We start from the raw sequence: 288,358 nt of genomic DNA on the forward strand, positions 1-288,358 counted from the left end.
CTAAAATGGGCTCTTTAAACAAATCTAATACAGAACATCCCAAATGTATGCACTTCATTTCTGCAGAGAGCTGTTTTACTAGTTAATAAAACTTTTTTTTTTCAGAATAGCAGATGTTCATCATAGAGTAGCTTATAAAGTGGGAAGCAATAACGAAAATATATACATCTTGTAATAAAAGAAAGTGTGAATTTGTTTTAACTATTCAGAAAAATTGAAAAATAACTACACATTTTAAAACTGTGAATCAATCGATAACAGGCACATGTTGTGTTGAAATGAAATGGTTTCCTTAAAAAGTAACAGCTGCAAATTCCAAATTAATCCCTTTTCACTTGTGCCTGTTACTGGTTAATTAAAGTGTAGGTGTAAAGTAATTGATAAATCTTATCTAGTTCTGCTTCTGAAGAGGCCTCTCAAGTATTCTTTTAACAATATAGCAATGACATACATCACTATTTCCCCTCCACTCAAATAGTTATTGCTTGTGAAAGGTGCCAGGTTGAAAACCAGGGGGACCAAACACGACAAGTACAGGGCAGACGGAGGGACCATATCTAGGGGTAAAAAAAAATTAATCAGTCTTTGTGCTTAATAGTTGGGATGGCTGCTGAGACTAATTAGGGCAAATTGTGATGGTGATTTCCTGTGAGAGAGACCCCTGTGCACTAGAAACTGGACTGCATCCACAAACTCATTCTATCAAGGCCATTGAACAGCCATGAGGCACAAACAGAATTTTCTAAGAAGGGGGCCCAGGCTACCTGCCAAGAAGCAGAGCTCACTTTACAGGCACTAGGTTCCCAATTTCTTCATCACTTTATGCATACATTGCATTCTGAGAGGCAGGGCTAAATTAACCATCACTGGCCCTAGGCAAACACACACTTCTGGGTCCCTACCTTCTAATGTGAATTACAAACAGCTGATAAATGGAGAGAAGGGGAAAAAATACACTTCTGTGCTGCTTTCTCCCATAGATATTACTGTAATAAGTTCCTATCCCAGCCTGTTCACTTACTGCTGTTTAAGAAGGAAGTGGTTTCTTTACCCAGTGCCTTCCTCTGCCATTCCCAACAGAGCCAAGGAGAAAGTGAATCTCAACTGTGTGCAAGGCCTGTCTCTGCCCACACCTCCACTGGTGCAGATTTGCGTCTAAACTGAAAGAATTTCACTCACTTGAGTGGTGCCATGGCCTGGCACATGGGGTCGTAACCGCACTGAAATGTAGCCTGGCCAGCCCTCATTATGACAGAGGGGCAGTTGAGTCAAATTTGAGTGACATTGTGAAGGTGACTGTGTGTGCCAGGGTGCATGACCACTTACTCAAGTGAGTGAAGTTCCTTCAGTTTGCATGCAAATCTGTGTGGTTAAACAAAACACAAAACCAAAACATTTTGGGACACACACTCCCCTCCAATAAATCTGGAGTGTGCCTGGTTTGCCAATGTGTTCATCCAGCCCTGTGTGCATGGGAATGCATGAAGTTCCCCGTCACACTGTTGTGCACGCCCTCACTGAGCAGCCATCTCTCCTTCTGAAGTGAGCCTGGAAGCAACAGTGGAGGAGGAGGAAGCATGAAGAGATTGTGGCCTGGGGTTCTGGGAAGCAGGGAGCCAAGTCCAGGAAACCCCCATCCTGGACAGACCAGGATCTTTCCCTTCCCACACAAAGAGACCAGGATTGGCTTGGACCTCGCCCCACCCTCCCACCAGAGAAACTGGGACTGTGAATTTGTAGTAGCATTGATCTGTGGCTGGGGGCGGGGTAGGGCAGCTGGACCAGGACACCTGAACACCCCTCCCACCTTTGTTGCACCCATGGAACAGCCCTCATATCAGAAAGGCTACCAATCAGGTCTAACTGGTGACTTAGAATAGAAAAGCTCCCATTAACAAGTCATCTGAACCAACCAATCCCTGTTCATCTACTAAGGCCAGGTCTCCACTACAGATTTATATTGGTATAAGTACGTTGCTCAGGGGTGTGAAAAATTCCAAATCCCTGAGTGACGTAGTTATACCAACCCTGAAGGCTACGCTGATGGGAGAAGCTCTCCTGTCGGCATCGGGGCACATTCATTGGTGCAGCTGTGCCCGTGTAGCACTCGCTGTATGTGAAGACAAGCCCTAAGTAAGGGTACCAAAAGAAATAAGTTTCAAATGTTTGCAGACTTAACAGACTACAGAGTTGGTCACATTTCAACGTCGAAAGCTAGCCCAGAAACCATCACCTGAAGCAGCACCTTTAATAAAGCAATGAGGATCGCAGACATCACTGAAAGAAGGAATAAATGGACTTGATTGATATACTGTTTCGCTTAGTTTATGTACACTCTGAACAGCTAGAATCACGGTCTAGTCCAGAATCATAATTCACATAACATCGAAATTCGTTGGCTAAGTTTCGTGTATGCTTTGGAGTAAAATTGCACATCTTCACACCAAGATGCTTCGCTGCCTGCTCCTCCATGACTGCACCTGAAGCAGAAAAAAATTTGGATTTGTTGACAAAGAAAGGTAACACTGCATTCTATGCTTTTTTCTTTAAATTGTTCCTCCGGCATCCCCCTATTTTTACTTCCCTTCCACAATCCTCTCTAAAGCTCTGTGGCATCAAGCAGTCTTGGGCCACAGAGAGGGTTGGAGCCCCACGGGAGGGAGAAGGAAGGAGAGAAAGGAGGGAAAACGTCTGAGAATGGTCTTAGGTGCTTTCTCCACTATCCCCTTTGCCTGGTGCTGACTGTTCTCCCTTGAACATGCTCGACTCTAGATCAAGAGCCAAATGAGACACAGATTCGAATTCCACACACTGCTGCCATTTGATGAGTGAGTACACTCCAGAGTGTCATATTTAAAGCTACCCAGTTCAAAACCAGAGATGCTCTAGGGAAGTAACACAGCTGGTGCACTAGAGCAGAGGCTCCCAAACTTTACTGATTCAAGTACCAACTTCTTAAAAAAAAAACGGTGAAATGAATGGATTGAACATCAAGCTCACACACGACACACGTACCACGGTTTGGGAACCTCTGCATTAGAGCATTATTGCAGCATGAGCAAAGCAAGCCTTAACAGCATTTGAAACACGGGGCTCCACAGCGAGAAGAGGCCTTAACAGGTACCATTACTATGCTGTAGGTTCTTTAACTGTTCACATATGTCCTCTAACATTTTAACTGTCCCATGCACTTTCACTGCCCAAAGGCTGAAGTTTTTAACAGTGGCAGAATCCTTAGATGTGACCTTTAACAATAAACGTGTCTATCGATACATTTGTGTTCAAAGCGAAACTCTAAAGCTTTCATTCCTTTAGAATGCTAAAAACTTCCCTTTTCCCTGATCAGATCTCGAGGCCATTACAATCTAGTCACCGCTCACTCTGTCATTTTAGCTTAGCTTGGGCTCCACGCGGAAGAGCTATGTGGCAACTTAAACCTCGGCCAGCAGCTGCAGAATTTAAGAACTTGCAAATTCCTAAAGGCAGCAGCATTTTTCATTTATTTTCAGTGAGTTCAGATAAATTTAAAACTATTTGTTTAAAAAAAAATCACCTTTGTAAGTGGCATTCATGTTACTGTAACTAAATTTAAACAATCCCCTTAATTACAGAGTGTGTTCCGGTCAGAGAATTCCTATTTGATTGGAAAAACACTATTCTTCTCTTAGATGATCTCAAAGAACTTTACAAACAAATAAGCTCATAATACCCCTGTGAAGAAGGTATTCTTTTTTAACAGTTAGCTAACCTGAGGCACACAGGTCAAGTGTGTGCTCAACTTCACACAGCAAGTCAGTGGCACAAGTGGGAAGAAAACTCAAGAGTCCCGAGTTTCAGTTTCTTGCTCTGAGCCAGGGGTTCTAAAACTTCATTGCACTGTGACCCTCTTCTGATAACAAAAATTATTAAATGACCCTATGAGGTGAGACCAAAGCCTGAGCCTGCCGTCCTGGGTGAAGGGGCCAAAGTCAAAGCCCAAGCCCCACTGCCCTGGGTGGGTGGGGGTGGGGGAACGGCAAAGCCAAAGCCTAAGGGCTTCAGCCCCACGCAGGGGGCCTGTAACCTGAGCCCCACCACCCAGGGCTGAAGTCCTCAGGCTTCGTCCCCGAGCAGCGGGGCTCAGGCTTCGTCCCCAGACAGCGGGGCTCAGGCTTCGTCCCCAGACAGCAACAAGTCTAAGCCGCTCTGGCGACCCCATTAAAATGGGGTCCTGACCCACAGTTTGAGAACTGCTGCTCTAAGCACTAGACAAATCGCTCTCTATAAACAGAACAGACTCTCAGTGGTGTTCAGCTCCAGAAATATATAGGGATTCCCAGGCATTGAATACATATTCCCCATGTGTATTAGGGGCATTAGGCATACACAGGCTATAAGACTGTACAGCTCAGTGGTCAGGATTTCCTAAAAAACAACACATTTTGTCTTAATTAGGATACAACTAGAACTGTACTAAAAAAGGTAATTCTGTTTCATGGAGGAGCACAAGTGTATCGGTAGACCCATTTATTGCTAAAGGTAATTAGAAGGATTCTGCCACTGTTAAAAATCTCAGTCCTTGGGGCAGTTAAAATGTTAGGGAACATACGTGAACAGTTAAAGAACCGACCGCATAGTAACAATACCTGTTAGTTCTGAATCAGAACTAAACCCAGAATTTTTGAAGTTCTCCATGAAAGGGAATGGAGCCCTGCTCCAGGCCAGTCTGCCTGGTGGGCTGCCCCAGGGCCATGGACCCTGAAGGCTCTGGAGTCCCTGACTCCAGGACAATCTGGCGAGCAGGAGCTGGGCAGTCAAGCTGGAAGAAAACTTGCCTGGCAAATAGGGTTCTGTTGGACCCCGGCTGGACCTGATGATCACTTTAGATAAGCTATTACCAGCTGGACAATGGGGTGGGAGGAGGTATTTTTTCATATTCTCTGTGTATATATAAAGTCTGCTGCAGTTTCCACGGCATACATCTGATGAAGTGAGCTGTAGCTCACGAAAGCTCATGCTCAAATAAATTGGTTAGTCTCTAAGGTGCCACAAGTACTCCTTTTCTTTTTTTAAAAATATTTAGAGTAAACACATTCAGTATATTTTCTCCTCTCTCAAAAGACACAGATGCTATACCTGTACAGAGCAGAATCTTTCCTTTTGTTAAGTATTTGACTGTCTCTGCTGTTTTTCTGAGACACTCCTCAGACAGATAGGGTGGATCCGCTAATACTATGTCAAAACTGTGTGGTATGAGATTTCCAGGTAAATTCAATGGATTGTTGTAATCATAGAAGATAAATTCCTCTCCATATACAGAAAATCTTTTGTCATATTCCAGTATACACACGGAAAAATCTTTGCCATCCTGTTCTTTCAGTTTCTGGTAAACACTTGGAGCACTAACACACGCTATCCTGAAAAGAGAAAGAAGTAATTCAGAACATTCTTTTTAAAGGGTAACAGACAAAGATATTAGAATTGGGCTCAGACCACAAGATTTAGATTTTTAACACCCGAAAGTCAGGTCTTTTTGCAAAATTAGATCTGGATTTTGACCTCTTTTCCAAGCCCCAAAAGTTCTGGGGTACTTGGATCCCAGGTTTTGATTTGGACCTCACTTTTAAGTTATAACCTTTCTGCTTTTACTTGGATTTCTGCTTTTAATACATTCACTATAATTTCACATTGAACAAACCAAGCCTCAGTATAAAAGCCATAATGTTCCATTAATTTGAGCAGGGATCAAGGCCTGACTCTTTATATTACAAATGACAGGATTTACATGCAGACAGTTATGAAGGTTAATAATGAACTACATCATGCTAATGATAATAGAGTACTATCAGCAGAGATAATCAACAGTATGGCTGCTTGTAGCACCAAGCTGACCAACCTCAGAAAAGTCTATTAAACTATGTGGATTTCACCATGGTTGTGTTTAAAATCCCCAAGGACAAATAAAATGCTACAGCTCTTTTGACATAGTCAACAAGATGAAACATCAGGAATAAGTTAAAAACACTGGTCATGAATGGCATCAATTCTGATGTTTATCTCTGTTATCTGAAATAAATATTAGAGAGACTATGTCATGGTTAAATAACCAAAAAATGAAAACACCTAAGATTTAACATTCTATTTTCCTCCCAATCTGTTTTCATAGAAAGAACCTTCTAAAATTAAATCTAGATTGCATTATAGATTTATGCCCAGTTTCTCATCTGAGTGATCCTCCTACACAGAGTGCCAACTTCATTACATGCAATCCAAATATAAGAATGTATGTTGCCTCATCCCTCTGCTTTGTTTATTCCCTTTGCTCTTTTGAGCAAACAGGGTATTGTAATTAACAAGGCTCCTGAGATTGAAAAATTCCAGACCAGCTCTAATTGCAATGAAATTTTTTGGGGGTCAGAAAATGGTGATTCAGCAAGCTAACTCCACTCTAGAACAGTGTGGTAGTTAGAGCACTCACCTGAGATGTGGGAGACCCAGCTCAAGTCCCTGGTCTGAATCAGGCTAAACAGGGACTTGAACCAGGATCTCTCACATCCCAGGTGAGTGCCCTGACCACCAGGCTATTCCAGGGGGGAAGGGAGTGGGGAGTGTCTGTATGTTTTTGTCAAAAGAATTTGAAAGGTCTTGGTTTCATCTTGATACAGAATGAGAAAAAATTTAAAATCTCAAAAATTTTCATAGGACGGGAAAACCATTTCCCGCCTAGCTCTAACTGCAATACTCTGCCAACACAAAAGAACAAAGAAAGGCAGAGAAATATGCATGTGTATATCCGTGAACAAAACAAACCTGATAGTTCTGGTTTCTTCAAGGTCTACCTCCCTTGACATGTCCTTTAAAATGACAGTAGAACCTCGATTTTATAAAGACCAATCTTACGTGCAACAAACCATATTTCCCGACTGAGGCGGGGTGGGGTATATGTGTGTGTGGGGGAAATCATATAATGAAAATTATGTTTATGAAGAACAAGTTAACATCCCTTCATACTCCAATGCCTTCAGTGCACTAGAAATCATTTTGCAGTGGTTTGAAGAACAAGAAGAATGTGATGCAGTGCACCATACTGCACCCTATCGACCATATCTACTGTAATTTTGAAATGTTCAATGTTATGAAATTTTTGATTTAATGAACACTTAAATCCCTAATTAGTTCATAAAATACAGGTGCTAGTGTAATTACAGCCCTTTGGTTGAATTTGTTTACAACAGAACATTAACTGGTAGCAGCAACAAAGCAGATAATCTGTAAGAATAATATATTTAACTGTGACTATAAAAAATACACTTGCCATAATTTTTGGTTTTGAAATACCCAACCCAATCAATCAAGATACTGGATAATCAGTTACAGTGAAAAGAACATTGTATGGGATACTGTCTTCATACTACCTGTATTCGGTTTTGTATACCAAGTATTCTAATGAGTAGAACAATGGAATAAATAGTTCTGATACTCAAATAGTGGGAACTTCAGGTTTAGACTGCATAGTCTGGCAAAGGCAGTTCTAAAAATAACTTTTCTGTGTTTCTTTCTGAATCAGATTGCCAAGTTAATCAGCAAAGCTATCTTAAAACCAAAGGAATTGCAATGATAATTAAATGGAATTGGAAAGAAAAAATAAGTCATAAGATCTGTGTTCAGTTCACAAGAAACCATCATTAGGAACACACAAAGTCAGCACGAACATCTTACAGCTAGTTACCAATGTTTAACAATTTTTAAAAATTTAGGATTTAGAAGCAGATTTGTAACAACAAAGCTCAGAACTAGTATTTAGCTTAGTTTAAAAAAAAAAAAAGAGCTCTCAGCACCAGACAGCTAGCAAGCACATACACAGTCTCAAAACAAATTAATTGCAATAATTAATAGAGGTTTAATATATTATAAATATAGTAGGTATTTAGGCCCTGATTCAGCAATATGCTTAAATGTATGCTTTAGTACCTTGCTGCACTGGGGACTTAAGCTCTACCTATAGAGCAAAGCTTGTTTTATAGCAATATACAAACAGAATTGAAAATTTAATAATAAAGTTTAAAATAATTTTTTTCAAAGAAGAATTTTTGTGAAAAAACAAGATTTCCTGTTATTTTATTTTTCCAGAATGGATAGAGGGGGACAAGAAAAGGGGAAACTAAGTCACAATTTAAAAAAATAAAAACAAACAGAACCCCAAAACAAAACATAAAAAAGGACTCTAGTTGGTGGTTTTTATTGTGTGAAGAAAGGAATCCAGAGTGAATCTTCCAGTCCCTCTCCCTAAAAACATGCCCAAAGGTAGGTTTACACTAGGAGTGCTACATCAGTGCAGCTGCACCTCTGTAGCACGTCTGGTGAAGACGTTCTATGCTGAGGAGAGAGACCTCTCCTGTTGGCATAATTACTTCACCTCCGCGAGATGTGGAAGCTATATAGGCAGGAGAGCATCTTCTGCTGACATAGTGCCGGTGTGGACAGTGCCTAGGTTGCTGTAACTTGCGTTGTTCATGGAGGTATCTTTTTCACACCCCTACCCGACGCAAGTTAGATCGACTCAAGTGGTAGTGTAGACCTGTCTTAAGATCAGAAGTTTAAAATAATGGACATGCTGACTGGTGTGATGTTGTTAGTTATTAATAAAATGAAAGATAAGTATTTGTATAGCACCTCCACTCACGGACCACAAAGCACTTCACAAATATTAAGCTGCAAAACACTTCATGAGGTAGATATGGTAAGTGTGATCAACTAGGCTGGTTAATGAGTTGCTCAGTGTCACATAGAGAAACAGTCATAGCCAGGATTAAAATCCAGGCCTCCCAACTCCCAGTCCTGTGCTCTACCCACTAACTGACTGCTAATCATAGAACTGGAAGGGACCTCGAGAGGTCATCTAGTCCAGTCCCCTGCACTCATGGCAGGACTACATATTATCTAGACCATCCCCGACAGGTGTCTCTCTAAACTGGATTGCTATTTCTTACTTCCAAAATTCTCATTTTTCTGTACTGCCTAGAGAAACAAGATGATTTAAAGTAAACTACCTAGAACATTTTAAATAAGAAGCAGCTCAAAATGTTTAATTTATAAAATAATTAATAAAACCTACCTGCCACCTCTTCCAGCTGCCAGAACAGCTTCATTAGCCAGGCATAATGCAGTTTCATCATCATACCAAAACTGGCTCAATTGCTGGGGAAAATCATGCACAAACAATTACTGACAGCATCGGTCCTTCTGACTGTGCAGTGTATGACACTTTTTGTTAACCAATATCAGCCCCATTCTAGGAAAACCAAAATCCACAACTTTTTTGTATCATAAATTGCAATCGTGCACATCTGAACAAACTCTTACTAACTGAGCTGGAAAAGGGATTTCTCTATTGACAGTTTTATTTCCTCTATAAACTAGTATTTCAAGCCGATAAATAGTGCTACTTCACACTTATATGTTGCCAGAGTTTTATAAAAATCTATTACTATTTCAACAAAACCAAGCTATACCAGACTATTTAGATCATTCCTTTATTTAGTACCTTTGCCCTGTTACCAATGGTGAATTCAAATCCAAAGATATTGTTTACCTGCAGTGTGCAGATATTTTAACTCCCAGTCTTTAAGTAGTTTAAAATTGTGTTATTAAGAAGTCATTGATTTATTTTGAGGTTGGGAACAGTTTATACCTGCTCAGGATTGTGAGGGGCAAGAAGACAGCCAGCTTGGAGAGATGGGAAAAGTCAAGGAAGCGGAAGCAGTGAAGAAAAGGAAAGATGAGATAGCAGAGGGTAGGAAGGAGAAAGTCTGAGATGATAGCAATCAGAAAAAGAAAAAAAAAGGTGTGCGGGGGGAGAACAGGAAAATGAGAGCCAGAAAACCTCATGGCCAGAATCAGTCAGTCACAGGTCAGAAGGGACAAGTCACCTGTCCAAATAAGGTAGGTAAAAAACAGAGAGGCATGATGGGAGAAGAGAGGGAAGAGTGTGCTATTTCCACATTATTACAATGTCTCGATTGCATCTCTTTCACACACACACCAAAGGAAAAATCTATACCTCCTCCACCCTCCCAGTCTGGAACTAAAATTTCCAGAGAGGGCAGCTACTTGTCTTGGCATCTTTTCTCCCTTCCTCCCATGTTAATTTCAATTAGTGCCAGATAGAACAAAACAAACAAAAACACCACATCCAGCTTCAATAACAAGTCAAGGAGACTTTGACTTTTATAGTGTGGAAGCAGTACCATTAGATTCCCCCACTCTTGAAAATGCCCTCTTTCATTCCCCCTTCCTCTTCACTTCCCAAAAGAAGCCTTACATTTCTGCTCCTCTTAACTGGGCACTACAAGTAATCGAATTGCAGTCTCTGAAGTTTAGTTTCTTACCCAGTCCTCTTCTATTGAGCCAAAGGAATACTGTTTAAATCCTTGTGAGATCTTTATGCCCTCTCTCTGTCGCTGATCTATATAGAACTCCTGCAAGGCAGCCAGTGTATGGGATGAAAGCTGAGGGATGTCGTCGTCATCATCATCACCCATTATCTAGATGTGAAGAAGAAGAAGTGTTTAAACTCAGCTTTTCTCAATGATAATAGCATTTAATAAAGACCAGCTCATTTGAGATAAAACACCAAACAGTGACACACTTACTAACCAGAAAACTAAACGTCCTGAAGCCAAGAGCCAACAAAATAAAGCACATTCGCTCTTGCAGTGTAAGATGGAGGTTGGATTGAGTGGGTAATATTAAAATGTATCAAACACCTACCAGCCAGAGGCAGATATGAAATAGTCTGTCTCCAAGCAGAGTCCAGAGAGGAGTCCCAGAACCATTCCCTTGCTATGCAGCGGAGGGCTGACTGATTTTACTGGTGTGTTACTCTTCCAGGACCACTCACCGTTTTTTTCCTATCAGCCTCTAACTAATTAGGCCTTTTGTGTACTTTTCAAGTCCTGTAGAACTCTGCTCCTCCCTTTCCACCTAAAAAATGTGATGCAATTAGTGCTAAATAATTAGCAAAAACTAGAACATATTTCATATGGTCAGCTCACCAATATAAAAGTATGTTCTCCTTGTTGGAACGGGTTCGTGGTTATTAATCAGGAGGAAAATGATCAGTTGTCTACAGGAATAATAACTGACATGAAAGATCTGTATTACCAGGAGTGAAAGGGGGCGGAGAAAGCAGACTCCCATCTGTGTTTATCATTTTCATAATGAAAAATTCAGTCACTTAACATCCCCATTACATGGGATTTTTTTCAGTGTTAACATGCTAACGACAGAAAGCAGCCACCCCGTACAGAGATAACACTCATAACACTTACATGCTTCCTTTGGACAAAATGCAGCAAACTCGGTACCTTGATGGAGATGCTGAGAGTAATGATGTGAGAAAGCAAGAGATCCTGCTGTGTGCTGCAGAACCTGTCTTTCTCTTTTTAATATTGGGAAGCATAACTGACCAAGTTGTAGTTATGTGTATTCAAACATTATACACATGTTGCTTACAGAGCACCAAAGTACAGCAATATGTTTCTCTCAGGTTGTTTTGGTTTGATAGACGTTAGTTAAGCATATTGATGCTTAATGCTTAATTAACCTGTGCCCCAGATAACTACACTTGACAGCCCTACAAAATATATAATTGCTTTATGATAATTAGCCATAAATATAGATGTTCTTAAACATAAAGACCTGCCCTTTTCTTTTCCCATCCTTAATTTTCAATATCCTAGTTACAACTCTATGTTCACCTCCCATAATTCTTTGCCCAGGCTTCTCTCTCTTTGCAACACTCTGATCAAAACATGCATTCTAAACTTGATTTGCTAAAATTACGCATGCCATCTGACCACTTGCTAAGAGGAGGTTGTGTTTAACATTAACCCACCACTGTGAGATGGTCAATTGAACAGTGCTCACTGGGAATGTTTAGTCTGTCACTCCACAGACTCAATGGAAGTGTTTGTCTCTATAAATCAGAGCCCTGACTGAACACACAGGCTCATGTAGTAGTTCATTTGGTTTTCAGACTGGTTTGGCAGAAAGGGGACATTTTTATTCTCAATTTGAATGCAGAAATAAGTTCAAAAAATGGGTTCCAAAAACTGGCTTTTTTATGTCCTCTCTTCTCCACCCCATTAAAAAAAGGAAAATTGGTTCAGTTTTACAGGGCCTAAAGGCTAAACCCTGTGCTTTAGAGTGTAAAGAATCCTGGCTCACTGCTTTTGCACAAGCAGAAAATTCTGCAGTCAAGCTACCCAACACAAATACGTCTTTTTAAGACTAATTTTGTTCTTAGTATTCTGTTAAATTGCCTAGCATAAACACCTATAAAATTATTACTAATATAAACTGCAAGTCCAAAAAGCTACTATTGCTATTGGTTCTGAATTTGACCAATTCTATCTAGAGCAAATCACTCTGAAGCCCAGATCAGAGTCAGGATAAAAATGACATCATTGTAGATGAATGGTTTTCGGCCAGGGTTACCCGTACCCCGGGGGGTATACAAAGATCTTCCAGGGGGTACTCAACTCATTTAGATCAGTGTTTCTCAACATGGGGGGTTGCAACCCCCAGGGTGGATCACAGGATGGGTTCAGGAGATCACAAGTGCAGGGCCAGCATTAGGGAGGGGCAAGCAGGACAACTGCCCAGGGCCACGTGCCACAGGGGGCCCTGCAAAACTATGTTACATGGTTCAGCCCTGCTGCTGGGGCTTGCTCGGGCTTTATATAAGGCTCACAAGTGAAAAACAGGCTAAAGTATCACACTGAAACGTAAGTACAATATTTATATTCCAATCAATTTATTTTATAATTATATGGTAAAAATCAGAAACTAAGCAATTTCTCAGTAATAGCGTGCTGTGACACTTTTGTATTTTTATGACTGATTTTGTAAACAAGTAGTTTTTAAATTAGGGTGAAATGTGGGGTACGCAAGACAAATCAGACTCCTGAAAGGGCTACAGTAGTCTGGAAAGGTTGAGAACTGCGGCCGTAAATAGCCTGATGCTGGTATAAGTTGCCAGTTCTTGGAGCAGCCAACAAGACCACGTACTAGGCCTGTGTTTCTCCAGTAAGCTTGTCAACACCAGAGACAAAAACTGCATTTTCCATCTTTGTTGGTTTTTCCTCTGTTCTCTTGTATTTGTCTTGTTTTTTCTTCTAGAGATTGGATTTTACCACCACCACCAGCAGCTCATCTCAACTAACAAGGGGGCTTTTCCTTCTACAGATGCTCTATAGCTAACAGAAAAGTGAACAAGGGGTGTTGTTAAAAAGAAAGCCTTATTTAAATACTTTACATTTCAAATGCTGAATTGTTTCTCCCCTCCATTTAGAATCATAGAATATCAGGGTTGGAAGGGACCCCAGAAGGTCATCTAGTCCAACCCCCTGCTCGAAGCAGGACCAATTCCCAGTTAAATCATCCCAGCCAGGGCTTTGTCAAGCCTGACCTTAAAAACCTCTAAGGAAGGAGATTCTACCACCTCCCTAGGTAACGCATTCCAGTGTTTCACCACCCTCTTAGTGAAAAAGTTTTTCCTAATATCCAATCTAAACCTCCCCCACTGCAACTTGAGACCATTACTCCTCGTTCTGTCATCTGCTACCATTGAGAACAGTCTAGAGCCATCCTCTTTGGAACCCCCTTTCAGGTAGTTGAAAGCAGCTATCAAATCCCCCCTCATTCTTCTCTTCTGCAGGCTAAACAATCCCAGCTCCCTCAGCCTCTCCTCATAACTCATGTGTTCCAGGCCCCTAATCATTTTTGTTGCCCTTCGCTGGACTCTCTCCAATTTATCCACATCCTTCTTGAAGTGTGGGGCCCAAAACTGGACACAGTACTCCAGATGAGGCCTCACCAATGTCGAATAGAGGGGAACGATCACGTCCCTCGATCTGCTCGCTATGCCCCTACTTATACATCCCAAAATGCCATTGGCCTTCTTGGCAACAAGGGCACACTGCTGACTCATATCCAGCTTCTCGTCCACTGTCACCCCTAGGTCCTTTTCCGCAGAACTGCTGCCTAGCCATTCGGTCCCTAGTCTGTAGCTGTGCATTGGGTTCTTCCGTCCTAAGTGCAGGACCCTGCACTTATCCTTATTGAACCTCATCAGATTCCTTTTGGCCCAATCTTCCAATTGGTCTAGGTCCTTCTGTATCCTATCCCTCCCCTCCAGCGTATCTACCACTCCTCCCAGTTTAGTATCATCCGCAAATTTGCTGAGAGTGCAATCCACACCATCCTCCAGATCATTTATGAAGATATTGAATAAAACCGGCCCCAGGACCAACCCTTGGGGCACTCCACTTGATACCGGCTGCCAACTAGACATGGAGCCATTGATTACTACCCGTTGAGCCCGACAATCTAGCCAGCTTTCTACCCACCTTATAGTGCATTCATCCAGCCCATACTTCCTTAACTTGCTGACAAGAATACTATGGGAGACCGTGTCAAAAGCTTTGCTAAAGTCAAGAAACAATACATCCACTGCTTTCCCTTCATCCACAGAACCAGTAATCTCATCATAAAAGGCGATTAGATTAGTCAGGCATGACCTTCCCTTGGTGAATCCATGCTGGCTGTTCCTGATCACTTTCCTCTCATGCAAGTGCTTCAGGATTGATTCTTTGAGGACCTGCTCCATGATTTTTCCAGGGACTGAGGTGAGGCTGACTGGCCTGTAGTTCCCAGGATCTTCCTTCTTCCCTTTTTTAAAGATTGGCACTACATTAGCCTTTTTCCAGTCATCCGGGACTTCCCCGGTTCGCCACGAGTTTTCAAAGATAATGGCCAGTGGCTCTGCAATCTCAGCCGCCAATTCCTTCAGCACTCTCGGATGCAACTCGTCCGGCCCCATGGACTTGTGCACGTCCAGCTTTTCTAAATAGTCCCTAACCGCCTCTATCTCCACAGAGGGCTGGCCATCTCTTCCGCATTTTGTGATGCCCAGCGCAGCAGTCTGGGAGCTGACCTTGTTAGTGAAGACAGAGGCAAAAAAAGCATTGAGTACATTAGCTTTTTCCACATCCTCTGTCACTAGGTTGCCTCCCTCATTCAGTAAGGGGCCCACACATTCCTTGGCTTTCTTCTTGTTGCCAACATACCTGAAGAAACCCTTCTTGTTACTCTTGACATCTCTGGCTAGCTGTAGCTCCAGGTGCGATTTGGCCCTCCTGATAACATTCCTACATGCCCGAGCAATATTTTTATACTCTTCCCTGGTCATATGTCCAACCTTCCACTTCTTGTAAGCTGTACCTTTCCTGTACCTGTACCTTTATGGAAAGCTTAAAGAGGATTTATAATGTGTTTGCCAATTGCCATGATATTAAACAGCCTGAGTCTACATACCAAACCCTGAATCTTCTTTAACACTGAGTTTGATGCTGGACGATGACTGGGTCACGTTAACACTTTAGTCCCATATAATCCATCAAAATTAACACAACAGAACTCAACCCTCCGTCCCCAGCTCAACATATCCACCAAAACCACCCCTCCCCCAACCTGACCCCAGTGCTCCACCCCCAAAACCACCCCTCCCCCAACCTGACCCCAGTGCTTCCCCCCAAAACCAGCCCTCCCCCCAACCTGACCCCAGTGCTTCCCCCCCAAAACCACCCCTCCCCCCAACCTGACCCCAGTGCTTCCCCCCCAAAACCACCCCTCCCCCCAACCTGACCCCAGTGCTTCCCCCCCAAAACCACCCCTCCCCCAACCTGACCCCAATGCTTCCCCCGAAAACCACCTCCCACAATGCTTCTGCCCAAAACCACCCCTCCCTCAACCTGACCCCAGTGCTTCCCTCCCAAAAACCACCCCTCCCCGCAACCTGACCCCAGTGCTTCCCTCCCAAAAACCACCCCTCCCCCAACCTGACCCCAGTGCTCCCCCCCAAAAACCACCCCTCCCCCCAACCTGACCCCAGTGCTTCCCCCCCAAAAAACCACCCCTCCCCCCAACCTGACCCCAGTGCTTCCTCCCCCCAACCCCACCCCAATACTTTCTCCCCAAAACCACCCCTCCTCCCAACCCGACCCCAATGCTCCCAACTCCACCCCCACACTCCTATCCCTGGAGCCTTCATTCAATCAACCCCCAGCCCCAAGGCGAAGCGGCCTCATCACTTCACTCACCGCGGACACGGCTCGCTCCGGGCGCGGGCCCGACACCCCGACCCCGCTCTAGAGACTGAGAACTACGCGAGCGGAGAGGCGCACTCCCGCTCTGCGTGCACGACCCTGTCCGCGGGGGCGCGCACGCGTTGCCGGCTGCGCCTGGTCCTGGGGAGTCTGGCGTCCCATCGCCCGCGCTCCCTGGGCACGTCACAGTGGGCGGGTCCCACCCTGTGGCTGGGAGAACGGCGCTCCCCTCGCCCGAGCTCTGGGGGGTCCCGCGCGCTGCTTCGGTCACGTGCTCAGCCCAGGGCACCCTTAGCCCCGCGCGCTGCCTTTAGCCTCGGGGCGCGTGGCCAGCCGTGACCCCAATGCTCCCCCCGAAACCATCCCTCCCCCCAACCCGACCAGTGCTCCCCAACCCCAGTGCGGGGCTTGCAGTGGAAGGGGGCGGCCCAGCTGCAGCCACTGCTCCAGTCCTGCCCTCCTGCCCCGCGGATCCTGCTCCCCGGGCTGGGCCAGGGGGATCCGCTCCTGCGGCGCTCCTGGGGCAGCCCTGCCTGGCCCCACCTGCAACCCCAGGGGTTGGGTTGTTTTAGTTCTGACTTTGGGTCTCTTTGAGTCGCTTTCTCTTGCTCTCTGGCTTTTACTTAAATCCTACCTGCTAAAGATTGGTCTCACGCGGCTACCAGGGTACTTGTCTTCATAAAGGGGCAAAAAGAAGCTCTGGGGTGAATTATAGGCCAGCCTAACTTCAGTACCCCCCAAGATACATGGTAAAATACAAATTATTAAACAGTTTATTGAAACTTGGATGATAAGGTCATAAAACTAATACCCAACTTGGATTTCTCAGGAACAAATTATGCCAAACCCATCTAATTTCTTTCTCTGACAGGTAGGGTTGGCAACCCTCCCAGATTGTCCGATAGTCTCCCAGAATCGGGTTCGAGCTCCCGGAGTCTACTGAAGCCAAACCGGGAGATTTTAGGCTACTAAAAGTCCGGCCGTGAAGTAGGGCTAAGGCAGGCTTCTCCCTACCTGCCCTTGGCTCCTCATGATCCCAGAAACAACTGGCACATCTGGCTCCTAGGCTCATGGGGGTCTCTGCACCTGCCCCAAGCGCCAACTCCACAGCTCCCATTGGCTGGGAACCGCAGCAAATGGGACCTGCGGGGGCAGTGCCGGCAGGCAGGGGCAGTGTGCAGAGCTGCCTGGCTGCCTAGGAGCTAGGCATGCTGGCCACTTCTCGGGAGCCATCCGAGGTAAGTGCTGCCTGGGTGGAGACCATACCCCAACCACCTGCCCCAGCCCTGAGTGCCCTCCTGTAACCAAACTCCCTCCTAGAGCACACACCCCAAACCCCCTCTCGTGCCTCAACCCCGAGTCCCCTCCCAATTGCAAACTCCCTCCCAGAGCCCCCTCCCACACCCAAACTCCCTCTCAGAGCCTGCACCCCAACCCCGAGCCCCCCTCCCACACTCTGAGCACCTCAGGCCCACCCCCCAAACCCCAGCCTGGTGAAAGTGCGGAGGGGCAGGGAGAGCAAGTGACGGAGGGAGGGGGGAATGGAGTGAGCAGGAGATGGAGCCTTGGAAAGGGGCAGGGCAGGGGTGTGGCAGCGGGGCAGGGCAAAGGTGTTCAGGTTTGTGTGATTGGACAGTTGGTAACTCTATGGTAGTGCAACCTGTTCAGCGGCTGGGGGGAAGCTGTAGCCAGGGGCAGCAGGTTCGATAGCCCAGGGGAGGCTAACCTGCCCCAAACAGCCAGGCTGTGGCCCTGCCCAGGCTCTGCCCCGAGGCCTTTCTCTCATGTCCCACTCTTCCCACCCTCACTCGGCCTCTCCCCCAAAGCTGGTAGAGCAGCTCAGGGTGGCTGGGGCAGGTCAGTGCTTGGGCTGGCAGCCTGGGACTCAGGCTGCTTGGGCTGGCCAGTCCAGGACAGGGCAGCTGGGGCAGGCCAGCCGGTGGGCTGGGACTCAGGGTAGCACTCCTCTGACTGTGTCAAGGGGCATTGGCAGCAAGTTATATGGGCCCATGGTGCTTGTGCTCCACCAATCTTCAGGAATGTGGATCCGGCTCCACCAATGTTTGAGCTTATATTTAATCAGAGCCGTTCTGCCCCATGTTTCAGGGTACGTGGGGTCCAGAGCAGTCTGGGGAGTTAGCAGGGGGCCTGACACAGGCAGCAGTGGGGTGGCCTGGTGCTGACCCGCCCTGCTCTGCCCCACCCCCACTCCACCCCTTCCCCCAAGGCCCCACCCTGCCTCTTCCCACCCCGCCTCTTCCCACCCCTGCTCTGCCCCCATTCCACCCCTTCCCTATCTCTTTCCGGCTTCCACCCCCTCCCGCGAGCGACGCCAGGAGCTGGCGGAGTGGGGTAGGCAGGGGGGCCGCATCACTTGCTGCTGCTGGTGTCAGGCCCCCCACTGACCCCTCAGGCCACCCTAGACCCCATGTCCCCCTGAAGCTCAGGGTCCCCCAAAATGCAAGGCCTGGGGCGGTTGCCCTGGTCAGTCCTGGCTCTGCTTGGACCCATTTTGGGCACCAGCAAAAATTATACAAACCTGGCGCCCATGGTGGGGGGCTCAGGGCTCCAGCAGAGGAGGAGGGCAGGGTGGGACCAAAGGCTAGTCTCCCAAAATGGGGGTTCACGTGCTGCCCATGGCTGTAGCTATGATATATCTTGATTTTAGCAAGGCTTTTGACACAGCCCCACATGACAGTCTTATAAGCAAACCAGAGAAATTCACTTGAGATGAAATATTATAAAGTGGTTGCAAAACTGGTTGAAAGACTATACTTGAAAAGTAGTTATCAATGGTTCACTGTCAAACTGTGAGGACTTATCAAATAGGACAGAGTCTGGTAGATCCTATGTCTAGTAGTAATCAATATTTTCATCAACTTGGATGACACAGAGAAGAGTATGCTTATAAAATTTGTAAATGACACCAAGCTGGGAGGGGTTATAAGCACTTTAGAGAACAGAATTAGAATTAAAAATTATGTTGATACACTGGAGGATTGGTTTGAATTCAATAAGGTGAAATTCAATCGACAAGTGCAGAGTACTACACTGAAAAAGGAAAAACCAAATACAAAATAGAGAATAAGGGATAGGCAGCATTATTGTAGACAAGGACTGGGGAGTTCCAGTGGATCACGACAGAGTTAATGTAATGCATTGTGAAAGGAAAATATTCTGGGTTGTGTTAACAGGAGTGGTATGTGTAAAATAGGGAAGGTAATTTGTCCCATTCTACTCGGTGGTGGTTAGGCACCACACTTTTTCTTCAACAAAATGGACAGATTAGAGAGAATCCAGACCAGAGCAACAACAGTAATAAAAGGTTTAGAAAACCTGACGTCTGAGGAAAGGTTAAACAACGGGGCATGTTTAGGCTTAGGAAAAGGTGGGGGGGGGAGATCTACTAACAGCCTTCAAATATGTCAAAGGTTGTTATAAAGAGGACTGTGAGCAATTGTTCCCCACATCCATTGAGGGGATGAGGGAGGATAAAATGTAATCAGCTTAAGCTGTAGCAAGGGAGATTCAGGTTAGGTATTAGAAAAAGCTTTCTTACTATAAAAGGAGAGTTTAGCATAGGAACAGGTACCTAGGGAGGTTGTAGTGTCAGTAATCAAAGGTTTTCAAGAATAAAGTTCGGTGTTAAAACTTTTGTTTCTCAGAGGTGTGAAAAAACACCTCACCCCACCTCCAAAAAACAAAAGTTTTAACTACGAAAAGTGTTGGTGTGGACAGCACTTCATGATCTGGGAACTTTACTTCACAATGCATGGTGCAACACCATCAACCCTGGTCAGTGGCTGGTGCAATAGTCTTCAGTAGACTATGTGTCGATGATGATTTTAAGTTCCCCTACCTTGTTTACATTCAGTGCCATTTTCCTGCTCAGGAGGCAAGTAGAACAAGAGAACTAGTAACCTGGAATATGTTTTTAATGATTTAAAGAAACATTAAACTACTCAAAATATTTTGAGTAGAAGATAAATATAAGCTATCAAGCAACAGTTCATTAATCTTCCTTCTTGCCCCTGCTGAACGTAAAAATAGAATCTGGCATCTAGTAGCTACAGAACCACACTTTATTCTCTATGGCTATTACCTGAAGATTGCATATATCCCTGAGAGGACTAAAAGCTCTTGTACTGAAGGCTCTTACACCCTTCACCAGTCCCATACTTCAATATAATGTGTTGTCTGATTCAAAATAACTTCTTGCCTTTATTGAAAATCCAGCAAAAGAGGAAATTCACCCCACTGTGGAAGATTCTGCCACATAGCACCAATTAGCCTGGGGGAAGTCTACTGCTACTACGGCTTTGGTTATTTCAGTTCCATAACCTCCTTTGGGTTGCGGAATAATCAAAAATAGCTGACTTTTTAAATGAGGTAACTTTCTACCTCTATTAGTAGTACAGAATATTGCATATTAGGGATCAGCTCCCAATTTAAGTTATTTACCTACCTCTCTGGGATGCCATGAAGATTTAATGAAAAGTATTTAAGATGTAGAGCTCTACGGAAAGGGCTATAAGGCTCAAGCATAAAAGGCACAAGACAGAGGAAGGAGGGAGTTCCACTTCTGATCCAGATTTCTTTGAAACATGGTCTCCCTATGACTAAAAGTTTCCTCTTCCCTCCCCAAAAAGTTACTGGAAGCTGGAGGGAATTAAAAGGTGTGTGGACTTGGCAGACAATCATTGATTATGGGTTTGGACATTATCTGGTGGCAGACAAAACCAGAGATCAAACTTGATGACTAGGACCCATGAGTTGCAGGGTCCTTTCTAAATGTCTGTAGGGTCAAACTCAAAAGCCATCATAAGAAACAAATAAAAGGAGTGTCTGTGCTACTGTGTGCTGCCAAAAGCAGCATCTTACTAAGAGTCATTTAGTCAGTTTCCTACTCCCTCTTTGTGAGTCAACTCACTTCTAGTTAAACTCACTTCTAGTTTTGCACTCTCACAAAAAATTCAATGTATTTCCTCTGACATTGCTATCTTTAAAATGGGATATGCTAAAAACTGATTTGAGGTAGTAGAGAATTTCTGCTTGTATGCAAATGCCAATTCTACTTATTTGTGATGATCTTAGCTATCTAGAGCTCATAAGGGAAAGCTCTTTGCTTTGCTAGGAAAAATAATCAAATTTTAAACAATGCAGTTTTACTCTGAAAAGTGACCACAGCCTGCTGAAAGAATAAGTGGTATTCTATTCTGACTGGCACATCAATAAAATTAACTAAACTACAATTGGAGAATCTTTATGGTTAGTGATGTGTAAGCCAGAAAGAACAGAGCTTGATTTTCATATTCTACATGAATTTTCAAGGCTTGTAGTTGGGGAGAGGGAGATGAACAAAAAAACTTTTAATTTGTAAAAAGAGACTTTCACCTGGAAGCCACTGAAACACAAATATGCACCTCTGCACAACTATTTTGAGAGTCACTTAGACTAGAATCTCACTGTAAAGTCTGTGAAAAGTAGCAGAATGACAACACTGGCAATCCCCAAGCTACACAACCACCCCAGATGCATATCCCTTTGTTCCCCTCAGGTCAGAGGAGAGCTGAACAACTGCTACAGCTAAGAGAACAGTTCACTGCACCTGTTCTTTAATTCTTAGCCCTTCTGCTGAGAATGCAGAGTAAGGTGTAAATTAGTGCCTACCACAATGGCTGTGTTGGTGATTGTGGTCAGACTACCACAGAAGCCATTAATAAGTCCACTTTTGCCAGCCATTACCACAGATCTCCCATTTCAAGTGTGGGGAAAAATTGTGTGGAAACTTGATTTTTTTTAATGGCAACCAGAGGACTAATTTATAAATTCTTGTTATAAATGGAAACAATATAGAATTTCCAATATCTAAATGAGCTAACAGAACATCTTCCATATCAATGGACTGTGCTATGTTGCATAAATGTGGGATCACCCTTTTTCCTCTGAAAGCCCAGCATAAGCTATTCAAGGTCTTCCCAGAGTTACCACACCATATATACTATTGTAACATGCAGATTTTGTTGGCCTTTGAGAGGCTGACAAAAGTGTCTTCAAGTGGCATTTTTCAAACAACGATGTAATCACACTCTGCCATCACAAGAAGCAGGAAGAAAAATATATAAAATATATTTAGCAAAACCAGTAAAATTAAAGTGGAACAAAAATGCAGTCAAGTGGCAAACATTTTGTACAGCAGCAGATTTTACACAAGTTTTCCTACAGATACCTCTGCACTTATTTCATATTTTCTTTTTAAGGAGGAGGAAGCAAATAGAAATAAACTAAAGTTATGAAAAAAAACAAGGCATTTTTCTAAAAAGTAAATGGGATTTTTTTTTAAACTCCAATTCAGACTATAGATCCAACAAAAGTAAGAGACAGACAGAAGTTTCCATAAATTCCAACTACACTGCCCTTCTTTTACAGATTACACTAGCAATTAAATACAATTACACTCATGGGATCTAGACATGATCTGGCCACCTTAAAGGATGTAGGTAACAAACATTTTAACCAAGATACAAAACAGGTATCTAATTTTTCTTGTTTTCCTGAGTCTGAGTGAGTTAATATTTAAATACATGTGCGCTTATCAAAATCCATATGCAAGATACAGTACATTTTCAACAGCAGTTTTTAAGAAATCATGAAAGTGCATAAAAGCCTGAAGGCAGGCAAAGAGTACTTTAGAAGAAAAGTCTTTTTTTCGAGTGGCAGAAGAATGTAAGCCTTCCCAGTATAGTGTTGATCTTGTGAGAGGACATCAGTGATCTTCCTAAGACTTCAAATGGTGTTTTTAGCAATTACAACGATGGTTTGAAGTAACAAAATGCCACTAAAGAGTATTGGCATACACCAAGAATTAAGTAACATGGATACAGTACTAAAAATATTGAGTGTCCTGGCAACTTATTAGAACAATAGATCTGAAGGTAGCTTTCAAATCAATACACTTTTGCTGGGTTTATGACTTCTTTCCATGCAGTAAATACCATATTCAGCAACAGATCTCTGGTGGTTCTGACACACCATAGTCCCAACTGGTTTCTATTACTAATACCACCAACGACTGAGATAAAGCTAACAACATTGTAATGTCTACTCATTTGCAACAATAACTGGTTATCCCGAGAGCCAGTTGCTTGGGGGGGGGGGAAAGACACGTGATATGCAAAGCTACTATATTACCCTGCTAATTTGTAAAGGCAATTAAAAATAATTTGACTGCATTAACAGATTTTAAATTGAAAACAGTTGTTTCATGAGACTTAAATATGTGAGTGGAAGTAAGCATTGTGATTAGTAACAAATCACAATTTATAGTTGCAGTATTATCTGGGAGCAATTTGACTACTCTATTCCCAGAAATAGATTTTATTACTATTAACTGAAAATATTTATTTAATGACACTTGTTTTAGCAGTATCAGCCTTACTATGATGCTGTTTTTTGAATGCAGATCTCCAATGCAATTCCAAAACGTCTTTTGTTTTTTAAAAATGTGCTTGATTAATTTAAATTCCTATGTTTCCTTATCCCACCAAGATGAAATTGGATAACAAATTCAGTGACTTATTTATTTTTAAAGATTAACTTCATATTTTTTCACATCACGATTGCAGATTTTTGCTTGTTCCCACTAGCTAATTTCAGCTTTGTCTTGCTGATCTGCAAAACATAGCTGATTAAATCATTTCACTGGGAAGACTGTTTCCCACATTTTTGTTTACAACAAATGGCAACTGGGGGGGGGGAGGGAGGGAAGCTATTGAATTTAAGAAATCTACAATGCACAGTCAAGACAAGTAGTACATAAAGGCAAAATGAAATTTTTGTGCATACACTTACACAAATAAGTGTGAATAAAGGCTTTGTACCCAAATCATTCAAGTTTATTCCAGACCCCATTTGTTAATGTAAAGCAGATTAACTCAATATCTACATGAAAGGCTCTTTGATACTCTGCTGCTTTAAAATTGTCAGTTGCTCTCTGAGATTTGCGCAAAACATTTCTCTGCTTTACCCATGCTTTCCCTGGTCTAAAACAAGCCAATATAAATCTATTGTCATAATTGTACTTCATAGAATCATAGAATATCAGGGTTGGAAGGGACCTCAGGAGGTCATCTAGTCCAACCCCCTTCTCAAAGCAGGACCAATCCCCAACTAAATCATCCCAGCCAGGGCTTCTGAAGCCAGTAAGTTTAAAGTGATACATAGTCAAGATATATAGCAAGCTGTAGTGTAATCTTACTTTCAGGGTTTGTGATGCGGTTCTTTGGAACATTTAAATGAGCAGAGGAGAAAGGGGAAAGATTCAGAGTAGCTATTGATTAACCCAAATACAATTAGCTCACAGCACATGAGAAACTGGTGCTGCTAACTGAACATTTCTGAAAGACATCTGTACCATATATGTAGGTGTAACTTTATGTGCCACAGCAGAAGGATAAAGTTTGGAAAACATTTCAGTGCCAAGAAGTGAAATAAACTGTTTAGATGTTCAGGATGAATACAGATTTCTAGATCACGAATTTCTGTTCATATGCAGTATGTAATTGAAAATTCATTACATGCTTTTGGGGGGCAATTGTATTTTACATTTGTCCCTTCCCCCTCTTGATGAAGATACTGAATACTTGTTTTACTGTGTACCATCTATAGAAGTTGCATTTTTGAATATTTAGGGCCAAATTCCTGCTCCTAGTTATGTTGATGTAAATCTAGAGTTATTTCATTAACTTTAGTTGAGTTACCCCAAATTTGCACTGATGTAATCAAGAGCAAAATTTGGTTTGTGATTTCATAATATTCTGTTTCTATTATATGACTGTACAACAAACACCTATTTGAGGGCCTGAATGCAAGTTAAATACTAGAAAAAATATCAAACAAGAATACATACAAACCATACATGGCCAAAACAAAATGTAACAAAATGGAAAATGGAAGAAATAGTGGAAAATGTTACCCTCCCCCATTTATGGATGTTAAATACATAAAGTGTTCATTTTAAAATTGGAAATTAGTTTGTGACAAGGCTTGATTACATAGCCATTTGTTTCTTAAGTTATTATTGCTGCAATATGTGAAGTATTATTATGCAACTTCACACCTTCAACTGTAATGTTCAACTATGTTCAGGTTAAATTATACTTGAAATTAACTGGCACTTCAATCCCTGTTTTTAAACTTGAAAGTCTTCTTAAAAATTACAATAATTACACACCGAGACTGACTGACACACATTTGTCACCTTAAAACTGCAAGTTCACTGCATGGAGGTTCCTTATTTTGTACAAAAGGAACTAAAAAAGGTATTTTATATTTTCCCAGTTGTAAAATCCAGAATAATCCAATGGCAGATTACAGTGTCATGAGAACTGGGCTCAGGAAGGATTTTATCCACCATCAGGCACAGTGGATGGGAATACAGTGCAGGTAACATCTTTCATTTGAAGAGGTGAGGGTCATATACCAATATATTCTAAACTTTTCAAAAGAGTGCAGTGTGACAAGTTATAAAAACTGAAAAAAGGGGGTGGAAAAGTAGAATCTTGGTCCGTTGAGCAGAATGGATGGCTCATGCCTTGATTCCTAGGGCACTACCACAAAAAACTCTAGTGAGAACGATTCTGACAATTAACTGATAAGTTATGACCCTGTTTATCCGGGCCAGAGAAATCATGTTAACACCTACTAATAAACCACACTGTGCTTGTTAGAAAACGCTGTATTTTTCCCCAAACCACAGACAGACAGGATCTAAACATGCTAGAAGCTGATTCATTAAACCACATGGTACACTGACCACTGTTTCTCTCACCAGCACAGACAGGGACCTTGTAAAATTGAGCTAGTGATTTTAGTTCCTAATCGAGTTAGTTGTTCATGTCATACCGCCCATCCTCCCCCCAAAAAGCAAATACTACTGTAATTGGCACCCTTGCTGGCAATCTCAGTAGAGGCACCAAAGACTGAGTCAGCACAGAAACTACCATCATCTCACTCTTTAGAACAGAGCTGAGAGGCACACTGGTAGGGAAGCTTCCCTTAATTAAAAAAAAAAAAAAAAGAGAGACCATATTTTACAGTAGCAATCCAAGCAACTAAATTTTACAGCAGGTGTTGTTATTACTATGAAATACTGCAGTACTACTGCTGCCTGTGCTGTATCTGTCTTATGGTTACAAAGCACTTCAATTTTCAGTGTGGTCAATCTTCCACCTTACATAAGCAGTAAAATGAAAAATATTTAGCACTTACATAGCATTTTAGATCTTCAAAACGCTTGATAGATTTCAGCTAATCCTCACAACACCCCATGAGGTATGTAAGTATTCTTAGTTGTACAGATGCGGAAACAGGGAGAATTTAAGTGACGTGTCCAAGGTCACAGAGAGAGTTAGTGACAAAGGTAGTGTTAGAATTTAGGAGTTTGTCTCCCTCTCTTGTGTTCAGTCCATTTGCGCATTCTCATAAAAAAAACCCTTTATTTTAAAAGGTGACTAAGTCATTTCAGTTTCAATTATATAAGAATGTTTTATAATAGAAGTACTACATTTATTTTTATTTTTGAACAGACTTTTAAAAATCTCTGTAATTAGAAATTAAGATGATTTCTGTATAATTAGATTTCTTTAAGAAATGCAATGGACTTTTTGGAGATTTTGGACCAAGCTTGTTCTCTAAAACTATATGGTTTAAACAACATATAGGATGATATCCAGCTAAATGTTTAAAACAAGGTATGTTTTAAAAGTTGTGGCTTAGGTAAGTGCTATACACTATCAGACAGAAGACCCAAATTCAAATCCCAGACACACTTGACTAGCAGGATTTAGATGCACAGAGGAAACAGTTTTTTCCAAATTCTGAGGAAAACAAAGTCCTTCATCACTCAAGGAGAAACAACTTCTTGCCAACTGGTACAGCATTATACAGACTTCCTATGCGATTTACAGAAGATAATTAAGATGTAATGAGGCCTGGAAGTGGAGGTTCAGTGAAGATCACTCCTCCCTAATCCTCATGGACCTCTGTTCCCCGAGTACTTGTATTTCATTACTAAACTAGATACCCCTTGTTTGCAGGACACTAGCCTTTAGTGGGTTGAAGCATAGGGAAGTAGTTAGGTTAGTGCTAAACAGTAGCTGTGTGGGGTTGGGAAACCCTGAAGCTAGAAATTATTGTTTAAACCAAAAAGAAGGGGAGGTGCAGGAAAGAGAAAGTATTTGGATCTCTAACTTCAGAATTAAGACTCTCTGATAGCAATCTATTTTGGTAAAAAGTCATCTTAAGTTTTGACAAAAATATAGTACAATTATGATACATGGTTTATAATTAAATCAATTTGATTTCTCTATGCCAATTTTTTTAAAAAATTGGCAATTTTTAAAAAGCATTATTCACTTTGTACAGTGAGTGGAAACTCAATGCAGTGATGTTAATCATATCAGTGTCTCTAAACAGAGGGTTGGGACCTGATTCAAAGTCCACTGAAGTCATTGGGAGTCTGTCGTATGGACTTCAGATCTTGCTCTTAGTGGCTGAGTTTCAAAGAATCTCACTGAAAGTTGTTTTTAAGAAGAGAACGTGATCAAGTAGTTTAGGTATTGAAACGGCCACCAGAAAGGGCATAAATTAACAAAAACGTATTCCCAGAACTTTAGTGACATCTATGAGGTTGTTTGTTACACAAACATGTAGAGATATCTTTGCATTTTGCTCTACAAGAAACACTAGGTGGGGTGGAAAGATCAATGTTTAACATTCTGACATGAAAGAAAAAAAAAGAACAAAAGCAGGAAAAATATGTTGTCAAGCTTATGAGATATATGTGACAAAGTTAAAAAATTGCAAATTAAAAACACTGGACAGTGTCCCTTTAACATAAAACATATGTTTAAAATGAAAGAGCAAACAAATGTAACATTTTAAGTAATCCTTGACAATTTTTGAACATCAATGTAGCTACGAAAGCAGCTACATGATGTCAGTTGTCTTGAACACAAAATGGGCCAGATTCATCTAAAAGGTAATTGGTAGATGTACTATATTGTTTGAATGTTAAATTAGTAGGCTGATTTATTGCTGACTTAATTATTCTAGGGAATTCCCAAATTTCCATAGTTTATAAAAATTTAGACGTTTATATTGAGCAAATTTTAAGTAAATAAAGTAGTTCTGAAAATACTGGAGCCATTTGTTATGACAATGGTTATTATTCTTAATCAGTAAGAACCAGAAAAAGTAAAAATATGTCATTATCCCTTTGAAGAATCTGTCCCAAAGGTTCAACTCTTGGTATTGCCAGGTAGATTAGCAATTATTACTGTTGCTCATGTTTCTAGGACTTAATGCCCTTCAGCCAAAGCACTATGTTTCGAAGACACTTACTTTTATAAAAAGTAAAAACTCAGACATGAACTCTAAAAGCAGCGCCAATAAATTTGTCATCCATTTGCTGGAACAATTGGAAAACAGATGGAATAAATGCAGAAGGATACAATGGTATTTCCCCATCACTAGTGCAAGAGTAGTTTTGTTGCACACACAAGAAATCTCTTAAGGAAAGTGATAGGGTTTCTAGGAAGAAATTTGAAGACAATTCCCTGTCTTGCAAATATTACTAAAAATATATTCAAATAGACAATATACGATATTAACTGTGAAAGGATGTCTAACAAATTATGGTTACCTTTTAAAATGTATGTTTGCTCCAGCCCAGTTTTCATATTAACAGTGGATTAAAATAAAAGTGAAAAAATTCTGTTGAAAAGATGGCACTTTCTGCCCTTGTATTCCATTCATATGGTTACATGCATGAATTTAACTCAAAAAGTATGTCCTGAATCACTATGACTAGCACAGTGGGTAATATGATTGGTTTTGAGATGAACAGCTGAAGGATGGCACAGAGTTGCAAACATGATGCTATACACAGCACTGTAAAGGTGTATATACTGTACATTTTATATAAATGTAAAAACCACATGGAAAACATTCAACAGCACAATTTAGCAGAGGTATCAAGCGCAAGCCCAAGGGCCAAATTCTTCCCCACCCACCCACACCCCTCACAAAAAGCAATTTTATCTGGCATGCAGAATGTGCATTTGCCTCAGTTTTGTCAGGTTTATGACTACTGGCAAAGTATGCCTTACTTCCGTATTCTTGTGTTACTCTCCCTTGTTGTTCCACTATATCTGTCTATCAGTTGGCAGGATGAAACATATGTACATCCTTAACTGCTCAAGTGCTGACATACAAAACTGAGCAAGAGCAGAGGAGAGCACAACAAATATGGAGGTGGTGGTGGGAAAAAAAACCCCACCACAAATCCTAATTATCTTTCCAACCCTTGAATCAAATGTATATGGCCCTTGGGTAAAATAGAGTTTGAAACCCCTAGTCTAGCATAATTATTTTATCTAATGCCCCAACTTAAAAACAGTTTGTATAAATCAATAATTTACACCCTTTGAATTGTTATTGCTTAAGCAAACAGTTCAGTGTAGAAATACGTTGCAGCTGTGCGCGACTTGGATGTGGATTAAAAAGATACTGAAAGTAAAACTACACATGAACATTGCATTAGACTCACCCCAACATAACACATGTCAACACAAAGGGCTGCAACAGGTACACAGCAGCTTAATGCCAACATCCTGAACCAACTCTGAAGACTCAAATGTTGCCTAATATTTCTTGTCTAAAGTATATCACTTTTTTTTGTTTGTTTTAAATTAAGGCAATGAAATGGCTACAGTTCCTAAAGTTCATTTTAGGGGAACAAAAATATACACCTTCTTCCTTCTGAACTTTAGGCAGCAGAATATAATGTAGAAACCTGTATTACATAAAACATGCAACATCAGGTGATGTAGAAAAGCAAAACTAAACACACGTTAAAAAATACCATTTGGTGTTTTTCCCTTGGATCATAAACTCAGTCTTCAGAGAGAAAAAATAAAGCTTCAATCAGCTACACTGTTTACAGTTTTGTATGTGTCTACATCATACTCTAATATGGTTTTCAGAAAAAAAAAATCTGTAAAAGTTTGTCCAGCCACTTATGTTTTAAGCTAATGGGGGAAAAGGCACTATTTTTCACTGTGCCCATATCTGTTTGCACATATATGGAATTTTCTTTTAAATTTCAATTTGTTGTTCATTCTCTACAACATACAAGTATGACAGATTGTGACTAACACAATAGCAGAAGCTGATTCAAAGTTGACCTCTCCTATTCAACTGTGTTATATCAAACTTCCAGGCTCTCTAAAATCTGAGATGGCTGCAAAGAATCCAGAAACAGGTACAAGGTTTAGTCAGCTTTCAGCATTTCTCAGTGCATTTTGCAGAAAGGGTCTAAATTAGGCATAGAGTTTTGTTGTTGTTTATTTTACACAGAGGAGTCCACCAACATTTGCCATAAATTCTTCTAAACTCTTTAGGAAGGCCATCTTCTGCTTACGGTCCAGTGAAGGAGGAGTGCTGCTTGCAGTAAGCTTGTTAAATGCATCTGCTAACCGCTGGTAAATGACTGGATCTTGCTGACTTGATAGTAATGTTTCAACTAGTTCTGAATATTCAGCCTGTTGAAGAAACAGCAGTGATTACTACACAGGAAATAGAATACAAATATATCCACACACCTTCCTTTGTCAGAAGGAAAAACTCCCACAAACTTAGTTTGTGGTGGAAAGTTATAAGTTGTTTCCAGAGATTTAGATAAGAATACCAAGTTACAGTATTTCATCTGCCAGGCTCAAACAGGCACCAGAGGTGAATGTGTAGGTGATACCTAGTTGGGGACAGGTGGAGGGTAAGACCTTCAGCCAGACCAAGTGGCTGCCTTGATAAAGCTCTAAAAGCCTTCAGCTCCAGTCACAATTTCAGGGTAACTGCACCTGTATTTCCCTCTTTCCCCTCAGTGGTCCACTCCAGGAGTGCCCAGTCAGGTCTCCAGCCATCACCTGTCTCTGGGCAAGGACCGTTATCCCACTCCCTTCTGATGGGGTTTTATGGCTGCACAGCTCCCTGCTTTTACAGTGTGCTATCCCCATCAAGCCAGTCTACCTAAAGACTAGCATCTGTGCTTTGCTTTCTCTTAAAGGGATATGAATAATGTATGGCCAGCAACTACAAGTTATCACACAGCTCTTTCTAAGCAAGCACATTATTCTTAAAGTAACCGTGTTACAGAGAAAACATTTTAAAAAAACAACAAAGGTTCCTACATGCATGCTAAAAGCTTACCAGAAGTCACCCACCAGTCTTATGGGGCCCTAATAGGGCAAAGTCTCTCCAACCCTTCTACTCAAAGGGTTGGGGGCTCCCTTTGAACAGAAGGCCGCACAGGTGCTCAGAGCTGCCTCTCCCCCAGCTCTGGACCTGCCGCAGTGAAGAGAGGCGCCTCTCCCCCCGCCAGCCCAGGTGTTGCTGCGGGGAGAGAGAGCTGGGGGTGTCCTCTCTTCGCGCTGTAGCTCCCATGCAGTCTGCACCTCAAACCCCTCATCCCTGGCCCCACCCCAGAGCCCACACCCCCAGCCGGAGCCCTCACCCTCAGTCCTGAGACCTCTCCCGCACCCTGAACCCCTCATCCTCGGTCCCACCTCAGAGCCTGCACCCTCAGCCAGAGTCCTCACCCCCCTGCACTCCAACCCTCTGCCCCAGCCCTGAGCCCCAACCCTGCTACATGAATTTTGTTAGGTGCACCAATATGGAGGTGATGCGTCACACATCACCTCCATATTGGTGCACATAACAAAATTCATTCCGCACATGTATGGGAAAAATTAAAGGGAACACTGGACACCACCACCATTAACATTGCAGCTGAGGTGAGTGCAGGGCCATTGCTCTTCCTGCTTGTAATGAGTCCCCTCACACCAGACTGCTTCCTGATTCCCATTTCTGTCAGACTCATTCCCACACATTGCTTCTGTCTCAAAGTCTTTCACTGCCTCCCCACCACTTTTCTTTCACCCAATCTCAACCTCCATACAGTATCTTTGGCATCCTCCAACCTTTTCTCTTCCCTCCTAGTCTCCTGCTCACTCATCTCCTCTACATACATATTTCTCTACCCACATCTGTAAAGAGAAACCTTAATTTTTGAATAAAGTAACAAAAAATGGCAACATGAAATGTGCAGTAACCTTTAAGGAAATGAGTGACCTTATATTTGGAGCCCGCTCTCTCTCCCTATTCCTTCTTTTTTTTTAAATCTTCATTTGTCACATCATGCCTAAGTAGACAACGAGCATCCTGCACGCTCTCTGCAAAGTGCCTACCACACCTTTGTAAGCTGCATGAAATAACTGTCATTTTCACCAGCACAGATCAAAACATGAAGGCGGGCAAAGATATAAATAACATTTCTCACCAATGGTAAAGTAACAGCAACGAAACAGAGTTCGATAGAAAGCAGTCTTGCTGTGCTACAAAAATGTCAGCTAGCTTTGTCCAAACAACTCCCCACTATATGTATACAATTTTGTATGAGAGGTGCAAACTGCTTGGCTAAAACTCCATACAGTGTTTTGCAGAGAACAGATTTAAACATTTTATTAAAGCTAATATTAAAAGATTGTATAATATACAGGTTAAGAAAAGAGTGTCTGTACATCTGGGTATAGTGTTTAGATTATCCATAAATACAAAGTTTGTTTTAAAAGTCATAAGATACATATAATACATAATCAGTAATAACCCAAATTTAGGTGAATAAAAGTTAACAATACAGTTTTGATATTAGCATCCAAAAATTCAGGTACATTACTCATGAAAAGTTATACAGAGAGAGTTGGTTGTGAAAAGCAAATATATCAACAAGTGAAGATTGTCCCTCAGTAATTGAGAATTTAGGGTAGGTTGTTTGCTAGAAAATACAAGCCATCAGGGAAGTATCTGAGTTACCTTCCTGTCTGAGCTTCTCATCAGCACTGCAGCTCATCTCCCCTGGCGTTGCCGATATCCAGTGATGTGTTCTAGGTAGATGTCTCTCAACCACCTGATGGCATCTGACACTATGAGTTGCCACATCAGCCAAATGTAGCGTTGACTGATTCCACATTCTCTCAACACTCGCTAGTTACTGGGGTCCCATGCACCCAGGGCTCAGACGATCAGCGCGTGAGTTTGAATCTCGTAGCCCCTAGCTCTCAAGGTGTTGGCCAGAGGGGTGTATTCTCTGAGAGCTGGGGGCTACAAGGTTCAAACTCACACACTGATTATCAGAGCCCTGGGAGCATGAGACCCCTACTACAACTCACATCATTCTTTTTCCTTCACAGGCCATTTCCTCAATTATCCAGTTAATCCATACTTCCCAAGTAAGAAACAGTTGAAAATCCTTGAAGAGTTACCACGAGAGACTAGCACTTCAGATCTTCAAAAAAAGATTGTTAAACGCTGTTTTTGCCTCAAAAAGCAAATCACCAAACCAACCAACCAAAACAAAACAAACAAAAAACTAATGATGGTCTGGGCCCAAAAAGACACTTGTGGGGAAAAAATGCCATCCTTTCAGTGGAGGGGCATAAAGAAAAACTATGAAATACTGAAGACAGCCCAAATGACTGCTAGGAAGTGAAAATTACACTTCCAACTATTTCTAGGCTCATAGGGAAGGTTAAATGGGGTGGGGGGAAGGAACGAAATTTATCTGGGAGAAGATTTTGGTCTTTTTAATTTTCTTTTGTTTGGTGCCCAGAGGCTCATCAAATCCACCAATTTTCTTCAGCCCCATTTTCCTTCAGGACTGGATTGTGGGAAGAGAGGAGGATCAGAATTGCATGTTGTCGTTGCCAAATTTTCTTCATTTTTCTCTGAGTATGGAAAGTCTGTGTGTAACATACGACTCTGGACATCTCATTTAAAATTTTGCCTTGCATTTCTGAACTTCTACATTATTTCCACATGAGTAAACTGCATTTCTGTTCAGGGCAATCAACTCAAAGGATGGCCTGTTGGGTCATGTCCAGTCGTGGCTATCTACAAATAAATAATGGGTATCACTAGGGAGAATAAAAATCCTGCCTGAAAGTATTATGGAAAGAGAATTAAGACTAATAACTACATGTGCAGGACAAGACTAGTCAGTCACAGAAAAAAGGCTTATTCAGCATACCACTTAGAGTGGAGATTGTAAAGACACCTGAATCATTCAGAAAACAGCTTTTTTTTTTGGAAGGGATGATGTCATATCCTAATGTTAATACGAAACTGGACTTGAACAGAGGAGTGGTGGCTCACAAAGAAAATAATAGTTTTTCTTATAAAAGCAGTGAATTGCTGTAACAGACACAAAACACCTTGAGGAGACTGGACACTCAGGCCACATGCAGACTAGGAGCAGTTTACCAATACAGGAACATGGTAAACTTTACCAGCAAACGCTCCTATGCACACAGCTATACCTGCAAAACTGTGCTTTTTACCAGAATAACCACCCATGGGGACTTCTGCTGGTCAGGGTCCAGGATAACACCTCCTCACACCCCTGACTGACAGCGATGCCAGCAGAAGTATGGAGTATAGATATAGCCTGTACTGAGATATATCTATAATCTGTATCTGTCTGATAGTTGTACCAGTACAATCCCTATACTGGTATAGCCTATTCCCCTTCCCAAATGGGAATAAACTATATTAGAATAAGCACTTTTCTACTGACTTTACTGTGTCAACATTTCGGGGGGTTCCCATTATTAGTATAGTTAAAGTGGTATAATATGTGTATGTAAACAAGGACTAAATGAACAACCTGGTACTGTGACAAATTTTTTTCCTGGGACACATCCACATATGGGTAAATACCAAACTTTCTACCATGTAAGGTTTTTAGTGTTTATTTTTGTATTATAAAGTTATTGCTCCCCTCAGCGATATTTTTAACAGTTAGTCTGAGGCATGTTAGCTGCCTGTTTTTATTCTCTCTCTATTCCCCAATACTTGGCTTTAAGCAGGGCTCAGATTGAGCTAATATGGCATACCAGCGTTGGTGTTCTAGGCGCTAACACACCTGAGTGGATTATATGCCTGCACCCATACATCAAAGAACAACAGATACAGAACAGGTAAGTAACTGTTTTCTCTCTATCACGTATGCAAGTCATCAAAATGAGCCACTGCTCACGGTAGATTATGCTGATGTTTAAAACATGATTGTGTGTGCTCTCTGAGCACCATTGGGCTCCTTAGGTGGGGCTTGAACATATCCCTGAGATCTGCTGGACTCCTTGGGTTTAGCTCCTTCTTGATTGGGAGAGAAATAAGTTGGTGATAACATATTAACCCTAGATATTAAAAAACCTGAAGCACCCAAAATCATGATTATAAATTTTGGGGTTCATTTTGTTTGCCTTGGGTCTCTGAGCTTTTAGGGTGCACTTGGGTCACACTGTCAAATGTTTTTCTTCACAATCATGGAAGTTAGAAATGTACCGCTCTGTTTTTAACGAAGGCTGAAATTTCTCATGTAACAACTTGTCTCCAGGAGCTGAGCTTTAAGGAAAATATCAAATATTGACAAATGTGTGCAACTCTAACCAAGAGCTGGAAAGAACACCCATCAGGACGCCTGGAAAGAACACCCATCCCATGCACTTCCTTATGGCCCCTCCCTGAGCTATATAAGGGTGGTGGCACCCTGATTACCATCAGTTCCTTCGCATCCCAGGGAGCTAAACTAAGTCTCCAGTGACGAGGGGCGGGTTGCAAAATACATGTCAGCACCCACATCTTGAAGAACAGTTACAGAACAAGTAAGTAACCATTGTATCTTTTTAGTCCACCTGCAGATGTGTATTCCATTCAGGTGACTCATCAGCTGTTCCCTCTGGAGGTGGGCTTAGAGTCTACTTAATTACTGTAATGAGATTTTAGCAAAATTTGCATCAGATCTGGATGCACTAGTGATCATAGCAACGCGTGATGTGTGCACTGAGGACCATGTGAGGGCCCTACAAATGTCAGATATAGGAACATCCCTCAGGAAGGTGACTGATGTAGCTTGAGCCCTTGTTGAATGAGCTGAGAGTCTTTGAGAAGGGGGAGTATTGGCTATCCCATACACTGTCATCACACAGGAAGTGATCCATCTGGAGACTGGATTATACTGCTTGATCTTTCATACAATCCACAGAGGACACAAAGACGAGGAGATCATTTAAAGGCTTTGGTCCTGTCCAGATGAAAAGCGAATGCCCTCCTAACATCCATAGTACATACACGTTCCTTATCCTTATTAGAATGTGGCTTAGGAAAAAAATGGAGATAGGATATTAAATCCTCTAGGACTGGAGAAGAGTAAGTTTGCCCACTCCTCATGATCAATGGTGCCAAGAATCAGTGGAGCCGATGGCATCTCTTGAGGCAGAGATTGATTGGCAAGGACTCCCCCACAAGAAGAGGTTCAGGAGTACAGGCATCTTCCTATATGTGCATAGGTGCTTTGGAGCTTGGTCTGCCTCATGTCCAGGGGATATATCCTTAGACCAAGGTGGAGAGCCTGACCTGTTGGAGCGAAACCATCCCACAGGTTCCAGGGAGGCCCCTGTGGGAAGGGATACAGCATGGGAGGCCAATATATGTTGGACCAGGGTGGTCTGTCCTTGTTACAAGAGCGGCTGCACTCTTGGTATCATTGTCTACTCCTCAACACTTGGATGACTTGTGCAACCTCTTTAATTGAGAGACAGAGAGAGAGGGGGAGAGAGAGAGAGGGAGAGAAGAGCTGGAGGACGCCAACTCAAAACCTGATGAGTCTTTTAAGTAGTCTATGAGCATCGGTGGAGCCCACCCCAGCTAGATACCTATATTTGTCTATTGACCAGCGAAGCGGCACTACAGTGAGTACTGGAGGTGGAAAAACTCAGACATTAATGTAAGGGCATTCCAGGGAGGTAGAGGCCATACAAATGGGTCTGGTACTGAGGAGCATACTGCCTGATGGAACCCGTCCACACTCTGAAAAGCAACTGGGTACCGAGGTCACAGGTATCCAAGGTCGTAGGTACTGAGCACACTGAGGACAAAGGGTGCATCAGTACCAGCTCCACAGGCACGAAGACCATGGACAATGCCTGTTTCTTCATCAGTAATGTGGCAGTCAGCATTTGCAAACTGTGTCCTAAAGCTGAAGGAGTGGATGGACCTGGAATTGCTGCGGGTACTGATGTACAGCTGACCTCCTGTGTTATCAAGTATACCAGCACAGAGAAATAAATCTGATGCTGCCATAAAGGCTTGTGAGGTGATAGGTACCAAAAGAAACAGTGCCAGACAGCGTACTGTGACATCCGTAGGTAGCAGACTTGACAGCTGTCTCTCGAGTCAACGGTACAGTACCAGGCTCCTCTCACCTCATTACCGGGGAGACATAGGCTGATGGGTCTTGATGTCACTAACAGCTTTTCAGGACGAAGAGGACGATAAATCTCTCCAATTTCTAATGGTGCTGATTAGATTTATGGGTCATCTGGGGAAGGTGAACAAGCCCTTTCTCTTCTTGGGGTAGAATCAGAGTCCAGGGGTCCATTGGAATTACCATACAAGTAGATGGTACCAGAGGATGACTGGCCGAATGATCCAACGAATACTCTGGTGCCAGTACAGGCTTTGTAGCCTGTTCCATCAGGTGCTGTTTCAAGTGAAGGTCTCTGGAAATCAGTATTAACTTTTTCAATGAACATTAGATAATGTGTTCCTTACCTTAATGTGTTCCTCACTGAGAAACAGTAAGCAGCATGTGTGCAGGTCACTATAAGGAACAGAGGCCCCACATGATGCCTGGTGCTTAAAACTCGGAGAATGTTGCATAACCTACTGCAACTAACTAAACTAATGTTACACTACACTACATGACTGGTACTAACTGCTACTAACTATTTACACTACAAACTCTCAGCAAGTAGCTGTGATGCAGGAAATAAATTGTGAGGAGAGAACTGCAGAGGGAGCTCAGACTTAAGCCGCTGATGGTAAGAAAGAATGGGGTAGGGACTGGTGCACCGCCACCCTTATGTAGCCTCAGGAGGGGCCACAAGGATGTGCAGGATATGGGTACTGCTGCAGGGGGAAAAAGTCTCCCGCTTTCAGCATGCTATGTGTAAACACATTTGCGTGGACTATGTCTGCAACACTCGAAGAACCATTACTTTTTTTCCCCACTCTCTCAATTTGATCCCTAGCTGTAAAATTCCTAAACTGATTTAGCAACTGTTTGAGGAGACAAGCACTGCTGGACACTCATGAGAGAAAAACCTGGACTTCTGACCTTAAGGAAGGTGGGAGCAGAAGAAAGGAGTAACAGGCTAAACAGACAACGTGAGAACTGCAAAACTTTTTTCCATAGAAAGGTGTTTCAAGAAAACTGGATTTATGTCAAAGTGACCACACAGGGAGCCATAAAACCTAAGTAATACAAGTCTTTGTATAGTGATTTTAAAAAGTTAATATGGGACAAATTTGTAGTGTGGAAGATAAGAAGTTTTCCACAGAACCACTCTAGGCACATGTGCTATTGTATTCCTAGAACCATTAAGTTAATACATATCTAGAAATAAAATTAATCAGACCCTTATTTAATTTTAACAACCATTCCAACTATGGAAGCCAGGATGGAAGTCCCTCTGGAGTTAAATGTGCTTCACAGCTCAACAATGTGTATTGGCAAAAATCTGATCAGTAAATTTGATTTCATTTTGGTTCTACAAAGATGCTGGATGTCTTGGTGAATATTTCATGGAATAATATGGATCTGCCAAAATGCTAAAGAAAAAACAATAGGAAACAAGTAAAGATTGACTACAATGAAGCCATGTACTGAGGGAAAAGGATATTAACTGAAAATCCCACCTCTTCTGATATTATTTAATTTTTTTCTTATGTCTTACTTGCACAGGAAAAATAATTAATTGCTGCCAAATACTGTTCTGTAACTATTGCATTTCCACTAGGTATACCAGTAACCTTAGTATTATTCTGCATGCAAAATCGTTTTTGAACATTGCTTAAAAATGGGAAAATAATACCATACCTGATGCAAACACACTAATGTGTAGAATGCTTCACCCGCTGCAGTTGTCATCTCTGTATTGTGCTTTTGTAGTACCAGCATATCAAAGACCATCTGAAGTGATCAAACAAATTATTTAATTATCTAAAATGCAGACTGTTAAGCTGCCAATACGTAACAAAGTAGAAGGGGAAATCTTGTTTAGGAAGCTAAAAGGATCAGACCTATTGAAGACCTCCTCCTGAGATAAGTCTAAGTCCTTTATGGATCTGGGGAGAATATAAGTTATTGAATAAGGATTTCTGGAAATATTTATAGTTTATGCTTCTAGAGCTAGAAGACAACAGAGGACTATTACTATGTTATGTAAATGTGACTTCTTTGCAGTGAAAAGGGCATATTTACTAAGTTTGTCTTTGGAAATGTTTTTTTTACATTAACTTACAATGGGGATTTTCTGAGGAGAAGATTTGATTAATGAACAAAGAGTATAGATTCTATTGTGAATTAACTGTCTATTAAGAGGTACACTCAAATACCAACAAACACTGTAAAAGGTGCAAACTGTAGGATAACCATGTCCTTGTCTTCACACAAAATTAAACACTCAGCCGGACTGATGTCAATGAGCCTGCTATGACAAAATTAAGATCCCAAGCAAGACTCAGTCTGTGCTGGAAGAGTAATGTAAGAGATTTTTCATTGAACATTTAACCCGGGGTTAACCACTAAGATTTTCCTACCAGCCAGCTCATGGCCAGAGGCAACTGGCTGCTCCCAATTTACACTAAGACCCACCTGAACAAGATGGAGCCCGTAGTCCAGAACAGTAGACACTGAACATGACACCGGATTGAGAACCTATGTAATTTTCTTTAAATAGAAGACCAACGAGAGCAGCATCCTCTTCTTTTCTTGTTTTAGTAATCATCTATTCCATTTCTCCTACCTATTCCTGTTGCCTCTTGTCCACTCCATCCTTCAGCTTACAAGCGATCTTGCCCATTCTGTTTTAGTTCTTTGCATCATCTACTCAGACTTCATAGTGATTCTTACTAAAATCTTTTAAGTTTCATTTTGAAGCCCATGCACATAACACAAAACATGAGCTACTGACTGAAAAGTTCCAGGTCTGCCACTGATTTGGCATGACTTTGGGCAAATTGTTTCTCCTCTCTGTGCCTCTATTTCCCCTTATGCCCTTTGTCGGTCTTGTCTTAATAGACTAAGCTCTTTAGGGCAAGGACCGTCTCTTATATTGTGTTCGTACAGTGCTTAGCCTCATGGGGCCTTGATCTCAGCTGGGGCCTCTAAACACTATTATAATACAGGTTTCAGAGTAACAGCCATGTTAGTCTGTATTCGCAAAAAGAAAAGGAGTACTTGTGGCACCTTAGAGACTAACCAATTTATTTGAGCATGAGCTTTCGTGAGCTACAGCTCACTTCATCGGATGCAACATCCGATGCATCCGATGAAGTGAGCTGTAGCTCACGAAAGCTCACGCTCAAATAAATTGGTTAGTCTCTAAGGTGCCACAAGTACTCCTTTTCTTATTGTAATACAAATAAATAAAATATGGCAGCGAAATTTGCAAATAGACATTTTACCTTAAGAAAGTGCCTTGTTGCTAGAAATAGCGATGAGTCTGTTTCTTGTGCTTTTGCACATTGTTCTGCTAATGGTGTTAAAGCTTCCAGACACAATTGGCAAACCTCAGAACTCATCCTGATAATCCAAGTGTCAAAGAAAAAGCATCAAAGAATAAAAGTCAGATTTTCTTTTTAAGTTGTGGTAAATTTCTAAACAGCATCATTAGAAAATGTTTTAATGAGTATATGTCCCAGGGCTGACTTACTTTATTTTTACTGAAGTGCTTTAACAAAAAGATAGGAATCTATTGTATCTTTGTTGCCCTCTTTTATTGGCTATGCGCTGTAAAATAACTCAGTCATCAGTGACCTAACATTTTCAGAAACAGTCCCTTAATGCCAACGTTTTCATCTGTTTTTGACACGTGCTGTAGGTGAGTGAAAACGGTACTCTCTGTTCTAAACGGAGAGCCCACTGGCAATTTGACAGGAAATACTCTGAAGCCAGCCCAGTAGAACAACAGTAGTATTTTGCATTACTAGCTGAGAAACTAATTCAGGAATAGTTTTGAGATACCACCTGAAGGCTTATAAAGTCAGATTCTCTGTGAGATGAAATAGTAGGGAGGAGGCAACAGAGGTTGCCAGCAAGAACATACACATATTAAACCACTTAAAAGCTACATTAAAGAAATGTTATGGGTCTAATTAAATTCAAATAAGGCTAGAAACTCAGATGACTTTCCAATAATAATAATAAAAAAGAATGCAAGGGCAAAACGGAGAGAGAAAACTAGCTATAACACTACTATTATATCAGCAGAGATAAACAGAAGGAAAAAATGGAAAAAAGTAAAGGAAGTTCAAATTTCTTCACAAAAAAAGGAAAGACATTTTTTACTTGGACACCCATTCATTGTAAAGGATACGATGACATCCCTAACTCCAATGAGTACATTAGGCTCTTGAAAAGGTCTTCTGGAAGCTGAGGAATTTTCTCAGGAAATATCTCACAGATGAAGGTGATTAATTTGTAGTACTGATTACACAGAGATGGAAACTGTCAAAAGAAATATATTGGGAATTTTAGACTCAAACTGTTTTAATACTGTTTTATTACTGCTCCTAAATTTCTGTGCAACAAAGAGACAGGGCACAGACTGATGCACTCTGCTGAAAAGAAAGGTAATTATTAGCAGATACAAACTTCAATGTTATGGTCCTCAGCATATTGCCTTCATTTGATTTTTATGGTCGTATACAAGAGCTATGCATATGACATGAAAGCCTTAAAAAGTGCCTCGCCTCCCCCCAAAAATCAGTGTTATCCTAGTAAAGAAATACAAAAGTAATGATCAACCACAAATGCAAAATATATAATATGTTTTTCAAAATTTGAAGAGTTTTAAAAACTGTCAAATATGGACAAGAGCAAAGTAATAAATCAAACTTTCACAAGGCAAATTACAAAAGAAAAGCCACAGGAGAAGGGACCCAAGACGGGAAAGAAAGCTGACAAGTGAATGAACAGCAATGCAGACACTTTTTAGATCATAATGCATTCCCCAAGAAAGTGCATGAAACTTGGAATGGAATATAGAGCAAGTTGCCTATAGAGCAAGTTTCCTTCTAACCCCCATCAGTTAGTTGTTGATTTATGCCATGCAGCATGAAGATTTATATCCTTTTTTATCCTATCTAATGTTAAAGTAGATATTCTCATTCTCCATATAAATGTTCGCAAAAAGAAAAGGAGTACTTGTGGCACCTTAGAGACTAACCAATTTATTTGAGCATGAGCTTTCGTGAGCTACAGCTCACTTCATCGGATGCATACCGTGGAAACTGCAGCAGACTTTATATACACACAGAGAATATGAAACAATACCTCCTCCCACCCCACTGTCCTGCTGGTAATAGCTTATCTAAAGTGATCATCAGGTTGGGCCATTTCCAGCACAAATCCAGGTTTTCTCACCCTCCACCCCCCCACACAAATTCACTCTCCTGCTGGTGATAGCCCATCCAAAGTGACAACTCATCCTTTTTTGAATTCTATGATAAAATCTCAACTCAATGCAAAATAAGATGACTTGTGGCAAGACTGACTTTTTAAAAAACGACAAACTTTGTCTAGGTCTTCATGTATCTCTCTCTTAGGCTCTCAGGGGCCAGAGAAAAATTCTTTGCATATACAGTAAAATAAACCCTAGAAAATTCATTGTATTTAACCGCCAGGCTACATAAACCGCTCTAACAACTTCAAAGTTTAGAAACCATTTAAAAAGTTATATACCTTTATAAGAAGTTTCCACATTTATTATGTGTGCATGCATATATACATAGATCTTAAAATATACTTACTTTCAGTAGATCCTGTGACATCAATGGCAGAACTAGATTAACCCCATATAAGACTACATCTGCTGCTGACACAGATCTATTTGCAGCTTGTCCTGGCTCATGTCCTCTAAATACTTCATCTATAGAAAACATGTAAACCTTTACTGTTAACATATTAAACGTAAAAGGAGAGATCAGACATACTGAAGTGTCACATTTTTATGCAAGAGGCCAGATTTCTTTTTTAAAAAGGACAGCACACACACTATCTTAAAATAGGAGTTGTGAAAGTTAAGGCTGCAGCTTCATCTTATGCTTAGGCCCATTGTTTCTAGGCATCACAATACAGTACTCCAAAAGATCCTATAAGAACAGGAAATATCAAATACTATGAGTATGCCTTAGCATTTAGGAGTATGTTAAAACACAGAAAACTTTGTTTATTTCAAAGTAAGGCTTCACAATTGCATTTCCTATCAACTGGAACACTAAAAAGCAAGAATATTCATTTAACTGGTGATATTAACATCCATACAAACCTTAACTCATGTCTTACCACCTGATCATAATACCAAAATGTATTCCGACTCCTTAGTTTCATGACAAATTCCCTTTCAGATTCTTCCACATAACCAACCTTAATGCAGACATTCAATTCCTCATAACCCTGACTCAAAAACCCAGCCTGTATTCTGATCTTAGATTAAGATATACTGACTACAGATCTAGGTCTAACAGTAAAATCTTTGTCTATTATTTACAGATTAAAAATAGGGGGCCAGAATTCCATGCATTTGAGACTGTAAATAATTATGTGTGCGCACTTCAGTTGGTTATATCTTGGGAGGCACTAAGAGCTAGTGATGGGCATTAATATAAATACCTGGATAGATAGATATGATTTCCTTTCGTTCTGTCCTTCTGCACAGAACTTTCTAGGACTTGGTAAAGCTTGAACATTGGGTTTACATTTTTTAGCTTATCTAAAAAACTGTTCAATATAGTTATATTACACCTGACGTATCAGGTTTCCAACTGATTCAATTTTAAATAGCAGAGATCACAAAGAAAAAAAAAGACTGGGATATACAAGAGAAAACTTAACTAAACAATAACACAGTAAAAAGAAAAGGAGTATTTGTGGCACCTTAGAGACTAACCAATTTCTTTGAGCATAAGCTTTCGTGAGCTACAGCTCACTTCATCGGATGCATACTGTGGAAAGTGTAGAAGATCTTTTTATACACACAAAGCATGAACACAGTGCCTGTTCTGCAAACTGTTGAGCATCTACACGTCCTCATGAAGTGCCACTGGAGTGATAAAGCTTACAGAATCAAGCCCTTCTATCACACACTGAAATGTATCTGTTTTAAACTATATCCTAATTTTGACTTCATTGACCTTGTTTTTGATAACTACCATTGCTTTATTTCCAGATTAGTGGCTTGTTCTAGTTCAGATTTCAAGTTGTTCAGTATACAATAGCAATGCAACAAGAACAATGGCCTATGAATTATATGCATGCTTCCCTCAGCTTCCAGAGTCGGAATATTAAATATTATCTCAGAATGTGGAAACTAGACTCTCTATTCTCACATTACTTGGATAATTAATTCTTTCTCCACAATATTTTTGCTAATTAAAAAAAAATCAATGTAAGATAATTCCTCAAAAGAAAATTATCTTATTTTGCAGCCCATAATTTTTGCTCAAAACCACCCAGAGTAGTTCACCAATACTTGAAGCTTTTCATCTCCAATTCCTTCATACCTGTATCACTGAAATCTATAAATTCTTTTGACAGAAGATTAGTAAGAAGCTCCATAATAAGAAGAAGATCCTGGTATTGGTCCTCTTCTGCTGTAACATCTATTCGCTGCCGACCTAAATTATTCTTGGAATATACTTGAAGTAGAGTCAGGCAGGCTTCATACAAATTCATGGCTTTGGACTGCAACAAAGACACAAAACAGGAAGTTAAATGTGTTATATACTATATATACTAGCATATTTAATATTGACTTTTTAGAGCTGCTTTTGGTGCTGCTTGGCTGACAATACACCAGTGATTTTGATTTCATTTTTATTATGTTACTATTTAGTGTAATAGCTACACATAAAAGTGTTAAGGAAATAGATATTCCTTAGATAACGTAACTATCTTGCCCATTTACTCATGCACCAGTTACTACAATACTTTAGTAATACAACCATACTTTTGGCAGGTTCCTCCAGACTTAAAAAGAAAATTGTAAATCAGGAGTCTGTATATAAAATGATTTTGGACAGGCTGACATTTCTTGCCAAACTCACAAAAGAGTACAGAATTGCAGATTCAGAATCTCTAGGGTCTTGTTCACACTAGCACATTTTGTAGCTTTAATCCACCATTATGGAATCCAAAGGTGGTAGCTAGGATTTTGTCTGGATTAGGGAAATTTGCATAGGTAGAACTGTACCAGTGCAAAGTCCTAACGTAGGTACACTGCACTGATGCAACTTACCTGGTAACTTACTGGGGTAAATCACACCAGGGAAGCCCTGTTTAGTACCAATGCAGTGTCTCCACATTACGAGTTTGCACCAGAAGTTAAACCAGTGACAAGTTTCCCTAGACAAACCTTCACAGAAAGTTAAACATGGTAAAAACACCCTGAGCTGGTAGAGCTGGACTAATGATGAATGATAGGTATATTTGTTAGTGTATGCATAGTCTAGCTGTACTTTTGGGTTACCTTTTCAGAGACAATATATGAACTCTCACTTATAGACAAGGAAAGATTATTTAGTACATCCAAAATTTTTCTGAATGATATAAGAGGCAGAACTGTGGGATGCTCTCTCTTTTTCCAGTCTCCAGTCAGTATGCTTGGGTTTTACTATAGCAGAAACCTGTAAATGGATTTGCTTGTTTTATCAAATCTGTTTTCCTTTAAAGAGGTCTATTTCCTTTTAACAACATATCAGTTTCAGTGAATTATGCTCTTTAATGGATTATATACAAAATAAGTTAGCAGATGTATTATTTTAAAAGATCAATTAACTTTTTGATGTCTACGTTTTAAATACGTTCACTCCTTTAACAGGCATTCATTTAAGCTCTACAATGTTTCTTCCTATTCAGCATCTAAAATCATTATGGTTTACTTGATTTAGAGAATAAAATCTTATTTTGCATGTGCATGCATGCAGGGACACACACACACTCTTTTTGGTTGCGTTTACCTCTCCGAGATAGCATATTTGTTTATGTGCAACTTCAACAAAAACTTCTATTATGAGGTTAACAGTCTCTGGTGTGTTTTTGTACACCTCCATTAATCCAATGCAATTGGTAAGGAAGTCCATCAGAAAGTTAAAGAGGATTGCTACATTATCTATTTGGGTAGCCTCAGCAATGCCACAAAGTGCTTCTAGTGTGGCAGTGATTTCTTGTTTCACCTCCTCCTCTTGACAGATCTGTTGAAAGTTTTCTTGGTTTATCACATTCAAAAATCGCTGTTGAAGTGGCTGAAGAACCTACAGAATCAAAAATTAAACAGCCATTTCTGATAAATGTATTCTTCCAGTTTAATACATGCAGTACTTACAGTTTTCTATCAATTCATTAAAAATTCAAGTATTTATGGCACACAACTCTTCCCTCTCTCCCCACCTCCAAAGCACTGGGATAATTCACCACTGTTACTCTAGTTTTACACTGGTGCAATTCCATTGATTTCAATGGAATTAAAACTGGCAAAAAACTGGGGTAACACAGTGATTAATCAGACCCATTAAGTGAATTTTAACTTAATCTTGCCACGTACTATCTCCGTTAGGGGTCTGTTTTAGCATTATCTCTTGCCAACTTATTTTCTGCCCACTTATGCTGTTTAAATTCCTCTCTACTGTGCCTTTTTCTGTCCTCTCTGGTATTTGAATCTCCTCCAAATTTTGTATCATCTGAACGCTTCTTTTCTACTCTAGCTAATTAATAAAGCTGTTAAATAAGATCAGTCTTAATAATGATCTTTGTGGTACCACACAACATACTGCTATCTATCATTAATTTTTTTTAAACTATTTATTTAGGACATTAACAAATTTACAAATCCTTGCCAGGTAATTATTATTGTATTGGCTCTGGTATTTACAACAGTGAGCTTTTGTTTAGAGAAACATTGTTTAGTCTTCCAACCTATGTTCAATCTGCATGATACTGTTGATAGCTAAGCTGATCTAATTTTTGAGAGTTTAGTTTTTCAAGACAGTCATAGAATCACAATGAAACTCTAATATTAAAAAAGTCTCTAAAGATGTTGAGTGTGCAACAGTAGTGTTGAATTCAAAAGCTAACTTTGAATTCAGTTTCATTGCTTGCTGAAATGAAGGTGACGGAAATTTAAAATGTCTTACCTCTGTCCAGTATTGCTGTTTTGTATCTGTGTCCATATGAGCAAAACCTCCTAAAACTAGAGCTTTCATTAGTGTTCTCTGCACAGAACTGGACAAAAAGTGAAGAGGTGGGCTTCGCCTTGCAAACTGCTTAGCTAAATTCCACCAATTCTCACACTGAATTACTAAATTTGCCCTAAAAAATAAAATAAAAATAAAAGTAAAAAAACTGCTTACTCATAGAAAATCCTGTGGAAACACATACAATCTGACTGCTTCTACCAAGTACTCTTACTTGAAATTTTGTTAACATTTTTTTATTCATTTAACTTAGGATTTATACCTAGTCTCTATTCCTTTTGACATTCATCTTATTTATGCCTCATTTCTAGATGTCTGTAACATTTAATTTATAAATCATTTAATGTATGAGAGAAAAAAATGGGAAAGTACTTTGTAAAGTCCCATACTACCCTTTATTTGACACCTTGCATGTATTGAGCTCAAGCAGTTTATTTTGAGTTTTGTTGTTATAACTCTGAGCCTAGAGACTCTGAAGTTTTAGAGAATTTACAGGAGATTCAGATTAAGGAAAAGAAAATCTGTTATATCACAGAGTTCTGTTTAACCAGAAGAACACAAACCAGCATCGTCTTTAGCCACTGTACCTTCTTGCAGTTTGGAAATCTGTACAGATCAAAACAATAACAAACAGGGCATCTCTTGTGTATCTCCAGAGCTCCTCAGCTGGTGTCTGGGAAACAAATTTCTGTCTCTTCTGGTCACAAGAGTAGTCCAGTCCCTTTAAGAGTCTGAACCCAACTATACTCTACCACACAGAGATTGTCCTTGCTCAAGGAGGCATTTCTAGCAGGACCAGATTAAGACAAACCAGGGCCCTTGCCACTCCCTCACATGGGGCCCCTCCTGTACTGTGGTGCGCTCTCTGATTTGGCCAGCAGTGGCACGGGCCACCAACATAAAAGCAAAGAATAAATTTTGCTAGGCTGGTTGCCCTGCTCCTCTTTGCATAAACTGGGGCCTTCCTCATTTCTGGGTCACCCTTCCCTGCCTTCATGTGAACTGGGCCCTCTCCAGAGCAAGGGAGGGCTCTGTCTGCATCCACCTCAGAACAGGACTCACTGTTACCACCTCAGCCAACTTATGATGGGGTAGAAGCAGAGAGACCCCTCTGTATAGGTAACTATGTTCCATCTATTTTTGCCCCCTATGTAGGGAACAAATGCCTGCCTAAGCTCAAATTTCAAACCTATCAATGCAGCTTCTCCCACTCCCATTCCTTTGCCTCTGTCATTTCATCTATCCCTTCATTTATTCATTCCCTTCGCCCTTGATGCATTACAGATCCCATATTCACTATATTCTCCTTTCCACTCCATCATTCATCCTCCCTTTGCTTTTATCTTCTCTCTCACCTCACACATCTGTTAAACTTGAGCTTTCATGGTCTTTTTGTTCAACACACAAAAAAGTGAGGGAGAGGGAGGAGTGAGAAGGAAGGGGGGAGCTGTAGGATCTCCCAAACCCCCAACAGGCTATAAGCATCAAAACATGGGCTCTCTTCCTTCCCAGTCTACCCAGAGTGCACCAAACCCAGTGGCTGGTCCTCCCCAACTTTTTTTTTTTTTTTTTTGGGGTGGGGGGGGGGATCAAAGTGGAGATTCTGACCTCATTATGTGATTCCAGGAGCTAGGACTCCAACATGGCTCTGTAGTACCTATGCCTTAATCCAACGGTTCTCAACTTTCAATACCGTGATCCCATTTTACACAGAAGAAAACAAATTCTGGAACTCAGGAACACCGCCCCATGTAGTCAAAGAAATGGTGGGTGGTTGTGATCTCCTTAAAATTCTCCTCTAGGCTGAGATCACATGCTTTAATCCTGGATTCCAGACCTGACTCCCAGACAGGACTCAATCCCCTGCCAGCCTTAACTAAAAAGCTCACACCATTATCAAGCTTCCTCTGAGGTACCGCCACTGAGGGCTGGGAGCAGAAATGAGAGAGGCAAGGTTATGGGAACCCTGTAGAGAGCACTGAACAGTGTCAGCTCCTACCTAACACTAAGGAGTTCACAACTGACTTTGGCACTTGAATGCTTTTCCTACTGCGAAAAAGGATGGTCTCATGGTTAAGGCAGATGAATGCTGCTGTGAAGAACTGGATTCTACTCCTTCCTTGCCAGAGTTCCTATGTAATATTGGGCAAGTCACTTCAACCAAGCCTTTTACAATCACTCACTCATTGTGTGTTTCTCATGCCTGACTTTGAAACCCTGGTGTCTGATTTGCAGAAGCACTGAGCACTCGCAGCTGTAACTGAAGGCATGGGGAGCTCTGCTTTGAAGTGCTATGTAATGATTATGTAATAATTATGAAGTGCTATGTAATGCTGAGTATTCTAAAAAATCAAGGCCTAGGCACCTCAAATTTAGTATATACTTTTTACCTTACTCTCTCTGTGCCTCAGGTCCCCATCTATAAAATGGGAATAATACCCCTTAATTTTAGAGAGGTATTGTAAAAATAAATTCACTAATATTTGTGAAGCACTTCAGATACTATAATGATGAGCACCACAGAAAAGCCAGTGAGGAAGTTAATAATTCTGTCTTCAGAGCAGAGTTTGAACAGTGTGTAGTAATAAGGCATAGGGCCACACATCGAACATCAAGCAGAAAACAAAATACTGAATAGTTGCTTGTTAAGAGAGCACTGTCCATTTTGTGCACTGAATGAGGCAAGGATTCTGTGTGAAAAAAATCATGTAATTAAATAATGCAATATTAACATAATGCATATGCACAAAGGGGGTGGATTAAGGTTGCATGTGCAACTTTAATTCTGGCATTTTAAAACGTGCGTGCGTGACTTAGCAACAGTAATAATGTTCTTTTAACACAATACATATGTATTACACACAAAAAACGACTTCGTGTCAGTCTACAAAAGGATAAAACTTTCAAGAATTTGCTGCTTTACAGCTTCTAGCTCCAAGCAAGGCTTTGAAATGTATCACTTTCTCCAAATTCTACATGCTTTTAGATGTTTAAAATTACACCATTTTAATATTCTTTTACAACATAACTATGTTGGCATTTGATTTTTTCAACCCTAAACAGCTAATTCTGCAAAAGTAAATAGCAGTGTAGAAATCCTCATTATGGGATTGGGAGGGTGGGGGGAAAGGCAGAGTTAATTCTTCCTAAACACCTGGTAGTTGAGAGGCACGGGGAAGGAGAGCACATTTCAGTACAATATAAACTTGGGGGGCTCACATAACTGGGCTGACAAGCACCGACAGGCTGATTCTCCTCTACATTATACCAGTTCTGTTTGGTGACACTTCACTGGAGTTACAGAAGCATAAAACTGGTGTAAGAGTGGAGAATCAGGTCTTGAATCTATGTAGTCTAGAACATGGTGGTTATGTCATAAAAGGAGAAAAACTGCAAATTATATAGTTTATGTGCAAGTATGTACATATTTTTAATAAAATACCTTGCATTTTATTCTAGGGCTTGAACAATTTTGAATGCTTTAATTCTCACTTTAAGTGCTCTTAGCTGTGGAAAACATTTAGAACAGTACAAATACTCTTAACAGGTAATATACTTTATATTCACTTTATTTTTGGCCCAATATAATTTTAAGAGATGCAAAAGAAAAATTTGACTTGCATATGCCTGCAGTTTACCTCTCTCTCCTTTCCACTAATGTTACTAGCAACTGAACAGTGTCATTTGCAAGGTCCTGCTCAGAACTCCATACTGCCAGGTTACTGATTACTTTTTCTAAGAGGTAACCCACAATCCACTGGGAACCCTCTGTGTCTGCACCAAATGCTGTATTAAATGGTAGACTTATCTATAAGAAAAAGAAAACAATTAAATGAGTGCATTTTACAAAAATAGTAACTCATTTTCAGACTTTCACAGTCCTTGCTTACTTAACGTACAAGAGTTATGTTGATAAAATGGAAAAAGTATCAGGAAAAAATAGGTAGGAAACCAAACTTACCTCTCACTCTTTGACAAAAAACAGGAAACAATATCAATTTTGTTATAAAACCCTATTTTAAGTATCCTTACATCTATCCTTCAACACCACCTTTTAAAAGAAAGATTTCCCATATATGCAGTGTTGTCATAGCTGTGTTGGTCCCATGAATTAGAGACAAGGTTGGGACCGAACACCTTCTGTTAGCGAGAAACAAGCTTTTGAGCTCACTCTTCTTACCTGAAGAAGAGCTCTGTGTAAGCTCAAAAGCTTGTCTCTCTCACCAATAGAAGTTGGTCCAATAAAAGATATTACCTCACCCACCTTGTGTCTTTTACATTTCCCATGCACAGTTCAAGGTGGCCATAAAGGAATTCCTGCAGTTCTTCAGAACTGAAGACTCTAATACTGAGGACTGGCCTACTCTACCTCTTAGGTCGATGTAACTTATGTTGCTCAGGGGTGTGAAAAAGACACACCCCTGTATGACATAAATTACGTCAACCCAAGCGCTATCCATATCGGCGCTATGTCGGCAGGAGACGCTCTCCTGCTGACATAGCTTCTACCTCTCTCTTGCAGAGGTGGAGTAATTATACAGACGGGAGAGCACTCTTCTGTCAGCATAGCACATCTTCACCAGACATGCTACAGGAGTGCAGCTCCAATTGCTCCCTGAATTTGTTCCATTTGCTTCTTTTTATTGAGGGGGGGGAAGGAGAGCAGAGAAGAGGATTCAAGTGTGACGTTGTACCCCATAATGCTTTATAGAAATATGCTTATGAGTATAAATATGACATAACTGGAATGTGTTTTACGCTAGATATGCTATGTAACACATCTCTGCAAAGGTTATAATCTACTGGATATATTCATCCTATTTGTATGCATGTATTATTTTTGTATTCAAAGTTATGAATATTGGCTATGTACTTGTTTGATTTTAAGTAGCTCAGGGAAGCAGTTGGTCAGCTTCTTGAGAAAAGACTATTTTCAGTAAGTGCCCAATCAAGAAACACTTAAGCGAACAATGAAGTTTAAGAGACATCAATCCACAATTGAACTTTCCTGGGAATGTGGTGTCGGCCTGTAAAAAATCTGAGTCATGCATGGACATGTGACTTGTCCATGTGACTCCAGAACTCCATCTTGCAGGTGGATTCTGCATAGGAGAGGAGAAGGGGTTTCCACCCACAAGAGAAAGTCTATTTAAGCCCCTGGGGAAACCCCTTCATTTTGTCTTCAGCTGGCTGAAGAGGTAGCTTCTCCACCCCCAAAGGACACCTGAAAGAAACAAACAAAGGACAGGAACTACATGGGTGTGAGTGATTGCTAGAGCCAGACTAGAAGGAGGCTAGTCTGTAAAAGAAGCTTATTGGAACATCTCTGAAGGTGAGATTTCATCTGTAATCACTTTCTTACTGTATTAGGCTTAGACTTGTTTGTTTTATTTTATTTTTCTTGGTAATTTGCTTTGTTGCGTCTGTTATTACTTGAAACCACTTAAATCCTATTTTTTAAATTTAATAAAATCACTTTTTTACTTATTAATTAACCCACAGTATGTATTAATACCGGGGGGGGGGGGGGGTAGGGGGAAGAGCTGTGCATACCTCTCTATCAGTGTTATAGGGGGCAAACAATTTAGGAGTTTACCCTGTATATGCTTTATACAGGGTAAAACTGATTTATTTGGGGTTTGGACCCCACTGGCAGCTGGGTATCTGAGTGCTGGAGACAGGAACACTTCTTAAGCTGTTCTCAGTTAAGCCTGCAGCTTCTGGGGGACATGGTTCAGACCTGGGTCTGTGTTTGTAGCAGGCTAACGTGTCTGGCACAGCCAGGCAGGACACTGAAGTCCCAAGCTGTCAGGAAAACAGGCTCAGAGGTAGTCTCAGCACATCAGGTGGCAGTCCCAAAGGGGGTTTCTGTGATCCAACCCGTCACACCAAGTACATAAAAGATAGTTACAAGGAGGAGAGAGAAAAATTGTTCTCCTTCACCTCTGAGGATAGGACAAGCAATGAGCTTAAATTGAGCAAGGGCAGTTTAGGTTGGACATTAGGAAAAACTTCCTGTCAGCGTGGTTAAGCACTGAGTCTGGAATAAATTGCCCATGGAGGTTGTGGAATCGCCATGGTTGTCGATTTTTAAGAGCAGGTTAGACAAACACCTGTCAGGGATAGTCTAGAATAGATAATACTTAATTCTGCCATGAGTGCAGGGGACTGGACAATATGACCTCTTGAGGTCCCTTCCAGTCCTATGATTCAATCATCTAGCCAAAAAGAAATGCATCATTCACCACTCTTATAATCAAAAACAATATAAAAATTAAGATTCTGAATAAATGTAAGCTATATAATTGCTTAAATAATGTGTATAGATCAGAGGTGGGCAAAAACTATGGCCTGTGGGCCATATCCGGCCCCTGGGACCCTCCTGGCCAGTCCCTAAGCTCCTGGCCTGGGAGGCTAGCTCCTGGCCCCTCCCCTGCCGTTTCCCCTCCCCCGCAGCCTCAGCTCACTGCACCGCCAGCACAATGCTCTGGGCAGCGGGGCTGTGAGCTCCTGGGGCAGCGCAGCTGCAGAGCCCGGCCTGACCCGGTGCTCGGTGCTGCACGGTGCCATGGCTGGCTCCAGCTGGACAGCGCAGCTGTAGCGCTGCCAGCCACCGGTGCTCCAGGCAGGGCGGTAAGGGGGCAAGGAGGTGGATCGAGGACAGGGGAATTCGGGGGTTAGGGTGGTGGTCAGGAGGCGGGGGTGTGGATAGGGGGCGGAGCGGTCAGGTTGAATGGGGGCAGGAGTCCGGTGGGGGCAGCCAGGAAGGAGGGGGTGGCGGGGGGCGGTCAGGGGCAGGGATTCCGGGGATAGGGAGAAGCAGTGGTTGGATGGGGCAGGGGTCCCGCGGGGGGCAGGGGGGCAATCAGGAAGGGCGGGTTGGATGGGACAGCGGGGGACAGTCAGGGGCAGGGGTTCCGAGGGCGGTCAGGGAGAAGGGGTGGTTGGATGAGGCAGAGGTCCTGGGGGGGCAGTTAGGAATGAGAAGAGGAGTTGGATGGGGCGGCAGGGGGCAGTCAGGGATGGGGGTTCCAGGAGCAGTCAGGGGACAGGGAGCAGGGGGCGAGAAGCAGGAGAGGGTATGGGGGCGGGGGGGTAAGGGCCGGGCTACGCCTGGCTGTTTGCGGAGGCACAGTCTCCCCTAACTGGCCCTCCATACAAATTTCCGAAACCCAATGCGGCCCTCAGGCCAAAACGTTTGCCCACCCCGGCAGAGATATATTGTATCCTCCTGGTTCACAATTTTTTTTTTTTTTTTAATAAAGGTTACATTTAGTTGCAAATCAACATGTTCTAATGGTTCCCAACCAATAAGAGGAGGAGGTTACTTACCTATAACTACAGGTTCTCCCAGATGTGTGGTCCCTATCTTTATTCCAATCATGGGTGCACATGCGTGCCATGTTCTGGAGCTAGAAGGTTTTCATAGCAGTGTCCATTGATCTGCACGTGCATCAAGAGTCCTCGTTCTCCCAGCAATGCCTCTTCAGTGACCCTCTTAACACCAAGTATTCCAGCTCGCAGCAAAGGGGATGGAGAGCGGGTATTGGAATAGGGACCACATATCTCAAAGACCCTCCAGTGATAGCAATTATATACCTTACATTTATTCAGAGTATTATTTTTATGTATTCCAATGTGGGTGAGTAGCAAGTAGTAATCAACATGGAGATGGAAATGCAGGCTGTAGAACTGCATGTTCGCAGCCGCTCCTTCAGCGATGGCATAGCACAGTGGTCCCCAAACTTTTCAGGGACATGCCCTTCCTTACCTCTGTACATGCCCTCCATCCTGGGAGGTGGGGCCGGGAGCGGGGCCATGGGATGCAGAAAGGGGTAAGGGGGCCGAGGCTGGGGCCAGGAGCAGAGACCCGGGCTCAGGCCGGGGGTGGGATGTGGCGCAGGGCTGTGGCTGGGGCCAAGGCAGAGCTGGGGCCAGAGCGGGATGGGGTGGCGCTCCCTCCCCACCTACCATGGGGGCTGGCCTGGGCCCTGCTGCAGCCCCCATGAATGTTCCTTTGTGCCCCTTAGGGGGATGAACCCCAGAGTTTGGGGACAACTGGCATAGCAGAGGGTGAATATGTGAACGAATTGCCATGTCGCTGCTTGACAGATGTCCTGCCAGGAAATGGCTGCTCGGTATGCCAAAGTGGTAACTTGTGCTTGCATAGAGTGTGCTGTACTTGTATCCAGTGGCCATACGTTGGAGTGTGTGTAGCACGTCTGGATGCACCCGAAGACCCATTTCACAATTCACTGGGAAGAGACAGCTTGGCCCTTGGACTGGTCTGCAATTAGTACAAACAGCTTCGGTGATGGGTCCTCTGGAGATAAAAGGCTAAGGCACGTCAGATATTGAGGGAGTGAAGGGTAGCATCTGCATGGGAGGCATATGGCTTCGGACAGAGGACAGGGAGGTGAATGGACTGATTGAAGTGGAACTCCACCACCACCTTTGGGAGGAAGTTAGGGTGCAGTCGCATGGGGACTGTGTCCTTCTGAGGGCAGTTCTATATTACTGGTTAAGTCATCTAACTTATATTGCTCAGGGGTGGGAAAAAGCTCCCCTCCCTGAGCAACACAAGTTTCGCGCTGTCCACACCAGCGCTATGTCAGCGGGAGACACTCTCCCACTGACACAGCTTACGCTTCTCACTGAGGTGGAGTATTTATGCCAATGGGAGAGAACTCCCCTGTTGGCATAGCGCATCTTTACCAGACACACTGCAGCTGCGCCGATGCAGCACTGGAGTGTAGATGTACCCTGAAACACAGTATGGGGCGGGGTGTCAGCCATCATGGCTGCCAGTTCACTGACTCATCAAGCAAAGGTAATGATAACCAAGAAGATTACCTTCATAGAGAGATGAGAGAGGGAACACGTTGCCAGCAGTTTGAAAGAAGGCTTTATGAGAGCAGATAGGACTAGATTAAGATCCCATGGACCAAACAGATGGTGGTAGGGTGGATAAATACTGAGGCGCCATCCACTGAAGGGAGGAAGCACTCAGTGCTGCCAGATGGCCCAGAGGGAGCGGATGGTGAGGCTCACCGTCTTGAGCTTCAGTAGGTAATTGAGGATGATGGGAATGGAAATCTCACCAAGATGGTGGTGATGGCAGTAAGACCAAGCGGTGAAACATTTCCATTTAGCCCGGTAGCGTGCCATGGTGGATGCCCTCCTGCTTTGAGTAAGAATGTGGCATACTGGGGTAGAGCATGCTTTGTCTAGCCTCAAGCTCTATCCAAAAACTAGGCCATAAGGCAGGGGTGGACAAACTCTTTGGCCCAAGGGCCACATCTGGGTATGGAAATTGTATGGCAGGCCATGAATGCTCATTAAATTGGGGTTGGGCTGTGAGGGGGTGTGTGGGCTCTGGGGTGGGGCCAGAAATGAAGAGTTCAGAGTGCAGGAGGGAGCTCTGAGCTGGGACAGGGGGTTGGGGTACAGGGGGGAGGTGAGGGCTCCGGCTGCAAGTGCGGCCTCTCGGGTGGGACTAGGAGTGCAGGAGGGTGCTCCAGGCTGGGACCAAAGGGTTAGGAGGGTGGGAGTGGGATCAGGGCTGGGGCAGAGGGTCGGGGTGCAGGCTCCAGGTGGCGCTTACCTCAAGCCGCTCCCGGAAGCAGCAGCACGTCCCATCTCCGGCTCTTACGTGGAGGCACAGCCAGGCAGCTCTGCATGCTGCCTCATATGCAGGCACCACCCCTGAAGCTCCCACTGGCCGTGGTTCCCAGCCAATAGGAGCTGCTGGGGCAGTGCTTCGGGCGGGAGCAGTGCACGGAGCCCCCTGGCTGCCCCTATGCGTAGCAGCTGAAGGGGGGCATGCCACTGCTTCCGGGAGCTGTGCGGAGCCACAGCACACGTGGAGCAGGGCAAGCCCACAACCTCGCTCACCAACGGGAGCTCGAGGACCTGATTAAAATGTCTGAAGGGTTGGATACGGCCCCTAGGCCGTAGATTGCCCACCCTTGCCATAAGGTGAAGCGGGTTCGGGTTGGGATGCCAGACTCGCCCCTGATGTTGGCTGAAGAGGTCTAGGAGAGTTCGGAGGCAGAGAGGTGCCCAGGTGGAAAATCTGAGGCGGCCTGAGAACCAAAACTGGTGTGGCCAATATGGGGCTATGAATATGACAGTGGCATGGTCTTGTTGAATCGTGCAGAGGACTTGTAGTAGGAGGGCAATGGGGGGAAAGGCATAGCAGAGGTCTCCAGTCCAGGACAGCAGAAGTGCGTCACTTTGGGAGTCCTAGCTCAGGTCTCCCCTGAAGAAATAGACAGGCAACTTGCAATTCTTGCGAGCGGTGAAAAAAATCCCAGCAAGAGGTGCCCCAGATTCAGACTAGGTAGCAGAGAGGAGGGTCATGCAGCTCCCACTCATGGTTGTGGTGGAGAGCTCTGCTGAGTGCATTTGGCCATGGAATTTTGGGTGCTCAGCAAGTACATAGCCTGCAGCATGATATGATGGTGGATGCACTAGTTCCACAGGTGTATTGACTCTGCACAGAGGGATGGAGACCAGGCACCTCCTACTTTGTTGATGTAGGAGAGGAGCTGCATATGCGGTGATTGGATCAGAGAAAGAAATGCCTGGCAGGCTAGACAAGCTGCTGAGAGCTCCTGAACGTTGATGTAGAGCCTGGCCTCTTGCAGTGTCCAAATACCCTGGGCTGTGTGTTGGTGGAGATGGTCCCCCCAGCCCGCAAGGGAGGCATCTGTTGTGATGGTGGCCTGTGGGGTGGGGGTGGTGAAAGGGCTACTGATTACGACATTGGAAGGGTCGGTCCACCAAGTGAGGGAGGCCAGAACTGTCCGAGGAACCACAACCCTGGCGGTCACATGATCTCCTTGGGGTCTGTTCATGAAGAGGAGCAAGATTTGTAGGCAACGCATGTGTAGATCTGTATGTGGTGTCACAAAAGTGCAGGCCGCCATTGGCTGAGGATGGAGAGGCAACGGCATACTATGATGCAAGGGGCACAGCGGAGCATTGTCACTAGGGCTGTCAGCGTTGAAGAGGTCCGATGGAAGGAAGGCATGAGCCACAACTGGGTCAAGCTGCATGCCAATAAAGTTGATCGTCTGAGTAGGGAAGAGCGCTGACTCCTCATTGATGCAGACACTTAGAGGGGCCAGGAGAGCGCGAAGAATGGAGATGGCAGAGCTAAGCTCCTGTTGGGAGAGCGCAATGAGGAGCCAATCAACAAAGTAGGGGCATGCCGAGTAGCCAAGGCAGCGCATGTGAGCCATCATGACCTCAAAGACCTTCGTGAAGACTCACAGAGCTGTCACAATGCCAAAGGGGAGGACTCAGTATTGATAGTGGTGTTGCCCCATCTAGAAACAAAGGAATATCCAGTGGCCCAGGTGGACGTCGATGTGGAAGTATGCATCATTCATATCAAGGGCTGTAAACCAGGCCTCAGGGGGGAAGAGAGGGGATAATAGAAGCCAGCATCACCATATGGAACTTGGATTCTTGGATAAAAGGTATTTAGGAGATGAAGGTCAAGAATGGGGCGGCGCTCTCCGCCCTTTTGGGAATGAGGATCTATGGGGAGTAGAAGCCTCTGCTTAGTAGGGAGGTGCCACAGGCTCTATGGCACCCTTCAGGAGAAGGGCATCAACCTCTTGTTGTAGAAGATATTGATGGGAGGGGTCCCCTGGAGGCTTTTGGGTGGGGGGGCTCTGGAGGGGGAATGAAAAATTCTATGGTGTTTCCTTGGTGGATAATCTCCAGTACCCAATGGTCCGTGGTGATCTTGCCCCAACTGTGGGTGAACAGGGCAATGCAGCCCCCAAAGATGATATGTGGGGCCACAGGTGGCAATGGGGAGAGTTTGCAGCTCTTGACCGACACATCAAAACTATGCCCTGGGTTGTTTTTTGGTGAGAACTGAGGAAGCGGTTGCAACAGAGGTGGTGTGACGGGTGGCACTGGCGTGGGGGTTCCTGGTGCCACTGGTAGTATGACAGGTAGGGTGCATACAGCTTCCTCCAGAGAGGAGGAAGAGGCTGTAGGGACCAGCAATACTGGCTCAACCTCCGCCTCGGAGCCTGATGGTAACAGCAAAGGAGCCGGGGCAGATTGGTATGACGCCTGGGAGAGAGGGTACGGAGGGTGGTAGGTGTCCCAGGGTAGCCAATGGGGCCAAAGAGTAGAGAGCTGGGTGTGCAGAGGGCCTTAGGGATATTGGTGCCACATCACCAAGGCCAGGTCATAAGCAGGAGGTTAAGGTGGGCAGGCAGTAGCGAGAGTCAGACCTACGCTTAGATATCAGAGAAAAGACTGGCTCCGGGTCAGAAAAGCCCTCGGAGTCTGAAGATGCCTCTTGAAATGGGGGAGCAGACGGTGTGGCTAGATCACGGTGCAGCACAGGCACAGCAGGAGCAGGACTGGCTCATTCACCAGAGTGGGAATCGCACGGGTGAGTGATGGGTCAGAGAGCAGTGATGAAGGTGGGTTGGGCAGCTCCAGCTCTTCCATGGAGAGAAGGGGCTCCAGACAGCCAGGGGTTCACGCAGTATCCCTGGTGGCAGCAGAAGATTGCGGTGGAGTCTTCACAGCTGCAGCACAAAGGTCATGCACAAAGGTCATGGAAGCGATGGGGGGATGGGCAGCGAGCATGGAGGAGACAGCACAGAGCGGGGAAGCTCAAGGCAGGGAAGCTTTGGCGCCGGTGCAGTGGGGTCGGCACGCGACTTCTCACCCAAGAAACTTGGGGCAGAAAGGCTGTGCTTGGAAGCAGCCCTCGATAGGGACTTGCTTCTGTGCCTAGGAGAGTGCTTCCTACTTTCATGCCTAGGACTGTCGGGTCCAAGGCAAGAGAAGAGGTGGCATGGAACCCGCCGGTTCCAATGGTTCCAGATCCGAGTGGGCATGCCGCCTCATGGCCTCCTCCATGAGGTGCTTTCTCAGGCAAAGCTGTCATGCCTCTCGAGTCCATGGCGAAAAAGCCTTACTGATGGCACAGCGATACAGGCTTCCCCGAGGCAGAACAGACAGCATTGGTGCTCATCATTCACGGAGAACAAGCGAGGCCAGGAAACACAGTTCTTAAACTGCAGATTGTGGAGCATAGTCCCCAGGAGGGACCCTGTATGACCCCAACTGGGGAAACTATTACTAATGAACTATCACAACTACATAAAACTATGGAAAACTATCTACACTACAAAAACAACAAAGTAGTACTATATACAGGAAGAGTAAAGGCTATCTTAGTGTAAAGACGAAGATCGCAGAGGACCAGGGATTCCGACTCCAGCCATGTGGCAGTAAGAGGGAACTGAAGAGATGCTGACCAACACGGCCTATCATAACCTGTGCTGGGAGCATGAGGAAGCGCACTGCGCACGTGTGGATCAACGGACATCGCTCCAAAAACCTTCTGGCTCTAGTCCTGACACGCATGCACTTCATCAATCAGAGAAGAATCAGTCTTTCTTTACAAAAATAACTAAAAATACAACCTACTGAAGACTAAGAAGGAGCCTTCAGTATCCCAAATTTCACTCAGGATGATCCTCTGAGAATTTTAATATCCCTGATTATTTCAGAAACAGAAGCTATAAAAATGCAGTCACTCTGCCCTCCTTAGTCAGTGCAGGCCAGCGAGTCCTGTACTATTGATCTGTAGTTCAATTGTGTCGACAGGCTCCAATCAGCATCAGAGCTCCATTGTGTTTGTCCTGTTCAAACAACATATAAGACTGTCCACGCCACAAGCATTGCCAATGAAATAAAGGGTGAGGTAATATCTTTTATTGAACCAACTTCTGCTGGTGAGAGAGACCTGAAAAAGAGCTCCGGGTAGGCTTGTCTTTCTCACCAACGGAAGTTGGTCCAATAAAAGATATTACGTCACCCACCTTCTCTGTAATATCCTGGGACCAACACAGCTACAACTACACTGCATACTGAAATAGTAACAATGTGGACATGGGTATGGAACATAATGGAGCGGGGAGGGAGAAAAAATGACTAACAGGAACGTTAAGATCACACAATTTGGACTCTTCTTAGGTTCTGGGGGTTCCTCCCCATCCCTGCTTTTTTTAAAAAAAATCCAACTAAGTGAATTAGAAATATTAATGAATCTCTATCAGGCCACCTGCCTAGCCGTTATCATTAGGTCATTTACTGTGACTATTACAGTGGAGATTAATCTCAAGAGATTTGAAGACAGTAGTGGCTCAGATAGCTTATCTGGAGAAGATATTCCATCAAGTGACAGCATGAAGGATGTCTGCCTGCTATCTCTCAAAGCCTACAAAATGGCATTTAAAAATCACAAAAATTATTTTTAAGTTATGAGCATAGCTACTTCCTCTTAGAAAAAAAATTAAATAGAAAACACTAATTTTTCAGGCTATAACTATATACACTAAATTCTAAAACAAAACACAGCTGGAGGTTTAAAACAAACTCTAACATCCACTTTCATACAGTAGTGTTAGTGTTATATACTCTACAGTCCATTAAGGCAATCAAAATTGCAGTTAAAGTCTTACCTGGTCATACAGTTTTTCATCCACTAGGAGATAGGTTTTTGCCCAACGCTTAAGAAACCATACAATATCTTTTCCCATTTGTGGACTCAGAAGGTGTGTTAGATCCGCCCTTATTGCTCGAGATTCTACTTCTGAAACTCTTAGAATAGCAGATAATAACCTGCAGATATGAAGTATAATTAAGATACTTGACTTTGGGTTTTGGTGGATTTTTACCTTTTGGAGTTTAAGCAGGGTCAATTACCCAAGCAGGGTGGCATGGCCACAATAAAGATTTCCATTCTTCATGGAATGGGGTGGAAGAAGCAAGACATCACCAAGTATTTCCTCTTTCTATGGATGGAGTGTAAGCACCCTCAGGATATTCTCTCTTTATACATGGATGGTGGGATGGGATAGAGATGCTAGAATATCCTAGTCAAGTCCAAGAGAATGCATTTGAAATTGGACTCTGAAATCTCTGCAGCAGGAAGAATTCTCTCCAGTACTCTGACATCAGGGGAAATGGGAAATATTACAATTGGAACACTGCCTAAAGGACTTTAAAAGCTTTTACTGAGACATCAGTATTTCCCCTCTCCCTCGCATTATTACCTATAAACTTTGGACAGTCTGAGGAGCATGTGCAAACTAAATCAAATCAAATACTGAAAGTAAATTATCTGACTATTTTTGTTACTGTACAGTGTATATACTTCCTCCCCCTCAGCCATATCCCTGATAGACCCTAGCGACTCTCTTCCTTTAGAACAGATTTTATTCCCTATTCCACTGGACACACACAATTGGACAGTATTGCTGCTTCTTTTTTTTTGCCAGCTAGAGGGAGGGATCATCAAGGAGCAACATAAAGGTACTCCTTTACCTTTCAAGGACGAAGTATAACACTTCCACATCACTTCTAGACCTGTCAATCCAGGGACCAAATGAATGGGAATGAAAAGCCATCTCTAGCCTCCTATAGTAGATTAAGGCTGGCATGAGACAGACACAGAAAACTAATTTTAACCCTGGGTGAAGTAATTTCCACATCCATTAGTGTGCTACATGATCCCCTTAATTTGAACCCTCAAACTCTGAGACTCTGCTTTGAGCCATTGTTTTCCTTTCTTCTTCCTTCTTTCTGCATTAATCCCATCAAGCGGGGTCAGTGCTGAATTCTCTCCCTCCAAAGTGCTCTGTTCAATGCCATATCCTCTATCACAACACGTTAACATGTCTTCCTTTATGACATTCCACCACTACTTCTTGGGCTGGCCTCTGTCTTTTTCCTTCAGTCTTGATCTGTTGGGATTCTCTTATCCTCATACCTGTCAGGACTGTACTTTACATGACCAAACCATCTGAGCCTGCACTCCCTCATTTTTTTTGATTTATGGGTCATATTTTAAGCATGTCTTTAACATACACATTCCTCGTGCGGTCTTTTTTCTGACTCCACTCACCCATCTTAACATCTGCATTTCTGTTCAACAGATCATTTGCTCATGTTTCTTCTTTGTTGCCCAACACTGAGCACCATACACATCATTCTTCTTCCCAAAAAGGATGGAAATCCCTTCTGAACCCCTTACGCTGGTCCTTAAAATAGGCCAGTAACTGAGTGTCTGAGCGACAGCATTCTTTCCCCACTGAAGGCCAACAGAGTGCTTCTGGAGCAATCCCAGGGACCAACAGTTCATGACAGAAGCAAACAGTCCCATTTAATACTTTGGAAAGCTTGGCAAACGGTCATTTTGTTTATGCATGCTGTAGAAGGCAGTATGCAATTAATCTATATAGTCTTATCTAGAGATTTTAATTCAATGATATTTCAAACATTTAGTCTCATATGTTCAAAAAAGAAACACTATTTATTTTGGTTCTTGATATATACTGGCAAAAGATATTTGTTTCTACAAAGATGTTTCTCCATCTCTACTGCAAACTGAATTCTGCATTTCTCTCCAGGAACTTGCTCCACCTTCCCCTGATGACTACCTACTTACCTGTCCGCTTACTCTAGCTCTCTACTCTTGGGACTCTCCTAAGTCTCTCACAATTTGGAGTTAGAGGAATAATCAGTTTTATTTGTCTTGCCCCATCTTCAATACTTTCCAATCCTACCTTTTCCCATGCCACTGAGTCACCTTTAGCTTAAAATTTCACCTTAAGACTGTTACTTTAACCTACAATTGATTTAATTCTTCCTACCTTTTCTTTTCTACCTTTATAGCATTACCTTATTATCCCTGTACTATAACTAATCTGACAGAACATCTACTTAATTTTAAAAGATATAAAGAGAGATCTCTTTTCCTTTCCCATATTCAATGTTCATGCATTGTTTCCCTTTTTCCAAGATGCCTTCGACCATCAATAGTTTTATCTCCTATCTACCTATATAAATTTGTTTGAGATATTCTGAATGGAAGCTGCTATAGACGGTGTTGTAGTCTTACCTAATTACAGAATCAGTTCTGTTGTATCCTGGGATGGAAGAGGCCTTTTCTCCTGGAGATCCCAGGATCTGAAGTGTTGTATTGATGTCAACCTCAGTTGAATGCTTAATGGAATATTCCATTACTTCTGGAGGTATTAGTGGAGTCTCTCCCTGAGTATCATTAGCTAAGAGGTAGCCTAAAGTAGAGAGAGAGAGAGAGAGAGAGAAAGAAAGAAAGAAAAAGTGACCACAAGTTTTTTGCCCTAGATTAAGTTTTTCCATTTTAGGACTTTGCTTTTTAAGTCTATTGGCTTTACAGCAGAGGTTAAATGGCATTGGAATCAATCCTGACTAACAGTGCTAAATATATATCTTAATCAATTATGTATTTCAGTACTGTGTACACAGATGAGAGAAGAGATCCTAAAATTATAACTGGAAGTTAAAGATGAAAAGTAATCCCTGAACAAACAAAATACAGAACACGTTTGCATCACCTGCAGATACCAGAACTGATGCCTCTGTAGAATAATAATTTTTTACACTACATTTCTAATAGTTTTTTTTCTGCAGCCATGTGATAAAATGTCTTAATTTTACAGTTTCAACTCATCTGCACTCTGCCCACTAATCAATCTAAATTGAGATTGCTAACAATCCAAGCCTTTTAGTAGCTTTCAAAAGAATGCCAAACAAACTTACCACAAAAAAAGGTTTCCTTCTTTTCATAGTACGCGTACCTCAGGTAGAAGAAGGTATTTAAAAATACAGTATGTCTGATGTCCAGGATAGGCAATATTCGTTCCTGGTCTAGTGACAACTGTAATGTCCGATGTACCATAACTCACCAGAACTAGAAATAAAAACTTTATCCCAGGAGGGATAATGGTATGGCTAGTAAACTGTATACCATATTTACATCAAGATCTGGTAATCACTAAGACATCAGACATTCAAAAATCACAAAACCCTGTTTTATTAAACATCTTAAAAGATGTACATTTTTATTTCAATATTTCTGCCACTGTGGCATGGGCATAGTAACTAAGGTAATTTGGTTTTATGAATCAATATAAAAGATAGTACCAATAAAAAGTTTGAAACTTAAAAATGTTTCAAAAATAAATTGCCCTAAAATGCAGCAAAATATGTATGGTGCTGTGTGGTTGCATCAGTGTTTTATTGACACTCTATTTGGGATGATCTGCATAACTCACTCAGGTCTTTGTCACTCAGTAACATGGCCATCAGAAACTCATGCCAGTAAGTTCTTTTTGCCATTACATACCTCAGATATTCTCTATTTATGATCTTTCATTGACAGCAAGCTACCTGAATATGGCGACTGACTATACTTAAGAACAAACAGGTCAAAAGTGTATGACAAAATCAGTACAAGCACAGAAAGTAAGATGTCTTCTGTTAACATTTTTCTAAGCATCTTCATAAGAAACAAATTATTTCTATCACAATTAACATAAGGAAATAAGAAAAAGAATGATAAAGTAACCCAGTATTGTTGAAAGGCAAATGATACGTTTGCCTCTATAGTTTGTGAAGTATCTATATGAGACGAAAGATAATGACCGCATACAAATCAATTACAAGGATGAGACATATGGATTGATAGATGCACTGCAGTTTTGGCTGAGGAGCTCCAGTTTCAGATACAGTATACCAATATTTTATGTGTTTAACACTTCCACTAACCTGTGACTAAAATAAGCCAATGAATATCCTCATACAGGTCATCAAGCACTTTATTGTCAATTGACCCTGATCCTGGTGAGGCAAGTAACTGCTGCTGATGTCTTTGCAACTGACCATGGAGCCTTGTCACTCTGTCTTCTAATAAACTGAAGAAAAACAATGAGCAAATAACTTTATGTAGTCATTACATAAATTAAGGTTATATTAAAGAATTAAACTCTGCTTAACATGAGATATTTTTGTTTAAATCATCTGACTGAAGTACAGTACACTTTTATAATTATCTCTTGTACCTTGTAAGAAGAGGTATACAGTGTTCTGCAGCAATTCTTCCTAGCATGCCTACACTGGCCAGCTGGTCAGAGAACTGGTCTCTATCATCTTCCTGCAGTTCGCTTATTTCTTCTTCCTCCCGAGAGGCTACACCATTGGCAGTCTGATATGATTTTAAATAAGTTAAAAATCATCAATCAATGTATATTATACAAGATATCTACCGTGTTAAAAATATCAGACTATGCAAAGAAGAAAAAAAATCACTTTTCTACATGCTTTTCAATTTTTTGGTGTTCCAGATGGAAAATCAGAAATGTAAGTTTAAGTTTAATAAAATATACGTAGAAGAATTAAGAAAGGAGCTGGTGACTTAATGCCCATGGTTTTCTGGAATCAGGGGTATGACTAGGTCTTACCTCTGAAACAATCACTGAACTCAATTCTCTTATAAAACTGGAATGCAATAATGTAAGTCCAGATATTGAATGAGACTATTTCTAATAAATGGAGGAATTACAGACTGGCCACTGGATGCCAGTGACAGACAAAACATGATAGGAGAAACAGAAGGAGAAAAAAACAGGAGGAAAAAAATCTCACCCTATCTCCCAAACTTTTCTATCTGAATCAGGAGCTCAAACAAAATGCAACCTATGATAGGCCAAGTGAAAATGGCTTTAGGTGCATTTGGCTAACCCCACTGATCACACAGAACAGGCTCAACCAATCAAGGAAGAGGCAAAATATACAGTTTGCTCTCAAGGACTAGCTTTGGGCTTGAAATACGTCACCAACATACCAATAAAATTGCCATAGACAAACTGAGCAAAAAGATTCTAAAATTCAAACACATCACTACTGGCTCACAGACACTAGTTTAGACACTAACCAAGACTGAATTACTACATTTGCTATCTGAGTCACATATACAAGAGGCCAGGAACTAATATTTTAAGCTATGAAAACACTGAGGCTGGATATTTTGTTTGCCAACTTCATACACAAGTCATGACAAAGACAACGTTGGCAGTTCTAGAGATTTTATTGGGAGTCCTACCATGTTTGATGTTTTAAAATCCTAGCTCCTGGAGTCTTGTTATTACGTAAAAATCAGAGCTTTCATTAAGGAAAAGAAAAGTTTCCAGCCCTCATTGTTTACAGAGTAAAGGTTGAAAAAGTGAATACTGAAAGCTCAAAAAATCAGAAGTGAAATAAGAACCACCTTAATTTTTTTTTATAAATCTCACGATTTTTAGTAAATCTCTATTTTTGAAAACTCAGGTTGGTAATATTGCAAAGACCCCTTAAGTACATCACGACTTATTTCCAAGAACAAATACACTACATTTATGGGAAAATGGATTTCAGTGTTAACTGGAAAGTTAAGTATGAAATTGCAGTAGTTGATAAGAGAGAGAGAAGATTGTGTGTCAGAGAAAAGTATCTTTTTGCTGTCATTCTAGAAAGGAGCTGGGAAACTGAATCCAAACCTTAAATCCTCCCGAAGTGCTTTTAAATGCCTCTTTTCTTTATCTAAACTGGCAAATAATTCTCTTTTGGTCACTTCAAAGTTGCAGCTGCTCACTGAAGAGTGCTTTCCTATTTGAAAGTTCCAGCCACTGCTTTGATATTGAACAAGCAGCATTCTGAAATGCCAGCTGTGGCTTTTAAAAGGTTATTCATGGGATAAACGACTTATCTCACAGAAGGACATGAATTAACCTGTGTATACAAGTTATGTCAAGACTGTCTGTTATGAATTCAAGGTCTCTTGTAAAATATTCTTCACTATACTGAAACTCTTACCACCATCTGTTAGGCATCAAGAGAAACGAAGTAGGTTTATATGGTATTTTTCGGAAGTGAGGTATCTCAAAGTCCTTTAAATACCATCAAGTTCGATATTACTGTATAAAAATTGGGCAATCATTAATATGCTCAAGATTTACATTCAACAGTCTACATCAGAACCTGTTTTAAGGGACAGAAGGTTGGGATTGATTACTTTAGAAGGAAAGGATAAAATGTTGGGATTTTCCCATGAAAATGCCATGGAATGTTTAAAATTTCCTCCTGGACAGCTAACACAGAAAGGCTGTATGGACCCTGGTTTACCATTTTATCCAAAAGGACAGTATCTCTACTAAAGCAGTTTCTCCTAGTCTAAGCCCACAGTCCTACTGTGTATCTGATAAGTTTACACATATAAAATACACTTAAAAGGGGACAACAAAATAAGAATTTGGTGGCTAAGTACAGAGAGAATTAACAAGCGCACTATCAGGTTTATAATTCCATTGAAGGATTTTTGGTTTCATCAAAATTCTGCAAAAAAGGTAGTAATTTATTTTGTCACTAGACCCAAAGATGGAAGGATAAGAGGTAAGCAAATTTTTCAATTATAGGGCTATTTTATATATTTAATAAAGCCAAGGTTTTAAAAGCATTCTCCACCACTGCTCTCCCCTTATCTTCTCTTTAAGATGAGAGGAAAAAGGCTGTCAAAGAACCCTCTCCTGTGTCAAACTCAGCACAGAGTAATTGCTAATCATGTTTTTTTCATCACTACTGCAAACCATGTAAAAAAATTTCTGTTACCTCCTTTAATAGTTACTTAAGTCGTGTATATCTAAGAAATGTTTAATTACTGTATACACTATCAGAGTGCTTATTGTTACCCCAAGAACCGCACATTAAGAACTTACCAAGTTCCTTGTACCATCAGGAGCAGCTAGGTGGCACTGAATATAAGAATTAAAAACCTGAACAGCATGTTGCGTAAAGAAGCCTTTGTGGAAATGTTTGTCATCTTGTACCAAGGTAAGCCAGGATTCCAGCAATTTATCATATGCCTCCATGTATACCATGTCATCTTTGTCAAGCTGTAAGAAAAAGATTATTACCAAACTAAACAAAGCGAAACAAATCAAAATTGCATTAGTAATCATAAATCTTTAACAGATATTCTACACATTTTTATAAACAATTAATATAAAGATCTGAGCTGAATTCAGTTACAACTGCTATAAAAGATACACACAAGAGTTCAAATGGATTCCCTGACATATCACATCACATGACAAGGGCCAGCAAGTTTTCATGCTGGTTATACTTTTTAAAAAACTGGTAATCTAAAAAACAAAAATAAAGTTAAGAAGATCCTTCCCTGCACCTAAAAGTTTAACATCAAAATCTTCTTCCCAAATTACAACTTTAAAACCTAAAGATAGGCACATAAATAAGTAACCTGATTTTCAAAGGTGATGTGCACTCACAGCTCCTCTTGATACCAATATTATATTATAATACATAAAATATAAAATATAATATAGTCACACACACATAATTAAGGCTGTGTTTCTGTCACAGAGGTAGCGGATTCCATGACTTCCTCAGCTACAGTGGCTGTTGCATCTAACCCCGCGGACAGCTGCTTGAGCACTCCGTGGCCAGCCGCACCAGCCGCTGCTGGAGCGGCCCCAGGGCTGGCCACACTGGCTGCTGCTCGGACAGCCTTCGGCAACTGGCCCTGAGAACCGCCCAAGCAGCAGCTGTTGCTGTGGCAGCCGGAGTGGCGGCCCCGGATGCCGCCAGAGTAGTAGTTTCTGGGGGCCCTGGAGCAGCGGGCCGCCAGGGGAAGTCAGCCCCCAATGCTGGAGCAGGAGCATAGAGCAGCAGGGCCCCATGAACAGAGATTTAGTCACAATGGATATTTATAGTAAAAAAATCATGGACAGGTCACGGGCTGTGAATTTTTGTTTATTGCCCGTGACCAGTCCATGACTTTTACTAAAAATACCCGTGACTAAATCTTAGCCATATATATAATATATAAAATCACACTTTAAAAAAAAAAAAAAAAAGACAGACAAGAAGGTGAAAGAATCCTCTACTCTGGGGAGAAGCACTATTAGGATTTGAATCTTCACAGTACACAATTACAGGTAAACTATTTTTTTTTTTTTTTTATAAAAGAGGCAAAGAGTCCTGTGGCACCTTACAGACTAACAGACGTATTGGAGCATAAGCTTTCATGCATCTGACAAAATGGGTATTCACCCATGAAAGCTTATGCTCCGATACGTCTGTTAGTCTATAAGGTGCCACAGGACTCTTTGCTGTTTTTACAGATCCAGACTAACACGGCTACTCCTCTGATGTTTTTTTATGATAATTCAAAACAAGTCATCAATCTTGGAGACTAAAAATGGCAGGGATCATTCCACAAAACCACACACACAATAGATAACTGAAAGTGCAGGTAAGATGAACATACATTTGAGAGTAACGATCAAAATACTGGAGTGGAGGTTACCATTATACACACAAAAGAATAAAATGCCACAAGATGGAAGGGGGAAAAAAGGGTCTCAAAATGAAGTTACTATGCAGCAGGACAGATGAGGAGCCTTTGTCCAAAAAGTTTCTATAACACTATTGGCTCAAATCATTATTATCCTGAGGCTGAATTTAAACAATAATGTTTAGTAAATATATCCAAATGTCACATAGCTGCCTTGCTAAAGTCCAGTTGGAAAAACAGTATAAGTGTACTGCTGCAAGACCAGCCTTTTAATAAATGGTCCTTATCATGACCTTTGAGCAGGAGGCCTACCATGGTATAATAATTTGGTATAGTAGAACATAATGACTTGATGTCCTCATAAAATAAAAAGTTAGTGACTATGGCCTTAAGTCTGCTCCAGATAAAAGCTTAGTGACTTTTAACAGCAGGCTTGTAGTGAAAGTCCTCACTGTGATGGACATGTGGGCAAGGAAAAAAAAAGTTGGGATGACCAATCAAGATGGAAACATTTTAAGACCCTTTTGCAGCACCATACTATCTTCAAGGTGATCGTACTTTCGAAATCAAAAACCAAGACATTCATAGATGCAACCATAGAAGGGGGTGGGGGAGAGGTCAGGAGGAAGAAAGGAAGAAAGAAGAATTTTATTCAACATAAAAAAGACAAAATTGGGAGACAGACAGCATAGTAAACCAGGGCTGGCCCAAGGCAAATTTCTATCCTCATCGCACATTTTATCCTTTCCTTCTAAAGTAATTTTTAAAGTGTGGTTACTTATTACATCATTGTGCATTTACCTTTTCTATTATGTAAAAACTTGTTAAAATTTACTGTTTCCCTTGCATTAGTTCTTTTTACGTAGGCCTTGCCTATACTGCCACTTTACAATGCTGCAACTTTCTCGCTCGGGGTGTGAAAAAACACACCCCCGAGTGCTGCAAGTTTCAGCACTGTAAACTGGCAGTGTAGACAGCGTACCAGCGATGGTAGCTACTCCTCTCGTGGGGGTGTTTGGTTTTTTTTATAGCACTGGCTACACAGCCACGTTAAAATGCTGGATTGCTAGTGAAGACATACCTTTACTCTTCACTCTTCTCCTTCCCTCTAACATACAACTATCTTTTCCCAGTCTTTATTTTCCATTCAATATCATTTTACTACATTGCATAATAACTGTTCTCTCTCTCGCCCTCTATCTTTTTTCCCAAAAAATATGTTAGATATTCCTCCAAGTTTCCAATCTCTCCCCACTCTCCCCCTAGTGCTCTTCTCCTGTGGACACTTGTGGAGTGGACATTTTTAATGTCACCAAAAATAGCTATACAAAAAGGAAAAAATACCCTTTTTTGAATGTGTTGGTGTGACTACTGCCAACATCTGATTCAGTGACATGCATCTCTCTTGGACTGGAGGATTTTTTCCAGTAACTTTTAGTGTTCTGAATGAGTCATAAAACACAAACAGGTGTTATTAATACAGTATTCATTTTGAACAAAAAAAGCATCTATGCTAATTTGAATTTTCACTCCAAACACTGATCACAATGAACACTCATCCTGCTGGACGTCATCGTGAACACAGTGTAAATTTAACACTATACAGGAATAAGTCTTGAATTAAAACAAAAACATCTGACTGATTAAATGAAAAGCTGTTTCAGGTGTTCTGAAAAGTTCCTGGAATATTGTATCAATGTTCTGGTAAAGCCACTTTTCTAGTCTTCAAATACTTTATAATAAAGGTGTATTGATCACTAGGACCTGAAGTTCACTTCAGCACACTGAATATGTCACTGCCAACAGGGAAGCGGTCTCCAAGAAACTTAAGCTCACAGGTATAGAGTTCAGATTTCACAGTGGTAGCGGTGTTAGTCTGTATCAGCAAAAACAACGAGGAGACCTTGTGGCACCTTAGAGACTAACAATTTTATTTGGGCATAAGCTTTTGTGGGCTAGAACCCACTTCATCAGATACATGGAATGGAAAATACAGGAGCAGGTATAAATACATGAAAGGATGGGAGTTGCCTTGCCAAGTGTGAGGTCAGTCTAATGAGACAATTCACTTAACAGCAGGATACCAAGGGAGTAAAAATAACTTTTGAAGTGGTAAGGAGAGTGGCCCATTTCAGACAGTTGACAAGAAAGTGAGAGTATAGGGTTGTTTTTTGTGAGGGCCCACTGGCAGTAGGTTTTTGCCAGGCCATACTAGTTTTTTCTTCCTTTCCTGCTAGCTAATTGGTCATTAGGAATTTCCTGGGTGATACCATCCATTTCCACACCTGTAGAGTTCTCTAATCACAATCCTGCCTTTTCCAGATTGTTTCTGTAGAACACACACATACCTATGGACTGGTCAGATACATGGCCACAAATGTTACATGTTTGTAAACATGCAATGTCATAACAAACCCAAAAGGCATTAACTCAGAACTGGTAGAGCTGTTTCCTTACTGAAAATCTGAGATACACCAGGTGGTTGAAATGCATCCATACATGCATGGTAAAATCCAGGGCATACAAAAGAGGTATAATTTTTCCTAGTGACACAATTATTAATGTTACTTTTGACAGATAAAAAAAATCACCTATGTTTCCAAGATCTAGAATGGGTTTGAACCTGGCTATTATGAACATCAGCAAACCCTTGGAATAAACCCACTTTGTTCTTTCACCTGGCAGCATACTATTCTAAGAGTAATTTAATTTCTTGCAATCCCTCTTCCTCATGCAGTTGAATCTGAGAATATTTAAGAACAATACTTTGATATAATTTCTCTAAAGCAATTCTGTATCCCATTAGACAATGCTGAGGATTCATGTGCTCTAGGTAACCACAAGCCATTAGAGAAAAGAAATCACTAGTTGCCCTCCAAAAAGACAGATCCTCCCAGGCAGATACTGCTACAGTTTGGCAATTTGCTGTAGGTTTTTGCTGCTTGTGATTTGACTGAGAGATGGAGTGCCCCAATTCTAAGTATACTAGTCACTTCTGATACCATATTTAAGATGCGTAGGCTCGCTCCTTTTTCTTAGCGCCTCAGGAACAGGAGGGTGACTGAGGGTCAATGGGTGGCTTTCCCCCCTTTAGCTTTAAAGACAAGGTCTTCATCTTTTCTCCAAAAGATTCATCATATGGAATATCTTCATGCTTCTGCTGAACCTCTGTATGAAAGCCTTATAAATGTAACTAGTCAAAGAGCATCAGTCCCAGAAATAACTGCATTTAACATCTTTGTCTGTTACAAATCTGTAAAATGGGGCAATTTAGATGAAGTTTGAAAATATACAGCATTTAAGAATCTCACAAAGCGTTATCCCCATTTTACAGATTAGGAAATGGAACCTCAGAAAGGTTAAGTGACTTGCCTCGAGAGCACTGTGGTCTAGTGGAATAAGCATTTGTCTAACAATAGTCAAGACAAGGGTTCTAATGTACTGAGTTGCTCTCTGACCTTGGGCAAGTTAACATCTAAGCCTCAGTTGCCCAAACTGTAAAATGAAAGAGACATTTGCCTACTTCATAACTAACATGGAAAAGTATTTGATAATGTAAGCGCTAATTGTAAAGGTCAGTCAACAGCATAGGTAGGAGAACTCAGGACCTTCTGACAACGAGAAAACCCCCACATAATACATTTTAAAAGCTTTTCAATATAGGATCTTTCTGAAGTTTTTTGTTGGTAAAGCCCAAATATAGAGAAAACCACCTTTTTATAAACATATAATCTAAGAGAAAAATTTTTTAAACATTGCTAATAAATAAGGACAGTTTTATATTCTTAAGTTCTATTTTTACATCACTGTGTAGCAAATTTCCAGATATTAGTTCTCATTATCATAAACAGGAGATGCACAGTTTATCTACCTTACTAACTATGTCTCATCTTCAAATAGCTCCTCTTGGGATTGTTTCATTTTTAATATTACTCTCCTGGGCAAAGAGGTAGAGGGGTAGTAATTGCTCATGTATGTTCAGCCAACAGCTTTGATATAACAACAAAACACTGAATTACCTGACCATCTAAATTTGTAAAAATGACATCTGAGTCAACAGTCAAGGGATACTTAAAACAGCCACTATGACACAGGATGGGGGCAGTAATAGGGAACATCATGGCAGATGCATTCACTTAAATAGAAGTTCAAGCTTCAGGTAAGTTTCAATTTGCCCATATGTGCACATAGCCATTCCAGGCTTTCAAATCTGTAAATTGTTAACCATTTATAAGCACTTCTCAGAAGTCCTACCTGAACGCTTAAGCAATATTTAATGCCTACTATACTTGCTAGTGAAGCTGTCAATTTAAAATGAGGAAGTTTAATGGGTATTTTAATCAAAATTTTAATTCAAGTCTAAAATTGTTAGACTTTTTTAAAGGTGCATAATTATTTCTATTGTTCATTATTAATTATATTGGTCTACACATATCTCTTCTACATCTGATTTCAGTAATGTAAAAATAAACTAAAAGTTAACAGCAACTTTCTCTCAAACAAAACTAATGAATCTCAGAAAACATATTACAGAATGGGGCTAAGACATCCAAACATTACTAAGTCATTACAAATCTATTACATTCTTATGTCTCTTGTTAATTTGATGATCATAAATGCAATAAAAAGAACTCAACTCTTTCAAGAATCAATTGCAGTTCAAGAACAGTACTCACCACTTCTTCCAGTGCAGCACTTCTCCCAAAAGAACAGGTGAGGTGTGTGAGGCAGTTAACAAACGAAGAGAAAAGTTCATTTGGAATGGCAGTTAAAACATTGCGAGGAAACACAGTTATCAGGTTGCTGAAAACACTGGAGATTCCCATTGCTTCAGAGTCCTCTATTTCAATTCTATAGATAGAAACAGCAGGGTTGGGTTTTTTTAGAAATTAGGAAAAAAGCTTAAAATTGGTCATTTTATGGATGACTTTCTTGCATTTAACAAACCAATATATACTTTATACTCTTTTCAGGAAATACCCTTTTTTTTAAAAAATGTTATTCCATTTTACCAGTCCAACTCCAAACAAAAACTATGCAAAGAAATAAGCCACACTGGCTCTCTCCTTCCACTCCAAAGTAAAGATTAAAAGATGCCATCTAAATGTAAAGGGCAAGTGTACATACCCATTGACAGTATTCAGTAATCCCTCAATGAAATGTGCCAGATAATCAACTTGTGAACCTTCATCAGGAAAGACTGGCCCATGCAGAGAAGCTAGCTGTGCTAGGCACTGTAGAGAGTCTTGTGCCATATCTGTATCCTCTCTGATTTTTCGATGTACCTTTTACGAAGTGAAATAAATTAATTATACATGGATAAACAGCGTGTTCTTACAACAGTCACATGGCTCTCAATCCAAAAGAGCAGACACCAAAAAAATTTTACCCTAATTTCTAGTCAATCTGAAATGACACTGCTTCTACAGCATCTCCCTAAACAAGAGTAAACATCAAGATTGCTCCTCAGTTTATCAACGTCATGAGCCATGACTTAACTCACCAAAACTAACACTTAACTGGGTCCTACCTACATTTTAGAAATTGAACTGTTTAGTGCATGTTATGTCTTAAAGAGAGAAACAGATGCCAGCCAGTCAGACATACTGCTCCTTCTAAAAACAGCAATAATGACAGTCATCTGTATTATGCTAACTATGCCTAAGCTACAGCGTCTTGCTAAAGTTAGTTGATAAATTCAATCAAGATTATATAGATGCTTCTTTAGCAGAGGTAAACACTGAAGGCACACAAAACAAGTGCACCTCACCTTGGTAACATCTCCAAGACCACTAGTAATTTTTTCTCATTTCTGCAAATGGAGTGTTACACTACTACTTATATGATTATCAATTCTGGATTAAAATAAATCTAACATCAATAGATTTAAAACACATTCTTACATATTTATTGCAATTATGAAATATGGACTTTAAGGCTTTTATTAGGACAAGCATTTTATTTCTACAGGACAAAACAAATAGTATAATATAATGGTATAATAAATACTAGTACAGCCAGTCTCTCAAAAAAAACCAGTCTTGTTAAATTGATATATATAAAAGCAAAGTTAAATCTTTATTACCATTTCTCTATTTAGCCCATCTCAAATGTTATCCAAGTGATAATCGTGCAACTAACATGAACCTCTAAATGATACAGAAAGACAAGTTACAACTATTTTAACTTGTGAAAGATCAAATCACATGAAAACACAATTTTGGAATTTAAAACAATTCTTCCCCACTCCACCCTATTAAAATAAACCTTACACCATGTAGAAATTAGGATTTTTCTCCTTTAAAATGGCAGTCTTACAAAACTTAGAAGTATTCCAATTTGTTAGTTCAAATAAGTGTGTAAATTATCACAGTTCATTTAATTTTTGTATTTGAACAAGAATTTGATATCTACAGAAGCAAAGGCTTCAAATTACTTCAAATGCAAAATAAGTCTTTAAAAGACTTAAGCAGTGCTACTTAAAACAAAAGTAACGAAAGTGTGCTGTTTTGATTTTTGTTCATTCACAAATGATGTAACAAACTGATGTATTCTTTAGTTTCCATTAAATAAAATAAATGTTTAGTATTCAGAAGAATTCATCTTCTGTATGCGATGGATGAGGCAGTTACTCAAAATTTAACACTGAAGAACAAATCAGAAGTCAAACATTTAACTTACGGACTTCCTAATACAGTTAAACTAGAAAGGGTTAACCTGTAAACCCAAAAGTTATTTGCATTAGGAGGTTCACAGCTGACAGTAGCAACTGTCTAGATCGTCTAGACAGCTGTTCAGATTGTGTGTGGCTGTTAAGAGTTCTGCCAGGAAGTTTTTCACCTTTTCAAGAACTGCTGGAGCAAGATAAATTTTCAGTCAAACAAATGAATCTCCTTTATAAAACACTGAAGATAGATGTGCATTCAAACTCACGTGTCAGACAAATCACTTTTGGTTCTAGAGATTTATATATGCTACATAGTACCCACCCCTAAGAGTTTTGAGTATATTATTTCTCTGCTTTGCAAAAGGAACCCTAGCTTGAAGAATGTTGAGCTGTAAGATCCCAAGAGATGTGATATAAAATAAGATTAGCATGGCAGTTTACATAAATAATTTGAATGCTGTTGCTGGGCTGACTGCAATTTAAGCAAATATTAACAAAAAATAGTGGTAGAAAATTACTTTTACCCAGCTTTAAGATCAGTTTAAAAAAAAATACAAAATAACCATGTGTTGCTCAGCTATTTTCTAGTCAGATCTACTGTTGACCTTTTTGGTTTATATCCAGCTTATAATGAATGGAGTTTTATGCTAAACTTGGATGGAGAAATGCAAAGATATTGCTAGTTTTCAACTGTTCTGTTGAGCAAAGTGTTACAGGAGCAGTGAAAACCTATTGTTTAGCTGATATTTGTAGAGCGGCAACACCTTAGCTAAAAAGGTATCTGATAACACTGCTCACTCATTATGCTCAGAATTTCATCTGGCAAATAGATATGCCCAAGATATGAAATGAATACATGATTAATTTTTAAAAGAAAAATAATTTAAGATACTTTACATGCAAAGCATGTTGATCACTTGATAGGACAAGAAAATCAATAGTCCACCATCACCTTAGAAACTTGCTAGGGTAAAAATTGATGTTAACAGAATTAGTCTTACCTGGTACAAAAGGAAGAATCCAACAATAATGTTTTAAAAGGAGGAAGGAGTTGCTTCTCTGTGACCTGTATTATGAAAGTTGAAGAAGAATGAGACTTACTGTAAAGAAAAGCTCCATAACTCTGATGTCCAGGAGGGTTTCACGCCACAACTCTGTTGGCTTTAGCATCACATTTTGTGAGGATTCAAACATAGCTATATAATGTCTGCCCAGTTATCTGGTGTCAAGGTCAACAATAACATTCCTACTTGCCTTTAAAAAAAATCCTAGATACAACAGGATCCATTCAGAAAGAATGTAATGGAAACAATCTTTAAGCCTCTCCACATACACAGCATAATTCATGCATGAGGCCAAGGAATAAAAGGTATTAAGTATTGAAAAAAAGAATGCTCCAGGAATGTTAGATAACAGTTTGATCATAATTATGAGACATACCATAGTGATATGATCACTTTGATAACCGGGATATCTAATGTGACGGGGGAGAAGGGAAAAAAGCAACCGCAATTAACAGGTGTTAAAATTTATGCAAAATAGGAAATCATTTTCTAAAAAATTTTCCTGGCAGCTTTTATAAAGGCCTTATGATTGCTAAAGATAGCTCTTTGAAACATATATCCTATTTTTCTAAATAGCCAAATATGCTTCACAGAATGAAAATATGTTCCCCCCTGTATTAGTCTACATTTTTTTATCATGCTAGGAAGAATGAAAGCATAAGGCACCACAAGTCATTGTTCTATTAAGCATATGTTCTTAAAAGAGAAACCAAGACACACACTGCATCTATGAATTCATTGCAGAGAACCATCTAATTGCTCAACATTAAATTACAAGCATGGAAATCTGCAAATGTTAGAGTGCTGGATAACCAGAGAGGCAAGAAAACACTTAAACATGTAAATCCACTGCACTCTGTGTCACTCTATGATTATACTAAAGTATATAAATATTTAGAGAGACATTGAGAATACGCAACACATAATACTACATGTGGTTAAAGGCATCATATATACTCCAGATTTCTCAAAATATGCAAAGTTCTAGACAGAGTTTATACTACACTAGTAGATGTCAATAAGCTGTACTCATATTGATCACATTATTCAAAAGAGTAAGCAAGTGGGAAATTTAAAATATAAAATAAGTGGCATAAACAAAAGTGTGAGCATAAAGCAGGGCGCAACATTTTTACTGCCACTTGTTTGAGGAGACATCATGAGTACCACAGTGACTCCAATCATACGACAGCAACCAAAATAGAACCCCACCACCATCATACACAGTTGAACCCTCGTATAGTGAAGTAATTTTTTCCACAGAGCAATTTCATTGTAAGTGGGAGGTTCACTATAACCAGAACTGCAATCAACATATAATGAATTGAAAAAATTCAGGACTTTTATACTACTTCAATACAAAATGAATTTCATTACATACCAATTTACCAAATGTATATGAGAACAGTATGGACTCAGAGATACACAATAGATTATTTCATACAGAAATATAAGATAACGGAGTTTTTGGTCTCATTTATATTTGAGAATATAAATAAAAGCTTAAGAATTTTTATAAAGTGACGATGAAAGTATTTCAGTTTTTTGGATGAAAATAAAATATTGGTGTAAGTTATTATAAGAAATAACAATCCTTCACCAAAACTTTATAATTACTCTCAGGTGCATTTCAAAGCACTTAGCAGTAGTCTAAATTGTACAGTAAGTTATGAATGATTTTCTCCACCCACGGTAAACTGATGAAGAAAATACAGCAAGATAAGTTATTCTTTACTTGTAAAAGTACTCTTCTCCTTAATTCTGTACCAAATGAATATGAAATATAGAAGTACCATAAGAGGATTAGAGATTCAATTTACTCATTAGTAGGTCTAATTTACAAATGGGACCAGTTACATATACACACCTAATTTGGAATGAAAGAAGGGCTGGTTTACTGTCACTATTTTAACAAGCCTCAGTATTTAGTAGTCATATCCTGTTATTTTTAGAACTGAATCTCATACTAATGGCCTGATGACACATCTGACAATAGAAGATTTGTAAGTGAAATAACGTATATGTTCACGAAACAATCCAAAATGAGACTGCAGCTACAGCAGAGAACCTGGAGCTCATTTTCCAGAACATGTCATTGTACTAGTGCTAGTAAATGTATAATTGCTAGTGTAGATAGGGCTCAGGCATGCTTATCACAGTGTCATAAACACTTGCTTCAGGAACACTACAGTGAAATTCCTGGTCTATGCTATGGTTTACACTGTTATTAGCATTGGTCCATCTGCAGCAGGGCTGAAAAATGGGTATGAAATTTGATATTGCACATGCAGCTTCTGATGCTACCCGTGATAAATGCTGGCTTTGTAACATTGTTATCAAAAATGAATTTGAAGACTGTCAATGCTCTTAAAGCAATAGAAAAATGACTAAGTTGTGCAATACTTTTTCCAGGAGTTCAGACAGCAATATAGTTTAAAAATAAAAATGCCACTGCACCACCCTATAATATCACAGAAAAACTAACTCAATTTTTTTAAATTAATTTTTTTTTTAAAGAGCATATCCTTAAAACAGATCACTGGTGATACCACAAAAATGCACATTGAAAACAACCAATAGGAAATTCAACTTTGTACTGAGATAATGTAAAATACAGAGATTCTTACAGAAGCTGGAAGTCTTTTAAAATCAGAAACAAGATTATTCAGTGAACAGTCTCAAATTGTGCTCAGAAGTATAATAATGTAGAAATTTCATTCATGCCATGACATACAGTAAGGCAAATGTATTCACAGGTGCTTTTGCTGGAAGAGAACAATTGCAGTTCATACTGAAGTATTGTTTTGGAAGGGTTCATTTAGCTTACATTGGTTCCTCTCATCCCAATTTATGTATGCACCCACCAATGTCATGATGAGCATAGTCTTTACAGCTTAGAGAAATAAAACCATGTTTTCAAACAAGGGCAATCACTGGGAAATTAAAATGATTTTCAAACTATATATGCTCTAAGTATTACTTACAATTACACACATTTTTATTGATATACTTACTATTAATGAATATCTACACAACATACAATAGGTGGCATTAACCTCCAGCTCTATACATAGGTCAGCCTTCTCTGCAGCGCAGCCAACTTCCATGACTCCCCTGTGGAAGGCACTCTGTGGGTCCAGAGCCCATGAGTAGGGAATGGACAGGATATGCACTGCTGCCCCTCTGACCCTCAAGAGGTGGGGCTATATTATCTTTTCCACAAAACCTCTCCATGGTCTGAGGGCAGCAATTGGGGATTAGAGCAAGTGTTGTAGCTCAGGGCCTTCCGCAGATCCACCAGGTTTGGTGGTGGGTCCCCACAGCCTATTCCAGGTGAAAGCAAACCCTGCCTCTTCCCAACACAATAGGGGAGTAGTTCACAATCAATGCTTTGATTTCCTCTGACAGATTTCTCCCACTGGTGTTTCTGCAGGAGAGGATGATCTTGTGTATTATGAGATATTTGTTTCAAAGGTCATTTTAATCAAGCTTTAGAACTTGTTTGGAGAAAAAGTGTTTCAAGTACAATAGAAGTACTCCTATACATATGTTTTACAGATAATTAACTAATTTAAATAGAATCTAACAGCTGGCAGTCTGCTGTACAACCTTGTAATGCCAGTATACTGATTATATTTAGAGTTTAAAGACTGTTTCTCGTTTGAAACTATGCCAAGCACATGGCCAGGATCTGAGAACAACTCACTAACACTGATACACAGACGGACTGGGATTGGTCCCTATGGGAAAGGGACTCTCAGTCTATGAGGGATCTTACAAACCCTCGTAAGTCCGTACAGGATAAGCCTTTCATGTTTGACTTTTTTGGGGAGGTGGGGTTTAGGTAATAAAATGAGGAAAGCCCATGTTTGAATGCTTAGCATATTCTGCTTTAAAAAAAAAAAATCAGCCTACAATTTTAAATACTAAACTTTTTCCAGGACAGCATAATTAACAGTGAGGCTCAATTACCTTGCAGGTGAGGTACTGGACTCAAAACACCTAGGTTCTGTTCCCAGCTTTGACACAGACTTCTTGTATGCCAGTCACTTACAGCCCAGTTTTCAGAGGTGCCAAAACTGGAGTTGTGTGCACTCAGCACCTTGAAAAGTCAGGCCTTTATTCTCTGTCTCATTTCCTCTTTTTTTAAATGGGGATAAAACTGCTTCCTTACCTCCCAGAGGCACTGCAAGATCTATTAACGTATTCAAGGTGCTCAGATACTACACTGCAAAATCAGAACTACTAACTGTGATATGTAACCTATCATTTCAATCAGCTTCTGTACCAGATGACTGGAAGGTAGCTAATGTGATGCCATTTTTTTTAAAAAGGCTCCAGAGGTGATCCCAGCAATTACAGGCCAGTAAGCCTAACTTCAGTACCAGGCAAATTGGTTGAAACTGTAGTAAAGAATAGAATTATCGACACATAGATGAACATGATTTGTTGGCAAAGAAAGAACATGGGTAGGAATAAATGGTCAGTTTTCAGAATGGAGACCGGTAAATAGTGGCGTCCTCCGGGAGTCTGTACTAGGACCAGTACTGTTCAATATATGATCTGGAAAAAGGGGTTAACAGTGAGGTGGAAAAATTTGCAGATGATACAAAACTACTCAGAATAGTTAAGTCCAAAGCAGACTGTGAAGAGTTACAAAGGGATCTCACTAAACTGGGTGGCCGAGCAACAAAATGGCAGATGCCCATTGGAAAACATAATCCCAACTTTACATATAAAATGATAGGGTCTAAATTAGCTGTTACTACTCAAGAAAGAGATCTTGCAGTCACTGTGGAGAGTTCTCTGAAAACATCCACTCAATCTGCAGCGGCAGTCAAAAAAAGCTAACAGAACGTTGGGAATCATTAGGAAAGGGATAGATAAGACAAGAGAAAATATCTTATTGCCTCTATCTAAATCCATGGTATGTCCACATCTTGAATACTGTGTGCAGGTGTGGTAGCCCCATCTCAAAAAAGATATATTGGAATTGGAAAAGGTACAGAAAAGGGGAACAAAAATAATTAGGGGTATGGAACAGCTTCATATGAGAAGCGATTAATAAGACTGGGACTTTTCATCTTGGAAAAGAGATGACTAAGGGGAGGGATATGATCGAGATCTACAAAATCATGACTGGTGTGGACAAAGTAAATAAGGAAGTGTTATTTACTCCTTTTCATTACACAAGAACTAAGCTAATATGAAATTAATAGGCAGCAAGTTTAAAATAAACAAAAGGAAATATTTCTTCACACAATGCAGTCAACCTGTGGAATTCTTTGCCAGATGATGTTGTGAAGGCCAAGAAAATAACAGATTTCAAAAAAGAATTAGATAAATCCATGGAGGATAGGTCCATCAATGGCTATTAGCCAGGATGGGCAGGAATGGTGTTCCTAGCCTCTGTTTGCCAGAAGCTGGGAATGGGCAACAGGGGATGGATCACTTGATGATTACCTGTTCTGTTCATTCCCTCTGAAGCACATGTCATTGGCCACAGTCAAATGACAGGATACTAGGTTAGATGGATCATTGATCTGACCCAGTATGGCCATTCTTATGTCCTACGTCTTATATAGTTTACAACAAAATGTCTAGGAAAACCCAAGTGATGAAGCACTAATTATGGCTGAGTTCAGTTTCAATATGGTGTTTAAGTTTTGTTTAGTTATGTTTAAAATTCATGAAATCTGAACCTCCCTTCTCACACTCTGCTCAGTATCTCTTGAGACATTATTAACAGGATTAACACTTAAGTTGAACACAGGACCACAGACCACATGCCTTACTCAAAAGTACATAGACCTTCAAAAAGCAATTCTAACTGCCTGGTTTCAGAGCTGAAGTCTGGTCAGCTTTTACCCAAGGGTGCCGAGATTGACAGCCTCTTATTTTTATGACCACTTTGGCACTTCTTTGCATCCACCCTCTGTAGCATTGGTTGAACTCTCTTTATGGTCCAGCAACTCAATCTAAATATGGAATCTCCAGGCAGTTCATGTACACTGACAATCTGCTTGGCTAACTTTTTTTTTTTTTTTTTTTAGGAATTTACGTTTAACACAGGACTGTACCGTTTCCCCTGCCCTCTCCCCCCCCTTTTTTTTTGGTCTCTTATGCTGCCTGATTGCATATTTCCCATTCCAAATGAGGTGTGGTTGACCAGTCAGTTTGTAACTCTGAGGTCCTACTGTATATCAAAGACCATGTCAATATGCTTCCACTTACACCATGCTCAGCGCCAACTTGAGCTTAACATCTTTTTGAATGGTTCATGGTTGGCACAGGATTCCAAGTCAGTGTAATCTAGGGGTCACCCTACGTTGCACACTTACATACAAATACCATCTCACTAAAGTAGCTCAGAAGATGAAAAAAGAGATTGTCTACTGAACAAAGTGGTAGGGCTCACTTGGAGTCAATACACAAACTCTACATAGTTCAGGGCTTAACTCTCTGCTACTCAATTGGAGAATATTGTGCCCCAGTTTGGATAAACTCTGCCCACACTATACTAGTGGACACACAGCTGAATCATTTCATTATTACAGGCACGTTGAAACCAACAAAACTTGTATGATTCCTAGTCCTAGCCAATGTTCCTCCACCTAACACTCGGTGTTTGAATGCAGTCAAAAAACCAACCAACAATGTACAGCAAATGCCACACCGAGCACTGTTCAGGGATATATGGGATGGACTCCACCACTGACTGCAAAGCAGAAATCCTACCTGGACAGTTTTACACACTTTCCATCCAGTTGACATCATCAGTTCACTGTGCCAGACCAAATGGGAGAGAGCCTCTCCCACTACCAGGAACTCCTACATCATCATCAAGCCATATGACTGGCTACCTGGCTTTGGACTCTCAGCTGTCTCTGGAGTCAGCTTAACAGGTTCAGGTGTGGGGTAGTTCACTATATCAAGACTAGTCATGGCTGGGGCATACAGGGGAATGCACTGTGAATTTGTGGTGCTGTGGAGAATTCTGCACACATGTTGAATGGTTGTTCTTTTCATGCTGGGCTCCCTGGAGATCTTCTTAAGCTGAAAACAACCAATTCAGAGATCACAGACTGGCTCACAATGATTTGGGGGGGGGGGGGGGGTTTAAACCAGGCCTTACTTGTCTTGCCCACATACAATTGCTATATTTACATGCCTCTTCTCTTCTCCTGGTAGTTAGGGCCTCTTATGGTGGTTTCTTCTGGACAATGTTCTCTAGAGCATTCCATTTGGTTCTCTGACTGCTCTGTTAGATTTAGTGATAGATGTTTCCAGCTGTCTTCAGAGACAATGATCGGAGTGCTAAAGCCTCCTTTAAAGATCTTACCGTGGCTCAAGGAATAAAAACCACCGAATAGTTTCAAGGAGAATGTCCCTCACTTGTGCATTTAAGGCAATAGGCATGCTGAACCATTAAAGACAAAGGCAGATTCTCAGCTGGTGTAAACTGCCATAGCTCTATTGAAGGCAACTATGACAATCAGCTAAATAGCTGCACCATTATGCTACTAAAAAGAAGCAGATGTCTTAACCCAGATCCCATCTCAACATTCACTATGGAAGAGACCCAAGCCCTCCAAAGATGCAGACCTTAAATCTAAAACAAACAAAAAAAGTAGCACTAAAGCAATCATTATTGTAGAACTACTAGCTAAACTATTGTTAAACTTTAAACTAAACCTATTAACTAAAACTTATAAAAATCTGTGTCTTAATGAGTCTGAAGTTCCATGGCTGAATTTGCTAACAAAGAAATGAACACAATTTTGGGGGGAGACAGGACGACAAAAATCTTATGCTCTCTGTTCAAGAACTTTTGGATCTGTGGACAAATCACAAAGTCAGGCCCCTCATGATTTTACTGTTGTCAGTGGTTTCATAACTTGCAACTAAGGCACGTGACTTACTGTAGAGAAATCAGGAGGATCTGCAGAGGCAATTTCATGAGAGAGATGGATTACAAGGGGACCACGAAGGACAGCTTAGTTGCATATGTCAAGATACACATGGGCCAATGGTATATAGCTCTGAAATGGGATGTTTTAGATATAATATGTGGCTCCCAGAGTGGGAATCAGCAGAGGCAAATTTATGAAAGAGATGGATATACAGCACAATACTAGTCCTGAGTTATCCAGTATCCCCCGAGGTCAATTTAAAAATTAAGGGGAAAAAAAAAAAGTGATCAGAACCAGCTTGATCCAAGTAAACAAAACAATGCTAATAAACAATGCTGTATCAGTACCAAAAAAAGCAATGCTACAGAAGCCAACATACCACTGCAGACTGCCATACATTCTTAGCAAAAAATAGGAATTCTATGTTATCATAATTTACAATTAGCACTGCCAAGAAATGTCTCAAGCATTCATAAACACCAGGTGAACTACTGTGTAGATAGTATTCATGGAGGTAATGGATAAAAATAACAATTGATAGATTGTCTGCATGTTATAAAGTGAGATGGAAGAAGCAGCATCTCACAAACCAGCTCTTGCCATCACTAGTACTACAATTTAACCATGATGCTGCCATGTGCCATCTGTGACAAACAGATGCTTCATGTGAGAAACAGCATTTAGCTAAGCAAACTAGTGAGCATCCTATTACAGTATGAACACTTTTAGGCAGTGACTAAAAGTAATTTGTCTTAATACAATTCTTAAGAGATTACACTAAATTATATGACCCTTGAAGATTAAAACTCTCTTTGATTAGTATTGAGTTCATCACATTTTTGCCACTTCTTTTAAAGATGCAATAATCATTTAACTAGAGATAACAGATATCTACTGCAAATTAACTTCAGTCTGTCCTTGATGAACACAGGAATAACCAGTGTATTTTGCCGAGGGAAGTACAAAATGCTATGGCAACATACACACACACACACCCGATGATTGTACAAGTCCATTTCTGAGGTCTGCTGTCTGAGAATGAAGAGAACATCTGCTACAAAAATTTTAAAGTTTCATTTAATGTATTTTGATGTATTAAAAGTGCAGTCACATTCAGGCCGAACAACTGGGGACCAAATGTTCAAGACCTATGGCCAACTGTCACATTTTTTTTAAATTAAAGATTAAGACATTACGCTGGTGGAATTATTTAATGTTTTCTTAATAAAATTTAATTATGATTCTAAATATGCTTTTCATATAAAAATGTAATGCCCAGCAGAGGGGAAAAAAACCCACTTAATTCTCTCTTCCCTTTGATTATAAAAATACAGTTTACCAGCTACTGTTTCTTGAAAGTATCCAAGTGACTGAAAATATTGCTAGTACTAATCCAGTGATAAGGCCTGATTATCTGTTTCAATTAACACCTATTTACTGGCACAGAACAAGCCATTTTCTGATTACATACAGCTAAAAATGTAAGCTAGGTCACTAATTTAATTCTCCAATTTTCTTTGCATCAGTGTAGTTGCACCAATGTAACTGCATCATTTCAAACCCACAGTGCAGATGGACAGCACTCATGTAAATTATGACTTGCACTGGTGGTGCAGCATACCCCAGTTTCCAGCTGTGGTATTCATCTCCACTAGGGTCTTGTACTGAGGTAAAGCTACACCAGTGGGAAAACTCACAACACAAGACAGCATAGAGATGTCCCTCTTCTGTGGACACTGTCGAATTGCAACAGGTGATCCCAAAAGATATCCAATATTCTTCAAATCCCAAATTTTCCTTACACAACCTCAGCCCATTCAGCAGTTGGCCTCCAGAATCAGTCTTCAAAGCCCTTGGACCAACCTCATCTCTGTATTAACTTCATTGACTTTAGCTGAGTTACACCAGGGCTGAATATGGCCCATTAATCCAGTCTGAATTCAGTGGTTTTCAACAGAACTGCACGTGGATGTTTTCTTTTAAATCATGGTACTTTCCCTATAACTTTAGGGGTCATAATACGAACTCAGCCTTCCAGACAAGACCTTAAGAATGTCCACTTTCAAGCATGGAAATCTCACTTTTACTATCTATTGTACAGCAGGTACACACATCCCAGAAATCAGGGCCAAAACAACCCCTACAACATGTTTTTATCACCCACAACCAACAATATTTCTGCGAGTGAAATAAAAGTCCTTACAGAGGATCCAGGTATAACATCTGAGTTTTTTTGCAGTGTATGTCATTCGATGCAAATGGATTTGAAAGGATTTAAAACAGCTTTATGAGTCAGGGATAAAAGTCACCCCTGGCAGTGAAGCTTTGCCATTTAACTCTTTGTTGGATAAATGCAAAATGCAGTTTACCATATCTACACTGATTTTCTTCTAGTCTATATATGTGCATGTGGGCATCTTTATTCCTCTCTTCTAGTGTGTGTAGGCATCTCTCTTCTCTCATTCCTTCCCCCTCCCTCCATGCCTCTTCCCCTTTCAGTCCCCACATTATAGTCCCTCCCTTCTTCTTTACCCTTGTAATCTCTTCCCACTTCTTTGGGATCCTAAGATCAGCAACCTATCACACAGAGGAATGAGGGGCTAAGGGACTGTCTTAAAGCAACCTGTAGGCTGTCAGGAGGAAGGGGAAGTGTACCAGGTGCAGTCTGTTCTGCCTGTCTGCTGACAAATGGTTTTCTTGGTGGGATCCTAAAATGCTTTTCTCCTGCCCATGGAAAAAGTAGTATAGAACTTCTCTTCTAGCTCCCAAAGAAGCCAGAGGGATTAATTCTTAGATGGTGTTAGTTCTACATCACCCTCTCCTTTTCTTGGTGGCGAGAAGGAGATCCACAGTGAGAAGCTTTACAAGCAAAACAAGGGCTCTGATCTATCCCTGCTGGTTCTGCCTAGTCTCACATTAAAGCAGTAGATGAAAGTTTCCACTCTGCACCATCCCAAAATCTGCCAGACAATCCAGCAGCCCATAACTAGCTGCTGTTTCTATGAGCTAATTTTACCCTTCTGACAAATACTTACAACTTTAAAGAGAAAACAGCAATAACACTGTGTGTATATAGTAAATATGAGCAAATATGGGAGTGACCAGTAGAGTGCATAGCAGAAAGGTCTAAATTACCCCCACTTGAAAAAAAATTCTCTAAACGTTACATTTTTCAAACACTCCAGTTACCAAGTACAGGTGAAGTTAATTAGCTGAAGCAAAGGTTCAAACATTAAAAGGATATAATTTGGAGGAAGAAAGTTCCAGCTTAAGACCTGATTGGCTAGTGCAAGATAGCGCTGAAACACTGAAGACATCTGAGCATTGAGGTTTTCACGTCTGCTAAATTCCTGTAGTACCTCCACTGTTAGCATGAAGATCTGCCGAAGGTCACCTTCCTAGTGTTAGGGAGAATACGCGTGCTATTAATGGAGTCTCCCATTCATGAAGTGAGAAGTTCTTGATCAGGCAAACAGTGAGAAATAATAAAATTAAATTTTCTTTACAAAATCTGAGATTCTTTCATTAACTTTGAACATTTCTTATATCTGAACAGAAACAAGGCCTTTACCTATGCAATGTAATACTTAAAAAAAAAAAAAAAAAGCTTAAATCTTACTAATTATAAATATTTGTCATTAAGAGAAAAAAACTGGTCATACATTTCTCTGACAACTGGTAGAGGAGGAGGGATTTGGTCTTTGGCATGGAAGAAGTTGATAAGCTGTTCCACAACAGGCACAGAACTTAAAGCTATGCCTTCACAAAAACGTTTATCCATAGCCAAACAATGCATCTGAGACAACCAGACTGCACCATCTGCAATAATATTTTTAAATGCATGGCTTTCCTTGGCTTTTAACCAAAGCTATATTTAAGACTATCATTGTTCCAAAGAGTATTAGTTTTATTTGCTATTGGTAGACAGGGAATTAAGATTCGTACTGTGTATAGATTCATAGATCTACATTCATAAAATGGACAAAAATGCATTACACTTTTTGAAACAAATATTCCTAACATTACTAAGATGTTTACTAAACAAGGAATTGATTTTAATTTCTAATATACAGGAGACTTTTGCACATACCATAATCGTTAATGCATTTGTTGGTGCATGAAAGTTTTCCTTTATTAACATTTCTATTTATCAGAAATATAATTAGCATACGTTATTTTTATTTTATATTTTTACCTGAAATATTCGTTTGCAGTTACCATGGAACTCCATGCTTAGTCCAATGTTGCTGGTTTTACTTGAACTTGAGAACTCGCTCAACAAAGCCGTTAAAATGGAACAGGCCAAAGTTTGCTATATAAGAAATAATATAAATTAAAAGTTGTTCAATAAGGCAATACTGCTTAAGATGCAGTTTAAGTTATCTTATTAGAATATTTCTATGGACTTCAGTTACTTCAGCCACAAACTAGAGCAGTAGCTCAAGCTTTCCTTGATTCTGGAACACTTAAAGTAAAGCTCCTTGGATGAGCCATCTCGCCCTGGGCAGGTTTCACACCTTTTCTGAGGGAACTTTAATACTTGGGTAACATGAAAAAGGAATATTAGAGTATTAACACACAATGAAAAAAATTTGCTTTAAGACAATCATGTTTCTGCTTAGTTAGCTCAACCCATTTTCTATACATCCCTTTAGTTCCTTCCCTGTGCGTAAGGCTTTACGTTCATTAGTGGTATGTCTACCCTATGGAGCCTATGCTGGTTTAGCTATGTCAGCGTAGCCTAAGCCTACACATACAGGAGTTTGTTGGTTTAGGAACACCACCTCCCTGAATGACGTTAGTTATGTCACACAAGCCCTCTTTCATCAACATAGGCCCATCTATGCTGGGGTTTCTGTTGGCATAGCTATGTTGGTATGGGGTGTTTTGCTTTTTATTTCCAAGCTATGCCAACACAGCTTTTAAGTGTGTACCAAGCCTACTACTAGCGAAGGTTCATCTTCCTGTTGCCTCTATTTGTCTAAATGTATCCAGGTCACTTTCCAGTTTGCTTTGGCCCTCCTTTGTGTTTGTTACTTTCCCATGGTGGTGTCTGATCATGATTAAATTTATACCAAAGAGAGAGAGAATTAGATATAGCTAGTCAAAAAGGCACCTCCAAAGTCCAAGTGCCTCCCTCACCTCTAAAAAAAGTCCAGAACTGGGATAGAATTAGCAGAAAATATCATTGCACGAAGGTTGACAGATGATTCCCTACTGACAGAAGTAGATATTCAAGCCACAATAAAGTACCTTGCCAACTACAGTTCATGAAACACAGGAAGCTTGTAGGACTGCAGAAGACATATCAGTCATTATACTGAGGTAGCTCCCAAAGGCTCTAATCAGATTGGGCCCTGGTTGCCCTTTTCTCTCACAAAATTTTAGATAAGAGCCAATATTTCAACAGTTTTTAATAGATGAACTACTTAAAAGATGTGTTATCCTAAAATACAAGTCAAGGCCACACTCTTCTTTGCTGAAATATGCTGCAAAAAAATTGCTTTTTGCAAAAAAAAAACAAAAAAAACAAGTTTTACTCTTGATGCCAAAGTCCATTAATCATCTTTTTCAGTTCTCATTTTGCCCTATATTTTACCATGATTGATCAACACACACAAAAGGAAAGAAAACATCTCGTACTGGGGAGGTGAATTACATTTCACTAATGATCAACATATTACACAGGAAACATAAGAGACACCTTGTATTGATTAAATGAAAATATTTTTGCTTAATAGATGTAGCCAACACAGTTACAACTTCAAAGTTACTGGCTTTACTCCTAGACTGTTTGGAGCCAAGGTGCCAAGGATGGACAGAGGGGCAGGAATTGTTAAAGGGTCATACATGCCGGCAAGTGTCCAGGGGTTAAATGGAAATATGCACACTACCTCTGAACACCCGAAAGATTAAAGTTGAGATACTATTTATGCAAGCTCATACAACAGCTGAAAGCAGTGCCATCCACCCACCAACTGCAACATCTTTGTTCAGAAATGCCTCTGATGTCAGTACCTTGACCCTACAGACAACTAGTTTTCTTAGCCAGTACACATTAAATTAAAATTCTTACTTGCGAAATAAATCCCACCCAGATCAAGCAAACATGGTTGTTTCAGGCATCTTTGTGGACAATTGCCTATAGTACATTAAAAATGCACTTTACGTCAGCTTACTGTAATTAATTGCTAAATTCAAATATTTCTATTTCAGTTCAAAGTAATTCTTTCAATTTCAATTCTACTTAACTATTCCTTTTTTACTATTGTTAAACTGTGACGGTTGTATCTTTGCCAGTGTAAAACAAAAAATCAAAACCTTAAATTGCTAGAACATCAGTGTAGTCTCTCTACTTGTCAACCCTATACTATACAGTAATTCAGCTGTCTCCTAAATGATTCAGCAGTTTTAACAATCTCAAGGCTCTGTGTAGTTACTGCTGGGACTGTTGGGCTGTGTTTTGGTTTTTTTTGTTTTTTAATTCAGAATTGAAATCAATATGACAATTAATCAAAGCAAGCATTTCCATTTTTAATCAAACATCAAAACTATGAAAACACCATATAAAAACTAGTTCTCTGAAAAAGTTAAAAATAAATTTTAAAGTTTGACTGAGCCACTGTTCTACTGTCAAGGATTTTTCATGCCTTTGCAAGATATATATTTTTAAAGAATAATTCAGAGTTGCCAGAGGATGCTATACATTTTTGTACGCTATACTGATAATGCCTATTCCAGACTTCCATAAAGACTTATAACGTTTTCATTTATTACTTGAATTACCAAGCCATCAATATCTGTAGGCTCTAGGAAGCACTGATGCAAAGACAGCTTTAATGGTAATTACTTTAATTCCATATATGATAAGCATGCTATATTGTTTTTGTGATACAACAGCATACAAATTAAGTCATCTCTGCTTTATCATACAAAGATCTGATAACCCTCCCAACAGATTTACTACATAAAACAACCTAGGACAGCTGGAGCAATGATACAAGTTGGCACCATTTACAGAGCCAAAATGCAACAGTGTATAATGGGATTAAAGAAACAGGAAAGGGGGAGGGGGGGAGATTTGGTACATACTGCAGTAATAAACTTCCAGGATTACTCTAACTGATAGAATAGTAGTTTTCTTCTTCCATTTTTTTTCAGTTTTACTTTGTGCATTTGACAGCAGTTTGTGCAGTGTGAAAGCAGTTTCATTGTTTTGTTTGTCAGTTGCATGCCTGATCTCATGCAGTAGCATGCTGTTTCCCCAAAGGACAGGCGGAGTCTCCAAGGGGTGAGAGATTGGTTTCCTTTTCCTGAAGGGGGGAAGGCAGCTTTCTAAAGTTTGGGAAACACTGCATTAGCATGATGATTCACTACTCTCCTGTACTGCTCTGGGACAGAGCTCATGCAAGGGCCTGTGTACCAGTAACAGCAACAGTAAGTCTGAAGCTGATATGGCAGCAGTCAAACATGAGGGGGTGGGGGAAAAGAGCAGCAGCTGACTGGTTGTCTTGAGCAGGTTTGGCATTACACTCAGACCCACCTCAAAAGTCCCTTTCTAAAAGCAGCAGCAGCAACAACAAAGAGAAGATAATTATTTCAAAACAAAATTAATTTAAAAAATAAATGTCGGGATTTACCAATTAAGGGGGCTTTATCAGAAAAATATTTTAAGGCAGTTTTAGGATATTCAAGTTTGTCCCTTTAAACGAGCTAGTTTTTAAAAATGTAACTTGAATAGATCCTATCACTATGGACTGCCATTCCTAGCATTAGCGCTTGCCTATACATGTATCAGAGTAGCAGCGGTGTTAGTCTGTATTCGCAAAAAGAAAAGGAGTACTAGTGGCACCTTAGAAATTTGTTACTCTCTAAGGTGCCACAAGTACTCCTTTTCTTTTTGCCTATACATGTAGTTATTCAGGGAAAACCGTTCCTGAATAACTCCACGCATGGACTCACTTTTTCCAGAGTAAAGCAGCCTTGTTTCTGTTTAGCTTAACCCATACTAAACAGGAACAAGGTAGCCTTATTCCAAAATAAAAGTGTCCCGGAGCTATGTGGGAATAGCTATTCCCAAATAACTCCATGTGCACTGTAGATAAGCCTTTAGAAATAAAAAGGAAATAGCACATCTGGTGAAGAAGCCCTCCTGTTGGTGTGGTGTCTGCACTGAAGTGCTGCAGAGGTGCAGCTGCACCACTGTAGACGGTACTTAGGCAACATCTATACTTGGGAGCTAGGGAAATGATTCATAGTTTGCATAGACGTACCCAGGGCCGGTGCAACCACTAGGCAGCTGCCTAGGGCGCCAAGTGTTTGGAGGTGGCCAAAAGTGCACTCTGGGGAGGCGGTGGAGCAGAAGTGAGCTGGGGCAGGGGGGCGTGGGGAGGGCCACCTGTAGCAAGTAACTGGGCAGGGCTGGCATGCAGGGGAACCGCTCCCCACCCCAGCTCACCTCTGCTCCACCTCCTCCCCTGAGCATGTCGCCACCGCTCCACTTCTCCCACCTCCCAGGCTTGCGGCGCCAATCGGCTGTTTGGCGCCGCAAGCCAGGGAAAAAGAGAAGCAGAGCAGGGCAGTGTGTTCAGGGGAGGAGGCAGAGCAGAGGTGAGCTGGGGCGGGGAGCTGCTGCACAGCTCCCGGGGCAGAGGGATGGAGGGACGGGCACGAGGTGCCGCACGGCCCCCCCGGGCTGAGCGCGGGGAGGGTGGGGAGCTGCCGCACGGCTCCCTAGGCCGAGGGAGGGGCGCAAGGTGGAAGTTTCGCCTAGGCCGCGAAACATCCTTGCACCAGCCCTGGACGTACCCACGCCAACGTGCTACAAACAGCAGCATAGCCATGGTAGCACAGAAGCAGCTCAGGCTAGCCTCTGCAAATATGTACATGCTGAGACCCCTGGGTTGATACTTAGGTGGCTAAGCAGCCCATGTTACTCCAGCTACAATGCTATTTTAAAAGGTGTGTTCCTAACCCAGGTTTCTTCTTAACCTTGGTTAGCCAACCTAAGTTAAGAACACATTTTTTTTTCCAGTGTAGACATACCCTAAAAATGCTGTTATTTTCCAAAACAAAGTAATGCTATAAGACTAAATATATTCATGCATGATATATTACCATTTTCACATGGGGGGGAGGAAATCAGTCCAACAATTTTAAAGGGAGCGACATATAGCCTCCTCTTTAGATCACTGAAAGAGGAACAATCACATTTATAAGACGCTTCAAAGGAATTCACTTGACATACAGAGACTTAATCACACAATCTTTTGAAAGTTAAGTATTCTAAGCTTACAAGTGTCTTTTGTACAGAGGGATCTACAAAGCATATCTAGTCATGCACACTAGCTGCATTACTTTAAGGCTAAGAAAAACCTCATAAAAACTTGAAAAACAAAGATCTACCAGTAGAGCACACTGTGCTTGGTAAAAAAATAAATTGTACATCAGAGTTACAAGATGTTTTTAAAGTAACCACATTTTAGGTTTTTTGGTTTTTCACTTTTAGTATCATCACATACAGATAATCAGATTCAAGAATGCCACGTACTAATGGCTAGAAAACGTGAGTAATTCTGATCATCATATTAAAAGTCAAACCTCAATGTTCTAATTTCCCAGTAGTGTCATTAACTTCATACCAGTAAGAGTATACCTCATGAACCTAGCTTGTCTCACTCACCAGCAATTTCATTAGTTCTGTCACAAGAACATACTCAAACAATAACCACATCTGACAAAATAAAATACTTCAGAGCATGGATTGTCTCTTAGAATAGCCTGGCACTTACCCCAGTTAGCTTTATTACCAGTAATAAATTTTTGAAAGGTTGACATACATAAATCACTCTCAGCTGCTCGAACAGAAGATCAATGAGACTTGTGATAAGAGATTAATTTAGCAATCAGACAACCCTAAAGCATGGCTTTAGACAATTAGATTTTTTTAAAATCTATACACAATACTAAAACAGCCACTACGTGAAAAATATGCACAATTTGAACCTTATTTTGCAAAACAGCTTTCGTGGAGTAATCGTCATAATATATGCATACTCTATAAAATGTGACTCATTCCTTCCAAAGCAATATCACTTACACCGAATGTTAAACCCATAATGAATGTTTGTGGGATTTCACACTTTTGTCTAGGGAGCTCACTGAGTAAGTGAACTGATTTATTTAAGGATAATTAGGTTAAAAAATGTATGAAAGGAAGAACTGTTCAATTATGGGCTAGGGAAATACAGGAGTTAGCACACAACTGTTTAAATCATAGAAGCTGACCCAGACAAAGCAGAATTAATTGCATAGTAAAACTGTTGTATCCCAGTCTTGAACTTGTGTGTGTGGACAGATTCATGTTGAGAGATGCTTGGTTCACGTTAGTCATATTAATCTCGCCGCAAATTCTAAATCATCAAACTAAAGAAGAAATCCCATTTGGGAAATCTCAATATCTTATTATATTTCCTTTTGTATTCTAGATAATTGAACTTCAATGAATTTAACAGCACAAGGGGCTTACTCCCCTCACAGTTAGAACATGAAACTAATCCTGTTATCTTAAATAATTTTCAGTTACTCTTATTGGTGATTTATAGGGCTGCTGCTTTCTTCCCCCCTCCCACAATGGAATCTCTATTGTCAACGTAGCCAATGTTTCAGGGCCACAGGAAACATGAGATAAAAGTAATTCTTCAGAGATGTTAACTAGTATAGAAGCAGGTAGTTGATAGAGTAGAAAAGGGGCATTGGGGCAGAAATAGTTGTGTTGTTCCTAGCTAATAAACTTTCACGGGTATAAGTAAAAAGGTTTTTCTAGACCAAGTCTTTCAAAAGTGAGACTTCTCTTGCAAGATAGTTCTACAATGAGAAGGGACAATGTTCCCGCTTCCTCCCCAGCAGTCCTCGGACAAACTACTACATTTACTAACAGCATTTTCAGATCATCCATGCATAACAGAACTGACTTTCTTCAACAGTTTTTGTCCAAAACACTCTGTTTACAGCTGGACCTTCTGATGTTCCACTAGTTATGCAAACAAAATGAAGCCCTACAGTTATATCACGGAAAAAAACAATAAAACAAAACCACACAGCTTGTCACTGGTATCAGATATTCATTTGAGGCCAACTGTTGTATACACTCAAATTCTAGTTTTGGCAGGTCACACTCATGGCACGAGTGCTTAATTTGTTAACTTCTCAAACCTGCTTCCTCATCTTCCCAGAGGACTTATACTATCCCCAACACATGCTGCAGCCGATATATCCATTCTATCTAATATACTACTTAACTGTTATACAACCATGCCTCCTAGTTTTTAATACCACACCTATCACTGTAGTTATCTAAGCACCTAACATCTAACTGCAAATTCTGAATAGTGAGAACCAAGAAACTCTTCAGTCACTATTATTTATCTGTCTTCAGAGAGCGATTCATTATTGTGTTGTCTGATGAACAGTGAGTCACACATATCACTAAGTGGGTCTGAATGCAGATGAATGATTGCTTACCTAGATACCTTTCATAGCTCCTGCTCAGATGGTTTAATTATAAGTCTGCTAAAACTAAATGAATTAAAGGCAAAGCACATTCATTTATTTAGACAATGTCTTCACTTTAGCTGATTTTCACTCATTATCTTTGTGGAAAACTCAGGTCAAGTATCTGTATACTCATAATGAAAAATATGAAATTAAATTAACTGTGCACTATATTATATGATATCTTACCACACTGAATGGACCTTCAGTTTAATCAATGATCATACAAGCCTTGTAAATTTTTGTGATTATTTTATCCTCACCAACACTTACAAGAAATAAAAAAGCCAGCTGGAGTTTCTCTTGAGGAGCTTGGCACAGCTCAAACAATTTCATGCTCCGAGGGCAATGAAAATGTTACTACATGAATTACATTCTGCAGTCATCTAATTCAACTAGACCAGGAAGCCCAGGATGGAATAGTAAGAAATGTGGCACTCCGATGGTCTCATGAAACCAAAAACAGAACCAGATTGCTGCTATGTAAACTTAAAAAGGCCACAGAAGAGTTCTCACACTAAAGGCTGGGGGAAAGTTGACAGGTGCAGAGGAGCACATGGTTTAGACAGACACATCCCTTTGCGAAAGATTTATTGAAGGGGATATTCTATATCCTAGTAAAGGGGAGAGGCTATAAGTTGACAAAGTACAGGTAGGAAATGAAGAGAAACAGTGAAACAATTACATCACATAAAGGCAGACAACTAAATATTGACAAATTTTGTAAGTGCTTATATACAAATGCAAGAAGTCTAAATGTGAAGGTGGGTGAATTTGAGTGCCTGGTATTAAGTGAGGATACAGATATAATAGGCATCACAGATACTCAGTGGAATGACGATAAATCAACAGGACACAGCAATACCACGGTACAAAATATATAGGAATGATAGAGCAGGTCACACTGATGGGGAGTTGTACTATACGTGAAAGAAAGCATGGAGTCAAATTAAGTAAAAATCTTAAATGAATCAAAGAATACCACATAATCTGTACGGATAGAAATTCCATGCTTGACTAATAAGAGTACGGCAGCAGAAATATACTACCAACCACCTGACTAAGGTGGTCACAGTGATTGTGAAAAGCTCAGGGTGATTAGGCTACAAAACCAGAAAACCCAGTAATAATGAGGGACTTCAATTATCCCGATATGGATTGGGAACATGTGACGTCAGGATGGGATGCAGAGATAAAATTTTTAGACACTATCAATGACTGCTTCTCAGAGAAGCTAGTCATGGAACCCATAAGGGGAGAGACCCTTCTCGATTTAGTCCTAAGTGGTGCACAGGATATGGTCCAAGAGGTGAATATAGTGAATTGCTTGGTAAAAGCAACGATAACATAATTAAACTTAACATCCTTCTAAGGTAGAAAATACCAAAGAAACCCACCACAGTAATATTTAACTTCAAAAAGGAAAACTACACAAAAATGAGGAGGCTAGTTATGTGGAAATTAAAAGGAACAGTCACAAGAGCGAAATGCCTGCAAACGTATGGAAACTTGTTAAAAAACACCATAATTGAGGCTCAAATTACGTAAACCTCAAATAAAAAATAACAGTAAGAAAACCAAAAAAAAAAAAAATGCCACCATGGCTAATCAACAGAGTAAAACAGGTGGTTAGAAACAAAAAGACATCTTTTAAAAATTAGAAGTCAGATTCTACTGAGGAAAATAGAAAGGAGCCTAAAACTTTGGCACGTCAAGAGTAAAAGTATAATTAAGCAGGCCAAAAACAGTTGTTGTTTTTTTAAAAGAGCAAGTAGCAAATGACAAACGAACAGCAATTTTTTGAAAGGAAGTCAGAAGCAGGAAAACTGCTAAACAATCAGTGGGGTCACTGTATGACTGAGGTGCTAAAGGAGCACTCAAAGAAGAGAAGGCCGCTTCAGAGAAGCTAAATTAATTCTTCGCATCCATCTTCACTGTAGAGGATGTGAGGGAGAGTCCCACATCTGAGCCATTCTTTTTAGGTGACAAATTTGAGGAACTGTCCCAGACTGAGGTGTCAATAGAGATAGTTTTGGAAGAAACTGATAAATTAAACAGTAATGAGTCACCAGGACTAAACGGCATTCACCCAAGTGTTCTGAAGGAACTCAAATATGAGATTGCGGAACTACTAAACAGGGTATGTAACCTATCACTTAAATCAGTCTCTGTACCAAGTGTCTGAGGGATAACTAATGTTATGCTGATTTTTAAAAGGCTCCAGAGGCAATCCTGGCAATTACAGGATAGTTAGCCTAACTTCGGTACCAGGCAAATTTGTTGAAACTATAGTAAAGAACAGAATTATTAGATGCATAGGTGAACACAATTTGTGTTCGGGAAGAGTCAACACAACTTTTGTAAAGGGAAATCATGCTTCACCACTCTCTTACAATTCTTTGAGGCAATTAACAAACACGTGGACAAAGGTGATATAATTGATACAGTACTTGGACTTTCAGAAAGCCTTTGATAAAATCCCTCACCAAAGGCTCTTAAGTAAAGTAAGCAGTCATGGGATAAGAGGGAAGGTCCTCTCATGGATCAGTAACTGGTTAAAAGATAGGAAACAAAGTCTAAGAATAAATGGTCAGTTTTCACAGTGGAGAGATGTAGATGGCGGTGTCTCCCAGGGACCTGTACTGGGACCAGTCCTATTCAACAGATTCATAAATGATCTGGAAAAAGGGGTAAACAGTGAGGGGACAAAACCTGCAGGTGATACAAAATAATTCAAGATAGTTAAGTCCATAGCTGACTGAAGAGTTACGTGTTAGGGGGCTTATTCCTTCATCCACTTACTTCCCTGGTCCTTCTCGCATGAACAGAGAGCAACAATACCCGAAGTCCAAAGGTGCAAACAATTCGATGTTTATTGGGGTGAACTTCCAGCAAGCATGATTCCAGTTTCCTTCCTTAGTGTCCTCCTTCCTAGCTCTGACACCACAGAGCCTTACACCCGTGTCCCTGTTCCCATTCCTGCCCTTAGCAAAACATGATTCCAATTTCCTTACTCCCATTCCCTGTTCCCATTTCCCCCTTTAGCAAAACATGGTTCCAATTTGTTACCCCCATTCCCTTTCCCATCTCCCCCACCCACACGCTCACCCCCTCACTTCCTGATTGACTGCAGACTATATAGTAAAACTTGAGTTCTGCTTTGCTATACCTTAACCAATCATGTTCCTGAAATTTAACTAACCAATCCTAACATATTGTAACATGATTATGTACCCAATTATATCCCACCACCTTAATTAGTTTACACCCAGAAAAATTAATTATACAGCAGACAGAAACAATCACAGAACCAGACAGAGATTATACAAACAATAGCAAAGTGGGAACTATAATGACAAAACAATACAGAAGTGAGGATTTCACATCCCAGCTATTGATAAGTGAGTTCTTGCCAGACAGGATGCTATCAAACTAAGTTTCCTTTTACATTTTCTAGGCACTTCCCTTTCTCTGGAGGTGATAGGCACTATCAGAACAGGATTGTATTCCTAACAGCCCAATAGCACCTTCTTTCAATGTGACTAGTTTGGAATGTGAGGATGTAACCGTTTGCTTCCCAGCTTATGGCTGCCTCTGTTGCTTAGCCAAAGGCCTTAGCCTAAGAACAGGGCCTCAGACTGTCACAGTAAGCGAAGGCCCTTACACTGGCAGACAGTGATTTTGATTCTCTTTTGTACCTCTATCACTAGCCAAGTGATAAGAGTACACCTAAATTCTTAGAGTATAGGCCTTTACAGACAGGCCTGAATATCTATATCCTAACATTACAAAGGGATCTCACAAAACTGGGTGACTGGGCAACAAAATGGCAGATGAAATTCAGTACTGATAAATGCAAAGTCATGAACACTGGAAAACATAATCCCAACTATACCACTTTAGATAGATCTTGGAATCATTCTCTGAAAACATTTGCTCAATGTGCAGTGGCAGCCAAAAAAAGATAATGTTCAGAACCACTAATAAAGGGAAAGATAATAAGGCAGAAAATATCATGCCACTATATAAACCAATGCCCACACCTTAAATACTGAGTGCAGGTGTGGTCGCCCCATCTCAAAAATATATTAGAACTGGAAAAAGTACAGAAAAAGGTAACAAAAATTATTAGGACCATCACCCAGCTTCCATATGAGTGATTCAAAAGACAGACTGCTCAGCTTGGAAAAGAGATGACAGGGGGCCCCATGCTTGGCCTTTCTCCTATCCCCACCTATGCTGCAAGCAACAAGGACAGCGAGAAGACTAACCGAGGGGACTGGCCCAGATTTCAAGGGTGAAACTGCATACTATGGACTGCAATATCCAGTGGAGTGAAAAAAAATGCTTAATTTAGATGTTGCCCAGTCTAATAGGGTTGAGAGTTTAGACTGAGTTATATTTTCTTTCCTTTTGCCTATGACTTTCTGCCTATTAGTTAATATCACTTAAAATCTATCTTTTGTAGTCAATAAACTTTTTTACTGTTTATCTTTACCAATAAGTTTATATGAAGCGTGTGGCAAATCTGCTCAGGTTTTGCAAACACTGGTGTATATCCAGTGATGAGCTGCCAAAATCTTAACAACAGGTTCCCTCCTCACCCCATGAGGGGGTTGCTGCCCACCCCCACCCCCCGGGACTCCTGCCCCATCCAACCACCCCGCGTTCCTTGACGCCCCCCCGCCCAGAACTCCTGCCCCATCCACCCCCCTCCCCTGTCTGCCCCCAGAACCGGGCAGGAGGGTCTCGTGGGCCACCGTAGTGGGTGCCCAACCCTAAGAGCCGGAGGGCCTGCGGGGGGGCGAGGTGGGGACTCCCGGCGGTGCTTACCCAGGGCAGCTCCCAGGAAGCATCCAGCAGGTCCCTTTAGCTCCTAGGGGCGGGGGAGAGTAGCTAGCGGAGGAGCGGCCGCTCCCCCACTGATCGCATCAAAAGTGGCGCCTTAGGCGCCGACTCCCTGGCTGCTCCGTTGCTGGAGCACCCATGGGGAAAATTTGATGGGTGCAAAGCTACCCACCGACAGCTCCCCGCCCCATGCCCGGCCCCAGCTCACCTCTGCTCCGCCTCCTCCCCTGAATACGCCGCCCCGCTCTGCTTCTCCGCCCCCCCGCCGGCTTCCCGCGAATCAGCTGTTCGGCGGGAAGCCGGGGAGGGCTGAAAACAGGCCGCGGCTTCCCACTCAGGCCAAGGGTGGCGGAGGTGAGCTGGGATGGGGAATGGTTCCCCTGTGCCCCCGCCCCAGGTTACCTGCTGCGGCGCGGGCAGTCCTCCTCGCGCCCAAGCTCACCTCCGCCTCCCTGGGCCTGAGCAGGAAGCCGCCGCTTGCTTCTCAGCCTGCCCCAGCTTCCCATCAAACAGCTGATTCGCGGGAAGCCTGGCGGGGTGGAGAAGCAGAGCGGGGCAGCGATTTCAGGGGAGGAGGCAGAGTGGAGGTGAGCTGGTGCGGGGGGAGGGGGGGGCAGAGAAGCGGGGGGGTGGGGCTCATTCAGGGGAGGAGGTGAGCTGGGGGTGGGGCAGGGAGCTGCCGGTGGGTGCTCTGCACCCACCAAATTTTCCCCTTGGGTGCTCCAGGGCTGGAGCTCCCATAGAGTCGGCGCCTAAGGCGCCACTTTTGGCCGGTTAAATTTAGAAGCCTTTTAGAACCGGTTGTCCCTCGTGGAACAACCGGTTCTAAAAGGGCTTCTAAATTTAACAACCGGTTCTAGCGAACCGGTGTGAACTGGCTCCAGTTCACCACTGTGTATATCCACTTTCCATTGATGAAGTGGTGAACCAATCAATAAATCTGCATTGCTCATCTTGAGCAGTCTAAGATGGTATATTCCTGAGGTACAGTGTTGGCAACTGGGGGGATTTAGCTTTGCCCTTCTCTGTATGATTCATGAGTGGCTCTGGGAGCATACATGCAATCTAGCTGGATGGAGGGCTCCACATGTGGTTGTACTGAGTGATAACAGCACCTGGAGGGGTTTGCTGCTGGTCACTAGCAAGGCATTGTGAGAGACAGCCCAGAAAGGAGAGAGTTCAGGGGGCACAGCAGTCCCAGGCTACACCCTGGGGATCCCGTCACACATACCTAAACTGAATTAATTCTAACCAATAAATGGTGACAAACTGTTTAAAATGACACAACTAAACTATAACAAAAACAAAAGATCAATTCCAGTTTACTAAATTCATATAGTACAGACTTAGTGGAGACCAATGCACAAGATCAAGTTCAGTTGATTAAAACCTAATTTTAGAAGTTTATTACATTTTAAAAGGTAATCCTGGAAGATACTGAGCTAATTCTGCCTTGCTTGCAGCCCCAAAGACAGGGTTGGAAAGCAGGAGGAGACAGGCAGGATGAGAGGCTGTTCACTCTGTGGGTTTCTTGCACACATCATGGGGGAATGCCCTCTTTTTGGCCCCTCCAAGCCCTTCGTTCTTCTCAATTCCTTTCACTCTGGCAGCTGTTAAGGTGCGTAGAAGTGGAGCCCTGCTTCTGTAGGATGGGGTAGTCAGGCGGATCATGGGCCAAATCCAGACCACCAGATGCTTTTGCATGGACCCCGAAATCTTTGTATTTACTTTTTTTTTTTTTTTAATTTTCTCTGGAGTCTGGATCTTGACCAAGAAATCTGGACCTGAACAAAAAATAATTGACTATACCTGCCTTAACATCTAGAAATCAGTGGTGAAAACACATTACACATGCTAAAATTAGCCAAGCGCTCTGAGGCCTCTACCAGAAACTCTGTCCCTCAGAAATGCAAGCTACAGAGCAAGAAATGTTGAAGTTACTGGTAGGGGTGCTTTTTCCTGACTGCCAGAGAGAAGACCTGAAAGAAAAAATGCAGGCACACCAAAACCCCTTCTTGCCTCACACTGGACTGCTACAAAGCTACTTTGGGAACAAATAGCCACCCTACTACCCACAAGGCTCTCCCCATCAAGCCCAGGACTCTTCTAGGAGGAAAGGAGTACTTGTGGCACCTTAGAGACTAACAAATTTATTTGAGCATAAGCTTTCGTGAGCTACAGCTCACTTCATCGGATGCATTCAGTGGAAAATACAGTGGGGAGATTTATATACACAGAGAACATGAAACAAAGGAGAGTGATCACTTAAGATGAGCTAATACCAGCAGGAGAGCGGGGGGGGGGGGGGGGGGGGGAAGGCGAGGGAGAAAACCTTTTGTAGTGATAATCAAGGTGGGCCATTTCCAGCAGTTGACAAGAGTGTCTGAGGAATTGGGGGGGGGGGGGGGGAATAAACATGGGGAAATACTTTTACTTTGTGTAATGACCCATCTACTCCCAAGGTCCAGATGTCACAGAAGCAACAACTCAGCATTCCAGGTCCTAATCTTGGCCCACACTATACCACCTTCCCTACCACCAACAGTTCATAACATCTAGTCCCACTGATGGAATTTCTATAACGAGTGATAACACTCGTCTCAAACATCTTACTGTTTCCCTAACTTGAATGCTCTTTTCCACTGCCCAGACTCGCTCACACCTGCCCACAATTCAGTTTACCAATCTCATATCCTTCTGTCCTTCATCCTCTCGTCCCTCTTTCCTATCCATACACTTGACATTCCCGTACACTCCCATCCAACCTCTCTCTATTCTCTTGCTCTGTTCCATCTCCTCATCACTGTCTCATTTCTCAGTCTTGCACATGCCCCGCCCTGCCACAACCTTTACTTCAATGCTCCTCTTCAAGCTCCATCCTCAGAATAACCCCATTTCTATCAATAATTTTAATTAATATGTACAAATGTTAAATATATGGAACCTTTGAGAAGTGTGGAGACCTAATGTATTCTTCATGGTCAACCACATACTCTTAATGTTCATCTTTTGTCATCATCCTGGCTGCACACCGGATTCGGCAACCAAGCTCAAGAACAACATTCACATAAGTAGTCCCCACTGATTTTAAAGAGTACGGATATAAAAAAGGTAACCATGGAAGGAGGGGTCTAGTGGGAAAGATAGAGCACACTCACTGTCCTCACAGCCTGTCATAAATATAAAGGGAAGGGTAAACCCCTTTGAAATCCCTCCTGGCCAGGGGAAAGCTCCTCTCACCTGTAAAGGGTTAAGAAGCTAAAGGTAACCTCGCTGGCACCTGACCAAAATGACCAATGAGGAGACAAGATACTTTCAAAAGCTGGGAGGAGGGAGAGAAACAAAGGGTTTGTGTGTCTGTCTGTAGTCGTTTTGGCCGGGGACAGAACAGGAATGGAGTCTTAGAACTTTTAGTAAGTAATCTAGCTAGGTATGTGTTAGATTATGATTTCTTTAAATGGCTGAGAAAAGAATTGTGCTGAATAGAATAACTATTTCTGTCTGTGTATCTTTTTTGTAACTTAAGGTTTTGCCTAGAGGGGTTCTCTATGTTTTTGAATCTAATTACCCTGTAAGATATATACCATCCTGATTTTACAGGGGGGATTTCTTTATTTCTATTTACTTCTATTTTTTATTAAAAGTCTTCTTGTAAAACACTGAATGCTTTTTCATTGTTCTCAGATCCAAGGGTTTGGGTCTGTGGTCACCTATGCAAATTGGTGAGGCTTTTTATCCAACATTTCCCAGGAAAGGGGGGTGCAAGGTTTTGGGAAGTATTTTGGGGGGAAGGACGCGTCCAAACAGCTCTTCCCCAGTAACCAGTATTAGTTTGGTGGTGGTAGCGGCCATTCCAAGGATAACGGGGGTAATATTTTGTACCTTGGGGAAGTTTTGACCTAAGCTGGTAAAGATAAGCTTAGGAGGTTTTTCATGCAGGTCCCCACATCTGTACCCTAGAGTTCAGAGTGGGGGAGGAACCTTGACATGGTGGCACAGTGGTGGGATTAACCTGAAATCATTTTGAGATCCAGTTGAGATTTTTTGAACTAGAAATACAGATTTTAAAAAGGAATTTTTAGGAAGTCCAGAAGGCAGCTTTGAAACTGAAAGCAGCTTGGTTTCTCTCTGCTTTGTGGCCAAGCAGAGACAAAAGGGGATTATCTTGTGAATTGCAGGTTTTCTTGCCTGGAGGCAGGGTACTTAACTCCTGCAGGGAAATTCACAGTCTTCCAACCCAGAGGTTTTTTTTTTTTTTTTCTTTTCTTCCTAAAAGTAAATAGGGGGTGTGTGCTCTACCCATTTGCCTGGAGACAAAAGTGGCAGGGTTTTTTTAGGATTTTGATTTTTTTTTTGTTTTACAAGGAGCACAGGTTTGAAAAGAAATTTTTTTCTTCTTTGGGCTGGGTAAGCAGGTTTCCAAGTAGTTGGAGGGTTTTTGCTTTAATTTGGGCCCAGAGCAGAGACAAGGGAATTGTCTTTTTCTGTAGGCTGACAATCACTATCAGAGAATAGGTATTCTATTCCAGCACAGCAAAATTTTACAGCCAAGTTTTGTTTGTTTATTTCTAAACCTCGGGTGTAAAGTTAGTTAAAAACAGAGAGGTTAGAATGGCCAAATCCTCAGCTCGACTACAGCTGGAATTAGCCAAATTTCAGGCTGAGGAAAAACAAAGGGAACATGAAAGACAGATAGAACTCATGCAGCTGAAGAAGGAACAAGAAAGGGAGGCAGAACAACACCAAGAGGCTGCCCACAAGAGGGAAATGGAGGCAAGGAAGCATGTGGAGGAGGAGAGGGAAAAAGAGAGGAAGCATGTGGAGGAGGAGAAGGAAAAAGAGAGGAAGCATGTGGAGGAGATGGAGAGGATAAAGGCCCAGCAGAATATACCAACAAACCCTAGCCATCCTTCTCCAGGTACCACTTCCCATCCCAGAAAGTTCCCCACCTACAAGGCAGGTGATGATACTGAGGCCTTCTTAGAAAACTTCGAAAGGGCCTGCCTTGGGTACAACATCTCTACTGACCAATACATGGTAGAGCTGAGGCCGCAGCTCAGTGGACCCTTAGCTGAGGTGGCAGCTGAAATGCCTAAAGAACACATGAACAAGTATGAACTGTTTAAATCCAAGGCGAGAGTCAGAATGGGGATAACACCCGAGCAGTCTCGTCGGAGGTTCAGAGCCCTAAGGTGGAAACCAGACATGTCATTTACCCGACATGCCTACCACATTGTAAAACATTGGGATGCCTGGATATCAGGAGCAAGTGTTGAATCTCCAGTAAATTTGCCCTTCCTAATGCAAATGGAACAATTCTTAGAGGGTGTTCCTGAGGAAATAGAAAGATACATCCTAGATGGGAAACCCAAAACTGTAATTGAGGCAGGAGAGATTGGAGCCAGATGGGTGGAGGTGGCAGAGAAGAAGAAAACTGGTCGCAGTTGGAGCGGAGACCAGAAGGGACCACCCCAGACCACACCCTATTACCGGGGGCCGCCCAAAGCCCCACCTACCTCCCAAAGAACCCTCCAGACCCCTTATCGTCCCACCACCCCGTTCTCCAGCAACCCTCCTCGCCCCAGTGACCCGTCAGCTGGACGATGTTTTAAGTGTAACAAGCTGGGGCATGTAAAGGCCAACTGCCCCAAGAACCCCAACAGATTACAGTTCATTGCACCGGAATCACACCAGAGGTCCACAGGCCCAGATACCTCCCAGATACCCTTGGAGCGGAGGGAAACTGTGAGTGTGGGTGGGAAGAAGGTCACCGCGTGGAGGGACACCGGAGCACAAGTGTCAGCTATCCATGCTTCCTTAGTGGACCCCAATTTAATCAACCCAGAGATCCAAGTGACGATTCAACCCTTCAAGTCCAACTCTTTCAATTTGCCTACAGCCAAGTTGCCTGTCCAGTACAAGGGCTGGTCAGGAATGTGGACTTTTGCAGTCTATGATGATTATCCCATCCCCATGCTGTTGGGGGAAGACTTGGCCAATCATGTGAAGCAGGCCAAGAGGGTGGGAATGGTCACCCGCAACCAGGCTAAACAAGCCGTGAGGCCTAGCTCTGTTCCGGAAACTTCTATCAGGACCCAGTCAGAGGTGATGGACCTGGACCCCAGGCCAATGTCTGCAACAGCAGTAGTGGATCCAGTCCCAGAGACCCAGACGGAACCAGTCCCAGAACCGGAACCAGCCGAACAACCAACACCAGACCCCATGTCAGCACTGAATCCAGTACTTGCAACCTCAACACCAGAGGGCCCCACCGAACCTGAACTGGCAGCAGCCGATAACCCTACACAAGAGGCTCAGCCGGAGCCTGAATCCCAACATAGTACACCAGCGGAGAGCGGTTCACAGTCAACAGAAACAGCTCCATCCCCTATATCGCTTCCAGAGGGACCAAGCCTAGGTCCACAATCCCATGAGGAACTGATGTCTCCAGCATCAAGGGAACAGTTCCAGACCGAACAAGAAGCAGATGAAAGCCTCCAGAGAGCTTGGACGGCGGCACGGAGCAACCCACCGCCTCTCAGCTCTTCTAATCGATCCAGGTTTGTTGTAGAAAGAGGACTTTTATACAAGGAAACTCTTTCTGGGGGACACCAGGAAGACTGGCATCCTCAGAGACAGTTGGTAGTTCCAACTAAATACCGGGCCAAGCTCTTGAGCTTAGCCCATGATCACCCTAGTGGCCATGCTGGGGTGAACAGGACCAAAGACCGTTTGGGGGGGTCATTCCACTGGGAGGGAATGGGCAAGGATGTTTCTACCTATGTCCAGTCTTGTGAGGTGTGCCAAAGAGTGGGAAAACCCCAAGACCAGGTCAAAGCTCCTCTCCAGCCACTCCCCATCATTGAAGTTCCATTTCAGCGAGTAGCTGTGGATATTCTGGGTCCTTTTCCGAAAAAGACACCCAGAGGAAAGCAGTACATACTGACTTTCATGGATTTTGCCACCCGATGGCCGGAAGCAGTAGCTCTAAGCAACACCAGGGCTAAAAGTGTGTGCCAGGCACTAGCAGACATTTTTGCCAGGGTAGGTTGGCCCTCCGACATCCTCACAGATGCAGGGACTAATTTCCTGGCAGGAACTATGAAAAACCTTTGGGAAGCTCATGGGGTAAATCACTTGGTTGCCACTCCTTACCATCATCAAACAAATGGCATGGTGGAGAAGTTTAATGGAACTTTGGGGGCCATGATACGTAAATTCGTAAATGAGCACTCCAATGATTGGGACCTAGTATTGCAGCAGTTGCTCTTTGCCTACAGAGCTGTACCACATCCCAGTTTAGGGTTTTCCCCATTTGAACTTGTATATGGCCGTGAGGTTAAGGGGCCATTGCAGTTGGTGAAGCAGCAATGGGAGGGATTTACACCTTCTCCAGGAACTAACATTCTGGACTTTGTAACCAACCTACAAAACACCCTCCGAACCTCTTTAGCCCTTGCTAGAGAAAACTTACAGGATGCTCAAAAAGAGCAAAAAGCCTGGTATGATAAACATGCCAGAGAGCGTTCCTTCAAAGTAGGAGACCAGGTCATGGTCTTAAAGGCGCTCCAGGCCCATAAAATGGAAGCATCGTGGGAAGGGCCATTCACGGTCCAGGAGCGCCTGGGAGCTGTTAATTATCTCATAGCATTCCCCACCTCCAACCGAAAGCCTAAGGTGTATCATATTAATTCTCTAAAGCCCTTTTATTCCAGAGAATTAAAGGTTTGTCAGTTTACAGCCCAGGGAGGAGACGACGCTGAGTGGCCTGAAGGTGTCTACTACGAAGGGAAATGTGCTGGTGGTGTGGAAGAGGTGAACCTCTCCATGACCCTTGGGCGTATGCAGCGACAGCAGATCCAGGAGCTGTGCACTAGCTACGCGCCAACGTTCTCAGCCACCCCAGGACTGACTGAACGGGCATACCACTCCATTGACACAGGTAATGCTCACCCAATTAGGGTCCAACCTTACCGGGTGTCTCCTCAAGCTAAAACTGCTATAGAACGGGAGATCCAGGATATGTTACAGATGGGTGTAATCCGCCCCTCTGAAAGTGCATGGGCATCTCCAGTGGTTCTAGTTCCCAAACCAGATGGGGAAATACGTTTTTGCGTGGACTACCGGAAGCTAAATGCTGTAACTCGCCCAGACAACTATCCCATGCCACGCACAGATGAACTATTAGAGAAACTGGGAAGGGCCCAGTTCATCTCTACCTTGGACTTAACCAAGGGGTACTGGCAGGTACCGCTAGATGAATCTGCCAAGGAAAGGTCAGCCTTCATCACACATCTCGGGCTGTATGAATTTAATGTACTCCCTTTCGGGCTGCGAAATGCACCCGCCACTTTCCAAAGACTTGTAGATGGTCTCCTAGCGGGATTAGGAGAATATGCAGTCGCCTACCTTGACGATGTGGCCATATTTTCGGATTCCTGGGCAGACCACCTGGAACATCTACAAAAAGTCCTTGAGCGCATAAGGGAGGCAGGACTAACTGTTAAGGCTAAGAAGTGTCAAATAGGCCTAAACAGAGTGACTTACCTTGGACACCAGGTGGGTCAAGGAACTATCAGCCCCCTACAGGCCAAAGTGGATGCTATCCAAAAGTGGCCTGTCCCAAAGTCAAAGAAACAGGTTCAATCCTTCTTAGGCTTGGCCGGTTATTACAGACGATTTGTACCGCATTACAGCCAAATCGCTGCCCCACTGACAGACCTAACCAAAAAGAAACAGCCAAATGCTGTTCAGTGGACCGGAAAGTGTCAGAAGGCCTTTAACAAGCCTAAAGCGACACTCATGTCTGACCCTGTACTAAGGGCCCCAGACTTTGACAAACCGTTCCTAGTAACCACAGATGCATCCGAGCGTGGTGTGGGAGCAGTTTTAATGCAGAAAGGACCTGATCAAGAATTCCACCCTGTAGTGTTTCTCAGCAAAAAACTGTCTGAGAGGGAAAGCAACTGGTCAGTCACTGAAAAAGAATGTTATGCCATTGTCTACGCTCTGGAAAAGCTACGCCCATATGTTTGGGGACGGCGTTTCCACCTGCAAACCGACCATGCTGCACTAAAGTGGCTTCACACCGTCAAAGAAACTAACAGAAAACTTCTTCGGTGGAGTTTAGCTCTCCAAGATTTTGATTTCGACATCCAACACATCTCAGGAGCTTCTAACAAAGTGGCTGATGCACTCTCCCGTGAAAGTTTCCCAGAATCAACTGGTTAAAATCGTCCTTGAGATGTGGAAAATATTGTTAGTCTTTATGTACTTGGTAGTATATTTAGAGATGCATGTGTCTTATTAACTCTGTTTTCCTAGAGCTCCAGGAAGAAATCCCAGCCAGTGTTTCACCCTAGCTGAGATTTGGGGGGCGTGTCATAAATATAAAGGGAAGGGTAAACCCCTTTGAAATCCCTCCTGGCCAGGGGAAAGCTCCTCTCACCTGTAAAGGGTTAAGAAGCTAAAGGTAACCTCGCTGGCACCTGACCAAAATGACCAATGAGGAGACAAGATACTTTCAAAAGCTGGGAGGAGGGAGAGAAACAAAGGGTTTGTGTGTCTGTCTGTAGTCGTTTTGGCCGGGGACAGAACAGGAATGGAGTCTTAGAACTTTTAGTAAGTAATCTAGCTAGGTATGTGTTAGATTATGATTTCTTTAAATGGCTGAGAAAAGAATTGTGCTGAATAGAATAACTATTTCTGTCTGTGTATCTTTTTTGTAACTTAAGGTTTTGCCTAGAGGGGTTCTCTATGTTTTTGAATCTAATTACCCTGTAAGATATATACCATCCTGATTTTACAGGGGGGATTTCTTTATTTCTATTTACTTCTATTTTTTATTAAAAGTCTTCTTGTAAAACACTGAATGCTTTTTCATTGTTCTCAGATCCAAGGGTTTGGGTCTGTGGTCACCTATGCAAATTGGTGAGGCTTTTTATCCAACATTTCCCAGGAAAGGGGGGTGCAAGGTTTTGGGAAGTATTTTGGGGGGAAGGACGCGTCCAAACAGCTCTTCCCCAGTAACCAGTATTAGTTTGGTGGTGGTAGCGGCCATTCCAAGGATAACGGGGGTAATATTTTGTACCTTGGGGAAGTTTTGACCTAAGCTGGTAAAGATAAGCTTAGGAGGTTTTTCATGCAGGTCCCCACATCTGTACCCTAGAGTTCAGAGTGGGGGAGGAACCTTGACACAGCCCAAGGAGGGAAAAAATGGTCAGGTAGCTTTGAGTCCAGCTACAGGAAGGAAGACAGAAAGGAAGAACTGGGAAGATACCAGTTTGCTTCCCCAGAAGGACCAGATTGCTTACAAGTGACTTTATAAGTAAAATACTGCTCCACTAGCTGGAGCAAGCTTCTTTTATTTATTTTCCATTATATTCCTTGTTCTGGGCCAGACCGAAGAATAATATGCACAGAGATGCCTTTACCTTTTAGTGGCAATATTTGATTTCTTTTTATCTTTATTTTTCCTATTCCATTCCTGCTACCCAAGAGATATGGCCCCAGCCTACACTTGTACAAAGCTGTTTTCAGATGCATACAGAGCAATGTTTAAACACTTATAAACATAAGCTGAGTGGTTGCTGACCCCTGACTGTGCTCCTGTAGTTGCTGAGCTGAGCCAGAGACTGGAGGACACAGAAGGGTAGGTACTTGACCAGAGAGAAATGTTCTGGAGCAGGAGTCTGGGAGGGACACAGAGGTGGGGGAGAGGGAGGAGGACTAGACAGAGGAGACAGTTAGGGGCCATCAAGGGGTCAGAGCCATGCTCCCCAGTCTCAAATTTGGGAGGCTTTGGATGAGAGTATGTAGAGGAGCCTGGGGAGGCATGAAAGGTGTGAAATGAAGTGAAAGGGACTAGTGAGGCAGAGACCTTCTCTCCCCCATACCCTATATCCCAGCCAGATATATCTTCCTCCCCACCCAAAGGAAGCCCACTTTAATGGGTCTCATAAGTTCTGTTGGAGCATGGCTTCCCTTGTAGTCTTTGTTAACTCGTTTTAAATAGAACAACAAAGATTCCATACTTTAAAAAAAGTTACAGTTAATGGTTCCAGCCAGTTCCTCACTGCCATACAATCCTTCAGTCTTATTAAATTTTATAATACAGTAGCTCCTTGAGGGCCCAGTCAGGAACAGGCTCTGTTGTGCTGGGTGTTGTACAACCACAAGCCAATGAGATTCCTGACCAACTCAATATCACACGTCAAACATTAACTTTGTCTTCTTGACTTGTTCTGTAATGGAAATACACTGTTGGGTGTGTACTGTTGAATTTATGTATTGTTTATTAACGTGCAGTAAAGATTTCAAAAGGAATCAAGTTTCAGGGCTCATTAAGCTATGTAGTTCAAGAAGTCCTCTCAGTGTAGTGTGTTGGCAGAGTAGTAGATATTTTTATTACTAGAACCGGAATCAATGATCTATTTCATGTTATGAAGCTTATTCATTGCATGGTGCAGTAAGTTTATACACATCTATTTAGGCCTTGCAAGTTTGTATCATAAAATAAATATATTTAAATACCAACAAATGTTAGTTTTGGTAGCAAATAGTGTAGCATATGTTATAGTGGATTGGAAATGGAAATCCCTTGAGTAGAAAGTGACATTTTATATCACAGAGGATTTTATAACCTAAGTTTATAATCACCCCCTTCCGTAAGCCTGTGTGTGTGTAGCTCCAAAGAATTTGTGCAGAGGGAGTAATATGTTTGTGGGTATGGGAGAGGAGGAAGAGAAACAGATGGTGAAATCTGGTCAGTTTATAGTGGAAGTAGGTGGAAATTGAGGAAAGAGGTGCTGGAAAACCGGGGCGTTACTACAAGGTAGAGATAAGGTTGTGATACATTGTCAATAGTGTATGGTGACTATGTTGGTGGTAAGGTGAGCCCATGGATGGGGAAGCAGAGGTATTTACTGTTGGTAGCCTTAACTTATTTCCTTACTTTTTAGGTTTTGTACTAGGTATATTATATAGAGAGCAAACTTAAATGACACACAATCTAGTGTCTGTGTATTGTATTTGAGTGCAAGAGATGGTCCAGTGACTATTCCTCTGATATGCAGCTTTCTACTTGTCCCACTCCTGTATCATTAGTTAAAATCAACTAACTTCCTATACATATACACTCATGTGTATAGAAAATGTTTTGAAACCTCGAGTATCTTTTTCAGGGGGGAAACTACATTTTGAATGTTTCTTTTTTTAAAAAGATTAATATGTATAGTTCTCCTTCCACACAATTATCAATCTCCACACAACTGCCTATTATAGGCGAATATGTGTTTTAAGCAGCTAATTAATGGGGTGAGGATGTTGTTTTTTGTTCAGACATTAGAATACTGTGCTGCCAAACAGGAAATCTGAGTTTAAAAACAATCTTAGAACTTTCATTTCTATGAGTTAGGGAAATCTATTAAACGTGCTACAAACATGGCACACTTTTTAGGATCATGACAGGAGCTGTATTACTCTGACTGCACTTCTTTAATGTGATTTTCAGTGGTGCTGAGCATTTCCAGCTTCCATCTACCTCGAATGGAGTCCTAAGTGCTCAGCAATTCTAAAAGTCAAGCCCCTTTTTATGGGATGTGGGTAGTTTTAGTTGAAAAAATATATATTTACATAATCGTACCTCTATATTTGGGAGGCAAATAATCAAGTTTCTTTAATTTGTAGTTAAGTTAGTTTAGTTTTTAGATATATTTAGATATCAAGTTTATCACTAACGCCTCCATTACAAAAGACTCTAATCTTATCTCCTGGCATAGTAAATGGAATTTAACTAAATGCAAAGATAGACATTGACACCTTGTTTCCACTTTGAACACAATAAGGAAGGGAACACTTACCACGGTCTGATTCTAAATCTAGAGTAAACAAGTTTTGTATTTCCATTCCAGTTTTTACTTCCTCGCAACCCTTTCTCCCCACCTGGCCCAACTCCCAGAGAATGAAGAAGGTCTATGGCTTTTGCTCAGTAGACAATTCCAACAGCTGAACCAAAACAGGGTGCAGCAATGGACAGATGTAAGCGGAACAGAGTCCTACAGAACCACTGCCAGCTAATGGAAAATCCTTTTTTCATATCAAGTGTCGTGGCTCTTGAAACAACTCAGAATGGAAACAAGTACAGTGGTTTAATTCTAGCTTTTAGTAAAGATTTTACCCCATACTTTGAGTGAGAGACTAATGGGATCAAACACGCTAGTATTAAAATACAAGTTCAAAGTGCTCATTAACATTTGTCTCTAGAACGCTAAATGAAAATCTACACTTTTCCATAGGACACAGATATTTATCATAGTGTAATAGGGTAAAGCATTGTAAAAACAACATTCATTACAAATTGCTTCAAAACCCATTTCTCACAAAAAAAATCCCAGATTTAGATATTCAAGCAGCCATTTACTATTTTGTTTGATTATGCTTCCTAATTTCATATTCTGGATATGAAAATAATCCAGCGAACTAGTATACTTAATATACAATGTATAATGATTATATTATATTTTAAACAAGAACTTACCACAGTGGGGTTACCACTGCTTATCAACTGGCTGACTTCATGGAAAATGCTCTTGCAGTCAATTGATTTGTCTAATGATCCTCGTTTCACTATTACTGCTACTGCTAATAGAATCTGCTCCCGAACATACTTTTGAAGGCTGTAAACATAATACAAATATTAAGTTCTTGCCATTAAGTTGAACAGCACAAGGCTTCTGTAAAACAGAATTTTAAATCTGGGTTATTTTTTCAAGAACACAATGAAAGCTTAAATGAAAACTGAATTCTACAGATGTCAAACAGCCATCCATTCAGGAATTAGAAGTGTCACTATTATTTAAATGTTTCTACTTGTTAGCCTAGAAAGATTAAACAAAGGTAAATCATGGTTTATGTAGGAATTTATGCAAATATTTTTGGAAGTACTTCCATCCATACTTACTTAGGCCTTTGTAAGACATAAGTTAAAAGGAATGTTCGCAGTGACTCGATGCTACTTTTTTCCAAGAGAATCCATTCTCGCACAACTGCTTCCATTATTGCTGTGGCAGCTTGAAAAAGGACATAGTCCACTTTACTAGTTTCTGTTAAGACCAAAGACATTATTCAATTACCACCTGACGTTTTCACTGCCCGTGCTGGTTAAAATGAAAAAATATTTTTCATTCAAAAAAATATATAGTCAGCTGTAGTTTTGTTAACTGATTTTGCTATTTCAGGGGTTAGTTCCGCTCACAGGTGACAAGGAGATAAATTACCAGAATTATCATATCATCATATATTATTATGAATGGCATGAGGAGTTGGGAGGAGATGGAGACTAGGATGAGAAGCCTAAGGAGTGGGGACTGACTGGCTAGACAAAGAAAACGGGATTGGGATGAGGAACCGGGGCGGGGGAGGGAGGGGGAAACTCGACTGGTCACTGACTAACACATAGCATATATGTCCATGTAATTAAAGATTGTATCATAATGCCTATGCACAGGAACAGGAATTAATGTGACACAGTCAGCCTTAATTCTTTCATCTTCTAACTTTTGAATGCTTGATTTTGCAACCTTAATGTTATTTTAATGTAGTTTGTGGATGCATAATACACCTCTATCCCAATATAATGCAGCCTGATATAATGCGAATTCGGATATAACATGGTAAAGCTGCGCTCAGGGAGAGGGGCTGCTTTACCTCATTATATCTGAATCTGTGTTACTGCAAGCAGTTCCTCTGAGCCCCCCCACTTACTTGCTGCGGCCCCTCCACCCCAGCTCACCGCCGCTCCGCCTCCTCCCACGAGCGCGCCGCAGCTCCACGTCTCCCCGATTGGCGCGGGAAACCTGGAAGGGGGGGAAGAAGCGGAGCAGCGGTGGCGCGCTCAGGGGAGGAGGCGGAGGCAGAGTGGCAGTGAGCTGGGGAGAGGATCGGTTCCTCTGTGCCCCTCCCACCCGCCCCAGCTCACCTCTGCTCCGCCTCCTCCCACGGGCACGCCGCGGCTCCACTTCCCCCACCCCCCCCCTTCCAGGCTTCCCGCACCAAACAGCTGATTGGCGCGGCAAGCCTGGAAGGGAGAAGGGAGGAGTGGAGCGGCGGCGCACTCAGAGGAGGAGGCAGAGCGGAGATGAGCTGGGGCTGGGAGCGGTTCCTCTCCCTACTGATATAATGCGGTCTCACCTATAAGGCAGTAAGCTTTTTGGCTCCTGAGAACCACATTATATTGGGGGGAAGGAGTAAGGGGGGTGTATATATAAAAAGGACATTGATTTTTTAGGATTTTATAACCTATGTTTTATAAGTATCCCTTTGCTTAAACCTAGTCAAATGTTTGTAGATAACTTAAAAAAACAAACAAACTTGAAACCATCAACTCCTGACTTCTGAATTTCTACTTTTTTTTTTTTAATTTGGGGGGCACTGCAAAAAAAGCATAGAAGGTGCAGTATGCAGGGAAATGGCTACAGAGCGGAAAAGGCAGAAGTGGGCATGATAAGAGGATAAAGAGCTGTACCTGGCATTTGGCTGTGGTGGGCTAACTGGCAGGGCAAGAAAATTGTGTGACACGAAGCACACTTGTACTCACACACTACAAACTACTGTAATAATCTTTGTACAAAATATGCCTTGTGAGGTATCATTTGAAAACTAGTCACTCACTGATCATTAATATTCTTTGAGATATATGTATGCAATGTGTATTAATAATTATGAATATATGCTGGAATTACAATGTGTGTGTGTGTGTGTGTAAACCAGGTATGTTGGGGGACTTGAACAGGTCTATCTTAAACAAAGGATTGTGTGTTTACCTCAATTTACATATACGACGTAAACAGACCCATCAAGCTAACAAGGAGTGGAGGCAAACCTCATACTAACAAGTGTGGGAGAAGACAGGAGGTGCCTACATCCAGCAACTTGGTCTGGATTTCACTTTTCAGAAGAATCCATTTCAAAGGTTTACTTGTCTGTAAAAGACTGGGGGGCTGAGCCTCAAGTGATAAGCAACTGAATCCACTGATTCCACACAATATTACTGTATTATAAAAGTTTAGAGAGTAAGGTCTCCTCTGAAAACAAATGACACACTAGTGATTAACACATATATTTCACAAGGATATTAACATTATGTAAGCAATTATGGATACGCATTGATATTAGGCTGTACAGCAGAGATGGGCAAACTCCGGCCCATAGGGCTTTTTAATTTGGCTCTCAAGCTCCCTCCAGGGAGCGGGGTTGGGGGCTTGCCCTGCTCTGTGCTCCAGCCAGATTGGGGGTTTTCCATGCAGCTCCCGGAAGTAGCAGCATGTCCCCCCTCTGGCTCCTATGCATAGGGGCAGCCAGGACCAGGGGGCTCCGCACGTAGTCCCCACCCCAAGCGCCTTCTCCCGCAGCTCCCATTGGCCAGGAACCATGGCCAATGGGAGCTGCAGGCGCGGTGGCAGCGGACAAGGCAGCACGCAGAGCCACCTGGCCACACCTCTGCATTGGACTGGAGGGGGACATGCCACCGCTTCCAGTAAGTGCCTCCTGGAGCCTGCACCCAATCGCCCCCCCAGCACCCCAACCCTCTGCTCCAGCCCTGATCCCCTTCCCGCCCTCCGAACCCCTCAGTCTCAGCCCAGAGCACCCTCCTGCATCCCAAACCCTTCATCCCCAGCCCCACCCAAGAGCCTGCACCCCCAGCCAGAGCCCTCACCCCCTCCTGCACACCAATCCCCAATTTCATGAGCATTCATGGCCCACTATACAATTTCTATACCCAGATATGGCCCTCAGGCCAAAATGTTTGCCCACCTCTGTTGTACAGTCTGCCCAGACAGGAGGAAATTGCACAGCTATCTACCCGTCTCCTGTGTAAATTAAGCATGGTGGAATCAAACAATGGAAGCCCCATCCGGGGGAGGGAAGCACACAGGAAGTCATCCTGCCTCTTGAAACAAGGTAATTGAACTTTGGAAGATACAAGTAAGGACAGACGCCAGCTTTGCCATCCATCACTAGACAGACACAAGAGGCCAGAGTTCCTGCAAGCTAAGAAAGATGGGTCCTTCCACCAACGGGGGGGCGCTGCTGAAGTCTCTGAAACTGAATATAGGCGAGAAACGTGCTTAGGCAAAGAAGCAAAGGGAAGCCAGCACCTTGTACTTTTGTGGAAGGTCCTAACTGAGGAAAAAGTCAGCCATGACTGGGAAGAAAAATGACTGGTGAGAGAAATCATCTCAAACAAAGTCTGTATCTTGCTAGATTTAAGTTTGACTTTTAGAAGCATGGTTTGTTTTACTTGTAACTTTGTATCTTCATTCCTTATACTTGAACTCATTTACCTCTATGTATAATTTGTCAATAAATTTATTTTTTTTTATCATAAATGAACTCAGTTCTGTATTTAAACGGAAGAGTTTATTACCCCCAGTTAAGTTAATAAGCTGTAATGTGTTCCTGAGTTTGTAGAGGAACAAATGAACCATATAATTTCTCTGAACTGCCTAGGAGAGGGCTGGACATTGTAGAACACACAGTTTTGGGAAAATCTGGGATTGGAGGTGTGTTGTGGACACCCTGCAAGTAGTAACCCAGACTGGTGGAAGCCAGAGTGGGGCTGCAGACAGGCTGCTGGGGTCAGGGATGCTAAACCAGGGCTGTCCAGCACACAGACACTGAGGGTGTTACCTGCAGGCTGGCTGTGAGTGACCTAGGTTGGAGCTACAACAGTAAAACATACAGGGCAGACAATGACAATCTCTGACTTGTCTGGATTGCACCCCCACCAGAATGTGACATGCTGGCTTGTTTTAAGAAGCACCACTTACTTGTTGAAAGGGAATGCAGGTGGCTATGAAAGGAAACTTAAAAATATTTTTAAAAGAGCCTACAATATTGATAAAAAGAAAAGGAGTACTTGTGGCACCTTAGAGACTAACCAATTTATTTGAGCATGAGCTTTTGCTCAAATAAATTGGTTAGTCTCTAAGGTGCCACAAGTACTCCTTTTCTTTTTGCGAAGACAGACTAACACAGCTGTTACTCTGAAACCTACAATATTCATGTTTCCTATATATATATGACAAAGGCCTTCTCTATATTCAAAGTTGCACCGATTTAGCTAGAATCTGTTATTAAATTGATTCAAAACTGGTAGAAAACGTTCAGTGGATACTTAAATAGATTTAAACCTGGCTTATATCAATGTAGCTTAGTTTGGAAAAATAGTATGTGATCATGTAATTAAAGATATCATAATGCATACATACTGGGAGGCTGAATTAAGGTGACATGGGCTACCTTAATTCTGGTATTTCCTAATTTGAATGCTTGACTTTGCAACCTTAACATTTTTAAAATGTAATTTGCTAATTTAAAAGAAACCTGAAAAATTAAATTCTATCACGTCAAATCATATTGAATCCTTACTTGAGCTAACCAAGCTAACCCTCATCAGCAGGGTTGGCGCCACTTGAGCTAACTGAATAACTAGTGGGAATAGTAGGCTGTTATTCTCTATGTGGACCGGGGGGGGGAGGGGGGGGAGGAGGGGAGGGGGTGGGGAGAGAGGGAGAGAGAGAGAGAGATGCACTTTGCCAGCGGGTTTCAGAGTTTTTTCCTGACATAAGAACAGCCATACTTGGTCAGACCAATGTCCCATTTAGCCCAGTATCCTGTCTTCTGACAGTAGCCAATGCCAGATGCTTCTAAGGGAATGAACAGAACAGGGCAATCATCAAGTGATCCATCCCATCGTCCAGTCGCAGCATCTGGCAGTCAGAGGCTTAGGGTCACCCCGAGCATGGGGCTGCATCCCTGACCATCTTGTCTAATGGCCATTAATGGACCTGCCCTCCATGAATTTATCAGCAGTAGAATGGAAAGATTCAGGACTCCTAGGTTTAATTCCAAATTTTGGGGAGGAGTGCTCTCTAGTGCTTAAAGACTGTTCTTATCCTGTTGTCCCAGTTTGTCCCCCTCTCCATCCCCATCCACCCTGTCTTCTACCTCTTACCCTTCCGCTCCTACACAATCCTCTCCACTCCATCTCCTGGCTGCTGCTTTCCTCCCCCTTTGAGCTATCCTTCTACCCACTTGTTCCTGTCTCCATCCCTCTGCGTGCATGTCCCCCCACTATGTCCCAGGTACTGCCCCCACTCTGGCTCCTCCAACCCCATCTCGCTGTCCCTCATTTCTCACCCCTCTGCATTCAAAACAGCTGCTTCCTCCTTCCCTCCACACTGCCTGGGTGACAGAGGGATCACAGAGCACAGAAAAGAGTCTATCATCAGTCCCTGTGCCTAACATCACAGCAGCCCCAGAGGAAGCAACTGCAAGGAATGTCCTGCTCAGCCCCTGCAATCCTGAGCTGAAGCGTGTCCACTCACCCTGTGATGATGGCACACACGCGCACGCACACACACACACTCTGATCAGCATATAGGAGCTGAGTGGAGATGTTTCGTGCTCAGTAGAGGTAATTTTGCTGCCAAGCTACCTAGTCTCTACTGCTTGAAATTTTTTCAGAGGCTTGTAATCTGTCCAAATGTGAGCAGTTTTCTACGGGCATTACAGAAGATATAGCCCTGACACCAGGGCAACATGAACCTTCCTGCCAAATTCCAAGACCCTGCTCCAAAGCTTAGAGGTCCTAGAGTTTTTTTTTTTTTTTAACAAAATGGATGGAAGTGGGGAGTTTTAATCACAGGTAAAACAGCATATTTCCCCATAGTCTCATTCTCTGAAATGGCATGATCATTTTAGCTGAAACTTACTAAAAAAATTCAGCCTGAGGCAGAGAACTGGCATAGAAAATTTCCACCTGTATAGTTAAAGTTTGACAAAATCATAAGCAACAGAGAACAGGGTCTTACAATGGAAAGTGACAAGCAGCCTTAACAATACGTGGCACTACCAGCTCCACATACAAACTATTCTCAAACGAAAATAAGAGGGGTCCTCGCCGAGGAGTAGCACCTACTTGACTAAATCAGTTTCCAAATCAAATTTAGAAATTCTCCAGCAGAAGGAAGTTGTACCAAGGCCTTCACCAAACCTGTGAAATTTTGAGAGGGCACTAAACTTCTTTTTTCCCCCTCAGCAGACCATTAAAAACACTAGTAGTTCTGCAAACACCACAAAAATTATAGCTAAAAATCAAGGATTTAAGATTACACATACTGTATTGGATCTTAAAGAGTTCTATTTAACTTGCTTTTTAAATGCTTTGCAGTTCACCAACAAATTTAATACTGTACAATAAAAATGAAAGAATATCTAACCAAATGTTCACATTCCCAGATGCAAAAAACTAGGATTTTCTATTAGTTGTAAAATTGATGACATGCTGAATCTTTAAAAAAAAATACACTGAAGACTTACCCAAAATATGCTTGCAAACAGCAAATGGTGATTTTGATTTTCTAAATGATAAGAATATGTGCTCAGCATGCTGGCGTTGTTCATTATTGACCATGGAAGGTGGTGCCTACAAGAAAATAAAGTTTACTTGCATTTAGGTAATCTGCAAAGTATCGTTCCTACTACATATGCATTTTATGAGAAATTTTATAAGCTGGTATTTGCCTTGGTGAATAATCCAAACAACAGAAATATACATCTGCTAAGGCAAGGTACCTCTTATTTGTCTGACATAGCCTTCCTTGTACACAAATACCCCTACAGCAGGATGTAAATATCTCTATGTGCATATTCAAATGGCATGCAGACAATAAATCATTCTAAATGCCTCTACACTGCTAACAATACTAATACCAAAACACATTTAAGATAAGGTGAAAGGAAAGGAAGATTAAGGTTCTACTCAATCCTTTTTGCACTGGACTGACAAAGCCCAAACCAAGTAATAGCACCCACTCTAGTACAGATAAAAACCCACCATCATCACCTAAAACATAATGGACTACTGAAATGTAAACCAAGAGAAATGGGATAAATTATACCTAAATTCACCAAAAAAAGCTTTAATTGTGGTACTAAATTTTTCCAAATGTTTAAATTTAGATTAGAGATTTTAAATGGTATAGTAATCCCAAAAGGTTGAAGAACGTGTATCCTGATTCTTTTAGGAAACAAAGTCATCATTAGTGATATGCTGCCCTCTAGTGTTTAGAGTCAGCATATTACAAAGAGACTAAATTGGTGCTAGGCACTTATAATAATCCCTTACAGAGTTACACAAAACAGCATGATCAAAATGTTTTGCTGTTTACAAGTGATCTCATATGGAGATTTACTAGTACCAATAGCCTTACTTGTGTCTAACAAATATTAAAGCTATCCTAACCAATTAATCTAGCAAGAGGAATTTTCTATTAGATATTTCAATTCAAGGATCTATTCCTTTAAGATGACATGCCATGGCATATTTTCATACCTACATTATAATACTTGTCATTTTATTACATCTGTATTTGTAGAAATGACAGACTTCAGAAATTTCTAGAGTATTTTTCCCTTTTAAAATCTCAGTAGAAAAAAATTAGTAGTTCAATACTTATTTTTTGTTACAAGCAGGAGTAGCACCTTAAAATTAAATCAGAATCTGCTTACTAAAGTATCTATTGGAGTAGGTATAAGTTTTTCAAACTGAAAACTCAAACCCACCTCAATAACTATCCTCTGTAAAAAGTATATTTATTCCTCCTATATCCATTATAGTGGAGCAAAAGATCTTCTAGAGTTGAGCATCACTTTGCTCAAAAGTTGTAGATTTTAGAGTGCTTAAAATAGTCATGCTTAATCTGCCTTGAAATTTGCTGTTTCATGAAATTTGCTGCTGGATAGGGTTAGTGACCAAATTTGGGGCTATCTGAGCAAGGGATTTCAAGGATACAAGGGATACAGCCCCTCCAAAAAATTTGATGTTTACAAAATCAGCTGGTTCAAATTCATTTGCACACACTATGCCTCTATTACTCCTCAAACTGATCTCAGCCGCTTGGGATTTCTCTCAGCTAGTGCATGGCACCCACTACACTTTTGGGGATAACAATATTGAAAAAGTTAAGGGTAAAGTTCTTAACTCCAGGTTGGCATGAACTAAACTGATGCATCTAAAAATGAAATGCACATGTGCAGCAAGACTAGGGCTCTGTTAAAGGTAGAGGGTTTGCATGAAGTCCGAGAAGCTGGGTGGCTTGAGGTCATTCACCTTGTAGTAACTGGAATTATTCTAGATGCATTGTCCCTATGCACTAATTAACTTAGAATCATAGAAGGTTAGGGATTGAAGGGACTTCAGGAGGTCATCTAGTCCAACCCCCTGCTTGAAGCAGGACCAATCCCCAATTTTTGCCCCAGATCCCTAAATGGCCCCCTCAAGGATTGAACTCACAACCCTGGGTTTAGCAGGCCAATACTCAAACCACCGAGCTATCCCTCCCCCCTTCAAGTTGTGCATGCACTTGAGACCAAAGAATTCTTCTTAGCAGTGTCCACTTGCTCTGTACAAGTAACTTTGCTCTCCTTGTCCACCACACACAGTGTGCAGGGGGGCTGCACTGGACCACTGCCATCTCAGCTCCACACCATCACCAGAAGTCTTGAGACTGGGGTCTGAGGCAGAGGGGAAAGAGGATAGTCAGCGCACTACAAATAGGGACAACACATCTTGAAGAACTCCAGTTAATACAAAGTAATCTCTCCTTCTTCAAGTGGTTGTCCCTATTCATAGCACACTTCAGGTGATTCACAGGCAGTGACCCCTCTTATAGAGGTGGGTGCCCAGAGCATTGCTCAAGTGCTGATTGAAGGATTGCTCTCTGCGTAGGGAGACATTTAAGGCAGCTGCCTGCACCAAAGCATAGTGGGCTTTGTGAAGACATGGACCAAGCCGCATGTCACCCCCTGCAGACGTCAATGATTGGAACATCCTTGCAAGATGCTATCGAGGTTGCCTGGGTTCTTGTTCTCATTGAGCGTGTTTTCATGCTGTCCTCAAGAGAACTTGTTCACCTCATAGCAGAGTATTATGCAGCCAGAGATCCATTTTGACTTTCTCTGAGCAGAAATCGCCTTCCCCTTTTTTCCACAAATGAGACAGCTTTGATGATTTCCAAAGCAGCCTAGTCCTCTGAAGGTAAATGGCCTGGGTCCTACACTCATCCAAGGTGCACAATCTCACCTCTTCCCTGTTGACACATGGCTTAGGACAGAACACAGGTAAGTTAATGCTCTAAAAATCCCATACCACCTTAGGGAGGAACCTTGAGTGCAACCTCAGACACCTTGTCCTTGTGGAAGATTGAAGCGGGGAGGGGTGTCCACCATAAGCGCCTCGAATGAAATCATGACCAGAAACTCCACCTTCACGGAAAGGTGCAAAAGGAAGCATGATGACAATAGTCCAAACGGTGCCCCATAAGAGCCAGTAAGACCAAGATGAAGTCCCAAGCCAGCGCAGGTGTCATCACTGGTGGAAAACCCTCACTATCCCCTTCAGAAACCAGAACTTAACCTAGTGCGAAAAGATAGTATGGCTGTTCACTGAGGAATGAAATGTGCTGACAACAGCTAAGAGCACCCTGACGGAGTTAAGGGATAATCCTGTGGACTTCAGGGATAGCAGGAAATCCACCACATCAAGGGTCTCGGTCAGCAACGGGGAAACGCCCCACTGGTCATGCCAAACTTAGACATGTAGCACTTCCTGGTGGAGTTTTTCCTGCTATTACTCCATATGACCTGCATGCCTGCCAAGTAACAGCTTTCTAGATCTGACATCCATCCAAATACCATGCTCTCATAAGGATGTGTCAAATAGGTATTCTTTTCTCTTGTCCTGGGTCAGGGGATCCCATACAAAGAGGTGGTTGACTGGAGGTCAGGCCAACAGCTAAAGCACCATGGAGTACCAAAAATGCCACGGCCATCATGGAGCTATGAGAATGATCTGTACCTTGTCCTGCTTGATCTTCCGCAGGACCCTCAGTAGCGCGCAGATGGCAAAGAGGTGCTCTTACCATTCTCAGGTGGATGTACAGGGGGTTCTTCCTATTCAGAATCCAACTATGTTCTCACAGACTTGTTCATGAGGAACATCTTAAGGCGGATCTCCTGCAATTTCTTTTTCCTTCACGTAAATAAACTGCAAATACTGCATCTGGATGGAATATGGGTTTCTCCCAGGCAGTACAAACGGGAGTCATGGTCACAATTTACCAAGAAGCAGCGCAGACAGACTACACAGTTCTTAATATTGGGGCTCTTTGTCATGCTGTCCCTTCCCCACTGGATGAAACAAATGGGGTGGGTAGATGAAGAAATGCACCACCAAAAGTGGGGGGGACTCAGTGGAGGAAACACCCTTAAGAGTAATGAAAAGCAAGCCTAACTGAACTGAACAGAAATAGCTAACTCTAACTATCTACAGGTAAACTTCAGGAGAGCACAACAAATACTATGGCTCCATCTCGGACCACAAGCAGTAAGAAGGAACTAAGATGGTGGCAGTCCAGCATAATCCCTCGTATCCTTAGTATGGCACACAATAAGAGCAAGGGCGCATGCGCAGACCAAGTGGATGCTGCTAGTAAGAAGTCTTTGGTCTCAGGTGCTCACCTGAAGTGAACTACACATAGGGACAAGCTCTCAAAAAACCTGAGCTACACCCATGCACTGTGAGTTTAAACCCTACCCTTGGCAGCTTTCAAATAATGTGCTAGACATGTTCTTCACTCTCTGCCTGCATTCTACAGGGAATCTTTTTGGAAGTTTTCCTCAGAGACCAGGAATTGGGGAAGGTACAGCGTGAGGGCTTCTTCGCCTTAGGGCTGCTCTGGCACAGCTACTGAGGGGCCAGCACATTCTTAGATACTGACCCTTATTAGTACCAGGAATCACTCAAAATGTTACATCTTTAAAAACCCAATGGGATGGCTAGAGCTTTGATGAAGACCTGGGTTTCCAGAAACGCAGTTTTTCTTCTATGACACCTCGACAAATAAGGAATCGCCCTAAAAATGGACCTTTGTGCTCTGGGAACTCAGAAGGGCTGACAAGACAGAACTATAAGCAGGGAAAGATGAGCTCCTTCCCCTCCAGTAACATACTTGGAGAAGGGGAAGTGGAGCAATCTATGCCTTCCCCCTCTCTTCCTGTTCTTCTACAAATATTGAGAGTTTGTCCCTATGCACACTGCACATCACCCAACAATTCCTCCATGGCTATTTCACTAGGCTGAGGGAGCGACTCCAGGGTTCTTCTTTCTACCACTGGCCCCCAGCCAGAGGAGGGAAAACAGAATTCCCCTCCTGCCTCCATCAGTGAGGAAGGGACTCCACAATCACCTTCCCTTCAGATGCTATGGCTTCTAGGGAAAAAAAGGAGGTCAGAGCTGTGCAAGGGAGCATGGGGAGGAAAAAATGAGGTGGTCACAGCTGTGCAGTGGAGGGATCTAGGAAATTTCAGCTATACCCACAAACTAACCTCCCCATATCCACACACACCCAGTTTCTGTCTCCCCTTCAAAACATGCCCCAACATGCTTTTTGAAGAAAAAAAAACAAAAAAAAAAAACAAAACAAAAAAAACCAGGATAAGGGGCTGGGAATGAGCTCATTTCGTGCATGAAATAGGTACCCAGTGCGGAGAGAGGGTGGAGAGTTAAGGACAGACATGCTCAGAGAATGGCACAGGTGCTGAAACCTTGGGGGGAGGGGAGAGGAGAACACCGCATTGAGATTAATGGAGCAGTTCACATTTCTCAGAGCTATTGTTTCAGGTTGTATTCCTCTTCATAGGGTGTTCTCACTCAGCTCAGCACATCTCATGGAGATCACCTCTCTGAACTGTTTACGTGGCATGTGGATATGTATAACCCCTTCCCCACCTCCCCATAGCCTCTCCAAGCTTATGAGGGCAAGGAGGAGGGTGGAGCTGGTGTGTGGGTGAGGGATAGTCTCAGAGGAGCAGGGAGGGATGTGGGGGAGTGGTCAAAGGAATGAGCATGGATGGAGGGAATGTTGGAGGAGTTACAGAAATGGTGGGGAATCTGCAAAGTTGGGAGGGGGGAACTTCAAACCAGTAAGAGAGAAGAGGTGGGTGTGCTGGAACAGTGCAGGGAACAATGGGTGAAAATGCAGGAGACAGATGTGCACTGGGAGGTGTGGGGGCTTCAGCTCTGCCCCATAAAATCGCCCCAGACTCCCCATTTCTGTCCCCCCTTCAAAACATGCACCCACTGACTATATCAGTCACTGTACTGTAACTGTTTTCTATTCCCATATCCTTGATCTGTGGGGTCCTCATCACTGTCTGTTTCTCTGTGGGAGGAGGATCAGTCTGTGCTGGACAGGCAATGAAGGGACAAACATGGACCCATGGTCTTCTCTGGCCACCTTAATCATGCCAAGCACCCAGAGGTAGCAGAGGGGGAACATGGAGGTACTGAGAGAAGTTTAAAAAGAACCAAAAAACAAAAACAACTGAGAAAATTAACTGCTCCAAAATTTTGTTAATGCAGAGGTAAGGTTGTTCAGTAACGTCCTGTGCCCTTCCAGAATGTTGAGTTCATTTATACCCAAACCTCTGAAAAACAGGAAATGAAAAATTACAGTAAGGCAAACTTCTGAAAACCAGCAATACAGAATTAAGGTATGCACCATCCTTGCAATGCAACCTTAACTCTTCCCTCTGAGAGATGGCCTAATATGCCTATAACTAAGGCTAAGATTTTGTCACGTGTATTTTGTAAAAATCACGGACAGGTCACAGGCAATAAAGAAAAATTCACGGAAACCCATGACATATTTGTGACTTTTGCTAAAAGATATGCACGACAAAATGGAGATCTGTGGGGTTCCCACACTGCCCTGGGCACCCCAGCCACCGGCGGTGGCTCCAAGCTCTCGGAGCGCCCCAGCCACCCGCGCATGGTGGGCGGCCAGGAGCTCAGGGCTCCGCAGTTCCCAGCCACCACGGGCGATGGGGGGATCTTGCAGCTCCCAGGCGCTGAGGGCTCAAGTCATGGAGGTCTCTGGAAGTCACAGATTCCGTGACTTCCGTGACAAAATTGTAGCCCTACCTATAACACACATACTAATATTCTACCCTTATAGATACTAAAGAGCACTCTGAGAACTGAGCACGAGCACCTTCTGTGTGCCAAGGCAAAACTCTGGTTTGCTATGCCTGACATAAACAGGAGCTACCTGCATCCAACCTACACCCTAACACTAAGCCCTCCTCCACACTCACCACCCCAGATCTGCAAAATGTTACCATCCCTTCACCCTTTCCTTGAGGGCTTCTTCTAAGACATTGCCTTCACTAGCCCCTCACTAAGCCCCGGAGACCAGTCATGTATTTCACTACATTGCTGACAATCACCATGACAAGACTTGCCTGCCTGCTAATACTGATGCAACCTACAGACCTCAGTGCTGAAATGAGGTATACTTGATCCCCCATGGTAGACATGGGCCTCTTCTAATAGCACAGTGACAACTCTACCAATCTACTCCAAATAATCCCTCCACCATTCAATACAGCACTACTGGGCAACCTTACCTCTGCATTAACAAAGTTTTTATTCAGTTAATTATAATGCAAAGTGTAATTACATGCATTAACCTCATTAGGCTCTCAAATATGGCCTACTTTAAAGGTGCTGCTGCATTTATTTTTATTTTTTTAAATCCTCACTGTATGGCTGAGAAATTTTAGATCACCCATAAAACATTATTTTTGTATGTTCTGCACCGCATCACCATGAGAGGGAGCTTAAAGATAAGTAACCCTAGTCTGAAAGCTACTATATGAAGATAACAGTGTTTCTAGTGCACAAATAAAAAATATTACGTTTCAGTTATAGTTATGTCAAGTCTAAGAAGTCAGTCAGTATATGCAAATTCCATCGCTATTAAAAAGAATATAGGCTGTCTTATGTCTGAGATTTTGCCACTTTATTTGACTGCTGTTAACTTTTTTTGGATGGAGAAACTGGAACTGCTTAAGATATTAACAGCAGCACAGGAATCACAATCTGACAGATGACATAGGTCTACACCCGTGAATAAATATTATTTACATGAGGGTTGCAGGATAGTGGCCACTAATTTTTTCTTCACAATTTGTTCAACTTTTCAAAAAAGTTTTACACAGTTGAAATTCAACAACAAAAACAATGAATAAATCAATGAGATGACATGTGAAACTGCCAAGGCTGCAAACACTTTGACAGACTTGTAACTAACAGACTAACTTTTTAAACTATGAGCCTGGACATGTAATCAGAAAGAAAACACTGTCATCCCACCTTTATATCCCAGAGTTTCTAGAAAAATGATTTCTTCCTTCTCAGTTATATCCAACTACCACTGGTGGGAAAAATCTGAATGGAGGGCAGGAACAGATGGGGTACAAATTTTTGAGGGAAAACACCAGCAGAGCAGAGTAGCATATGTTGGAAGTTTTAAATTTTATACAGGCTTGTAGAAACCTAATATCTTCACACTTCTTCTGAGACAATCCTTGGCGGCTGCTGCTGGGACTGTTCAGGGATTTGAATAGATGAGAAAAGAAGGAAAAGAGAAGAAACCATCTTTTCTTTCCTCCCCGATTTGCCAACTTCCATTAACAGATCACAAGTACTCCTGCTGGAGATGTCCTATGGAGGAGCATAAGTAGAGAATAATGAAAAATGCCAATTATGACGAGCAGCAAAAACACCATAAGAATCTTGTGACAAGACACAGAATATGCAGACAGAAACGTCTGTGTCCCTGTCAAGATTCCTTCCCCACTCTGAACTCTAGGGTACAGATGTGGGGACCTGCATGAAAGATCCCCTAAGCTTATTCTTACCAGCTTAGGTTAAAAGCTGCCACCACCAAAGTGTTACACAAAGAACAGGGGAAGTGCCCACTTGGAAACATCTCCCTCCCAAAATATCTCCCCAAGCACTACACCCCCTTTCCTGGGGAAGGTTTGATAAAAATCCTCACCAATTTGCATAGGTGAACACAGACCCAAACCCTTGGATCTTAAGAACAATGAAAAAAGCAATCAGGTTCTTAAAAGAAGAATTTTAATTAAAGTAAAAGAATCACCTCTGTAAAATCAGGATGGTAAATACCTTACAGGGTAATCAGATTCAAAACAGAGAATCCCTCTTGGCAAAACCTTAAGTTAAAAAAGGCACAAAAACAGGAATATACATTCTATTCAGCACAACTTATTTTATCAGCCATTTAAACAAAACAGAATCTAATGCGTATCTAATTAGATTGCTTACAAATTCTTTACAGGAATTCTGACCTGCATTCCTGCTCTGGTCCCAGCAAAAGCATCACACAGACAGAGAGGATCCTTTGTTTCCCTCCCCCCCAGCTTTGAAAGTACCTTGTCTCCTCATTGGTCATTTTGGTCAGGTGCCAGCAAGGTTATCTTAGCTTCTTAACCCTTTACAAGTGAAAGGGTTTTTCCTCTGGCCAGGAGGGATTTAAAGGTGTTTACCCTCCCCTTTATATTTATGACAGTCCCCCTACTCCATCAAAAAACAAAGAAACTTCAAAACAAGAAAACTTCTTCACATTAGGACAGGGATAGTACTGGAGTTTTTTAGCAGTTGATCAGCCTCATAAGACAGAGGAAATTCTGATAATCAGAGTCATAGAACTGGAAGGGACCTCGAGAGGTCATAGTCCAGTCCCCTGCCCTCAAGGCACCTCAAGATATAGCATGTATTTTTTAGGCAGTACAAGTTGGCTTAGATTTTCATAGTAAACCTGAATATGTATGGAAAATTACTACAGATGCTAACCAATGGAATATTGTGGCTACTCTACCTGACTTCATTTGACGCAAAGTCAATTTTTATATTCAAGCAAATAACCTGCACATGACCCTCACTGTCCTCTACAACACCAAAGACATTTCAAAAGAAAGACCATGAGGTTACTGAAAGTAGACCAGGTGAGAAGGAAAAGTGAGGGACCTACTCAGATGGAAGATCTGCTTGATTAGCCTACCACTAGATCCATTTAACAGACTTTCATGTTATCCTACCTTTGGCACAAAAACAAAATCAAATCAATAACAAAGCATCTCCCCAAAAAGTAGGCAATGTAAGACTATAACAATGTTACAACAAAAAGCCCAAGTTTAAAAATTACATTATGGAGTCACTGGTTGCAGCTCCATAGAAAAGTCTGTGTTTTATCACATTTGCACTTAAATGTGATTTTAAAAAACCCACCACACACAAGGCACAGAGATAGTAACTTTTACATTGAAATAGATTTGGCCTGGCTTCCAAATTGCTGATGGCACTACAGCTAAAGTTAACGACTCAATCATAATTAGTACATGGCCTAACACCAGAAATAACTCCTACTAACCAAAAAGCTACTTTAAGGCAATGCTAAGTTCCATATTTTTAACGGAAGTATTATGATTTAAGATGATTACTATTCTTAGTGCTTCATCACATCCAGGTTGTGTGTATGCTCATTAACACACCCGGCCATGTTGCTGCTTCTTTACAAATATATGGTGAGACTTATCTATAGTATATATGAATAGATAGGATATGTGTCACCTCAGACTGCTATTGTCTACTCCCCTCAAACTGAACAAGGCCAGTTCTTGCATAAAAGATCAAGCAAAAAACAGTTCTGCAGGAAGCTATGTTAGCAGTTCAACAAATAGCATTTTTCCCTAATCTGTGCCCCAACATGGAACTAAGGGCACTCTGCTGTTCGAAGTGTTTCCAGTCAGGAAATTTATTTATTTATTTGCAGTAGTAAAAGTGCTAGCCTGGGTGTCATATGCAAACTTCAATCTGAATAATTGGATTGTGCCTATCTACATTTCTCCTAAAGTTTTAATCAAAGAGAATATTCTTCAACTCCTGTCCTAAACTTGAGAAGACTTGTTTTGTATTGGCCAACAGCTGCTGTGTTCCATTAGTTAGAGAAATGATTTGTGCAGATAGAAAATAAATCTGCAGATCACTTTGGAAACTCTGAAATGAAAGTTATATCAAACATATTGCTTTACAACTATTAACCGATGAGTCTTATTCTGCAGTTACCACACAAATCACATAAATGACACATGCCTCAGCTCATACCTATTTTATTGTATTAGTAGGTCGCTAGTTTCTCTTGGCTAGCAAAGTCTCTCTTTTTAGTAGTTTACCTATACAATGATTAGTAGATTTATAGATTTTAAGGTCAGACGGTACTATCGGATCATATATGACGACCAAATATTTCACTCTGACTAAAGCACATCTACCAGAACGACATCTAGTTTTTATTTGAAGAGTTTAAGAGCTAGAGAATCCACTTCATTTGGCATTTATTCCTCACTATTAAAAATCTGTGCCTTATTTCTCACTTGAATTTGTCTGGCTTTAACTTCCAGCCATTCTGATTTTCATTGGTTGGTAACCATTAACACATGTTGAGTTGCAACTAAGTATAGCATTTACAATAAATGTGGTGCTTCTTTTTGCTAACCCAGAAGACAGACTATATCTATATATATTTATTTAAGCAATTATATAGTTTAATTTACATTTATTCAGATTCTTAATTTTTACATTTTTATGATGTTAGAAAATGGCAGATGGTGCATTTCTTATTTACTAGATGATTAATTTGTTTCTTGTGATTTGTGTCAAGTTCTATTTGGATGAAAATTCAGAATTACAAATGCACAAACAGCATTTTAATTATTGTAATTAAATAAAATAACCTTAGATATGCTAGGTACATAAAAAAGTTATAAAAACATACTTTGTTTTTGAACATACTTTAAAATTGATTTATTAAACAAAGGAAGTATTATATGTAATTAATAAATTGAACTAGTTGTTTCTGGTCACCATGTCCTTCAAGATTTTAAACCTAGTAGATCTCAGCCTCTCAACCTGGTTTTTATTCATAGGTTGCAAGAAGAAAACAAGCTTTCCTGCTTTTTCAGGCTCCCAATTGGTTTCTTAACTTTGAATAAACTAGTCATTGAACTGAACTAACTAGCTGAATTGAAAAGAAAATATCTTTTCTCTGTCCCCACAGAAGAGGCTTCTCCTGTCAAAAGCTGGTTTAGCACTTCATCAAACTCTAGTTCCAGATGCATAGCCATTGACTTCATTTTCTTTAAAAAATGGCAGCAAACGTATTAACATTAATCTTATTCTTACTCTTCCCCTTATCCCATCAAATGGGGTAGAGCTGTCATGCATCATCCACCGTCTTCATCTCTCTGAGGTGGCACTAAGGCCCACCTGCTTACCATCTTCTTTGATGCAATCCATCCATTGCTTTCTTGGCTTTCCTTGGAGGTCACTTTTCTACCACCCTCTCCTGCCATGCCATCCTCACCAGGTCCCCTTCATCCATCCTCTGCATGTGTCCAAACCAGCAAATTGATAGATTGTCAGCCACATCACAGACACTGACTTTCATCCTAATAGATTCTGAAATGAAAGTAACTCCTCTTGTAGCATGAAGACATCTCATCTCAAACATCAGTAGGTACTGAACCTACCATTTCTTTATCATCCATATTTCTGCACCTTACAGCACTGCAGAGCTCCCCACTAGTCTATAAAGTTGGGCTTTAAGTCTCAGTGGCTTACACTGGTCATACACAACCCATGAAATGATTATTCTACACTCTTGCAGCACTCCCCTATCTGTACTGTATCATGTTCCAGCTCACCATCTTCCATGACTCAGCCGTCAAGGTACTTGAACTGGTCAGACTGGTTTAGTCTCACTCCATTAATCTCTACATCCAATTTCCCTCTGGCACCTCTACTGACCCAGAAGACTTCAGTCTTAGTCATGCACATTTTCATCCCATGGCAGCTTAGCTGGTCATACCACTGGTTTACTATTTCCTCTTGGTCTTCTTCTGAGGATGTTCTTATTGCTGTGTCATCTGCACATAGCAGCTTATCTTTTCTTCTTGGGATCTTCCTGCTGACATAGTCCATCAATATGATAAACAGCAGTGGATTTAGGGCCAACCCCTGGCGCAGTTCAACATTCACTTCAAAGGGACTTGAGATTTCAAAACATATTTGGATCACTGTATTAGGTGATCTATATACAGCATTCATCATAGTTAATACATCAGACAGTCCACATTTCCTCAGCAGTGGTGTGAGCATACTTCTGTCCACTTTATCATATACCTTTCCCACGACGATAGAAGCCCAGAAGCTATTCTATTGGTACTCTAGGCATTTCCCTATCCCTTGCTGAAGTACAAACATGGCACCTGTGGTTCTTTGGCCTTGCTTAATGCCAAACTGTTCTTGTTCAATTCTTTGTTCACTAGGACCTCAAATTCTTACCAGTCACTGCTTTCCGGGCTCCAGTCTTCCATTCTGTAGGTATGGTCTGCATTATTTGTTTCTAGATGTATGATCTTGCATCTGGGTCTATTAAAACTCATTTGTTTGAATGGGCCCAGCATACCAAGTGATCCAGATCATATATCTGCCCTGTCACCCAATATTACTGTCACCATCAACCTTTGTGTTTCACCACAAAGTTCATCAGCAATAATTTAATATTTTCTTCAAGATCATTGAAAAAACATTGAACAGGCCTAGAACCAACCCCTGCAGAATCCCACTAACACCACCCCTATTCAGTAATGACTACAGCATCTCTCCCACTCCTCCCATTCTTACCAGGACTAGTAAGAGGAACTGTGCCACAGTCCAAGCCCCAGAAGCTCCCCCATCCCCAAGCACCAACATATGGGGTAGTAGTCCTATCAGCAATCCCCAATAAATGGCCTTATCACCCCTTTAGAGGCATCAGTCCAGAAGCACATGGAGCAGAGAAGAGAGTAAACCCAACAGCCCTATTCTCCCCACAACTAGCGTACTGATCAGCACGAAGAGCTGCTTCAGGGCATTGTGCCCCCAATGACTACATCAGCACCACCACATGGGGCACCTGATCCATTGACAAGCTCCCAAGAATGGCATAAAAAGGATCCCAGCTCTCGGAAGATACAAGTCCAGCACTGGAAGTAGCCTATGGAGTGCATCTTTATAGCACCAGCAACAAGATGACATAATCAGGACAAGTCTTTACTGAACTTCAGACTTGGGCTGTACATCTTCACTTGGCTATGGGACTAGGTAGTGCAAAGAGAAGGGGAAGTTCTCTTTTAGGAAATAAAAAGAAGAAGCTGGAATGACATTTCAGTTGCCAAAGTCACACTGGGGCCTAATAAGAATATAGGAAATCCCACACTAGATCAGACCCATGGTCATTCTACTCTGGTGTCCTCACACCCATAGTGGAGAGTACCAAATACTCCAGGGGGAGATCAATAAGACCTATAGAAGACAGTTACAAAATAACATGCTCATAAGGAAAGTGTCTTCCTAACCACAAGTAACAGCTTATGCCCTGAAATGTGAGGATATATATTTTTCTTATAAACATTTCCCCTAGCTATTTTTAAAGAATCCGTAAACTCAGGGGTTGGACGCTATGACTGGAGAATTGCTAATATAGTACCTATTTTTAAGAAAGGAAAAAAAGTGATTCAGGAAACTACAGGTCCTTTAGTTTGACCTCAGTTGTATGCAAGGACATCTTGGAACAAATAACTAGTTAAGGATATAGAGGTAAATGGTAACTGGGATAAAATACAACATGGTTTTACAAAAGTTAGATCATACCAGACCAACCCGATCTCTTTCCTTGAGAAGGTAACCAATTATCTAGACAAAGCAAATGCAGTAGATCTCATCTACCTGGATTTCAGTAATGCATTTGATACAGTTCCAGATGGAAAACTAGTTAAATTGGAGAACCTGGGGATTATAATAAGAGTCAAAAAGGTGAGTAAGGAACTGTTTAAAGGGAGACAACAGGTCATACTGAAAGGTGAACTGTCAGGCTGGAGGGAGATTACTAGCGGATTTCTTCAAGGATCATAGAATCATAGAATATCAGGGTTGGAAGGGACCCCAGAAGGTCATCTAGTCCAACCCCCTGCTCAAAGCAGGGCCAATTCCCAGTTAAATCATCCCAGCCAGGGCTTTGTCAAGCCTGACCTTAAAAACCTCTAAGGAAGGAGATTCTACCACCTCCCTAGGTAACGCATTCCAGTGTTTCACCACCCTCTTAGTGAAAAAGTTTTTCCTAATATCCAATCTAAACCTCCCCCACTGCAACTTGAGACCATTACTCCTCGTTCTGTCATCTGCTACCATTGAGTCTTGGGACCAATCTTATTTAATATTTTCATTAATGAACTTGGCACAAAAAGTGGGAGCGTGCTAATAAAATTAGCAGATTACACAAAATTGGGAGGTATTGCCAATAAAGAGAAGGAATGGAATATCACACAAGAAATCTGGATGACCTTGAAACTGGAGTAATAGAAATATGATCAAATTTAATAGTGCAAAGTCATGCATTTAGAGATTAACAACAAGAATTGTTGCTATAAAATAGGGATGTATCAGTTGGAAGTGACAGAGGAGGAGAAAGACCTGGGTGTATTGGTCGGTCACAGGATGACTATGAACCACCAATGTGATGAAGCCATGCAAAAGGCGAATGCAATCTGAGGATGTATTTCCAGCAGAGATGGGGAAGTGTTACTACCATTATGAAAAGGCATTAGTGAGACCTCACCTGGAATACTGCGTGCAATTTTCGTCTCCTGTGTTTAAGAAAGATCAATTCCAACTGCAACAGGTCTAGAGAAGGGCTACTAGGATGGTCAGAAGAATGAAGAACCTACCTTAAGAGAGGAGACTTAAGGAGCTTGACTTGTTTAGCGTAACCAAATGAAGGCTGAGGGGAGATATGATTGCTCTCTATAAATACATTAGAGGGTTAAACACTAGGGAGGTAGAGGAGTTATTTAAGTTAAGAGCCAACGTTGGCACAAGAACAAACAGGTATAAACTGGCCATCAACAAGTTAGGTTTGAAATTAGATAAAGATTTCTAGCCATCAGAGGAGTGAAGTTCTGGAATAGCCTCCCCACAGAAGCAGTGAAGGCAAAAAACCTAACTTGTTTCAAGTCCGAGCTTCATAAGTTGACAGAGGGGATGGTGGGACGAACTTGCCTACAAGGACATATGGCCTACTAAATGCAACTGCTATTAGCAAATATCTCCAGCAGCTAAAGATGGGATGCTAGATGGGGAGGGCTCTGAGTTACTATAGCGAATTCTTTCTTAAGTGTCTGGCTGGTATCTATTGCCCACATGCTCAGAGTCTAACAGACAGCCATATTTGGGGTCAGGAAGGAATTTCCCCCAAGGTCAGATTGGCAGAGACCATGGGGTTTTTTCCTCTTCCACAGCAGCATGGGGCACAGGACATTTGCTGGTTTGAACCAGAATAAATGGTGGATTCTCTAACTTGAAGTCTTTACATCATGGTTTGAGGACTTCAATAATTCAGACAAAGATTATGGATCTAGTACAAGAGTGGATGGGTGAAGTTCTATGTCCTGCAATGTGTAGGAGGTCAGACTAGATGACAACAATGGTCCCTTCTGGCCTTAAGTCTATGAGTAGGGCCTTACCAAATTCATGGTCCATTTTGGTCAATTTCATGGTCATAGGATTTTAAAAATTGTAAATTTCATGATTTCAGCTATTTAAATCTGAAATTTCATGGTGTTGTAAGTGTAGGGGTCCTGACCCAAAAAGGAGTTGTGGGAGGGTCGCAAGGTTATTGTATTGGGTCGGGGGGTGTTGTGGTACTGCTACCCTTACTTCTGCGCTGCTGTCTGCAGAGCTGGGCCATGAGTCAGCAGCTGCCACTGTTTGGCCACCCAGCTCTGAAGGCAGCAGTGCAGAAGTATGGTACTGTCACCCTTACTTCTGTGCTGCTGCTGGCTGGGCACTGCCTTCAGAGCTGCTCTCCCAGCCAACAGACGCTGCTCTCCCGCCACCCAGCTTTGAAGTCAGCACAGAATTAAGGATAGCAATACCGTGACCCTCCCTACAATAACCCCGCAACTCCCTTTTGGGTCAGGACCCCCAGTTTGAGAAACACTGGTCTCCCCCATGAAATCTGTACAGTATAGGGTAAAAGCACACAAAAGATTAGCTTTCGCGGGGGGGGGCGGGGGGGCCAGCAGCAGGTTTCACAGTCTGTGATGCATTTTTCATGGCCAAGAATTTGGTAGGGCCCTATCTATCTGTTTACAAGAATGAAACTTAAAACAGGGAAAGGGTTAAATAAAAATGGACAAGGGCTGGATAACCTGAAATCAGCAGTCAAGTGGGCACAAGTTAAAAATCTAAAAAGGCCAATAGGTCAAACATAGAGCACTCAAGAGCAGAAAAAGAATGTTTTTAAAAGGAGGGCAAGATTTTTTTGAACACCCAAACCTGCATATGTAGTCCCACACGCTCACAAATAAATAGCCTAAGCACATCTTCTACCCCATCCATATGCTGCCTGAACAGACAAGTAACTCTGGGACAGAAATTTGTTTTCTTAGATATCTGAAGTGCCCAACACACTTTTGGACTATTTATATTAAACAAAAACAATACAAGCCTCTTGTGTTTTTACATGAATTTCAGCTCCCTTATTACCTCCATCTGTCACTGGGTGTACAGTTGACCAGTTACATACAGCCGTATCTCAAAATTTATAGCATCTAATATTTTTTCCATTACATATTTTAATAATCACTTGATTTTCTATTAAAGCATGTTTTAGTTAACCAGTTTATAGCATTATCTCAGAGCTGCATGTTTTTGTAAAAAACATCTTGCATAACAGTAAACAGGCACCAGATGTATTGTTTTCACTCTTTGTAGAAAGATTTACTATACTAGCTCTAAGGGTTGTATATTTTCACGCCCCTTATGTAATGCAAGAATACAGCTAATCATGGCTGAATTTAATTATTTAAGAAATGTCTCTTTCTATAATTACTAGAAGGGAACTCTAAAAATTAGTTGGCTACACAGCAGAATAATTAAGCATTCTTCCAGACCTTACTATTTTTAAAAAGAATGACACAGATGGTGCATTGCAGTGCTTTAGACTGGTACTCACAGTCTTTCCACCTACAGAAAATGTCTCATATGAACAGTGTAGCCTAAACACAGTACTGAGGGTGGGCAAATATGCCTACCAGAGGACTTTCTTTAAAGAAACTGATCAAATTGCTCCCACCTGCTATTATTCAAGTCAGAAGGAACCATCTTGCCAAAGGCAATGTTTATGCCTGCAAGTGAAGTGAATTGCAAACTTGTCAAGAATAGAAATAAAAAAAATCCTTGAGATCTCTAACGAAAGTGTGATTTAATTAAATTTACTCTCCAAACTGATCCTGCTTAAATATTGGGAAAAGCTTTGCCTCTCCTCGCTGTCAAGTCAAACAACGCAGTTATTCCCAGAGTTTTGTGGACCACTAGTGGTTTGCAGAGACAGTTGATCACATGGTAGGGGTTCTTCTGCCTCAATACCATAGCCTTCAAAATGGTATCTAGACACTGCTATGAAGAGGAGCCTGGAGCCTGTAACAGGTAAAAAACAAGGCAAAGCTAGCCAAGCTGAATCAGCATGTCCATAAGATAATTTCAATTTGAGCTGAAGTCTAAGATTTGAGCAAAGGCTGTACATTAGATCTGCAAAAGACAATAAGGGGACCTAAGATTTTCTAAAAGTATAAAGGACTTTCATTTTCTGAAAGTCTTCCAAAATGAATTATGATACAATCTATTTAAGCTTCCCATTGCCAAGCATTTTTCAATTTATATTTGGAACCCATGCATGACTGTCAGAGGAACTACCTCCTACATATTTACTATCTCATCTCTTGCCATCATGATGATTCTAAACTTTAAACAAAATCTGCCTTCTTCACCTTCTGATTTTACTAGAGTAGTCTTTTAATTAAGTCCTTTGCAAGTTGAAATATGTGCTAAATTTTATAATGAACAGCAGTTTGCTTTCATTCTTTTTATATAATATTTTCAATACATATAAAAGCAACATACACCTGCACCTCCTTCCTATGCCACTTTTTAGCACTGAGGTGTTCTCACCACCTTTGCCACATTCACTCACTTCTTATTCCAATACGTTTTCTCTCTTCCCAAATCCATTGCAACCTCTACCTCCTTTCCTGGTTGTGCTTTTAAAGAAAGCGATAGGAGGGTTTTCAGGACGCTGCATCCTCAAAGTCCTAAATCACAGAAACTGTTGCTTTGGTTAAGCATTGGAGCTGACCAGAAGAAGTCAGTTCCATTTCATGGTAGGCAGTGACTTTTGAGGTTTCAAAATTTATTTTCATTCTGCACTGGAACAAAATCAAAATCTTCCTAATGTTTTTGCAAAAACAGAATTGTGCCAAAATATTTGGTTTTTGACTGAAACCTGAGCTTTCTGATTCAGGCACATAGGCAGGTGAGTTTGCATGTCTATCTATCCAGTTAGGACACTGGTCTGGGATACGAGACACCCAGGTTCATGTCCCTGCTCTGCCTGATTCAACTCTACATTAGATGCAGAAGAAAAATCCAGCTTTTAAACCATCTTAATTTAAATGAAACAAGCACAGAAACAGTTTCCTTACCTTGTCAAATCTTTTTGTAAAAAATTTTCCCTTTTTTTAGTAGTTTACATTTAACACAGTACTGTACTGTGATTTGCTTTTTTGTCTCTCTGCTGCTGCCCGATTGCTTACTTCCAGTTCCAAATGTGGTGGGCGGTTCACGAGACAGTTCGTAACTCTGGTGTTCGTATCTCTGAGGTTCCACAGTATATTTATTAGCACAGAAGAAGGGTACCAAGTTTAGCACTAAAATAATACATACTGCCACAGGATCACCAGTGTAGCTACTCTGACCTTTACTGTCAGTCTCCTCACATTCCCTAATTTTATGAATCTCTGATTTACTGTCCAGTGTATAATATTGCTTGGCAAGTGTCCACAGAGCAGAACAAGCTAAAACTGCATCAGTTTCTTTAGATACTTCTTTTGCCAGCCTCTCAGCAAGTACTATTAGAACACAAGCAGTCCAGATTCCATCCACTCCATGGAAGACTACTGCAAGAGAATTTGGAAAAAAAGCAGTATTCCCACAAGAATTAAATACTTCCCCATATTCACTACTTTAACCTGTCAGTGTTGAACCAGATTCAGACAGCCCACACACAGCGTACACCACTGCAGATGTACATACATAGCTACAGCTTTTGTGTCAAAATACAACATGTTGCGGGCCTAAGATTCAAGTGACGCATTCAGTGTAGGTTTAGAATTTTTATTAAAAATGTTTTTATAAAGTTACAGCCAGCAAACTTTTCAATAATTTCTAAAGATTCCAATGGAAACTTTAAAAAGTCGAATTGACAACCCCTGCAACTGAAACACTGCTCTATACTGCTAGTATGAGAATCTGAAAGTAAAGCTGACTAGTTAGTTTTGTATTTCCCCTCAACTTGGACAATGAAATAGTAAAAAACATAAACAGTGAAAAGTAAATTATATGATAAGGGTTTATCCACACAGTAATTCAGGAATTTACTTAACTCCACGTGTAGACAAGCCCTTAGACGCTTTAAATTCACACCAAACTTTTGTCCCCAATATTATTCCGCATCAGATATGTTTCAAGATTCTGCTTCACATCTTTGAACCCTAGAGCATAGGTATTTGAGGGGCCACCTCTTTCTCCAGACCCAGCACAGGAGCTGCATTAGACAGGAAAGGTAAAGCTGACTGAACCCAGATTCAAACACACCCAAGGTAAGGCATTTTCCGTAAGGGGCCCTTAGCTATGAAATTCATTACTGAAGGGGTTTTCAATTTTTTGTACTGTATATCTCAAATAAAAGCAATCTCAGGTACCATCTTCCTTCCTATTCATGACCTGCAACTACTTACTTGTTAACCCAATATTAGAAAACATATTTAACATCTTTTAGCTGTCTTACTATGATTCAACAACCGGAAACAAGATGACACCTTGTGACCAGCTAGCTCTCCAGGGCAAGTTCTCTGCACATCACCAGTGGCTCATGGATCACAGTTTGAGAACCACCAACTGTACACTCTTTTGGTAAGGCACAGCCTCTTCATTATGTGCACGTTCAGTGTCTAGCACAATCCAGCCAAGATCCCCAACTAGAGCCTCTATACCCTACAGCAATACAAATAAGCAATAATAATAATTGCAAGACCCAGAACAGGCAGAGCTTCTGTCTTGCAACTTTTAGAGTGTGATGCAACATTCTTATCCTTCTAAACCTTCCTCTAATAAAACGGATGCCAAAATGGTTCCAGGTTCTGAGATAAACAGCACCAAGATTCAATTCCTTCTAAGTAAGCAATTTAATCTTGGAATAAGGGTGAGGTGGGGTAAAGCCTTCACTCTCTTTCTGTATATGCTTTACCAGCACCCATGCAACTCCACCAGTGAAAGCACTAGTATAGTTAGGGCACAGGGGTTAGAAGACACAAAGTTAAATAACACCTGTCCCTCCTCTCATCCTGTCTGTATTACTGATTCACCTGTAGCTACCATCACTAGAGTTGCATTAGTACTAAACTAATGGGGGGGGGGGAAACTTAGTGTACATGCACTCTGTAGTGGTCAGTTTGTGGATAGGTAGAAGATAGATGTTGATAGGTTAGACTTGAGGTTATCTGTGGAAAGATTAATTTTCCTGACCTCTGTATTAGTTGTCTTAGAACTCCTGTGTACTGGTAATGTAATCCATCCCATGTGAATCAACGGGAGACTTCCAATTTCTGTCTAGGTACTTCATTCACCTGCAAGGACCACAAGCAGCCCCATAGGCTAGTTTGGGCACCCTTGCTGTAAGTCTTTGAGAGATTATGGAAGTTATTTTTAATGGTGCTTTTCTGTCTAAAATAAAGTTATCACCACACAAAGTTAGGACAGATATATATTTAAGGTAGCAGTTCTGCAATTACCATAATGTACAAACATGGCTTAATGCAAAAATTAAGTTAAGGCAGAGATTGAGAGTCTGTTCTGCCTAATCTGTTTACTAGACTTACAGCATGTACAACACCGCCAGCTCTCTCTCTCCTACTGCAGGACACATTCTCTACTTTTGCTGCACTTACATGAACAAAAAAGGTAAGTAATGAGCTTGTAATGTGCGTTCTTTTCTTTCTAGTCTATGACTTCAGGGATGCCCAAAATTATAGCACTGCTATAATTGCTGCACTAAATTCTACAGAGGTTACCTCATCATCCCATGAAGTCTGTTTTAGGGTATGTTTATACTACCTGCCAGACCGGAGGGCAGCGATCGATCCAGCAGGGGTTGATTTATCGCGTCTAGTCTAGACACAATAAATCAACCCCCGAGTGCTCTCCCGTCGACTCCTGTATTCCACCGCCACGAGAGGCACAGGCAGAGTCGACGGGGGAGCAGCAGTCACAGCGGTGAGTAGGTCTAAGTACGTTGAAGGTCTAAGTACGTTGAATTCAACTACGTTATTCACGGAGCTGAAGTTGCTTAACTTAGACTGATCTCCCCCCATTGTAGACCAGGCCTCGGAAAGCAAGCTTTTTGCAGGTGATGTGTGTGGGAGGTTGCAGGGGTAAAATTCATCACCTTAGCCTGAAGGCAAGGTATAGGAGTCTAAGGGTTGGAATAGCAGCCACAGTTCTGCAGAGCCATTTGCAAAACCAATGTATGATGGTCAGGGTTGAGGGGCAGGAGACAGCTGATCTATAAAAAGAAAAAAGTTTTAAATGCAAAAGTTGTATGTATACAATCATATCCATCTCCAAACCACTCTGTATGTCACTTATCTTCTTAAATTTTAAGCTCTACAGGGTAGGAACATGTCTGTTTGTGCAGTATCTAGCTCTGGGTATTGCTGCAACATAAATTTAAATAGTGAGGGCCACTAGATTCATGTCATTGTGGATTCAATGCACCTCTCCCCTGACTTCCTCTAAACCAACCTTTGTAGGGCCAGTGCAGACACACGCATAGTGTGCACATGGTGTAGAGACCTGAACCTTTCACTTCAGGGTGAATTTCAATCAAGACCACGACTGCCAGCATATTTAATATAAATTTTTAAATATGCTCTCCAGAGAGAAGCCTGATATACAATGTCTCAAGCTGGAAGTATTTGTTTACCAAATTATGGAGCAATAATAGGTGCTCCACAATTAAGGCTGAAGCTAACTTCCCGTTATAATCCCACTTTTCAACCCTTCCTCCACCAATCTTTCTGAAATTTCACAGACATCATTTCATCTCACCATAGAATTTAAGGAAGTTTGATAAAAGTCAGAAAAGGAGTTTTAAAGTTTGAAAAATCACCTGAAGTTCACTTTTTAAAGAGCTTTTTTTTTTACTCAGAATACGGTATATCCAAGATGACTTGGCCTAGAATGGCCAAGATTGTTTTGTTAGCCTTGCTGAAAAGTGCCCTTCAGAATTTTAGTGTATTAGTGGAAAAGTTACAAAGGGCATGGCTACACTTGCAGATGTAAAGCGCTTTGAGTTAAACCAGCCTTTGGAGAGCGCAGTAGGGAAAGCGCTGCAGTCTGTCCACACTGACAGCTTCAAGCACACTGGGGTGGCCACATTTGCGGCACTTGCACCGGCATTGGGAGCAGTGTATTGTGGGCAGCTATCCCAGCACGCAAATGACTGCAACATGCTTTTCAAATGTGGGGGATGGGGTGGAGTGTGTGTGTATGTGGGGGGAGAGAGAGTGGGTTTTTGGGGGGCTGAGAGCATGTCAGCATGCTGTCTTGTAAATTCAGACAGCAGCAGATTCCCCTCCCTCCGCCTCTCTCTCTCTCACACAGCATTCCACACTAATGGCTTGCTTTGTCTCGTAGCAGATAAGCAACCCGCTGTCAGAAAACGGAGCTTTCAAAGGGCATATCCTGCAGCAATTCAAAAACAATGACAAGAGTGGCCACTTGACTTAAAAAGAAAAGGAGTACTTGTGGCACCTTAGAGACTAAAATTTATTTGAGCATAAGCTTTCGTGAGCTACATCCGATGAAGTGAGCTGTAGCTCACGGAAGCTTATGCTCAAATAAATTTGTTAGTCTCTAAGGTGCCACAAGTACTCCTTTTCTTTTTGTGAATACAGACTAACACGGCTGCTACTCTGACACTTGACTTAAGGGGATTATGGGACATTTCCAGAGGCTGATCAGAGTGCAGTAATTCAACACCTTATTCACACTGGTGCTGCGGCACTCCAGCAGGGGCGCAACAAACGTTATTTCACTCGCCAAGGTGGAGTACCAGCAGCGCTGTAGCCGCGAAGTCAGAGCGCTCTATGTGCCTTGCCAGTGTGGACGGGTAGTGAGCCAGTGTGCCCGGGGCTCCTTTATTGTGCTGTTCCTCGCAAGTGTAGCCAAGCCCAAAGACGCAAAAGAAAAATGTAAGACCAACCTGTGATGCACTACACTAAGCCCATGTCTACCCTAGGGGGACTGCAACAGCATAACCATGGTGCTGTAGCTATGCCAGCACAACCCTGTAGTGTAGACACAGCCTATAATGACAGAAGAGGGGCTTCTACCTCCCCAAGCAATGACAGCTTAATAATGGAAGAATTTATTCTGTTTACCCAGCTGTGTCTACACCAGGGTTAAGTTTGGCATAGCTACAGGACTCAAGGACACCGCTATACTGACCTGAATGTTAAGGGTAGACCAGGCCTGAGGTAGGCAAAGCAGCATGTAAACAAGGACTTGTGAAAGCATAGTCCAGGGAGCGCTTGGAGGAGGAAAAAAAATTAAGAAAAGTACATGTCCTGCCAAGGAACTCTATAGCATCAGGAGGCAAGGAAGTACTGGGAAACTGAAGAATTTTATACTGAGACATTCTGCATATTAAAAATTCTTCTCTCTCCAACCTGAAACAAATTTAAACTGTCTGCTACTTGCAGGGCTTTTTCTGGATGAGGCTTTTTCTGATTTTCTCAATCTTAGTCTAAGATGAAAAAATATTCTGTGCAGAATTGTGCGTATGGTAAAGTGGCAGGATGCAGCTCATTTTTGTTTTTCCTGTTTCTCTCCTTGTCTGTTACCGATGGTGACAGCCTGGGTCACATGCCTACAGAGTTGCTTTCATGTCTATAAAGAGCTACATTTATTTTTAAATATTTATAAATTAAGTTGATCTCCTCAGGACTTAAGGCACTGAAGAGGGAAAAGAAAGTAAGTAGATGAAAAGGGTGCAGCTGACACAGTACGGAGCTGTGCTACTTGGTCTTGGAATAAAGGGTCCTGGAAAGGCAAAATAAGATGGAGGGGAAGGGAGGCTGGAAAGGCAGAGAGTCTTATTCAGGTTGAACTTTACTGCTTAAAAATTAAGAAAAAACTTTAAACACTTAAAACACATCTCTTCTGATTCATTCTGTTTCATAATCTATGTTCCTCATATCACATTCACATACAACTCCTCCCACCCCAAAACTCCACTTCTACACACTTCCCAAAACCTGGAGGAGAACCCAGATCAAACGATCTGTCAGAGCACAGTTTCTTTCCTGTGAACTTTTTAAATTGCCTTGGCATATACTTTTGATGCTCATTCAAAAATTCAGAAAATTAATCTTTAAATCAAGTTTGTGTGTGAAGACAAAGTGTTTCAACACCAAAAACAATATTACACTCTTCAAAAACTCTGCATCCCTTTAAAAAGCCCACTGCCATAAGAACCTTTGGTCATATTAAATCCCTACCCAATTCACAATGCCCACCCAAAATTTTACAAAAATATACACCAAGTCAAAACAGATGACATCCATTTCCTACCCAAGGAATCCATTTTCAATTATGACATCTTAAATTCTGCAGAAATTGATGGCTTCTCATCCTCCTGTCCTTGTAAAGCTCCCCCTCATCATTTGCAAGCAGACACTCGAAGCACAATTATAAAGTATGTCTGGTATCTGCAGTAAGAACACAGACTTCCTCATTCATAGAATATCAGGGTTGAAAGGGATCTCAGGGACCTAGACCAACCCCCGTGCAAAGCAGGACTAATTCCCAACTAAATCATCCCAGCCAGGGCTTTGTCAAGCCTGACCTTAAAAACCTCTAAGGAAGGAGATTCCACCACCTCCCTAGGTAACCCATTCCAGTGCTTCACCACCCTCCTAGTGAAAAAGTTTTTCCCAACATCCAACCTAAACCTTCCCTACTGCAACTTGAGACCATTACTCCTTGTTCTGTCACCTGGTACCACTGAGAAAAGTCTAGATCCACCCTCTTTGGAACCCCCCTTCAGATAGTTGAGGGCTACTGTCAAATCTCCCCTCACTCTTCTCTTCTGCAGACTAAACAATCCCAGTTCCCTCAGCCTCTCCTCATAACTCATGTGCTCCAGTCCCCTAATCATTTTTGTTGCCTTCCGCTGGACTCCTTCCAAATTTTTCCACATCCTTCTTGTAGTGTGGGGCCCAAAATGGGACACGGTACTCCACATGAGGCCTCACCAATGTCGAATAGAGAGGAATGATCACGTTCCTTGATCTGCTGGCAAAGCCCCTATTTATACAGCCCAAAATGCCATTAGCCTTCTTGGCAACTGTTGACTCATATCCAGGTTCTCGTCTACTGTAACCCCTAGGTCCTTTTCTGCAGAACTGCTGCCTGGCTGTTCGGTCCACAGTCTGTAGCAGTGCATGGGATTCTTCCGCCCTAAGTGCAGGACTCTGCACTTGTCCTTGTTGAACCTCATCAAATTTCTTTTGGCCCAATCCTCCAATTTGTCTAGGTCCCTCTGTATCCTATCCCTACCCTCCAGCGTATCTACCTCTCCTCCCAGTTTAGTGTCATCTGCAAACTTGCTGAGGGTGCAGTCCACGCCATCCTCCAGATCATTAATGAAGATACTGAACAAAACCGGTCCCAGGACCGACCCTTGGGGCACTCCGCTTGATACCAGCTGCCAACTAGACATGGAACACCATTGATCACTATCCATTGAGCCCAACTATCTAGCCAGCTTTCTATCCACCTTATAGTCCATTCATCCAGCCCATACTTCTTTAACTTGCTGGCAAGAATACTGTGGGAGACCGTATCAAAAGCTTTGCTAAAGTCAAGGAACAACACATCCACTGCTTTCCCCTCATCCACAGATCCAGTTATCTCGTCATAGAAGGCAATTAGATCAGGCAGGGATGACTTGCCCTTGGTGAATCCATGCTGACTGTTCCTGATCACTTTCCTCTCCTCTAGAAGTGTTTCAGAATTGATTCCTTGAGGACTTCTTCCATTCATTTAATTTCCTTCATTCATTCAAAATCCTTCTTGGCCAGACAATGAAGTATTGACATCTGCTTGAAAGGAAGATGTCTATCTTACTTCCAGCCAGAGAAAATACAATATCAACAGAAAAAGAGCAGCATTTTGGATGAGGTACAGAAACACGCCCTACAAAGGAAACTAAAAAACACTCCACCTATAGACTACTAAATTTCTAACTTTATCCAGTTTTAGGCCAAAATGGTGGCAGAATGAAAGGAAAAGGTTTGAAATGAAAGTGACCAATATTGTGCAACTGCAGAAACAATCTTCAATTTTATTACATTTTTATTCAGTTTAAAAAGAAAATACTACATTTTAACACTTACAGCTTTAAGATCAGATGTAGAAATATAGCTCTTTTACTGCTCATTCTCTCTGTCTCTGGATAATTAGTTCTTTGCTTTAAAAAAAAAAACACACATTTTCATAAAATGAGCACTCCTGACGCCATTCTAAACTGCAATGACAGAGTTTATAAACCCCACTCTGGAAAGGAAGGAGTTAGAGAGCTGCTTTGGGCCCAGGCTGCACAGGCTGGATGAGAAGCTTAAAAAGGAGAACAGAATAGTTTAGTAGCAGGCAGGCAGTGGATCTACACTCCAAGATCCTGAGGAGTACCATAGGAGCTCTTGCTGCCTGAGGCCTGGCGACAGTGACCTAACTAAGGCCATGTCTACACTAGCAAGATTACAGCAGCACAGCTGTACCGATGCAGCTGTGCTACTGTAAGCTAACTTGAGTAGCCACTCTGTGCTGACGGGAGAGAGCTCTCCTGTTGACATAATAAAACCATCCCCAATGAGCAGTGGCACTATGCACTCTACCACTTATGCCAGCGAAACTTATGTCGCTCAGAGGTTGTTTTTCTCATACTGGGCGGACAGACTACTGTAGGGCAGAGCAGCTATAGGAAAGGGGGATGCCCAGAAGGAAGACAGCCTGCCACACCCCACCTAGCCAGTAGGCAGCATCAGTGGTGAGTATCCCCCTTCACATGTATCTAAATAAACTGCCTGATTTTTAAAAGTTTTGAACATTCAACAGCTCCCCTTGACGCAAGTTTCCAGCTGTTCATCATTCTAGGAAATCAGAACACTTATTTAGGTACTGAAATTAGGATTTAGACACCCACTTAAAAAATAAATCTTGGCCAGTTTAATATTAAACTTCTTCACCAGACTTTTTTTTTTTTTTTTTTTGGTACCCAGAGAAAATTGTTGTAATTTGAGCATTAGGATAGCTCCAAAATAGCAACTATTGTCTCCTCTCACTTCAACACATTCTCCCCGATGTACAATTCATTGTAGTCAAGTTACCAAACACCTGTTATTAATCCCACTTAAAACAGCCTAGCAAAATAAAGGCTTTATAATTAAGCCTCTCTATCTCCCTTGGGAAGAATTTGTTTGTTTGTAGACATAGTGAGCCATGAATCTTTAGCTGTTTATTCAGTCATCACAGTAAGAGCTGGACCAGTAGATTTTGTAGCTGGCTGATACATTTCCTTGACAATGATGCAAAGCTATTTTGTAATACAGGAAGCTACCAAAAGGGAACATGACAGAGCTTGAAGGAGAAGCAAAGAAGAGGCAGTCAAGGCTGACATTGGCAGAGCAGAAGGTGGGAGTCATTGGGGGATGTCTACTAAAAGTGAGGGAAAATGGAAGACCCACCAAATAAGACAGTGAAGAAATAACTTAAGAGGTAAGGAAAAAGTAATGAGTAAACAGTGCCATAAAAGCCAATAGATGACAGATTTAAAGACAAAGAACCATCACTCGCGTGAAAAGCCACCGAGAATGAGAATGGATTTGGCTAAGGCTATGTCTACATTACAGCCTATGTCAGCAAAACTTATGTCACTGGGGGGGGGGAGGGGTGAATATTCCACACACCCCTCTGAGCTACATAAGTTACACTGACATAAGCGCTCACGTGCACAGTGCTATGTTGGCAGGAGAGCTTCTCCTTACAATGTAGCTTATGCTGCTTGCAGAGTTGTGGGTTTTTATTCCGACAGGAGAGCTCTTACTTGATTTCTCAAGGTACCTCATATTACAGGGATAATTCTGCCAACCCGCTCCAGCTAACTCCTCAGCTAATCAATACAGCTGCACCTAACACTGTGAGCATGCTGGAGTGCATGCTGACAAATACTGGAATTCAATCCTGTAGAACTCAAAAGAGTGACACATTTTTAGTCCTTACTTAACTCCACTTATTATAGATTAATAGATTTTTAAGACCCCAGAAGGTATCATTAGATGATCTCATCTGACCTCTTGCATAACACAGGCCAAAGAATTTAATCCAGTTACTTCTGTTCTGAGCCTAATAACGTATGTTTGACAAAAGCATACCTTTCAGAAAGGCATCCAGTCTTGATTTGAAGACTTCAAGGAATAGGGAGTCCACCACTTCCTTAGGTAGTTCAACCTTTGCACCACCCTTACTGAACCATTTCAAGCGGCTATTGCCATCTCTGCGGGGCAGAGTTAAGGTTGCATTACATGGTTAGCGTGTACCTTAACTTTGTAATTTCTGGGTTTCAGAGGCATAGGTTTAGTCATTCTTCACATTCTGGAAGGACATAGGCAGCACTGAGCAATCTTAACTCTGTGTTAAGTTTACTGGGTGTTAAATTATTTAAAAATATATACTAGAAAGAAATTCTCTCAGCATCCATACGTACTACAGCTCAGTTCTCCCCATCCACTGCTTCTGGCTCCTTGGCAACCACTACCCCAGGCACAAAAGATAGTGATTGCAGGTTGGTCCCTTTCCTGCCCCTGCATTAGCTCCTCATCTCTAGTCTGTATCTGTCCAGATCAGCTCAATGCTCCCTCCCCAACCCTCCAACCCACAGAAGGGAGGCATCAGTTGGTTTTGTCTCCCTGACATAGTACAGGCCAACAAGCTGTCCCAAAGAGGGACTCAGGTAGATTGCACTGAGGGTGTATTTGTAGAGTGCTGAACTTCCACAGCTTCCAAAAGGAGCTTGACTGTGGTCCTAGACACCAAGCAGAAAGGCAGGCTGAGAACACTCATATGCACAGCAAACAAATCACCTAAGCCATAGGCGCTGGAGCACCCACAGAAAAAAAACAGTGGGTGCTCAACACCTACCAGCAGCCCCACTGATCAGCTCCTCCCCCTCCTCTCCAGCGCTTTCCAGCCGCCAGTGATCAACTATTCAGCTGTGTGCAGGAGGCGCTGGAGGAGAGGGAGAGGAGCGGGGGCAGAACAGAGCAGGAAGAGGCAGAGCGGAGGCAGAGTGAGGGCTGGGGAGGAAGTGGAACAGGGCAGGGCAGGAAGAGGCAGGGTGGGGGCTTGGGGGAAGGGGTGGAGTGCGGGCGGGGCCTGGGGCAGAGCGGGGGTCGAGCATGCCCCAGGAACTCAGTGCCTCTGACCTGAACAGAAGATTTGAACTCGTTGTGCTTGGACTCTAGGGACAGCAATTGTTCCCTTAAACCACTGAGTAAATTTCTCAGCGTGTGTCACTCCAAACAGCACACACACGCTTATTGTCTCTAAGAAGAGATACTAAAGCTTTTGTAACGCGATAGCTTTTGAAATATTTCTAAACTGTACTACCCAATAACTGATCGCAATGGCAGTCCATACTATAAATTTCACGAAGGACAGAGTCGTAGACTTCCCCTAGAAATACTGTTAGTAGTAAGAACCTTAAAATGTTTTGAACAGCTCCTGCTAAGTAGGGAATGTATCAGGAACCACTAGACAAAATGACTCAGTTTCTTGCTTTTCCTCAATCACATAGTACCGTTGTTCAGGGAAAGGTTGAGGAGCAGGAGTCATGATTTAATTATCCTAACTGCTCACAAGAGTTTTTCCATCTTCCCTCCATTTAATTAATGCTATTTTTTCTTGACAATACCTCTAAATAAAACTGCATAACGTATGTGGATTTTAGAACACTTTTAAACAGCTTTGTCTCAGGGCAAAACTTTCAAAAGGAGCTGCTGTAGAATCCAAGTAAAAAGCAAGTAATGTGCACAACACATTCTCAAGAAGCTGCCAAAGGTAGAACTTGAACTCACAGTGCACGTATGCTGCTCAAGTTCAATGACCATAGCATGTCACTTTGAGCCCCCCATTTACTTTAATGTCTGGCTGCCTGCAAACCTCCTGGCATGCAACAGAGTCCTACTTTTACTGCACATCATTATTTCATTCTCTTTGGTGCATCAGTTTTGGGAACTCCAGCATGGATTGACTCACTTTACCCTCAATAATTTCTGAAATATTGCTTCTCCAGAGGGACGGTGCGTGCCGTGCCCTAGCTGAGATAAATCCTAGCAGGCGATATAAATTCCAGGAGGATTAGAAGAATAGTTTGAGCCCCAAGTGTGCACAAAAAAGCATCATAAGAACCAAAGGAATCTAATAGGATTTTTAGAAGGGCTTTATTTGGAGAACATCTTGCTCAAACAATCCCAAATTTGGTTCACTTATCCTACCCAGGACCCCCTCCCCCACCATACGGCAGAACAATTTTCAAGACAACCTGAGTCAGCATCTGGATTTTAAGGCCATTTAGAAAAGTCATCTACACACTGAACAGTTTTCAGAGTGGTAGTCGTGTTAGTCTGTATCAGCAGAAACAACGAGGAGTCCTTGTGGCACCTTAGAGACTAACAAATTTATTTGGGCAATTTCGTGGGCTAAAACCCACTTCATCAGCTCAAATAAATTTGTTAGTCTCTAAGGTGCCACAAGGACTCCTCGTTGTTTTCACTGAACAGTGAATCTGAACCTCAACTATAGCAAAGCTGTTCTTCCACTGTTATGAACTGCCATGTACAAGCAGTCCCCATTCTCCCACACAAGAATCAGATTTATGTTCCATCCCAGGTGGCCCAGAATATGTATTGCTTCTCAGATCCTCATGGACAATTAACGAAGTTAGAGCTTGATCAATGTTAATTAATGATCAGCACTCAAGCACCACATGGGCTGGGAGGGGGAGATCCAGAAAACAACATAAGCATTTACATGGGGAGGCCTGTACCATCTGGAAGGGAAGGAGAAGGATCAATTCAGTTCATCAAGCTTTTGGTGTATGCTAGTTATGTAGTCTTTTAATCGTATAAGTTGTTACATAAATTTAAACTATATCCTAAAAAGCATCATAGAATTTTAGCTTTTGAACTCTTTGGAGCAGGGAATGTCTTCCTACATACTCGTACAGCACCTAGCACAATGGGGTCTTTGGGTATTACCACAATATAAATAATAAAAACTGTGCATACTTTATATGATGAAAATATTTCAGAACATATCTTTTGCATACAGTGGACACAAAATAAAAGTTTCAGTGAACACTGATCCTAAATTCTCTTCAGCCTTCTGAATTTTCAAGCTGTAGTCATGTTTAAGTACTGATACTACACCTTATACCAAAGACTGATGAGCTTCCATGCTATACCCCTTGAACAAGGACACTGTTTAAAAGGACCACCAGAACAGAGTTTATTGAAAGGTACTACAAATAAGAGCAGCCAGATTTATTTTAATATGTAGGGAGAGAAAGAGGAACTTAGCAAGAGAAAAGACTGGGATCTCATCAATTTTTTATGGGCTGCAGGTCAGTGTTTGCAGGAGTTCAGGAGGAACTTTTAAGTAATGCAGATGCCTAATTAATACCCTTAGTACACCTTATGTTACTTTAAAACAAACCAAAGAAAATAAAGAAAATTCCCACCGAAAAAAAACTTTGTTAACTTAAAGTAACAATAAATATCAAGGAGTCCTTGTGGCACCTTAGAGACTAACAAATTTATTTGGGCATATAGCTGACAAAAGCTTATGCCCAAATAAATTTGTTAGTTTCTAAGATGCCACAAGGATTCCTTGTTGTTTTTGCAGATACAGACTAACACGCTACCCCACTGAAATAAATATCAAGAATGCTAATTTAAAAAAAACCCAAACATTTAAAAAGTAGAGATTAAGGTAATCTACTAAACTATTTGAATTTCTTTACAGTTTATACATTCTCTCAAGAAAGATCTAAAAGTATAAAAATTAACAAACTTATCAGAATGTCTAAACCCCACCCTGCAAGAAACACAGCATTTAAATATGAACATAAGAATGGCCATATTGGGTCACATCAAAGGTCCATTTAGCCCTATCTTCCGACTGTGGCCAATGCCAGGTGTCCCAGAGGGAATGAACGGAACAGGTAATCATCAAATGATCCATCCCCTGTCGCCCACTTTCAGCTGCTGACAAACAGAGGCTAGGGACACCATCCTTCCCCATCCTGGATAATAGCCACTGATGGACCTATCCTCCATGAATTTATCTAGTTCTCTCTTGAATCCTGCTATAGTCTTGGCCTTCACAACATGCTGTGGCAAGGAGTTCCACAGGTTGATTACGTGTTGTGTGAATACTTCCTTTTATTTGTTTTAAACGTGCTGCCTATTAATTTCATTTGGTGACCCCTAGTTCTTGTGTTACGAGGAGTAAATAATACTTCCTTATTTATTTTCTCCACACCAGTCATGATTTTATAGACCTCTTTCACATCCCCCCTTAGTCATCTCTTTTCCAAGCTGAAAAGTTCCAGTTTTACTAATCTCTCCTCACATGGAAGCTGTTCTATACCCTTGATCATTTTTATTGCCCTTTTCTGAACCTTTTCCAATTCCAATATATCTTTTTTGAGATGGGGCAACCACATCTTCATGCAGTATTCAAGATGTGGATATACCATGGATTTATGTAGAGGCAATATGATATTTTCTGTCTTACTATCTATCCCTTTTCCTAATGATTCCCAACTTTCTGTTAGCTTTTTTGACTGCTGCTGCACATGGCGTGGATGTTTTCAGATAACTATTCACAATGACTCCAAGATCTCTTTCTTGAGTGGTAACAGCTAAATTAGCCCCCATCATTTTATATGTATAGTTGGGATGATGTTTTCTAATATGCATTACTTTGCATTTATCAACACTGAATTTCATCTGCCATTTTGTTGCCCAGTCACCCAGTTTTGTGAGATCCCTTTGTAACTCTTCGCAGTCTGCTTTGGACTTCAATATCTTGAGTAGTTTTGTATCATCTGCAGGTTTTGTCCCCTCACTGTTTACCCCTTTTTCCAGATCATTTATGAATGTGTTGAATAGGACTGATCCCAGTACAGGCCCTTGGGGGACACCACTATTTACCTCTCTCCATTCTCAAAACTGACCATTTATTCCTATCCTTTGTTTCCCAACTTTTAACCAGTTACCCATCCATTAGAGGACCCTCCCTCTTATCGTATGACAGCTTACTTTGCTTAAGAGCCTTTGGTGAGGGACCGTGTCAAAGGCTTTTTGAAAATCTAACTACACTCTATCCACTGGATCACCCTTGTCCATATGCTTGTTGACCCCCACAAAAGAATTCTAGTAAGTCATGGTCATCTATGTGTCTGATAATTCTGTTCTTTACTATAGTTTCAACCAGTTTGCCTGGTACTGAAATTAGGTTTACCAGCCTGTAATTGCCAGGATCGCCTCTGGAGCCTTTTTTAAAAATTAGTGTCACGTTAGCTATCCTCCAGTCATCTGGTACAGAAGCTGGTTTAAATGATGTTACATACCACAGTTAGTAGTTCTGCAATTTCACATTTGAGTTCCTTCAGAACTCTTGGGTGAATGCCATCTGGTCCTGGTGACTTATTACTGTTTAGTTTATCAATTTGTTCCAAAGCCTCCTCTAATGACATCTCAATCTGGGGCAGTTCCTCAGATTTGTCACCTAAAAAGAATGGCTCATGTTTGGGAATCTCCCTCACATCCTCAGGCATGAAGACCGATGCGGAGAAACTAAATGAATTCTTTGCAATGACCTTATCGTCCTTGAGTGCTCCTTTAGCATTTTGATTGTCCAGTAGCCCCACTGGTTGTTTCGCAGGCTTCCTGCTTCTGATTTACTTTAAAAAAATTTTGCTATTAGTTTTTGAGTCTTTGGCTAGCTGCTCTTCAAATTCTTTTTTGGCCTTCCTAAATATATTTTTACACTTCACTTACCAAAGTTTATGCTCCTTTCTATTTTCCTCAATAGGATTTAACTTCCACTTTTTTGAAGTCAAAAGATATTTAAAATACTAATTTCAGCACATAAATCTCCCATTATGAATACTTGAATCTCTTTGACATTCATATCACCCCCCTTCTAATCCATATAAAATACAGCTGCTAAGACCATCTTCCTTGTCTGACACAGTGAACACATCACAACACTCTTCTAAATCTCTCCATTGCCACCTGCCCAACCACCACCCCCCAATTACGAGGCAGAAAAGTTCAACCTTCTTGCCCCCACCTACAAGGTTGTTCATAACTGCTTGCCCATTCATCTCTTATAGCAGGGTCCCACCCGCTTACCTCCTCTAATAATGCCAGTTTCACCTCCTGTTCATTAGCTTCTTACAAACATTTCAGTACTTTTTCTTCCTACTTTTTCTTCCCCCTCCATCATGGCTCTCCACTTGTTTCTTCCACGTGTGTGAAGGTGTGGATGTGGATAATCAGTTCACACAGGCTCCCGCCCTCATTCATGATTCCCTTTATACACAAATGACTTGAAAAATTTACCTCACTGACCATGACTGTCCTGGTGAGAGACAAACTACGCTTCCACAGTTTCTGGGATTCCTTTCATCATGCTGTCCCTGGGCCCAGCTTTGGGATCCTATCTTTCATAGCTTTCAACTCAGAGTTGTCTGAACAATCTGAATTCTCCCCTCCAACAACTAAAATACCCTCTGGTTACCGGAGAGGGAAAGGAGCATTAGAGAGAGCCTCCTGGCTGCTGTGATGGGGGTCTCTGCTAATTCACCCCTCCCTCCAACCTCCAAATCCCCCATGAATAGCTTTAGCGCCTGCCTCTGCCACCCTAGCCTTCTGCAGCAGAGTAAAATGGCCCTGATTCTTGTCAGTTTAAATCTTTTCCACGATGTTTCCAGTAACAGTAGTGAAAACAGATAAATGTCTGATCAGTTTTCATTCTACTACATCTTGAAAATGCTGAGTAGCAGCAGAGGTACTAAAGCTGTATATTCAAGAGCGAATGTATTGCCCATTTTTCTGTATCTGTGTAAGCACTACCATAAACAGGGCTCACATATTTTTACCACCACTTTAATGAAAGCTTCATATGAAAGTGCCTCAGCCGGTCTACACTAACATTTACGCTACTACAAGCAAAGGGAAACTACACGATACTGACAATCAGATACTACATTTGCTAGTGTAAATTCAGTTAAACATTTGGAAGGTTATATTCTACCCACATGCAACTAGACACTTGTTTTTAAGCTGCAAAAGTTAATGGTTCTCACCTAAAAAAAGCCTCCTAATCATCTCTCTCCCCTGCCCCCGTCCTGCCTGTAACATCTAATATAACAACAATACACTTCTATTATTAAATTGCCCTTATAAAAATGAGTCCTTCTACCACCATAATCAGATATGCTCAAAAAAGGGAGTCTAAGATTGGTAGTTGAATGTCTAATATTACTCATGAGTTTCACAAGCATGTGTATGAGATGTAACGTAATTCACATCTTCATATACATTACCTCAATTTACGGCTATTTGCATACTTCTAATTGTTATATTTTATCTATAATTCTTAGTATTTATTTTTTGTAATGTTTCCTATTAAGGATTTGTTTACAATTGGAAATTTACCAAAATAACTACTCCAGAAGAGTTATTCTGGAACAACTTCCCCATGTGGAAAGTCAGTCTGGAATAAGAGTGTCCTAAAATAAGTCCACGTGGACACACTTACTCCACACTAGGAGTGCCCACATGGGGAGTTGTTCTGGAATTATTATTCCAGAATAGCTATTTTGATACATTTCCAAAGACAAGAGCTTTGTTTGGCAATTTTAATTAAATTTGCAGCTTTTTTTGGTGGGGGAATACACGTTTAATTTTTTTAGTTCATGATGCTGCAGTTTTACAGATGAGTAATTCAAAGGAATTACTCACTTGCTTAAAGATGTGAGTTTATGGCATTAGCTTCTAAGGGTTTAACTTCAAAGGAACACTCAGGAAAATTAATCCAAAATTAACTAAAGGTGTGAATTTAAAACAGATTTGTTTAACCACATTCAATCCCTGTGTGGACTCTCTTATTGTAAATTAAACTAACCTGAATTAAGACCACTTTAATTTTGAAGAGATTAGATTGTTAACTACTTACTGTATTTGGGTTAGAGACAGTCTCAGTATGTGCACAATACCTCATACTATGCAGCCTCCGGGCACTACTTTAGTATAAATATTACATATTTCAGCCAGATTCCTAATTAAATTGTGTTCAGCTCCACTGAATGCCCACCAAATTGTCAAAGTCTTTCAAATTATCAATCAGGTCAGAATTTTAACGGCAATCAGAAAGTAACACTGTGAAGGAAAATCTTCACAGATAAGCATTATTAAAATAGGTTTATGTTTCAAACTATTGTATGTACAACTTTTCATACAGAAGAAAAAATTAAAAGGCACTTAGTTTTATATGATGTTTAAATGTTTAACACTTAATGACTCTTATATGCATTTATTTGTGTTTTAGAAAAAAATAGTTAAGTTTCTCCATATACAGAAATTATCTCCTCCGTATACTCAATACAGTAACTCCTCACTTAACGTTGTAGTTATGTCCCTGAAAAATGCAACTTTAAGTGAAACAATGTTAAACAAATCCAATTTTCCCATAAGATTTAATGTAAATGCGGGGGGTTAAGTTCCAAGGAAATTTCGTAGGGGCAGACAAAAGGCATTATATACTGTACTGTGGTTGGGAAGTGCCCCTGGCTTACCCCACACAGGCACAGCCTGCTGCAGGCAAGGACACAAGGAAGCACCTTCGCAGCAGCAGTGGCAGCTTATCCGGAGAAGAACAGATGCTGACTTTGCTGGGGGATGCTCCAGGCTCACCTCTTCCCGTTCCCACTCCACTCCAGGCGCTCCTCTTCCCACCCCCCACTCCACCTCCTCTCCAGAGCACACCGCATCCCCTCTCCTTCCCTGCCCCCAGAAAGTCCTAATTACCGCCAAACAGCTGTTTGGCAGGCTTAAGACTTTCTGGGAGGGAGGGGGAGGAGTAGAGACGCAGCGCTTCCCCGCTTTTCACCCTCCCTCCCAAAAAGTCCTCAGCGCTGGGAGGGAGGCGGAGAAGAGGAACTTGTGCAATGCTCCCTTATAAAGTCACTGCTCTTCCACAAAATTTTACATGCAGTGTACAGAGCAGGCAGCCAAACGACGTTATAAGGGAGATTGCACAACTTTAAACGAGCATGTTCCCTAATTGAGCAGCGACATAACTTTGAAACGTTAAGCGGGAGGATGTTAAGTGAGGAGTTACTGTATTATACAACATTCATTTCCAAAATCCAAAGCAATTTTCAATTAAGTGATGGTGAAAATCAGACCACCACAAATAAAGTCAGTTAAATAACTTCATAGTTCTAATCCAACTTTGTTTTATAAATATTTAATAATCCTATGAGGATTTTTACCCTTCACGAACTCCACATTAATTGAAGTAACAAAAACAACTCTGAAAATACAAAAAACCAAACCTGCAACTCAGACAACAGCTCACAAAATGTTTCATGCTGAGTTTTTTATACAATCCTTTGCTATATAAATATCAAAATACTAATTACTAGCTTTGTTGTAGTGCTGCGGGTACTTTAAGTGGAGTACTTTTGTTTGTTCACAACAAAGCTCTTGACTCCTTGAGTGTATTTCACAACACAGGGCAATAGAGTCACACTCATAAGGTCTTACGCTCCATACATCATAAGGTCTTACGTTCCACACACAATACCTTTATGCAACCTTTATAACCACAGAACACATTACAAACTGTTCAGGGACCACTTCACCCACTACTGAAATCAGCCACCTCTCGTATGACATGTTTGCAATTCACCCCTGGTGTTTTGCGGTTCCCATTACTGCAAGGAGGGAAAGCTGGAACAGGCAGTTATAGCTATGTTTTATGTAACCCACACAATAGTTTCTGCAAGAGTGAGAGAGGAGGAGATAGGTGTGGGAGAAGAGATTTCTCTGCTGGTTTCCAGTGGAGTGGCGGTGACACTGATGGTGACAGGAGGGCAGTTTGTGGGGTTCGGGGGGCAAGTACTGGGGAACCAACAAAGGAGCGGGAAATGGCAACAAGGGACCAGGAGAGTGCTGAATGTCGGTTGATAGAGATGGGTTAGAGCACATGGGAATAAAGACATGTAAGCCTCCCCGCCTCTAGTGAGACTTTACAGAGTGGCAGGCTCCTGGGTGGGGAGGGTTGTGCTCTGAAGGGGCCAGAAGGGAAAACAGGAGCCAAGGGAAGCTAAAAGGGTTAGAGGGGCAACTACCTAAAAGGACAAAGGTCCTGAAGGGACGGCGGCAGACTAGCCACGGTAATATAAGCGAGGCAGGGGAAGGTATTCCGGAAAACTATGCATGGAAACTGCTATGGGGGGCACAGAAGCATCGGGGGATAGCTCTGAAAGGGGAGACGGGAGGGGGCCCGTGCAGGGCACTGCGGGGGCTATGCAGGCGGCAAGATGGGTCCGCGGGCACGGCGCTGCCTGCCCCCCTCCTCCCCGGCCCGGGGGGGCCCTCACCATGAGCACTTTGGCCGCGTTCTCCAGCTGGGCGATCACCTCAGGAGCCCCCCCCGCAGCCACGGCCGCCGCCATCATGGTCTCTCTTCAATGACGCGCCATGCGGGGCATTCTGGGACGAAGCGGTCGCACAGCCAATCCCCCGGTCCGGCGGGGAAGCGCCCGGACCGAGAGTACCGGCGCCGACCTGCAGCAGCGTGACCGGCCGGAGCAGCAGGGGGGACAGGCGGAAGCACCGGGCGTGACTGCAGCAAGAGCCACCCCTCCGCGCTCTCCCCCGGGGCGGGCCCAGGGCACGCGGCCACAGACGGGGCGGGACTAATCCAGGCCCAATACAGAGTTCGCCTGAGGCAGCAACGCCCAGAGCAAGAGGGATCGCATCGCCTCGGGAGCTCGGCGGCGGTTTCTGATTAACTTCGCTGGAGGCCCGCTGCAGCTCCCCTCTGACACCTGCTACACCGGGGGGGCGCTTACGTGGTGGACAGATGCGGCTCCCTGCACGCGCGGCCCTCAGCCTGCTGGAAAGGGCGGGGGGGACTCGGCTCCCTGCACGCGCGGCCCTCAGCCTGCTGGAACGGGCGGGAGGGGACTCGGCTCCCTGCACGCGCGGCCCTCAGCCTGCTGGAACGGGCGGGAGGGGACTCGGCTCCCTGCACGCGCGGCCCTCAGCCTGCTGGAACGGGCGGGAGGGGACTCGGCTCCCTGCACGCGCGGCCCTCAGCCTGCTGGAACGGGCGGGAGGGGACTCGGCTCCCTGCACGCGCGGCCCTCAGCCTGCTGGAACGGGCGGGAGGGGACTCGGCTCCCTGCACGCGCGGCCCTCAGCCTGCTGGAACGGGCGGGAGGGGACTCGGCTCCCTGCACGCGCGGCCCTCAGCCTGCTGGAACGGGCGGGAGGGGACTCGGCTCCCTGCACGCGCGGCCCTCAGCCTGCTGGAACGGGCGGGAGGGGACTCGGCTCCCTGCACGCGCGGCCCTCAGCCTGCTGGAACGGGCGGGAGGGGACTCGGCTCCCTGCACGCGCGGCCCTCAGCCTGCTGGAACGGGCGGGAGGGGACTCGGCTCCCTGCACGCGCGGCCCTCAGCCTGCTGGAACGGGCTGGGGGGACTCGGCTCCCTGCACGCGCGGCCCTCAGCCTGCTGGAACGGGCGGGGGGGACTCGGCTTCCTGCATGTGCAAACCCTAGCTTGGTCCGACCCGAGGGGCTGTTAATTTGGCTCCCCTGACACACCCAATTGGGGGGGGAGCTCAATTTTCCACACTTTTCAGCTACCGCTCTCCTTCTCCTCCCCCTCAACAGTAAACTCAGCTTCCCCCCACACACTCCAGCCGGCAGCCTGGCTTCCTCCTTCTGCTGGCCAGCGGGGCAGGAGTGCTCAACAGGCGGCCCACAAACAAGTGCGGGAGTTTGACCATCCTCCTGCATTGCTAAATGGGGGAAGTCCCAGCTACATAGAGAAGGGGTCCCAGGGTGGTCCTGAAATGGAAAAGGGTGAGAACCTCTGCAATAGGAAACTTGGGGTTCAGCTCTGTTCCATGCCTCCAACAGTGAGACATCAGCTCCCTAGTTACATCAGCAGGGCCTTAGAATCATAGCAGATTAGGGTTGGAAGAGACCTCAAGAGGTCATTTAGTCCAATCCCCTGCTCAAAGCAGGACCAATCCCAACTAAATCATCCCAGCCAAGGCTTTGTCAAGCCGGGCCTTTAAAAACCTCCAAGGATGGAGATTCCACCACCTCCCTTGGTAACCCATTCCAGTGCTTCACCACCCTCCTAGTGAATAGTGTTTCCTAATATCCAATCTAGACCTCCCCCACTGCAACTTGAGACCATTGCTCCTTGTTCTGTCATCTGCCGTCACTGAAAACAGCCTAGATCCATCCTCTTGGTACTTAAGTTGAATAATACACTAATAATAAAATATTAGCGCATGTAAACTTCATTTCACATTTTCAGTGAAGCAAAGTGTCCCCAAACATTTTTGTGGTATGGACCACTTCCCCTCTCACCTCAGATTTGGAATCATCCATATGGCAGCTACAGTGAGTGGGTGCACAGAAAAAAAACCCCACTACTTAAACATTAAAATGTATATTTAATGGGATACGTCTGGTTGGTTTCTTGAACACAATTCTGAGATACTGGGGGAGATCATGCTCAGTTTCCGTCTCAAACCAAAACCTGTTCACAATCTAGACCTGTATTTTGCTTAAGCACTGAAAATCCACTCTTGCACAGGTACATTGAGGTGAAAGCCAATACAGCTTTCAAAGCTTGATCTACAAATGTTTGATGTTTTCCCTTAGCTGCAGCCAGAACTCTTTCAGGGCCAGTTGTTGAATGTGGTCTTCAATATTTTGTTGCAAGAGGTCATCATCTGTTTAAAAAAAAAATGGAAAGAATTGAGTGAAAGGAGCGAAAGAATTGCTAATTCTCTCAGCTGCTCTTTCCAAAGAAAGGAGTGTTCTTGACTACATTTCCCCCCTACTTGGAGTGGAAAGCATTCATTGGCCTCAGAGAGGAAATCATCCGAAATGAGACACATCAATATTCTCTTCATTTATTCAACAGGTCTACAGGGTTTTCTTGAACACTCACAGAATGCCCTTGCAAACTCAAACTAAGTTCATTCATTAGAGTGAAAGTATTGGATGAGTAGATCAGTAGTCCAAGGTAAAAGAGGTAATCAAAGCATGTGAGCACACAAATGAGTGATTTGACAAAAATACATTTCAGAATGATGTCCAGAGAGAGTGTTAGCATTTTCCCTCATGAAAGCCAGTGACCTTCAACACGAAGGAGAAGCTGGCAGTGTTGGCTGCTAAGCAAAAGTTAGGGAATTAATGAGCTGATATAGGGTCATGGAAGAATCAGGCTATATTTTTGTACTGATGTTTATGCATAGTGATATTCATATAAGAAGCATATTTAAAACAATGTTACATTACGTGGATTCAAGAAAGTTAATACGGGAGGTATCATTACAAACTTGATCATGATGGGGAACTGTTAATTTTGGCTCCCATCTGGAAGACTAGCAGTACCAAGCTGAAAAGAATGAGTGGATGGGTGCAGGAACAACTGATTTTGAGGGGAGAAACTGAGTGAGACACAGGTATTAGCAAAGGTGTGAGAGAATGCCTGGACCCTTAAACAGGACAAAGAGACTTCGCTATAATGGGTGTGCAGAGAAGCCCAATCCAAAGAGCATTCAGGATAAATGACAATTTGGATCTACACCGAAAGGTTAGCACAGGAACACTAAGGCTAAGGAACCATCAAAAGAAGTTACTTTAAGTGCTGATTTCAGTTGTACTACAATAAAGATCTGTTCAGTTTCCCAAGTAAATGTTTCTGTACTTTTATTATTCTGCCCATTTAGAGTGCAACATCAGCTTTGATAAAGTCAACTATCTTCACTGAGAACTTCCATAAGAGTTCTTTATTGTGTTGGCATTTTAATAGCGACGGCTTCTTGGTGTATTTAGCAGTCATGGGGGCAGCAGAATAGTACATGTAACCAGACCACTATGCCTGCCAATGACGCTCATGCATCATCCATGAAGAACCTGATACTGTTTTGTTATTTAAGCTCACTCCCCTTCACATATCCATTCAATATTTGAGAATATTTACTTTTTGCTTGTGTAGATTGGGAGATCGACAAAAAGAAAATCATGCACTTTGTCATCAGATGCATATCTCACATAGATGGAAAGGTTTACAGTGGAAAGCAAATCAATGTTTAGTCAAGCTGTATTACAATTAAATGACTACTCCAAACTTGAGGGAGCATGTTATTTCATATTTTCAGCAATGTTGGAGAGTCTTGTTAAATCTCTATTGTCTAACAATGTTAATACGTCCCACTGTTTGCTAGTCTTGACATCGGATGCCACTGATGCCGCTTCTGCTGTTAGATTAAAAAAGAAACTCTTCCCTATAGTGATATTTCTCTCCTTTTGTGATGTAAAGACTCTCAAGATGAGATGTCTTCAAAGCTTTTGAACACTGGCTGCACTTTTGTTTCTGGCTATGTTGCTCTGTAAACTTGTGTGGGAAAAAAATCACATGCTTGTTTTTCAAGTAAGAATGTTTGGTCTCAAATTAACTGGAGGGATTGGGGTGAGGTTTTCAGTGTCCAACACTTCACAGCAAATAACTTTGGTGTGATACTCCTCTAGATATAGTCCACATATAGCCCATCTGCACATATTTGCCTTCCTATTTTCTGACAGTCCTTCTCTTAGTTCCATTTTTCTTCCACAGCTGAAGACACTTCTGTCACAGTTCAGGGCAACTGCATCTGTATTTCCCTTCATTGGTCTAGCAAGGGCACTCTCAGACTTCCGGCTGTCACCACGTCTCACTCCCTTCTGACCAGGGTATTTCCAGGCTGCACAGTTCTCTGCTTTCACTATTATTTCCATCGCAGACAGGCTACCCAAGCACACCTACTTGCTTTCTCTTCAGAGATGGTTAACAGGTATAATTGCCAAGTATCAGGGGGTAGCTGTGTTAATCTGTATCCACAAAATAACAAGGAGTCTTAAGCACCTTAAAGACTAACCGATTTATTTGGGCATAAGCTTTTGTGGGTAAAAAACCACTTCTTCAGATGCATGGAGTGAAAATACAGATGCAGGCATTATTATACTGACACATGAAGAGAAGGGAGTTACCTCACAAGTGGAGAACCAGTGCTGACAGGGCCAATGTGATCAGGGTGGATGTAGTCCACTCCCAATAATAGATGAGGAGGTGTCAATTCCAGGAGAGGCAAAGCTGCTTTTGTAATGAGCCAACCACTCCCAGTCCCTATTCAGGCCCAAATTAATGGTGTTAAGTTTGCAAATGAATTTTAGTTCTGCAGTTTCTCTTTGAAGTCTGTTTCTGAAGTTTTTTTGTTCAAGTGTAGCTACTTTTCAGTCTGTTATAGAATTTCCAGAAAGATCGAAGTGTTCTCCTACCGGCTTTTGTATGTTACCATTTCTGATGTCCGATTTGTGTCCATTTATTCTTTTATGTAGGGACTGACTGGTTTGGCCAATGTACATGTCAGAGGGGCATTGCATTGCACGAAAGCTTATGCCCAAATAAATCTGTTAGTCTTTAAGGTACCACCAGACTCCTTGTTATTTTTAGGTATAATTGCTACAGTATATGTTACCAAACAGTTCTTTCTATATTAGCCTATTTTATTCTTAAGGGAAACGCATTACAGAAAAAACACATTAAAATCAACAAAGGAACCTTCTCATAAGCTTACTGGAATTCCCTAACATGGGCTTTGGCAGGAGCAGTCCTCCAAATTCCAACCCAAGGGCATTCCTCATGGTTGCAAGTTCATCACAGCTTCAGCTCCAAATGTACACCTAGCCTTATGGGGCCTCAATAGGTGCAGGCTTTCCAACCCTACCCTCCATGGACTAGCGGTTCTGTCCGTTTGCTGGATGAGGAATAAGGCCCTGAGCCAGTTTAAAATCAGGCCATTTATCCAAAAATCCTTTCTTTGTCTGTTGGTCCCCAGAGAATCCAGTTTGAACTAGTATATGTGAACCTCTCCAGGGGCAAGGCTTCAAAGAGCTGATAGAGGAAGTACAGTAACATTCCCCTCCTATTAAAGATGGTGCATACAGTGCCACAATAACACACACACAATTGGATTTTTAATACAATGTACCCCAAAGCCATTAACCCTAAATTAATGTGGATTAATTTAATTCAATAAGGTCTATCTTAATTCCCTAAGGTTTGTTTGGGATATTATGAGATATTGTCAGTCTGTCACAACATTGTCATAGCTAATACTAGGCTCTGTCTTGGTTGATTCTTTCTCCTTGGCACTTTGGCTCAAGCTGCCACACTGTGACCAACAATTCAGGATAAGACACAAAATTATGAATGAGCTTCTAGAAATTGGAGGCCTCCTATTTGTACAGGCAGTGGGAAACAGCAGGGAGAAAGAGTGGCTCCTAAAAGTGCTCTTGAGGAAGGTGATAAAAGGAGTGGTTGAGCACAGGAGAAGATGAGCCAGGGAACAGAAACTCAACAGGAAAATTACACACTGGGATGGGGGAGTAATAAAGGCAGCTGCAGGGATGGGAGGGCAGTGGAGAATGAGAGTGGAGACAGGTCACTTCTAGTAAACTTTCTATTGCAGACTGTTTCCATGCCTACCTCCCGATAGCTACCCAGCCAGTCCCTGATGCCTTGCTATTAGCATCCCAAGCGTAGTCATTTCCCTTCCCTGCTCCTGGTGAGTACCCACTAATTCCCCTCCTTGGCTTAGCTTCTCCTATTTACCTAACTCTGGGGCTCTTTTAGGAGCCTCCCCCCATATAAATAGGGGGCTGCAGTTAGGGTGACCAGACAGCAAGTGTGAAAAATCGGGACGGGGGGGGGTAAAAGGAGCTTATATAAGAAAAAGCCCCAAATACTGGAACTGTCCCTATAAAATCAGGACATCTGGTCACCCTAGCTGCAGTCCCCAGGCAAGCATTTTGGCCTCCTCTCCTAGGCAGGGTTCCTGCTCTGGCCTTATTGTTTCCCCCTCCCACTTCCCAGCTCCTTCTTCCTCCAGCCTAACTTTCCCTGAAATACCTTCTAGTTCACTGGTGGTGGCTTCCTCAGTACCTCTCTTCCTGAATGCCTCATCATGCAGCTCCCTCTGCTGTGTCTGCACCTGCAGTCCTTTAGTAGCAATGGCTTCAGGATGGCAGCTCCAGTCGTAGCTGATCCTATCCCAGCAGCCTGGCACCAGTCACCCCGTGAAGCAGCTCCCACTGACAGCAGCAGCAGCAGTTCCTAGGTCAGTGGAGGAGGCGCTGAGGCGGCAGCAGATCCCTTTATTGAACAGCACAATTTCTTCAGGCATCCTGACAGGAGATGGGTGCAGGCCAACACATTAGATGGCTGCCCAGTTCTTCTATTTCTCTAGGAAGAAGAGCCTCTGTCAATGTCAGGGGGAGGGATAGCTTGGCGGTTTGAGCATTGGCCTGCTAAACCCAGGGTTGTGAGTTCAATCCTTGAGGGGGCTGTTTCGGGGGGCCATTTGGGAATTGGCCCTGCTTGGAGCAGGGGGTTAGACTAGAGGAGCTTGAGCCATAGCTGATTTCTCTTACGCAATCCTGTGGCTCTTTTCTCATGTATGAGAAAGGCATCACAGAGCATCCTGATGTAGATGCAGGGGTAGATGTAGATTTCTCCACAAGAAATAAAGTCAGTGTAAAACACTGGGGGACAGAGCACAAAGACAGAGGTGGATAGCAGTAATGTGGCTAGAACCAGACTTCTGGAATCTCATGACAGACTTCTAATCCCAGCTCTCTCACTGGGCCATAAATAATAAATTCTTATTTTATGTTTTTATTCAGCTGTTTTGATTATTTACCTTGTTACTTTATGGTAAGCTTGCCACCTTCATTCTTGTATTCTAAATATGTTCATTTTTTGTCACTCTCCATTACCAATGGGCTCTGATCTAGCGTGGGCTTGTATGTGTTGGCAGAGGGAGCTTGAAGGAAGCACATCTTCATCATCACTAGGTTTAGACATTTTGACCTTCAATCTTATCTTTAGGATTTGCAACTGGTTAACTAGTACGGACTGCTTATAAAGAAATTTATCAGCAATAGCTTTCAGTAAGTATTTGGACAACATGCTCTTGGTTTCGCTTCACATAACATTTCTATTGACTACAAAGTGAATTCTGGGGTATTCCAAAAAGTTTTGCTAATATGCTACACAATAGGCTGGTGAGTTATGACTGACAAGTTTGAATGACATATTTTTAAAAATCCTTTTGTACAGTAGTTTGCTTTCCTCTCAAACTTGCACAATGCCAACCAGAATTTCCAAAAACTTCCTTCAGAAGAACACAAAAGCTAAAATGATAGGGTTGTAACCTGGAAGGCTCTTTCACCAACCCAGAAAAAGTATTAATGAAACTTAATGTTTTAATTAGCCCTGTTGGTACAGGGAGGAGATGTGAAGCATTGGAAGATCATGTCTCCTTAGCACCCCAGGAGTAGGTCTGATGTGAGCTAAGAGCACTCTGAGCAGCTGCTCACTGGTGGTTATCTCACTGACAGCTTGATACACTGTAGGGTATCTCTGGATTGCTTCACTGAGACTCAACACAACTATTAGCAATAGCACCATCTGGTGAGATCCAGTAATGTGATACATTTATATTCTTGATTCAACTTCTACTTTCTGCAGTTCTAACTTGAGGGTGTTTTCTGTTTACAAAATAAATCTCTGAGGCTAACTGATCTCTGGAGCAGAAGGCAGAAATGATTAAGGCAAAGGAGCTCTGAGGCTGAGGAGTCAGAATCTGTGTCACAGTTCTGGGGTAACTGCACCACTGACCCCTTCATAGCCTCTTTGAAGGCAGCCCCACCTACATCTCAGGCCTCTAGTCATCACCTTGGGTTGAGAATTCACATATTTCCCCCCCCCAGGCTGGGGATTTAGGCTGCAATTATTCCTGTGCTTCACTGTGATAACCTTAGCAAATTTGAGGTTACCTAAGCACTTGCAGCCCTTTTATCTCCCAGAGACAATGACCGAGTTTACTAGTGACCAGCCGGTCTTCACAAATCACAGTACATTTATTTAGGACAAAATCATTACAGATAAAACATATAATAAAACAATAAACCATCTACATGCACATTAAGCTTGCCATGTTTTCAAGAATTCCCATGCATCTGGGGTGGACAAGGGAAGGAGTAATATCACACACACACACACACACACAAAGCTATTATACTGCATTAGACTCAGTAGATCTGTACACAAGTTTGTCAATTCTTTGTTCCAGCGTGAGTCTGTCCTGAATGAGTTTGGACTGCCCCTTTCCAATTCTCCATTCTTTGTCTGCTGGGCCTCTTGAGTATATGGTCAAACTGAGTATATGCAAATCCCTGCCCCAGTGGGGTGGTCCTTCCCAAACCTGTTTACCTGTACAGGGTTTTGCAATAATTACCTTGAAGCGATTTTAGTTCCTACAAGAAGCTCTGTAATTCTCCCCCATGGAGCCAGAATACAATCCCTGGCTCACAAAGATACATATAACATTTTTAAATAGATACAAGAGTCTCAGAGATATTTGTTTGTAATATGTATCACAGCTCAACATAACAGTCTTTGAAGTTTCCTTACTTTCCAGACCTCCCATCTATCACTCACAGTGGTTATTACCAAACTGGCAGGAAGGACACTGAAGGCTGGTGTATTGACTCACTCTTCACAGTTGTATAGATCATTCAGTGATTTTCACATTGGCATTGACATCTTTGAGAACTGGTGCCAAGTGTTTAGATTTTGTGTGTATGTGTGAACAGTCAGTTTTTCCCCCCTCAGCTTATCCTGCAGTATTTTTTCCCCATTATTTGGTGGGGACATACTCCGTTGCTTTTCTTCCTTTCTAATTATTGTTTGTCAATATAGCACTGGTGAAAGTTGTCGGAATTACACAGCTAGAGTCTGAAGTTGCCTATCTCTTTGCAGAACAGCCACTAACAAGCTAGCAATAGCTTAATAAATACTTCCCTTCAGTCTGTGACAAGGCCCATGGATAAGGGTTACCTGTGCTAACAGGAAGGAAAGATGAGTGACTGCGTGATCCTGGGTGTTCTTCCTGAGAATTTATTTTTAAATATTTGCTATTTGGTGCAACATTGTCCAGTTTAAAGGCTAAAAATATAATGAGCCTCAGGGATAGGTCATATCTGGTAAGAATGAATTAGCAATGTTGGGAGGGGTGAAATCCCAGAAGCAGAGTAATCATCTTCACCTTCCATTCCATTTTGTGGCAGAGTTTTTGACAAGGAGATCCCAAGAGCTTCTCACTGATAGCAACAAAACAAGCTTCCAAGTTAATCAGCTCTAACCCTAACTTGACAGGACCCTTCTAGGAGTGACAGGACAGTTCAGTCTCCATGGTCCATTTAATCCTTGACCCTCTGCAGACACTGCCAATAAACTTGTCATTTATTGCTAGCTGTAGTGTTGTTCTTTATTTAAAACACCTATCCACTGGGACCTACCCTGAGGTCACCATCTCATTTCACATAGACCACTAGACATCACATTCACTGATTCCAAGGCTGGAAAGGACCACTGGATCATCTAGGCTGACCTTCTATATAACACAGGCCATAGAACTTCCCCAAAATAATTTCTAGCCCATATCTTTTAGAAAAACATCCAGTCTTGATTTTAAAATTGCCAGTGATGGAGAATCCACCACAGTGTATGGTAAATTGTTCCAATGGTTAATTAGTCTTACAGTTAAAAATTTGTCTAGCTTCAACTTCCAGCCATGATCATGATATTCTTTTCTCTGCTAGATTGAACAGCCCATTATCAAATATTTGTTCCCCATGTAGGTACTTTAAAACTGTAATCAGTTAATCCCTTAACACATGTTTTGATTACTTCTTACCTGTGCTGGATACAAGTTATCAGTCTAGAACAGAAAAGTTTTGTATTAGCAGTTCTGGTCCATGGACCATTGGGGTTTCTCAGAGCACCGTCTGATGACCCATGAATCATAGAATATCAGGGTTGGAAGGGACCTCAGGAGGTCATCTAGTCCGACCCCCTGCTCAAAGCAGAACCGATCCCCAATTAAATCATCCCAGCCAGGGCTTTGTCAAGCCTGACCTTAAAAACTTCTAAGGAAGGAGATTTCACCACCTCCCTAGGTAATGCATTCCAGTGTTTTACCACCCTCCTGGTGAAAAAGTTTTTCCTAATATCCAACCTAAATTTCCCACACTGCAACTTGAGACCATTACTCCTTGTTCTGTCATCTGCTACCACTGAGAACAGTCTAGAACCATCCTCTTTGGAACCCCCTTTCAGGTAGTTGAAAGCAGCTATCAAATCCCCCCTCATTCTTCTCTTCCGTAGACTAAACATCTCCAGTTCCCTCAGCCTCTCCTCATAACTCATGTGTTCCAGTCCCCTAATCATTTTTGTTGCCCTCCGCTGGACTCTTTCCAATTTTTCCACATCCTTCTTGTAGTGTGGGGCCCAAAACTGGACACAGTACTCCAGATGAGGCCTCACCAGTGTCGAATAGAGGGGAATGATCACGTCCCTCAATCTGCTGGCAATGCCCCTGCTTACACATCCCAAAATGCCATTGGTCTTCCTGGCAAAAAGGGCACACTGTTGACTCATATCCAGCTTCTCGTCCACTGTAACCCCTAGGTCCTTTTCTGCAGAACTGCTGCCGAGCCATTCGGTCCCTAGTCTGTAGCAGTGCATTGGATTCTTCCATCCTAAGTGCAGGACTCTGCACTTGTCCTTGTTGAACCTCATCAAATTTCTTTTGGCCCAATCCTCCAATTTGTCTAGGTCCCTCTGTATCCTATCCCTACCCTCCAGCGTATCTACCTCTCTTCCCAGTTTAGTGTCATCTGCAAACTTGCTGAGGGTGCAATCCACACCATCCTCCAGATCATTTATGAAGATATTGAACAAAACCGGCCCCAGGACCGACCCTTGGGGCACTCCACTTGATACCGGCTGCCAACTAGACATGGAGCCATTGATCACTACCCGTTGAGCCCGACAATCTAGCCAGCTTTCTATCCACCTTATAGTCCATTCATCCACCCCATACTTCTTTAACTTGCTGACAAGAATACTGTGGGAGACCGTGTCAAAAGCTTTGCTAAAGTCAAGGAACAACACGTCCACTGCTTTCCCTTCATCCACAGAACCAGTTATCTCGTCATGGAAGGCAATTAGATTAATCAGGCATGACTTGCCCTTGGTGAATCCATGCTGACTGTTCCTGATCACTTTCCTCTCCTCTAAGTGCTTCAGAATTGATTCCTTGAGGACCTGCTCCATGATTTTTCCAGGGACTGGACTGAGGTGAGGCTGACTGGCCTGTAGTTCCCAGGATCCTCCTTCTTCCCTTTTTTAAAGATGGGCACTACATTAGCCTTTTTCCAGTCGTCCGGGACTTCCCCCGATTGCCATGAGTTTTCAAAGATAATGGCCAATGGCTCTGCAATCACATCCGCCAACTCATTTAGCACTCTCAGATGCAACGCATCCAGCTGCATGGACTTGTGCACATCCAGCTTTTCTAAATAGTCCTGAACCACTTTTCTCCACAGAGGGCTGGTCACCTTCTCCCCATGCTGTGCTGCCCAGTGCAGTAGTCTGGGAGCTGACCTTGTTTGTGAAGACAGAGGCAAAAAAAGCATTGAGTACATTAGCTTTTTCCACATCCTCTGTCACTAGGTTGCCTCCCTCATTCAGTAAGGGGCCCACCCTTTCCTTGACTTTCTTCTTGTTGCTAACATACCTGAAGAAACCCTTCTTATTACCCTTAATATCTCTTGCTAGCTGCAACTCCAAGTGTGATTTGGCCTTCCTGATTTCACTCCTGCATGCCCGAGCAATATTTTTATACTCATCCCTGGTCATTTGTCCAATCTTCCACTTCTTGTGAGCTTCTTTTTTGTATATAAGATCAGCAAGGATTTCACTGTTAAGCCAAGCTGGTCGCCTGCCATATTTACTATTCTTTCTACACATCGGGATGGTTTGTCCCTGTAACCTCAATAAGGATTCTTTAAAATACAGCCAGCTCTCCTGGACTCCTTTCCCCCTCATGTTATTCTCCCAGGGGATCTTGCCCATCAGTTCCCTGAGGGAGTCAAAGTCTGCTTTTCTGAAGTCCAGGGTCTGTATTCTGCTGCTTTTCTTTCTTCCTTGTGTCAGGATCCTGAACGTGACCATTTCATGGTCACTGCCTCCCAGGTTCCCATCCACTTTTGCTTCCCCTACTAATTCTTCCCAGTTTGTGAGCAGCAGGTCAAGAAGAGCTCTGCCCCTAGTTGGTTCCTCCAGCATTTGCACCAGGAAATTGTCCCCTACATTTCCCAAAAACTTGCTGGATTGTCTGTGCACCGCTGTATTGCTCTCTCAGCAGATATCAGGGTGATTTAAGTCTCCCATGAGAACCAGGGCGTGCGATCTAGTAACTTCTGCGAGTTGCCGGAAGAAAGCCTCGTCCATCTCATTCCCCTGGTCCGGTGGTCTATAGTAGACTCCCACCATGACATCACCCATGGGGAGCAGGCCGGTCACATTGTGCCAGCCCTTCTTGTTTCCTGCTGCTAAATTGCATCAAGAGACAGATAAAAATACGTTTACTTTCCTAATATTATTTTTCCCATGTAAGTAATTGCTATAGTTCCCACAGGGATGTTATGTGATTGCAGCTGTTACACCAAGGAGGGAATAGGGTGCAGGAGGGGAGCACAGCTCTTCCTCTGCTAAAAGCAGAGGGAGAGCTTCTCTTCCTCTCCCAGTCTTGGTTGAGAAGTGCTCCCCTATAAACTCCTCCTCTCCAGTGCAATGAGAGTTGCTCCTTCTGTTTCAATCTACTTTAACCACCGTGCAATCATTAATAGAAGGGGAGTGGCTACAAAACAATCACTCTTAGGCTGGGGTTTCTCAAATGTTCAATTGTGTGGACATCTGTCTCCCATTACCAGTCTCCAAAGTCATCCATTGACTTCCCTAATCGCTTTTCATAGCGTCAGGGTAAGGTGTTCTTCGTAGGTAGCTTTTCCTTATTTCTTTCTTGTTTTTGAGCCACTCTTGAAACATTTTATTGCTGGAAGTTATTTTAGGTAAAGGATTAATTTTTCTTAGAAGATCTGCTCTGAAAATGGATACTTTCCAAAAACTTGGATATTAAATCTGATATTTTTAAAGTGTCTTTAAATTGCTAATGCTGGGCAGATTTTAAATAGTGAGCCAGCCTTTAAAAGGCTGAGGACAGTATACTTGAATGATAGATATGACTTACAGGTAGAGCTGTGCAAATAATCGACTTTTAATTTCTCTGTCCAAACCAATATTTTTTCTTAAAATATTGTTTCGGATCAACCCAAAGCAAACATTTTTTAGTTTTCTTAGCAAACCCATTTTTTTTCATTTCATTTTTATTTCAGGCATTTAATTGCCTTTTCATTAAAAGCAAATATATTTAGAAATGTCATTCACAAGACACCACTGGTAGCAGTGCTGCCAACCACCAGCACTCTCTTTATACCCGATAGCCTCGGATGAGACCCAAGTTCCCTGCAGTGAATCAGGCAGAGTTGGGGCCTGAGACAGTCTGTCCCAAGCCCAAGTGAGCGCTTTAACCACTGGGCTATGGAACTCTCTCAATCTCCACTGTTGAAACTGTTCCACATCGTAAAACTAAATATTCATTAGTCCAGAGAGAGAGAATGAGCATACTTGCCTGGGTTCCCGTCCTTTCTCCAAACACACATTACAATACTAATTAGCTTACTCTGATTCAAAGGAAACTGAGCTACAGCTGTCTTAGCTCTGCCAGAGGGAGCAACACCGGAATTACCATCATCACAACATCAACGATTCATTCAGGTTTAAGGTCTCCATTTTCATTCCCTGAAATGGCCACACTGCAGTAACAAACTAATGGATTCTGGCCCCAAATGAAGTTAGTGGCATGCTTCCAGTAGAGCTAGGATATCATCCAATGTGTGGACAATGGTCCAAACAAACAAACAAAAAGTTTGGTAAGTAGTCAGATATTAGTTTCTCTTTTCCATGGAATTCTTATAGATAACCGTATATTTTATAAAATACATTAATCATGCATACCATTCTTAAAAGGACATTGTGAGGCAAATTAGGTCCCAAATTTGAAAGATTAAAAATATAAGTTTTATAAAACTTATATGAATATAAATGTCTTGTTTTCTTTTTCAATTCAATGAAAGAAGTTTTTATGGAATTTAAACACTACCGTGCAGCGTTTTCAACCCACAGACTCATTATCTAATCTGAATTAAAAGTGGATCAAGTAGTACATTTTCTCTTTTAACAATCTAAGGTATTAGCAGCAATGTAAGATAATTATATTTTTTTCAGTTAAGATTTTAAATGTAACAGTATCCATTTAAAGCAGAGCCTTTTTTAAAGAAGTATTCAACAATTTTACCACAAGATGGCCCCTACCAACCATAACTGATATATGTGGATGTTGAAACTTAAATTGCTGTGCTTTTTCTATCATGGTTCTATCCATTTCATAGCAAATATAAAGTACAATAATTTACTGCATGTCTCTGTTGAAACATTCTAACAAAGAAAACCTGTGTGTTAAGTCCTTGGGTTCTCAGAATGATTTATTCCTAACTCTGCTAGCTGTCTAAAAATGTATGAGGTGATGTGAAATACACATTTTGAACATAACCACCAAGAAGTAAAGTGTTTAAAATATGTGAGGAATAGATTACTTTAAAAAATCAGCTCTAAGATAAATTGTGAATGTGTGTATGTATATAAAAGAAAAAGAGGATATCTAAGCTGTTCAGTTAGGAGGCAGAATCTAGCAGAACTTCGTAGGAGGAGTTCGGAAGAGGCAGTGGAGTGTACAGACAATACTCTAGAAAAACAAATCAAACTTCCAGAACTTCATTCCTTACACACTGCTGGAGTGATAGCACTCGCACCAGAAGCTATTCGTTATTTTAGGGTCCAATTCTGTGAGATCCTCGAACACCCTCAGCTCTCATTCCTAAATTCCAAGGCCGCAAGGGACCATTGTGATCATCTAGTCTGACCTCCTATAGAAGTTCCCCAAAATAATTCCTAGGGCATATCTTTTTGGGAAAAAAATCTAAACTTGAGTTTAAAATTGTCAGTGATGGAGGATCCACCCTGATCCTTGGTAAATTGTTCCCATGGTTAATTACCCTCATTGTCAAAAAGTTCACTCTATTTCCTGTCTGAATTTGTCTAGCTTCAACTTCCAGCCATTGGATCATAATATACCCTTTTCTGCTAGATTGAAGAGTGCATTATTAAATATTTTTCCTCATGTAGATACTTTAACAAACTGTAATCACATCACACTTTAACCTTCTCTTTGTTAAGCTAAATAGACTGAGCTCTTTGAGTCTATCACTATAAACCATGTTTTCTAATCCTTTAATGGGTCTCATAGCTCTTCTCTGAACCCCCTCCAATTTATCAACATCTTTCTTCAATTGTGGACACTAGAACTGGTCACAGTATTTTAGCAATGGTCGCACCAGTGTCAAATACAGAGGTAAAATAACCTCTCTATTCCTATTCATGATTCCTCAAGATTGCATTAGCTTTTTTGACTACAGCATCACATTAAGAGCTCATGTTCAGCTGCTAATCCACCATGACCCCCAAATAATTTTCGGAGTCACTGCTTCCCAGGATAGAGTCCCCCATTCTGTAAGTATGGCCAACATTCTTTGTCCCTAGTTGTATACATTTACATTTAGCTGTATTAAAATGCTTGCACCCAGTCAACCAAGAGATCCTGATCGCTCTGAATGAGCGACTTGTCCTTTTCATTATTTACCACTCCCCCAATTTTTGTGTCATCTGCAAACGTTACCAATGATGACTTTATGTTTTATTCCACGTCATTGATAAAAATGTTAAATAATGTAGAGCCAAGACCTTGGGACCCCACTGGAAACACATCTGCTCGATGATAATACCCCATGTACAATTACATGTTGAGACCTATTAGTTAGCCAGTTTTTAACCCATTTAATGTGTGCCATGTTAATTTTATATTGTCCTAGTTTTTTAAACAAAATGTCTTGAGATATCAAGTCAAATGCCTTACAGAAGTCTAAGTATATTACATCAACACTATTACCTTTACCAACCAAACCTGTAATCTCATTAAAAAAAAGAGATCAAGTTAGTTTGACAGGATCTATTTTCCATAAACCTATGTTTATTTGCATTATCGTCCTTTCATTCTTTATTAATCATGTCCCATATCAGCCACTCCATTATCGTGTCCTGGATCCACATTAGGCTGACAGGCTACTTACTCGGTTCATCCCTTTTACCCTTTTTAAAAATGGGCACATTAGCTTTCTTCCAGTCTTCTGGAACTTCCCACGTGCTTCAAGACTTATTGAAAATAAACACTAAAAATCCAGCCACCTCCTCAGCCAGCCAACATCAATGGTTGTTGAGGGCACTCAGCTCATTACACTATTGGGCCCTCTGAGGAAACCTCCAATCTGAACTCTCACCAGTGTGCTGGGAAAGAGAAAAGAAATCCTCTCCTCAATGATGCTCTGCCTCTGCACCCTAGTATACCCCTTCAGTGATAGGAGAATAGAGGGATCACACTGCAGCAGATCTGGCTCCACCACTCCCCTCAAATTACTTCTACCCCACAGCATGCAGCCCAGTTTATTTGAAGTCCAAGCCAAGTGGGACTAGAGAACCATGGCATCACTGCCCTGGTTCAACCTCTCCTTTGCAAAACAAGCAGGTGTTGCTAACAGGGGCATTCCACACCTGAAGAGTCGGGGTAGACTGTGACCCTCTATGTGCTCTATATGCACCTGAGGAGGTGGGAGTGGAATGTTCCCTCTATGTGTAACCTTAGCAGAATAATAATGTATGCTTTTGCTTTCAATTTAAATCAGGGTTCCTTCTCTTCTTCTAATTATGGAGTTATTGCTTTCCAGTCTCCAGGGGAGTCCACCTATGAAGAGAGAGAAGAAAACAAAGTTTCCAAACCAGTATCTGGAGCGCTCCAAACATATCTGCACAGAACAATATTCCTCTTCTCTGGGCTTCTTTGTGGTGGCTGCTAAGTGGGTCAGGTTACCCTAGGTGTCCCTTGTATAGGGTCAGGAGTGTGTGGGCTCATATCCCGCTAGAGCTGTGCAAATAGCTGCTTTTTCAGTTCACTGGCTCTTTCCAAAAAATTGGGGAAAAAAAATTGTTCCAGCTCAAACAAAATATCTTGTTTGCTCTGAAATGAGATGTTTTTCTTCGGTTGAGCTTTAACATATTTAACTCTAATAAAATGGAAGTAACTTTCAAAAAGTAATTTTGAATAAAAATATTGAAATGTTGTGGTTTGACCCTGTTGAAATGAAACATTTTCATCTTTTTAACTTTTTTTTTATTTTTATTTTTTGCCTAAAACAATTTGGCAAGTTAGACAAACCCCTAAAATGTTTTAGTCAACCCGAATGTACATTTTTCAGTGAAAAAAGTTTTGGCTGAAAAATTTTGCCTTGTTTTACTCATAACCTGGCATTTAAAATAAACTCCCAGGGCTGATTTTCAGTGGCACAAATGGCAATTAAGTGACTAACTCCCTCCTACTTTGAACATTCCTACTATTACCATCTATTTGTACTGCGTGTCCTAGAGGCTGTAGAACTTGGAATTGTTCGAGTTTTGACAAATACTTATCAAGACATACTGTTTGTCACTTGCTGGTATCCCTTTTGTGACCTATAAACTATTACTGTTTGCTTGAAAAGCAAACACAAAAGTTAGGAAAAAAAGATTAAAGTACAATATAATCGGTTCTTCTCATTACAGGGGAAACTCAAACTACGGAAATAGAATGAGAACATGCTCTTCTCTCCTCTTCCCTGTAAACATTTAAACCAGCACAAGTGATTGTGATCCAAAGTATGTTAAGCCACATACAATAGTTCAGTACACACACAGAACATGGTAAAAGAAGCAGGACTGATGGAAATTTTCAGTTGCTTAAAGATCTTAATGAGGAGTTATTTTAACTTTGCTAAAGATTTTAAGACAGCACTGGCAATTTAGGGCACTATAGTTGTCACTATGCTGCGTATCATGGACATTCACTTCACTGCAATGGTGTGAACAGAGCAAGATGCCCCTGCTTCAAAAGTACAGATCCCTGCAACTTGAGCTAAAGAAGGCTATTAGCAGTATGGAGTCTGTGACACACAGTTGAGCAGTGCTGATTTTGTCCAACAGAGGGCAACAATTAAACACACACAACCCACTTCATTATCATATTTAAAAATACGTATTTTTCAAAAAAAACTGTTAGAAATGGACACCATTGGTCCACGAATTCAATAACTATGACTAACACAGCTAGTGTCTGACAATGTGACCTGTATTTTATTGGTAACGCTCAATAGGAAGCCAACTCTCATTATGTAGCGTGAGACACACAAAATGCAGCTCAGCAGCTGAATTCATACACAAGGTAAAGGAGCCTTTCAGAGTTTCTGTAAGTAGAATTTTTAAAATAATTTAATCATACAGTTAACTTAAATCAATAAAAAAGTTCTAAAGAACATAGAAAGGCTCCTGCCTGCCTCTTGCACTCTCCAGTGCTGCATTTTCTAAGCACTCATTCTCTGGTGATGGTTCCTTCTCTGTGCCAAGAATCTGCCTCAGTCAGGACCTACACGTTATGTTCTTAGTCGTCTGATCTTGTCTATTTTCACCCTCTTGGTGGTTGAGCAAAAGTTACATACCTCCTGCTGTCAGGTGGCAGCTATGTCTCATTTTCCCTGTTAGCTATCCATCGCTCAGCTTTAGTTTAGCTCTCCAGACAAATCATTTTTCATCTTCCGCAGGCCACAGATCCCTCTTTAGGTCTGTGAGACTTTCATCCCACAATCCGAGGGGCTTACAACATTCCTTTTAGCCCTTGGGCACAGGAGGAACAAATTCATTGCATCAAGTAGCTTGCAAATGAGGTGTAGGGTAGCCCATGGCCTCCTCCGATCAAGGCAATCCCAAGACCCTAAACAGTCTGAGGCAGCCATCCACTCCAGCCTCCAGTAGTCCATTTCACTCTCGCCACATCCCTCCCCTCCCCCCCTCCAGTTTTCCTGTCTGCCTGCCTTTTAGGTATCTTTACACAGCCTTTCCAGAGGCTTCTTCCCCAGTTCCACCTCAGTTGGGAACTGCACTACAGGTCCAGGTCTTGGTCAACTCCTCAGTTAAGGTGCTCTCTCTGCCAATGAGAAAAATGGCTATCCTTAATACCACATCCTCTCAGGCCCACAATTTTAGTGGCACCTGGCCTACAAGTCCCAAAATTCCTTTGATTGGGGAAAACTAAGCAGAGGTTAGAAGTGGGATTTCAACTTCTCTTAAAGGGCATCCTGGGACAGGGATCCTCCCTCTGTATTGGACTAACATGCACATTGGTGATTCTAATTTTTCCATATAATTTGACATCTTTAATGGCTCTTCCCTGTTCACAGTGCCTGACTTGATCAAGTAGACTTGTGGCTTTCTCTGAACTTCCTTTTGCTAAATGTCTTGAAGGCAGAAGAGCATTTCTGGGGCAGGAAGTTCATCCTCAAACATAATTCCATCTCTCTCCCCAGCTCAGTCCACCTAGCCACCTCGCCTCTTGGTAATTTTAGTGTTCTTTTCAATCCTTTAACTTTCTTTCTCCTCTCCAAGCTCTGTAAATCTTTGTATTACTATTTTTAAAACATTTCTCTCATTCATATTTCTTTGACTTCACATCTGCTAAAATCTTAATTTATGTTTCTACTTAAATGACCTTGGTTCTGGCAGCATGTGTGTACCCCCCCCCCCAAGTATTAAAAAATAACAAACGCACACTCTCTCGCTTTTTCTTTTCCAATTCTAGGAATAAAAGCCTGCATTGATCATAGAGATTGTGCCTATAATATGTACGTGGGGGGAAAAGGGAAGAGAAACATTCTTATTGACAAAGTCAATCTGAAAGAAATCAGTTTTGCTTTTATTCCTGAATCCACTGAGGTTGGTGGTCATTCTTTACACCTCATGTAGTCAAATGCATAGCCTTGGGGTATATCTACAGTACACTATAGAGACTATACCAGCATAGCTAGGTCCTTGTAGCAATGCTGGCTTAACCCCACAGTGTAGACATAGCCAAAATTGACAGAAGGGGTTTTTCCATTGGTGTAGGAATATCACCTCCCTGACTGATGGTAGATGCATCAATGGAAGCATTAGTCCATCGACATAGCTGTGTCTACACTGGGGATTATGTCAGCAGAGCTATGTCTGTCGGGGTGGGTTTTTTTCATACCGCTGACCAACATAGCTATGTCGACTTAACTTTTAAATGAAGACCAAGCCATAGTCTAGGTCCTGTCTCTTACATCCATGATTTTCTCTTACAGGACAATAGTTGCCTAATTCCAGTGTACTGTGGGAAGTTCTGGTCATGAGAAGAAAACTGGTCTCTCAGGTAGCTAGGGCGAAGCCCATGAAGAACTTTACACATCAGGAGAGAGGCCTTGAATTAGACTCTGTTTGATGGAGAGCCAGTGCAGAAAGTGGCACACTGGAGCTATGTGCTCACTGCAACTTGCATTGTTTAGCTGACTGGGTGCTGCAGACTTCACCAGTTGGAGTGATTCCAGGCTGTCTGGTTTCATTCCTAGATGTTATGAGTTGCAGTAATTAAGGCTTGAGGTCATGAGTGTGAGAGTCACAAGTGTCAGGTTCAAGCCTGAAAAGCCAGGACATAGTTTTCTGTCTATCTATTTGTGGAAGTAGGTGTTTTTGGCTGATGTGGATATTTGGCATCCAGTTGCAATGGAGAGTCCAACAGGACTCAATGCTGTAAACAGACAGCAATCTGTGGGGTGTTATGAAGGGGGTGAGTTCCTCAAAGTACTTCATTTCCTACCAGCATCACTAGCCTTGCTTGGGTTCAGCTTCAGTCAGTTAGCTTTAATGCATCTACTAGGCATTGTACTGTTTGCCTGTGGTATTCGGGAGATGTAGAGCTGGGTTTCATCCATGTGTTGCTGGCACTTCAGGCCCACCAGCTCCTCTAATGGTAATACGGCAAAAGAGAAAAGACTTGAATCCAACTTTCAGCGTTGGGTGATGATGCTGGTTGTAGCTTGCAAAAGTTCCCTCAAGCTGCAGAATAAGGGGGGAGCGGGTTGTTGGCCAAGTGCCTCTAGGTTTTGTAGGGTCTGAAAGGCTCTGTCTTCCCCCCCTGCACCTTTGTATGTAGTTAGTTCAGGGCCTAGTTCCCTCCCTGAAATCTCTTCCTGCTTTTCCAAGATGGAGGCCTCACTCCCTTGCATTATGCTCACTGTCTCCCCCCTGCTTCCCGCCCCCGGCCTTAAAACTTGCCAAGCATACAATAGATTTACATCACTAGTTCCTGTAATCTAGCCTGCTGTCTTGTATTATCAAACTCAGTCACTCAATTTTGGGCTACTGTCTCCATGGAAAACAAGGAAGAAATTAAAATGTTATTCTGTTACTTCATACATACCACCATTTGTGTAGCCACCATCAACCAGGCATAGTCAAATGTAGTCATGTAAATCAGCAACCCACACAGTTTCAGTAAACTAAAGCAGATTGCGCACACAGCAGTGTTAAAACTTCCACAACTAAGTATCATACGAAATTGGAATTGCTAAGACATGGAGAGCAGATAAGGTAACTAGAGAGACCATCAGGTGATTGTTATCAATAGAATTACACTGAGAATGAATGTGATCTATTAGATTCAGTTACATTTCAGATATTATTCACGTCTGTTTGCTGTCTGCTGTTTCCATCATCATTAGAACTGGTTAAAGCTCAGAATTTCTGTTTTGTGGGAAATTCAGACATTCAAAATTTCCTTTAGTCATGGATTGCAATGAAAAGTTGAAAAAAAATTTTTTTTAGAAATATCAAAATGACCTTCTCGAAGTGGTTCACTTCAACTATAATTTTGACTGTTAAGAAATAAAATATAATATATATATATATATAATCATATAATATAAAAGTTGAGATGATAGTCAAAGTGAAGCACTTTGCCCTTTTCAAAACTAAAATATTTTGATATTTTTTCAAGGAAAATGTTGACACAAATCGATGCAGTCCCATGAAATGTTTCACTTTTGCCAAATCAACACTTTATGATGGAAAACTATTCCATCAGGAAATTTCTGGCCAGCTCCAACTATCATCTCTTCCTCTGTCCCACTACTCCCAACTGATGAAACCATGTCCCTCAGACCACCGGATTCAAGGTGCAGGCCAGCAGGAAAGGCCAAGCAAATCCCCTTCTTCCCAAGGCAACAGCATTCAGTTAAGGTGGGATGCAATTCAGATCAAAACAAACTGGATGCATCAGATTTCTTCTCATTTGGGACACACACACACACACACACACACACACACATCCTTCCCAATGGAAATTCAGTTTTTCAGTTAGGGGCCCGAGGGCATGCATTTTGCTGGGAGATATTTGCTTTTATTTAATAAATTCCTTTAATAATAAGCACTTTAGGCAAAGCAATAAATCACATGAATGTAAGAGACTTGTTTAGCAGCCATGACAAGCCACACAGCAAGAAGTTGAATCTAGCTAAAAGCATTACTTGAGCAGTAAAACACATCAATAGGATGCAAACACTGAAGCAGATTTTTCATAGCTATTAGCATGCCATTAATTCAGTATTTTCCATCCATTTCATGCATTGAAAAGAATCTGTTCTTTGGCAATCACCCCAATTAAACAGATAGACCATTTATCTGGGATAATGTGAATTCAACTGCTGTTCTAAAAATAATCCTTTTTCCGCCTTTAGTTAATTTAAGAATCTGGGTTTTGCTGTGGAGGACATCATGAATTATCAACACAATCCTCAATCTGTCCAACAAAAACGATATGTTGGAAAATTGCCACACTATTAGAAGCGTCAGAGACGGATCTGTGGGCTGATACCGCAGCAACTTCACATTTATCATGCAACAAAACATTCAGTATTTCTTTTTTCACGGCCCTTGGGATAGGGACTGTGTGTCTTCTTATATATTTGTACAGTTCCGAGCACAATTCCTGATCTTGATTGAGACATTTGGGTGACATCCCAATACAAATAAATAATAGCAGCACTGTCCACACAGCTAAACCTGTCTTTCAGGCCCTCCATAATGTCATGTCTTGATGATTGTCACTCCTTACTCTTCAGCTGACCCAACACACACGTCACTCCCTTCTGAAACAAAGGAAATGCAGCTGCAACTATCACCTTCCTGTCCATTGCTCTATCATGTCGCCAACCGCGTTCTTTGAACCTCCTCCATTGCCTCCCTGCTTGCCACTCCACCAACCTCAAACTTTACCAAAAATGTAGCATTTTATTGCAGTCTTATCAATACATCAGATTAAAACCTTACTTTGTAAAGTTTTAGAATTATCATAATCAACACTGACTTAAGAAAAAAGTTGACAGCCTAACATTTGTTCCTTAACTGTACAATAGAGCTAAACCAAAAACATGTATATGAAACATTGAACCAAACAGCAAATAATTGAAATAGTTGACACACCAATACACCTGAAACTCATTATCTGCACACACAAGTACTTTTTTACCTTTATTGAACTGATTTAAAAGCACCCTAAAAGATTAAGCATTTACAAGGCAGAGTATTAGTCCAGTTTCAAGTTAAATTGTCCATTTGTCCACTTTCTCTTTTGTTCTGTTATGCTGCATAATTTAAGAAAGGAGACCAGACATTTTTAAAGTTCTTTGGTTTATTTTGATATGAACAAGTTCAGCTTTCCATTTTCACCACATGCCATACACTGCTTAACAGCCACGAGAGGAAGGCACTGCTTCTATGATCTTACAATAGCACATTTCTTTTCCAGGAAAAACATTTTTACAAGATTTTGTGTGTTAGCTGTTACTCTTCCTGCGTTATCTATTCCTGAGATTATTTCCTGCAGGAAGAATTCAATACTTCTAATTCCAACAATATTTTGGGTAGCTGTTACTATTTTCTGCCAATATTTCTGTCGTTGGGACAGAACCAAATTATATGTTCTAAGTTCCCTTCTCCACTAGAGTTTCTCCAGCACTATATGAGGCAGCTGTATCATAGCCCAGTCTGTAAGGAGTAAAACAGAATCTATGTAAAGTTATTACAGAGTTTCCATCAAATTACAGGCAATAGCACCACTTTTTGTGCAGTTAATTCTGTTCTTCCTCAGCCATTTAAGAGTCAAATGCTTTTCTTCCTCATTTACCTTTAATATTGTTCAAATGATATACACTTCTATAAATTCTACCTGTAATTCTTTTCCACTGAGAAACCGGGAATAAAATTGCTTCTAATAAATTATTGCTCCTTCTTATTGAAAACCTCCACATCTGGCAATATTGGTACAAAGGGAGCTTATGAAGATCCCTTTTGTTCCTGCAACACTGTCACTGCTTGTTATAGATTTGCCACTCTGTAGTAACTCACTATCACATACACTGTTCAGTGCTAGACTACCTTCCCAGTTATTTAGGCCTTCCAGGGTAAAGACTGGAAACTTAGTGACTATTTTACCTGATGTCAACCTTGTGTACTTTTTTGAAATTGAAATCCAAGGGTGAATTCTTGGCCTTATTGAAGTCCATCGGGGTTTTGCTATGTATTTCAATGCAGCCACGATTTCAACCCAAATGTCAAGTGTTGCCATAAATGAAGGATGCTGTTTCAGAATAGATTCCTTATTCTCTCTCTGTGGTAAGGCAAAGGGATATTTTGACTAACCTATCCCTCTCTCTCTTTCCATGTAGCTGTATTTCTTCAATTTGTTGCCCAATAATATGGTTTTAAGTGTGGGAGCCTCTTTGTAGCCAAAGGTAATTCAAACATTTTATTTGAGGCAAGGAGTTTTAAAGGCTCCCAAAAATTAATTACAGTTCTAACTTTTCAAATAAAATATTAGGTATCTTAGTAGAAAATATATAAACCAGAGAACATACAGAAGCCAGTTCATATGTATGGCATGTGTCTAATTTGCCAGCTTGCATACAGTTAATTTGGGGTTCTAGCTTCCTCTGAAATTTTGGTACGAAGGGAGGAAAACTAGCTAGAGAGAGAGACTAAACAGAAGAGACTGTTGTACAGTTCAGTTCTGCTCTAGGTGAAGTGGGAGTTTGTTTTCCAGTTGCACACTGAGATAGATTTAAGATGAATAGCATATTAGTGGTTCCAGTCTTACTTTCTGGGCTAGTTTATCACAAATTGCTCAATTCCCAAGAATCTGTATTTATAGGTAAATCGTTCACCTTCTAAAATAACCAGAGGGGTTCTGCTCAGGATGTTTGACATGGAGTAACCTGTCTAGGCATTTAATGGAGACGAGCCACTCTTACGACTCTTGGACTGCTAATGTTAATTTTCAGTAACTCTTGGAATACTAGGACAGTTCCAGAGGACTGGAAGAATGCTAACGTACCAATATTTTAAAATGGTAAACAGAACGACTGGGGTAATTATAGGCCTGTCGGCCTATAATCCTGGGCAAAATAATGGAAGGATTGATACAGACTTTGATATAATTAATGCCATCAACATGGGTTTATGGAGAATTGATCCTATCAAATTAATTTGATATCTTGTTTGATGAGAACATAAAATTTGGCTGATAAAGGTAATAGTGTTGATGTAACGTACTTAGGTTTCTGCTAGATATTTGGCTTGGTTAACACACAAGATATTAAGAAACTAGAAAATTAAGAAAATACAAAATTAACATGGCACATATTAAATGGATTAAAAACTGACTGACAGGCCTCAATATAACTAAAACCAGGGTATCATTACTGAGCAAGTGTATTTCTAGTGGGGTCCCACAATGTCTGGTTCTTGGGCTTATACTATTTAACATTTTTATCAAGAACCTGGAAAAAAACGAAATCACCAATAAAATTCACAGATGACACAAGGATTGGTGGAATGGTAAATAATGAAGAGGACAGGCCACTGACATATCAATCTGGTTCACTTGGTGAGCTGGGCAGAAGCAAACAGTACGCATGAATCGACCCTATGTAAAGCTCTACACTGTCAGGCTCGGGGAACTCTATCCTGGAAACCAATGACTTTGAAAAAGACTTGGAAGTTATGGTGGATAATCAGTGGAACATCAGCTCCCAGCACAAAGCTGTGGCCACAAGGGTTAATGCAGTCTTTATATTGTAAACAGGGGGATATCAGCTAGGAATAAGGAGGTTATATTACCCCTGTATTTGGCACTGGTGCAACTGCTTCTGGAATACTGTATTCAGTTCTGGTGTCCACAATTCAAGAAGGATGTTGATAAATTGGAGAGCATTCAGAGAAGAGCCACAAGACTGATTAGAGGATTGTAAAACATGCCTTATAGTGATAGACTCAAGGAGTTCAATCTATTTAGCTTAACCAAAGGTGTTAAGGGGTAACTTGATCACAGTCTAGAAGTGCAACCCCACCCCAGAGCCTGCACCCCCGGCCCAGAGCCCTGACCCCCTCCCGCACCCCAACTCCCTGCCCCAGCCCAGAGCCCCTTCCCACACCCCAAACCCCTCATTCCCAGCCCCACCTGCAGCCCTCACCCCCACACACCAAACCTCTGCCCCAGCCATGAGCCCCTCCCATGCCCCAAACCCCTCACCCCCAGCTTCGTAGGGTCGCAGGTATCAACAATTTTCTTCAACTGGGTCCCCAGAAAAGAAGTTTGAAAACCCCTGCCCTAGTTCAAACAGGAATTAATTCAGGGAATTCCTATGGCCTGTGTTATACAGGAGATCAGATGACACGATCACATTGGTTCCTTTTGGCCTTATAATCTATGAAGGCTGCATTAATTTAAAGTAGTAATACACAACAGTAGGAATAATAGGGATAGGTTTTAAGTACCCTGCATTAGTGCCATGAAGTAAGAAAGAAAAACTGTAAACAGTTGCAAAATAGAGGTATTCAATGGTGCTCATGAAAAATAGTCCTTTATTTGAAGGATTACCCTGAGGCACGTTTGCTACACATTGCAATGGCAAAGGTTTGAGAAGAGTCTGACCACAGTTCCTACAATCTTCTCTTTTCTAGTCAATGCATTTTGAAGAGTTCACATTCCAAAGCAGTGTGCAAGAATGAATGTAATGTAGCAGCACAACGAGGAAGAGAAATTTAATATTTTAGCATGCGTCTAGTGTACTAGCCTGGAGGGGTCACAATAGGATGGGGCTTTCAGGGATTCTGGTGATAATGAAAATCAAATCCAAAATATGCTACTACTAAAATTTTCTCTCAATCATGTCCCTTCATTTCTATTTTTTATTCTTTCATTCCTACAGTTTCTGCAGACCCAAACCAGGACATCCTACCTACACTAGAGAGGCCAGATCAACAGCACACTCTCAAACAAGGTAAGTGTTCATCCTGGGAGCCATGGTAATGACATCAGCTGCCTTCCCTCCTCCTTCCCCTCCCGAATAAAGGACTTTGGACCAGATTATCTCAACTGTGTCCAGCATCCATTGTGTGCAGCTAAAACGATGGCTGCAAAGAACCACTTGTGGCTTCCAATCCAGGGGCCAGTTTTCCATTGGCCTCCTTATTAGTGTCATTGCTGGTGCTGCTCTACACGATGCCAACTGGCTACAACCACAAGGGACTAGCATGCCAGCTGGGGTTCGCCCTTGTGTAGTGGCACCATGCTCAAACTTTTGCCCCCAACACTAAGGATGGAGAAAGACATGGTCATGGTGGCTTTATGCCAGCTAGTGACTCTCCCATGCCAGGGGACTCCTCAGCTAGGGGCTGAGAGTCTACAGAAGAAACTAGCTGTGAGTGTAGAAAATAAACTGGCCAATGTATATAGAAAGAATCTAAACCAAATGTTGGATCCAGGTTTGAAGAAAGCTGAGATTTGGATCTGAATTTTATGCCTCAACTCCACCACTAACATTACAAACCAGCCCTCATAGCACAAACACACAGAAATGATCATTTCAAGAACACACAATGCAGTTTAGATTTTGATTCAAATTTTTTAATAATAAATTGTGCCAGTAGAAGCTTTCAAAAGCAATGATATATCAATAAATAACAGTTAAATTGAGTTCCTGAGAAAGAACCTACCACATGAAAGAATGTCAGATAGATGTAAATAACAAACAAACAAAAAAGCAGTAATACTGAATCTTACATGGACTGTCACAACACAAGCACTGCATACCTCATAGCACTCCTTTCATACAAATGTAAACAAATACACAATCATTTTTGTTTCGTCCAAACTGATGAATTTATATGTGTTGTTGCTTAGATATCTAAACAATGGATAGGATAGGATATGCTAAAAACATTAAGGAATAATATGTGGAGTAATATACGGAAAAATTCTGAAGCTCCAGATTTAAAATAAAATAAAATAATAATAATAATAAAGCAAAGACACACTGAAGGAGTGTTTTCCTCAATGTTGTTATGTCAATCACTTAAATAGGACTATTACACTAATCTGAATTAAGATTTTTTTTGTTTATCTATTTAGTTATATATAATAAAAGTAAATATGTATGGCTTAATTATCTTTAGTATTCCAATATCACTTTGAATAATTCTCACATCTATATATAGAAGAAAAATACATATTTTAACAAAGTTAAGATTTGATATTTCAAAGTATGCCTATCATTTGATAGGAATCAGGGACTGTTGTGTTCCATCACAGCAATATTTCCATTGAAGAGACAACAGGACAGAATAACTTTCTAACAACGCTAACATTTTCAAACCTTAGTGCCTAAGTTAGGTTCCCAAATCCTTATACACCAAAATATAAGTGGCCTGATTTTTTAGAAGTGCTGAGCACCGCCAAACCCCACTGACATCAATGTGAGTTGTAGGTGCTCAGTGGCCTATTATAAAGTGAGTCCATTTTTATTTAGGACCCTAAATATGGATTTAGGCACCTAGCTTTAGGCATTAAGGTTTGAAAATGTGGACCTAAGTATTTTAGCCTGGATACTGTGTGTTATGGACAGTGAGTATTAAATGGTGAATTTTTAACTATTGATCACTGTGCTTTGTGTGCTACATGAACGAGCTAGATTTAGACTGTTGCCACAAGGAAACTGTAAATAATGGTTTGCAATTTACTCTCCTTAGGGAGATGTGTGTGCAGATGATACATGTTTACTAAAATTGACCTATTACTTCAAGACCACAAAAATCACTAATCAGTTATAACTTTGCAATTTGTCCAAAATTAATATTGGATACAATCATAAAAGAGAAAATCATCCACACAATACATTATCAACACAGGTTTAAAATGGTCTAATATTAGACCCTCATTAAAAATGGATTCACAGGACCTGCCTGTGAATGGCAAGAAACGGCCATTTCGTATAGAAAAACACTGCTCATGCAACATTCTTCACACAGACACTGAAATCACACCCAAATTGTCACTTACTCACACTTTCTATTACATCCCAACAAGCAGAAAAAAATAAAGCAGCTTTAAGGTCATGTCACAAATTTGAAATGCGGAAAATACAAATTAAACAAAAATCATGGTGTGAATAAAATGGCATCTGTAAATTTAGAAAATTAGAGAGCAGTTTTTCTTTTAGTTTCTTAACATTATTGCACAGAGACCTTTCATCACATGTTCTTCAGCTTAATGCATTTTTCCTAAATGTGAAACAATAAGTGCCATGGATAAAATAAAAAACATAGAAAAGAAGAACAGCAGCATGATTTGTCAAAGTTAATCCCTATAATTTAGTAGGAAAAAAAACTGCTATAAACAAAATAAGTGCTCTTTACTCGTTTAAAAAATAACATTGTTTAAGTCTGTAAATGCTGATCAGAGTAGGGGATGTTGACTTCAAACAAAAATAGCCTGGCTAGGATAGGCTGCTGGCCTTGCAGATTTTGGTAAAGACCAGAAATTCAAGTGTAATTATCAACATAGCTATTTACAATGAAACTGACCTGAACTTAGAATGCTCATTTAGGACCTGGTCCTGCAATCTTTTCACTCCCCGACTCACAATGGCCTCAACTGGAGCTATGCCTGAATAAGAACTGCAAGATCAGGTCCTAAATTGTCAGCTAAAGGCCCTCTTCTACTTGTGAATAAGATTATCTGGAGTACTCAGTACAATAATTTACACATATACAGGTTGACAGGCTCCAGTCTGATCCACCACATCTTTGTTTTCTGCATCAGACTTCTCAGACTGGCTAGATTCAATTCCAGAAGGCTTTGGGTATCTAAATGGATATCCATTGTCATCAAAAAACCTTCGGAAAGTAAACTCATAAAAGGCATGCTCTGTGTGTTTACTGTTTGAAGAGGCTAGTGGGTCCCATGTCCTCGTACTGTCCCCACTAGTGTCATTCCAAGGACTTTCTTCTTCAACTGGGTCAAAATTTGAGGTGTCCATTGGATGGCTGATCTTTGGAACATAGGGAGCTGTCTGTCTGCGGATATCAGTGGAGAAGTCTATTGAGTTAAAGAAAGGATGGGCCTTAATATCATCTGCTCCACTTCTTCCAAGTCTATCCTCAGCAGCACAGCAGAGTTTTGTGATCAGATCAGTTGCCTCAGGGCTTAGCTTGATCTGCAAGGGAATGTGCAGCGTGCTCTCCCAGTTTATCACCTGAAGAGGAGAAAGATATTCAACATCGTGTTTTAATCTTTTGAACAAAAGCTCTTCATTTGTCAATGCTGATTGAGCTCAAGGTCAGCTCACACCCACAATTTTTACTTTTGAAAGTCAAGAATCCAGTGGTCTGCTGACTGTTTGCAAATATGCTGCTCACTCTGAGCAGTATAGGACAAATGTTGAAGAATGGACATGAAAACAACAATAAAGATTTGATCCCGTTTCCTATACAAATATTAGAGAACAGCTGCAAAGCTAAAAGGAAAACAGGATTTTAGTTCTGAAATGTACATACTGAATAGCCTTCACAGGCCAGACTGTAGAGGGCATTCTAAGCAGAAAAAGAAGAGAAAATGTAAATTTAACTTGTTTTTAAAAACAGTTATTCCTGCTCTGCCCCTCTTCCCACTCCGTGAAATTGTTTCTGGCTCACTAAAATATTCCCAGAATACAACACATGCAACCTATGGTATCATTGCGGTCACAGAACTGTGTCTTCTGGGAAGTATTTAGTGAACAAGGAAAGACCACTGCATTACAGACAGGAGAAAAAAGAAATGTAAACAGTGTAAGTGCGAATTTGTTCCTTGCTGAACGCCCCCACAGCCGAGTTTGAATGGATACGCAGCACAGACATTTCTAAGCTAAATTCAGTATTCATTTAGTTTTGCAATTTGCCTTTAGGGAGATGGAGGGAGAGATACCTCCTTCTAATAAAAAGAATTGCAACCACTGCTCAACTTTGAATACTGCAATTGCAAACTGTGAGGTTATAATGAACATATGATTTTCAATAGCAAAATCCATGGTGAACAGTTTAGGAGAAGTTTCTTCTCTTTACGTGTAGAACTTGGAAACAATGTTCCCATGCAGATTACCAGGTTGCTGAATAAAAATCCAGACAGCATTCACCCAAGAGTTGTGTAGTCACAATGTAAAGGAAAGTATGTATTTGAATTAGGACCTGTCCCATCAAGAGAGAGGAATCCTTCTCCCTCCCCCACTCCATTTTAAAGTGGGAAAAATTTAAGCATTTTAGAAAGGAGTGGCTAAAATGTGATATTCAGCCCCTGGGAGGCTGGAAGGATGATCTTGTGGTTAAGGCACTGGAGTGGTATACAGGGGTTTCATTCCCAGCTCCACAAGTCAGTTATGGCCTGATTGTTTTTTAGTTGCCATCGACTTGGAGGAGATTTGTGATTGCTCAACATCTTTGAAAGTTAGGCCTTTAATCTCTCTTTGCCCTCTCTGTACAATGGGGATAACACTTCCCTATCCCACAGCAGTGGGACGAGGATAAATTAACATCTGTGACATGCTCAGATACAGGGGAGCCGATAAATAAACATAAGGTCTATTTGGAATTCTGCTTTAACCTACCTTTAGCTGGGTTTCTGTGGGTGTGGGGGCCAGAAAGGGAGGCTGCCCCACTAACATCTCAAAGAGAATCACCCCAACGCTCCACCAGTCACAGAGCTGAGTGTATCCTGAAAGGCAGGCAAAAGACAGTGTCCCACGACCAATAAGAATTTGAGTACAGACATTGTTTCCTCATCCAATTTAAATAATATTGAAAAACACAGCCTATGTTTTCATCTTCTCTCTCACCTTTTCATTCTCCGTAGTGTGATTTGTGACCGAAAATTAAGTTACTCAAAATCCATATCCCTCTGTGCCTTCTGCTGGCTGACCCAAATTCTACTCCTGAAAGCAGAGAAATCCTAATCCTGGCAGCTAGAGATTGTTCTCCATACTTTTAGGTGTGACACTGGTGACTGAGGGCTGACAGGGGGCACATAACTGGACAGAGCAAGGATTTTGCATGCATCGTTCTGGTCCTATCCTGCCATGGAGCACATACTGTTCCTCAGAGGAAAAACAAAACACTTGATGACTGATCTACTACCAAGATTATAGAGAGGTGATGCTGAATTTTAAAATACAGCTCAGGGACACAGCAGGGCTCAGGGGATAGGTGAAAGGACACAATCTTGCACTGGATTCCATGCAAACAGGAGCAATTTACATCAGTCATTTCCTGAGACTACACAGTAAGGTACAAGTTTGAGATTTTAAAGTCAACTAGATGAGTTAGTCATTGATTTCAATGGAAGTTTGTGTGGCTAAATCCTCTAGTGCGTGATGTAAAGTCTACTGAAGCTAATGGAAAGGCGCCCATGGACTCCAATGGACATACGATCAGGCCTCCAGTAAACTTGAAAATCTCAGTTCATAACTATTCAATTTAGAGCTCATGTCAGCACTGCATGGGCATCCACAAAGCACTGGTTAAAGTCCCCAAGCCCTGATCTGATGTTCAGTATAAAACATGAAAGGTTTTTCTTCTTTGGCTGCCCAAAATCCTGGCCAGGAAGAGAGATCCCTAGGACATTATAATTTCCATGCCACAGTCACCAGTCTGAATTAGTCAGCAGATACCCTCTGTTGGCTGCTCATTGCCCTACGTGAATTAGCTAGTGATTTCAGTCCCCTTCCTAGTGCCCAGGTTGGTTATCTGTCTCACAGTATTTATTAGCTGCCTCAGCAGAAAAGCCAAGGACTGAATGGCCTTGGAAGCAGAAGTACCATCTCAACTCTCAAGGTGAATAGTACTGAGGCACATTGGTATGGCAAATGAAGAAATCTGTACTGGTCAAACAGGTGACTTAATGTCCAGGGCTGTCAAACTGACACCCTTCCCCAAAATTATATTTACTTAAAAAAAAAAAAATCAGCATTCATTTAACCGAACGAAAACAAAATAGAGCTCATCTACCTTTGCGAAGCAGTACTTCAGGAGCTATGTAATTAGGGGTCCCAACTAATGAGTGGGCTAAACATCTCTGATGCTGCTTTTTGGCTCTTTGCTCCAAGGTTTTCAACCTATCTCCACATCTACAGTTGGACACATCATCCCAAAGATCACTGGGCTCCATGCTGTCTTGTCTGATATGGCTCCCTTTCAAACAGAAAAAGGAGGAAATAAAAAAAAGTTTATTATTTATAAAACAATTGTCAACGAATGAGAAAACAGATTACTAAATGGCTAGTTGTGCCAACCAGTATTTCCCCCTCTCTCTCGAACAAACAAGAATAGGTTTAATCTGAAAAATTCTCCATTTTTGGCTAATTTTCCATAATGAGCCCCACTTCTCAGTCCCTTACTAGACCTTTCAGAATCACATCTCCAAGTAAAGACCAGATGGGTGTAATACGATGGGGATATCTGTACAGGCCCTGTTCATTCCTGATCAATGGCATGCATATGATCACGGGGGCCAGGAATACATCAGATGAGTTTCTTTTATGATTAGCTCCTTTTGCCACCAGTAGGGATCCCGCTCCTGAAGCCAGCGAGAACTGGCAATCTATTGCTATCACAGCAGTTTATGATGGGGACATAAACTAGCAGTAGTTGAAAGCATCTGACACACCACGGGTATGTCTTCTCACAGCAAAAAAACCAACATAACGGTGGCAGCAAGTCTCAGAATCCTGGTCTACAGATTTGAGCTTGTAGGGCTCGTGCTACGGCACTAAAAATAGTAGTTTAGACATGCAGGCTTGGGCTGGAGCTTAGACTGTGAAGCCCACCTTGTCCCCAGGCTTTAGAGCCCAAGTCTGAATGATTAATGGCTGTTTTTAGCACCGTGGTGTGAGCCTGAGCCTGAACATCAGGGTTCTGAAACTTGCTGCCATGGGTTTTTTTTTTTTTGCTGTGTAGACATATCCTTAAATACAGCAAATTTAGCATGAGAGTCACCAAGCCACTGGCTTAGGCCTCTTCACCTTTATCATGTATAAAATGTTCAGTATACTCTAAGCTAGCACATTTGCAGAGACCCCACCACTATTTATTTCAAGGTGAAATAATACAACACGCATCACAAATAGTACACATAAGAACACTACCTTTCTGATAGTATTTTGAATTGTGAGTCCATCTGAATCCAGTACACAGCCCAAAATCAGTCAGTTTGATATGCCCATCAAGGTCTATCAAAATGTTGTCAGGCTTGATATCTCTATGGATAAATCCCATTTTGTGTACGCTCTCTATGGCCAAAGTGAGCTCTGCAATATAAAAACGAGCTAGATGTTCTGGAAAGACCTCCATCCGTATCAGCAAACTCATCATGTCCCCACCAGGGATGTAGTCCATCACAAAGTACAAATTTTCTTTATCTTGGAAAGAGTAATAGAGTTTTACCACCCATTCATTGTCTGCCTCAGCAAGTATATCCCTTTCTGCTTTGACGTGAGCCACCTGGTTACGATTCAGTACATCCTTCTTTCTCAGGGTTTTCATGGCATAGAGGGCATGGGTATCCACTTTGCAGGAAAGGCACACTTCCCCAAAAGCACCAATACCTAGGGTCTTGATTTTTACAAACATAGATTTGTCCATTTTGGCCCTCTTCAGTCTGTTGTAGTTGGACTCCTTTTGGTAGAGAATTTTCCTCATTTGCTCTTGCTCTGCTTCACAAAGGCCAGCCTTTATAAGGAAAAAACAAATCAGAACAGCAAGTATAATTACATTTACAGCCAGAGACTAATCAAACTAGCATTCTGAAAGCATGTGGTTAGGAGAAATTAACCATGAACTAGAAGAGAGACACATGAATTTGTTTGCTCTCTGTAGATATATTTTTGAAACTCTTGCAATTTCACTGCATCCTGGCCTATCACCTCTTATTTTCTGTAAATCTTTGACCACTGCACTGAATCCAGCATTTCCAGAATGACTCACAGGAGGAGTTTATTTTAACAAGACAAGTCCGACCAGGAGATTGTGACTGTTTCTTTCAGACATGGACCTTGCTACTGTGATCCATGCCTTTGTCATCTTGAGACTGTATTACTACTATACATGCCACATGGAATTACACCTTCAATCTACCCAGAAATTTAAGCTGGTGTAAGATACAGCAGTCCACTTATTAAGTGGTGCTTCACGGTGGTAACAAATGTTACCAGCACTCTTATCTGCAAAAGATTTTGGTTGGTTTCTGGGTGGAATTTAAGGTGTTGGTTCCGACCTACAATTCTAAATGGGCTGGGACCTGGCTGCTGAAGAGGATACCTTTCTCCCTGTGCCGTGTTGCCACAGATGTGATCAGCAGAGGCCCTGGAGCTTGATTCCTTTATTATATAAGGGAGGGAGCTGCTGGCACAGCATTCTCTATAAAGGTCCCTTTCTTTTGGAATGCTCTGCCCCCACGGTCCTGAATTCATTGGCTTTCTGGGCACTGTTTAAAAACCCATCTGTTTAAGCAGGCATTGACTGAAGGCTGAGCCAATTGAGAGTGGGATTTCTGTCTGATGGGAAAGTGCAATGTGGGGGCGCTAAGCTGTAGTGTTCAGAACAATGGAGATCAAGTGTGCCATAGGGTGGGAGGAAAGGGTGTTGCTGCGGCTTTGGTTGATATTTATTTTGCATCTTGCTTGCCCTGGTGCTTTTAAAACATATGTCAAAGGCTTGCAAAGCTTTGATTTGGAGTCTGTATAAAAGTGAAATCTACAAATAAATAAAAAGAATAGAAGGGGAGATTAAGGGAAACCTGAAGGACAGGTAGGATGAATTGCCAGATTCAAGCCAAAAGAAAGCCTAGTAATAACACTTTAAAAAGTGAGCAGAGGTACACACAGATGTGAAATACAAAGGGAGCATCTACTATTTTCACGTGAAATGATTCTTGCTGTTTTAGAGATTCCTGGGAGTGTGTGCACTGCTGGTGGTTCAATCTAGGGGGAAAACTTTCTTCCTGAAAGTGATTTATATTTTAAAAGTTTAAGCGAGCAGTTCATCTGTTCCTTAATGCAAGGAGAGCATGTGTTTGCATGTGTGTGTAGGAAGGGGAGGAATACTTCCACAGTTTTTATATAAACACAATTATATACCTCCCCCCGCCCCCCATGGGTGCCTTAAATAGGCTTCTAAATACACAGACTCCTAAATAAAAGTGGCCTGGACTTAAGAGGTGCTGATCACCTGGCGCTCCCATGGGATCCTAACTTTAGGCACCTTGGTTTGAACATTTTATTCTTTTTGGTTGATTAATGTTACTTCTATACCAATCTGACCATGATTTGCTTGTATTAAAACAAAAAATAAAGCATTACTTTGGCCATTTCTTGCTCTAGCTGTAACCTTCTGTTGATTTTTTGCTGGTAGGTCTTTAGGACATTCTCCACATGTTGTTCCATGTAGAACTTGAAGGCAAATGGTGAGTAACTCTTAATTCGGGATTCTCTTTTTTCCTCATCTTTACTGTTTTTTCGCACTGGCACAGGAGATGTCTGGATCTGCTTTTTATCCTTGCTTGTTTTTTCCACTTTAGCATTTTTGCTGCTTTTGTCATTCCTTTCGCTATTTTCCTCAGCTTTATTGCACGTTGAATTGGGGACTCCCCGGAGAGTCTGTTCTACACCCAGGCACAAACAGTTTATATCAAATTGCTCAGAGCTACCGGGAAGTAACAGATGCTTAGGATATGGTGGTGGAGGACACCTGGGCTCCTGATTACTGTAATCAACATCTAGTTGGTAGGCGTTCGCTCCTCCAACAGGAAGCGGGTGCTGTTCAATGATCTCTAGGCCATCCACAGGTGGGGCTTGTGGAGGTAGCCAGCCAGGGTGGGAAGGCCCCACAGCTGTTTGAGGCTCAGGTCTCATCACTCTCATGCTCTTCACTGGTTGGAGAATATGAGCAGATGTGACTGCTGTGATGGTATTTGGAGATGTAATTGAAGGATCAGGTTTTCCTGGAGGAACCTGTCTTATAGATACTGGCACTTGCTGCTGCTGGTGGTTGTTAAAGGAGTTAGTTCTGCTTGGCACTGAGGCGTCTGGTCTGAAGGATACATGTTGCCGTGGGGATGTTTCTATCCCTGGGTTTTGTAAAGAATCACGGTGTGATGGTGCTGCCGTTTGCCACTGCTGAACTTGAGGATTATTCATGTCATAGAGGTCCATGTTCAAGCTATTTCTAGATGGAGCTATTAGATTCTGTGGTGGGCTGTCTGAAAAGTCATTAGCAAATGCTGGACCTCTGGCGATCACGTGCATCTGGTGAGAGGAAGGGCTTGTTTGTTTGTGATGCGTATGTATGTACAGACTGGCTGGTGCCTGCTGAAATGCATGACCAGAGTTATTTTGAACAGTCCCTTTATTTGGAAGATTTGCATATCCTCCCTCCTGCTGCATTTTATTTTGGAAAGATGGACTCCGCTGAACACCATACCCCATAGGTTCCCCCTGCACCAGCATATGCTGCCTGCTGTAATGTGGGCTGTTTGAGCCATGAGTGGCCTGCAGCTGTAAAGCTTGGCTACTGTGATTAGTCACTGGGTAATTAATCACAGGAGAGTCCATATTTGCAGAATATGTTTTTTGTTGATGGTTCCCAGGTGTGCTATGAGAGCCTACTCCTGAAGGTCTTTGTACTGGAGCATTCATGGCCGCAGACTGTGAAGCAGAGAGTAAATAGTCCATGTATGTCCTGGGAACATCACTAAGCATATTTGCACCTTCTGCTCCAAAGCTTGTCCCTTCATAGGCTGTATTACTGATCTGATGATAGGACGGAAAAGATTCATTTGATCCTTCAAAGCTTGGCCTGCGGGCTATGTTATTTGGCACAATACCCTTTCCTTTATAAAAAGACAAAAGAATGTTAGGAAACAATTCATCTGAACAAATTATATTACATAATCCATTCATCTATACACAAACAAATATTTTTGTATTGCACCTGTGTTACCAAAATCATACCAAACTAGATTAAGCTCTCTGACCATTTGAAGTACTAAGTATTATTATTATTAATAAACTGCAGTTCTATAGCACTTCTCACTACATGAATCACCAGTAGTTTTACCAAATCATGAAAATAGAAGTTCAGATATTTTAGTTATGAAATCATCAGCTTGGATTTAAAAGCTGAAACAGTATCAGAGTCATGAATCACAAAGAGCTGGGAGCAGCCGATCTGAGGTCCGGAGAACTTGAAATGCTGCTGTCTAGGGGTGCTGCACCAATGGGAGAAGAGAATACTAACAGGCGAGCAGAACGTCAAACATTATTACCATCTCTTATCTGTATTACAACATGGTCCAAATTATGCTAGGTGCAACACACATGAATGCATGTGTATACATGTACATCTACATGCATATAACATATGTGAAGAAGCAACTCCTACCCCACAGCGCTTACATTCAAAACAGTGCACTACCTAATAAAACTGGCCAACATTTCATTATTTTATAAAATTAAGTCTCCTATTATGTGCAGCTGGGTTGGGTGTATTTTGTGTGTGTGTGTGCGCGTGTGTGTGTGTGTGCACCAGTTATTACTCCTGAGAGCGTTCTGCTCCAAAAAATTAAAAATTCTGCAAACAATATTTTAAAATTCTGCAAATTTTATTTGTCAAATAAATGTGAAGGCTCCAGCATGGCATTGGGGAGCTCAGGCCACTGGCTGCACAGAGGTAGGAGATCACCCTGCGGCCTCCCCACCCTTCACCCCGGTACACGGACTCAGCAACGAGGCTGCACCCAACGCTGACACAATGCAAGGACAGGACCTGTCCCAGAAACACCCCGGGACCCTGTCCCTCTGTGCCAGGTGCACCAGGTGTGGGCAGGCAGGCTCAGCAAGGCAGGATCCAAATGTGGAGGAGCTTACTGTGGGGGGATCCAGGTGTGGGTTAAGAGGGTTCTGTGTTGGGCAATCTGGGTGTTGGCAGCTCAGTGACGGATCCAGGTGCAAGGGGGATCTGGATGGATAGGGGCTTATTGGGGGGTTCTGTGTGCAACGGTAATGGGACTCTGCAGGGGGGGTCCAGGTGAAGGTGGTTGAGGCTCAGCTGGGGGGTGGGGGAGGACTGGGTGTGCAGGGGAGAGGGACTCAGTGGGGTGGGGATCCAGGTGCAGCTGGTTGGGGCTCGGTAGGGTGGGGATCCAGGTGTGGGTGGCTCATCGGGGTGGTCCAGGTGCGAGGGGAGTGGGGCTTGTCACGGAGGGTTCTGGGTGTGGGGGGGGTGAGGCTTGGTGGGAGGGTCTGGGTATGAGGGGGTCTGGATGCACGGGGGTTGGGTGGATGGGAGAGCAGCCCCCTGTACAGTGATCTCTCCCCCTGCAGCTGAGGAGCAATGGGTAAAGGAAGTGTGGGGAAGGGGATGGCAGAGTTTACAGAGCTTCCTACAGCTAGGGGAAAAATCTGGGGGTGGGTCTGACATGGCCCTGGATGCCGTGCTGACCCCAGCGCAGGGTAGGAGCCACCAGCTGGGTCTTCCCCAGTTCCATCCCCTGCCCCACAGTGATTTACCTCTCTGCTGGCTGCCCTGGGTACCCGAAACGTACTGCTGGGGAGGGCTGCATGACCGCTCTTGTGGCTTCCCTGTCAGAAAGTCTTTCTCTGAAGGGAAGCAAAGAAATCTGCGGGGGACATAACTTGTGCATATGCGCAGTGGCACAGAATTCCCCCAGGAGTAAACAAGTATCCCTTGGAGAAGATGCACAGGGATACATATGGATGTGGGAGCAGAAATCCCCCAGGTAGAAGTGGGGTCATGCTGGTGCAGCACAGCCAGAAGAGTGGCTGGCACTGGCCTGGAAGGGGATGTGGCTTGTGCGGCATTGATGCAGTATATCCACTCAGCATCTCTGCTGGCACAGCACACAGGGAGCACTGGCTGCAAACTGAAGCTGCTTCCCCCTCAGGAACCCTGAAGAAAAGCAACAGGGTGAACATTACTGTCCTCCTTTGGAGATGTGCCTGGGAACTTGCCGGTACAGAGATGTAATTTACATTTCCTGGGACAGTGAAGCTGATCAGTTTGAGGAGTGTTTGGGTCTGTGGAGGTACTAACTACGTGACTCACCAGAAATTATTTTTGCCCACATCCTCCTATCTAGCATGGCAAAATTTGGGTCTGCATATCTTTCATCTGGAAGGGTTTACGTCTTAGTGTATTTTGTAGTGTCTGCTAACTACGGCCATAGAGAACACTGATTCTTTCAGTCTCATCCGCAGCTGATGTCAGATAGGCTCCATTTTGCTCTCAGTTGAATGCTAAAAATGTGCTATCAATTTTAATGTTAAAAGTTAAAACCATATGAAGAAAGGAAAAGGATTTGAAAACATAAATGCCATAGACCGTAACTGGGAATCTCTGAAACAAGTGTTTAAACGCTCACACTGGGAATCTAAACGCTTCCAGCAAAGCTTGTATGCCATCTAATCAATTGCAGGAGGCCTACACAACCTAGCATAAGCACTCTAATATGAAACAAATCAAAATGTTTTTCTGGCATGTCAGACAGACACACGCCAATCACAAGCCACCTGAGTTTGGCTTTTTTGAGGATAACAAAGTGAAGGCTTCAACAGAACTTAAAAGAAAAGGACTTTAAATAGTTGCAGTAGTGATTTGATCCTGAAATCTCCACAGTCTGGCATTCTGTTTAAATGAGACCAGGATGTGATCAGGAAGTAAAAGCAAAAGAAAATGAAAAACAGCTGGGTAACTAGAACCTTTAGGCAGGAAAGATTGCAAGAACAGGGTTTCGAAAATATGAACTGACCTACCAAAAGGAATATGTGCGTTCAGGGGATAAGGATTTTAATATATTTGAAAGAAAAAACCCACCACCCTACACATAAGGCAAAACATGGTTATTAAATAATTCTGTCAATATTATTTTAAATTCTTCCTAATGCTTATCTGAGGCCCTGTCTACACATGCCTTATGCCCAAGTCCAAAAAAGGAGAGACGAACCCTGGCAATTACCATTCCGTTTGCCAGATTATCATCTCCCATACAAAACACCTGGAAGGGGGCCTGGAATACAAAATCTCTGCAAGTACCCTGTATCCCCCTCACTCCCATACATTGTCCCACTGGAAGTGCAGGATTTATAGAAATCAGCAAGGCCCATCCCCACACATGGCAGAACCCAGAGCCATATATCATCACATAAGAAGCTCCTCCTTACCCCACTTCCTCATAGCGGCTACCAGGGACAGCACTCTATCACCCGCAACAGGAGAAATGGCTTTGTCCCCAGCTCTTCCAAGTAACCTCCAAGGGCCTTTCCCTTCCCCGCAGCTTTCCCTCTTCCCAGCCACTCCTCATTAGACTTGCCCAGTCTTAACACCCTCCCCAGCACAGACCCTGGACTGCAGAGTGCCCTTACTGGGATCTGGAGTGGGGAGGGATGGTGAGTGAAGTTACTGCATTAAGCTAAATCAGTTTAAGTGCTACACTAGGGGGTTGTGCCACTGTAACAAAACCGATTTTAACTTGATTTTGTTAATTAGTTAGGTACAAGTTTTCCAATACAGACAAGACCTTAGAACGTTATATGTTACCCACGACATTCTGGCCAGAGGAGAGGCCAACCCAAGGTTATTGCTGAGCACAACCCACTTCTCTTCCCCCATGCTGGTAATGACAATGCTATCTGATCCCATAGATCGAGCTACTTAGATCAGTGGTTCTCAACCTTTCCAGACTCCTGTACCCCTGTCAGGAGTCGGATTTGTCTTGCGTACCTCCAAGTTTCACCTCACTTTAAAAACTACTTGCTTACAAAATCAGACATAAAAATACAAAAGTGTCACAGCACGCTATTACTGGACAATTGCTGACTTTTCATTTTGTCTGTATGAAATGTTAGTTTGTACTGACTTTGCTAGTGCTTTTTATGTAGTCTGTTGTAAAACTAGGCAACTATCTAGATCAGTTGATGTACCCCCAGGGCTACACGTACCCCTGGTTGAGAACCACTCGGCAGAGTTTTACCGACATAGCTATGTTGGTTAGCAATGTGAAAAAAAATCACCCCTGCAGCAGACACGTAATTATGTTGGCAAACCCCTGATGTAGACACACTTGTGCCACCAGAAGAGTGCTTTGGTAGGCATAGCTAATGTCATTCAGGGAGCCTCCCTTCTGGTGGCACAGGTGTGTCTACACCAGGTGTTTGCCAGCATAACTACGTGTCTGCTGCAGAGGTGATTTTTTTCACACTGCTAGCCAACATAGCTATGTCGGTAAAACTCTGTCAAGCAGAGTAAGCCTAGGAGTAGGAGGTGATTTTACCTCTGTAAATTAGGCATAAATTTTTAACAGTGAGAGTGATTAATCACTGGAATAAACTACCAAGGGAGTCAAACAAGTTACTGTGCTCAATACAGGGGTATCTGGGTGAAAGTTAATGGCCTGTGACATACAGGAGGTCTGAGCAGATGATCTAATGGTCCCTTCATGGATTCAACAGAATTGAAGGCCAGAAGTTGCTGGGAATTTCCAGTCTGCAAGACCAGACTCCTGTTGAATCTAGGGACCTTGCCACAGAAAGTACGTCCAGTTTGCTGTGGCGCATGCAGGGCCTCGCCCTCTTTCGCCTTAAAGTGGACTCTCAGAATAGGGTTGAGGCACACTGGCAGGACTGAGTGGAGAAGCTGGTATTGTTGTTCCTATGAACAGAAAACTCCTGCCCACTACGGTCAATTCAGCTCTTTTCACCCACTACAAATTCAATTGAAAAATAAATACATTGCAAGAAAGAGGGGTATAATTTAAAGGAAACTTTTCTTACCTGGCGAGGTCTGTTTAATCACACGTACTATCTGTTCATTTCTAGGATCCAGATAGCCCATCTTACTAATGTACTCCAAAGCTGCTTCAATGCTTCTGCTGCCTGTCTGCTTCAGAGCTCGTACAGCCATCTCCTAAATAAAATTAAAAGCAGAGGAAGAGGTAAAGCATACAGTCAGACAAAAATCAAGAATGATCTCTTAGTTTAGGGATCAACAGGACTTTTTATATTTAAAACAATATATTATACAATTCATACCAAATCAGGCTGATTACAACCAACTGGACTTGTATGTTTTCAAAATATCTGTGAGAGTTAAGTGACTTTTGTTTTGTTTTTTTAAATACTCAAACTCTGACAAGGTATTGGATACTCCACTTCCAGAATGCATTTTTCTGTGGTATGCCAAATGACAGCTAAAAATTCTGGTAGCTACAGGTCTTTAATATTATTTTCTCATTTGCTATAGTTCTACATTAGTGTAAATTTTAAAAAGGTAATTCAAATGTTGCTGCTATTCAAAACAAACTCGTATAAACAACACAGGAAACAAGAATCATACACATATCTTAGGAAAATTCAAGTAAAACTCATCAGACATGTTGGCACAGGTACTGTTTCAATAGCAAACCCTGCTAAAAAGCCTGGAGGTTCATTTAGGATAAACATTGTCCATCCACCATATCCTGTAAGTTCACCCCCCCCCCCCAGTGTCTCTTCTCCCTCCCCACCGTCCCCCAAGACAACGAGTTAGCTCTCTTTAGAACAGGGGTTCTCAGGACAAATATTTTGGTAGCCTCAGAGTGCGGCCACCAACTCTTGCTGGTGGTCACTCACACTTTTTCCTAAAATACTTTATTAGCTTTAGGAAAAACAAATACATATGCACGAATCATAGTAATTTATTGCTAGCTAGTAAATCTGCTGTGAAAAAATGATATTTGTTAAAATTACTTTTCACAGAAGACTTACTAGCTAGCAGAAAACAAACATACAAGTATCACTTTTCACAGCAGACTTACTCAGTCCTGGCAAGCCTGGGGACAAATTAAGAACTGAATGGGGGATCGGGGTAGGCAGCAGGGGCCAGGAGTGATGGGGTTGGGGCGGGGGGGCTGGAGGAGACAGTGAGGGGCCAGAGCCTGAAGCCCCGTGACTGGGTGTTGGGGATGGAGCCCAAAGCTGCACAGCCAGAGCCCGGGGCCCACTGCTACACAGCCAAAGCCTGAAGCCCTGTGGCTGGAACCTGCCACCCCAGGGGTGAGGCCCAAAGCCTGAGCGCAACCTCCTCTGGGAAGGTGGGGCACTCACCAGCTGCCTGCTCCTCCAGCATTGTGCCCCAGCTGTCTCCAGAGCAGGGACAGGGTCTAACCCCTGCTTGCAGCCCCCGCAGCCAACACCAAGGCAGTGCATCCACGAACAACAAGGAAGGGGAGGGGCCGCTGCTTTGCCACCAGCCCTCCCCATCACAGCCTAGGAGGCTGTGGCCACAAGAAAAGCTGCCTACCTTGGAGGACTGCTATACATTTGCTGTAGCCAAGAGAGCTAGTGTCTGAAGCAAGCAACTGGGAGCTGGAGTTTAATACTATAGGTACTTTGACAAACTCAGGATTCCTGGGTTTTAATCTCAACTCTGCACCTAATTTGGTGCAAATCTACACTTAAAATGCTGCATCAGCGCAGCTACATGGATGCAGTTGCACTGCTGTAGCACTAAAGAAGCGCTAAAATGACAGGAGAGAACTCTCCTGTTGGCGTAGTTAATCCGCCTCCTCAAGAGGCGGTAGCTATGTCAGTGGGAGAAGCTCTCTCGCCAACATAGCGCTGTCTACATGGCAGATGGGGGGTGTCAATATAATTAATTGGTTCTCGGCCAATGGGAGCTGCAGAGCCGGCACTAGGGTCGGGGCAGCATGCGGAGCCCCCTGGCTGCCCCTACGCACAGGAGCCAGAGAGGGGACATGCCGCTGTTTCCAGGAACTGCGCGGAGCCATAGCATATGCAGAGCAGGCAAGCCTTCGACCCCGCTCCCCGGCTGAAGCTCTGGAGCAGAGCAAGCCCCAGACCCCGCTCCTCAGCGGGCGTTTGAGGACCGGATTGAAAGGTCTGGTGGGTCAGACACGGTCCGCGGGCCGTAGTTTGCCCATCCCTCATCTAACACGTTGATTCATGAAAGTATAGCATGTCTATGCAAACAGAGGCCACATCTCAGGGACTTGCAGCACAGATAATAAGGCTCAACTCTTTTTTGTGGGAGCGATAGATTACATGCTACCATAGAGTAGAGAGGTTCTCGGAAAACAATAGAACAGTTCTTGGAGCTAAACTGATTTACAACTCCTGAGGATCTACTCCTCCTTTTAAAATCAAAATAACCACTGAGTTATGGTCCTCAGACAAGTATTTTTATAAACAGAAAAGGCAGAAATGAGGCAAAAAAATCTGCTTGGTGCAGTAACCAATCGTGATTTCAGGGTCAAAACATTCTTTTAGATGGAGGAATCAATCCGGCTCCCACCGAGGCCAACAAAAAGATTCCCACTGAGTGCAATGGGAGTTGGATCAGGCCCTTAGCTGCTGATTATTTTCTTTTCACTGAGCCAAATACTTTAAGTTGCATTATGGTTTGAGAACTCTAGCTGATTATTGTGTTTTAAGCTAACGTTACAGCCAGCGGCCAGACTTTAATAAGAAACACAAGCTAGGGGCAGTGTGCACAGAAATCACAAGGGGACAGATCAGTCCCAGCTGCACATCATTCTCTACATTCTATGTGTTCTCTTTTGAGAATTCAAACATTCTCAGTGCAGCGTTTCCATGCACCTTTTCGTTAGCATTGGCTGTGGCTGCAAAAAGAAAACAAGGCGAAAAAAACTGATTTAAAAAATATTGTTACCTGTTAAAACATTGAGCAAGGAGATTTAAGTGGTCAGCTACATACCTGTGACATTCAATGTTTCTAATGTAAAAGCTATGGTATTTAAGCAGCCACCAGGTCAGCATTTTATGTAAAGTATGGACTCAATATGAGGGGGTGGGGAAGTTGTCTTCCATATTTGGTGGTGTACAGAGAGGAATAGGTGTTTGTGTGCTTTCCAGCCCCCACAGCTACAAGCAGTGACAGTGGATTGCATAACCAGACAATGGTAATCACCAGATCTATTTGGTACCCCCACTATCCAGGATTGCTGGAACAATTTGTATAGTGTGACTGCTGAGAGCCATTGAACCAAACTATAAACCCTGTATATAATGGAAACCACTTCAAGCCAGGGAGAGTGTCACATCCCTACACCAATGCCACAAGCCCCGAGCTGGTAGATAGTTGCTCTCCACCAAGCAGCAAGACTTTGCCACAAGGAAAGCCACCTCTAAGCGCTGATGCCCAACAGGGAATATCTGTGTCTGACAGTAAACAGATAATTGGATATGTAAGTGTACAGACTTCATCTTAGTGTGTGCAGTGAAGGCTTTCCCCATTTTAGCCTCCTGCCTGGCTGGAGGCCAACATCATTGGCAGAGCCTAGCGTTCTTGCTGTACTACAGGGTTGTCCAGCAACATTCTTCATTCAAAAAGCTCAGAGTCATCAAAACATATTTATCATTGAATTGAAGATTGCTCAAGAGGTAAGTAATACTTTTTCTGAGAACATTGCGTCTGAAGGAGACAATAGGTCCTCCAAGATTTGGAAAGGATAATTAATTGCTAACAACAACAAAATTAATTACTTGAATCACCATTCACGTATAAGGATGGGTGACAGATGCAGGAAACTGATACAAATTCCCCAAGAAAAGGAGATCAAGATTGTGCCAGAACAGATGATCGAGACATGAGAATTAGCCTTTCAGGCCTAGCCCACATTTTATATATATAAGCCTGGGGACTAATAAGCTTTAAAGAATGAACAAAGACAGGCTATTGCCAAGAAACAACTAGAATTTAGAACACTCTTCAAGGCTCTAGTAAATGCCTAATCAAGAAGATAAAAGTCGTGGAATCGACATGTTGTTTGCTGCCAAAATGTTCACTCTGCTTGTGTTTTATAGCCCCTCCCTCACCCTGTGCTTGTGTTGTCTATTTAGATGGTAAGCTCTTTGGGGTGGGAGAGTCGACTACTACCCCGTGTTTGTAGGGTGTTTGGCACAATGGGCCCCATTCTTGGATGGGCATTAGGTACTACTGTAATAAACATGATTACATGATTACAAGTGCATAACATCTGCCCACTTGGGGTCAGAGCCCCAGACATGCTGCTTCTATGATGAGCTGCATGCAATTCTAAGGGGTGCCCCTACAACCCCACACCTGTACATGGACTCCTGCAAGGGAGTCTCATGCAACAGGGATGAGGATTTTGGGGATGAGGAAGATAAGGAGGGGGAGGTTGAAGATAGCGCACACCAGGCAAGCGGAGAAACCGTTCTCCCCAACAGCCAGGAACAACCAGGGCTCCTGGACCTTGAAGGCAGAGAAGGCACCTCTGGTGAGTGTACCTTTGTAAATATAATACAAGGTTTATAAACAAGCATGTTTAATGATTAATTTGCCCTGAAGACTTGGGATGCATTCACGGCCAGTACAGCCACTGGAAAAGTCTGTTAACATGTCTGGGGATGGAGCGGAAATCCTCCAGGGACATCTCAATGAAGCGCTCCTGGAGGTACTCCCAAAGCCTTTGCAAAAGGTTTCTGGGGAGGGCACCCTTATTGCGTCCTCCATGGTAGGACACTTTACCACGGCAGGCTAGTAGCACGTAGTCTGGAATCATTGCATAAGAAAACATGGCAGCTTGTGGTCCCGGTGTTTGCTGGCATTCAAGCAACATCCGTTCTTTATCTCTCTGTTATCCTCAGGAGAGTGATATCATTCATTGTCACCTGGTTGAAATAGGGGAATTTTGTTAAGGGGACATTCAGGAGGTGGCTGTTCCTGCTGGGCTGTTTGCCTGTGGCTGAAAAGAAATCATCCCCGCTGTTAGTCACGCGGTGTGGGGAGGGGTGAAGCGATCATCCCAGAGAATTGGGGGGGGGGTGTTAGTTGGGTTTGTGCTGCATGTTAAAGCAGAAACATCAGCCCCTCCTTTTAAATGGTCAATGTGTCTTTTTCAATTTTACTCTCTTTTTTCCTCCTGCAGCTGCAAATGTTTCAACGCTGCCATTAGGATCTCCGTGCCAGGGGCTAGCGCAGATAAGAAGGCAAAAAACAAAGGCACTCGTGATGAAATGTTCTCTGAGCTCATGCAGTCCTCCCAAACTGAAAGAGCCCAGCAGAATGCATGGATGCAGACAATGTCAGAATCCAGGAAAGCACAAAATGAACGCAAGGACAGATGGCTGGAGCAACAGGAGAGGTGGAAGCAGCGTGATGAGAGGAGGCAGGATGTGATGCTGAGGCTACTGGAGGATCAAACTGATATGCTCCGGCGTATGATTGAGGTGCAATCAAGGCACAGACCGCCACTGCAGCCCCTGTGTAATCAACTGCCCTCCTCCCCAAGTACCATAGCCTCCTCACCCAGACACCCGAGAATGTGTGTGTGTGTGGGGGGGGGGTGTCCCCCCCCTCTGGTCACCCAACGACTCCACCCCAGAGGACTGCCCAAGCAACAGAAGGCTGGCATTCAATAAGTTTTGAAGGGCAGTGTGGCTTTGTCCTTCCCTCCTCCCCCACCCCACTCGGTGCTTCCCCCTTCCCCCACCCCTCCCGGGCTACCTTGGCAGTTATCCCCCCATTTGTGTGACGAATTAATAAAGAATGCATGAATTTGAAACAACAATGACTTTACTGCCTCTGCAAGTGGTGATCACAGAATATCAGGGTTGGAAGGGACCTCAGGAGGTCATCTAGTCCAAACCCCTGCTCAAAGCAGGACCAATCCCCAAGGGAATCAAAGGCGGGAGGGGAGGGCGGTTGGCTTACATGGAAGTAGACTGAACCAAGGGGGTGGGTTTTCATCAAGGAGAAACGAACAGAACTGTCACACCGTAGCCTGGTTAGCCATGAAACTGGTTTTCAAAGCTTCTCTGATGCACAGCGCGCCCTGCTGTGTTCTTCTAACCGCCCTGGTGTCTGGCTGCACGTAATCAGCGGCCAAATGATTTGCCTCAACTTCCCACCCCGCCATAAACGTCTCCCCCTTACTCTCACAGAGATTGTGGGGCACACAGCAAGCAGTAATAACAATGGGAATATTGGTTTCATTGAGGTCTAATCGAGTCAGTAAACTGCGCCAGCGCGCTTTTAAATGCCCAAATGCACATTCTACCACCATTCTGCACTTGCTCAGCGGAAAGTTGAACAGCTCCTGACTACTGTCCAGGGTACCTGTGTATGACTTCATGAACCATGGCATTAAGGGGTAGGCTTGGTCCCTAAGGGTAACTATAGACATTTCAACATCCTCAACGGTTATTTTCTGGTCTGGAAAGTAAGTCCTTTGCTGCAGCTGTTCCTACAGACCAGAGTTCCTGAAGATGCGAGTGTTATGTACCTTTCCCGGCCATCCCACATTGATGTTGGTGAAACGTCCCTTGTGATCCACCAGTGCTTGCAGCACCATTGAAAAGTACCCCTTTCGGTTTATGTACTGGCTGCCTTGGTGCTCCTGTCCCAAGATAGGGATATGCGTTCTATCGCCCCACCACAGTTAGGGAATCCCATTGCAGCAAAGCCATCCACTATGACCTTCATATTTCCCAGAGTCACTACCCTTGATATCAGCAGCTCAGTGATTGCGTTGGCTACTTGGATCACAGCAGCTCACACAGCAGATTTGCTCACTCCAAATTGATTCCCGACTGACCGGTAGCTGTCTGGCATTTCAAGCTTCCGGAGGGCTATCGCCACTCCCTTGTGAACTGTGAGGGCTGTTCTCATCTTGGTATTCTTGTGCTTCAGGGCAGGAGAAAGCAAGTCACGAAGTTCCATGAAAGTGCCCTTACACATGTGAAAGTTTCACAGCCACTGGGAATCATCCCAGACCTGCAACACTATGCGGTCCCACCAGTCTATGCTTGTTTCCCAGGCCCAGAATCGGTGTTCCATGGCATGAGCCTGCCCCATTGCCACCAGGATGGCCAAATTGCCGGGGCTCGTGCTTTGAGAGAAGTCTGTGTCCATGTCCTCATCACTCTCGTCACCGCGCTGCCATCGCCTTCTCGCCTGCTTTTGCAGGTTCTGGTTCTGCAATATACTGCATGATAATGAATGAGGTGTTTACAATGCTCATAACTGCCGCGGTGATCTGAGTGGGCTCCATGCTTACCGTGGTATGGCGTCTGCAGGAGAGCAGAGTTGCAGGGGAAGCGGTGGTTGGATGACCAGTGATGCAGACCAACTGCACCATCTGCTGCCAGGACACAACAGCTGAGCGGGCTGCACGCTTGCCATGGTATGGCAAGACAAAAGCAGCCAAGCAGAGTGGCAGCAGAAGCAGCTCTGCGAGACCACCAGGAGAGCAGCGTGGCAGCGGAAGCAGTGGATGACGATGGTCATATAGAGGACCTGCGAGGTGGATTCATAGCAGCAGGAGAGCAGAGTGGCAGCGGAAGCAGTTGTTCGATGATGATGGTTTGCAGCCCTACTGCACCATCTGCTGAAAGCAGTATGGTGCCCGTATGGAAAAAAGGCGTGAAACGATGGTCTGCTGTTGCTTTCACAGAGGGAGGGGCGACTGACGACATGTATCCAAAACCACCCACAACAATGTTTTTGCCCCTTCAGGCATTGGGAGCTTAACCCAGAATTCCAGTGGGCGGCAGAGACTGCGGAAACTGTGGGATAGCTACCCACAGTGCAACGCTCCGAAAGTCGACGCTCGCCTTGGTACCGTGGATGCACTCAGCCGACTTAATGTGCTGAGTGGGATTTAGTGGGGTCACACGCAATCGACTGTATAAAATCACTTTCTAAAAAAATCGACTTCTATAAATTCGACCTAATTTTGTAGTGTAAACATACCCTAAGGGAAGCTTATTTTAGTCCTCCCAGACAGAGAATAGCCATGGTAACATGCGTATCAGGAGAGAATAGAGTAATGCAAAGTAAAACTAAAACAAAGGCTTGATTTTCATTTCAGATGCCCAGAATTAGAGTTACTCAAAACAAATTCAATTTCAATTTTTTGGCAAAGATTTTCATTTAAAAATTGCTTTTGATAATAAAATAATTTTCAAACTATTTATCAGGTTTGTATAAACTATCTCGCTGGTCAAACTTTTCTGATTTTAAAAAAATTTGGTCAATTTCACAAAAGCCAATAAAAATTTTTAAAAGATTGGCATGAAGTTTATTTACTGATTCTCTCAACCAGCTCTACCCAGGATCAGGAAGTCATACACCATCTAAATTTCCCTAGCAGGGAGAAGCTCCAGCCTCTGGAGTTGGGAGGCAGGTATATTTATACCTACTCAGAGTAAGCATCATGCCAGGTGCATGCAACTGACACAGAAAGGGGTTAACAAACATAAGAATCAGAAAATGACAAAATTACCAAGGAAACTTCACAACTAATACAAACCGTTTTAAAATACTTTGATGCAATGTATTTATATTAAAGTAATAAATTGCACATAATGGTTTGTTCTCTTAACTGAGTTCATACAGTACATCCCAAAATGGTAGATTCTTTAACATGTGCGGCATTTGTCTCATGAAGGAAACCTGCCAGGTATAAGATTTAGACATATCCAAGGTCCTGAAGTTAAGCCATTTGGAAATATTCCAAGTGTCGCTGCTCATCATTTCCAAACAAATGCTTGTAAGATACAGTGATGACTTATAACAAGGCATTTCTAGACAGAGACTGTAGGTGTAAACATTTCATTCAAGAGATGTTACACGTTTTTTAAAAAAAAATTACACGAGGCTTTCAAACCCAGGAAGAGTTAATTACATAACTCCTGTTAAAGTCAATCTCTGAGTGTATGTGTATGTATACAGACACTTCTGTTGAAATGGGTTTAGTTGTAGTAGGCCTAGAAATCCCTTGAAGGCAACACATGAAAAAAGCCCCATGCATTCTCTCTCTCTCTCTCATGGAAAAAAAAAATAAATAAAAATACTGTTCCTGTATGAAGATGCACTCTCTTGTTAAGATACATAAGTTTGTAGTGTAGGCATGCCCTAAGTAGACATATGGTCAAAGGCGATGTGTAGGGAGGACATGGGGGGTGGGTCTCAAGTGCCCCCCACCCCCGATTGGCCTGCTAGCGTGGGGAGGGAGAGCGGCTCTGTCCTTCTTTCCCTGTTCTCCCCTGCACGTTTGGCTGCTCTCCCTCGTAGCAGGGTGGGGAGCAGGACAGAGCTGCTTCTGCCTGAGAGTGCCTGGCTGGGAGGCAGCGGCTGCCCACTCCCTGCCCAAGCTCGGCTGCCAGGGACAGGGTCCGAGCATTCCGGGGAGGAGGGGGTTCCGACTCGTTCAGCTTCTATCCCCGGCAGCAGGGCCTGGGCGGCGGCCGCTCACTTGCTGGGGACAGGAGCTGAGCGAGTCAGAAACATCCTGCTTGCTCGGACCCTGTCCCAGGCAGCTGAGCCCGAGCAGGGAGCAAGACACCACAGCCTCTCAGCCAGGCAGAAACAGCTCCGTCCTGCTTCCCGCTCGGCTGCCAGGGAGAGCGGCCAAAAGTACTGGGGGGAGGTGCAGGGAGAGAAGGACAGAGCTCCCCGCCACACGTTACTTGCAGGAGAGCACGGGGGCTCAGGGTGGGGGTCACTGGACAGAGGACACGTGGGACAAATCATGTCCTCCCCTTTAGATTGTGGAGTGCCGCACCCCACTATAGGGAGGCACCAGTTGTCTATGCATACGGTGGTTCATGTCCACACTACCCTCCTTCTGGTGGTGGTGTGTGTCTTTACCAGGAGCGCTTCCACTAACTTGACAGCGGCAGTGCGGGGGTCTCTCAGCTCCACATGCAGCTCCCCGCTGAGAGCCTCGCTGCTCCCCAGGCTCTTGGCTCAGCGCTGTCCGCTGAGAGCCTCGCTGCTCCCCAGGCTCTTGGCTCAGCGCTGTCCGCTGAGAGCCTCGCTGCTCCCCAGGCTCTTGGCTCAGCGCTGTCCGCTGAGAGCCTCGCTGCTCCCCAGGCTCTTGGCTCAGCGCTGTCCGCTGAGAGCCTCGCTGCTCCCCAGGCTCTTGGCTCAGCGCTGTCCGCTGAGAGCCTCGCTGCTCCCCAGGCTCTTGGCTCAGCGCTGTCCGCTGAGAGCCTCGCTGCTCCCCAGGCTCTTGGCTCAGCGCTGTCCGCTGAGAGCCTCGCTGCTCCCCAGGCTCTTGGCTCAGCGCTGTCCGCTGAGAGCCTCGCTGCTCCCCAGGCTCTTGGCTCAGCGCTGTCCGCTGAGAGCCTCGCTGCTCCCCAGGCTCTTGGCTCAGCGCTGTCCGCTGAGAGCCCGGGTGGCTGCCAGACTCCCCGGGGGGAGCCGGGAGCCTTGGTGCAAGCAAGGCAGGCACAGCCCGGCTGGGAGAAGGGAGCCCGGGGGCAGCCAGGCTCTAGTTGGAGCCCTCCACCCATCTCAGGGTGACAGCCCAAGCTCTGAGCAGCTTTCTTGTCAATGTCATAGCTCCAGCCATGAAATTGACAAGAATGACAGCCAACAACCGATGTAAGTAACCTGCAGCATCTAAATGGACACTGTGTCACCCTAACTACACTGACATAAGCCCTACGCCTCTCATGGAGATGAAGTTATTATGTCGATGCAGTAGGGCACTTACATCGGCGGGAGCAAGGTTGTAGTGTGTTTGGAGTTAGGTCGACGTAAGGTAGCTTACATCAGCAAAGAGTAGACAAGGGCTTAATTTACTGTTGTACTACAACAGTTCCTGGAAGCATATTAAGTAAAATGAATGCACAAGACCCTGTCCTGAAGAGCCTACACTCCAAGTTAACATATGCTGCAATGAAAGGACAATAAAAATAATGCAACAAGGAAAACAGTGGCCAGGGCATTCAGAGATGAGGGTGTTGACAATCAAAATGGGACTTCCCAACTTGCTTGACGAAGAGAAAGAAGAAGAGAAAGAATGGAAAACATCTCAGTTCAAGCAAGCAGCCAGCTGGGCTCATTGACAGACGGAAGCTCCCACTCCTCCTACAAGCCAGGAAAACGGAAAGTAGTAGGAGAGAACAGCAGCAGTGATAGAGAGTACTGCTTTCGGATCAGATGATCCTTGATTCAGGTCCCAAGAAGAAAAGAATCATCCTTGACTTTCTGCCCCCAATAATGCTTGTATGTTGTCTTTCTATTTCCCCTTCCCTGCAAGATGCTAACCCAGAGATTAACACATTTTCTTTGAATAGCTGTGCATCAATGGATTTTCTCTCTCCATAAACATGTAAAACTTCTTTTTCAAAATGACAACAAAACAAAATAATCACCCAAAAACCACAGCACCTAATAGGAGCACGTACAGGATTCTGTTAGTTTAAGCAACGCAATCAGTAGGCCTGTCAAAGTACTGTAAATATTGCCATACCAGAACACAGTAATGGTTCTCGTCTTGTCCAGTGTCCTGACTGTGCCAGTGGCATACTTATTGTTGACGCAGTTTAAAAATAAATGCAAGCTATACAAATATCAATGGTTTGCTGTCAAAACTGGGAGGATGTATCTAGTGGGGTCACTCCTGCATCCAGTACTATTCATTATTTTCATTCATAACCAGGATAGTGGAGAGGAGAGCATGCTTATAAAATCTGCAGATGATAACAAACTGGGAGGGCTTGCAAACACCTTGGAGGGCAGGATTAGAATTCAAAATGATCCTGACAAATTGGATAGTTGGTCTGAAATTCTACAAGATGAAACTCAGTAAAGATAAATGCAAAGTACTTCACTTAGGAAGGGAAAAATCAAATGCATCATTACAAAATGGGGAATAACTGGCTAAGGTGGTAGTAGTGCTGAAAAGGATCTCGGGTTATAGCGGATCACAAACTGAATATGAGTCAACAATGTACTGCAGTTGCCAAAAAGGCTAATATTAAGGAGTGTATTAACAGGCATGTTTATATAAGACACAGGAGGTAACTGTCCTGCTCTACTCAGCACTGGTGAGGCCTCAGCTGGAGTCCTGTATCTCAATTCTGTGCGCCATGCTTTAGGAAAGATGGTGACAAACCGGAGAGCAACAAAAATGATCAGAGGTTTGGAAAACATAACCTATGAGGCAAGGTTAAAAAAACTGGGTAAATTTAGTCTTGAGAAAAGAAGACTGAGGGTGGACCTACTAACAGTCTTCAAATAAGTTAAGGGCGGTTATAAAGAGGACCGTGATAAGGGTAGTTAAACTCTGGAATAGGCTTCCAAGGGAGATTTTAAAACCTCCAATGATGGGGGTTGCACAACCAGGTTGGACAAACTCTTGTCAGGGAGGTTTACATGGTCCTTCATCAGTGCAGGGGGCTGGACTTGAGCACTTCTCAAGGTCCCTTCCAGCCCTACATTTCAATGATTCTATATTAGGAGAACATTAAAGTTGCACACCTAAGTACTCCAAAAGCCACAAAGTGTCAATGTTAAAGTTGTCCATGCAAATTTAACACTACCCCGTGAGCGTAAACATTATGATTAAGGCTACAGTTTTGTCATGCAAATTTTCAGTCACTCAATCTCACAGCAGAGGTGTGGGGGAAAAACCATAGTCATGGAAATGTCACAGGGTACAGGGGGTGGATGGTGGAGAGCGAACCCACCCCAGTGAGGCCCGGGGGGGGGAGTGGAAACTGAGCCCACCCCACAGTGGTGGTTCCTGTTTTGTGGGGCTAGACCTGGCTCCCCTCTCTAACAGTTGTTACCCCTGGCACTAGGTCACAACATCAGTCAAATTTGGCCAGTCTGCCCTTCCATCTCCATCTGTAGAGGGGGTGGATGCACCAAACATGAATGGTGCTGTGACCACACGGGCCAGGTCACAATGCCCAGCACAGGGAGATGAAGCCACAGAAGCTGCCAGTGACACAATTACCGTGAACACTGTGACCTCCGCACCAAAATCATAGCATTATGATACAGTCTTTAATTACACTAATACATTCTATTTTTCGTATAATTTTTCCTTCAACCTTAGGCACACACGTGCAGAATTTTGTAATCTCCCCTCCCTCCCACATCTTGTATACTTACATTATTTTCATTCTCATAAATCAATATAAATATCATGGACTTATGTCCTGATTTTCCAGAAATGCTGAAGATCATCTTAGCCCAGGGGAACAAAACATGCTCAGCACCTCTAAAAACCAGACCACATTTAGGCTTTTTAAAACAAGTTATTTTCTCTCTATGAAATGTTCTCTAATAATGTTGTAATCCATGTACTATACATTTTCTTCTCAACTAGCAGGAAACCTGCTTTACATGCAGTTCAGCAATAAGGCAGGTACCCTCAAAGCTAGCTTAGCCGCAGATTTTAAGCGGCTAACATCTCTGCCAGAAAGAAAAGGAGTACTTGTGGCACCTTAGAGACTAACCAATTTATTTGAGCATAAGCTTTCATGAGCTACAGCTCACTTCATCCGATGGGTGTAGCTCACGAAAGCTTATGCTCAAATAAACTGGTTAGTCTCTAAGGTGCCACAAGTCCTCCTTTTCTTTTTGCGAATACAGACTAACACGGCTGCCACTCTGAAACATATCTGCCAGAGGCATGCACTGGGGTGGGACGGGGGACAATCATCATTGGGGGCACACCGGGGCGGGGGAGGAGAGAAAAGAGCAAGCTTCTGTCAGAGTGGGGAAAGAGCGAGCTCCATGCGTCTACACTTAAATCTGTCTCCTGCTGACGTCAGCGCCCCATTACAGTGACGCAGGATAGCGCCTCCGCAAGGGGCAGCGAGCCACAGCTGATGTACTGAGGTTGATGCAGCATGAGCGCAGACACTGCATTACTTGTGTCGACCCTAACAGTTCTCCAGCCGCTGTCCCATAATGCCCAACACTTACCACTCTGGTCACAATTGTGAACTCCACTGCCCAGGGATCACGGGGACAGGAAGGCCCCCCTCCCTTTTAAAGCCCCACACATTTTTGAAATGCCCTTTTCTGATTGCCCACCTAGCAGTCCTCTGTTGTTGTGTGCAAAAGCCCAGCTGACCATGCCAGCTTTTGTGCCAGTCCATCTTGGAACAGACAGGGGATATTGAATCTCCTGAGCCTATGGAAAGAAGAGCCTGTCCAAGCACAGCGACGGACCAGCCGTAGAAATGTGGACATCTACGAACAGATTGCTTGGGGGATGCAGGTGAAGAGTTACAACCAGGACCAGCAGCAGTGCCACATGAAAGGAACTGCATCAGGCATACCAGAAAGCCAGGAAGGCCAACACCCGATCCGGTGCGGAGCTGCAGACCTGCTGCTTTTTACAAAAAGTTGCATGCCATCCTTGGTGGAGACCATCACCACCACAGATCTCTGAGGAGCCTGAGCCACAGACCCCTGGCGTGAACAGCGAGGACAAGGAGGCAGCAAAGGAGGAAGCAGAGGACGACGATAGGGGACATGCAACAGAGAGGTGGGGGGGGGGGGAGAAGTCCAGCTATGCCATGAGCCAGGACTTGTTTGAGACTCCCCCACAGTCCAGTCAGTCCAAACAACTACAGGACACATGATTTTTCCCCTCTGGTTTAATGAAATTGGCAAATGTGTTCTTCAGTGAGGCACTACTGATATCAGTATTGAAGTCCAATTTAAGAAATGAAAATAAACATTGCAGCATTCAACAAGGAACCAATATAAAATTCAAGGAAGAATGTTCAGTAAATTGCTCTCATGAGTTTATAAATTCCGCTAAGTGAAAACCTCCCACTAGAATAAAACCTCCATCACACATAAAATATACATGATGCATACATCCATACAGCAATGAGATGCCCGTAGCAGGCTTGCGAGGCTCAGGCTATGGGGCTGTTTAATTGCATTGTAGACATTCAGCCCCAAGCGGAAGCCCAGGTTGTAGATCCTGAGAGGTGGGAGAGCTTGAGTCCTGGGACCCTCCCACCAATCAGGGTCCTAGACCCCGGGCTCCCGCTTGAGTCTGGACGTCTACACTGTAGTTAAATAGCCCTGCAGCATGAGCCTGGCAAGCGGGAGTCAGCTGAAACAGGCCAGCTGCAGGTTTTTAATTGCAGTGTAGATATACTCAGCGACTAGGTTTCTGGACAAAACACACCCATGATACGGTCACTGTTGCCTCCTGGCTGAGGGGACAGTACTCACTGTGGGCTGACACTGTCTTTTTACAAAAGGACCACTAGGATGGCTACATTTTCATAGAGATGTGCCTGAATCACGCTCAAAAACTGCAGAGTTGTGCATATAAAAATATTCCTTCAGTAGGTGTCACTTAAACATGCAAATCCTGCTGCATGGCCAAGAGAGCCAAATGATGTGGATTAGGGCTGTCAATTAATCACAGTTAACTTATGCAATTAACTCAAAAAATTAATTGTGATTAAAAAAATTAATCACGATTAATCGCACTTATAACAATAGAATACCAATTGAAATGTATTAAATATTTTTGGATGTTTTTCTACATTTTCAATATTGATTTCAATTACGCCACAGAATACAAAGTGCACAGTGCTCACTTTATATTATTATTTTTGATTACAGATATGTGCACTGTAAAAATGATAAACAAAAGAAATAGTAGTTTTCAATTCACCTCATACAAGTACTGAAGTGCAATCTCTTTACTGTGAAAGCGCAACTTACAAATGCAGATTTTTTTTTGCTTAATAACTGCACTCAAAAATAAAACAGTGTAAAACTTTAGAGCCTACAAGTCCACCCAGTCCTACGTCTTATTCTGCCAACCGCTAAGACAAACAAATTTGTTTACATTGATTGGAGATACTGCTGCCTGCTTCTTATTTACAACGTCACCTGAAAGTGAGAACAGAGTTCCCATGACACTTTTGCAGCTGGCGTTGCAAGTTATTTACATGCCAGATATGCTAAACGTTTGTATGCCCCTCTCATACGGAAATTATAGAACCAAAACCACCAAAAAAAGAAAACGAACCTTCTGCTGGTGGCATCTGACTCAGATGATAAAAATGAACATGCATCAGTCCGCACTGCTTTGGATCATTATCATGCAAAACCCATCAACAGCATGGGAGCATGTCCTCTGGAATGGTGGCTGAAGCATGAAGGGACATATAAATCTTTAGCGCATCTGGCATGTAAATATCTTACAATGCCAGCTATAACAGTGTCATGTGAATGACTGTTCTCATTTTCAGGTGACATTGTAAACAAGAAGCAGGCAGCATTATCTCCTACAAATTGTAACCAACCTTGTTTGTCTGAGCGATTGGCTGACCAAGAAGTAGGACTGAGTGGACTTGTAGGCTCTAAAATTTTACATTGTTTTATTTTTGAATGCAGTTTTTTTTGTACATAATTCTACATTTGTAAGTTCAACTTTCATGATAAAGAGATTGCACTACAGTACTTGTATGAGGTGAATTGAAAAATACAATTTTTTTGTTTTTTACCATGCAAATATTTGTAATAAAAAATAAATATAAAGGGAGCACTGTACACTTTGTATTCTGTGTTGTAATTAATATTTATATTTAAAAATGTAGTAAACATCCAAAAATATTTGAAATAAATGGTATTCTATTGTTAATCTTGTGATTAATTGCAGTTACATTTTTTAATCGCACAATTAATTGCAATTAATTTTTTTAATTGCTTGACAGCCCTAATGTGGATGCATCTGGTATGTGGCCATCTAAGGACACAAGTCCAATTTCAATATAGCTAAGTAATAGATGTGTGGGAAAGTGGTAATTAGATAATTAAGTGTTAACAATTTAGCATTTTTCCCATAGTGAATGCACTATGCATATCAGACGTTAATTCGAATTTGAACGTGTACAGTTTTGTACACTGAAGTCACAACTGTGCTCTGCACATATAGTCTTAGCCATAGTAGGCCATACTAGCTGCCCTCCGGAGCAGCACTTCACATGCAGAATAGTCATTAGGCCATTGGAAAAATACCCCCCCTTCCAACTCCCACATCTTGCTGTTAATACTGAAGTACCAATTTCTTGACCTGACTATGAGAGCAAGTAATTAGTCTGGATAGAACAGCAGTTCACTGAAGTTTCCATGAGGAGATTATTCCTTTTCATCAGCCATAAGTAATGTAGTTGCTAATTTTATTACTCAAGTGCTAGCCAAAAATGCTTTCGGCTAACATTACGCAGGAGAGTGCTAACACAGTACTCCAAGCATTTTTCACTGCAGACACAGACATTAGAAGTGACTGGCTTCTATTCCTCCCCCCTCTACTACTACAAAACAGAGTATATATTAAAAATAGTCATGTTGTTTACAAATGTTCACAGGGTTCAAGCATAATGTTTCTGCCAAGCTGGGTGTAGGTGAATCATTAACTGGGCATCCAGATCCAATATGGTGAGTCACTGGGTTCACTGTCCAGAAATAAAAGCATCAGGGTACAAAAAATATGGAGAGAGACAGAAAGGCCTTCCTTGAACTGCCAACCTCAAACCTCAGCTAATCTGCTCCAAATAAAGACAAATAGTACCGTCCAACTTGAAGTTCATGGGCACTGTTTATTTCACACAGCTCCATGCTTAATAAATTGTGAATCTAACCCAGGCGCTGATGGTCCACTCAGATTTCTTAATGCTATTTACATAATGCATTACAATTTGTATTCATTTTCCAAGACTTTAACATAAAAGGGCAATAATGCCACTTTCTTTTACTGTGTAATGTTATACATCTTTATTCAGTTTTCAAAGCACTTCATTTTCAAATGCGTTCTTACAACCTCTCCCGCAAGAGAGGAAAAATTCTTAACAACTTCCCAGTAATGACAGTCGCTAAGAGCAAGTCACCTAATCAAATTCTAGGTCAGATGCGAACATAATTCTTCAAACAAGGTTAATGTATCTGTTCAAAAAGTGTTTCTGACATGGATTTTAGTACTTTAGGAGAGCTCCCTCCCCCTTAATTTTCCCTTTGGGAATACTTTAATAGAACTGTAAAATCTCCAGGATATCAGTTTGGAATGCATTATAACTGAAGTGTTCTTCTTTGGGGATTTACACTACCCTGGGATCCTAACTAATGTCAAGTAGTAATGCACATTCCAATTAAAAACCCTGAGTTCTATTGCGAGACAAATGAAGGGTACTTCTCTGTAAACTTAAGGAGACTGAATAAACATCTGGGTTTTATCTTACGTATCCTCGTGTTTTCTCAATATTTAAAAAAAGAATCAGGAGAGACTTCTTGGCCTCTTTACTGTTCAAAAGCTGGGAAATTCACTATCGTTATCTTTGTACCTATTTTTAAGACGGTAATATCTCAACTTAAATTCATTAGAATTCTACTCCTGTATTTCTCTTTCTAAACTCTGAAAATAAAAGTATGAAAGATAGCATTCAACTGACGTCTCTAAAAAAACCTGGATGATCAAATTTTGCACACTAGGGATCATATTAGAAACTTGCCAAGCAGCACTTAATGTACATTAGCTCTATAAAACACACATGTATCTGTGAAATGCTGAGCACCATGGACTCCCACTGAGTGGCTCTCAGAGAACAGTTCGGAAAAAACCTCAAAATACCCCTTTCTATAGAAAGTCCTATATAGTTAGTACAGCTTTCCACAACTGCATGATAAGACTTCAAGTCACACAGCGCTGGAAGCAAAAAACCAGCTGGATAAAATATCCTAAGGTCAGGCTTTTTACATTTAAAGCAGTCGCAGCAAAATTATTCAAATTCTCAGCGCATAACTGACCAGGAAGAGATTCCACAGAGAGGCAAACAATTCCTCAAGAGAACAGCTGCAGTCTCTGAATCTCAGGAATCACTGTAACAACAACAAAAATATTGTGTCCTCTCCATGTTAATCAGGAGCATAAGTATAAGAAATTAAAGATAGCCAACCATCAACTAACAATTTAATTGGGGATATAGAAAAACCTTGTAATTGGATACCTGACTTCAGTTACACCAAAAAGTAAAGTGAAGTAAATGATAGAGAATTCTTGTCAGTCATTTTATTCAATATTATGTACATCTACCATTAGGTTTTATTACACATTAAATTCCTTTAGCAACGTTTCTGGCAAATAGGAGGCAATTTCTTTCAAGGTGTCCACATCATGTTTGTTCTTTGTTGCCCTATATTCTTTTAGCTATAGCTTTCTTCAGATCACTCCAAAGTTACTTCTTCTGGATACAAATAAAGTAAATAAAGGCCAAGGCAATAAACACTAGATCAGTGCCCTTCCTGCCTCCCATCCAAACAATATGTGCATTTTAGGATGTGTGCTTTGAATTGTTGTGGAAAAGTAAATCCTCTTCTAAGCTTATCCTCAGTGGCATACTTTTTAGTGCTACTTTCTTACCTCTCCACAAACTGCACTATATTACGCCATCGGTGAAACACAGCTCAAAAACTAGATAAGCAAAATAGCCATCTTCCAGCAATCTTAACAGTGGTAACTAAGCTGTCTTTGAGAGTCTCCCATTCCCTCCTCCAATATATAACCTTTATAACAGAATGAAACGTGTACGTTTATGCTTCATCAGACCATGACGTTTTGGTTCAAAACTTTTCAGTCTTTTTCTCATGTTGCCTTGGGAAGTTGTTTTAATGGCACTCTTTTGGGTTTTAGTGTCATGGCTATTTTTCCTTCACTAAGCTTACAACTGAATATTACAAAGCAACTTTTTTTAAAAACACATTTATAATCTGAAAGATACAGACAAGGGGAAACAATGCTACATAATAGGCCATAATCAACAGACTAGATGAGTTTAAAATTTAAACCAGAGGGAAAACCCTCATGTATCACAGTATTATGCTAATCAAAAACCAGTCACAGCATCACTAATAAGTATTACACCCATCCACAGCAAGTATATTCCCAATGAAAACATACTTGTGGTTATGAAAAATTCTAAATCAGGTTTGTCTTGATTTAGAAGTATATATATCAGGATGACACAATTTTAATTTTTTTCCCTCCACAGCTGGCATTTGAGAAGGAAGCTTAAAATAGCTCAAGTAGATAAAGAAAAAGCCCCTTTGTATAGAAAACTTACTGTGAACATTTTATCTTAGTTTCTCAAATAATTCTGGCAATGAAATAAGGGGACTGTCTTCCTCAGTTTCTTCTTCCATGCCTATTACTCAAAATTCTGAGCCACCCTCTTGTTTCCTCAGACTTTCAGTCTGTGTCACTATACAGGACACCAACCACATCATTTTATTTATGCTATATCATCAGATATTTATATAACAAGGTATGGTTCTTTGCACGATTACTGCTTGACAAGCATATTTTTACATGGTAAAATGCTTCTTACTAGTCCCTTACCTAATGCAGAACATTAGGTACCAAGAAACAACAGGATGGGTAATCAACTTTCTTAGAGTGAGTAAAATGATTCCTAGAACTGGTACCTATGTTAGCATTTTACTACTTAAAACTTTTTCACGTGTTGGGCTAAAGTCTTCTCAAATATCACAAGCCAAGCAGAGTGAGACCTGATCAGTTCTTTGACAGGAAAACACCAAGGGTAACAAGTGGGGCATTGCATGAAGTGGTTGCGGAATTTCATTACATGGCACTCAACAAACTAATGCCCAGGAGGATATTAGGCAGTAATGTATTGGTGATGGTCTCTTTTGGAGGAGACATAAAAATCTTGGTCCTGCCTACTTACGGTTCCAAGAGTAAGGATAAGAGGTCAGCAGAGGTTCCAAGAGTAAGGATAAGAATATTAGCCCTGGTTGGGCAATTACACTCCAAATTCCTAAATTCTTCTTCCTGCTATTGTTTGGAGACCATGTTACTTCCTCTTCTGAACTAGTGTGCCGTGTTGCTAAGCACTGTCAAACAGCTGCCATTCCACTACACTGCACTGCAGCAACGGTGTGAAGTGATTCCTGTAGATTCAAGGGGAAATCTCAACACTAGCCCTCACTTACATGGGAGTATGCCAGGACCAAGTTCCAGACCTACTCTCTTTCTTCACTTTTGTGGGTGGGTGGGTGTGCGGTTTATTGCTTATCTTGATAGGGTTCCCGTCTCTGTGTACGTTGCCCATGCTGTTGTATTGTATGTGCCCCAAGCTGCAGTGAGTCTTACAAACACATTCTTTTGAATTGAAGACAGTCTGCTTCTGAGGTCAAAGTTCATTTCTTCATATTGTGAGTGACGTGATAGCCTGCGCTTTTCCTCCTCAGTACTTAATATGCCCAAAAGTGGGGATGAATTAGTTATCCGCTTGCCTCTCTACGCAGCTGAAAAAGATCTGAATTGCAATTTACTCACATCCCCCTAACCCCCACAAATTTTTCACTATGTGTCTGCAAATATTTGGCGCTGACTAAGGCTGTGATTTTGGTGTGAAGGTCACAGTGTTCCCAGGAGTCATGAACTTTAATGAAGTCAATGACTCTGCAGCAGCAATTCCTGTGGGCCGGGTTCCCAGTTCCGGGCACTGAGAACTGACCTATGTGATCACAGTGCCACTCATGTTTGGCTCATCCACCCTCCAGAGATGGAAACAGAGGGGCAGATGGGCCAAATTTAATTGGTGCTGTGACTAGCGCACAGGAGTGGGGAGCCAGGCCCAGCCCCTGTGGGACAGGAGCCGCAGCTGCGTGGTGAGTGCGGCCTGGGCTCTTTCTCCAGCAGCACCCTACCCTTACACCTATGGGCCTCCTCTCCTTGCTGCAATGGGCTCTCTCCAACACCCTCCCCATACACAGACCTTTCTATGACTATGGGTTTTATCCCCATACCTCAGCTATGAAATGGACTAAAAAAAAAATGTATGATGAAATTGCAGCCACCATTGACAACAATCATCAGATTTCCCACATACATTGGGGTTTAGAGTCTATAGCAATAAGCACAATTTGAAACCTAAATCTAGAAAAAAGTTTCATTATGTACTTGCGAAAACAAAACCACCAAGTCGAATCGCTATTCTCGAACACAGATGTCCCTGTTGGCTTGGTCATCTGCACCCGATGGATGACAGAATCATTCCAAAGGATCTCCTGTATGGAGGACTAGCAGATGCCCCAAGGCCACTGGGCTGACCTAGGCGCAGGTTCAAGGACATCAGCAAGAGGAATTTGAAAACTTTCTGCATCAACACGGCAAGCTGGGAAAATGCGGCTACCAACAGTCTACCCTGGAGGGCTGTGGTGCACCAGGGAGTCTAAAAGGCTGAAGAGAAGTGGTTAAGAGGCAGGAAAGCAAAGGGCAGCAGGCCTCAAGCACTAACAGCATGCCAGCTCCATTTTCTGGCCCTCTGCCTTCGGTTTGCATTATCTGTGGCAAGGACTGTCGCTCCAGAATTGGCCTTTTTAGCCACCTGCAGCACAACACACAGTAACTGAACTGCTTTGGGGCTTACACAGTCAGCTTTCAAGACAGACAGTTGCCATTCACTCATTTAAATGGAGTAATGGATTTATGTTGTGTGTCAATACTTGTAATCTTAGTACAAGTAAGGCCATGACTATATTACCACTTTTGTTGGCATATGTTGCTCAGGGGTGTGAAAAAAAAAACACACACACAACCCTGAGCGACATAAGTTACACCAACAGAAGCACCAGTGTGGACAACGCTATGTCAGCGGGAAAGCTTCTTCCACCGACGTAGCTACCGCCACTCGCGGAGGTGGTTTTGTTCTGTCAATGGGCGTGCTCTCTCCTGTGGGCACAGAGCGGCTACACGAGCAGTCTTACACCAGCGCAGCTGTGCCTGTGCTCCTATAAGCTCGCCAGTGTAGACATGGCCTAAACAACATACACATAACATGGTACACAGCCATCATATAGCTGTAATGCTTTCATTTTCACGCCACTCTCTGTGACAGGATCTGTACGTTATTATTGACTCAGTCTTGAGTGACAAGGTGGGTGAGGTAATATCTTTTATTGGACCAACTTCTGTTGGTGAGAGACAAGCTTTCGAGCTTACACAGATCTGAAGAAGAGCTCTGCTGTAAGCTTGTCTCTCACCAACAGAAGTTGGTCCAATAAAAGATATTACCTCACTCATATTGTTTCTCTAATATCCTGGGACTAAGACAGCTACAACACTCAGTCTTGAGTGGTCAGTTTTCAGTTCTCTGCCTGGCTCAGCACAGTTTGTTTTTGTTCACTCACACTCGCACATACACAAAGATTTAGCAGTCTCTTGTTCTAGACTCCTATGTGCTTGAAATCCTTAGTCTTCCAACTGGTTCTGTACCCTAACTGTCAAATGAGCGTCCAACTGATACTCGAAAACCTATTAGATTTAAATGATCCTTACTCCCACTTTCATCTTTACATCCCCTATGCGGAAACTCCCAGCTTGGTCTGGTCTACCATGTAACTATTCGCTTTCTCCTCCTCCAAGTCTCTCTGGGAACCGATCCCACAATTCTTCAATGAGACCTCTTGTCCTTCCCTTCAAGGAAGCACTAACTAAATAGAGGATGATTAAAGAAACAAACATACATTGTGGAACCAAAAAGATAACATACTAAACTTCACTGCCCCTTTGTATTCTTTATGTCGCATCCCGTCCCCTATTGCTAGACTCTAAATCGTCTAGTTAAAAATTGTGAACTCTTTAGGTCAGGGATCTCATCCTCACTTTTTGCCCACTCATTGACTAGCACATATTTGGTGCTGTACAAATAAAAATGATGATAATGAAGTTACATTTTATGAGAAGTTTTGCAGAGTTCTACCTTTACCTTTCTAACTCAACAATGCAAACCTGCAGCTGCTAGTTGAAATAGCGAGGTGATTTGTTGTTTGTACCTGTGCTGTTAACACAACTTATGATCAAACCAAGTTTTTCCTGTTTCTAACAAACAAGGCGTATTACTGGCCTGAGTTTTTGTACCTACGTGAAAGGTACCGCTACAGTTTTTCTTGCACTGCAGAGATTATGCTTGCTGGATAATCTTAAAATAAAGTTTAATAGTTTTTGCAGAACATTACACACAACATTCAAATCTTAAAAGGACCCTGTGCAACAAAGTTGTCAAGGCTGAATCCCCACTCTGGCACTTCGAGTACAGAAGGTGAGGTCCCGGAAGGATTCTAAAAATTAATACTGGCCACTCCAGGCTTGTATTAAACTCCTAAGGTTACAGCTTTTCTCTGACCTTGGCTTGGTAAACACTGCCACCACACAAATGCAAAAAAACCAAAAACAAACAACCCTTGGACCCAGGAAGGAGCACTTGGGAATTCCTCCCTGTGGGGTACCCTCAAGCCCTTTCACCCCCCTCCATGGAAGAGCCGAGAAAGAAAACAAAGGAAATTAGCAGTTGCCACCAGCTAATTAAACAAGATATGCACAAACCTCTTAGGACACCAAAAATCCAATCCTGTTCTTAAAAAAAGGTACATTTTATTAAAAACAGAAAGAAAAAAAAATACATTTGGAACTTAGGCTTTTTCTAGATTTTAAAAGAGCACTTCCAAAAATTAAGCACCCAAAGTAACTTCTTGGGGTTCAGCTTAAAGGTTACAAGCAAACAAAAGCATCTGGGGTTAGCATAGAGGAGATCCACAAGCCAAAATAAAGAAATAACCTGATCGTGTCTACCTAAACATTCCCTATCCCAATGACTCCTGCTAGGTATGGAAAATAATTTTTCATACCTGATTCAAACCTTACACAGCATTCCTGCTTATAGATTGCTTCTCCGAGTCCCTGCAGCCCAGAGAGACCAACAGTCAAAGGGAAAAAGAAAAGGAGTACTTGTGGCACCTTAGAGACTAACAAATTTATTTGAACATAAGCTTTCCTGAGCTACAGCTCACTTCATCGGATGCAAGTACTCCTTTTCTTTTTGTTGATACAGACCAACACGGCTGCTACTCTGAAACCAGTCAAAGAGAAAATTTCTTTCCCCATTTTAAAAAGTTCTAACCTTCCCATTGGCTCTTTTGGTCAGATGCCCACTTTTTTTCTTTAGCTGGGGGACTTTTTAACCCTTTACAGGTAAACCAAGTAAAGAACAGCTATCAAGAGGGATTTTACAGCTAACTGGCTGGCTAGGTGTCCCTCAAAGGGAGCTACCCCCCTCTCTTTATCAAAAAAGCAAAGTGCTCTTCTACACTTTAAGATATGGGAAGATCGTAATCAATTATTGTATACAACTGTGTTCAGTTTTGTCCACTCATTGTGAAATGCAAACCACAAGTTCTGAATGGATCTGTAGGGGCTAGAGATACGAGGTGAAATCCCGGTCCTACTGAAGTCAATGGGAATTTTGCTATTGGCCTCAATGAGGCCAGGATTTCATCTCTCGAGGCTTCAGTCACCAATACAGCCCCATTGCTCTTGCACCCCAGCTTGGTGGGGGTGGAGACACTGTCCAGGTGTATCTATACAGCAGTAGATGCATCAGCCAAACCCCATTGCTTCCCTCACCTGACCCATATCACACCCCAAAAATGCTGAGCAATGATGCACAGCTCACTTCTGTGGAGCTGAACGCCACAGTACACAGGAGATACAGCTGTGTGGGCTCCTCAAATCCTGCCCCCAGTCCAGCACATATGGGGCCCTCTGTTGTTGCAGATGGGGTGTGAAGGCAGGACTGATCCCGTATTGTATCGGTTTTTGTTATTTAATGAACTGGAAAAGCCTGGAAAGAACCACCCCTGTCCCAACCCCCACCCTCAAAAACACACTTCCTGCAATATCCCATATACTACTCAAAAGTAATTTATCACTACAAACTGGCACAGAGCTCAGTACATTCCATTGTACTTGGTCACGCTTCCCTGACCTACACTATGCCAAAAATGACTAGTTTAACAGTTCTCTGGTGAATAAAAGCTTTTGGAACTCTGAAACAGAGCTGAGTTTTTAAATTCATATTAAGTCTGCGTATCTGTGCAGTAAGAATTTCTGTTTAATAGTATCTGTGGTCACACAGCCACCCCCATTCCACATTTTACCTTTGAAAAGGGGGCAATGCAGAAGGAAGAAAGAAGGAAAATTAATGTAGGAGGTTTTTGTAAAGACTACTAAAAATACAAGACAAGAAAAGCCCAAACAAACCCCAAAATACCTTCATATAAATTATACAGTATATAGCACTGAGCCAGAAGACAGTTACAAACAGCTACTACAGGGAATAAAACCCAACCAAGTACATCCAAATAAGTATAGAGCAAGACTGTCCAAAATGTGCCCACACACACAGACACGTGTGTCCATGGCATCATTTGTTTTTGTGATTCTACTGGTACTTTACTTTAATAAGGACCTAATCCTGCAAATCTTGAACAGGATTAGTCAAACTACTCAAGATAGTAAGCGCTATGCTCAGCAGTGTTTGCTGGTTTAGCTTTTCACAAAAAAACAATTTTTACATTTAAAAAACCCACCAAAATAAAACCATGAGAAATCTGTACCACTACAATTAAGCACTAAAACAGCAAAGCATTAATCACAACCTGTCCCATAACTCTGATGTGGGCTGTCAAGGTTCCTCTCCCATTCTGAACGCTAGGGTACAGATGTGGGGACCTGCATGAAAACCTCCTAAGCTTATCTTTATCAGCTTAGGTCAAAAAGTTCCCCAAGGTACAAAATATTCCACCCTTTGTCCTTGGATTGGCCGCTACCGCCACCAAACTAATACTGGTTACTGGGGAAGAGCTGTTTGGAAACGTCTTTCCCCCCCCAAATACTTCCCAAAACCTTGCACCCCACTTCCTGGACAAGGTTTGGTAAAAAGCCTCACCAATTTGCATAGGTGACCACAGACCCAAACCCTTGGATCTGAGAACAATGAAAAAGCATTCAGTTTTCTTACAAGAAGACTTAATAGAAATAGGAGTAAATAGAAGTAAAGAAATCCCCTCTGTAAAATCAGGATAGTAGATACCTTACAGGGTAATTAGATTCAAAACACAGAGAATCCCTCTAGGCAAAACCTTAAGTTACAAAAAAGATACACAGACAGAAATAGTTATTCTATTCAGCACAATTCTTTTCTCAGCCATTTAAAGAAATCATAATCTAACACGTACCTAGCTAGATTACTTACTAAAATTTCTAAGACTCGATTCCTGGTCTATCCCTGGCAAAGGCAGCATAAAGACAGACCCACAGACCCTTTGTTTCTCTCCCTCCTCCCAGCTTTTGAAAGTATCTTGTCTCCTCATTGGTCATTTTGGTCAGGTGCCCGCGAGGTTACCTTTAGCTTCTTAACCCTTTACAGATGAGAGGAGTTTTCCTCTGGCCAGGAGGGATTTTAAAGGGGTTTACCCTTCCCTTTATATTTATGACATGGGCTAACCCAACTGCTGGATCCCATGTGCTCCTAAATCAGGGGTTCTTAAACTGGGCATTGGGACCCCTCAGGCGGTCACGAGGTTATTACATGTGTGGCTGCGAGCTGTCAGCCTCCACCCCAAAGCCCGCTTTGCCTCCAACACTTATAATGGTGTTAAATATATAAAAAAGTGTTTTTAATTTATAGGGGGGGATCTCACTCAGAGCCTTGCTATGTGAAAGGGGTCACCAGTACAAAAGTTTGAGAACCACAGTTCTAAATCAACCAGACCTGGGTCATTTTTCTTAGCCCTGAGTTTGAAGGCACAGTGACACATTCCCAGGCTTGAACAAGGGGTCTGAGCCTTTTCTTGGGACATGAGCCTCCACAATCCAGGCACCCTAGACCGGGCAAACTACGGCCCGCAGGCTGCATCTGGCCCGCCAGTTGTTGTAATCCGGCCCTTGAGCTCCCGCTGGGGAGTGGGGTCAGGGGCTTGCCCCGCTCCAGCTCTCCAGCCGGGGAGCAGGGTCAGGGGCTGCTCTGTGCGGCTCCTGGAAGCAGCGGCATGTGCCTCCACTGACTCCTATGCACGGGGCAGCCAGGGGGCTCCGCTCCACATGCTACCCCCGCAGCTCCCATTGGCCGGGAACTATGGCCAACGGGAGCTCTGGGGGTGGTGCCTTCAGATGAGGCAGCATGCAGAGCCACCTGGCCACACCTCCGCATAGGAGCCAGGGGGAAGGGGACGGGGGACATGCCGCTGCTTCTGGGAGCTGCTTGAGGTAAGCGCCACCTGTACCCACTCCTGCTCCCCAATCCCCTGCCCCAGCCCTGATCCCCCTCCTGCCCTCTGAACCCCTTGGTCCCAGCCTGGAGCCCCCTCCTGTACCCCAGCCCTCTCATCCCCAGCCCCACACCACAGCCTGCATTACCACCCGGAGCCCTCACCCACCCACCCCATGCCCCAACCCCCTTGGTCCCAGCCCAGAGCACCCTCCCACTCTCCGAATCCCTCTGCCCCCTTCCACATGCCGGACTTCTCATTTCCGGCTGGTCCCTGGAGCCCACACCCCCAGCCAGAGCCCTCACCCCCTCCCACACCCCAACCCCAATTTTGTGCGCATTCATGGCCCGCCATATAATTTCTATGTGGCCCTTGGGCCAAAAAGTTTGCCAACCCCTGCCTTTGATGCTGGTATCAGTGCCTCAGCCCTCCAATTGCTTACATACTCCCTCAGAGTTCCACCTAGGCTGTGGTTACTCCGGGCTTCTTGTTTAACCCTTTCAGGGACAACGTGGCAGGAAGACAAGGAACATAGGCATAGTCACAGTCACAGTACTCTTTAAAAAGCACTAGATTAGAGAGCTATAGATCTTTTCAAAGTAACAAAAGTCCTAGATGCAGCCCCTACTGTAAGTCCAAAGTATTATCAGCATTTCAGGCTAGGCCAAGTCCCTCCCGCCTTTTCTCTCTCCATCCAGCTCTTCTTGCATGTGGTGGTGGATGGCCCCACTTCTGAGAGAGGACCCCCCACTGCCTTTAAATGCGGTCATTCTCCCTTTTGGTATGTGCCCAAATGGAGAAACCCCAGCCCCGCTCCAGTCAGTTTCCTGTGTAGCGTTCATTGCTCCATGTGGTTGGGCCAGCAGCCAAGAGACAATCAAAGATGATGGTCTTAAAAAGTTCTGCGATTGCTTCTAAGTCATAGTCATTCAACTTGGTGTCCAATATCTTTCCTGGGCTGGGCACCTGTCCGGAATGCAACACAATAAACTGACCTTGTCAAGGTCATGCTGGTTTTTCAAAACAAAGAATACAAAATGTTAGTCAGCACACAAAATGGAAGACAGTGTACAAAAATGGAAGTCATAATTGATAAAGACATGTCCCACTATGTCAAAAATCATACCCATGGATCTTTACAATGTTACATCATGCAGCAAGGAGAAAAAAGGAAGAACGTGTTTGGAGAGAGAATATTTTCCATGAGTTTAAAATTAACTGAGGTTTCATTAAATTGTGAACTATTCAGCTGACCACAGAAGAAAGCAGAGACACATTTGTGAAAGTGGGAAAATGGGTATTTAAGGCAGGCGTCATTGGCAGAGCAGCTGGCTGTGCAAAATGGCAGGTAAAGAGGGAGGTGCAGAGTTCTAAAGAGCATTGAAGGGAAGTACAGAAAGTACAAGAAACAAAGTCTGATGCAGTGGAAAACAGGGAGCCAGTGGTGGGATTTAAAGGAGTTGATAAGGATGACATGGTCAGAGCAACAGACAAGGAGGGTGATCTTACAGTTTACAAAAAGAACAGGAGTATTTGTGGCACCTTAGAGACTAACAAATTTATTAGAGCATAAGCTTTCGTGATCTACAGCTCACTTCATCGGACACATAGAATGGAACATATAGTAAGAAGATATATATACATACAGATAAGTTTGAAGTTGCCATACAAACTGTGAGAGGCTAATTAGTTAAGATGAGCTATTATCAGCAGGAGAAAAAAAAAACTTTTGTAGTGATAATCAAGATGGCCCATTTAGACAGTTGACAAGAAGGTGTGAGGGTACTTAACTTAAGGAAATAGATTCAATGTGTGTAGTTTCAGAGTAACAGCCCTGTTAGTCTGTATTCGCAAAAAGAAAAGGAGTACTTGTGGCACCTTAGAGACTAACCAATTTATTTGAGCATGAGCTCGCTGTAGCTCACGAAAGCTCATGCTCAAATAAATTGGTTAGTCTCTAAGGTGCCACAAGTACTCCTTTTCTCAATATGTGTAATGACCCAGCAACTCCCAGTCTCTATTCAAACCCAAGTTTATGGTATCTAGTTTGCATATTAATTCAAGCTCAGCAGTTTCTCGTTGGAGTCTGTTTTTGAAACTTTTCTGTTGCAAAGTTGCCACCCTTAGATCTTTTACTGAGTGGCCAGAGAGGATGAAGTGTTCTCCTACCGGTTTTTGAATGTTAGGATTCCTGATGTCAGATTTGTGTCCATTTATTCTATTGCGCAGAGACTGTCCGGTTTGGCCAATGTACATGGCAGAGGGGCATTGCTGGCACATGATGGCATATATCACATTGGTAGATGTGCAGATGAACGAGCCCCTGATGGCTCACCCACAACTATTTCACATTTGGGGACAATATATACCTTCAAGTCAGTGGCACTGCTATGGGTACCCGCACGGCCCCACAGTATGCCAACATTTTTATGGCTGACTTAGAACAACGCTTCCTTAGCTCTCATCCCCTAAAACCCCTACTCTACTTGCACTACATTGATGACATCTTCATCATCAGGACCCATGGAAAAGAAGCCCTTGAGGAATTTCACCAGGATTTCAACAATTTCCATCCCACCATCAACCTCAGCCTAGACCAATCCACACAAGCAGTCCATTTCCTGGACACTACTGTGCTAATAAGTGATGGTCACATAACCACCACCCTATACTGGAAACCTACTGACCACTTTACTTACCTACATGCCTCCAGCTTCCATCTAGGACACACCACATGATCCATTGTCTACAGCCAAGTTCTAAGATACAACCGCATTTGCTCCAATCCCTCAGACAGAGACAAACACCTACAAGATCTCTATCAAGCATTCTTAAAACTACAATACCCACCTGCGGAAGTGAAAAAACAGATTGACAGAGCCGGAAGAGTACCCAGAAGTCACCTACTGCAGGACAGGCCCAACAAAGAAAATAACAGAATGCCACCAGCTGTCACCTTCAGTCTCCAACTAAAACCTCTCCAGCGCATCATCAAAGATCTACAACCCATCCTGAAAAATGATCCCTCACTCTCACAGATCTTGGGAGACAGACCAGTCCTTGCTTACAGACAGCCCCCCAACCTGAAGCAAATACTCTCCAGCAACCACACAACAAAAACATTAATCCAGGAACCTATCCTTGAAACAAAGCCCGATGCCAACTCTGTCCACATATTTATTCAAGTGACACCATCATAGGACCAAATCACATTAGTCACACCATCAGGGCCTCGTTCATCTGCACATCTACCAATGTGATATATGCCATCATGTGCCAGCAATGCCCCTCTACCATGTACATTGGCCAAACCAGACAGTCGCTACGCAATAGAATAAATGGACACAAATCTGACATCAGGAATCCTAACATTCAAAAACCGGTAGGAGAACATTTCATCCTCTCTGGCCACTCAGTAAAAGATCTAAGGGTGGCAATTTTGCAACAGAAAAGTTTCAAAAACAGACTCCAACGAGAAACTGCTGAGCTTGAATTAATATGCAAACTAGATACCATAAACTTGGGTTTGAATAGAGACTGGGAGTGGCTGGGTCATTACACATATTGAATCTATTTCCTTAAGTTAAGTACCCTCACACCTTCTTGTCAACTGTCTAAATGGGGCATCTTGATTATCACTACAAAAGTTTTTTTCTCCTGCTGATAATAGCTCATCTTAACTAATTAGCCTCTTATAGTTTGTATGGTATCTTCTTACTATATGTTCCATTCTATGCGTCCGATGAAGTGAGCTGTAGCTCACGAAAGCTCATGCTCTAATAAATTGGTTAGTCTCTAAGGTGCCACAAGTACTCCTGTTCTTTTTGTGGATACAGACTAACACGGCTGCTACTCTGAAACCTTACAGTTTACATCCCCCCCGTTATTACATAGATTTGAAATCAATACATGGATTAACTGATACAAACGTAGCCCCTGATCCTACCAACAGTTACACATAAGTAACTACACAGAGTAGTCTCACTTAGTGGGACTGTGCACACACAAGTATTTGCAAGATAGAAGCCTAGATACCATCATCACCTGCAACAAGTAATCTGTTGCTTTCTGGAACTCTATGTATGTGGAATACTTTAGCTCCCAACTTAAGCAAGAAAACATGCAACTTTTAAGGTCCAAAGCATCTATCACAGGAATGCAAGGATACAAAAACCAAAACACAAAAAAACACTGAAGTCATTTAAACATTGGAGTTGTAAAGGTCTACATTTTCCCATTCATAGAGGAATGGGGGTTATTGCAGACCCTCCTTGTTCTATAAATATTGCGATACATATTAGGTAGCACATAAAAAAATACCACTCCAACCCTTCCTCTGCCCCTCACACACACACACACACACACACACACACACAGAGCAGTTAAAGGCAAAGTGGCATAAAGGCACCCAAGACATAGCAACTGAGAGAATGGTTATTTTTTTATTGGCTCTGTTCTGCAGTAGCATAGGCAGCATGGTCGTTATCCTCTCCGCTGGAACTAAAAGTACCCAGTAACTAGGCACTCCTTGACTTCAGCCTTCCCAAAAGTAACCTACTTAAAAAGGCTATTTTAGAGTGTTTTTGTATTCCATCCCCACTACCTATATTTACCTTGTATTTTCTTCACAAGGAATATTTGAGTTACTTGGACTCTATTCAAAATGAGGCTCATAGATCTCTCATCTAGGAAGATTCAACTCTTACACTGACTGGCGTGAAGCAAGAGGAGCAATAAGTCTACCTTTTCTGTCTCCCCTCTATGGAGCTGGGAGAGGATCACAGTCAGAACAAGAAAGGTTCTCCCTGTCTCTGACCATTGAGACTGGAATAGAATCTGGTCTAAAAAGGCACTTCCTTCCCCACAGTTCTCTGCAGTTTGGGAGGAGGGGAGTACCACAACAGTGATAGGCCAGGACTACCCTCTCACTTTTACTGATGCACCATTATTTTTCAGATAATATATGTGTTTGCTTGAGATATGAGCAGGGAGAAAGGGGAGGGGGAAAAAAAAGAGAAAAACAAGCTATCCCCTTGTAATCTATCTGGATAGCCAGTAGAAACATACATATACACACACATTATCTATCTATCTATCTATATATATGAATAAAAAAATATGGCCAATACTTCTTTTTTTAAAACAGGTGTACCAGATAAACAGCATGCATGCCCACAGCTCACATTCCACATGTTAACTGTTCTAGTGTGATGAGGATTTATTCAGCTTACAGGTTTCAGAGTAGCAGCCATGTTAGTCTGTATCCACAAAAAGAACAGGAGACCTTGTGGCACCTTAGAGACTAACCAATTTATTAGAGCATAAGCTTTCGTGGGCTACAGCCCACTTCATCGGATGCATAGAATGGAGCATACAGTAAGAAGATATACATATGCACACATACAGAGACCATGAAAAGGTGGAGTAAGAGGCTAATTAATTTAGATGAGCTACTGTCAGCAGGAGAAAAAAAAACTTTTGTAGTGATAATCAAGATGACCCATTTAGACAGTTGACAAGAAGGTGTGAGGATACTTAACATGGGGAAATAGATTCAATATGTGTAATGACCCAGCCACTCCCAGTCTCTATTCAAACCCAAGTTAATGGTATCTAGTTTGCATATTAATTCGAGCTCAGCAGTTTCTCCTTGGAGTCCGTTTTTGAGGTTTTTCTGTTGCAAAATTGCCACCTGAGTTAAAATGTATTACATGTATATTTGTATTAAAAAGAGTTCTTTCTAATCTGCAAAATCTTTGCATCTGGTCCTTCTAATAAAACCTGTCTCAAAGTTAATAAACTTCACTTACCTCTTCACATATGCAAAATTTTTCTGACTTAACAAAAAACTATTTTGGCTCCTATCAAATACAAGCTGTCAAGGAGAGCAGAGATTTAAGCTGAGAACCATAAAACATGCAAAAGGAACTGCTACACCCTAATATCATTGTGATACAACTTCCTGTTACATTAGTGGCATTCTCAAACTTTTGGTTACAAGTGCGATTTTTTTAAAAGCTTGATGTTAACACTTCTACAGATTTTCCAATGACCTGATGAAGCCATTTGTTCTTTTACTGAAGACAGACATAAGCAAACCTTATGCTGACCATTAATTGGTATTTATTACTACACAAGAATCTTTAATCTAGACAAGCACCGAGAAGAAAAACATAATAGTATCTTGTTACTGAAATATATGATTATAGTGCTTTATATAAGCTCCACATTGAATAATTGGGCATAGACAGGTTTCAGAGTAACAGCCGTGTTAGTCTGTATTCGCAAAAAGAAAAGCTCACGAAAGCTCATGCTCAAATAAATTGGTTAGTCTCTAAGGTGCCACAAGTCCTCCTTTTCTTTTTGGGCATAGACACTCTCCCTTTACTATACATGCAGAACTCTCATTAACATCCATGTCAAGTTGTTTACGTGCATGCATGTGCTTATGGAGAAGAGCGGTCTCCATTGGTTCAACAGAACTGACCATTTTGTATATATTTAATGGTTTACATTTGGCATGGAATTCCCATCCTGTTATTTCAAAGGTGGCATTACAAGGAATTCCCACTCCTGTCCCGTGCCACCCAAGAGGGAGGGTGGGAAGGAGGACTGATAAGGACAGCAGCAGAAGTTTAAAACGAATGCAATCCTGGTTAGTTTCATTCTGGTGCTCTACAGAGAAGTGTGCTATGCAAAAGCAGCAAAGGCACCATCCACCACTGCTGGACACACTTGTACAGGGAGAGGGTGGAGAGAAAGGAACGAGAAATTATCTTTGCTCCCTGCCCCAGATTTCCCAGCACAAGAATGCTCCTGGGCAGCTCTTGAGCAAAGCATATCCCAGAATGAATGGACCCCCCAGTGTCGCACAGCAGCAGCATAGCAATACCTAGTAGAGTCTGGTCATTTTCACTAGCAATGATGCTGCCCTTCTTGCCAGCAGCAACATGGGAGACTGGAGACAAGAAAAAGAAGTGGAGTAGGAATAGACACAGGGAGAAATGTCAACACAAAAGAGTTCAGGAGTAGGCTTGGCCTCTTGCCTTCAGCCCCCAGGGGAAAGCTGTGACTCACTTCATTCTTTAGCAGCCAAATTGAAACAACTGAAGGCGTTCTCTTCAACCATGTGGGGTCAGAAAGTGTGATATGTGGCCTTGGGGGAGGAGCGGGGGTGGGGGGTGGGGGCAAGGGAAGGACAGAGAGGGGTAAAATGTGATCCTGGAAGATCCTAAAAAAAAAAAAAGAAGAAGAAGAGATTGTAACAAAAGGAAAGGGTAGAAACAAGCACACACTATCAGTATCCAAAGGAAGGGAAAGAGAAAGGCTTAATTCCAAACTGGGATGGGAGGTGGGAGCACAGACACGACACTGGTAGCTGAAATCCTCAGATATGGGTTTTATTTTACCTGTTGGAGTGTGTATCATTCAGCAACACACTCATTTGATAATATATTTGTGATCCCCCGCTCCCCCCCCAAAAAAAAAAAATGAAATGAGATCTAGTCCTTGCCAAATTGCAACACTGCTAGTGAGGGTCCACATGCCATTGTTTAGGTATTTCCTACAGAGCAATCCAGGCTGGTTTAACAGGTCTCTTTTCACCTACACTTCAATTTTCACTCTTCTTTTCTACTTCTAGGGAAAAAACTAATGTCTTTCCATCCTCACCACATTGTACTACCCATGTGCTCAGATCCCAAAATTCTGCACCCACTGCCAGAGGGAGGTTTTCAGTGACGGCTTAATTCTGTGTGCCCGTCCCAACAAAAAGGATTTCTGCATAAATTACATTTAGTGTAACAGAATCAGTGTCAGTTAAGGAAAAAACGGTTACTCGCCTTCTCATAACTGTTGTCCTTCGAGATGTGTAGCTCATACTCATTCCAATCAGGTGTGCGCATACCACATGCACAGTCGTCGAAAAGTTCTTCCCCTAGCAGCACCTGTCTGTTTGGCTGTGGAGCCCCCTGGAATGGCGCTCAATATATGACCCCGCCAACCCAGCGCCTCCTCAGTTCCTTCTTGCTGGTTACTCCGACAAAGGGGAAGGCGTGTGGGTTTGGAATGGATATGAGCAACTCATCTCAAAGAACAGTTACGAGAAGGTGAGTAACCGTTTTTTCTTCAAGTGATTGCTCATATCTATTCCAATCAGGTGACTCCTAAGCCTTACCCAGGCGGTGGGGTTGGAGTTATGGAATCGCAGATTGAAGCACTGCTCTGTCAAAAGCTGTATCATCTCTGGCATGCTGGACGATGGCGTAATGAGGTGAATGTATGTACCAAGGACTAAGTTGCTGCCCTGCAGATTTCTTGTATCAGGACCTGGCCCAGAAACGCTGCAGATGAGGCCTGTGTCCTTGTGGAGTGCGCCGTAAGTGCCGGGGCTGGTGTCTTGGCCAGCCCGTAGCATGCATGGATGCAGGACGTGATCCAGGAAGACACTCTTTGAGATGAGACCAGTAGGCCTTTCATGAGGTCAGCCACCGCTATGAACAACTGGTTCGATTTCCTGAACAGCTTGGTGCATTCAACATAGAAGGCTAACGCTCACCAAACATCCAAGGAGTACAACCTCTTGCTGATGTGATGGCAATTAGGAAGGCTGTCTTCCACTATAGCTAAAGAAGGGAGCAAGATGCCAGCAGCTTGAATGGGGGCCCCATTAATTCAGAGAGGACCAAATTAAGGTCCCACACAGGAACAGGCTAATCTGGGGATGTAGCCGATCCAGACCATGAGGAACCATCCAACCATGGGGCTGGCGAAGACGGAGCATCTAGAGAGTTCGGGGTGGAAAGCTGAGATAGCTGCTAGGTGTACCTTTATGGATGACACTGCCAGGCCTCGCTATTTCAGGTGCGGAAGGTACTCCACAATAAGAGGTAACGGTGTCTGAAGTGGGGGCATATGACGCTGGTCATACCAGCAAGTGAACCTCTTCCACTTCAAGTATGTGGCCCACGTGGAGGCCTTTCTGCTGCTGAGTAAGACCTTCCTTACCTGCTCCAAGCACAGGAGCTCCATAGGATTCAGTCATGAAGCTTCCAGGCCATGAGGTGGAGGAACGAGAGGTCTGGGTGATGAAGACGACCGTGGTCCTGAGTGATCAAGTCGGGGAGGAGTGGCAACATGATCGGAGTGTTGACCAACAGATCCAGAAGCATGGTGTACCAGTGGCGTCGCGGCCACGCTGGGGCCGCCAGAATTAACTCTGCCCCGTCTCTGCGGACCTTGAGTATGACTTTGTGCACGAAAGGGATCAGGGGAAAGGTGTAGAGCAGACGGCCTCCCCAGGGTAGCAGGAGTGTGTCTGCGATTGAGTGCAGGCTACTTTTCTGGAAGGAGCAAAACACTGGGCACTTCCTGTTGCTCCGAGTGGCGAACAGGCCAACCTGGGGAAATCCCCACCACTGGAAGATGGAGCGAATGACATCCGGCTGGATGGACCACTCGCGGCCGTGGAAGGATCTGCTGAGGGGGGTCCACCAGTACATTCTGGGCTCCTGGCACACATGATGCTTCCAGGTGAATGGAGTGGGCTGTACAGAATTCCCAGTCTCCTAACAGAGGGGCAAGGACCGGGTTCCACCCTGCTAGTTGATGTAAAACATTGCAGTAGTGTTGTCCATCAATACTGCCACGTGCTGGCCTTGCAGACGAGACTGAAAAGGCCTGGCACGCAAGTCGCAACACTCTGAGCTCCTTGATATTGATATGGAGAGAGAGCTTGTCCTGTGACCAGAGGCCCTGCATTCGGAGATCTCCCAGACGTGCGCTCCAACCTAGAGCTGACTCATCTGTAACTAGAGATAAGGACAGCTGAGGGGGACTCCGCAGACTATTCGAGCATTGAGCCCACTAGTCCCAGGCTGTCAAGCCCCTAGCGGTAGGTCGAAGCGAGCCACATCTGTAGAGGCTTAAGTCTCAGCCTGGCATGTCGGACCATGTACGTGCAGGGCACCATGTGACCGAGAAGACTGAGGCAATTCCTTGCTGTAGTGGTCGGCTACGCTCTCATGCATCGAATGATGCTTGCTGTGGCTTGGAATCAGGACTGTGGCAGGCTTGCTCTTTCCTGGACCAAGTCCAGCACTGCTCCGATAAACTCTATCCTCTGGGCCGGAGACAAGGTGGACTTGTTCACGTTGAGAAAACCTAGTCTCTCAAAGGTGGATGTGGCCAGGACCTGCGATTCCACCTGTTCCTCTGGTGTGCCCCCCGAGCACCCAATTGTTGAGGTAAGGGTATACCTGTACCTGCCTTCTTCGGAGGAAGGCTACTACCACCGACATGTACTTGATGAACAGTTGTGGGGCTGTCGACAGGCCAAAGGGAAGGACCCACGAACTGATAATGTTTTTGGTCTATCATGAACCTTAAAAAGCGTTTGTATGCAGGATAAATTGCTATGTGAAAGAACACGTCTTCCATGCCGAGGGCGGTGAACCAGTCTCCTGGATCCAGAGAAGGGATAATTGTGTTGAGGGAAAGAAGTGGAGGAGGCGGTGTGAGATGGCAACAAGCCAGGGTTCTAGAATGCAGGGAGCCACGTCCAGGCGTGGGAGGTATGAATCCCTTCTCGGGAAGGAGGTGCAGAAGTCCCATCCAGTCCCAGTTTCCCTGATTTGGAGAGGGGGATGGAGGAGGAGAAGAGATTCCATCCCATCTTGGTCTCTCCAAATGGGTGACTGGGGGAGGAGGGAAGAAGACGGCAGGCAGAGGTCCCGGTCTCTCTGTTGGGATATGCACTGGCCGCTCTCTCTCACCTGGGTCCAGTCCTTGAAGGAGGACAAGGACCGGTGACAGAACTGCCAGAAACTGGCTAGAGCTGGGGCTCTGGCCCCTGAGACCCACCAAGCCTGGCTCCCCACTTCCCAGAACCCCAGGCTGCCATCTCCTCATTGTCTCCTCCCTCTTTTCCACTTCCAAGCCTGCTCTGGAAGGGGAGATGGCGGCTCAAGGACGTTCATGTGAATTTTTAGTACTTCTATGGCTAGAGGTAGGGGAGTGTGGAGGGGGTGGCCTGGGCCCCCTAGACGGTCCCCTCCGCACCTTCCCTCCCCCATTGCACTGCTGAGTTAGTGATTCCCCCGCACCCCAAAAAAGAAAAAAGCAGCCTCTGCCAAGGGGGAGAGATGAGTGGAGAAATATTACTTTCTTCAAAAAAATGTAATCCAAGACAGAAAGATCAAAGGATCCTGGAATGCAATAAAAAAAACAAAAACAAAAAAAACTTTGTAACTGAATTCCAAGACCTCAATGTAATAAAGATGACAAGATGGTCAGCTTGATACTCTTAGATATATTAGAGTTCCCACAAACATCTTTTATCTTTCCCATTCCTTGAAAGCCACCATAATTAGAGTTTGAAGGGGAGAGCCGCCCTTAAGGAATGTTCAGGTATTGGCACAGCGTAGGAGGTGTGTGTTTTATTTCAGAGGCATTTGTAAAGGTAAAGTGAGCTGTCAGAGACTCCGTACGTCATGAATCATACTGCTCACCGCACACCACTGCAATGCGGCATTTTTTAAGTGCACAGCGTAAGAAAAATTCTGAACTACTGTTGTTAAGAATAAACTACATATACAAACTATAGCCAGGGAACTTCACCAAGTGAAGACCAGCCATCACCAAAGTAAAATAGAACAGTTATTTAACAGCGTGTATTTACATAATTTAGAACAGAAAACAATATTCTTATGTCAAGGTTTTTTTTAATTCTGAAGTATGGCAAGAAAAAACCTAGCCCCTTCAGGCTGATGGAATGCATCTGATCATATGCTCAATTGCATCTACTTGCTACAACTGAAAAACAATAATTGCCCAGGGTGATTTCAAGTGGCTTACTGATCTGCAAGAAGTCTCTCCACAATCTTTCTCAGTGATTGAAAGCTACACTTTCAAGCCCAGCAAGTTTTCTTTAAAAGGGGACTAGTATATTAGTAGTGTTTTTGACTACATGCTTTCACACTGAGTAAGGTCATGTCTTTTGCGATCAAGTTTTACAAGTTTTGAAATTATTTGATCTGAAATATTTGTGATTCCAACTCATATGCTATTTGTTTAAGTAATGTCTACAACAGTCATTATTTAGCAAGAGTGACTCCGTTTAGCTGCCAGGATTGTAATTTGTTAAAAGGGTTATGGTTAATATAAAATAAAGTTAAGATCCAGGGTGAAATTCTAGATCCACTGAATTCAACAGCAAAGCTTCCACTGAGTTCAGTGGGACCAGGGTCTCTCTCCCAATATCTTAAGCACCACCAACTCTGGAAATGGGCATATTATGCCATTCAGAATCGAGGAATCTAAACTTCAATTTACAGTCATAGTGATGCACCCAACATCAGTTATTAATCAACTTTAATACTAACGCCATCTGAAAATCTCTTATCAGCTGTTTTTACAAGCAACACCTAAAATTACAGAAACATAAAGACATATATTTTTTAAAATTTTGCATTTACTTAATTAATTTGATAGCACATTCTATATAGTTATTTTACTAATTCTCCAGCAGTCAATTTTCCCTTTTTGTCATTCTTTCACACAGCAAGAGAGAAAATAAAAAATAAAATGTGATTGTGATCTGAATCTACTTTTAATTTTTTTAAATTGAACAAATGTCAACTGGATGGTACCCAGTTAAAAATGCATCATTCTGATTACCATCTTGTTTCCTTCCCCAACACATGCTTGAATTCCAATAGATTTTTGAAGTGAGCTTCTCAAGAGCCGAGAGATAAAAACCCTTGCTTTATGCTATCTGATGGCTTGGAAGCTCAACTTTCAAATAGTATTAAGCATTACTCTCCATCTCCATAGGTGCTGGAACTAGGCATATGGGGGGGGGCTGTCGCACCTCCTGGCCTGAAGTGGTTTCCACCATATACAGGGTATAGTTTGGTTCAATGGCTCTCGGCAACCCCACTATACACATTGTTCCAGCACCCCGGTCCATCTCGATAGGTGTGTTAATAACTGCTGCTAAAATTGAAAACATACTACAGAAGTACCTAGTAGTGGACCTTAAATTCCTTTTAGTACTGGTAGATTGTTTTCTAACACTGGTCCTGGCTCAGTGACCAGAAAGAATGAAAATGTTGATCTTTGCACCCTCGAATATAGTCCAATGGAAGTAGGGTTCCTCTGGAACACAACACCAAACCAAATTAGCCCAGATCTATTGTGAGAATGAAGTTCTTCAGACCATTATGATGAACATCACACAGCATTTAGGTGTTTTCAAAATCCACCGGACACCTTAGATTAGATTTACTGATGGCAAATCACTGATTTCAGCTATTGATCATTAAGTAGCTGGTTAGTATTTTATACAGTGAGCAGGAGTAGGCTTGCTGTATGGGAAAGTTAAGAGGGACACCCCCCCATTGGGCCATTTAAGGCCCAGCATTTTTCTATTTTTACAAAAATTGTTTTCTAAATCCTTGTTTCCTGTGTATCTGTAATATTAGCTCCATCTGTGGTTTATTTAATTTTTTAACACTCACTCCTGGCATGGATTGGGAAAGTGGCATGTAACATCCTCCTGACTGGGCAAAGGCAAGAGAAACCACAACCTTTCTTTTCAGGTGAGAAAAAAACACTGCAAAATATGCATTCACCACCTCCAGATTAGACTCCATCTGGGCTGAACATGACTGCCACCAAGGAGCTATTTTCGTGCCATGCACTTATTAGCCAGTAAAGGCAGGAATAAAAACACAAGCTTCACGGGCTATTTATTTGGTTGAATTTAGGGGCCTCATTGAAAGCAGTTGACAGAGTCCAAGCTACCTCAAGGAACTCCCATCCATTCCCAACCTTCCAAGACATGTATGCTTCATCTAGATTGGACTGGGTAAGAGTATGGGATGCACAGACAGAGCATTTTCAGAAACAGGACACCAGTTGTGGAATCTCTAACAGGAGATTATGTCGAATCTGACCCTGATGATGTTCAAGTCTAACTGCTATACTCATTTGATATGGCTGCCGCTAGTAATGGCATCTTCACAGGACCAAGCCACAACTGGGGAAACTGAATGGAAAGAAGTGAAACACAAGGAAGGATCAGGGAGAGGAGGAAAAACCACAAACATGTGCTCTAGGATCTACGGAGCCTATGAGAATGTGACCATTTAGAGCACAGTCAGAGCTGACTTTAATTGTTGTACAGCATTTCAGATACCTCGTGCCAATAGCTGAGACCTGGTATATAAAAATAGTTATAAAAAATTATATATACACAGTATACTACACTGAACTTCATGAAACATTTTTAGCCATAAGTCCCAAAGCATTCTGAAAGATAAGCAAGGATCCCTGTTTATAGGTAAGTTTTAGAAGTCTGCACTCAAAAGCATGTGTGCATGACGTGTCTTTGTAAATACACCCAATTTGTATGTACAAATCAGGGATCCCACTGTGCTCACTTAACCATCACTCATTTATGTGCATCAAGTGTTTGCATTCAGAAGTGCCTTAGGAACTTCTGAGTGCAGACCTTTCAAAATGTAAGCCTTCATGACACACACGCTCACGCAGCAAGTCAGTGTCACATCCAGGAAGAGAACTCAATTCAGCATCTGATCCACTGGACCAGGTAACATCTAGTTGCTCCTCCCCAATCCTCCCATTATCATCTGGGTCTGCATCTTGTCTTCTCTCTACCCAACTTGTAGAACATAAGCTCACTGGTGCAGAGATTGTTTAAATATCTCTATCCCGTGCAGCTCCAAGTAAATGTCAATGGTTGTTATTATGAATTATTTGTCAAGCAACCCCCCCACTTCAAGGAAAGTTTTAAGAAGTTGATAGTCTTTGAAAGGTGCCTTGAAGGTCAGTAAATACAAGGTTTGATAGACAAGTAAGTGGAAATAAGGTTTGGAATCAAGGAATCATGAGAACACCTTGCCATTTAAAGCAGGGGACTATAAAAACACAAGTGTTTCTGCTTGACACACAAATGCCATTTGAGCATAAGTGGTAAAAGATGGTTTCTCATGCAGCCAGGACCTGAACCAGAAACAGAGCTTTATAAGTCAAAGCCAACACCACAAATTGTATCCGCACACAAATAGGAAGATGATGCCAACTCCAGAGCACATATGTAAAATACTTCCAATGAAAGATACTGTTTAACACAGAAATAGCCACACTGTGTACTCTTCACCCCAATACCGCCCCTCCGTAAACTTGGCTATGCAACAATGGGCATATTTCAGTTAAAGAGCCAGACACCGTCCCTTTCTTCTGATTGCTTCCGAGAGTCAATGAGACTTGGGGCGTAAGTCACCAAGGGTAACATTTTCAAAAGCACCTAAGTCACTGACAGCTAACTCCTATTCAAGTCACAGTATGGCCAAACACTAGCTAAACCATTGAACTGCACGGCCCAGTTCTGATGAAATAGCTGAACAGCTGAGTATCATCTATGTCTTCCAGGCACCCCCGCACACATCCTATTATTACTCCTATTGTGCCCATAGGCACACCAACAAGATAAATGACAGAAGTGACAGAACAGAAACCTATGGGACCCCATGACAGGCCATGGGACAGATTAATGGCCATCCAATGCTACCCACTGGAATTACGCAAAGGAAGGAACAGATCCACTCAAGAATAAGTCATCTACCCTACTAAAGCCTCCAGCAACAGCAACCATTCTTCATGGCCAACAGCAGCAAAGGCAGCCGACACAGCTAGAAGAATCAGCAGCACTTGTCATTTGACAACATTTCCTTGGGTCAACCACCAACGGATATAATTTCTGTAGATTTATATATACTTGCTTTAAACCCAGTATAACATTCCTTCCCCTCAAATTCATACGTACCTGATCACAGCCTACATTCACCAATTCCTGCAGCATCTGCCTATTTACTTCTGTGGAGGCTGAGGTCCCCGACTCATTAGCAAAAGGCAACAACGAATATCTGATTTCTCGTAGTGCTTTCTGATAAGGTCCAAACTTGGCTGTTGGTCTCATTTGCTGCTGCCTGGCAGCATCTTTCCCTATTAAAATTTTAGGGTCCAGAGAAGTTTCGCTGCCTGGTCCAACAGGTAATCCCTGACCTGACGATTTGGAAGGCTGCTTCAAACCTTCACGAATCTCTTGTAATCTTTGCCTGCTGTTTCCAGAATAAGTTGTAGCAGGAAAAGTCTTTGGCCTCATTGTTAATCCAGTTTTTTTTCAGCATAAATACAATCTTCTTTCTCTTTAGAATAAAGTAGTTTTAAAATAAGTGTTCCTCTCTTGATGATCCTTAAACAAATAGTTTCCACTCAATGTTTTAGTTCAGCTCAGTGTCTTCCTGGCTCCTACGGAAAATGAAAAACCCTGGAATCATCATTGTGCAAACTGTTTGTACCTGAAACAGAAAAGAAATATGAACTTAAGTCTCACACATTTTTCTGCCTGTTTTAAATGATTTGCCTCTTAAGGGACTTCAACATGATGACAATTGCGGTTTACCCAGTGAAAGCTGCAGAACCTGACTATACCAGTCCTCAAAGCTGAACATCATTTAATAAATTTCACTTATCTGTTTTCCATTCAAGGATTTCAAAGTGCTTTTGCAACACGAGAACTGGTCAACATTTTTCAGGTACAAATTTTTTTTAATGTAAAACGCCCTTTTTTAGAAATTAAATTTTCACAGAAAATAGTTATTTCTCTAGAAATTTTTGATTTTCAAAAACCAAAAATATTTTCAGTTTTCAAAAACTGACAACCAAAAACCTAAAACTTTAAAAATCTCACTGTATTTAAAAAGCTTGGTGGCAAGTTTCCTGTATAGCTGCATAACTACAAACAGGCCAAATCTATCTTTTATTTCATCGTTAGTGAAGGGTACGTTCATGCGGAGGCTTTGTATGTCAAGATCTTGCCTGAAGAAAAATTCTTGTTTGTCTTACAATAGCTGAGTTATAAATCCCAGAAAAGGAGATTTATAATGGCAATACTGACAACTCTAACTATAGCATTTTCTACTATTTCAAAACCAAGGTCAGCAGCAACAAGACATTCTGACATTCCACTTTAACATCTAAATAAATCTTGAAGATGAAGAACTTTACTCTCCTTGAGTAATACCTTCCTCCACTGGGTCAGGTACAACTTAGCGTGAGTAACGAATCTGATTCTTGCACTGTAGGGTTTTTGCGTAACAATCTTGAGCAAAGGTGGCCAAATCTAAATTAAAATGAGTAGTGACAAAGAATAAAAATCCTAATCTGGAAACAAAGAAAGACTGCTAGTTTGTCAATCACAAATATGCTTACTCTGACACATGGAAGGACACTCAATTCAGTTTCTGAGGTCTTTGGTGGAGTATCTGTATCATCGTATGTCTTTATACAACTAGCACAATGAGGCTCTGACTCTGATGGGGGTCTCCTGTCATTACCATAAAATTAAATATTAAATAGAATATGCAAAAGAAGATTAAAAGATCTACCACACTATCGAAACTGCTCCACACCTCTGCAGCTGCTACTGTTTGGCTGAAAGTTTTAGCCCCAAAAGGAGAGTTCTTCCATAAAGATTATAACCCATCATTTTCACATGCTTATATCAAAGTGCCAATGGACCCTTAACTCTAGCTTCTGCTATTGTGAAAACAATAGTGTTTCTCATCTTGAGCTGGCTGCTAAAGAAGTACTGCCAGGGCTTTAAATTAAATGTGTCCTTTAATTTTGCTCACTGGCCCCCAAAAAGGGGCAAATGGAACCATCACAAAGCTTGGAAAACATTTCCAGATTTACACCATACATCCTCATCACCCATCATGCTGGCCACTATCCTGAAGGCCAAGATTGTCTGGACCCAAGATTGTTTGAAACCCAACACCACTCCCTAACTGGCAGAGAGTTCATTGCTGAGTGACATAAACTAGGAGGACTTGGCACAGAACAGAACACAATGGCACCACACCATACACCAAGCCACAGCTCACTTGGAGGAGAACAGATGTGCTCATGAGACAGAAAAGCGACAAAGGAGGAAAGAAAGGGCACAACAGTCCAGCCAACAACTATGTCTCCTCCAAGACCACACCTGTCACTTCTGTGTGGAAATCTGCAGGGCATGAAATGGGCTCCTCAACCACTTAAAAACCCACCAATGAACCCCGGTGGCAGACATCATCCTTGCATTGAGGGATTGCAAAGATGACATAAAGCCTTTCCTCTTAACCATGGGCTGAACCCTTTTAAAATGGGAAAACAGGACACTGGAATCAAATCCAAGTCTCCAGTACGACTGTGCATCTCTTTAAACAGTGGCAGCACTAACTAATATGTTCGATCATAGCACAGGAGTGACAGCCTCACATAATGTGTTGCATGCCCCTCTAGCAGCTAATAAACACAGAAGCTAGCCAATTACACTTATTGTCTAGAATTACACATTAGTTCAAGTGGTAGGCCTCTGTGCTTTGGTGCTAAAGGTCCTCAGTTCAAACCCTGATGCTGATCTGTGGTAGGTTGTCGCTATCTAAACATTTTTTGGTTAAAGTTTAAATAAAAAATGTGCCTTAGTGGTTAGCCAGATGACCTAGTACCAGACTCAGGAATACGCTAGACAAAAGCTGGATTCAACCAGAGATCTCAAACTCTTTGTTCCCCAATTCTTGGTGGTGTCCTGAAATCCTTAATAATAAGCTGTTTGTGTCTAAATCTGCAATTAATGGTGGGAGGAAGTTTGTGATGAGAAAAAGGGTTAAAGCTATTTATCCATACTGTGACATTTCCTCCTAAACAACAATTCAATTATCGGTTGACAAATCCTGCTCAGACACACAGAGTGCGGCTGCCAATGTAGTCGGGGCGTGGGGAAGTGCATGCAGGTTTCTGAGGGTAAGATTTGGTCCCCCTAAGGTGATAATAGCAGCTAAAATGGACTTTAATAAATAAAAGACACTTAATATTATTGAAGTCATTTTAGGAATACACCATAACTAAATAGTATTTCATAGATGAAAAATACACTTGCAGTCCAATTTATTACCCAGTCTTTCCTTTCCCTTTCCTGACAGCAGCAGATACCGTATGGCTGGGTTTAGGAGGAAGAACAAACAAGGACTTCTCTCAGACCCGGTGCCAATGTTCAGGCATGGGATGTGATAGAGAGGAATGCAATTCCTCCAACTCCTTGCAACCCAGGAATTGGCCTTTTGCTTATACAACATGTCTCATAGAAAGAAGTTTTGTGGCCCATGATCCAAAGCATGATTCTAATAATGTTGGGTCAAGTCAGCTGGAAACTTCTTGAGCTTTCTTTCTGTTTTAGCAGCATTAACTGAGTGATCAGCATTACATCTACAGTATGAATGAGAACAGCAACAGCAGCCACCAGATAACTGTTACTGTGTTTTATATTTTCCAGCAGAAAGAAAAGTTAACTTAGTATGCAAGATATGCCAAGTATTGGAATAGCATTTAAATATTACAGATCTGCAAAGGAAAACAAATTGTGTGTGACCTTCATAAATGGTGGACTTAGTTGTATTTTTAGGGGGGAAATAGCTGTGTTTTTAAAAACCACAGAATTAAATATCAAAAATATCAATTTATATTTATAAAGCATATCTGTACAGTTTGTACTATCCCAGTTTTAAAAATTCAGTATCCTTCTAACATTCAACCTGTCTTTGAAATGAGTGCCCACCTCACGCCCCTACAATCACGAGTAATCATTTTGCAAAATTATTTGCGTTTTAAATCATTCTGATTAAACACCATTAAGCTTCTTTTCAAAGAATTTCTGTCCATTACTAAGTTACAATACCCCAAATAAAAGTTAGGGTTACCTTCATTACAGAAAGTTAGAACAATTTTTGTAGAGTTGAATTTTTTTCTTAGTTGACAAATACCGTCAGAGGTTGTGGAAGTAGACAAACAAACAGATACATTGAATTTAAACTATATTCCCCACACAGGTGTTCTGGACAACGAATGGCATAATAAAAACAAATTAAAATACAGTGAAAAGCTACCATCATTAATATGCAAAATAAAAAATAATGATGGGGTCTTAATAGCAAAAGGAGGAGAGGAAAAAAGTTCTAAATGTGTCAAAATAAGAATGGTCACCAAAAACCTTTTAAATGGAAAAGTAATTAGGTGTTTTATAGAAGAAATTAACAAGAATTATTTTCAGGGGATAGAAAGTTCCATTCTCCAAAGACCCAATGACAAAGATATAATCCTCTAACAATTTAAGGTGAGAAGGCAAAATCCCTAAAAGACAGGTGTGGTCAGAGCACAAGTACCTATTAGAATAAGCCTCAAGGAGGAGGTCTCACAATACTTTAAAATAATAAATTATGAAGCAATAAAAGCCACTTTAAAAATCATCTGTTCCAGCTTTAAATTAGCCTGACACTTCAAAGGTGGCAAATGTAAAGAGTGTAGGACAGGTATAATAGGATTGTGGTTTTTCACACCAATGAGAAAAAACAACCAAACACACTGCTGCATTCTGAGCAAGCTGTAAATGACAGGAATGTCCTTCTGTGAGCCCTCTAAAAAGGCAGCAATAATAACACCTTGCCATCCCAAGGGCACAGAATTAATAATTTTATTAAGATGATGTAAAGTAAAATAAAAAATGGTACAGAGTTTAAGCGTAGAAGTTTCTGGTTATCAGGGAATAAGGTACAGATTATCAAGGGGTGCAAAATTCCATTTAGGATCAGATGGGGTAAGGAATACATAATCTGCAATATCCCCGATTGGGGGTAAAAAGTTAACAGGTCAAAGTACAGACACTGAGAAATGTGGGTATGTTGTTCATATAATGGCTATGTTCAGGTGTGGAGTATAATGAGTGGATAAGGATGGATTTACCCTCATTTGCTGAGATTTAATGTTCAAGGGGGAGGGATAGCTCAGTGGTTTGAGCATTGGCCTGCTAAACCCAGGGTTGTGAGTTCAATCCTTGAGGGGGCCATTTAGGGATCTGGGGCAAAAATTGGGGATTGGTCCTGCTTTGAGCAGGGGGTTGGACTAGATGATCTCCTGAGGTCCCTTCCAACCCTGATATTCTATGATTCTGTTTCAATGAGTTTATGGTTCCAGTTCATATGGTCCAATGGAAAAAGTCTCCCAGTCCCTTTCTCACAGTTGATGCACGATGTCGTTCTGGCTCACACCTCCTGGTACTGTCGGTGGCTAGTGATGTGTTCGATGTAGATGTCCCTGGACCATCGGATGGCATCTGAGACCATGAGGCACCGCATGAGCCGTGCGTAGCGTTGACTGATCCCACAGGTCCGCAGCACACGCTCGTTGCAGGGGTCCCAAGTGCCCAGAGCTCCGACGACCAGGGCATCCATCTACATCTCATAGGCCTTTGCTCTCAGAGTGTCGGCCAGGGAGGCATATTTTTCCAGCTTATGAGCTCAGGCTTCGCAGAAGGCCGGGATCCTGTTCTCAAAGGAGACCGTGACGTCGACGAGGATGATCTTTTTCTGAGCCTCGTTGGTGACTACCACGTCAGGTTGCAACTGGCTGTCAGTACCGGGGATGGCACAGTTCACAGCAACCTCCCGCAGGCGTGGCTTTCACCAGGCGGTTCTGGATGGCATTGTGGTGCAGCTGCCAGGCTCTGGAGTGGGGCTTGCAGCTGCACAGGACGTGGGGCAGGGTCTCAGTGGAGTAGCCGCACTTCCTGCAACATTTGTCTTGGTTCCTGTGGTGGACGGCTCCGTTGAGCAGGACGCAGTTGAGCCGGGCACGGTGGATGAACCGCCAGTCAGTGAAACGGGAGAAGCTGCCCCCGGCGGGGAAGTGGTTGCTGGCATCCCACTTGCTGGTCAGTTCGAAGGCTTTATCCTGGTCCGGTTTACGCTTCAGGGTTTCCATGTACAGTGAGTGGATGGCTGTCTTCAGGGTCCTCTTCAACATGCCCCTGGCACTCAGGGTGACGATGGTATTGTCGTCGGACCTGATCTGCGGCACCAGGACTCCCAGCTCCTGGCGCTCCTCGCACCACTCCCAGGGGCAGTCGATGCGCTTCCCCAGGCGATGCGTGGCATTGCGAGCGCAGGACCACAGTGAAGCGATGTTGCGCCTGTCCCATCCGAATTCGCCATCCAGGGAACTGCTCAGGAAGGTAGCAATGTCTTACTACTGTCATAAACTAAGTCAGTAGTCAGTGGGGGGGGGAGGGGGGAGAGGAGGAGAAGTCGGGTTCTGGGGAACCAGGAGGCGGGAGCTGCGCTCCCGGGCAGTAGGGAGCCAAGAGCCAGGGGAGTGGGGATATCGGAGCTCCTAGCGGCGGGGAGCCTAGAGCTTTTGGGGGGGGGAGGGGAGCCCGGGCAGCAGCTGGGCTAGGAACTGGGGCAGCTAGGCTCCAAGCCAGGTAGATGCAGCCTGGCTGGGAGAGTGGAGCCTGGGGGGCAGCCTGGCTATAGCTGGAGTACCCACCTGTCCCAGTGACAGCCCAGTTTTCTTGTAAATTTCATAGCCAGCATGGAGCCCTGAAATTGACAAGAATGACAGTCAGCAGCTGATATAAGTAACAGTGTCTACAAAGACACTGTGTGGCCTTAACTACATGGACATGAGCCCTACGCCTCTTGTGGAATTGGAGTTATTATGCCGGTGTACCTATTGGGTTCCAGGAAGTGAGCGGGCTTAGGACCCCCCCAGCCTTAAGGGGAGGATCTACAGGACCTAGAAACCAAGTGATTCCAGGGGACAACTAATGAAATCACAGGGACAGGAGTGCGGTCAAAGGGATAAAAGAAGGGGACACTGGGCAGAGAACCCCGGAGAGTGCCCACTCCTCTTCAAAGGCGCCAAGGGAGCCAGTGGACGCCGCCCAGAGGAACTCTTTGGGGAAGTTCAACTCTAGACCCAAACTTTGCAGCTAGGCCCTATCTGTAATTGAAAGTCAGCTTGGCTGGGAAGAACTTGCTAAGGTGGCTGCACACACAGTTTCCATGAGGGATGGTCCGTGTATGGAAGAGGTGTAGCAGGGCACTTACATCGGCAGGAGCAAGGCTGTAGTGTGTACACTGACATAATTAGGTCACCTAATGCTGTAGTGTAGACCAAGCCCACATATCTAAACCAGCTTGCTTGGAAGTTCTACTCCACCTTCTGAGTAAAATCCAATCAAAAAAGCCACATGCTGGTTCATCTGAGCTCGATCCGTATGTATGTTGGTACACCTTCCTGCCAAGCACAGTAGCTCATGACTTCTTTTTCTGGAGATGAGCCATTTGGGGGGGATGGGGGAGAGGAGAAGGGTGTCATCACCTATATATCAAAATCCCCACATGTCATGCCCTAGGTACAGGTGCTCTGCCTACTTTCTTATGCCCATTCTCTCTTTCGCTCCTTTGTCTTCATTCCTTTCCCCCTTCTCTGCTTGCTTTTTCTTGCTATTCTTATTCATTGTCGCTCTGGGGTTTTTTGCCCAGAAGACCCCAGACACCTGCTTCAAAGAGCTCACTTATTTAGCCTAACAAAGAGAAAGTTAAGGGGTGACTGAATTAGTCTTGGTGTACAAATATTTAATAATGGGCTCTTCAATCTAGCAAAGAAAGGTGTATCACAATCCAATGGTCGTAAATTGAAGCTTGACTGAAAATAAAGTATAATTTTTTTAACGGTGAGAGTATTAACCATTGGAACAATTTATCAAGGGACATGGTGGTGTCTCCATCACTGACTATTTTTAAATCAAGATTGGATGTTTTTCTAAAAGATCTGTTCTAGGAGTTATTTTTGGGAAATTCTATGGCCTGTGTTATACAGGATGTCAGCCTAGATGATCACAAGGGTCCCTTCTAGGCTTGGAATCTATGGATCTAACTTTGCCTCCCTGTTCCTCTACTGACACAGGCTAAATGCTACTAAGGGGGAAAGGAGCATCAACTGGTGGCTATATGGGGCTGGGACACATGCTCTTGCAGATCAGCTGTATGTTTCAAGAGCAGAGACATCTGCTTGTCTATCTGCTGTCATCTACTTAGACTGTAAGCTCTTTGAGGAAGGGACTGTCTATTACTAAAATATGTACAGCTTCTAGAAAAAGGGGGCATAATCTCAGGGTCTCTGGATGCTACCGTAATACAAATAATAATACTGTGTTACCCATAGCAGCATATTTGAAGTGAGGAGTAGGAATGAAGGCAGGGTCATGTCACTTCTCTCACTCTCCTCTATCCCACTAACAGTACCATATAAAATTACTGTGAAATCCCCATGGACTGGAGATTTGTACCCTGCCAAAACCATAAACATAGGTTCCAAAATAGCCAGAAGTTTAAATAAGTTAATTCCCATACTTATCCATTTGACATGTTCTATGCCAGTGATTATATCTTGTAAAGAGTTTATGCAAGACCTTACATTTTCATTGTGCTGGTCATATAAGATCTCAATGTACTTTTCAAATATAGTATTTTTCACTACATCCATTGTACAGATGAGATACAAAGAAGGTTCAATCTGGATTTTTAAAAAGTGGCCTCTGATTTTGGGTGCCTGACTTGAAATAGTCAAAACCTGAATTTCAGAGGGACCCTCCTAATTCAGTTGAAGTTCTGGGTGCTCAAATTCAAATGGTCTCAAGTTAGGCCAACATTATTATTACCTCAGTTTTTTAGTGCCCAAGTGACCTGCTAAAAGTCACAAAACAAACAAGAACCCAGGAGTCCTGATTCCAAAATCCCTTGTTCAATCTAAATCATCAAACTAACTTTCTCTCAGCAGACAGAAACCCGAGAAAAAGCCACCTCAGGCATTGCACCAGCCCACCCTAAACAGAAAGTGCTCTAAACTGTTGTGGGGCTAAACAGCAGAGGTGACTAAAGTGACCAATATCCAGTTAATTCGTACAGAGACCACAACCTCTTTAGGCAAAGTGCTGTGGTGAGAGCCCGCCCCAAAGCATCATCAAACCTACCACACATTTCTACTCCACTCTCCTTAGCTGTCAAGCAGGAAATGGAGGGCGGCCAGAGGCCACGGGGACGGGCGCAGGCAGAGCCGGGAGAGCTCCGGGATGTAAGAGTGGGACGTGGAAAGAGTAAGTTTGGAAACGCAGCCCCCCCACCCCCGGGGAAAGAGCCAGGCACGGCCGCCCCAGAGCGACAAACCACCAGGCTGCTGCTATTCGGGGTCGGGGAGAGTCAGCTGGGGGCACTGAGGCCTAAGTGCGTGTCCGAGGCGGCCGGCAGGGGCCTCTCCCAGGCCGGGCTGTCACGTTCACGTCTGCTCCAGAGCAGCGCTCGGGAAAATGTCGGAAAGTAACTGCGGATCACGGCTGCCAAGGGGGGCCACGTTCCCCGGCTGCCCTCGGGCCCGGGACAGAGCGAGCCCCCGGGCCCAGCGCTGCCGCTCACACGCCAAGGGAGCCCGGCTCCCCGCTCCGCTCGGACGCTCGCCCCGGGCGGTGCCCAACTTGCGCCAAAGTTTTCTCGTCCCTTTTCTTCCGGCGCGGACCGGAGCGCGAGGACGGGCCCGAGTCCGGCTCAGCCCCGGCCACCCGAGGAGGGCGCCCGGCGTCCCCCGCAAGCACAGCGCGCACTCAGCGGCGGCGGAGCCACACGCCGGGCCCCGGAGCCCTTCCCTGGTCACCCCAGGGAGCTGCAAGCCCCCGGCCCCTACAGCCGCCGCCTCCACCCGGGCACTGGCCGCGGCTCTTCCCTGCCGCCCCCCGCAAGCCAGCGCCGCCGAGAACTTCTGCTCCCCGCCCCTGGGTCCCGTTCTTCGCCGCCCTCCCGCGGCGGGGAGCCCCCAGCTGCCCCTGCCCACCTCGAAGACACTTGCACTCAGTCCTGCTTGTCGCCCAGCAAGCGCGGGCTGCCCCGGCTGCAGGCACGCCCTGGGTCCGGCTCTTCCTCGCCAGTCCCCCAGGTGACTCCTGCCCCCACCCCAGCGCGCGCGCGCCCTCCCTGGCTCCTGCCTTTGCCTCGCTCCAGGGCGCACCGACTCCCCCAGCCTCGCCCCGCAGCCCGCGCCGCTCCGGGGCGCGCTCTGCGGCTGCTGCCGGGACCCCCTGGAGCAAGCGCCCCAGCCGCGGGCCCCGCTCCCTGCGTGCTGCCCTGCGCGGACCTGAGTAGCCTCTGCAGGGGCGAGCTCCGGGCCCGTCCCCGGGGTGTCCCTGCCCTGCCCTCACCTCTAGTCCGGGGGGAGCCGGGGGACAAAGTGTCGAGCCCCCGCGTCGCTGTGCAGTCGCGGTCAGGGAGCAGCGCCCGGGCCCTCCCCGGCGCGCCTCTGCCGGCGGTGCCGCCCGCTCCCCATCTTCTCCGTCCCCCTCCCGGGCTCCGAGTGCGGCAGCGGCAGGACACAGTTGGGACATTCGCTACATTGTTAGCATTCCATTCGCGTCACGTGACCCGGGCCCGCGTCATTCCAGCCCCCCTCCCTTCACATACCAGCGGGGGGCGGGGCTTCGGCCGCCCCATCAGCAAGCGCGGGGCGGAGCCCTGGCGCCCCTGCCGCCGCCCGACTGAGGCTGGAGCCGGCTGCGGCGTCGCGGCGGGGAGAGAATTCCGCTGGGCACTGAGGGTGTAGGGGGGGAGCCAGGGGGTGGTGCCTGCGACACCCCGATTTCCTTTGTCCTCTTCCATACACGGACCATCCCTCCCGGAAACTGTGGGTGCAGCCACCTTAGCAAGTTCTTCCCAGCCTAGCTGACTTTCAGTGGCAGATGGGGCCCAGCTGCAAAGTTTGGGTCTGGAGCTGAACTTCCCCAAAGTTCCTAGCTGTTAGGAGAATGGTTTCTGAGTCTGGCCATCACAGAGAGAGCGGCTGGCACGCTCTGCCTGCTTGGCCCTGGCCTTTGGGCTTGAGACTCAGGTTCGATTGGGACTCTTGGGGTCCTTCAGTGGTCAGGGGGTGAAAATGGCATTGGACAGAAGAGAGGTAGAACAAAAGGATAGGTCCAGTTTAAGAGGCCTGTGAAGAAGAGTGAGGGCCTGGCCCACCCCTGGAACTCTGCCTACTGGGAACTAGCTGGAAAACAGTCTAATATGAACTGGAGACCTATTCTTGTCTGGGGTCACATAGTGGCCAATGTATAATTATTCTCCCAGTTTAAAAAACAGCCATTTATGTTAAGGTTTAGTTAAATTATTAAAAATATTCTCTTGTCATGGCACAGAGAAGTCTTGGAAACATGCTGGGAGGAGTTTTCAGTTTTCACAGTAGGTAGATGTGGTCACGCGGTTCACATATAGATCGAGCGGTCACAGTTTGAATTCAACCCCATTACAGAGCTAATGGTCAGCCATGAGGTGTGTATCTGAACATGTTTCCTGTAAGTGCTAGAGTTTTTGCACTTGGGATTCCTGTTTAGTTTAGCCCATTATAAAGACCTGACACCAAGTTCAGATGGAGATCCAAATTCTCCTAAAACACTGAAGTGTTTCAATTTGGAGATTTGGTTCAGGCACATCAAAACTGTCTTTAGATGGCATTGTGGCAGATATGGACATTAATAACAATCAGAAAGTAGTAATAAAAATAGAATTAAACAAATCCTGCAGTCTTGTTGCAAAGTCCAAGGGAGACTTCTTCATTCTGGATTCACTTTAAAGTCAGTGTTTTAAAGTCTCTTCTGGGGAGGAAGGATTTTGCTCTGCGAGTGTCTGTTTAATGGCCACTCCTGCAAATACTTAAGCACAGGGGTAACGTTACTAATGTCAGTGGTTCCACTGATTTGAATGGAATTATTTACATATATAAAGTTAAGTTTGTGCGTAACTGTTTGCAGGCTGGGAACTATGTAGTCAAGGAAGTAAATATGTGAATAAAGTCACAAATACATTATGTGTTTGCAGGATCAGGCCCTATCTGAGAACATTTTTTAAATCTCACTTGTCTTCTGCTTTTTCGATTTCTCTCATCCAAATTGCCACCACAGCTTGAAAACCCCTATTTCTGAGGAGAAGGGAATTAACTTAAAGTGACTAAAAACACACTGTCATGTCTCATAGGAAAAAGGTGAACAGAAATCGTTCAGTGTTTCATCTAAAGGGTTGCCAGTTACTTTCTATGAATTCATATCAGACTTTTAATAGTGTATTGAAATATAGACTGAAATATATTGGGGTGGGGGGGAAGGAACCCCTAACCTCAAGGGAGAGAGAGAAACCCATTAGGACAGTTCATAGCAGATTGCAGTATCAAAAGAGCATAGCAGGCTGAAGTGGTTCATTTTGCAATCTTCAAATACCTGCAAAACTGAAGTAAACTTTAAATAATATGAGAAATGCAGCATGGCTTCATTTTCTAAATTACTGCTGTGCTTAACCAATGAAGCATAGCAGTGTGATTGCCTAAACTAGGGTATTGCTCAATTGCTGGAGACCTTTTCCCGACAAAGCTCAGGCTGGCTTAAAGGGGCACTGTCACAATAAAAATCACATACTATACATAAAAATTTCCTTTACCTGAGACACTAATGTCATCTACATTTGTCATCTGAAAAAAAAAAAAAGAATTTCTTTTTCACCATTAACATAGTTTGCTTTCTTTTTGCATTTCAATCAATTTGGACAGTGAAACTAGACTGGACTATTTCACTTTCTATTTTTAAACAGTTTCACTTTCTGGATCTCATGTACTAGCACAAAGCTGTTGTGCTTTGTTTTCCAACAGCAGAGCTACACATGTGAGAGAGATGGGAATAGGGGGCAGGGGAGAGAAAGGTCACATCTACCTTGTAGAAAATGTCAGGATGACCTGTTACAAACTCATACTCTCCACACACAATTCACTTTTGCAATGACAATGAGACCAAACTATGTGTTAACCACATTCCTTAATAATGCTAGTCTTGGAGTTCAGAACAGGGCTAAAACATGTTTTCATCCAAACTATACAGTTACTGAATGTATAAAGACCAAACCGTATTTTAACGGAGGACTACTGCGTATTACCTAGGTTCCCCCTCCCACTACTGTTTTCCATAGTAGGATAGTAGAGTTATAGAGTAAAAATGGTATCATTGCACATATGAGAAAATTCATTTAAGGGCTAGAGCATAAGATAGTGATCTGCCCTGAGCAAGGGGTAATGTGGTTCTCTGCTGCTCTGGGTAGGATATAAATTGTGTCAGATCTATAATCAGCACACCATGCTCCAGTTCCCACTTGATACACCTGTGCAGCTATGCTGCCAAGCGCATGGGTGAAGGGGGATAACCGAGGCTCCACTCATTTCACATTCTGTTTCCTCCCACCCACCTGAACAGGTTTGGGAAGTAGTGGCTCTATGGAACTCTTCTGCTTCTTTAGGCCTGCTCCTGATGAAGGGGTTTTGTGCCCCATTATGTTCCAGTGCCCCCATGCTAGCTGAGTCACAGATTGGGCCTTTTTAAACAACTGTATTGTATTTAAATTTCAAATCTTACTGCCAAAAACACATCTAACAGCCAAAGCTAAAGGAGGTAGATGAAATTTAAAAAAAAACCAAAAAACCACATGCTCAGTAGTGGTGGCCAGGGGGAATTGGATCACATTCAAACAAACAAAAATGATGAAACAGGAATTTGACCTGCAACTGCTAATTGATTTCTGCACATTTTTCCCCAAAGAGGATTCTAAGTACATATGAAATGGTTTTTGTGATGCAGAAACATTATCAGACTTTATGACGAATTAATGGACTTTTCAGTGTATTGATTGTACATGGAAAATGGAAAGACAAAAATGATGTGAAACGGGATGTTTGCAAGAAAGAGACATAGGTGACATGGTTAAACTGTTTTTAAACCATGGAGCTTGTGTTTAGTGATCTGGACAAGATATATACATTTTCTCTTCCATAGATGTTACCAATGGGCTCGATTCTGAATTCTCTGGCAGTGTAAAGGAGCGCTAGCGTGAGTGAAATGTAATATCATACCCCTTAACAGCATCAACAGCCTGGAACAAGAGCATTTTGGCATCTATTGTGGTTCTCTTTTGTTTTACAGAATATGTAAAGAAACTGCAACGGAAGCAGTGTGATCTAATGGACAGGGCACTGGACTCAGGAGATAAGGGTGCTAGTCCTGGGTTTGCCACGGACCTGCTGCATGAGAGTAGGCAAGTCACATCAGCTGTCTGTGCTTCCGTTTCCCCTCCCACCTTTTATCTATCTTGTCCGTTTAAATTGTATGCTCTTCAGGGTAGAGACCGTCTCTTACTATTTTCAGAGTAACAGCCGTGTTAGTCTGTATTCGCAAAAAGAAAAGGAGTACTTGTGGCACCTTAGAGACTAACCAATTTATTTGAGCATGAGCTTTCGTGAGCTACAGCTCACTTCATCGGATGCATCCGATGAAGTGAGCTGTAGCTCACGAAAGCTCATGCTCAAATAAATTGGTTAGTCTCTAAGGTGCCACAAGTACTCCTTTTCTTTTTATCTCTTACTATGTGTAAGTTTTGTACAGTGCCTAGGATAATGGGACGATCTTGCCTGAGGCCTGTAAGTGTTCCTGTAACACACATTACTAGTAATTAATCATTGATTCCATCTGGTTCTAGAATTTTCTCATTTCTTCAGTTGTTCTGTGTTTTTCATCACCCAGTGTGAGCCTGATTCCTTTAGTATTTCTTATTTGGTCATTTCTTAAAATGTATGTTCACTTCCGGCACCTGTCTCCATCCTTCTTTGTGGACACAGAGATGGAAGTGGATTTTTAGCAAAGAATAACTTTTCTGTCAATACATAACTGTTATCTCTGACAGTTTCCAGGGGCCTCTTGTTCACTGTACTTGGAGAATAAACAAACATTTATTTCAGTTTATTTTACAGTTTTGCTTTCATTCTCCATTTTTGCTTATACCTTTTTATTTTGCATTACTAAAGTTAATAGTAGATCAGTCTAGTTTTTTTCTCTGCACTTCTATAATACTTTGTATGTACTTCTTCTTATTGTTATTCCTGATAGCACTTCCTTATCCATGAACACTGGCTATTGTTTATTGCTTTTGACCATATATTAATATACATGTAAATACTTTTCAGTCCTCATATGGTTCTCTTCCATACATTGTTTCAGTCTTTTCCATTTCACTTACTGCATCTAGTTTTCTTCCACAATTTAATCTGTTGAGATTCTCTGCCTTTATTTTCCCTTATGAACTAGTTTAGTCAGAAATACACATGGGGACAGATCCAAATCCCACTGAAATCAAAGCTTTGGATCAGACACATTTATTAAGTATCATTGTAGTGCCTACGGCCCCTAGTCACGAACAAAGATTCCACTGTACGAGGTGTTGTACAATCACAGAACAAAAAGACCATTGCATAGTCACTACTATGCTGATGCTCTCCCATCCATGGCTCGAATAATTTCCAACTGTGTGTTATGACAGACTAAATCAAGAGTTACCTCCATTCTAGTTTCCTCTTATATGAGTCCTATATCTAGTCCAAAAATGTATATAGTTTGAACATAATTGGAACGCACTAAGGAGAACTAATAATCTGCCACCTGCGTGTAGCTTGTTCTTTTTTAAAACTTTTTGGATTTTACCTTTTCTTTCTGTTACTTTCTGGTCAGGCAGTCTATTGAAAATGCTCCCTTTATTTATTTACATATAATAATGGTTCTATTTTATCTTTTTTATTTTCAAAGGTGCTGGATTAACAGTTTTAGCTACAGAAAACCTTTGTTAACATAACAGGCAGCAACAGTACAAGTTCCTTCAAGTATTAACCAGGATAGGCAGGGTTGCAAAACCATGCTCTGAAGTGTCCTCAGCCTCTGTTTGCCAGAAGCTGGGAATGGGCAACAGGGGATGGATCACTTGGTGATTAGGTTCATTCCCTCTGAAGCACCTGGCATTGACCACTGTCAGCACACAGGATACTGGGCAAGATGGATCATTGGTCTGACCCAGTATGGCCATTCTTATGTTCTTCTCCCCTGCAATGGCCCTCAACCTTGTCCTGGGGCAAGGTTTTTTCAGTCTCAATGGCTTTATCTACACTGAGGTTTTTCTGAAAGTCTTGCACTCTTGTTTTGAGCAGGATTAGACAACCCAGTGATAAAATGCCTGTGACTGGACTACAGTTTATTCTTCCACTGGTATTGTGACTGGTGGAGCTGCACCTGGGTTATAACGATGGTAGGGGATTTTCAGAAAATCCTCAATGTAGCCTATGGCAACTCTATCCTGGTCCTCTTTGTTGAGACTGGTAATAACTGCAATTATGATGATGTGGTTTTTTGATGTGAACACTTCACTTTAGGACTGGACTGAGATCATAGGCAGGTAATACAGAATCACAATTTTCCAGAAATGTTTGGTCACTACTACTTTGGGCTTCATTCAAACGCATGGTAGTCCCTGTACCATATTACCAGTCACCTGAGCCATTCAGTCTGTGTCACCAAGATCTGCTTATCTCAAATGATTCTCAAGATTTGCTCTGCATACAATAGTGATGGGAGTTATGCAGTGGTTGTCTTGTGACAGATTATATTGATGTTCTGAGCTCTTGGGAGGTAACTCAGAACTAAGTTAACCTCATGTCACCATTATACAAAGTAGACTGACCAGACTGTACAATAACAATGCATAAAGAAAAGGAGTACTTGTGGCACCTTAGAGACTAACCAATTTATTTGAGCAAAAGCTTTCGTGAGCTACAGCTCACTTCATCGGATGCATACTGTGGAAACTGCAGAAGACATTAATAATGCATAGCATTTTACACTGTCACTGTCAGAGCAGTTTACACACATAAATTAGGTAAGCCAAACACCACCACTGTGAGTGAAGTAAAACTGAAAAATAGGAGGGTAAGTGGTGTGTCCAAGGCCATACAATGAGTTATTGGTAGAGCCAATATTAGAATTCAGGAGTCTAGGTTCCTAAACCAGTTCATTCTTGCTTCCTCTGCTTAAACTGAGACACCCCTTCCCGGCTACCCCTACCCACTTACCTGATCTGAGACATCCCAGATACCTATTAGATCACTGGAAGTGGCAGACTTCTCATCCTGAAGACCACTGCCAGTAATGAGACACAACCTAACTGCTGGAGCCAATGGGTTAATAATTAAAAAACATGTTAAAAATTTCCTCAAATGAAAGCCCAAGTTAGTAGTTTGTTGGTGAGTCCTTAGTATAGTTTAAATGCATTAGATGCACAGTGTTAAACTGAGAGATCAGTGTAATGTGAAATGTTTGCAGATTTACCAAAACTAAATTTAGTTCTTAGGTGTGCAGGGCTACATGGCATAAATACCTAAGTGAGAGGTGCCTCAGACATACCTAAAATAGATTGCTGTGGATGTCTACACAACTTTCTTCAAAATAGACTGAATGCATGAATGCATCCGATGAAGTGAGCTTATGCTCAAATAAATTGGTTAGTCTCTAAGGTGCCACTAGTCCTTTTCTTTTTGCGAATACAGACTAACACGGCTGCTACTCTGAAACCTTTCAAAATAGACTGTGCTTTTGGGCTTGAAAGCATTAACCTCCTTTTATAATAATCAGATTTGTCACTTACATACTGCTCTTCACCCATGATTTCATAGAGCTTCAAAAAGATTGGTTTAATTATCCCTTCTTCACAGATAGAGAAACTGAGGGGCAGGGAAATTAAATGACTTGCATAAGCTCCTATAGCGAGACAGTGGAAGGGGAAAGGCTCAGCTCCAGTATATTCAGATCAACAGTGCAGGCCACACAAAAAGAAGTCAGCAGTGTGAGTCTTTTAGCAAAATGTCACTGTACCCTACCAACTCAAAGCCATCTCTTCTCTAAAAGAAACTTCTGAGAGTGACTTCTGTAATTCACTGTTGTGTCCTCCTCAGAAAAGCAGAACTGAAAACATCGGCTGACTGTTGATGAACTGAAGTTCTAGTACTGAGGAACATTCTATTCACATATTCTAACAGCACCATGTCTCTGAGTAGTTGCAAAATTATTTGAAATCTTTAAGAAGGCTAAAGACTAGGGTGTGGTAGAATTCACAGCTTCTGTAGGCGGATCTTGTTCCTCCATTCCCCCAAACAAGCTCCCAGTGTCCCACCCTCCCTCCTATTCCTTGTGGTTTCAAAGATTCCCTCCCCACCTCATGCCAAGGACTCTGTGTGCCCCTTCTTTCCCCCAAACTTCCCCATTCTCCTTTTCCTCCCTATGCAAGGTACCTTGTCTACCCTCGCCCAATACTGGTTGTCCCTCATTATCCCCTATGTCAAGGTCTGTGTGTGCCCCTCCCGCCCCATGTCTCCCTCCATCACATGCTGTGTGTATCCCATCATTCCCCCTTCTCCAAATACTTCTCCATTCCCCCCTCTACCACATGTCAGGAGCTCTGTTCCTCCATTTCCACCTCCCCACTCCACAATAGTGGTTGTGTGCGCACACTCATTCCTTCCCCCCCACTCCATTATTATTTTCTTTCTTTCTGTCAGGGAGATAAGTCATTCAGGGCATCAACACATGAAACTCTACTGAGAGGATAGGCAGAGCTACAGTGGGTGGGGCTTGTTATCAACTGGATCTTTGATCAATAGACAATTACAGAGCAATGCCTTCAAGCTAATTAAAAAACTGGCTAGCCAGCACAGAATACAACTACCTAGCATTAGTGAAATTCCACACAAAGTCATGACATTCTTTCAGTCCTAGCCACATAGGCTCTGATCTCGCTCCTGTTGAAGTCACTGATTTATGTGGGTGGGGGATAGAGAGCCTGGATGATGACATAGCTCCTTATGAAGTTCAAGATTGTGTGGACCTCACAAACTATTTCTGAAATTTGCAAAAATAGTCTGAGTTTGTGTTATTTTCTTTATTTATTTGCAAAAATAGTCTGAGTTATTTTCCAGTGATATAAACCCATGTTGATGTTTTTCTATAATGGGGAGTCAGTTTAAAGATAATATCTATCTGTTCCATCCTCTTTGTGCTGAAATCTAAGGTATTTTTGATAGAAAGTATCTGGGCACTAATGAGCCATTACCTGCACCATGATTTTCCCCCAAAATACGATAAGATGGTGATAGATACTATTGTATTAGGTGTGATAGACTAATATAATATAGGTATGCTTTTTAAATTTATTTCAGTTTTTACTATACCATTCCAGAAATGTTGGTCCTGATTTTCATTTACACTGAGGCCACTTTACACCACTGTGGTCCTCTTCTGGACAATTTGTTTGATTTCAGATTCCCACCAGCTAACCTTGCTTTGCTGTTCAGTAATAGCCCAGTTGCACTGTAAAATCTAATTCCTTTACTGTAATTCCTAAGTACAACATTTTAAAACCGGGGGGGGGGGGGCAGTGTCAATACGCCAGTTGGTATGACCTACTGGGGTAAGAGAAATAGTTCCCACCTGAAGTGTTTATAAAAGGTAAGAAGGAACTGAGTAGAAACCAAATGTAAGTCAGTCTGCTTCTCCTAGGTACAATCAACAGCAGCATAATTGCAAATCCGCACACACATGTACAAAGTATCATTCTAATACAGCATGGTCTCTCTGGACAAGAGTGTGTACCATCCACAGGCGCTGGCTTCTAATTTTCTCTGGGGATACTCAACTCCCACTCAGCCCCAGCCCCCACCCCAACTCTACCCCTTCGCCCAAACCATGGAAAAGCTTTTCCACAGTGTGCAGGAGGCGCTGGGAGGGAGGGGAAGGAGTTGATCAACAGGACCGCCGGGAGGCGCTGAGGGGAGAGAGGGAGTTTGGCTGCTGGTGGGTCCTAAGCACCCGCTATTCTTTTTCCATGGGTGCTCCAGGGCTGGAACCCCCACGGAGTCAGCGTATGGTACCATCTTGCATTTAGCTTGGAAACCCTGGTTACCTTCTCCAGACCTGAAGACGAGCTCTGTTAAGCTCAAAAGACTTGTCCCTTTCACCAACAGAAGCTGGGCCCATAAAATATATTACTTCACCTACTTTGTCTTTCTCAATGTACAATCTGTCATACAGAACATTGCCTCACAGTGTCTCATAACAGCATATGAAACTCTAGCAAACATATCTCAGACCTCGCTTGAAAGGAGGAAAGGTACTGAGTGGGGAAAAAAGCTTCAGTAAAATCTCTTGTTTATTAAGTGAGCTAACCAAGATCCTCAAAGCTAAACATTTGTTTACTTACCTCTATTAGCAAAGAAGATACTAGAAAGACTAATTAGCTACAGAAAATATATACTATTGTCTATCGAGTGAGTAACTTGAATGAATACAAAACTTGGCTTGGATACCGAAAATCAATTTTGTACATGTAAATTCAAGATGGAGGGCTGTGACTGGATGGAGCACTAGCTAGATCTCTCCAATCAAAACTGAGCATTGCGCGGTGGGATTTGTCATCCCACCGGGCCACACTTTCCTCATTTTATGGAAATTAGGTTCAGCCTTAGAATTCTCAGAAAGTTGCGAGTGAAGCCCATGAGCAAATGTTGACTGTCCCAGCCCTAGGAGAGTGTGAAAAGTCCTGAACTGCTTACCACACTCTACTAAAATATAATCACAGAACAATTGCATAAACATGCAAACAGTACCCCAACTGTGAGATTTTTCAGTTTAAAAATGTTTCACAACCATTTGTTCCCAATCCGAAGACTTGATTATTATCGCTGCTTGTCTCCTAGTCTTCCGCACACTCTTCCAACCTACATCTATTCTGAACTTTCTTCCCATGCCAGTCACTGTTTTTAGCTCACTTTAGGAATACTTGCTCGTCTTCTCTGAAAAGCTCTGCAGGAGTCCCAGCAATGTTTTCAATTTTTAGCCTTTTCCTTTCAGTCTCCACTGTATGTTACCATCACATACTGTGCAGGATCTCAGGAAATTTAAAATCCAGAATTAAAGAAAACAGACTCTGAATGTCACAGGTGGCATTTATTCATCGTCAGTCACTAAAACTGCAGGGAGGATAATAAGTGGTTTGCAAATAAAACACAGAATGAGGCTATAATAAGGATTGCCAATTATCTGATTCAGTGACTAAATGAGGAAGGCTTATTATAAATCTTAGAATATCATAAGCACATAAGGAGCAATATTAATATATTATAAATCAAAACGAATACAGAAAAACACACACAACATTATTTTAAAGCAAACAGCACATGACAGCATAAAAACACAGGACTGTGTTGCCTAACTGGTCTCTTTACATTTCCCCCTCCCCAACATGTACACACACATTTTTGGGTGACACAAGTTTGTGTGTTTCCAACATTCACATCTGTATGAGCAAGTAGGGAAGGTAGCACTCAGAAATGTGAATGTCAAATTTTGAAAAAAGCATGTGAAATGCTATTTTCCCCAAGCAAAGTGTGCGTATTGTGTGTGTGTAATGTATATCTCCTTCACCACTAGAACCTCATATTTATCACCATGCTGTGCTTCAAGCCCATTAGAAACATCATTATAAAGCCTCATTCTACAGGTCCCTAGTAGAAGCATGTATGGAATGAATGACACACGAAGTAGCTTATATTGCGCCTCTCTGAGTCATGTATCTGTTTACTGGTTACTGAATCCTTTATTGCTAATAGCTCTGTAATCTCTCCTATTCCAGGGGGCTTGCAGTTGACCAGCTCTCAGCCTGGACTTGGCCAACATCTCTTCTCTTGTTCCAGGGTCCCCTCTGAAACACCCATTCCTGATTAAAACCATATCCTCCACAGAGTTGAGCTCATTCCTAGGGTCCTTTCTGAGTCCTATTACCTCCAGTCCCTGGCACTGCTCCTCAGGTCCAGCTGCAAGAAACTGAGGGCGAGCAGACGTCCAGAGCCCTCTCAGTGCTGCAGTGTCAGACAAGGTGGCTGGGGAAAGAGAAGGGTTGAACTCCCTGGCTACTGGGCTCCTGAGCAGCCTGCTCTGTGGCCAGCTTCACTTTTTTAATATCCCCTTCTCCAGGTAGAGCATGCTCTACAGGTGTTCCTAATTGGCACTGTCCGAGTGTAGGGACACTCATTAGTCAGTGGGATGGGGGCATGTGCCATCACAGAGCACATCAATTCTACCACCACCTCTGTGGCACTAACCTCCAAAACTACTTTTCTATCCTAATATCCATCAATGTCCAGTTTCATATCCCCATCTCTCAGACATATAGCTGTCCGTTGTAGCTGATGATGAGGTCATGGCATCTTGTGTGTTGTTTTGTGGCTGTATAGTCTGAGCTGCAAGGAGCAAGGTCACAAACAGTTGTCATAGAGGAATGTGTAGGCTCCCACTGAGGACTTGGCATGATACCTGTGGCTCTTTTTTCAATCAATTTCTTGCATTTGTCTTGTTCAAAGTGTTTACAACCTCTGTTGGTAGCTGCTCTCCATTCAGGTCTGTCTTTGGCTGTGTCTTCGAATTATTTTTCTACCCTACCCCTGTCCAGTTACATATCCCCATTTCTGAGATATCTGCTTCCGGAATCCCTGCTACCATCGCAACCTCATTCAGCCCCAAACTAAAATTCTCATTATAAAGCATCGTTCCTCTCCCAATCCCTTTCCACAGCCTTGATTTATCTCCTCTAATGATTGCACTGTTCTCCTATTCTCACCATCTTGGTGTCATCTGTGACTCCTCTCTTTCTCTTCTTCTTCCTCATATATTCAGTCTCTCACTAAAGGCCTATTGTAGCCCATTTAAGTCAATCAGAGTCTTTCCATTGACTCCAATGCAATTTGGATTTGGCCCCAAATCCTATCTCTTCATCTCTATATGTCTAAAATCTACTCAGGCCTCTCTGTCTCCCCAACTAAAACTCTTGTCCAGGCCCTGGTCATTTCTCACTTTGAGCACTGTCACTCCCTTCGAACCAACTGCTGGCTAGTCTCTAGCCTCTCTCACTTCAACCACATTCTTGCATCCTTTTTCTGGCTTCCTGTCTTTGACTGCATCAAATTCAAATTCCTTGTCGTCACTCATAAGCAACTCACTTGTTTGCACCTACATATTTGCTCTAATTTTCTCCAACTTCCCCACTTGTTTCCAATGTCCCCAATTATCTCTTAACTGCTCTTTCTGTCTCCTCCCATCCTGTTTTGCAGCTTAACAATGTTTCTAGAGGTATTTATCCAGACCCGAGCACATAGATTTTAAGAGATCACTGTGATCTAGTCTGACCTCCTCCGTACAGGCCATAGATCTTCATCCAGTAATTCTTGCCTCACGTCCACTAATTTGTGGTTGAACTACTAGACCATCTCATTTAGACAGGCATCCAATCTTGATTTGATGATTTCAAGTGATGGGAGAATCTGTATCATCTTAATATGTGAGCACCTCCTAAGAATTTGTAGCTTTTATCCTCATCACAACACCGTTGGAGTGTTAAGTACATTTTACAGATGGGCAACTCAGGCACAGAGTGATTAAACAATTTGCACAAGGTCAAACAGCAAGTCTGTAGCAAAGCTGGAAACTGATTCCAGAACTCCCGAGTCCCAACCCAGTGCTTTAAACAGTTTCACAATTTTCTTTCTCCTTCAAATTCCTCCTTAATCCTCCCCCACTTATTTTTTTCTTTAATCCTTTTTTTCACAGGTCTCCTTGGGAATCATTTCTTTGAATCATCTCTAACCTGAACTGTTGCCCAATGTTTTGTCTTGTCTGCATTTGAGTATAAAGTCTTCAGGGATGAGATTACATCTTTTCATTTGTAAAGCACATTTACAGCACCATACAAATGCTTAACACTATCATAATGATAATAGCTCTGATTTAACTGTACTGCACTCATGGGGGAAGCAGATAGGTTTCTGTGCGTCACAGAGAGGAAAGTGACAGACTGCGTTTGCAGTCTAATTAAAACATTTCAATGACTTTAGCCTGAGCAATGTTAAAAACTGCCTTGGATAACTTAAAGGCAGCTCAGTTAAGATCTCAGATAAGATCTCTTGCCAGAACACAAAAGATGTCCAGGAATACTGCTGGCTCACAAATACGGGAGCAGAATGCCCATGCCCCCACTGATTCTCTTAAACTTGATGCGACAAATCTTTCAGTGAAATTCTTTGTGGGTTGAACAGAGAAACCTCCAAGGTCTTACTAGATTTATTACTGCGGGAGGCACAAAGGACTTTTGTGCATCACCCCTTTTACCCAACCTAGAACAGCACTGAGATCGATAGAGCCAAACTTGCACCTGGTTTAAGTCACTGGAGTTCTAGCAGGGAGGAATTAGGCCCAGTATTTTTGTTAATCAATATACCAGCTGACCCTCTCGTTGCCCAACTTTCTTCTCACATGTAAGCACTTGCACACATTCCCCTACCCAGTGTGAAACATCCTGTCTCTGAAACAAACCACTATTCTCTAATAAAAGTTCAGTTAGAGAATTGCTCTTACTAACCTAATTTTCCTATTCACCTTTCTGACTCACTAATGCTTGGGAACCAAGAGTACAAGAAGCTGAATTTATTCGTAATTCAAGCATTATGAAAGCAACCTCTGAGCCAGTTTCCTTTCTCACTGCCACACCATTGAACACAACCCTGACCTACAGGGACCACCCTCTCCAGGAATGGAGGGTTATTCAGCCTGCATCCTGTTTCAGAGTCACAGGCCTCTCTTGAGCAGCAAAAAGAAAAGGAGGACTTGTGGCACCTTAGAGACTAACCAATTTATTTGAGCATAAGCTTTCGTGAGCTACAGCTCACTTCATCGGATGCATGCAGGCACTCTATTGTGGAGGAACCTTGACAATTTGTTTCAGAGAATTTCTCCTGTGGATCATGATCAGTCACTAAGAACTCAGCTGTGAGAATCTAAACAAATACTTCTAATGCTGGTCTTGAACGGGGCTATATGTGTGTAACAAGTCAAAGCAAAGCAATATTGATTTGATGGAACATAAGGCAGCGGTGTTTGGAAACATGGCATCAGTGACTCCTTCATATATAGGTTTGCATGTTATTTAACCTCATCTGACTATCTGTAGGGAGTGCTAAACCCCACTGAAGTCAAAGGCCTCTCCAAGCAGGGCCAGACCTGGCATTTTTTGTTTATTCAAACATTGTAACACCATTCCCTTTACTATCTCTACAAAATGACTGATTCTTGTTCCACCCCCATGAAAAACCATGATTCTGCCTTAATGTGAAGGAACACTACCATCTCATTTTTATAAACAAATACAACGGGTAACCACATTTCTCTGAAAACTGGGAATGCCCCGGCCCTGTCAGTTTCACAAAAATTTGTCCTGGTTTTTGCCCTGGCCCCAGCAGAGGGGCCATCCCAAGGAAGGAGCTACCAGCCAGCTGAGCTGGTGAACTGACAACATGCTGCTGTTGCACCTACACAACCCCCAGATCTGTCACCCAACAATATTGCCACCTTCTCCTCGAGGGAAGCCTTTACTGAGCATCCCCCTCAAACCACCAATCCCTTAAACAGAAATAGACCCACAGCTGCACTGATTCCATATACAGACAGCTAATGATAACGGATTGGCACCCGCATTTCCACCCGCTTCCCTTGCATCATGAGTGAGAATCAGTTGTGACAGAGTATTGAGGTGGGATGGGGCAAAAGGTAGCAATGGGGTTGACAAGAGAGAGAGACAAAAAAGAATCACTGTACTGATTTTCTTCATGCCTAATTAACACATTCTTACATTTTGATTCTTTCCATGTAAGAATTCTTGACATAAATCTTTCATTTTGAGGGGGGCTGTTTTCATTTTATTTTATTTGAAACCTACATAGTTTTTGTGGAGAATAATCTGTTATAATTTTATTAAACTAATTTTGGACACAATGTCCCACATTTCTGTTAATTCTGGATTCTTCTCTGCTGGCTCTTTCCCCTCTTGTTTTTCTCCTTGCAGGATTATTCTCTTAAATTAGTCTAGCCACTCTTTTAACAGTAAGTTAGTCACTTGCTTTGGGCAAAACAATTTGTACACTAGATTTATTGTCTTCCTGCTTGGATATCCATCTTGTAATGTCTTCTGCTATATGAGGCGCATCCAAATTTCTCTCTCTTTTTTTCCTCTTTACTTTGAGCTTAGTGTTCTGAAGGAAGTTGATCAAACTGAACATTCTTGTGAATTTAAGCTGGACTGCCAAGAATGCAAGTGATTCATCCCCCTGTAAGGAAAAGGGCTGGCAATAAAGCACTCCATTCCCCTTTTAAACATGCAAAATACCGTTACTGCTCTAAACAAGTAAATCTTTTTACTCAGAACAAAGTGTGCTATTAATTGCATGACAACTAGAATTCTTAAAATACTATCTTCTATTTTTAGAAAAAGGAAATGTTATCATCAGAGGCCTTTTAGTTGATTTGATGTAAATTGTGAGCACTAGTAAAGCACACTGAAATAGTAAGGTTTCCTCCTATCTCTGACATTGTTACTGTGTCAGCAGCAGGCCCAAATTATAGCACTTTCCCCTTTATTCTGCATGTAATGGAGAACTGACGAACCGGTCAGAGAGATACAGCATAATTTCATGCAGAAAACATACTGTAATTAGGATAGAACAGGAGCTAAAGAGTTTGTTTAGTGCAACAATTTCTAACCAACAACTTAAGTTGGCACTGTAAACATTCATATTAGTATGGCAGTACTTACGTATGCTTTAGCGCCATCTGGCTAACTCCCAAGGGAACTCACATCTCCACAAAGCGTTTTCTTCCTCACTATTTCAGTAATAAATTATGAACGAACAGTGTAACACTCTTGCAAATAAAGCAAACATCATTCTGGGATGTATTAGCAGGAGTGTCGTAAGCAAGACACGAGAAGTAATTCTTCCGCTCTACTCTGTGCTGAGTAGGCCTCAACTGGAGTATTGTGTCCAGTTCTGGGCACCACATTTCAGGAAAGATGTGGACAAATTGGAGAAAGTCCAGAGAAGAGCAACAAATTGATTAAAGGTATAGAAAACATGCCCTATGAGGGAAGATTGAAAAAATTGGGTTTGTTTAGTCTGGAGAAGAGAAGACAGAGGGGACATGATAACAGTTTTCAAGTACATAAAAGGTTGTTACAAGGAGAAGGGAGAAAAAGTGTTCTTCTTAACCTCTGAGGATAGGGCAAGAAGCAATGGACTTTAATTGCAGCAAGGGAGGTTTAGGTTGAAAATTAGGAAAAACTTCCTGTCAGGCTGATTAAGCACTGGAATAAATTGCCTAGGGAAGTTGTGGAATCTCCATCCTTGGAGATTTTTAAGAGCAGGTTAGACAAATACCCATCAGGGATGGTCTAGATAATACTTAGTCCTGCCAAGAGTGCAGAGGACTAGACTAAATGACCTCTCGAGGTCCCTTCCAGTCCTACGATTCTATGATTCTAATATATTCAGTCTGTGCAGCATACTGGACTGCTTGTCTAGTCAATGTCCAGTAATATATATCTGGTGTTTCTACCATCCCGGTCCTTTGAATGAAAAGTTTTTAGGTATCTATCTGTCAAAGATGTTTGCATTCTGATACCTAGTCCCTGCAAAACCAGAGAAATTGTCCACTGTTTGACGGATCCCACTACCCAAAGCAGTTCAGTATTAAATCCACATTTCTAGTGGTTATGCAGACAGACCTATTTGTAATTATCACATATGATAAGTTAAGGTATTAGAAAAAAACCATCATTATGTATTACAGCCTTGCCTCTAATGAAAATGCATTCTTATGATCTCCTGTTCCCTGCAAATTACCTACGCATTAGTTTGACAAACAAATTCACTAGGCAGGCGGACATTCTGGCTCATGGATGCAAATATCCATTTCACATCCCTGTGGAGCCATTGCAGGGATTGTGAAACAGCATGAACTAAAATGTCAGTTCCTACACAGCAGCACCACTACCCTCCCCAAACCCCACCTGCACTCCCAAAGTCCACAACACTCAGCAGCACATAACCCAACCCAGTAGCACCAACCCCTCAACCATGTCAGCATCCCCCCAATGCCACCATTCCTATCACGTCACACCCCAGCACTCTGCCTCCAGCATCAGAGCTAGCCCCCTCCGAGAACTGGCCCCATCTAGCAATATCCACTCCGCCAGCATGTCCCTGCACTAGCCCCTTCCCAGAAGAACTCACCATCACTCATTCCCACGCACCCTAGTCTTCCCTTTCTAAAACCAGCCACAGTTCGTTGCCATGAACCCAAAGGAGTACGGAATCTGATCAAATAATTATGGGACTGAGGTCCCAAGAAGAAACAATGACCCATTTGGGAATCCTGTCTGGAGAAAACTTGAGCCCCCTCCCCCACAAAACTGTCAACTTCAATTGTGAGACTTGTGTGTACAGGAAAAACATTTTCAGTAACTGGCCCATGCCTGTAGCACTCGTATCCAAAAGAGACCATAAAAGACTACAAATTTCACTATCTTCACTTACTTCTTAGACTTAGCCTTCCATCCTTTAACCCGCAGATGGACAAACTACGGCCCGGGGGCCGCATCCAGCCCTTCAGACATTTTAATCTGGCCCTCGAGCTCCCAGGAGGGAGTGGGGTCTGCGGCTGCCCCTCCTCCGTTGCTCCAGCCGTGGAGCAGGGTTCAGGGCTTGCCCCGCTGTGAGTGTGCCGTGGCTCCGCGCAGCTCCCGGAAGCAGCAGCATGTCCACCCTCCAGTTCCTACGGGCAGGGGCAGTCAGGGGGCTCCAACAGCTGCCATTGGCCGGGAACTGTGGCCAATAGGAGCCACAGGGGCAACGCCTGGGGAAGGGGCAACGCGCCGAGCTGCCTGGTCACGTCACTGAGTAGGAGCCGGAGGGGGGACATGCCACAGCTTCCAGGAGCTGCTTGAGGTAAGGGCTGCCAGGAGCCTGTACCCCTGATCCTCTGCCATACCCCAACCCCCTGCCTCAGCCCAGTTCCCCCTCCTGCCCTCTGAAACCCTTGGTCCCAGTCCAGAGTACCCTCCTGCACGCCACCCCCCGCCACATCCCAACCCCCTACCCCAGCCCGGAGTCCCCTCATGTACCCTGAACTCCTCATTTCTGGCCCCACTCCACAGCCTGCCCCCCCAGCCGGAGCCCACACTCCAATGCACAATTTCATGAGCATTCATGGCCCACCACACAATTTCCATACCCAGATGTGGCCCTTGGGCCCTGCTTTAACCCCACCAAAAATCACATAGTTAAGAAAACGTCCCTACAGAATGTGGGAAGGATAGAAAAAGACACAGACTTCTGTAGATCTTGTGTTCACTCTAAAGAATTTGTAAGACACAGTATAAGAATCTGGGTAGCTGGCGATTAGATAGAAACACATGCATCTGAAGCAGCATCAAGATATGCCCAGATTCTGGCTTACAACACTGCAGACATTTCCAAGTGTTCAAGGTGCGGCGGGAACTTCTCCACAGATTGACAGAGGGCCACATTCATCATTTCCACATGAAATTGTGCAGAAGACGAGGGAACGTAATATCCTTGTATCCCTAATGACCGATAGCTAGCGAAGCTGAATTGCAAGGAGCATTGCTATACGTGCACACATAGCCTGTGTCTATTTTGTTCCATTTCCAAAGTGGAAGAACCCAGACCAGAGACCGTGCCCGTAAGACTGCAGGGTTTGTTAAGCAGAGGTTGGGTAATAGTTGCTACAGTGCTACCTGCAGTCTGGCTTTGACCACCCCCCTTTCTGAACCTATTCCTAGTCATTCGCTGAAGGCTTGTGGATCAGTAGCGCCGTATGTTTTCGTACGAAGCCAGTGCTGGGGCTCAAATATTTAATTGTCAGCAGGTAACTACCGCGTTTTTTACTGGGGTTTTAACGTGTGCATGCAAGTCAGAATGTGGGCCTAATCCTTTAGCACTGAATAGTAATAATCCTGTGCATGGTGTATGGCACTTTAATATTTTCCACACATTGCGCAAACGTTGACTAACTGATCATCATTACCAAACAATCTATCGGTACTTTAACTCTTGTGCCTTTGTGTGTAAAGCCTTTCTTGGGGTTTTAGCTGCTTTAATACACCATATCTATTTCCAGTATTCCTTTTAATTAAAATTCTGAAATATCCTTTGCTCTGCAGGATCACATTGGGTGATAATGGTCTTGTTGAACTCCTCATGAACACATCCCCTTTCATGTTGTGGAGATGTGAATTTTAAACCCGAGTAAAACATTCAAGCAGATTTTAGCTTGTGTTGGCAAATTTAAAATAAAAGTTAGAGATGAGCCATGTATCTTGCTTTCCTGCAGCCTGAAACTTTTGAGGATTTGCATAACATGAGATCTAAATTACCTCTAATTTTGGAACGGGGGGTTGCAAAATCTACACCTCACCCAATCAAGTTTTATAAGGCCAAACCATCCCCATTAGAAACATCTGCAATAAAAAGAGTTTCCTTTTTAATTTGTTTACAACTATTCCTCTCAGATACTTCTGTGTCCTGTGTATTTATTTCTGAGGTGTGTTGTCAATTACTTACTGACATCATGTGAAAGAAAGAGAACAGTACACTCTTAAAGCAAACTGAAATGTCTTTATTAGCTGTAATGCCATCATGGCTACTGCAGTGCAGGGAAAATGTGCATCTATGTTCAGACTTTCCATAAGGGGTTTATATTTGGGTGCTATTCCCCTGGCTTCCTCTGAACAACGGGTCAATTGTTTTAGAGAGAAAGAACTTGCCTTAGATTTTTTTGTTTGAGAGTTTTATATTTGTTCATGAATGAACTGTATAATATTTATACTGCACAAAAAGGGGATGCTGGGTGAACATTTCCTAAAAGAAGATGCACATTACATACTCTACTAACTTCTCTTTCAAAGAAATTGACATCCTGGTTCCTAACCTATCCTGTCCTGCATTATATACCTACAGGACATTGTATTATCTTAGAACAAAAAGAACAGGAGTACTTGTGGCACCTTAGAGACTAACAAATTTATTTGAGCATAGCTTTCGAGAGCTACAGCTCACTTCATTGGATGCATCCGACGAAGTGAGCTGTAGCTCACGAAAGCTTATGCTCAAATAAATTTGTTAGTCTCTCAGGTGCCACAAGTACTCCTGTTCTTTTTGCGAATACAGACTAACATGGCTGCTACTGTGAAACCTATCTTAGAACAGTGGTTTTCAACCTTTTTGCATTTGTGGACCCTTACAACATTTCAAACAGGGGTCTTTGGAAATCTTAGACATAGTCTGCAGACCCCCAGGTGTGTGTGGACCACAGCTTGAAAACCACTGTCTTACAGGGGCGTGCACAAGGGGAGGCAAGCAGGACCACAGTCCTCCCAGTAATCATTGGAGGCACAGAACAACTCCTGGCCTCAAGGCCACGGTGGGGGAAGGAGAGCGAGCTCCTCCCAGTCTTTGGGCCACAGTGGGAGCTGTCAGCTGGGACACAGAACATGCCCCTCCAAAAGATGTCAAATTAAATTCTTGCACATGCCCCTTCTGTCTAAGAATCATTCCCGTCACTATAGTTAAGGTTATGTCAACATTTCAACTATAGTAGAACCTCTGTGTTACGAACACCAGAGTTATGAACTGATCCGTTAACCACACATCTCATTTGTAACCAGAAGTGCACAGTCAGGCAGCAGCACAGACCCCCCCCCCCCCCCAAAAAAAAAAAAAAGCCAAAAAACAAATACAGAACTGTGTTAAACATAAAATACTAAAAAACTAAAAGGGAAAGTTTAAAAAAAAATATTTGACAAGGTTCTGTGCTTGTTTCGTTTAAATTAAGATGATTAAAAGCAGCATTTTTCTTCACATTTCAAACCTGTATTAAGTCGATGTTCAGTTGTAAACTTTTGAAAGAACAATCATAATGTTTTGTTCAGAATTACGAACAACCTCCATTTCCATGGTGTTTGTAATTCTGAGGTTCTACTATATATACTCTTATTGCAGGGAGGTGGGTGGACATTATTATAACAGCTATCAGAATTCATTGTCGGTTCAGACTTTACATACTACAAATTTTTCACCAAAGGACATTTTCTTTTTTTAAAAAGAACAAGCAATTTGGTATTGCAACATATATAATGGATAGAATTTGGTTTTACATAGTACTTTTCACAGAATCCAGATATTTTACAATAGTGAGTTCACTGTGGTCCTGTAACGCCTCTGCAGGCAAAGTATGGTTATAGAACCACAAAGCATAGGCAGGGCTTCACAGGACTCCAGAAGCTTTGCCTTGTTGTGCCCTGCAGTGCTCGCCATATGAAATGACTTCATTTTAGGATCAGAGTTTTGCAGGTTCCTTGTTACGATGTCATGTGAGCCATTACACATCAGCCTTTGTTAGGCATAACCATTCTATCAGATTTTGTGAATAACAGTATCAAAGTGTAATACTAAATAAAGCTGTGTTTACCTCTATTATTATGACTGCAGCTTGACAAGAGCAGATCTTTTTCTCAGCAATGTTGTAATAAAAAAAAAATCAATGTGAAATACCAAAAATATAAGTAGATTAATTCTTTGTCTAAAATCCTGCTGTCCCAGGGAAGCAAGGAACACAAAGGAGAACTGTGTGTTGTGGTGGTGTGTGGGATTAACCGTGAATCCTCCATTATTTTCAATAGGAATTGCTGAAAATATCCAGTAATATACACCTCTACCCCAATATAACGCTGTCCTCGGGAGCAAAAAAAATCTTACCGAGTTATAGGTGAAACCCCGTTATATTGAACTTGCTTCGATCCACCGGAGCACGCAGCCCCCCTCCCCCGAGCGTTGCTTTACCGCGTTATATCTGAATTTGTGTTATATTGGGTCGCGTTATATCGGGGTAGAGGTGTATTTGAAGTTGATGCACAGCATGTCCAGGAAAGTGGCTATGAGTGTGGTTATGAGCAGGAGCCTATTCAGTCCAATCCCTTGGAATCTGTCTGGTAAGATGTTGGAAGGGCTTCCTCTTTCTTAGAATATCACAGGGGGAGAGGGGGAAGACAGGGGTGGGGGGGAAGCAAGGGAGAACAGACATTTTCAGGGAGATGTTGGAGTAACCAAACACCTGATCGTGTAAGATTATTAATGTAAGCAGTCCCACTGGTGTGATTAAGGACTTGTGTGAATAAAGCTGTGTCTACCCAGGAGGTAAGATCTTTACCTCTGCTCAGACCCCTTCTTGCCAGGTAAAAGGGCAGGAGTAGAGTAAATGGGCTCTAAAAATTCAGGCCAGGATCCATCCAGGGAGGATTTGCCAGTGTAAGCATGGACAGACAGCCTTAAGGTTGCCTTCTGAGAACCCCTTCCAAGCCTTGGCACAGTGGTGTGAGTAGGTACAGGAGGGACATATCAAAGGTGGCACCTCAGCACGTAGCAGCTCATAAGATACTAGAGTAGGTTTCCCTAAATTAGACACAGTTCCCCTCCCCCTCCCAGGGTTGTCCAGGGGCTTGTTTACATGCAGACCTTGAGGAAAATTAATCCAATTTAAGTGCATTAGTTAAACTGCATTAAACCCCTGGAATAATGTTCTTATTCAAAATTAATGTGACCTTAATAGGATTTATCTTAATTCAAAGTAAATTAGGATAAACCAAATTAAGGGCACTTTAATTCTGAATCAGAGCATCCATACAGGGGTTTCATGCAGTTTAAAACTAATTCTATTTACATTCACACCTTTAGTTAATTTGGATTAATTTTCCTGCATATACCCATATAGACAAGCCCTAAATTATACCAGAGGCTCGAGAAAGCCCAGGATCCGGTCAGGGATGCAGGAATAATTTGTATAATGGGGGTGTTGAAAGCCATTGAACCAAACTGTAAACTCTGTAGATGATGGAAATTTCTTCAAGACAGAGAGTTCAGCAGCACCCCCAATTCCAGCACCTATGGATCTGGTTAACTTCAAAGGCAGCAACAACTCTAGACATGTTAGTGTAGATAAAGATCCCTTAATTACTAGGAATTTTAATACGAGTGAAATCCTGGCCCTCTTAACGTCAATGGGAGTTTTCAGTTTTCAACTGGTCAGGATTTCACTCTGTCTGTGGTGGGTTAGCGGCAGTCCCTCCCTCTCTGGGTCAGCGGGAGGCCACTCCCTGCCTCACTACAGTCCTTGCATTCAGTCAGGGAATTAGCAGGGCATGGCACAGATGATGGCTCCGCTTGTCATTAGGCAAATTTGCAAATAGTTAGACAGTCTGGGCCCAGGCCCTCAACTGGGGCAGGGCAACAAATAGTTTAAAGCCCAGGCATATAGTAAGGGCAGGGCTGCTATGGTCCAGGGGCCCAGGCCCTCGGTCAGGGCAGGGCCACAAACAGTTTCAAGTCTCTAAGGCCCAGCACTCAGTCAGTGCGGGCAGCAACAGTTTCAAGGCTCTGGCCGACAGGCAGGCCAGAGCAACACAGAGGTCGGGCATCCTAGCTCTGGTGGACAGCTGACAAATGCATGCCTCTTGAGCTGCAGAGGGGAAGCTGCCACTGCAGAGGTGGGGGGCCTGGGCCCACCCGGCCGCAACCCAGGGCCCTAACAGTGGAGTATTCCACCACTGGGTCACCAACATGCTGACCGGGTCTCCAGCAGCAATGCAGCCAGACTACGGTCGGTTGCCCCTGGGACACTTCCTCTCCTCTCCTCCCCTTGAAGTATACCCATCCATTTCCTCAAGGTAGAAGGCCAGCTGCAGTCCCAGCAACTCATCTGTGGCTTAGTCAGTGGGTGGCTCCAGTGGCTCTGGCCAGTCCTCAGCTCCACAGGGTGCAGTCTCCCAGGTCAGGAGTGTGCTGGAGGCATCTGGCTCCTTTGGCCGCTGCAGCCCAACTGAGCTCCAGGACCCGCCCTTTATACTTGTTCCGCCCCCTGACTTTCAGTGGGAGAGGTGAGCATGCCCTGGCTCCGTTCACCAGGGTTCAAAGAGTGATGCCTCCCCCTCTGGCTCAGTGGGAGGCCACTCCACCTCACTACAATGTCATTAGACCTCTTTGGAGGAGGGTTGGATGACAGTGTAAAATATGCCAATGACAAAAGACAACTTCTTTACACTAGGGTTCCCATTACAGCTGTCACTAGTGGAGCTGGACTGGTGGGCAGAAACATGCAGACAAAGACAAAAGATAGTACCGGGAAAAAAAAGAAGAAAAAAAAAAGAGCAAAGTGACAAGCTTACTAGCTATACTAAATTTTGGTGAGCTATTCTTAGGATTTTGGATGCCCTCTCTACAACATATGATCTCATATGCTGCTTTTCAATTTTCCATTTACTGCAGTGACAACCCTGTTTATTCCTTACCAACAGTATATCACAATTTCACTACCTAGTTGATTCAGTACAAGCAGTGAGGAAAATAAGATTCTATTGGTAGAGTATTACCCAAGTTATAAAATCACTTTATTACTCTATTATGTGCCTAAAATTTCTGGAGCACTGAAACAGATTTATTTTTATAGTGAAATAACAGCATATATTAATGAAATCCAGGTTCAGATTCTGGAAAAAAATTCTTCCTTAATTTTACATTTTTGTAGCTTTACATCTACTGCCTCACTGGGAAAAGATCAACTGACTATTTAGTATGCCTGTCCATCAGAACTTAATGATTACATTTTATTCAATATACATAGGAGGAGGTGGTTATTGTATGTGACACTGGAGATAAAACTTACTTTGTTAAATTTAATTTTCAAACAAATTCCATTTACTCTTTCTAGTATGCATTTTGTTCTCAAACAAGTAGTTATTCCAATTTTTATCACTGAGCTTTCTTCTATAATCTGTAATATATAATTGCCCAAGCCACAAGTGATTTTTAAGCACCAATTATGGTGAATGATGGTGTAGCAATTCACTCCTAGGTTCACAACATGCCTGGTCCAGCAGTGTGGTGTTGCAGTGCTTTTTAAAAATCAATTATTAAGTACATAAATACAAACCTCTTAAAATATACTACTTGCTTCATTTAAGCACAATTCTTGGTTAAACCATGTATATTTAATTTCTATTTACATTCAGACAATTATACAATGTATCAGGCGTGTAATCCATGACTAAGACCTACAGGGGTTTTTATTTTATATTTGTCTTAAAGCACAGTTCTGCTCTGACAAATGATTATGTAAGAATGGTACCTTCTAACTCCAAAGATCCACCTCCTTGGTGTTATCTGCATACTTAGTGACTAAGGGCCAAACCTACAAAGGGACTGAGCATCAAAACTTTTAGGTGCCTAGAAAAAAATCTAACAATGCTGATCTACAGAGCCTGAGTTAGGTGCCTAGGCTCCCTATACAATGAATGGGGAGAGATAGGCACCTTAGAACACAATCCACAAAGACAGCATGCTAGGTGGGGAGCCTCTTAAGCCAGTGGCTCTCAACCTTTCCAGATTACTGTAGCCCTTTCAGGAGTCTGATTTGTCTTGCGTTCCCTTTTCACCTCACTTAAAAACTACTTGTTTACAAAATCAGAGATAAAAATACAAAGGTGTCACAGCACGCTATTACTGAAAAATTGTTTTCTCATTTTTACCATATAATTATAAAATAAATGGATTGGAATATAAATATTGTACTTACGTTTCAGTGTGATACTTGAGCCTGTTTTTCTCGTGAGCCTTGTCTGAAGCCAGAGCCCCATGCGGTGGGGCTGAAGCATGTAACTTAGCTTCGCAGGGCCCTGGACAATCGCCCTGCTTGCCATCCCCTAATGCCAGCCCTGCACTTGCAATCCCCCTAAACCCATCCCATAATCCCCAGGTTGAGAACCAGTGATCTAGATGAGTTGAGTACCCCCTGGAAGACCTCTCAATACTCCTAGTTGAGAACCACTGACCAATGGAAGACACCAATAAGAGAAGTGTATCCTAAGCCCTGCCTGTAGCATGGAGATAGATGCCTAAATCCAGGCTGCAGGGAGGTGCCTATCTCCGCTAGTGATTCACAGCCCGTCCCTGAACCCCTCTCCTGGAGTCAGGTGGCTTTGGTGCCTAAGTCATTCCTTGTGAGAATGAGTCAAGCATCTGTCTTAATCCACACAAAACAGTGGTGGTGACAACTTTTAGCCCAGTAGTTAGACCTTGGGATGTGGGAGACCCAAGTTCAATTCCCCCTCTGCTTGAGGGGAAGAAAAGATTTGAACAAGGGTCATCTTCACCTCTCAAGAGAGTGCTTTAACCACTGGGCCATGTTGGTGTTGCCAGAGAGTGAGCTAGCAAATGACTTTATAGGCTGGTGGTTAAAGGCACGTACCTGAGAGGTGGGAGATCCACGTTCCAATCTCCCGGCTTCAATGAATAAGTATTATCCAAAGCAGAACAGCTTCAGCTGACAGGGACCCATATCAGAATATCTCACAGCTCAGAGGTTAGACATCTCTCATAAAAGAGGTGTGGGAGACCCCTGTTCAAATCTTTCTCCCCCTCAGGCAGAAGGGGGAGCTGATCCCAGGCCTCTCACATCTCAGGTGAAGGCCCCCAACATTGTACTTAAAAGTTATCATGTGGGCATCACTCCTCCTCCAGCTAGATTCTGATGGGACCCGATCCAGCAGGCAGCCTCTGAGCACACCCACTTGATCAGGCACAATGGAGGAATTAGGCACTCCTCTGCCTATCTTCCACCAGTCTCTGGATTGCACTGGGTCTTAAGCAGCAGACAGGCATCTGAACAATGCCTAGAGTGAAACAGCA

At 42.5% G+C, this 288,358-nt stretch overlaps 3 protein-coding genes across 10 annotated transcripts in view; all 3 read right to left on the minus strand.

Annotated features, from left to right (window-relative positions):
* Positions 1–2,303: 2,303 nt before the first annotated feature.
* EEF1AKMT1 (EEF1A lysine methyltransferase 1) lies at positions 2,304–16,299 on the minus strand. Of its 2 annotated transcripts, none has more exons than XM_084616987.1 (5): positions 16,143–16,299; positions 10,368–10,523; positions 9,095–9,177; positions 5,116–5,396; positions 2,304–2,480 (listed from the first exon to the last, which is right to left on the minus strand). In XM_084616987.1, exons 2-5 carry the CDS (start codon positions 10,518–10,520, stop codon positions 2,326–2,328), a joined length of 672 nt encoding a protein of 223 aa, XP_084473113.1. In that variant the 5' UTR covers positions 10,521–10,523; positions 16,143–16,299; the 3' UTR covers positions 2,304–2,325. The 2 variants fall into 2 exon arrangements, with proteins under 2 accessions (XP_084473113.1, XP_084473114.1); XM_084616988.1 differs by lacking the exon at positions 16,143–16,299 and adding an exon at positions 15,358–15,411.
* Positions 16,300–27,522: 11,223 nt separating this feature from the next.
* XPO4 (exportin 4) lies at positions 27,523–166,082 on the minus strand. Of its 2 annotated transcripts, none has more exons than XM_084650228.1 (23): positions 162,788–166,082; positions 123,225–123,330; positions 116,803–116,944; positions 116,380–116,518; positions 90,637–90,753; positions 89,686–89,839; positions 78,566–78,678; positions 75,925–76,082; positions 75,474–75,648; positions 69,200–69,376; positions 66,512–66,654; positions 66,219–66,364; positions 64,528–64,705; positions 62,087–62,246; positions 51,215–51,384; positions 47,517–47,691; positions 46,344–46,637; positions 44,889–45,069; positions 43,137–43,255; positions 41,702–41,832; positions 40,791–40,908; positions 39,202–39,294; positions 27,523–30,751 (listed from the first exon to the last, which is right to left on the minus strand). In XM_084650228.1, exons 1-23 carry the CDS (start codon positions 162,863–162,865, stop codon positions 30,554–30,556), a joined length of 3,465 nt encoding a protein of 1,154 aa, XP_084506354.1. In that variant the 5' UTR covers positions 162,866–166,082; the 3' UTR covers positions 27,523–30,553. The 2 variants fall into 2 exon arrangements, with proteins under 2 accessions (XP_084506354.1, XP_084506355.1); XM_084650229.1 differs by lacking the exon at positions 27,523–30,751 and adding an exon at positions 32,977–34,154.
* A 25,872-nt stretch (positions 166,083–191,954) lies between these two features.
* LATS2 (large tumor suppressor kinase 2) overlaps positions 191,955–288,358 on the minus strand; it is a 103,163-nt gene continuing 6,759 nt past the window's right edge. The window contains exons 1-9 of one of the 6 annotated variants that reach the window (XM_084643790.1): positions 260,976–261,150; positions 257,270–257,322; positions 250,674–251,208; positions 206,707–206,839; positions 200,221–201,749; positions 198,010–198,592; positions 196,874–197,056; positions 195,478–195,584; positions 191,955–194,091 (exon numbers count right to left, since the gene is read on the minus strand). In XM_084643790.1, the coding sequence (XP_084499916.1) occupies positions 193,597–194,091; positions 195,478–195,584; positions 196,874–197,056; positions 198,010–198,592; positions 200,221–201,749; positions 206,707–206,839; positions 250,674–251,012 (3,369 nt within the window). In that variant the 5' untranslated portion in view covers positions 251,013–251,208; positions 257,270–257,322; positions 260,976–261,150 and the 3' untranslated portion in view covers positions 191,955–193,596. Of the gene's footprint in view, positions 194,092–195,477; positions 195,585–196,873; positions 197,057–198,009; positions 198,593–200,220; positions 201,750–206,706; positions 206,840–231,406; positions 231,494–250,673; positions 251,209–257,269; positions 257,323–260,611; positions 260,677–260,975; positions 261,151–267,745; positions 267,764–288,358 lie in introns of those variants that run through there. The other 5 variants (XM_084643792.1, XM_084643789.1, XM_084643791.1 and 2 more) reach the window with 5 other exon arrangements.

This window comes from Lepidochelys olivacea (genome assembly GCF_965140295.1).
Source record: "Lepidochelys olivacea isolate rLepOli2 genome assembly, chromosome: 1".
Lineage (NCBI taxonomy): Eukaryota > Metazoa > Chordata > Testudines > Cheloniidae > Lepidochelys > Lepidochelys olivacea.

Excerpts from the sequence above, each read along its gene's own strand:
- EEF1AKMT1 (XM_084616987.1), bottom strand. The coding sequence starts at position 10,520 with ATGGGTGATGATGATGACGACGACATCCCTCAGCTTTCATCCCATACA. Across the intron at positions 9,178-10,367 it reads GCTCAATAGAAGAGGACTGG|CAATTGAGCCAGTTTTGGTA; the intron begins GTAAGAAACTAA and ends GATTTTCCCCAG. Across the intron at positions 2,481-5,115 it reads AAAGATTCTGCTCTGTACAG|GTGCAGTCATGGAGGAGCAG; the intron begins GTATAGCATCTG and ends TTTCTGCTTCAG.
- XPO4 (XM_084650228.1), bottom strand. The coding sequence starts at position 162,865 with ATGATGGCGGCGGCCGTGGCTGCGGGGGGGGCTCCTGAGGTGATCGCC. Across the intron at positions 75,649-75,924 it reads TTACTGAATACTGTCAATGG|AATTGAAATAGAGGACTCTG; the intron begins GTATGTACACTT and ends TTCTATCTATAG. Across the intron at positions 51,385-62,086 it reads ATGAAAAACTGTATGACCAG|ATAAGTCTACCATTTAATAC; the intron begins GTAAGACTTTAA and ends TTTTTCTTATAG.